General features: G+C 44.3%; 5 protein-coding genes and 2 pseudogenes across 7 annotated transcripts; 3 read left to right on the top strand and 4 right to left on the bottom strand.

The window, feature by feature from the left end:
* Positions 1-84,577: 84,577 nt before the first annotated feature.
* On the top strand, positions 84,578-100,971 carry GABRQ (gamma-aminobutyric acid type A receptor subunit theta; the record flags this gene model as incomplete). Its single annotated transcript, XM_079764582.1, has 9 exons — positions 84,578-84,726; positions 86,755-86,843; positions 92,902-92,969; positions 94,283-94,503; positions 96,383-96,465; positions 96,996-97,133; positions 97,712-97,864; positions 99,188-99,441; positions 100,195-100,971. 9 exons carry the CDS (start codon positions 84,578-84,580, stop codon positions 100,969-100,971), a joined length of 1,932 nt encoding a protein of 643 aa, XP_079620708.1.
* A 14,587-nt stretch (positions 100,972-115,558) lies between these two features.
* Positions 115,559-241,282, bottom strand: LOC307095368 (melanoma-associated antigen 10-like; the record flags this gene model as incomplete). Its single annotated transcript, XM_079764581.1, has 3 exons — positions 115,559-116,113; positions 233,067-233,388; positions 241,218-241,282. The coding sequence occupies 3 exons, from the start codon at positions 241,280-241,282 to the stop codon at positions 115,559-115,561; spliced, it is 942 nt and encodes a 313-aa protein (XP_079620707.1).
* On the top strand, positions 139,596-140,210 carry LOC307096039 (melanoma-associated antigen 10-like; the record flags this gene model as incomplete). Its single annotated transcript, XM_079765628.1, has 1 exon — positions 139,596-140,210. The coding sequence occupies one exon, from the start codon at positions 139,596-139,598 to the stop codon at positions 140,208-140,210; it is 615 nt and encodes a 204-aa protein (XP_079621754.1).
* Positions 163,917-164,744, top strand: LOC307096038 (melanoma-associated antigen 10-like; the record flags this gene model as incomplete). Its single annotated transcript, XM_079765627.1, has 1 exon — positions 163,917-164,744. One exon carries the CDS (start codon positions 163,917-163,919, stop codon positions 164,742-164,744), a length of 828 nt encoding a protein of 275 aa, XP_079621753.1.
* Positions 175,226-178,190, bottom strand: LOC307096037 (melanoma-associated antigen 10-like; annotated as a pseudogene). Its single transcript has 3 exons — positions 178,161-178,190; positions 176,686-176,777; positions 175,226-176,018 (listed from the first exon to the last, which is right to left on the bottom strand). The product of its transcript is annotated as a melanoma-associated antigen 10-like (transcript).
* LOC307096036 (EOLA-like protein) lies at positions 226,892-230,597 on the bottom strand (annotated as a pseudogene). Its single transcript has 3 exons — positions 230,359-230,597; positions 229,332-229,564; positions 226,892-226,979 (listed from the first exon to the last, which is right to left on the bottom strand). The product of its transcript is annotated as an EOLA-like protein (transcript).
* Positions 241,283-280,468: 39,186 nt separating the features above from the next.
* On the bottom strand, positions 280,469-281,440 carry LOC307095367 (melanoma-associated antigen 4-like; the record flags this gene model as incomplete). Its single annotated transcript, XM_079764580.1, has 1 exon — positions 280,469-281,440. The coding sequence occupies one exon, from the start codon at positions 281,438-281,440 to the stop codon at positions 280,469-280,471; it is 972 nt and encodes a 323-aa protein (XP_079620706.1).
* Positions 281,441-288,358: the final 6,918 nt, after the last annotated feature.

Below are 288,358 nucleotides of genomic sequence, written 5' to 3'. Positions count from 1 at the left end.
GTTGATTTATTACATTTATATATTGCAATATGATTACCACTGTATCTTTAGATAACACCTTTATCACATTACATAATTATCATTTCATTTTTTGTGGTAAGAATGTTTAAGATCTATTGTCTTAGCAATTTTGAAGTATGCAATAATGTACTGTTGGCTATAATCACTAAAGAGTGCATTAGATCTCGAGGACATCTTCATCTTCTAGTTGCAAGTTTGTACCCTTTGATAATACCTCCTAAAATACCCCATGCCCCAGCCCCTGGTAAGTCTCATTCTACTTTCTCAGTTTCTACAAGTTTGTCTTTTTAGACTCGACATATAAGTGATTTAATACAATATTTGTCTTTCTCTGACTTATTTCACTTAGCATAATATCCTCTAGGTCTGTCCATGTTGTTGCAAATGATAATATTTCATTCTTTTTATGGATGAGTAATATTCCATTGTATATATGTACCGCCACTTTTTTATCTACTCATCTATTGATGGACATTTAGGTTACATTCATATCTTGGCTAATGTAAATCAATGAACACAGGGGTCCACACATTCTTTCAAATCAATGTTTTGGGTTTCTTCGGATATGTTCCCAGAAGTGGAATCACTGGGTCATAAAGCAATTCCATTTTTAATTTTTTGAGGAAACACCATAGTGTTTTCCACAGTGGCTGCACCAGTTTGCATTCCCACCAGCAGCGTACTAGGATTTCTCCACATCCTCAATAGCACTTGTTGTTTATTGATTTATTGATGGTAGCCATTTTGAAAAGTGTGAGATGATACCACAATGCAGTTTTAATTTGCATCTCTCTGATGATTCCTGACGTTGAGCATATTTTCATATGTCTATAGGCCATCTGTGTGTCCTCTTTGGAGAAGTGTCTATTCAGATCCCTTGCCCATTTTTAATTGGCTTGTTTGGGTTTTGCAAGAGATATTTTTTAAAATAAATTTTGGATCTTTTCTATCATCTGGAGTTTTGATAGCTCCTCCAGGTGATTCTAATCTGAAGCCAAGGTTGAGAAACATTTTCTAGCCCCGTGGTCGGCAAACTGCAGCTCGCGAGCCACATGCGGCTCTTTGGCCCCTTGAGTGTGACTCTTCCACAAAATACCATGGCCTGGGCAAGTCTATTTTGCAGAAGTGGTATTAGAAGAAGTTTAAGTTTAAAAACTTTGGCTCTCAAAAGAAATTTCAATCGTTGTATTGATATTTGGCTCTGTTGACTAATGAGTTTGCCGACCACTGTTCTAGCCCTTTGTAGCTTATAGTGTGGTTGGTGGACCAGCTACATTGGCCTCACCTGGAAGCTTGTTAGAAATTCAGTGTATCAGGCCCCACTCCAGACCTGCTGAAGCAGAATCTCCCTTGTATTATAATCCACAGGGGTTTCACAGACATGTTATGGTTTCAATAGCATTTTACTAGAAGAGATGTCTGCCCTGACCAGTTTGGCTCAGTGGATAGAGCATCGGCCTGCAGACTCAGGGGCCCCGGGTTCGATTCCGGTCAAGGGCATGTACCTTGGTTGCGGGCACATGCAACCAAGTGGGGAGTGTGCAGGAGGCAGCTGATCGATGTTTCTCTCTCATCGATGTTTCTAACACTCTATCCCTCTCCCTTCCTCTCTGTGGAAAATCAATAAAATATATTTAAAAAAGAAAGAGAGATGTCCCTCATCCTATTCACAACACACCTGTTTGTGAATCCAACCTTCCCCTCACTTTCTAAGGGAATTATTACATTGTTTATGCCCTCCTTCTTTTTCATTCTTTAACATTTTCTTTTCCAACTGTATTATTCTCCTCAGGTTTCAAATATTCTCTAATATCTTCAATATTAAAAAAATTCTCTTTTTAAATTTACACCTCCATCCAGCTATTGTCCTCTTCACCCCCCCCCCCACCACCTTACTCTTTGTTTTTTCAGAAAAGTAGTCTACACATCTCTCTCCACCTATTCCCATATGACTTATTTCTTGTCATTCTGTGGAATCTGATTTTGTTAAAGTTAGTAAGGACTTGCCTGTTGCCACATCAAATGGACAATCTCAAGTCTAACACCCACTGGAGTTATCAGTAGCCTTGAACAGATTGACGATTCCCTTCTTGAAACACTGTTGTCTTCCAAGACATGGAATTCTACTGGCTTCTCATCTCTCTGGATGCTCCTTATGAGTGCCCTTTGGTGGGTCCTTCTCCTCTACTTAACCCTCAAATATTGAAATTTCTTGGGGAAGTAAAACATATACCCAGTTAGCCAGTAAACTCCAAATTCATTAGTCCTAGTCAGGGTGCTGGATATGGAAAGAGGATGAGAGGCTGTTTGTACTCATACATTGAGATTTGTTCTGTCAAATTTGTTCCTTTTAATTCTGCTGATTAAAGCTTCATATTGACCTTACAATGAAATTCTGCCTCCCTCTGGAGCCTCTTCTTTGGTCTCTCTTTGGCTTGTTGTCTCTGATTCTGTCACTCAGGTTTTCCTTCAGTTCTCCAAAGGTGACCAGCTTTTCTCCCCTGAGGAATAAGGACATGTTGTTTACTTTGCTTAGATCTCTCTCTCTCTCTCTCTCTCTCTCTCTCTCTCTCTCTCTCTCTCTCTCCTCCCTCCTCTTGTCTCTATTTCCCTCTATCTTTCACTCTATTTCTATGTCTCCTTCTCTCTTAGCCACTGTATTATTCCTTAAGAGGCAATTTTCCTGCACTACACTTGCAATCTGAATCAGGTCTTCCTGTGAACCACCAGCGATCCTATATCTTTTTCTAAAAACACAAACCACAATTGGTAATTATATTCCCATGTGTGATATATTCATAAGGATGTCTCTTTCTCACTAGCCTCTAAGCTAGGAAATAGACTCTGTGGTGCTCATCATTCTCTCTCTGACACTCAGTAGAGGTCTAATGTGTAGTATGAACTCAATACTATACATTTGTTCAGTGACTGAGAAAATGAAACTAAAAGATTTGGTTGCTCCACCTGTAAAATAGCGATAAGATGATCCTCCATTGAATAATACTTATACAAGTCCTCCATAGCTCACAGGGTATTTGTAGAATAAGTGACATACTGTACATTTAATTCTATTGAAACATAAAGATAGAGGGATTTGAGGGGAAAGACCAATAAGTAACTGATTAGGAGGTCATTGATAAACAGGGAGTAGCTTGAAAGCCAGAGTACAATTGCTTAGAGAGTGAGTAGTCAAGTAAAAGTAAGAGAGGGGTAAGTTACAGAACTGGAGGAGGAATAAGGCATTTTAACAAATTCTGTGATGAACACAGGAGTGCTTTGTTTGTTAACTGATAGAAGAATCCAGTACAATGGGACAGTAGAAAAACCAACTAGACATTCAACTAAATGAAAATGAAATAAGCCACCCCCAAAAGATGATTTTACTTGTATGAGGTCTCTAGAGTAGTTAAATTCATAAGACAGAAAATAGAATGGTAGTTGCCAGATACTGAGGGGAGGGGGGAATGGGAAGATAGTGTTTAATGAGGATAAACTTCAGATTTGCGATATGAAAAAGTTCTATAGGTGGATGATGGTGATGGTAGCACAACAACGTGAATGTACTTAATGCCTTTGAACTGCACACTTAAAAATGGTTAAAACAGTCAATTTTGTGTTAGATGTAAAAAAAGGTATAAAAGTAAAACTAGTTTTAATTATATTTTGATAATGTGCCATTTTTCTAAAGTTGAAAACATGTTTCTCATACAAATATAGAATAAACATATATCAAAGATTTAAAAACAACAATTGGATGGCTCCGTAATTCCTTAGAAATGGTTCTAAAACATAAGAACAAACCCCTGTGCCTTGTGACCACATCATCTGGGCAATGTGATCCTGTCTCCTTGGCCATAGCTGATTGGTTTAAAGATAGATACCTGACACAAAATGTGATCTTTCAGAATAGATATAAAATGTCTCTCCAGTAGGCTCAAGAGGAATGTGATACTCAATAACAGAGCAATATAAAAGGGAAAGGGACATTCTTCTCCACTTTTTCAGAAAATAAAAGTTCTGTCATTGTGAGAGCTTACAGAGGCAACAAATAAATCTCTTCTGTGCCTAGAAGAATGGCATGAAATACAACCATTCTTGCCAAAACAATAGCCCTAGTAAGACCTGCTTTATTTGGCAGAGCAGTGCTTAATTGGCAATGCTTGATGGTGCCTGCCATTCAGAGCCATAGAAGGCTCATTTGTCCTTATAAATTGTAGGGCAGTGGATAGCATTATCTGAATGTAACCCTGAGAGCTCACTCCACGGGCTAGACAAGCAGTTAGCTGGAACCAGCTTTTCCATTCTTCCAGACAGCAAACTATCTCCAAGTTCAACTTGTAATAAGACCAGCAGCTCCTCCTCTAGCAGGGGGCTGACAACATTCTATTGGTCCCAAGATCTCATAATGCTGAGCCATTGGCATTCTTAAACAATGCCTAGAAACTGTTGATACCTCAAACTGCCAGGCACCAAGCAGCCTATACTTTCCCCTAATAAACAGGACAAAAAGGGAGACCCATAGTGTGAAGGCACACTTCTACTATAAGGCACACTTTCTGGGCACAGTAACACCCTTGCCCCAGCACATCTTTCTTTGGCAATATCAAAGAACAAGGTGTTATGACCCAAAAATCATATGTTGAAGTTCATATCCCCTGTATCTCAGAATGTGACTGTATTTGGAAGTAGGGTCTTTAAAGAGGTGATTAAGGTTAAATGAAGCCATTAGAGTGGACCCTAATCCAATCTGACTGGTCTCCTTATAAGAAAAGGTTAGCATATCAAGATACCCTGAAGGAAGACAGAGAGAAGATGACTATCTAGGAGAGAGGCCTTAGAAGGAATGAACCCTGCTGACACCTTGATCTCAGACTTCTAGCTTCCAGAACTTTGAGAGAATAAGTCTCTGTTTGTTCAACTATCCAGTCCATGGTACTTTGTTATGGCAGCTCCAGAAAACTCATACACAGGGGAACCTTTATTTTTTCTTCTCGTGTTGCTCTTTGGTTATTTAAGTCCTTTTTCTCTATAAAGTCTATTTATGAACTCAGTAGTGCTCAATCCTGAACACATATCAGCACTCTCTATTAAAATACAGACTGCAGGGCCCCACCTCAGAGTTTCTAATTCAGGAGGTCTGGGGTGGAACCTGGGAATTTTCATTTCTAACAAGTGTCCAGGGGATGCTGATGTGGCTTGTCATGAGACCTCATGTGTTATTTTCTGAGATTAGCTGAGCCTTGGAGCACACAGATAATAAACTATGTGTGACTTACTTAGCATGATAGTAATGACCACAAAGGAATGAACCTGGTATGACAACTAGACAAGGAGAACACAATAAAAAAGGGCAATTTGAATCCTGTCTCAAAATCAGTTGGTGGTATTATGAACAGAAGCAGTCAGTGACTGCCATGCTTGCTACCCTCAAGAAGATGAGTGTTCAGAGGATAGTGGACATACCTTAAGAGGACCTCCAATGATCCATACCCTTGTATAATACCTTCCATACAATGTGGGCAGTACCTAAAACTTGCTGCTAAAGAACAGAATATGGCATATATAATAGGATGTTACTGCCATGATTATGTTATGTTATCTAAGCCTTCATCCTAGAAAACTGGAGAGATTCTACTGCTGGCCTTAAAGAAACAAACAGCCATGTTGTAACTGCCTCAGCCTCTAGAGGATCTGAGGGAAACCTACAGTCAAGAGCCAGCAAAACCCAGGGCCCTCAGTCATACAGTACACAGAAATGAAATCTGCCAGCAACTATGGGAGCTTGGGAGAAAACCCCAAGCTCCAGAAGAGAAGGCAGCCTGACTGACACCTTCACTGCAGACTTGTGAGACCCTGAGCAAAGGCCCTAACTTAGCTGTACCATGACCTCTAGCCCATGGAAACTAAGCTAATAAATCTGTGTTGTTTTTAGCTGTTAAATTTGTGGTAATTTATTACACAGCATTAGTACAGGGCGAGAGGAAGTGAAAGGAATATAGAGGATAAATATAATTAGTTGCTGTCCAACAAATAGGCTGGTAACTTTGTTGTGATTGTTTTGTTTCCAAGCCTGAGGCAAGCGGTTGCTTCTGAGGAGCCCCCGGACTGACAGAAGCTCAAAGTGGAGGCTGATGTAAACACCTTTTTGCAGAGAATTAATTGGCAACTTTGAGCCTTCTAACTTTAGCAGTGCCACCTCAGCATATCACCATATTTGACATTCAGTGACTCAGGAACCCAGGAGCCAGCTTGCATGCTTGTGATAGGGACAAACTTTGTAATATATCATGGGCTAAAAACTAGTGGTTTAATGCAAAGGAATTATTGAGTATGGGATGCTAATTTAGTTGTTCTCATGCCTAGGTTGCAGATCTTCCAGCTACATGAGAAAGACTTCTGACTGAAGCTCTAGTACCCTTTATGATATTTGATGAAACAGGTTTGTCCACTCACTATCCTCTCTAATAAAATGGTAATATGCAAATTAACCATCACTCCGCTACATAAGCCACACCCGCCAGCCAAGCCACGCCCACCAGCCAATCAGGGCGAGTATGCAAATTAACCCAAACCAAGATGGCTACAGCCACAGAGAGCAAGGTTTCCCAGGTAACAGAGGAAGCCAAGCTTTTTATAGCAGTTGCAGGCCTAAGCCTCCACTCAAGCTACAAAGTTTCAATTATAGAAGGTAAACAAATTCAAACAAATGGCGGAAGAATGGAGCTTGAGAGAGCAGGCCAGGGTTGCCGGCGGCAACAGGGGAAGCAAAGCTTTCCCCACACCCTGGCTGGGCCCACCCGCTTAAGGCTACAAAGTTTCAATTGTAGAAGGTGAATTAACTGCCACAGAAATGGCTGCCACCCCTGTAGCTTGGCTCCGCTCCAGGCTACAAAGTTTCAATTGTAAAAGGAAAATACATTCCAGATACCAGGGCCTCCCCTTGGGTTGCCAGGGGGCTTGGCCGGCCTGCAAACCACCACAGGCCCCTCACTCAGGCCGCCCCATGCCCCAAGGGAACCCCACCCTGATCAGGGACACCCTTCAGGGCAAACCAGCTGGCCCCCACCGGTGCACCAGGCCTCTATCCTATCTAATAAAAGAGTAATATACAGATTGATCATCACTGCAACACACAATATAGCTGTCCCCATGTGGTCAAAGATCCTGCCCCCATGTGGACACAAGATGGCCACTACAAGATGGCCAGCAGGGAAGGGCAGTTGGGAGGCACCCGGCCTGCAAGGGAGGGCAGTTGGAGGTGATCAACCCTGCAGGAGAGGGCAGTTAGGGGTGACCAGGCTGGCAAAGAAGGGAAGTTGGGGGCAAACAGGCTGGCAGGGGAGCAGTTAAGCATCAACCAGGCTGGCAGCAGAGTGGTTAGGGGTGATCAGGCTGGCAGGCAGAAGCGGTTAGGGGCAATCAGGAAGGCAGGCAGGCAAGCAGTTGGGAGCCAGCAGTCCTGGATTGTGAGAGGGATGTCCGACTGCCCGTTTAGGCCCAATCCTGGTAGGATCGGGCCTAAACGGGCAGTGGGACATCCCTTCAGGAGTCCCAGATTGGAGAGGGTACAGGCTGGGCTGAGGGACAACCCCCACCGTGCACGAATTTTGTGCACCGGGCTTCTAGTTTTCTTATAAAATCCAGTACCCAGAATCAAGCTCATCATTTGAATCTACAGGCCAAGTGAAAGGTAAATCATGGAAAAGCTGATAACAAACCAATTTTGAAGGTGGACGGGTGGAGGAGGGGCATAGATGACAGCAGCAGTAGCAGTAGCACCAGATCATTTTCTTAGCTATCAAAAAGGCCCATTGAGAACACTAGTGCACTGCTGGTGGGAATGAAGACCAAGGCATCCATTGTGGGAAAGAGTATGGAGTTTCCTCAAAAAATTAAAAATGGAACTTCCATTTGACTCAGCAATCCCACTTCTAGGAATATATTCTAAGAATCCCGAAATATCAATCAGAAAGAATATATGCACCCCTATATTCATAGCAGCACAATTTACAATAGCTAAGATCTAGAAACAGCCTAAGTACCCTTCAGTAGATGAGTGGGTAAAAAACTGTGGAACATTTACATAATGGAATACTATGCAGCAGGAAAAAAGGAGCTCTTACCCTTTGTAACAGCATGGAGGGACCTGGAGATCATGATGCTAAGTGAAATAAGCCAACTATTGAAAGACAAATATCACATTATCTCATTGGTATGTGGAATCTAATGGACAAAATAAACTGATGAACAAAATAGGTCCAGAGGCATGGATGCATGGAACAGAATGACAGAATAACAGTGGGGAGGAGACAGGAAGAGATTAGCCAAAGAACATATATGAAAATATACATAACCCATGGACACAGACAATAGTGCAGGGAAAGCCTGGGTGGGGTCGGGGCTTGGTGGAGGGGAACAAATGGGGGACATCTGTAAGACTGTCAACAATAATTTTTTTTTAAAAAGAGACCTATTGACATGCACCTGCCTTGTCATCATCAAAGAGGATCTGAAGGCTTTTCCCAGCCTCTCTAGGAGTCCTCATGAAGCTCTTGTTCTACTCTAGGATTGTTCCCTTTGAGGACCTCTGTATTCATTTGCTTGGGGTGCTGTAACAAACTACCAAAGACTAGGCTTCTTAAACAACACATATTACTGTCTTACAGTTCTGGAAACTAGAAGTCTGAGATCAAGGTGTTGGGAGAGTTGGTTCCCTCTGAGGCCTCTCTCCTTGGTGTATAGATGGCTGCCTTCTCCCTCATCTCTTCACATGGTTTTCTCTCTGTGTGTCTGTGTCCTAATCTCCTCTTTTTATAAGGATACCAGTCATATTATGTTAGGATCCACTATGTTGACCTAATTTTATCTTAATTACCTCTGTGCAGACCCTATTTCCAAATAATCACATCCTGAGTTATTGTGGGTTAGGTACAACTCAGTTCATAACAAGTTCTAAAAAGGCATTTCAAACACAGCCTTCATCTCAGTCAGAGACTGTGCTTGTCATAGGGTAATAGTGATTGAAAGACACTTTTTAATACATAGAAAATAGTTTCATTATGTCAGCAACATGAATGTAACTGTATAAAGCTTGGTGTACTAAACATGGGACTCAACAGCACTCTCGCCACCAGAAGAATGGTGTTTGGACTTACAAGTCCTCACAAAGGTAGCTTCATTCCAATGATACTATCTGTTAAGAGTTGAATTGAATTCTCCCAAAATTCATATGTTGAAGCCCCAATCCTCAGTATCTCAGAAGTGACATTATTTGGAAGTAGAGTCATTACTGATGTAACTAGTTAAGTTAGGATATGGTTATACTGCCCTACCCTAATTAAATTTAACTGGAATTCTTATGAGGAGAAATTTGGACACACACACACACACACACACACACACACACACACACACAGTGAAAATGCCATGTGAAGACCAAAGCAGAGATTGGGGTGATGTATCTACAACCCAAAGAAAGGCCTGGTACAGATTCTTCCCTCATAGCCCTCAGAAAGAACTAACTTTGACAATACCTTAATCTTGGACTTTAGCCTCCATAACTATAAGACAATACCTTCCTGTTTTTTTCACCCACCCAATTTGTGGTTGTTAGGTAGCCCTAGCAAATAAATACACCATTGGATGGGATTTTACTTATATGTGGAATAAAAAACCCCCACACAAACAGAAACAAACTTATAGATACAAAGAACAAATTGATGGTTGCCAGATGGAAGGGGGTTGGGAGGGCATGAATGAAAAAAGTGAAAGGAATTAAGAAGTACAATGTCCAGTTATAAAAATAGTCATGGGATGTAAAGTAAAGCATAGGGACTATAGTCAATAATATTATAAAAATTGCATGGTTTCATATGGATACTAAAGTTATCAGGGTGACCATTTTGTAAGTATATAAATGTCTAATCACTATGTTGTACACCTGAAACTAATATAATTTTGTAGGTCAACTGTAATTGAAAAATTGAAAAACAAAATAATTAGTAATGCAAAGCAATAGTCCTTTACTTGATCCCAGTCCTGCTCCCTAGAATGACCCCTTTGAATTCTTCTATCTGATGATTTTTATCTTCTGGGGACTTTTATCACATCTCTAAATCATGCTTCTACTGCTATTTTGTGCTTCATCCTTTTTTATGGTATTTATTGACAGCTGTGGAAAGTGAGGCTTTAACTCAGTGACATCACCCACACATACTCTCTCTCCAACCTTCCTCACACAGCTTTTAATCAATTTTGCTTCCTTTATGGGTTTCTTTTACTTAGATATCTGAGCTTTCACTATCCAAAGATTGGCTATAACCCCCTGTAAAAATGTTTATCCAAAATTTAGACTCTGAAGTGGGATCCTGATTTAATGAATCCTCATACAATCCTGCTCTAATGAATCCTCATACAATGTCAGCCAAAATGTTTAGGTCCTGAACTATTCCAAACAGAAGTTACAAACTTTTTAAATATATGCTAGGCATTATAGATATCATTCCTCCCTACCCTAAGGATTTAGCCTTTCATGGGTCCCAGTGTTTACTTCTGCCAGGTTCCTAGGGGAATGACCAAACCTGGTCTAATTTAGATATTACCTATAATGTGTCCTTACATTGTTTATTTGCATTACGTTGCAGTACAAGTCATTGAAGGATACAGGGAAAATCAAGTTCATATACAATACTCTATAGAGTTGTTGCCTATTGCTCACAAATATACCCACTGAGTTTCTTAATTGTTAAATAATTAGGCAATTGGTGTTTAAAATGTTTTACGTTGTGAAGAAATCTTTGGTGTGTTGTTATATAGTTGTTTGAGAGTGTTTTAGTAATATTTAGGGAAATGGGTTTGAGTGTTCGAATGGGTTGTGAATGCAGTGGGGTTTTTTTCTGTTTAAATAATAAAAATCTGCTGCTAACTGAATATCTTCTTTCTAACATGTCCTCATGAATGGAATAGATTTGGTTACTTTCAGAGAAAGTTTGTTTTTGCTGGAATCTGCTGAAAAAATAACCAAACTGACATGCCTTAAGATTGAGAGTAGTTTTTTTGTTGTTGTTGTTGTTTGTTTTTTTGCCAAGTGTCCCACGTCTATTTACATATGAAATGTTTTTTATACAGTTCTGATGGATATAGTGTATAACACCTGACAGCAGCAAGACCTTTTTGAGGAATCAAACGTTGACTACAGTATATCATGCAAGTATCTATATATACAAAAAAGAATTTATTTTCTTAAAAAATGTACAAAACATGTTTAGGGATAAGTACAAGATATAACATGCCAAAGAAAACATTAAACAAAACAAAAGACTATAACTCTCCCAGAGAACTATAAACAGAAAGGACAGAAGAGAACCTCTGCTGTGCTTCAATAGAGCAGAATCCCTGCCAGTAAATGTATTTATCGAAATGATCAAACTAAATCTGGGTGGTTCAGTGCTGATCTAATGGCCACTTGCCATGCACAGGCTGCTGTACTGATAAGTTGGTGGTTGAAGTTGTGCATCCAAACTCTAAGCACCAGGACATTTGGCAGTAGCACCCAGAACAGGGAACACCAACCCTTTAGGCAGCCAAAGGTTAAGTCAACTAGGATTTTTGTCTTCTTGTCAAGAGCCATAGAAATACTTGATACCTTTAGTTTGGTCTTTTAATAGTTAATGGATGACATGACAAAAGCTTGACTATAGAAACCTATTGATCTAAATATGTATTTGTAACTTTTACACTAGTTCAGCCCTTTCGTAACTTTATCTCCTGTGCTCTTGCACAAGCCAGCCTTGCAAATCTGACCAGAAAACAACCAGCCCCATTTTGACCTTTCAGATAGAAACCCTTCTTCCCCATAAGATGGAATTAAGGAAATTCTCATTTGTTACTGGTTTTCTGGCTATGTTTTTTATTCACCTGCAAGACTGCTGCTTTAAACACCATGTGGCATTGCCTGGAAAAGATGCCACAGGCGACCAGAGAGTGCTTGCATCTATTGTTGTGAAGGAACTCCCTTCATTTGATCCCAAGGAATATGCTCAAAATGGTTGGTATAAATAAAAGCTGGGATGCATATAGGTGCTCAGAGGTAAATTCCTTATTTTAAAAGCCAACTGCATTGCCTCATTGCCACATTTGTAAATCAGAGGTTAAAGGACAAACTTTTTTCAAGTTGTCATTAAAGCAGTAAATGCTGGTAAAAATGTTAGAAAAATGTATATATGCAGAGATATTTATACTGCTTTTTAAAAGAATCAGAAAGCATATTCTTTAAGCACCTCACAAAGATACTATGTAATAACAATTATCACAAAACCCTAGTAATAAATAATAGTACAGTAGTGGCATCTTAGTATGTGATAGAGCCACTATTACAAATTAACGTGGAGAAAATAGATCATCTAGTAAACATCATTGGTAAAACTGGCTCACTGCATGGAAAAATAGGAATGTGTATACCTTTTTACACCATGTACAAACATAAAGTTAGACATCAGTTTATGTTGCTCATGATATTACACAAATGAATGAGATCATGTGATATCTTTCTCCGACTGGCTTATTTCGCTTAACATAATGCTCTCCAGTTCCATCCATGCTGTTGCAAATAGTAAGAGTTCCTTCTTTTTTAAAGCAGCGTAGTATTCCATTGTGTAGATGACCCACCGTGTTTTAATCCAGTCATCTGCTGATGGGCACTTAGGCTGTTTCCAAATCTTAGCTATTGTAAATTGTGCTGCTGTGAACATAGGGGTGCATATATCCTTTCTGATTGGTGTTTCTGATTTCTTGGGATATATTCCTAGAAGTGTGATTACTGGGTCAAATAGGAGTTCCATTTTTACTGTTTTCCTCAGTGGCTGCATGAGTTTGCATTCCCACCAGCAGTGCATGAGGGTTCCTTTTTCTGATGAACAAAAATAGATCCAGAGACAAAGAAGCATCAAACAGATCATCCAACCTCAGACAGAAGGCAGAGGGGGGGGTAAGAGAGCAACCAAAAGACTTGTATGCATGCATATAAGCATAACCCATGGACATTTACAGTAAAGGGGTGAGGGCATGTGCTGGAGGTGGTAATGGCTGGGGAGAGATCAATGGGGGGGGGGAAAGGAGACATATGTAATACTTTAAACTATAAAGAATATAAAAAAACAAATAAAGTTAAATTACAGTACTAAGGGCAAAAAGGAAACCTATACAAATAATAAAAGTAAGGATAATATATTTGAGATCTCATAGGAGAGTTCTTAAATAAACCTCTAAAAGTGCAAACAGTACTTTTGTTCATCAGTTTATGTTGTTCATTAGATTCCACAAATGAGTGAGATCATGTGATACTTATGTTTCTCTGACTGGCTTATTTCGCTTAGCATAATACTCTCCAGGTCCATCCATGCTGTTGCAAATGGTAAGAGTTTCTTCTTTTTTTATAGCTGCATCGAACAGACTGTCAAACCTCAGAGGGAAGGCAGGGGAGGGTAGGGATGGGAAGAGATCAACCAAGGAACTCATATGTGTACATATATGCATAACCCACGGACACAGACAACAGGGTGGTGAAGGCCTGGTGTGGAGGGAAGGGGTGGGGTGGGAAAGGTCAATGGGGGAAAGGGGGACATATGTAATACTTTCAACAATAAATATATTTTTTTAAGTACAAACAGTAAAGTAAAAAAAGCAATGAATTTGACTGTACCAACATTAAAAATTTATTTTCAATAGTGGACACCATACACAAAGTTAACAGGAGGGTGAGAAAGATACTTGCAATGTCTAAAAGCAATATATCAATATCTAGGATAAACAAGAAACCTCAGACAGTAGTATGGTGATTGTCAGAGGGAAGAGTGAAGGAAGGTAGAAGATGGTAAAAGAATGATAAAAGGTAATGGAAGGAGACTTGACTTGGGGTGGTGAACACAATACAATACACAGATGATGTATTATAGAATCTTATACCTGAAACCTATATAATTTTATTAACCAATGTTACCCCAATAAATTCAATGTTTAAAAAGCCTATGGAGGAAAAAAAGAAACATCTTCCAAGTAGTAAATAAAAGACAGGAATTGCACTAGGAAAATGGGCAAAGGATATGATAAGCAACGCAAACCCATGCCTGTTATTATACACCAAGAGAAACTCTCACTAAGATCCAAAAAGAGACACATAAGGGAATGTTTCCTGAAATGGTGTTTTGGGGAGCAAAGATAGGAGTAACCTCAATGTTTATCATTAGATAGATAGAATAGTAAACAACAGTTATAAATAAAGAATTAAGTTTATATGCAGCCAAAAGCCTATACTTCATAACATGATGTTGCATCAAAAGGGCAAGAAAGGAATGGATATTTAAAATATAATTCTATTTCTTTAAATTAAACTCACACAATAATACTATGATTTTTTTCAAAGATATACATACATCTAAACACTCACATGGAAGTTGGATTGGAAGGATATTGACTAAATACACTAGGGTGGGGTAAGAAGAGGAAGTAGAGAGGGGATGGGAAATGAAATGAAAAACTATAAAAGAAAATAAAACAAGTGGTCTCACACCATTTGATTACATCGGTGTGCCTTGAACTATTGTTACAGAAGACCAGAGAAAAATCAAGCCATGCTTAGAGAAAGGGAGTTACATTTTATTATGCTCAGGCCCAGAGAAAAATGTGTCTTTCAAATTCTGGGCCCCCCCACATGGAGGAAACCTTTTCTATTTATACTTTTCCTAGCTCTTTTGTCTCCCAAATTTGGAATGAGACTTCCGGGTCTTCTGGGAAAGAAGGCCATCGTGCTGGGAAGGGGCCATGAGACCATATCTCAAGGCCTGGCCAGGTGTCAGCACTGACAACTCTGTCTGGGGCATAGTCCACGGCCTCTCTGGAATGGGAGTAGTCTTATTTTCCTTATCATTTAAGCAAGCAAGCGTTTACGGAAGCCAACATAGCAGGGTTAAAATTTTGAATAGCAGTTTTTATATAAGATGGATGCTTCATTCCCCACTGGTTTTATGTACAAAAGTCAAATCATTGACTTTTTGGGGTCATTGTTGGGGAGGGAGTTATATTGACCCCTGAGGACTATAAGCTTGATAGAATTAATTCTCTGCCAAATAAAGTCAGTGGGTCTGTTTATAAGGTAAGGGCCCAGAATGAGGGCCAGGAGTAATCTTTAGAGGGTCCAAACAGTCCTGGACTCTCTATTTTGCCTGGGCTGTCTTAAGCCAGGTGTGATGAAGCCACGTCGGGATCCTGTCGACCTTGACTGCCGTGTGGGTGGTCCTTTTCAGGTAAGAGTCAGTTCTTGCGTGGCAATTTTTTTTTTTTTTTACCCAAACAGAGTTACCAGGTTGGAAGGGATGGACCGGATCAGAAGTTGGTATAGGCAGAGCATCTTGGACATGCTTCTGGACTGCTTTCTGGGTGGACTGTAAAGCCTGTAAGAACTTGAGTAGATTGGTTATGGATTTCAGCTTTTCTAGATTGGGTTTCCATGTAAGCTGGTGAGGTGAGGTGGGTAGGTCAGGGTTTGGAAGAGTCACTAGAATCAGTAGAGGCCCCACTGGTTTTAGGACAGCCTCCCAGGATGCTTCATCTGCAGCCTCGTTCCCTCTTGCTTCTGGGGAGTCCCCTTGTCTCACATAGGTAGAGATGGAAAGACTTAATTACATCTGGTAGTGCTAGTTGGCCCATCGTCCTTGCTCTGCTCATGTCTGTCTAACTGCCTAATATATTACCTCAAGTATCCTGGCTCTGAATTCTTTTAGGGAAAATGGACGTCAGTGGGCTCTTCTAGCTACTTCCTGCTGAGGCAGGTCAGAGGTTTCTCTCAGAGCCAAGAGATCCTTGCTGTCTGTCAGAGGGACAATGAGGCCTGGGCACAGAAGGAGGTGGGCTTGTGACCTGGCAGAGATAAACTGTAACAAATGGTCTGGTGGAAGCGAAAGAAAATATTTCAGTTTTAATAACTTCAATTGAAATAGAAATTTTCTCCTCAAAATTACTCCATGTTTATCAAAAGAGCCAAATCAAGACCAATTTATCTATTTTTTTATTTTTTTAAAATTTCTTTATTGATTAAGGTATCACATACTTGTCCTCATGCCCCCATTCCCATCCCACACCCCTCCCCACACATGCCCCCCCCCTCCCGTTGTCCCCAACCGCTGGTTAGGCGCATATGCTTGCACAGAAGTCCTTTGGTTGATCTCTCCCCTCCACCCCCATACTCCCCTACCCTCCCTCCGAGGCCCGACAGTCTGATCCGTGCCTCCTTGTTTCTGGGTCTGTTCCCGTTCATCAGTCCATGCTGTTCATTATTTCCACTAGATGAGCAATTTATCTATTGTATACAATTTGGCCTGATTGTTTGCATAAACATAACAAGAATGGTAACTGACTACCTTTGCCGGAATTTCATGATTGAGTGTGCCCCATAGGGCCAGGAAGCCATGTTATCCAGCTGCCGTCAGGCCTGCCTGTAGTATCTGCTGAGTTACGTGAAGTCCTCACCTGTAGTGGCCCTACCCGTGCCCATGCCCTAGGCTTCAAGGCCCATCTCAACAGCCCTCCTACTCATCACAGTTCAGAGTGCATGGGGGTCCCGCAGGGATGCAGAGGTGCCTTTATTGCTCCCCTTCTACTCTGACCAACTGCCAGTGATGGTAGGGTATGGGCCTGATGATCTAGCACCAGCTATTTTCAGGGCTACCAAGCAGGGTACCAGGCTTTCTCCATGGCACTCTTATTGGCTTCCAGTCTTCAGAGTTCAGGCAGGGCTCTTTAAAACATGATACTCCAGTCAAAGTTTCTGGTTAATAAAACCACTATTGGAAACCGGTCTTATTGAATTTATGCAAAGAAATGTATTGCCATGATTTATTTATTAAGTATTGCCAAATTTCGGAGGAATTATATAAGGAGAAAAATATACTGACCTGCTTTAAGATAGAATTTTCCTTGCCAGTCCTTTTTATGGACTTTCCAAAGTAATATTTTATAAAGTAACAAAACAGTAACTGGTGGATTTCTTTTATCAGTCCCTCCCTAAGTACTTTGGCATAACTATTTACCCTCTGTTTAGGGAGGCAGGATGTAAATTATTTACTCTTCCTGGCTTACTGGCCTGTATTATTTGATTCATTTTCTTTTAACATTTCTCTTCTCCTTCTTATTATATACACAACTTTTATAAATTTTACTCTTCTAAATTAGCCTTCAAACCTTCTTTCTATGTCCTTTAAAAATGCATAATCATGCCTCAGATCTTCTACTCAGTATTCCTTATTCGTTGAAACCTCAATCCTTTAATGATTCCTAAAAAGTAAACAGCTAGAATTTCTTAGATTAACATTTATGACTTAGACCTTCTGTGATAAAACTAAGAGCAGGTAAAAATATTTCTTTTTGAGAGACAGAGATTTTTAAAACTTAAACTAGTTGTATCATTAAAGATATTATATCTTAAAGTTCCTTTGCTGAATATTCTGCAACCGCCCAAGAAGTACCCAATAACCCCGCCCTGCCAGGCTCGGACAATGAGATTTTCTTTATGTGAATTGGAAGGGTTAAAAAGAATTAAACGGGGCTGAGAAAGATCCACTGTGTTTTGCAGAAAGTCTTGAGTCCAGCATAGTTCAGATAAGTAAGAAACTAAGGACACCAGCAGAGTGGGTTGTAGCCAGCAAAATCAACAAAATCCTATCTGTACCTGCCAACGCCCCCCCTTCCTTTTCTGCATTAACCATTTGTTCTGTCCTAAGCAGGGGGAATAAGGCAAGCAGTCTGAGAACCTGTATATCCAGGTTTTTTACACTTAAGGAACAGCTGCTCTCCCTCCCAGATTTTCCTTCTTTACTCCAAGGCCCCAGAGGATCTCAAATCCTCCTCCTCCTTCACCACTTCTGATATCTCCAACCATCCCCCTGTCCCCCAGCCTAGGGCTCTTATATCTCAGCAGGCTGAGAGTGAATTCCACAGCCTCTACCCTTTCTCACACCTGCTCCAGAGCAGTCTTCGGCTCTCCTCCTCCTTCAGAGACCCACTGTAAATCTATCAGGAAGGGTAGGCAGGTCGCAGTTCTTGGGACCACATGATTCTCTGTTTGCTAGCAGGGCTGAAAAAGGCAGCCTACAAAGCAGTTAATTATGACTAATCTTAACCCAACAAGCCTTTGTTTAAACTTCTCTGGATTGGCAACCTTCACAAATTTTATACCCTTAAATTAACCCTAGAATTCCAAAATTTTAAACTAACACAGCAAAAGTATAAATCAAGGAAAGGCAATTAAATGTTCTCTACTGTCTTCCCCCTAAAGTGGGGTTTGCTCTATCTTTCACACAGACTCTCACACTTACATTTATACATCAGACAGTCTGAGCTTTTAACTTCTACCAGATATTTACTCAGAGTTTAAACAGTCCACCTGATTCCTGATTAATTGCCTGAGGAAGTCCTTGACTTCCGGGGAGGTAATCTAGCTCCCCCTTCCACTCACTTGGAGTGGGCCTGAGTGATAGGGGCCTCTACCTTACAGTTTCTGTCGGCAGGTCCAGAAGTGTCTGTCCACTCTCTCCAGATGCCGGCCGGGTCTTAGTCTGAGGTACGGGAGTGCCCAGAGTTCCCCAGTTCAATTCTGCTAAATCAGCAAAGCAACACCTCCCGGAGGCCTGTCCGGCTCCCCCAGGCCCCAAACCCAGTCCACCCACCAGAGGCCAAAAGACCAGCATGTTTGGCCTTCTTCACAGTCAGGGAACCATTATGTTACAGAAGACTGGAGAAAAACCAAGCCACACTTAGAGAAAGGGAGTTACATTTTATTATGCTCAGGCCCAGAGAAAAATGTGTCTTTCAAATTCTGGCTCCCCCCCCCCAACATGGAGGAAACCTTTTCTATTTATACTTTTCCTAGCTCTTTTTTCTCCCCAATTTGGAATGAGACTTCTGGGCCTCTGGGAAAGAAGGTCTGTGTGCTGGGAAGGGGCCATGAGACCATATCTCAAGGCCTGGCCTGGTGTCAGCACTGAACTCTGTCTGGGGCATAGTCCACGGCCTCTCTGGAATGGGGGTAGTCTTATTTTCCTTATTATTTAAGCAAGCAAGCGTATACAGAAGCCAAAATAGCAGGGTTAAAATTTCAAACAGCAGTTTTTATATAAGATGGATGCTTCACTATCAAGTATGATCTATTTGATTCTGTGCATTTGAAGACCTAAAGGTAGCAAACAAAGCCACACAGAGACTGAAAATCAAGTATAATCAAACTACTCTTAAAAATCCTTAAACTACAATTCATTTATTCAACAAATATTTCTTAAGCACCTGCTTTGTGCTAGGCACTATTCTGAATGCTTGAAATCCAACAATGACCAAAACGGACAAAGGTCCATGCCCTGTGCTGATTTCCTTCCAGCAGGAGGAGACAGACAATAAATGATAAATATAATAACTAAGTTACTTAACATGTTAAAAGGTACTAAGTACTATAAAAACACAGAGAACAGAATAAGGAAGATCAGGAGTGCTGGGGGTGAGGGAAGCAACTTTGAACCATAAGGTCAGGGTAAACTTCACTGAGCGGTTGACATTGAAACAGGAATTTGAAGGAGGTGAGAGAGTTTGCACTGAGGATCCAGGCAGAATGACCAGCCAGTGACAAAGCCCTGAGACAGGAGTATGCCTGGCATATTGAAGGAACAGCAAGGAGACCAACTTGACTTGAACTGAGTGAGCCATGGATAGAGTAATAGGAGGTGTAGGTTAAGAGGTGATAGGGGCCAGATTGTGTAGGGACTCACAAGGCCATTGTAAAAATGTTGGCTTTTACTCTGAGGGCTAAAAATGCAAAACCATTGCAGAGTTTTGAGTGATAACAAACAGACATGCAGATTTTACTCTGTGTAATCCTCTCTAATAAAATGGTAATATGCAAATTAACCATCACTCCGCTACATAAGCCACACCCACCATCCAAGCCACGCCCACCAGCCAATCAGGGAGAGTATGCAAATTAACCCCAATCCAAGATGGCTACAGTCACAGAGAACAAGGTTTCCCAGGTAACAGAGCAAGCCAAGCTTTCCATATCCATTGCAGGCCTAACCCTCCACTCAAGCTACAAAGTTTCAATTATAGAAGGTAAACAAATTCAAACAAATGGTGGCAGAATGGAGCTTGAGAGAGCAGGCCAGGGTTGCCGGCGGCAACAGGGGAAGCAAAGCTTTCCGCACACCCTGGCCGGGCTCACCCGCTTAAGGCTACAAAGTTTCAATTGTAGAAGGTGAATTAACTGCCACAGAAATGGCTGCCGCCCCAGAAATGGCTGCCGCCCCAGGCTACAAAGTTTCAATTGTAGAAGGAAAATAAATTCCAGATACCAGGGCCTCCCCTTGGGTTGCCAGGGGCCGTGGCTGGCCTGCAAACCACCACAGGCCCCTCACTCAGGCCGCCCCACACCCCAAGGGAACCCCCACCCTTATCTGTGAAACCCTTCAGGGCAAACCAGCTGGCCCCCACCCGTGCACCAGGCCTCTATCCTATCTAATAAAAGAGTAATATACAGATTGATCATCACTGCAACACACAATATAGCTGCCCCCATGTGGTCAAAGATCCTGCCCCCATGTGGACACAAGATGGCCACTACAAGATGGCCAGCAGGAGAGGGCAGTTGAGAGGCACCCGGCCTGCAAGGGAGGGCAGTTGTGAGGGACCAGGCTTGCAAGGGAGGGCAGTTGGAGGTGATCAACCCTGCAGGAGAGGGCAGTTAGGGGTGACCAGGCTGGCAGAGGAGGGAAGTTGGGGGCAAACAGGCTAGCAGGGGAGCAGTTAAGCATCAACCAGGCTGGCAGTGGAGTGGTTAGGGGGTGATCAGGCTGGCAGGCAGGCAAGCAGTTGGGAGCCAGCAGTCCTGGATTGTGAGAGGGATGTCCGACTGCCCGTTTAGGCCCGGGTCTAAACGGGCAGTCGGACATTCCTCCAGGAGTCCCAGATTGGAGAGGGTACAGGCTGGGCTGAGGGACAACCCCCCGCCGTGCACGAATTTCGTGCACCGGGCTTCTAGTTAATATATAAAACTTTCTAGATATTAGATATTAATGTGTTAATCCTCACAGCATTCATCTGATAAGTACCATTATCATCACCATTGTTCAAACAGGAAAGTCTGGAGAGACTAGCAAGTTGCTCAAGGCTATACACAGCTAGTATGTGGAAGAACCATGGTGCAAAGCCAGGTGAGCTGGCTCAAAAGTCCACCCACTTAGGGACTGCAGAGAGGTCCTTCTTCCAAGAGGACTTCAATTTTAAAAGGTTCACTCCAGCTATTACCATCAAGTAAAGTGTTCAGGTGTACCATGTGTCAGTAAGTCTATTACCACCAGCTTTCCCCTCAGCACTGGAAGAGATCTCTGTGTCTGGTTCAGCACCAGATTATGTCTTTGGTTTGCATTCAGGAGCCATAGCAGTACTGGTTGCAAAATGCCCATCTTTAACCACTGAAATCATGCTCAGAGTTGCTCCCCAGATTGGAAGATCTCAGCAGTGAGACCAATTGAGATTACATCTGGATCATGTCTCTGTCTCACATGCACCCTGAACCATAAATTCATGGACAGACAGCATCAATCACCCTTCTCCCTTACCCATCCCATGTCTTTTGTCAGCAGGCATATTTGAATGTCTGTAAGTTAAAGTCTTAAAACATATGACTCTTCTATTCAACCATGCTGACTTGCATGCTCTTTCCTCCCTTGTCTCCCTTGCCAGACAGGACTGTTTCCTGACCAAGGCTCATGACATTTGCCTGCTTCTTCCCACCTTTACTTCCTTTCTAGAACTTGAACTCCCTTGCTCTCTGGCACTTGCTTTCCCCTCCTTTTATTTCTACCAGGCCTGATGCACATCACAAACTGGGACTTTTCCAGGTGTTTCCCACTTCCTTTGCTTCCTGACTTTGGTCCTTCTAAGTAGCACTCATTCATTTCTGTGTCACTCTTTCTTTGGAATCTCCTCTCCAAAGTACAGTTCCTTTTCCAGAAGACTTCTTTTGCCATGGCAGAAAAATGTGTTTCTTAGTAAATTGCATTGCTTTTCACATTTCCTCTTTTCTAGATGAAAACAAACTGCCCTATATTGTAGTCTCAACTAAAAAATATAAAGAATATTATAAGGCAACAGAAATCAGGAGTTTCAGCTCTAGCACATCCTAGGCACTTTAAGCCTCAGTGAAATGGGAATAATGTCTCCTCCACCTAGTTTACACAGTTGTGGAAAGCAAACAAAATATACAAATGACAATTTCAAGAGATGTTTATGGTTAATATAGGATTGCCTTTCATTGGGAACATGCACAGAACCACTCAGTGGAAACTTGAGATTTCTCTTTTAGTGATTAATTCCATCTTTGATAGGATTGAATCAGCAGGTGCTCAATGAATGCTTGTGCATTCAAGTGAATCAATGAAATGGCATTAAATGCTATTTGTTGAGTCTGTTTCAAAGTATTTTAGACCTTAGTTAAGTGCAGGTTTGTGGGAGCCTGGAGGTGGGGGTAATGGTAATGATGATAATCAACTTGTTCTGTTGCACTAAGCCCAAGCCAGTACTAAAAGAAACAATGCTTAGTCTACAGCCTAGGAACGCCTTAGGAAAGATATGGCTTGCTCATTTTAGCATTTTCCCTAGCACCAAACACAGTGTAAAGTTTTATCATTGTTTTCAATGAAAGAATGAATAAATAGCCAGATAAAATAAGGCATGACGCCTGGCACTATGATGACAACAAGGTGTATGGAAATAGCACTGAACATGGAGTCAGAGCCCCTATGTTTTAATCCTGTTGTGTGAACTCTATGTGTGACTCTGTGTAAGTCCCTTCTTCCTCTTATCCTAACACATATCTGGAAAGCAATGGTATGGTGATGGGTAGACTGATGGACTAGGTAATTTCTAAGGACTCTTACTGACCTGATGTACTATGACAAGAGTGACCACAACTTGTTAAATGGTGAATTGATCAAGTACAAGGATTTAGGATATGGCTGTGGGGCATACCATCATAGGAACCAAGTTTTACCCTCCGTCAGATAATGTGAAGGACATAAGATGCATCAGACCCTGCAGCCTCAGGGGAAAAGGCAGCAGTCCTTGTCATTGTTAAAGCCTTGTCTTTGCCATGCAGATCAATGGCACTGTCCAAGGCTGGAAGCCAATGTTACTAGAGCAATATATCACCCTGATGGCAGAGTCTTGGCAGAAAAAGGAAAACACCAAAGACCTGGGGAAAAGGAATGAAAATCAAAGTTAAATCTTTTCTTATTACATAGAACCCTAAGAAGTTGTAAATGGAAGGGAGAGCTCCTAGCATCTATCTACTCCAACCTCTTTACTTGAAAGGGATAGAGAAACAGGCCAAGAGAGAGGAAGAACACTTGACTAAAGTCACACATATAGTACATAGCAGAATCAGAACCAAACTCGGGCCTGCTGATTTCAAGACAAGTGCCACAGCTCATATCCTTCCACTCCTCCTTCTCTCTTCTTTTATTTATCTTCTCTCTTTCTTCTTCCCTCCTTTCTCTCTGCCCCCTTCCCCCCATATATTTATAAAAGGGTAAGTCCGTGAATGGTTTATATTTGAAAGAGAGAGTATGACCTGGGCATAGCTTACAAAGGAAGTGAGAATAGTAATAGAAAGTTTAAACCCTTTCTCCATAAAAATTCACATATACAAAATTCTGCCTGCATTTTCAAGGAATAATCAGACTCTTGGTCAAGAACCCACGTAGTAAAAGAGGTCATAGAAACCACAAAACTTGGGGCAGGAAAGGACTCTGTCGATGAATCCTCTGACAGTTCTGTTTGACCATTTTCTTTATTCAAACATTGTTCTAATATTCTGATTACATCAGGATTACTTTTGGCCAAAAGCCATTGTAATATTCAGAAAAGAGTGCATATGATGTCAACTTTACTAGTAAAATAAATTAGAAGAATTAAAACAGACCAAATGAGAGTGAGCTTCTAAGAGTAAGTGTGGGTCATGTTTTAAGATTGTATTCATTCAATTTATGCATCTCTAGTCATTTTATCTGTAGCATTTAAACCAGTTTTCTGGATTTCTGAATTACTGCAAAATAAAAGATGACAGTGTTTATGCCTACATACATCCTATATAATATTTGCTTGATTTTTTCCAATGTTATTCTACAGGTAAGTAAAAAGCACTCCCAAAAATTATTAAATGATTCTAGATTCATAAGGACAGAGGGGAAAAAAAGTAAATATGGAAGGTCCTTCCACAGAGACAGAGTTGCTGGAGCAAGAGCATCCATCTGAAAAACTGGGTAATGGATTCATAGAAGTTTGCCTGAGTTTGAAAAGGTAAGATAAAGTGAGGATTGATACCAATGTATAAGTTTGTTTTCCAACTAGCCAGACTGTGAGACCCTATGTTTTTAAATATGTGTATCTTTTTAAATCTATTGTTTAAGTAGTTTTATTGAGGTATAATTGGCAAACATTAAAGGCACACATTTAATTTAAATTTGACATATATACATACATGTGAAATCATCATCACAATGAAGATAGTGAATGTATCCATCATCGCCAAAATTTCCTCATTCTCCTATTACCCTTCCTTTGTATCCCTTCCCATACCCCAATCCTGAGACAAACATTGATCTATTTTCTGTCACTATAGACTAGTTTTCATTTTCTATAAAGAGAATCACACAGCATGTGCTCTTTTGGTCCAGCTTCTTTCATTCATCATAATTATTTTGAGATTCATCCATGCTGTAGTGTGTATCAGTGGCTCATTTTTATTGCTAAGTAGTATTTCATTTTATGTATGTACCACAATTTGTTTATTCATTCACCTGTTCATGGGTACTTGGATTGTTTCCAGTTTGGGGCTATTAAAAATAAGGTTACTATTAACATTTGTTTCAAGTCTTTGAGTGGACATACACTTTTGTTACTCAAGTAAATACCTACAAGTGGTATACCTGGGTCATATGGTAGGTACATGTTTAACTTTTAAAGAAACTGTCACAATTTTTTCCCAAATGGTTGTACCATTTTACATTTCCAAAAAAAGTGTATCAGTGTCCCTGTCCGCTGACCATTCTACTGAGTAGATATTTGCATTTCGTTCAGGTTCTAATTTGCATTTCATTAATGACTAATGATATTTAGCATCCTTCCACATGCTTATTTGCCATTAATATAACTTTTTCGGTGAAGTGTCTGTTCAAATATTTTATCCATTGAGTTGTTTATCTTCTTATCATTGAAGTGTAAGAGTACTTTATACATTCTGTATGCAAGTCTATTGTCAGGTATATGATTTGCAAATATTTTCTCCAAGTCTGTGGCTTGTCTTTTCCTTCTCTTAACATTGTATTTCAAAGAGTAGAAGTTTTAAATTTTTATGAAGTCCTATTTACCCAAGTTTTCTTTTATGGATCATGTTTTTTGTACACTATCAAAGAAATATTTGCTTAACCCAAGGTCTCAACAATATTCTCCAATATTTTTTATTTTTCTAGAAATCTTAAAGTTTTAGGTTCTATATCTAGCCCTAAGACCCATTTTGAGTTAATTTTTATATGCTACAAAATATGAGTAACAGTTTTGTTTTGTTTTTGTGGGTTGCTTTTTTTTTTTTTTTTGTATCTGGCATTCCAATTGTTCCAGTACCTTGTTGCTGAAAAGATAATACTTTTCCCACCAAATTGCTTGTATCCTTGTCAAAAATGAATTAACCATACATATATGGGTTTATTTCTGGAAAATTTGTTCTGTTCCATTTATCTATTTTTATAACAATATCACTTGCCTTGATTACTGTGGCTTTATAATACCTCTTGAAATCAGTTAGTGTAAATCTTCCGACTTTGTTGTTTTCAAAATTAGTTCGGCTATTCTGCATAATTTGCATTTCCATGGGAACTTTAAAATTAGCTTGTCAATTTTCACAAAAATGCCTGCTAGGATTTTGAATGAGATTGCATTGAATCTACAGATTGACTTGGGGGGAGCTAATATCTTAATAATATTTTTTTTCATCCCATGAACACAACATATCTCTCCATTTATTTAGGCCTTTTAAAATTTCTCTCAACAATGTTTATTAGTTTTATTGCACAGGTCATTCATGTCCTTTGTTAGAGTTAGTGCTTATATATAAACATCCAGTTGTTTTTGTATATTGATCTGGTATTCTGCAACCTTGCCAACATCACTTATTTGTTCTAATATTCTTTTTTAAAAATATATTTTATTGATTTTTTACAGAGAGGAAGGGAGAGGGATAGAGAGTTAGAAACATCAATGAGAGAGAAACATTGATCAGCTGCCTCATGCACACCCCCTACTGGGGATGTGCCCGCAACCAAGGTACATGCCTTTGGCCGGAATCGAACCTAGGACCTTTCAGTCTGCAGGCCGACGCTCTATCCACTGAGCCAAACTGATTAGGGTTGTTCTAATATTCTTTGTAGTGATCATAGAATTTTCTACATAGATGAGTATGGCATCTGCCAAGGTGGAAAGTTCTAATCATTCTTCCTTAACATGGACGACTATTACTTCTTGTTTTGTTCCGTTCATTGCACTGGCTAGAATCTCTAGTATAACGTTGACTAGAAATGATGAGAGCAGACATCCTCGTCTTGTTTTGATCTTAAGATATTCATTCTTTCACCATTAAGTATGATTCTGGCCATAGGTTTTTTCATGAATGTTCCTTATCAAGTTGTATCCAACACTTTTTAATTTAAAAAAGGTAAATTTACACAATGGAATACTATGCAGCTATAGAAAAGATCTCTTATCTTTTTAGACAACATGAATGGACCTGAAGAGTATTATGCTAAGCAAAATAGGCCAGTCAGAGAAAGACAAGTATCACGTGATCTCACTCATACGTGGAATCTAGTGAACAAAATGAGCTGATGAACAAAATAGTACCACAGACATAGAAGCATGGAACAGACTGTCAAGTCTCAGAGGGAAGAAAGGAGGAAATGGGAAGAGATTAACCAAAGAACTTATATGAATATATGCATAACCCATGGACACAGATAACAGGGTGATTAAGGCCTGGGGTGGGGCGGGAACTGGGTAGAAGGGAGCAATGGAGGGGGGGAAGAGGGGCATCTGTAATACTTTCAAAAATATGATATCAACCAAAAGACTGGTATGCATGCATATGGGCATGAGAGGGGAAGGAGGAATAAGGACACATATGTTATACCTTAAGCCCATGGTCGGCAAACTGCGGCTTGTGAGCTGCATGCGGCTTTTTGGCCCCTTGAGTGTGGCTCTTCCACAAAATACCACAGCCTGGGCGAGTCTATTTTGAAGAAGTGGCATTAGAAGAAGTTTAAGTTTAAAAACTTTGGCTCTTAAAAGAAATTTCAATTGTTGTACTGTTGATATTTGGCTCTGTTGACTAATGAGTTTGTCGACCACTGCCTTAAGCAATAAAGAAAAATTTAAAATTAAATAAATATATTTTTTAAATGAATACAGTGGAATACTCTTGGCAGTATGGTGAATTAGGTATTCTAAAATACTTTCTTGATCCACAGACCAAAATGCTGGATAAATTACATCAAATTTCCTTATAAATGCATAACAAAACTTATAAGAAAATAAAGGAAGGTAATATCCAAGAGCCAAAACAAGAGTAGTTAGGGAACATTGACAGCATAAAAGGCCCAGGGTCATTTTCCAATTCCAGCAACCTTATATTCTTGGATTTTAACAGATTACAGCCTTTCTGGCTGATCCACCTCAGACTCCAGAAGCTCTCTTCTACTTTTTTTTTTAAAAAGTATTAGTATTTATTAGGGCTGTCTCCTAGGTTTTCTTCTTTTCTCACTCCTGGGTTGATATTATATATTACTACCTCAAGTATCACCTCTATGCTGATGACATGCAAATATTTATCTACCATTTTATTTCCTGAGCTCCTATCTCTCCTACCCAACTTCCTAAAGGATATGATCTTGACTTTGATGTACTACAGATTCTTCAAACTTATGCTTTCATCTTTCCTCTGCCTGTATCTGTTCCTCCTTTCATTTCAGTGATCGACACCATAATTTTTGAGTCACCATGAGTCTTTTTACCTCTCTCACACTTTGATGTCTAATTGATGCTTTTTATTTCAACCTTCTAAGTAGTTCTTGAGCCCATTTCTTCGTTTCTATATTCAATGCTGTTATTTTTTGTTCAAGTCACCATTTTTCACCTGAAATACTGCAATAGCCTCCTACCCAGTTCTGTGCAGCCAGTCCAACTCTTCTCAATCTATCTTCTATAGTGCCACCAGAGTCATAACTTATAAATTGATGCCACTATCCATTGCACACACAATCAAGTTTAATTCCCTAAAGTTGTCATATAATGTGGTGCATTACCTGGGCCCTCAATACTTCTTAAACCTCATCTATCCATACAGTACCCTTCTTTACAGTCATCTTGAATGCTGTGTCATTTCCTGAACCCTTTATGCTATGTCCTGCTTTTGTGCTTTTACACATGCTGCTCCCCCTGCTTACCTCTCTCTTGCTTCACCTAGCTAAACTAATTCTATACAGTCTTTAAGACTCACATCAAATATTACCTGTAAGAAGCATTTCTGAACACTCTTTGCCTACTTCGGCTCTGTTCTTAGAATTTCCCAGCAGTTATATCATACTACAATAGATTCCTTAATTATTTCCCCTCTTTCCCGTGGGCTTCATAAGAGCATAGTCCTGGCACAATAATAGTCCAAAAGTAAACACTTTTAATTAATTAATGAAAGTGAACTACTAGACAGAAATATTTTGGTGGAGCAGGAATAAGACAGTATTCACTCAACAATATTTTTTCAGCATTTACTCCTTCCTTAGGGTCTGGAGAAATATATATGAGTAATATATAGGATTTGCCCTCAAGGAGTTCATAGTCTAGTAGGGAATTAGATGAAGAATGGAGCTCTGGCATGGACAAGTTTAGACTCAGTAGGAGAAGTATATAGTGCTTTAGTAGTACTGATAATTCTTAAATGTAGCAAAGGAGACTAGAACACTGTGAGCAGCTTTTTTTAAACATTTAATTCACTTTTCTTCTAAAAATATTTCCTGTCTACACATATTTGGAAAGAAAAATGTCTACTAAAAGCAATCACTACCAGGAAACCAAAAACAATTTGGAATGGAAGTTATTAACTACTCTGAGATTCACTACCAAAGAGTTGTGAATCTCTTGGGTTGAAGTAGGGAAGGCTGCCGAAAGGGAAAAGAGGGAGACAAACAAGGAAGAGAGGATGAAATAGATGAAATAAATTAGCAGAATCTGTTATTTGGCATCATTTGGTTCCCAATATACCAAGGCCAGGTACTTGGTCGGATTCTTGTATTTTTCTGATGGTTGTGATGGTCAGGTTCAAGTTAGAAAACAGCTAAGGGGGTTAGATTCACTTTTATTTTCTGAGAAAAGCATAGTTTGAGGGAGGTTGTTTCTTCACTTAAGTCTAAATACTTGCTCTGAGTTAAATAATGCTTACCCTGTGCATTTTTTAAACTTTTGCCTTTTGGTTCTATTTACATTCAAATTATGACTTGAAACCAAATTTATTTCTCAGAAAAGTTTATTTCTCTTGGATAACCACCTTGCAGACTCAAAATTACATTGGGGAAAATTTTATATTTCTTTCTGGCTCTATTACTCAACTTCTTAAACTTGTTAATTCAATTATGGTAAACTAAAATTTATATTTTTTTATTCTTCTTGTGAAAAATTAAGTCAGTATTGGTATAGGGCTGAATTTATGCCAAATGTAAAATTTAAAATTACTGCATTTGATTCTCTTTGCTACATAACATGACTAAAATCATGGTAGATTATATGTGAAACACAAATAAACTGCAAGTCACATTGAGAATCTCACAATATCTGAGGCATGAGAGAATCTTGATAACTCTCTATACTTAAGGGTGGAAATCATCAGCAGTTTCTTGCCTTCTAATTACAACTTATCCTGCTGGCTTCAGGAGGCCTGATTCAAAAGGCAGGATGCAAATAGAAGCCAAACCTCTTCTGTATTGGATCAACATCCAACTTAATTGCTGATATTGGTTGCTTGTAGACTCTAACTTTCTGGTTTCCAGATGCTACCTGCCAACCAGCTTGGAAATGTAGCACCTACTTGCTCCTCCTTATCTTTCTTAATTCCCTTAGTCTTGATTCATGGCATGGCTGGAACTGGAGTTTCAACAATTTTTTTCATAGCAAGGTTCCAAGTATCAGGGCCTTCTAGGTTCTCCTGTTGCATGCTGACCATGACATGATAGTCTCTTTGGGCTCAGGCAGGAAATAAAATGATATTGATTGCCAGAGAAAGCCTTGTAGTGAGTGCCCTTGTGAATTAAGATATATATATATCTCCATGGGCATCCCTTTACCTACACCTACCCTTACCAATGTCATTGTCTTACTAGTTTTCCTAGTTGCCACTTCCATTTCCATCTCTATGGCTGTCCAAATATCTTTCTGCTCCAATAGAGTCAGAATTGAGCTTCTAAGTCTAATGACTTTCACATGAATTATTTAATCCTATCTTTTACTATTTCCTGCATCATCTAAGAGGGAGATGCACTCCAAATGGCTGAGATAACCTGCAGACTCTGCATTAGTGTAATGACCAAGAGCATTGGTTTGAATCTGTGCTCCACCTTCTCCTAGATGGTATGATATAGGACAAGCTACTTAATCTCTTGTGTCTCCAGTTTGTCACGTGTAAAACAAGAATAATAATTGTACCTACCATATATGTAAAGTACCTGGTAAATAATGAGTGCTTAATAATTATTAGGTATCAATAATATAAGCATGGCATTACTCCCATTCTTCATTATAATGACCTGAGTTGACTGAATTTTTCTATGCCAAGATAGGTGAAACATCCACAAATTACTGTACCTTAAAATTAGATGAGTTTAACTGGCACTACTTATATTAAGTTATGGACAGGGGATAGGCATAGGGGGTGATTTCCTGGAATGGTATATAAATATACTGAGTGGCCAGATTATTATGATCTCTGAATGCATAATAATCTGGCCACTCAGTGTATTTGTATCTCAAATGGGTACCAAAAGTATTCTAGACTTTGGCTGGAGATCAACCACCTATTTGCCCTGAGTTTTCTATCAGCCAGTGCAAAGGGAAAAACTGATCAGGTGCACAATTTATAGTATCTTTGATATCAAATAAATGAGGTACTCAAAAGAAGTACACTGAGTGGCCAGATTATTATGTGTTCAGAGATCATAATAATCTGACCACTCAAAAAAACAATATATATATACACACATACACTAGAGGCCTGGTGCACAAAATTCGTGCATGGGGGGGGGGGAGTCTGTGTGTGTCCCTTACCCCAGCCTGCACCCTCTTCAATCTGGAACCCCTCGAGGGATGTACAACTGCCCATTTAGGCCCGATCCCACTGGGATCGGGCCTAAACGGGTAGTCAAACATTCCTCTCACAATACAGGACTGCTGGCTCCCAACTGCTCACTTGCCTGCCCGCCTGATTGCCCCTAACTGCTTCTGCCTACCAGCCTGATAACCCCCTAACCACTCCCCTGCCAGCTTGATCAAGACTTAACTGCTCCCCTGCAGGCACGATTGCCCCTAACTTCCCTCCCTTGCCAGCCTGGTCACCCCTAACTGCCCTCCCCTGGAGACCTGGTTGCCCCTAACTGCCCTGCCCTGCAGGCCTGGTCCTCCACAACTGCCCTCTCCTGCAGGCCTGGTCCCCCCAACTGCCTTCCCCTGCAGGCCTGGTCCCTGACAACTGTCTTCCCCTGCAGGCCTGGTCACCCCTAACTGCCCTCCCCTGCAGGCCTGATCACCCACAACTTCCCTCCACTCCTGGCCATCTTGTGGTGGCCATATTGTGTCCACATGGGGGTGGCCATCTTAGACCCAATGGGGGCAGCCATATTGTGTGTTGTAGTGACTGTCAATTTGCATATTACCTCTTTATTATATAGGATATATATATTAAAAGCTGATAACTCTGGAACCAAAAAAAGAAAAAGAAAAGTCTCTCAGAGGTTGAGACATGGTATTCCAAAGGAACCAAGCTATTATGAAGATTCTTCTCTGAGTAGAGATCCCCAAGGTCTGAGTGGGTTATGAAACAGGTGGTTAGGAGTAAAGCCTCCATGGAAACTTATAGTCACTGTGAGTTCAAATACTTGAGAAGAAATTATCTATATTGGCTTTGAGTGTTCCTAAGTTCTGTGGATGGTAGCTTTACAGGACAGACAGCATTATGTGACACAAGTACCATTTTGTGGCTGTCAGTAAGACTTAGATGTCTTTACCTCTGGATCTGTCACACTGCCAAGATTTGAAGTACTCTTTTGAAAGATATTCCAAACCCTACATGTTTCTTAGAACTCTTAGTTCTTGGAAGTCTTGGACACTATAATTTTTCAGAGTATAATCCTACTCCATATGCATTACCTTCACTTCCAAATGATTCATCCTCATACTAAGACTGAATAAAGAGCATGCTAGTTATCTGAAGGTTCAAGGTCCTATGTATGTTATTCATGCTGCTCAATGGTTACAGGGTCAATGTTTATGAAATGAAATGCATGACAGAATAAAAGAATCAAAACATTCTATCACCAAATTCAGCAGATCATTGTGGCAGCTACAGAGGTGCACCATTCAATTCTCTCTTCAAGCAAGAACTTGTTGTTCATCAGCAAAGAATGAAGTGATCTGACAACCTTCAACTATTAGGAATTTCAGGACCCATCTCACTTTTTGCAAAGAGACTACACAGTTCATAGACATGCTGTGGTCAATGACTACCAACACAGAATTCCTCTAATGGGAAATCCTTGTTCCAGAGCTCTCTGTTACATTGACTGTGACTTTGTCAGATATGCATTGACATCTGAAGCTCTTCCAGCCCAAGCATGCTTCATCACCCTTTTATTTTTCACAGATGCTCACCTCTTATACTCCTACATCTCTAATCCATCATCTGCTTCTTAGAAAACTCAATAATCCAATCATCTACTTGGGTTGAAAGCAATTTCACAGGGAACTGTTGTATTCACTCAATCTGCCCATCCACCTCCCCCATATACAAACACATACATCACTAGCCAGGATTTTGCACAAAGAAGAATAATAAAAAAAACTTTAAAAAAAAACTGTCCATACTGATTACTATACTCTTCCAATTCACTGCAAGAGATGGATAAGTGCTTCCTCTTATCCTCAAATTATTCAAACATTTTTGATAGGCCAGATGGTTAACAAAGTAAACCCCCCCAGAGAGCCTATACTCAAGTCTGGGTGTACAAAGGTAAAAAATGGAGGATAGCATTCTTCCTGAGACAGTGACTCTTTGCATGCAGTTCCATGCTGTTTTTGCTATGTAGTTCCCCAGTCTTTCCCAGCAAAATCCCAAAGGACTTCATGAACCAGCTCATCATAGTCTGTCAGGACAATATCTTGATTTTTTTTTTCATTACATTATGTTAATATGACTAACCAGTTTCAGGCTCTGCTTCAATATTTCTGAAATTTCCAGTTAGATGTGAAACCAGAAAAAAATGTCAAAATGTGCAATTGACCCCAAAAAGTGAGATCTCTGGGTCATATCATCTCATCTGACTGATTGCTGAGGACTTCTCAAATGGTGTCCTCAATTACAAATGGGATTCTCCCACACATATAAAGGGTCCAGAATTTATTTGTCCTCCCTTTTTTTCATATTGTTTGTCCCCTACAATCTTAGTCAAAAAGGCTCCTGAACAATTGACACCACAGAAACAAAAAGGATTGTAAGAAAATACTATGAACAATTATAAGCCAACAAGCTGGACAACATGGACAAAATGGACAAATTCCTAGAAAAATACAATATTCCAAAACTGAATCAGGAAGAATCAGAAAACCTGAATAGGCCAATAACAACTGATGAAATAAAAGCAGTAATAATAATAACAATAATAATAATAATAATAAAAACCTCCCAGCAAACAAAAGCCCGTGTCCAGACAGCTTCACAGGGGAGTTTTACCAAACATTCAAAGAAGAACTAACACCTATCCTCCTCAAACTATTCCAAAAACTACAAGAGGAAAGAACACTTCCAATATTTTTTATATAAGGTCAGCATTATATTTTTAAAAATATATTTTATTGATTTTTTGCAGATAGGAAGGGAGAGGGATAGAGAGTTAGAAACACCTATGAGAGAGAAACATCAATCAGCTGCCTCTTGCACACTCCCCACTTGGTTGCATGTGCCCGCAACCAAGGTACATGCCCTTGACCAGAATCGAACCTGGGACCCTTGAGTCCGCAGGATGACGCCCTATCCACTGAGCCAAACCGGTTAGGGTGCCAGCATTATCTTAATTCAAAACCAGATAAAGATACTGCAAAGAAAGAAAATTACAGTCCAATATCCCTGATAAACATAAATACTAAAATCCTCAACAAAATATTAGCAAAGCAGATCCAGCAATATATTAAAAAGATCATACACCATGACCAAGTGGGATGTATTCCAGGGATGTGAATAGTGTATTTGTGATACACTATTCACAAATCAGTAAATGTGATACATCACATAAACAAATTGAAAGACAAAAATCACATGATCATATCAATAGACGCAGAAAATGCATTCAACAAAATCCAACACCCATCTTTTATAAAAACTTTTAGCAAAGTAGGAGTAGAGGGATCATACTTCAACATAATAAATGCTATATATTACAAACCTACAGCCAACATCATATTCAATGGCCAAAAATTAAAAGCATTCCCCCTAAGAATAGGAACAAGGGAAAGATGTCTGCTTTCACCCTTCTTATTTAACTTAGTACTAGAAGTCTTAGCCACAGTAATCAGGCAAAAAGAAAAAAATAAATGTCATCAAAATTGAAAAGGAGGAAATAAAACTGTCATTATTTGCAGATGACATGATATTGTACATAGAAAACCCTAAGGACTCCACCAAAAAGCTACTAGATTTAATACATGAACTCAGCAAAGTAGTAGGATACAAAATCAATACCTAGAAATCAATGGCATTTTTATACACCAATAATGATCTCTCAGAAAGAGAAACAAACAAACAAAAAACAATCCCATTTATCATTGTAACAGAAAAATTAAGATAGTTAGAGATAAACTTAACCAAGGAAGTAAAAAAGCTGCACTTGGGAAACTACAGAACATTGAAAAAAGATAGAAAAATATATAAACAAATGGAAGAATATTCAGTGTTCATGGATTGGTAGAATCAACATCATTAAAATGTCCATTCTACCCAAAGCAATCTATAGATTCAATGCAATCCCTATTAAAATACAAACAGCATATTTCACAGATCTAGAATAAACACTCCAAAAATGTATATGGAACCAAAAAAGACGCTGAATAGCTGCAGCAATCTTAAGAAAGAACAAAGTTGGAGGGATCACAATACTGGATATCAAGTTATACTAAAAAGCCACTGTAATCAAAACAGCCTGGTACTGGCACAAGAACAGGCATATAGATCATTGGAACAGAACAAAGAACCCAGATATTGATCCAAACCACTATGCTCAATTAATATTTGACAAAGGAGGCAAGATCATACAATGGAGTAAAGACAGTCTCTTAAATAAAATGGTGTTGGTAAAATTGGACAGATACATGCAGAAAGTGAAACTAAACCACCAACTTACACCATACACAAATATAAACTCAAAATAGAAGAAGGAGTTAAATGTAAGCAGCTGTGAAGCTATAAAAATCCTAAAAGAAAACGTAGGGAGCACAATATCAGACATCTTGCATAGAAGAATTTTCACAGATACATTGCCTAGGGCAGTGGTTGTCAAACCGCTGCTCGCGAGCCACATGTGGCTCTTTAGCCCCTTGAGTGTGGCTCTTCCACAAAATACCATGTACAGGCGCGCACATACAGTGCAATTGAAACTTCGTGGCCCATGCTCAGAAGTCGGTTTTCAGCCTGGGCGAGTCTATTTTGAAGAAGTGGCGTGTGGCTCGAGAGCTGTGGTTTGCTGACCACTGGCCTAGGGCAAGAAAAACAGAGGAAAAATAAACAAAGGGACTAAATCAAACTAAAAAAAACACTTCTGTGCAGCAAAGGAAGCCAGCATCAAAATGAAAAGGGAACTCACTGTATGGGAGAACATATTTGCCAATGATACATCTGATAAGGGAATAATTTCCAAAATATGTTAAGTATTCATACAATTCAACAAAAGGAAGACAAGCCATCCAATTTAAAAATGGGCAGAAGACCTGAATAGACACTTCTCCAAAGAGGACATACAAATGGCCAAGAGACATATGAAAAAATTCTCAAAATATTGGCTCTTGAGTTTTTCAAAAGCCAGAGGTTCAGGTGTAAGACAGAGAAGATTTGGAGGCATTTGGTGACCTACTTTTCTTGCCCTGATCCAGATTGCATAGACAAGGGAGCAGAAAGGGGAGGGAGTGCAGTGAAAAGAGTGAAGTCAGGAGAAATGGAATATCAAGCTTCACAAAAGAAAACTCCATTAGTGGCCAGCACCAGAAAGCCATGTGCCAAGTAGCATACTGCTCACTGGTTGATTGTCCAACATAAACAATGGCTGGCTACAACCATTGAGCATTCCAGGACCAATTAAACTCTTGAACACCTAGGCAAGGGTGGATGACAAAGAACTATCTTGAAATATTCCATGGAATTAAGACTATTGAAACACCCAATGCTACAAGGTTCACTCTTAATCTCAAATTGTCATTGCTGTGCAGTGACAGCAATGGAGGCAAGTACCACCAGTTGAGCCATTGAAATTATGTCAGCGTTAGGAACCATCAAATAGTTATGCGCCTTCCATTCCTGGTAATGAAACCTGGTGGAACAGCATAAAAGTCATCTGAGACATAATGCTATGGCCAGTAAAGCTGGGTTTTGAAAACAGCCACCCCTACTCAAATATTTGCTATTTGCAGATAACTTCCAAATCCTTATCTTTTGCCTCCACCTTTTAATTTTTTAAGATCCTACAGGGTCCTACAGGAAATATATAACTCTTCCAAACTGGGTAACTTGAAGAGGTTTAATAAATAGACTGTTTACTGGTGTGTGGTTATGGTTTAAAGAAACCAACAAGGTCTTCTGGCACTGTTAATTGGTGGAGCCCTTACTATCCCTATATCTAAAGGAAAAAGAAGATATAGCAGTTACCAAAACTCAGAGGGAGATGGCAGCTACATAAAAGACTACAAGACAGGATTTGTGATCTTTAGTAGAGGGGTGCAACAAACCTCTGGCAAGCTAGCAGAGAGGGAGCCAGGGAAATAAGCATTCTGTCCTCACTCTCCTCTGACCCCCCTCTTTGATCTTTTGTTAGTGCCTTCCATTGGCTGTAGAAGCTGGAGGGCAAGGGAGGAGCATTGAAGCAGTCCAAGCAGTCAAAGCAGGATGGAGAAGTAGGAAGTTTGGGTATGAGGCCAGCCATGGAAATTTTCAGCACAGACAACTTGATAAGACTTGGAAACACATGTGAGCACGTCCTGGAAAGCCCTTCTCCCTTTGAGAATTTGACAAAAGCTATAAACTTTCACATCAACAAAAAGTGCAAATAAGTATAAATATTTGATTTTCCATAACATTTCAACAGATCTTGCAATGCCTGAGGAATCTCCATAGTGTACCAAGGAGTTCCACGGATCCAAGTTAGGAACTCCCTGCTCTGGAGAGCTGTTTGGCCAAACTATAAGTGAATCAACTGGGTCCTTTATTTACTCAGATCTGCTCAATGTGAACTATAGTATAGAGCAGGGGTCCTCAAACTTTTTAAACAGGGGGCCAGTTCACTGTCCCTCAGACTGTTGGAGGGCCGGACTATAGTTTAAAAAAAAACTATGAACAAATTCCTATGCACACTGCACATATCTTATTTTGAAGTAAAAAAACAAAACAGCAAAAACACCCGCATGTGGTCCGAGGGCCATAGTTTGAGGACGCCTGGTATAGAATCTGAGCAGCAGAGCTCTGAAGAAATAGAAAATGTGGGGCTGGCCATGTGATACTGAGTTGCTTAGCAACACTGGCTGGAAGGCTCTCCTTCCTGAGCCTCTCAGCAGAGAGAATTGGTTTCAAAAGTGTGTGTGTGTGTGTGTGTGTGTGTGTGTGTGTGTGTGTGTGTGTGTGAGAGAGAGAGAGAGAGAGAGAGAGAGAGAGAGAGATGGGATCTGGAGGGGAAACAGAATGAAGGGGGACAGAGAGAGACAGTGAAATATAAAAATGGACAAAGACAAAGACAAACAAAGAAGAGAGTTTAGTAGACAATGGAAAAAGTGAGAGATAATGAGAACAAATTTAGGGAAAATGGGAAATGGAGAGAGGTTCAGAAAGTGGGCTGAGAAATGAACTCAGTTGGTGGAAAAAGGGAGAGGGCACAAGCTGAAAAGAGAGATTTCCAAAGAAAGAATTGAGGGGGTGATGGAGTCAACAAGAGGGGCCTCCTCTCCCAAATCCTCTCACTGATGGCTGATGAGCTACCTTTATTTCACAATGAAAGTTAGCCAGTTTCTTTTCCTAATTGTATTTTTCCCTCAAAAGTCAAATGTTCTGTTGCCGCAACAGCACCCGGAATTCTTTATTAGGCATTACTGGGTCCACAGCATTGTTCTGTCCAGTAAAGATCCTCTTTTATAATAACCACAATGAGAACTCATCCCTGGAGTACAGCTCTTTACAGTTTACCAAGTGCTTTCTCAGCTGCCATCTCATGGGACCTTTACTGCAGCTCTGTGAGGTAGGCAATGTGGGAATTATTGTGAGTTAAACTCCACACATGAAAACACTGAGGCTCTGAAAGTAAGAGCAGTTTTGCAGGACCTCATATTAGTAAGGTTAGTTCAAGGTTGCCAACCTGGGGTTCTGATTCCATGTTCCATGACTGGGGTTGAGATGCTGATCTCCTTGGACTTTCCAATTGCATACTAAGTGTGTTGGACCCCTGAGTGAGGCACTTGGTCTCCAGCACATACTGAGATGAGAGTTGAAGAGTTATTGCAATGTCTTAAGCCAATAGAGGGCTTCTCCTTTCTCCCTATATGCAAGCGTACCCAGCTGTACCTCCCAGAGCAGAGCTTAATTGGCTTTGGTGTATAGCCTGCTTCTAACAACCCCTTGAGATATCACTAGGCACCCATTCTCTCAGGAAAACATGCTGCTTTCATTTTCAGAATAACCACCAATATTTGGAAAACTTCTTGTATAGGGAGAAGGATATTTAAGAGATGGGAGTAATTGATGACTAGGGCCAGAGAGTCTGCAGGATCAGAAAGAGAGAAAAAGGACTGGCTGGCAACTGAGTGCCATGTAGCAGGTCAGCAGTTCCCGTTCCTTCTCAAATCTCTCCAATGTCTGAAAGCTGGAATAGAGCAAAAATAATCTCAAGCCCTTTGTCTGCACCAAGCTTCTCCCCTAGCATAGTCTCCCCCATGTCTAATTCATCCTGTACTTGCTGACAGATTAAATTTCCAAAAATGCCATTCACCTGCTCAGCAACTTGCAATTATGTCTCCACTCCTTATGATATTAGTTTCATTACCCTGGAATTCAAGAGACACTTAATATTGTCATAACCTCCATTTTCAGGTTAATATATGCACATTTACTATATACAACCCAAACATCTGACAAATTGGGATACTTGCTGATTCCCATACTCCATATCTCTCCTCTACACTCATCTACCTGATATCCCCTCCCTCGTCCATCATACAGTATTCCCCACCTATGTCTCCACATAACACTGGCTTTGTAATGTTTCAACTTGGCTAAACTAAACTAAATTTCACAGAATTACCTTTCCTATAAATCACAGTGGGCCAAAAGAAAGATTCTTGTGGGAGATTTGAAAGGTAGAAGGAAAGTGGCAACTATTTTGTAGCTCACACAAATTGTTATTAATCTGCTGATTCAACTGTTGGCATAAGGCAGTAACCTGGCCAGCAACTGCTCCATCTTCCTTTTAATCCCATTTCAGCTTCTATGACTTCTGGACCAGGTGTGTGTTTAACTCAATGACAAAGGGCCAAATGTCCAACTTCTGTAAGACATGCATGTCATCAAGGGCAGAGGTAACAAGAACTGACTAGGGTTTTCGTCCATCCTTATGAGATCCAGCTCATGCTTGTTGGTCCCAGCCTGTGCTCTCTCCCACCTTACATACATCTTCCTCCCCCTATTGACTACCCTGTGGATAAATGATTTTTTCAAATTAACTTATCCTCTTTGGGTCTCAGATTTCTCACAAGTATTAAGAGAGAATTTTACCAAATCTCCCAAATCTAAGGATACTTCCAGTTCTAACATTCAGAATAGCAATATCCATGATTTTTATGGGAAACAACTTCTGGAACAACAAAGGCACTGAGATCTAGACTCTAACCTCAGCTCTGCCTCTGGGTTGCTGGGGGAACTTAATCAAGCTTTCTCTTTCTGGGCCTCACTTCCCTCCCACATTCACAAACAGAAGTTAGACTTCCTGCTCTTGCCAATTCAATACAGCTCTAATTTATCAGGCTTGTCTAAGTCCTCTAGTGCTCATCACTAATCAGATCAGGGCAATTTCCTGTTTTTCTGCATATTTGTGGCTTTTTCTATTTTCACATGGGTAAACTATGTTTCCAGTGAGTACTTCAACCTTGAAAACATTGTGCATCTTCTAGGAAAAGGCCAGTCTCTCCTCCCCCACACACTCTGGAAAGGTTAAAATGTTTTGATGTTTTCCTTGGTTATGGTTTAGTCTTTTGAAGGGATTTGGTCACAAATTCACTTTTCATTCCTCTACCTGGTGGATGACCACTAGAAGAAGAAAAAGTAGGGGGCAGAATTGGAGATAGCTTTCTGCAGTTGGAGATATTGTAATGATACTAAAATTAGAGATGAAGAATCACTTTTATTCTAAGCACCCTATTTTCAGATGCTTATGACTTCAAAGAATGTAAATGAGTACACGCTTTAGAAGTCTAATAAGGCAGAATTTTCAGGCAATGCAGTCTTGTTAAATATGCCATTATTGACAGAACATGTAATGAAGTCCTGTGACTCTCTCATGCATTGAATCAGTTTTGAGATGTGAACTTTAGAGTTATCAGAAGTGTGAGTCATGTTTGTTAATTGAGAGGGTAAGGAACTACTGATCTCATTACCAAATCTCTGAACAAAAAAGCTTAAAACTGTTCTTGCATCCACTCAAGAAGTACCTGAAGGTTGGATTTTCTCTCTCTCATCCAACATCTAGTTAATTATTGACTCTGATTCTCTCCTCTCCATTCTTTCTCCCTTATTTTAGATCCCATTACTTCCATAAAAATTATGAAATATTTCATATATACAAAAGAGAAAATGGCCTATATATAAGGTATATGCTGGACAGGAAGATTAAGCTACCAGTCTCAAGTGAAGATTCCCACTTGGAGGATAACCAAGATCATCACAGTGCCCAACAGAAGTCAGAGCTCACAGACATTGGTGGTTTGGAGTTGTCAAAGGGAATTCAACACTTAAGGCACCAGTTAGAACAAGGCTTTCTGGACACACAGGTGAAGGGACACAGCCAAGTCAGCATTGGTAGTGTACAAGAGTCTCCATTGGCCAGCGGGTCCCTCCTGATACCTAGCACAAGACAACAGACTGCACACATCCCTCTCAGCTGCAGGTGAAGGCCTTGTTCCTTTTCTACAGAAGGCACATACGTATATTGGTGGGGCTGGCCAGGTTCCATATGATACTCACACTTAAACAGTACAAGGACATTCACTGCATATCCAGAATGGGGAAAACTTTCTCCTGATAAGAAAGAAGAATCCAGGGCCAACTGACAGCTGTATTCCTTATAGAGGAAAGTTCCAGACCCAGGGAACTAATTGGGCAACCCTGAAGAGAGGTGGCAAGTCCCATGATGGCTGCTTCTACAATAATATGCATCACCATAAAATAAAAACATTTATACCCACCACCAACCTTGATAACTAGAAACATAATCAATGTCTCTGAAACCCAGGTGTGCTCTCCCTGAGTCATCATTCACTTGCTTTTTTATATGTTCACCTTATAGGGATGTCTCCTTAAATAATATGTTATTTCCTTTTTTTCCATTTTGGGACTTAATATAAATGCAGTCATACTGTATGTGTTATATTTTTGCTTCTTTTTCCTTCCAACTTTGGGGGATTTATCTATGTTGATGTGGGTAGACATAGTAATTATTTTTTACTGTTAAATAGTTATCCATTATATGAAAAGTTCACAATGTATTTATGCTCTTGTTGATGGACATGGAGGTTGTTTCTAGTTTTATGCACTCTACTCACAGCTGTACTAGGGTTAACAACTTTGTCTCTCAGTAATGCTGGGTTTTGGGGTTCTTCATTGTGTAGTTGAGGAAAGGATGTACCTTAAACCATGGAGGTGTTCGTCTGCCTATGCCCTAAACTGGACAGGTCTAGCTGATGTCAATATCTTTCACATATCCCAGCTATTCAGACTTCCAAGAGTTATGTGCTTGTTAAATTCAAATTTGTTTCTTGCTCTCTTAAGATTCATTGATAAACTCAGGGATTCATTTTAGGTGGTCTCTTGCCAACTTATGTGTAAATAACAGGTCTCTTGGCAGTCTTTACAGCAGTCTAGTTGACTCACATCTAATATGAGGTACAAAATAAGAGGCTTTACTCTATTTAGCTCTGTCTTATAAGAAAATGATTCTCTAAAACCTGGAAAAATATTGTATTTCTTATGCCAAGGCATCATTAGGATGACACTAGTTCATTTCTTCACTCAACTAATAAAAATTATTAAAAGAGTACCTTCTATGTATCTGGCCTTGATTTCACAACTGGGGATAGAAAAAACAAACAAAACAAGATATGATCTCTGACCTCACAGTTCCTCAATGTCTAATGGCAAATAGAAGAATGATCACAGTTCAGTTAGATAAGTTCCACAGTAAGGTAAAGTGAGCCCACAGGAGTATGAGAAAGCTAAGTTTTGAACTATGAGGAGTTACTTAGAAAAGTGGTGAGGGGAAGATGAATCTCCAAGCAGAGAGAAGATCATGTTCAAAGAAATTCATAGAAGTGTGAAAGAGTATTTCATATTTCAGGTACTGTCAATGTTACCATGTGATTACAGCAAAGGATTTTGTGAGGGAGAATGGCAGAAGGCCAGGGTAAAAAGGCAGGAAGGGGATTTGGATGTCAGAGCCAGTAGTTCATATTTATGCTAAAGGCTACAAGAAGCCATCAGAAAGGCTTTAATTAGAAAAGTGATTTGTGTTTTAAATGTATCACTCTGGAAGCTATATGGAGAAAGGATCAAAGAAAGGCAACAATGTAGTGCAAACTATGGCAAAATTTACATGAGAAATGCTGAAGGTAGTAGTAGAATACATGTTGAGAACTATTTAGAATTTAGAATCAGCAATTGATTGCATGTGAGGCGTGACTGTTTGTGGGGGATGCAGATGTTGCTAATATAAGGGGATAAGGGATAGTGGATGTATTCATTGCTTAGTAAGTCTGCATGTAAATAGGAAGAAAAAGTAGAAGAATTTTACCACGTCAAATCAGTGAGGAGATGAGAGAGAAAAGGGAGAAGACAGACGGGCAGCAAATAAATAGATGAAAGGAAGGAAGTCTCAATAAGATCAAAGATCAGAGGAGCAATGGGCAGCTGAAGTTCCTCACAGGCTAATCCCCTGAACTTGTCTCCAATGCCCCCTTTTCTCAGACTTCCCAGAGACCAAAGGCAGCCCAGCCTAAGCTCTCCTGTTGCTTCTTTTATGCTAAGTGCTTTCTTCTTTTACTGTCCCCAGCTTTAATAAATGTTCCCTCATAGTTAAAAAAAAAAAAAAAAAAAAAGACCAAGCAGGTGTAGAAGAATTACTAGTAGAGAGTAGAATGGCTAGGAGTTCATAATCCGGGATATTTTAATTTATTCTGTCAGAGGTAGAATAGTTTCAGGTGAAGAATAAACCCACAATGTGTCTGTGGGAGAGTGTGGCAAGTACGGGGTAGGGAAGTTCACTGGAAATGAGAAGGCCAAATTGCTGAGTGATCAATGTGAATGTTAAAGTCTCCTGGAACATGGTAGGATGGGGCAGAGATGAAGACCACGAGCTAGACTCCCACGTCCTTGATAAGATGGAATAACTAGAAGGTCAGTAGATCATAACATGAATAGTCATAGAAGACAACATATCAGAATGGCATAAAACTCGAAAGGGCAGATATTATTTGGCCTAGAAGCAACATGGGAGTGAGGAAGACCCATCTCTCCAGCCCAAAGGTCCATGGTATATGAGAGAACAAAGTCTCCACTAGGGAGGGCTTCAGGATAAGCTATGTCTTCAGCAAATAACCAGGGTGCAGTTAAGGTCTGAAGATGAAGGGATCATTCAGAGAAGATGTTGGAGTGAAGATGTCCTGGATTTCCTATTCTGTCCACTGGTGTATTTATATGTCCCTCTGTTGGGACTTTGCTATCTTAATTATTATAGCCTTATCATGACATTTGTCAGAGCAAATCCTCCCACCATCTTCTTTAGAAGTATCTTGATTATTCTTGGATCTTTGCTTTTTTATATAAATTTTACAGTTTGACAAATTCTACAAAATAAAACATGCTAGAATTTTTACTGTAATTGCATTGACTTATCAGTCAATTAGGGGAGTGTTAATATATATACAACTAGAGGCCCAGTGCAAGATTTCGTGCACGGGTGGGCTCTGGCTGGCCTGCCCCAATAGGGCCAGACCAGCCGGGTGGGGGGGACGCAGGAGGTTGGCCAGCTGGCCCCACCCCTGATCAGGGTGGGGGGAGATCAGGGGTGGGTGGTTGGCAGGATAGCCCCGCCCCCTGGTTAAACTCCTAGTTGAACTCCTGGTCCAGGGGACAATTTGCATATTAGCCTTTTATTACATAGGATATTCACTCTTTCAATCTATGAATATGACATCTGTATTTATTTCAGCCTTGTTTCATGCTCCCAGTAAAGTTCTATCATATTCTCTGTGAAGGTCTTGCCATGTTTTATTATAGTTGTTCCTATGTACTTCATATTTTTAATATCACTGTTAAATTTATTTTTAAACTTTATTTTCTAACCATTTTCTATTTAAAACATGTTTTTTTTTTTTTACTGATTTCAGAGAGAAAGGGAGAGGGAGAGATAGAAACATCAATGATAAGAGAGAATCATCGATCAGCTGCCTCCTGCACGCCCCACACTGGTGATCTAGCCTGAAACCCAGGCATGTGCCCTGACCGAGAATCAAACTGCAACCTCCTGGTTCATAAATCAATGGTCAACCACTGAGCCACACTGTCTGGGCTCTAACCATTTTATTGAATCCACATTGCTGTCCTTTTTCTAACTTCTTGGAAGAAATACTTTGCTCATTAATTTTCAGACTTTCTTCTTTTCCACTTGATTACTACTACTTTAACTGTATCCTACAAATTTTGTTATTTATCTTCACTGCTTTTCAGTTCAAATTATCTTGAAATTCTTTTTATTATTTATTTTTTATTTGAGTTATTTTAAATGGACTATTTTCAAACATGAAGGGTTTTTTAGTTAGTGTTAGTTATTGATGCCTATCTTAATTCCACTGTGGTCAGAGAACATGCTCTGTATAGTTTCAGTCCTTTGCAATTTGTTGAGACTTACTTTTTGGACATAGTAGGGTCAATTTTTGTAAAGGTTACACATATATTGGGAAAAAAAAACCTGTACTTAACCAGTTGCTTGGAAGATATAGACAAAGATGTATATGTACTAGATGTATAAATATAGGTATAGGCATAGAAATAGACATAAATATAGATGCATATTCAATTTATTTCTTCATTAGGTTGATATTGTAAATCATTTTTTCAACTCTTCTATATACTTACCTATTTTTGTTTTGCTTGTTTTATAAATTACAGAGAGAAGTGTGTTAAAATATCCAACTATTATTTTTTTCTCCTAATAATTATGTCCACTTTTGCCTTTGTATTTTTATTTTTTTTAATTTATCTTTATTGTTGAAAGTATTACAGATATCCCCTTTTTTTGTTTGTTTGTTTTTTTACTTTTTTTTCCCATTGACCCCCTCCACCCCCACCCATTCCTCCCAGGCATTCACCACTCTATTGTCTGTGTCCATGGGCTATGCATATATGCATATAAGTTCCCTGGTTAACCATTCTTCACGCATCTTCCCACCCCCAAATTACCTCTGATACTCATCCGTCTGTTCCATGCTTCTATGTTTCTGGATATATTTTGTTCATCAGTTTATTTTGTTCATTAGATCCCACATATGGGTGAGATCATGTGATACTTGCCTTTCTCTGACTGGCTTATTTTGCTTAGCATAATACTCACCAGGTTCCTCCATGCTGTCTCAAAATGTAGGAGTTATTTTTTACAGTTGCCTAGTATTCCACTGTGTAAATGTACCACAGCTTTCTATCCACTCATATGCTGAAGGGAAGTTGGGTTGTTTCCAAATCTTAGCTATTGTAAATTGTGCTGCTATGAATATAGGGGTTCATATATTCTTTCTGACTGGTGTTTCTAGTTTCTTAGGATATAATCCTAGAAGTGGGATCACTGGATCAAATGGAAGTTCCATATTTAATTTTTTGAAAAAACTCCATAATGTTTTCCACAGTGGCTGCACCAGTCTGCATTCCCACCAGCAGTGAGCTAGTGTTCCCTTTTCTCCACATCCTCACCAACACTTATTGTTTGTTGATTTGTTGATGATAGTCATTCTGATAGGTATGAGGTGATAAGTCATTGTCATTTTAATTTGCATCTCTCAGATGATTAGTGACTTTGAGTATTTTTTCAAATGTCTCTTGGCCTTCTGTATGTCCATTTTGGAGAAGTGTCTATTTAGGTCCTTTGCCCATTTTTTAATTGGATTGCTTGTCTTATTTCTGTTAACTTGTATGATTTCCTTATATATTTTGGAAAGTAATCCTTTATGGGATGTATCAGTGGAAGATAAGTTCTCCCATGCAGTGGGCTCTCTTTTCATTTTGTTGATCATTTATTTTCTTGTGCAGAAGCTATTTATTTTTATATAGTCCCATTTATTTATATTCTCCTTAGTTTCCTTTGCCCTAAGAAATTTACCAGTAAACATATTGCTACAAGAGATGTCTGAGATTTTGCTGCCTATGATTTCTTCTAAGATTTTTATGTTTTCACGACTTACATTTAACTCTTTTATCCATTTGGAGTTTATTCTTGTGTATGGTTTAAGTTGGTAGTCTAGTTAACAATCATAGCTGAATATTTTTACCTAACACTCTCAGAAACTAAAATTTAAAAATAAAGCAGTGATATCAAAGACACAATAATAAACTTGAGCTAATAGATAATATAAAACTGTACATCCAACAAGAAAATAATACAAATTCTTTGGAGGCACATTGCCCATTATTGAAATAGAATATAAATTAGGACAAGGGAAGCCTCAATAAAACCCAAAGGATTAATATCATAAAAACTAGGCTCTCTGACCATAATTTTTATGAAGAAGTTAACACAAAGATATAATTAAAAATGCACAATGTTTATAAACAAAATAGCATATTACTAACAAACCCTTGGATTGAAGGAAATTAATGTTTGTTTGTTTTTTACTTTTTATTTTTTCAATTACAGTTTTCATTCAATATTATTTTGCATTCATTTTATGTGTATAGCATAGTGGATAGATAATCATATACTTTACAAAGTGTTCCCCCCAATATTTCTAGTATCTCACTGGCAGCATACATAGTTATTAAAATACTAGAGGCCTGGTGCACGAATTCATGCACCAGTGGGGTCCCTTGGCCTGGTCTACAGGATTGGGCCAAAACAGGCTCTTCAACATCCCCTGAGGGGAACCAGATTGCAAGAGAGTGCAGGCCAGGTCGAGGGACCCCACCAGTACACGATCGGGGCCAGGGAGGGATGTGGGAGGTTGGCCAGCTGGGGAGGGACCGCAGGAGGGCTCCAGGGCATGTTTGGCCCATCTCGCCCAGTCCCAATTGGCTGGACCCCAGCAGCAAGCTAACCTACCAGTTGGAGTATCTGCCCCCTGGTGGTTAGTGCACATCATAACGACTGGCCAACTGATTGACTGTCTGCCCCCTGGTGGTCAGTGCACATCATAGCCAGTGGTTTTATCTTACCTTATAATAGACAAATATGCAAATTGACTGCACCTTCGCTACGCCCAAGCCACGCCCACCAACCAAGCCACGCCCACCAACCAAGCCACACCCACCAGGAAACCGTTGCAGGGACGTTGGGGTGTGGCGGAGCCCAAGGCCGGGAAAGCCTCGGGTGGAGGCTTTCCCGGCCTTGGGCACCAGAGGGGAGCCTGCACCGATCACAGGAAACCACTGGGGGTCGGCTCCTGCGATCGGTAGCAGGGACACTGGGTGGGCCGAGCCCAAGGCTGGGAAAGCCGCCCGAGGCTTTCCAGGCCTTGGGCACCAGCGGGGAGCCTGCACGGATCGCAGGAAACCACTGGGGGTCGGCTCCTGCGATCCTTAGCAGGGATGTTGGGTGCGGCCGAGCCCAAGGCCACTGCCCAAGCCCCGACCCTGAAAAAGGCAGAAGGCGGTGGCCACAGCCAAGGCCTGGGTCCCCGGTGCCGGCAGAAAACTGGTGCAGGCAGCCAGGTGAATGAAGGTCTATTGCACGAATCTTCGTGCAAACGGGCTACTAGTATATATATATTAGAGGCCCAGTGCATGAATTTGTGCATGGGTGGGTCCTGCCAGCCTGGCCAGGGGGAGGGTACATGGGTGATTGGCCAGCCTCACTGCTGGTGGAACTCCTGGTAAAAGGGACAATTTGCATATTAGCCTTTTATTATATAGGATATACACTGAGTGGCCAGATTATTATGTGTTCAGAGATCATAATAATCTAGCCACTCAGTGTATAATAAAAGCATAATATGCTAAGTGATCAATCCTTTGTTTGACTGTTCAACCAGTCACTATGACACGCACTGACCATCAGAGGGCAGACTCTCTGACTGGTAGGTTAGCTTACTGCTGGGGTCCAGCCAATCAGGACTGGGCAAGACAGGCCAGACATGCTCTGGTGCCCTCCTGGGGTCCCTCCCTGGCCAACCAACCTCCCATGTTCCCTCCCCGGTTGGCTGGCCCTGATCAGACTGGGCAAGACAAATGGGCTGGACAAGCTCTGGAGCCTTTCATGGTACCTCCTGGCCCCTTTCGTGCACCAGTGGGGTCCTTTGGCCTGGCCTGAGCCCTCTTGCAATCCAGAACCCCTCAGGGGATGTCGGAGAGCTGGTTTTGGCCAGATCCCCACAGGCCAGGCCGAGGGACCCCACTGGTGCATGAATACGTGCACTGGGCCTCTAGTATAAATATAATATTGAGTCAGATAAGCCATACACACAAGATTATGTATTGTATAATTACATTTTATAAAGTTAAAAGCAGACATTTGTAAATAGATGATAAAACTAATACACAAAAACCAGGGGCTGTTGTTGGGAAAGAGTATGAGGGAATTCTGGGGGACTGGTCCTATTTCTTTGACTTAATTAGTGCTTACTTTATAATTATTCCTTAAACCATATAATTAGTTTTGTGTACTTTTTTTGTAGGTGTGTTATATTTCACTAAAATACCTTCAATATTGTTCAGTACTCACACAGCTGAATCCCTTTATTGGGTTGAGGTTGGAGGCCAACATGTTCCTCCATGCATTAGTGCAGGATCTAAGTATGGAGGTATGTTTTGATGAAAATGGAAATACTGGAGTGAGGTATAGTATGTGACACACCATTTTAAAATTTGATGACAAAATGATCTAGGAGGAGTCTCCTGGTTTTTGATTGACCTTACCTTTTAAAGAATCACAATGTAGGCAGGTCCACCTTCATTTGTAATGAAAATCTCATTCCAGAACTTTCCACTTGACAAATTAGCTATGATCAATATCAGTGGCTCTCAAAACAGTGTACACAAAAATTATTTTATGGGAAGATTGTCAAATTTAGGAATCTTTATAGCTAGTCCCAGTAAAGGATGGGGCAGGTAGAGGAAATCTTCATTTTGAACAAAAACATATGAAGATTCTTCTAATACAGGTGATCCCAGTATGTATCAATCAACCTTTAGAACCTGATATTTCCTTTAGTTCTGGCTACATGAATAAAAGTATCTGATCAATTCAGTCCCATATGAGATTTTCTCATATGGACAAAAGCACCAAGACATTAGAATGTTGCTTTGTAAGAGGGACTCAGCCACAGCCAATTAGTGGCCATAGAAGTACCCTCTCTGTGTAAAACTGTCTGAAAGCCATTATATCTGAGCCAGAGAGAGAAAAACAAGAAGCTGGAGACCAAATGCAGGCAACTGGAGGTTTGGTGATAGAACATTGAAGGAAATCCCATTTGGAGTTCTCTGTTTCCTCTGTGAAGTAGGAGGGTAAGGTCATCTTCTGAGAAAAAGGGTGCTTAAGGAGCATGTATAAAATAAGGTAATATAATTTTGGAGAGAGAATAAAAGAACTGGCTAGAAAAACAGAGTAGTGGTGAAGATCCAAATGAAACTGCTAATTATGAATTTATATAGTGATATAATTAATATGACAGTGGCTACAACCATGAGCAAACAAGCACTAGCCACCTGAAGCCTTGGACAGAGGTGGGACACAGGGTATTGGCAGTGGTCCTGAGTAGTTTAGTTGATACCCATTCTCTCAGTGGCCTGGCAGCTGTTGGTAGTGGGGCCTAGGAGGCTGAGCATTGAATTCATCCCTAATTTCAATGTACTTCACTATCTCCTGTTCACTGATGTCATGGTTTCATCCCTCTCCAGAGCATCCACCCTATCTGATTCCTACAAGCCAATCCTCTCATAGTCAGGACCATGACTCACATTGTACAGTACTTTGTCTGCCCTCCTTCTTTGCAGGAAGGGTCTGTGGCTTTTTCCTTTCTTACTTCCATCCCAGAATGCCTAGTGATGGGCTGAATAGACACCAGAGGCCTGCAAATTATTTTTTGCCCCCTCAAAATTATATGAACCCAAACACCATATTTATTTCTCCTCAGATGACCTGACTGGACCAAGTACATGCTCTTATGGAAGAAAATCCCAAATGAGCTACAGAACCAGTCTTGAATAAGCCTTCTAATTGGATGCCAATGGTGTGATGACACATATTACCAACACAGCTCTGGCTGTTCTTCACACTGCTTGTATATATAATTTTTATTTCACAATTGCAAAAATATTCTTCAGAAATTGCCACCTTTCTCAGGTGATTTGAGTTTTCAGTCTTTGGCACTCTGCCTTCTAACACTCCCTAAACACCCCAACAGTGCTCAGAAATGTGCTGTGTGTTCTGTTTCTTTGTCCCCCGTCTGAATTCCTAGATATTTTCTTAATGTGTTTTGGTCACTTATTTTCCCTTGAATCCCTACCCTCATGTAACTTATATCTACTGAAGAAATAGATGATGCGCGTGCGCGCGCGCACACACACACACACACACACACACACACACACGCACACCCACATTAAATAAGCAAGACTATCTCAAAGACTGAAGCATGCTCTTCAGAAAATCAAGAAAGCAATGTCATAGATAGTAAAGTTGTGCTAATCTTATCTATATAATAAAAGCCCAGTGACTGTTTTGGTGGAACAACCAGAAAGACCGATCACTATGATGTGCACTGACCACCAGGGGGCAGATGCTCAATGCAGGAGCTGCCCCCTGGTAGTCAGTATGCTCCCACAGCTAGAGCGCCATTCAGCCAGAAGCCAGGCTCACGGCTGGTGATTGCAGTGGCGGTAGGCGGGGGGCTCTCCCACCTCCATGGCAGTGCTAAAGAGTGGTGAGCGGAGCTGTAAGGAGCGAGCAGGCCAACAGTTAGGAGTGAGGGGTCCCGGATTGCGAGAAGGATGTCTGACTGCCAGTTTATGCCCAATCCCTGTGGGGAGTGGGCCTAAGCCAGCAGGCAGACATCCCCCAAGGGCTCCCAGACTGCAAGAGGGTGCAGGCCGGGCTGAGGGACCCCCGCGCTGCATGAATTTTGTGCATTGTTTCTCTAGTATTACAAGGAGATGATTGACATGAAGTGAAAATTTGAGCTATGCACCTATCTAGAAGACAAGTTATCCCAGGTAGAAGGAACAAGTGCCAGACCCTAAGGCAGTAATGTGCTTGGTGCATTTGAGGAATATAGCAAGAAAGCAAGTGAAGTTTCAGTGAAGTGATCCAGGAGAGAGTGAAAGGAAATTAGGAGTTTGACTTTTGTGATGAGTGGACAGAAAGCCATTGGAGGGTTTTGAGCAAAGAACTTATAGAATCTGATTTCTATTTTTTAAACATTTACTTTAGCTTCTATGTAGTGAGTAGAATATAGAGTTATATTACAGACAACAAACCATTTTAACCCATTTAGGCAGAAGGCCCCAGAATTATGTGCTTACAAAGTTATTAAAATAATCAAAATAACATACTGTAGGTTGAATTTCCAGGACTGTTTCCCATAATAACATCACATAATTGGCATGAGGAAGCTGGAAAATCAGATAGCCACTGCCCCATTTGCTGCCTCCAGGACCACACCACTTCTGCTGAGATCATCACAAATCTTGGCTACATGACCACACTGCCTCATTCTCCATATACATAAACAAAGTAGATACCCTATGACCTACCTTTTGATGCCCACAAAACTAGGAACTGCACCTTGGGACAGTAGTTACTGCTCATGCAGAAGCACAAGGTTCCAGGACAATGCTCCCTAGCAAGAGTCAAAATTAACAAAAGCAGAAGCATGGACTCTGCTCCACTCATCCTTCCAAATTGTATGCAGGTTTATCTTCTTAGCAGAGTCTAGGAAACCTGTGGAATCCAGGCTATGAGGGAGTTCTGGAAATACAGTATTTAGCTTTTCAATCTTTATCATTTAGTAAGGTATGCTATGATTGGGATTGGAATGAGGTCAAGTGATCCAATATATGATATTGCCACAGGATAGAAGATCAGAAGTGGGGAAGTCAGAGGCTCTTATAGTAGTCCACCTGAGATATGATGATGATGATGATGATGATGATGATGATGATGATTTGGACTAGAGTGAAAAAAATAAAAGTTTTGAAAAATGGTTGGATTTAATATTTTACTCTGAAGGTAGGACTTGTTTATAGATTGGGGCAGGGTTGATAAAAAGATATAAGAGAGAGAACATTAAGACTTCCTGTCCAAGCCATCTTTGATTATTTTTCCTGAGCCAATAAGCCTGGTTTAGGTGATGATCTTATGTATATCAGAGCATCAAACTGTACAAGAATCACTTGTTTCATCATCTATTTTCTACCAAGTTTTCATTTCCTTAGAAGCAGAGCATTGCCTGATTGCATATGTCACAGTGCCTGGCACATTGTGCTATCTCAATAAATACTATTTTAAGAATGGGTGAAAGAGATGAGTGAACTAATTCTTAGAAACAAACTACCAAAACTGACTCAAGAATAAATAGAAAATCTGAACATACCTGTAACAAGTAAAGAGATTGAATCAGTAATCAAAAACAGCCAACAAAGAAAAGCCCAGGACAAGCCAGCTTAACTGGGGAATTCTACCAAACATTTAAGGAATTAATACCAATCTTTTTCAAATTCTTCCAAAAAAATCAACAGAAAAGTATAGAGTACTTCCTAATTCATTCTATGAGGTCAGCATTGCCCTGATATCAAAGCCAGACAAGGAAAGAAAACCACAGGCCACTCAATATCCCTTATGAACATAGATACAAAAGTCTTCATCAAAATACTAGCAAACACAGGAAAAAGATGGCGACCGGCAGGAAGGTAGGGAGAGAGAGAGTGTGAGTGAGGAACCCATAGAGGAGAGTGTAGATGTGTGTGGTGTATGTGTGTGTATGAGATAGGGTCAGTTAGATTCTGCAGGTCTTCCAAGGGGCTCCCAAACAGGGCAGCCCTAGACGGCGGAGCCCCGCGCACAAAGCGGACACTTCTCGGCGGCTGGTGCGGACGCAGAGACCACGCCATCTTGGGAAACAGAGCTGCCTGAGACTCGGATCCTGGCTTCTGACACAAACCAGGACCCTGCAGCCACTGGGGACAGAGAACTGCTATCACAGCTTCAGACAAACAAACAAGAATCCAGACTTCCCGGCAGATTTCCGTGAGTCAAAGAGCCTATCCCCCTCCTCGCAGGCGCTGATAGCGCCATAGTAACTGATAGACGCGCCCCTCCCCCAAGCTGCTGAGCGCCCACAGGCGTGCGGAAAGCGCCATAGTAACTGATAGACGCGCCCCTCGCCCAAGCTGCTCACAGGCGCGCGCACAGACAGCGTCATAGTAACTGATAGACCCGCCCCTGGCCCAAGCTGCCGAGCTTTGCGCAGGGACGCGCTCCCTCTTAGGGAATTTGGCGCGCACTCGCGCACGGGACAGAAGCAGCTCCCCGTCGGGGAAATCTGTCAGTGCGCACAGAGGGCTCCCCTTCGGGGAATTTGGGGGAATTTGGCTCGCGGGGCACAGCTCCCCCTTCGGAGATTCTTAAAAGCGTGCACAGAGGGGCTTCCCTTTGGGGAATTTGGCGCGCAGGACGGACTCCGCCCCCCTTCTGGGACTTTGGGAGAGTGCACTGAGCCGGCTCACCTTCAGGTTTTTAAGAATGTGCGCTCTAGCCGGTTTGGCTCAGTAGAGAGAGCACACACAGGACGCAGCCCCACTTCAGGGAATTTGGCACGCCGGACACAGCTGCCTGGGATCCCTGACTCACAGCGCATTCACACTAAGAGCCAGCGACCCCAATTGTTGGTGCGTGCACACACGGGGACCCTGATTCTCAACGAGAAACCGCACAAGGCAACAGAGACTTTGACACTCGAGTCTTGGTGCAGACACAGGGAAACTCTGACTCCTGGCACATGCTAAGGATCTCATTCTCGGCACATACCAACAGTGTGGTGCAGACAGGGCCCCTGATTCTAAATGTGCACACGAGACCACACGGAACACTGGGGACACTGATCCTGGGCAAGTTTGGTTCCCACCAACCAAAGACAGTCACACGTCCTAGTGTCAGAGCACTTCAGTGAAACTAGGGTGGAGCGAAGTCCCCACAGCACACGACCCAGGTCCACGCAAACAGAAGCTTGAGCTTTCTGGTAATAGCCAGAATGGGGAAACGAAATAACTCACAGAGGAAAGAAAATGTGGAGTCGCCAAGAAAGGAAATTAGTGAAAATGAAGCTTGCAACATGACCGAAAAGGAGTTCAGAGTAATGGTCATGGAATTTATACATCGGATGGATGAGAAAATCAACAACTTATGCAAGAATCAGGAAGAAATGAAAAGTGATATAGCTACAATCAAAAACACCATGGAAAGTTTCAACAGTAGATTACAAGAAGCAGAGGACCGAATTAGTGAGTTAGAAGATCAGGTACAGAAACAAGCTCAAGCTGAACAGCAATTGGAGAAAAAAATTAAAAAGCAGGAGGAAAGCCTAAGGGAGCTTCGGGACAACATGAAACGAAGTAACATGCGTATAATAGGGCTGCCAGAAGGACAAGAAGAGCAGCAGGGATTAGAAAATCTATTTGAAGAAATAATGACAGAAAACTTCCCGGATATGGGAAAGATAAAAGTTACGCAAGTAAAGAGAGTCCCAAGCAGGATCAACCCCAAAAGACCCACACCAAGACATGTCATAATTTCAATGGCAAATATAAATGATAAAGAGAGAATCCTAAAGGCGGCAAGAGAGAGACAGAGAGTTACCTACAAAGGAACACCCATCAGATTGTCAAATGATTACTCATCAGAAACACAACAAGCTAGAAGTGAATGGAAGGAGGTATACAAAGTGTTGCAAAGCAAAGGGCTGAATCCAAGAATACTATATCCAGCAAGACTATCAATCAAAATTGAAGGGGAAATCAGGAGCTTTGCAGACAAAAAAAGCCTCAGGGAGTTTATCACCACCAAACCAGCAATGCAAGAATTGCTAAAGGGAATACTGTAAAAAGAAGAAATAAACAGGTAAGAAGGAATACAGACACAAAAATAGATATGACTGCAAACAAATACCTTTCAGTAATAACCTTAAATGTAAACGGACTAAATGCTCCAATCAAAAGACATCGAGTAGCTGAATGGATAAAAAAACACGACCCATATATATGCTGTCTACAAGAGACCCACCTCAGAACAAGAGACTCACACAGATTGAAAGTGAAGGGATGGAAAAATATCTTTCAGGCAAATGGAAATGAAAAAAAAGCTGGGGTAGCAATACTTATATCTGACAAAATAGACCTCAAAGTAAATGCCATAACAAGAGATAAGGAAGGCCACTTCATAATACTAAAGGGAGAAATCCAACAAGAAGAAATAATTCTGGTAAACATATACGCTCCCAATATAGGAGCACCCAAATACATAAAAAAACTCCTGGAGGATATCAAGGGAGAGATTAATAGCAACACAATCATAGTAGGAGACTTTAATACCCCACTATCACCACTGGACAAATCCTCTAAACAAAAAATCAGCAAAGAAACAGCAATCCTAAATGACTCACTAGACCAGATGGAATTAATTGACATCTTCAGAACATTTCACCCCAAAGCCACAGAATATACATTCTTCTCAAGTGCACATGGGTCATTTTCAAAGATAGACCATATTCTGGGTCACAGGCAAAGTCTCTTCAAATTCAAGAAGATAGAAATTATATCAAGCATCTTCTCAGATCACAGTGGCATAAAACTGGAAATCAACTACAATAAAAACAATCCAAAGAAATCAAACACATGGAGACTAAACAGCATGCTATTAAACAAGGACTGGGTCACCAGAGAGATCAAGGAAGAAATAAAAAACATCATGGCAACAAATGACAATGAAAACACAACAATCCAAAATCTATGGGACACAGCGAAAGCAGTCTTGAGAGGGAAGTTCATAGCTCTACAGGCCTATTGCAAAAAACAAGAAACAATGGTAATAAATTACCTAACCCTACAACTCAAAGAGCTAGAAAAAGAGCAGCAAGAAAAGCCCAGTGTAACCAGAAGGAAGGAAATAACAAAGATCAGAGCGGAGATAAATGACATAGAGACCAAAGAAACAATACATAAGATCAACAAAACCAAGAGCTGGTTCTTTGAAAGGATAAACAAGATTGATGGACCTCTAGCCAGGCTCACCAAGAAGCAAAGAGAGAGGACCCAAATAAACAAAATCAGAAATGAAAGAGGTGAAATAACAACAGACCCCGCTGAGATACAAAGGATTGTTACAAAATACTACGAACAACTCTATTCCAACAAACTGGACAATCTGGAGGAAATGGACATATTCCTAGAAAAATATAACCTTCCAAAAATCAATCAAGAAGAATCTAAACAGCTCAATAGGCCAATAACTATGGACGAAATTGAAGCAGTCATCAAAAAGCTTCCAGCAAACAAAAGCCCGGGGCCAGATGGCTTCACAGGAGAGTTTCACCAAACATTCAAGGAAGAACTAAAACCTATCCTCCTCAGACTATTCCAAAAAATTCAAGTGGAAGGAACACTTCCAAACTCCTTCTATGAAGCCAGCATCACCCTAATACCAAAACCAGATAAAGACAACACAATGAAAGAGAATTACAGACCAATATCCCTCATGAACATAGATGCCAAAATCCTCAACAAAATTCTAGCAAATCGGCTCCAGCAGTACATCAGAAAGATCATACACCATGACCAAGTAGGATTTATCCCAGGAATGCAAGGATGGTACAATATCCGCAAATCAATAAACGTGATACATCACATAAACAAATTGAAAGATAAAAATCACATAGTCATATCAATTGATGCAGAAAAAGCATTTGACAAAATCCAACACCCTTTCTTGATAAAAGCTCTCAACAAGGTGGGAATAGATGGCTCATACCTCAACATAATAAAAGCTATATATGATAAACCCACAGCAAACATCATACTCAATGGACAAAAACTAAAGACATTTCCCCTAAGAACAGGAACAAGACAGGGATGCCCACTCTCACCACTCCTGTTTGACATAGTACTGGAAGTATTAGCCATTGCAATTAGACAAGAAGAAGAAATAAAAGGCATCCAGATTGGAAAAGAACAAGTAAAGCTGTCTTTATTTGCAGACGACATGATATTGTACATAAAAAATCCGAAAGACTCCGTCAAAAAACTCATAGACTTAATAAATGAATTCGGCAATGTAGCAGGATACAAAATTAACGCCAAGAAATCTATGGCCTTTCTATACACCAATAGTGAACTTACAGACAGAGAGACTAAAAAGGCAATCCCATTTACCATCGCACCAAAAAAATTAAGATACCTAGGAATAAACTTAACTAAGGAGGTAAAAGACCTATACACGGAAAACTACAGGACACTGAAAAAAGAGATAGAGGAAGACGTAAACAGATGGAAGAACATACCATGTTCATGGATTGGTAGAATCAACATCATTAAAATGTCCATACTACCCAAAGCAATCTATAGATTCAATGCACTCCCCATTAAAATACCAACGGCATATTTCACAGACCTTGAAAGAACTCTCCAAAAATTCATCTGGAATAAAAAAAGACCCCGAATAGCCACAGCAATCCTGAGAAAGAAGAATAAAGTAGGAGGGATCTCAATACCAGATTTCAAGCTGTATTACAAAGCCACTGTTCTCAAAACAGCCTGGTACTGGCACAAGAACAGACATATAGATCAATGGAACAGAATAGAGAATCCAGATATTGACCCAAACCACTATGCTCAATTAATATTTGACAAAGGAGGCATGAACATACAATGGAATAAAGACAGTCTCTTCAATAAATGGTGTTGGGAAAATTGGACAGATACATGCAAAAAAATGAAGCTTGATCACCAACTTACGCCATACACAAAAATAAACTCAAAATGGATACAGGACTTAAACATAAGACGGGAAACCATAAAAATACTAGAGCAATCCACAGGCAGCAAAATGTCAGACATATGCCAAAAGAAATTCTTCACTGACACTGCCCCTAGGGCAATGGAAGCTAAAGAGAAAATTAACAAATGGGACTACATCAAAATAAAAAGCTTTTTCACAGCAAAAGAAACCATCAACAAAACAACAAGAAGGCCCACTGCATGGGAGAACATATTTGCAAATGGCATCACTGATAAAGGTTTAATCTCCAACATCTACAGGCAGCTTATACAACTTAATAAAAGGAAGATAAATGATCCAATAAAAAAATGGGCAACAGACCTAAATAGAATCTTTTCAAAAGAAGACAGAAGGAAGGCCAAGAGACACATGAAAACATGCTCAACGTCACTAATTATCCGAGAGATGCAAATCAAAACAACAATGCGGTACCATCTCACACCTGTCAGAATGGCTATCATCAACAAATCAACAAACGACAAGTGTTGGCGAGGATGCGGAGAAAAAGGAACCCTCGTGCACTGCTGGTGGGATTGCAGACTGGTGCAGCCACTGTGGAGAACAGTATGGAGTTTCCTCAAAAAACTGAAAATGGAACTCCCATTTGACCCAGTAATCCCACTCCTGGGAATATATCCGAAGAAACTAGAAACACCAATTAGAAAGGATATATGCACCCCTATGTTCATAGCAGCGCAATTCACCATAGCTAAGATTTGGAAACAGCCTAGGTGCCCGTCAGCAGATGACTGGATCAGAAAACTGTGGTACATCTACACAATGGAATACTATGCTGCCATAAAAAAGAAGGAATTCTCATCATTTGCAGCAACCTGGGAGGAATTGGAGAACATTATGTTAAGTGAAATAAGTCAGTCAATGAAAGAAAAATACCACATGATCTCACTCATTTATGGATAATAAAGAACATTATAAACTTGAACAAAAAGATAGATACAGAGACAGTAAAGCATCAAACAGACTGTCAAATTACAAGGGGAAGGTTAGGGAGAGGTGGGGGAGATAAGAGATCAATCAAAGGACTTGTATGCATGCATATAAGCATAACCAATGGATGCAAAACTCTGGGGGGTGGGGGCATATATGGGAGTGGGGTGTGGGGAGGGCAATGGTAAGATATGTACACATATAATACCTTAATTAAAAAATTGAAAAAAAAAAAAAAAAAAAAAGAAAAAAAAAATACTAGCAAACAAAATCCAGCAGCACATTAAAATGAGTATACATCATGACTAAATGGAATTTATTTCAAGAATTCAAGGGTGGTGGTTCTTCAATAAGTAAATATATAATTACCATATCACCCATCAATTCCACTCCTAGGTATATACACAAGAGAATTGAAAACAGAGGTTTTCACAAGGTGAGTACAAGGTGAAGACTTACACATGAATGTTCATAGCAGCACCTTTCACACTAACCAAAAAGTGGATACCACCCAAAATGGAATATATCTATACAATGAAATATTATTCAGCTTTGAAAAGGAATGAAATGTTGGTGCATTATACAATATGGATGAACTTTGAAAACAATATACTAAATGAAAGAAGCTAGTAACAAAAGACCACATATGGTTCTGTTTATATGAAATGTCCAGAATAGACAAATACATAGAATCAGAAAGCAGATTAGTGATTGACAGGGCCAGGTGTGTGTGTGTGTGGGGGGGGATGGGAAATGAATTTTAATGGCTTTGAGGTTTCTTTTGGGAACAATAAAAAAATTTGTAACTAGGTAGAGGCATGCAAAACATTGTGAATATACAAAAATCCATTAAATTGCACACTTTAAAGAGTTGTGTAGTATGTCAACTATATCTTACTAGTAGAGGCCCAGTGCATGATTGAATCATGCACGTGTAGGAGAGGGGGAGCTGGGTGCCTGTCCGCTGGTGCACCAGGCCTTTCAGAAGCCTCCAGTGTGGCGGAGGCTTCTGAAAGGCCTGGTGCCTGAGCGAACAGGCAGCCAGCTCCCACGCTTTTGCTTTTGATCGCTGGTGCACCAGGCACCCAGCTCCCACACTTTTGCTTTTGATCGCTGGTGCACCAGGCCTTTCAGAAGCCTCCAGCGCAGCAGAGGCTTCTGAAAGGGCTGGTGCCTGAGCGGACAGGCACCCAGCTCCCCCGCTTTTGATGGTCCACGGTGGGACGTGAGCTCGCTGCCCCAGAGGCCCCTTCTGTGGCAGCACAGCCATGGCACAGACACTGAGCTCCAGCCGCCACTGGCGATGCGAGCTCAGCGTCCTGCCAGCCCAATCGGCCACCCCGGCCACCCCGAGTCCCGCCCCCCCCCTCGCGCCTCCTGGCCAATCGTGGGCATAGCGAAGGTATGGTCAATTTGCATATTTGTCTATTATTAGGTAGGATAGCTATTTTAAGAAAAAGAAAGAAAGAAAGAAAGAAAGAAAGAAAGAAAGAAAGAAAGAAAGAAAGAAAGAAAGAAAGAAAGAAAGGAAGAAAGAAAGAAAGGGAGGAAGGAAAGAAGGAAGGAAGGAAGGAAGGAAGGAAGGAAGGAAGGAAGGAAGGAAGGAAGGAAGGAAGGAAGGAAGACCATATCACCTTGAGCCCATCTATTCAGTGGCCTGGTGAATCTCTCTGTGTTAAGGGGCCTTTATGACTTCTCACTTATGGTGAAGCATAGGACTTGGTTGGGATGTCTGTAAGAAGGATTCTCTGAAAGGCCAGGGGCCTCTGAGGGGACCTTGCCAAAGGCGGCAGCCCCTACCTTGACTTTTCCAAACAAGTCTGATCCCCTGGGGTGTTTTGCTAGAATCTCTATGTTTACTCTTTAAAGACCCGACCTTGTAGAAGCATGTGCTTTCTCAAGGATACTTACCTTGCTGTATCAGTCCATGATTGTATGATTGTATCTAGAGATTAATTTTAGTTCAAACTGTGATGACAATAAAAGCCAAAGGAGGCTGGCGAACAGGGCTACTTGGCGGCGATAGCCAAGTAGTGCCTTAGCCCTCTCTTTCACAGAAACCTTTGTTAGAGTAATCATTTATCCATTGTTCAGGGTCTGCCGGTTAGCCCTGGCACTCACTCATTGCCAATATTGCTGGGTGGGGCTACATCTTCCAGTTTGCATTGTGAAATCCTTTGGGTAGTCAGAAACTGTAATTTGATTCTAAGTGAGGAGCATGGGATCCAGGCTTACTTGGAACAATATCCTGGGCTGAATTTCTCAAGTTCTTAAACACTATGTTGAGCTTTCCAGGGGCCTTTGGTCTTTTTAAATACACTAAGCGTCATTATACCACACCAGAAAATGAATAAATCCTGTATTTTGAACCAGCTCTTGTGCTCCATTGTGAAGCAGATCCATGTCTACATTTATACCTGAGATGAAGCTGCTAACACATATGATATAAATGCTAAAGCTGCTGCTATGGAAAGTGCCCTGAAAGTGCTTCTAGAAATTAAAGGTAAGGCATCAGTTAGTTCTACATGGACTGAGAACTTTGGGGGGGGGGGGGGACCATATTTGAAACATTTACATTTACAGTGGCAATAAAACATTAGAAATTCAAGTGTAAGATGACAAGTCTGTGACTCAGATCTTTGACAACCCTAATGGGTAAACCAATTGTGCTACAGGCCCCACAAAACAAACATATTATGAGTGGTCAGTTGTTTTGTGAATTGTCACATCTAAATTGAGAAGATAAATTAGTAGTTTAAAAATTAACTTTGATTCAGGGATGTAAAGTACAGTATATGGAATATAAACAATAATATTTTATTAATTGTGTAGAGTGCCAGGTGGGTACTGGAAATGTCTGGGGGAATACTTTGTAAAGTGTATGATTGTCCAACCACTATGTTGTACACCTGAAACTAATACAAAATAATATTGAATATAAACTGTAATTGAACAATAAAAATTTTAAAAATGAACTGTGATTCATTGAGCTTAATAGTATATTACTTGAGGTTCTAAATTCTTCTTGGTGTCTGGTCTGTGTAGAGAAAATACATTTTCTTATCTCCTGAGCTCCATGAGCTTCAGGCTGGGACCAGACATATTTGGGACACATTCCAGGCTCTGGCTCCCTCTGGCCTGCATCCTGAAACAGTGACTCATATGACCTACTGGCCAGCCTGAAAATGGCCACTGAACTCCAGAAGATGATTTTGCATTGCTTGCACATTGACCATGGGTTCAGCAATTGTTTTTAGGTATTTTCCACATATTACTTCATTTTACCCTGTGAGGAAGTCCTATTATCCCACTTTAGAGATGAGGAAATTAAGGCACAGATAAGTTAGGTAACTTGCTGAAGTTCATACTGCTAGAAGGGCTGAGGTTCAAACCCACGCAGTTTGGCTTCACAGTCCAACCTCTGACCCCCATCTTATCCTCTCCACTCCTGGCTGAGAAACAGTACCTAGTTTACAGGGATGTTGTATTTTCTTCTTCCTCCTCCTCCTCCTCCTCCTCCTCCTCCTCCTCCTCCTCCTCCTCCTCTTCTTCTTCTTCTTCTTCTTCTTCTTCTTCTTCTTCTTCTTCTTCTTCAATATATTTTTTTTACAGAGAGGAATGGAAAGGAATAGAGAGAGTTAGAAACATTGATGAGAGAGAAACATTGATCAGCTGCCTCCTGCACACCTCCCACTGGGGATGTGCCCACAACCAAGATACATGCCCTTGACCGGAATCGAACCTGGGACCCTTCAGTCTGCAGGCTGACGCTCTATCCACTGAGCCAAACTGGTCAGGGCCTTATTCTTATTCTTATTCTTATTCTTATTCTTATTCTTATTCTTATTCTTATTCTTATTCTTATTCTTATTCTTATTCTTATTCGTTCTCTGGAGTAGAGTGGCTGTTTTCTGTCCAGTAGGCTGGAATTGAAAGTACATTTTGCAAACTAAGTTCCAGATACAGTCTGGAAAAAGCATATCCTTTTATTTTAATAAACCTACTGAACCCAAAGTGAAGTTGTGCAAAGTTCCATAATAATGGATTTTGTTGGAAAGAAGCTCTCTTAAAATGTTTATACTTAATGGAACACAAGAAGAGTCACTTTGACTTTATTTCCAAAGCTGAATCCTAAGTAGCATCTACAACTACACAGAAAAGCTTTCATAGGCCTCATAACTCATGGAATAAGGTTATGTACTTGAATATGTGCATATGCTACTGTGAAAACCTTCTGTCCTACTTTAGTGATGTTGTTGGTATTAACAAACATAGCCTTGGTGGATGTTCATTCACTAAGGTAGGTTGGCCTTTCATGCTTCATCTCAATTCAATAGGCTCCCTAAGAAAGAAACGTCTAGAACAGTGGTCTTGGGCTCTACAGCAGCGGTTCTCAACTTGTGGGTCGTGACCCACAGGTTGAGAATCGCTAGCAGGGTCACCTAAGACCATCATAAAACACACATATTTACATTACGATTCATTAACAGTAGCAAAATTACAGTTATGAAGTAGCAACGAAAATAATTTTATGGCTGGGGGTCTCCACAACATGAGGAACTGCATTAAAGGGTCGCAGCATTAGAAAGGTTGAGAACCACTGGTCTAGAAGAACCAACCCACCGTAACAGGCAATGATGCCATAAACAACATCAGGAACATGAGACCTGTCAGAAGCACTGCAGTGGGTTGCTGTCATCTTGTTTTATGGAAATACAGACCACCAAAATAAATACTGTGTTCACTTCTGGTTTCTATGCTCTGTAAATTAAAGGGATTAAATGATTGCAATATGCCCACATCCTGAAAAGCAAACTAGAGAATGGTTCAATTCTTAAAAACCCCATAATCCCCAAGAACAAACCAAAGGCTTGAGCTAGTCAATCTCAGAATCTAAGAAATGAATCAAATAAGTAGTTTAAGCAACCTTTCCCTTGGGTTTGGCATTTCTAAAATAGAGAAAGTGGTACAGGGAAGAAAATGTGGCTTCATTTTGATTAATTAAAAACACTTAGGCAACATTCAGTGGACTCAATCATTAGTAGCCTGTGTTTTTTTATCCATTCAGACTTCTACATTATCTTTTTTTTTTTTTTTTTTTTTTTTTTTTTTTGCCATGGGATTGGGTGCTTCTGGGCCTTCCCAACAGGCTGCCCTTTTATTTTTTTTTTATTTTTTTTTTCAATTTTTTTATTAAGGTATTATATGTGTACATATCTTACCATTGCCCTCCCCACACCCCCCTCCCATATATGCCTCCACCCCCCAGAGTTTTGCATCCATTGGTTATGCTTATATGCATGCATACAAGTCCTTTGATTGATCTCTTATCTCCCCCACCTCTCCCTAACCTTCCCCTTGTAATTTGACAGTCTGTTTGATGCTTTACTGTCTCTGTATCTATCTTTTTGTTCAAGATTATAATGTTCTTTATTATCCATAAATGAGTGAGATCATGTGGTATTTTTCTTTCATTGACTGACTTATTTCACTTAACATAATGTTCTCCAATTCCTCCCAGGTTGCTGCAAATGATGAGAATTCCTTCTTTTTTATGGCAGCATAGTATTCCATTGTGTAGATGTACCACAGTTTTCTGATCCAGTCATCTGCTGACGGGCACCTAGGCTGTTTCCAAATCTTAGCTATGGTGAATTGTGCTGCTATGAACATAGGGGTGCATATATCCTTTCTAATTGGTGTTTCTAGTTTCTTCGGATATATTCCCAGGAGTGGGATTACTGGGTCAAATGGGAGTTCCATTTTCAGTTTTTTGAGGAAACTCCATATTGTTCTCCACAGTGGCTGCACCAGTCTGCAATCCCACCAGCAGTGCACAAGGGTTCCTTTTTCTCCGCATCCTCGCCAACACTTGTCGTTTGTTGATTTGTTGATGATAGCCATTCTGACAGGTGTGAGATGGTACCGCATTGTTGTTTTGATTTGCATCTCTCGGATAATTAGTGACGTTGAGCATGTTTTCATGTGTCTCTTGGCCTTCCTTCTGTCTTCTTTTGAAAAGATTCTATTTAGGTCTGTTGCCCATTTTTTTATTGGATCATTTATCTTCCTTTTATTAAGTTGTATAAGCTGCCTGTAGATGTTGGAGATTAAACCTTTATCAGTGATGCCATTTGCAAATATGTTCTCCCATGCAGTGGGCCTTCTTGTTGTTTTGTTGATGGTTTCTTTTGCTGTGAAAAAGCTTTTTATTTTGATGTAGTCCCATTTGTTAATTTTCTCTTTAGCTTCCATTGCCCTAGGGGCAGTGTCAGTGAAGAATTTCTTTTGGCATATGTCTGACATTTTGCTGCCTGTGGATTGCTCTAGTATTTTTATGGTTTCCCGTCTTATGTTTAAGTCCTGTATCCATTTTGAGTTTATTTTTGTGTATGGCGTAAGTTGGTGATCAAGCTTCATTTTTTTGCATGTATCTGTCCAATTTTCCCAACACCATTTATTGAAGAGACTGTCTTTATTCCATTGTATGTTCATGCCTCCTTTGTCAAATATTAATTGAGCATAGTGGTTTGGGTCAATATCTGGATTCTCTATTCTGTTCCATTGATCTATATGTCTGTTCTTGTGCCAGTACCAGGCTGTTTTGAGAACAGTGGCTTTGTAATACAGCTTGAAATCTGGTATTGAGATCCCTCCTACTTTATTCTTCTTTCTCAGGATTGCTGTGGCTATTCGGGGTCTTTTTTTATTCCAGATGAATTTTTGGAGAGTTCTTTCAAGGTCTGTGAAATATGCCGTTGGTATTTTAATGGGGAGTGCATTGAATCTATAGATTGCTTTGGGTAGTATGGACATTTTAATGATGTTGATTCTACCAATCCATGAACATGGTATGTTCTTCCATCTGTTTACGTCTTCCTCTATCTCTTTTTTCAGTGTCCTGTAGTTTTCCGTGTATAGGTCTTTTACCTCCTTAGTTAAGTTTATTCCTAGGTATCTTAATTTTTTTGGTGCGATGGTAAATGGGATTGCCTTTTTAGTCTCTCTGTCTGTAAGTTCACTATTGGTGTATAGAAAGGCCATAGATTTCTTGGCGTTAATTTTGTATCCTGCTACATTGCCGAATTCATTTATTAAGTCTATTAGTTTTTTGACGGAGTCTTTTGGATTTTTTATGTACAATATCATGTCGTCTGCAAATAAAGACAGCTTTACTTGTTCTTTTCCAATTTGGATGCCTTTTATTTCTTCTTCTTGTCTAATTGCAATGGCTAATACTTCCAGTACTATGTCAAACAGGAGTGGTGAGAGTGGGCATCCCTGTCTTGTTCCTGTTCTTAGGGGAAATGTTTTTAGTTTTTGTCCATTGAGTATGATGTTTGCTGTGGGTTTATCATATATAGCTTTTATTATGTTGAGGTATGAGCCATCTATTCCCACCTTGTTGAGAGTTTTTATCAAGAAAGGGTGTTGGATTTTGTCAAATGCTTTTTCTGCATCAATTGATATGACTATGTGATTTTTATCTTTCAATTTGTTTATGTGATGTATCACGTTTATTGATTTGCGGATATTGTACCATCCTTGCATTCCTGGGATAAATCCTACTTGGTCATGGTGTATGATCTTTCTGATGTACTGCTGGAGCCGATTTGCTAGAATTTTGTTGAGGATTTTGGCATCTATGTTCATGAGGGATATTGGTCTGTAATTCTCTTTCATTGTGTTGTCTTTATCTGGTTTTGGTATTAGGGTGATGCTGGCTTCATAGAAGGAGCTTGGAAGTGTTCCTTCCACTTGAATTTTTTGGAATAGTCTGAGGAGGATAGGTTTTAGTTCTTCCTTGAATGTTTGGTAAAACTCTCCTGTGAAGCCATCAGGCCCCGGGCTTTTGTTTGTCGGAAGCTTTTTGATGACTGCTTCAATTTCGTCCATAGTTATTGGCCTATTGAGCTGTTTAGATTCTTCTTGATTGATTTTTGGAAGGTTATATTTTTCTAGGAATATGTCCATTTCCTCCAGGTTGTCCAGTTTGTTGGAATAGAGTTGTTCGTAGTATTTTGTAACAATCCTTTGTATCTCAGCGGGGTCTGTTGTTATTTCACCTCTTTCATTTCTGATTTTGTTTATTTGGGTCCTCTCTCTTTGCTTCTTGGTGAGCCTGGCTAGAGGTCCATCAATCTTGTTTATCCTTTCAAAGAACCAGCTCTTGGTTTTGTTGATCTTATGTATTGTTTCTTTGGTCTCTATGTCATTTATCTCCGCTCTGATCTTTGTTATTTCCTTCCTTCTGGTTACACTGGGCTTTTCTTGCTGCTCTTTTTCTAGCTCTTTGAGTTGTAGGGTTAAGTAATTTATTACCATTGTTTCTTGTTTTTTGCAATAGGCCTGTAGAGCTATGAACTTCCCTCTCAAGACTGCTTTCGCTGTGTCCCATAGATTTTGGATTGTTGTGTTTTCATTGTCATTTGTTGCCATGATGTTTTTTATTTCTTCCTTGATCTCTCTGGTGACCCAGTCCTTGTTTAATAGCATGCTGTTTAGTCTCCATGTGTTTGATTTCTTTGGATTGTATTTATTGTAGTTGATTTCCAGTTTTATGCCACTGTGATCTGAGAAGATGCTTGATATAATTTCTATCTTCTTGAATTTGAAGAGACTTTGCCTGTGACCCAGCATATGGTCTATCTTTGAAAATGACCCATGTGCACTTGAGAAGAATGTATATTCTGTGGCTTTGGGGTGAAATGTTCTGAAGATGTCAATTAATTCCATCTGGTCTAGTGAGTCATTTAGGATTACTGTTTCTTTGCTGATTTTTTGTTTAGAGGATTTGTCCAGTGGTGATAGTGGGGTATTAAAGTCTCCTACTATGATTGTGTTGCTATTAATCTCTCCCTTGATATCCTCCAGGAGTTTTTTTATGTATTTGGGTGCTCCTATATTGGGAGCGTATATGTTTACCAGAATTATTTCTTCTTGTTGGATTTCTCCCTTTAGTATTATGAAGTGGCCTTCCTTATCTCTTGTTATGGCATTTACTTTGAGGTCTATTTTGTCAGATATAAGTATTGCTACCCCAGCTTTTTTTTCATTTCCATTTGCCTGAAAGATATTTTTCCATCCCTTCACTTTCAATCTGTGTGAGTCTCTTGTTCTGAGGTGGGTCTCTTGTAGACAGCATATATATGGGTCGTGTTTTTTTATCCATTCAGCTACTCGATGTCTTTTGATTGGAGCATTTAGTCCGTTTACATTTAAAGTTATTACTGAAAGGTATTTGTTTGCAGTCATATCTATTTTTGTGTCTGTATTCCTTCTTACCTGTTTATTTCTTCTTTTTACAGTATTCCCTTTAGCAATTCTTGCATTGCTGGTTTGGTGGTGATAAACTCCCTGAGGCTTTTTTTGTCTGCAAAGCTCCTGATTTCCCCTTCAATTTTGATTGATAGTCTTGCTGGATATAGTATTCTTGGATTCAGTCCTTTGCTTTGCAACACTTTGTATACCTCCTTCCATTCACTTCTAGCTTGTTGTGTTTCTGATGAGTAATCATTTGACAATCTGATGGGTGTTCCTTTGTAGGTAACTCTCTGTCTCTCTCTTGCCGCCTTTAGGATTCTCTCTTTATCATTTATATTTGCCATTGAAATTATGACATGTCTTGGCGTGGGTCTTTTGGGGTTGATCCTGCTTGGGACTCTCTTTACTTGCGTAACTTTTATCTTTCCCATATCCGGGAAGTTTTCTGTCATTATTTCTTCAAATAGATTTTCTAATCCCTGCTGCTCTTCTTGTCCTTCTGGCAGCCCTATTATACGCATGTTACTTCGTTTCATGTTGTCCCGAAGTTCCCTTAGGCTTTCCTCCTGCTTTTTAATTTTTTTCTCCAATTGCTGTTCAGCTTGAGCTTGTTTCTGTACCTGATCTTCTAACTCACTAATTCGGTCCTCTGCTTCTTGTAGTCTACTGTTGAAACTTTCCATGGTGTTTTTGATTGTAGCTATATCACTTTTCATTTCTTCCTGATTCTTGCATAAGTTGTTGATTTTCTCATCCATCCGATGTATAAATTCCATGACCATTACTCTGAATTCCTTTTCGGTCATGTTGCAAGCTTCATTTTCACTAATTTCCTTTCTTGGCGACTCCACATTTTCTTTCCTCTGTGAGTTATTTCGTTTCCCCATTCTGGCTATTACCAGAAAGCTCAAGCTTCTGTTTGCGTGGACCTGGGCCGTGTGCTGTGGGGACTTCGCTCCACCCTAGTTTCACTGAAGTGCTCTGACACTAGGATGTGTGGCTGTCTTTGGTTGGTGGGAACCAGACTTGCCCAGGATCAGTGTCCCCAGTGTTCTGTGTGGTCTCGTGTGCACATTTAGAATCAGGGGCCCTGTCTGCACCACACTGTTGGTATGTGCCGAGAATGAGATCCTTAGCATGTGCCAGGAGTCAGAGTTTCCCTGTGTCTGCACCAAGACTCGAGTGTCAAAGTCTCTGTTGCCTTGTGCGGTTTCTCGTTGAGAATCAGGGTCCCTGTGTGTGCACGCACCAACAATTGGGGTCGCTGGCTCTTAGTGTGAATGCGCTGTGAGTCAGGGATCCCAGGCAGCTGTGTCCGGCGTGCCAAATTCCCTGAAGTGGAGCTGCGTCCTGTGTGTGCTCTCTCTGCTGAGCCAAACCGGCTAGAGCGCACTTTCTTAAAAACCTGAAGGTGAGCCGGCTCAGTGCACTCTCCCAAAGTCCCAGAAGGGGGGCGGAGTCCGTCCTGCGCGCCAAATTCCCCAAAGGGAAGCCCCTCTGTGCAGGCTCTTAAGAATCTCCGAAGGGGGAGCTGTGACCCGCGAGCCTAATTCCCCCAAATTCCCCGAAGGGGAGCCCTCTGTGCGCACTGACAGATTTCCCCGACGGGGAGCTGCTTCTGTCCCGTGCGCGAGCGAGCGCCAAATTCCCTAAGAGGGAGCGCGTCCCTGCGCAAAGCTCGGCAGCTTGGGCCGGGGGCGGGTCTATCAGTTACTATGGCGCTGTCTGTGCGCGCTGTGCGCGCTCCTGTGAGCAGCTAGGGCGAAGGGCGCGTCTATCAGTTACTATGGCGCTTTCCGCGCGCTGTGGGCGCTCAGCAGCTTGGGGGAGGGGCAGGTCTATCAGTTACTATGGCGCTATCAGCGCCTGCGAGGAGGGGGATAGGCTCTTTGACTCACGGAAATCTGCCGGGAAGTCTGGATTCTTGTTGTTTGTTTGTCTGAAGCTGTGATAGCAGTTCTCTGTCCCCGGTGGCTGCAGGGTCCTGGTTTGTGTCAGAAGCCAGGATCTGAGTCTCAGGCAGCTCTGTTTCTCAAGATGGCGTGGTCTCTGTGTCCGCACCAGCCACCGAGAAGTGTCCGCTTTGTGCGCGGGGCTCCGCCGTCTAGGGCTGCCCTGTTCGGGAGCCCCTTGGAAGACCTGCAGAATCTAACTGACCCTATCTCATACACACACACACACCATACACATCTACACTCTCCTCTATGGGTTCCTCACTCACACTCTCTCTCTCCCTACCTTCCTGCCGGTCGCCATCTTTTCCCAGGCTCTACATTATCAATTAGTACCTAAAGTAACTTATGTAATTTGTGTTTTTAGTATGTCTGGTGTTAAAATGACTTTGCGGTACCACCCACACAACTCCTGATTTGGTTTAGTTGTTTATTCATTAAGTGACATAGGGATTCCGGAGATAAATCGTGGTGTGCAAAAAAAAGTTTCTTTTTAAAATGAGAAGAGACATGGAAAGAATGTAGCTAATGATGAGAGAAACGAGGCTCACAGACTTTTAAGGGGAATAAATGATGTACACACAGAGCTCTAATAAAAGGCACAAAGAACGCACACATTGCACACACAGTCAGAGCCCTCACTGGTGGCGTTGAGGACAAGAGTATTTTGTCTTGGGCTTAAAACATAGATTGGATTTTGACAGATGGAGTTGGGAAACTGAATATCCACCAAGAGGGGGTTGCATATGGAAAGGCCAGTAGTCCCTGTGGTTAGAAGTTGGGTATGCATAATAGGAAGGAGTGGGAGGAGAGGGCTAGAAGGGTAGTTTGAAATCAGAGAGTAAACGGTTTGAATGCAGAATAGATTAAAGAGAAAGCAAACACCAAAAGGGAAAAGCAATTACAAGACTATTGCAAGAATCCAAGTCAGGCATGAAAGCCAGAACTGAGGGTGGGAGCAGTGATGTGAGGAGGACACAGTGGGAAAAAGCATCATGGAGATAGTCTCAGAGGGCAAATTGAAGAAGATATGGTGAGCTACACAGAAAAGACAAGATAATCAAGAAATACTCTTTCTCCCTGTACCAGCTCCTTCAATATTCTCCCCCAAACTGGAATCAATTGTGATAAAACTGCAAGAGAGTAAATGAGAGATTAGTATGGACAGTCCCAGTTTACTGAGTCAAAGAGTAAAATGAACATGCAGCCACTTCAGGGACTTATTTGGTTATTGGAAGGAAATGTAGTGCTGAGGCAAGATGCCAGGTGTGCAGCAGCAGGCAATGTATTTTCAAATCTGAGACAGTACCAGTCCCCCGCCCCCATCCCAAACAAAACAAAACTGCTGCATACTCACAGGCCCCTGGATGTCATGTAGTTTCACTCTTTGGCCAATTACTCCAGAAAGACCCCATCTAGGCATAAACACTCTATTAGCTGAGTAGTCTCAGTAACTATCTTTGTGTCTGCAATTTTATTGCTTGGTATTCTTAGAATTATAAAACTAAAGACTGGGAATGCCATAGCCAGTTTTTCTCAGTGAATAGAGCATCAGCCTGTGATTCTGGTCAAGGGCATGTACCTCAATTGCTCCTCCCTGGCCTAGGCCCTGGTCAGGGCTCATGCAGGAGGCAACCAATTGATGTGTTTCTATTACATTGATATTTCTCTCTGTGTATCCCTCTCTCTTCCGTTCTCTCTAAAATCAATGAAAAAAAAATATCCTCAGATGAGGAATAAAATAAAATAAAATAAAATAAAATAAAATAAAGACTGGGAAGGACCTCAATGTTCATCTGATTCAATCTAAATTAATATTCTCTCCATAATATTTCCACAAATTGGTCATGTAGTCTGTCCTTGAACATCTACGGTGATGAGAAGCTCAATCCATATTTTGCTTTCCCTGAACATCATTTCTCTTTTATCCACTCTTGCTAACAATTACTTTGCCAATAAGTACACTAGGTGCTTTACTATCTTTTTTTAAAATATATTTTATTGATTTACAGAGAGGAAGAGAGAGGGATAGAGAGTTAGAAACATCAATGAGAGAGAAACATCAATCAGCTGCCTCTTGCACACCCCCTACTGGGGATGTGCCCGCAACCAAGGTACATGCCCTTGACCGGAATCGAACATGGGACCCTTGAGTCGGCAGGCTGACGCTCTATCCACTGAGCCAAACCGGTTTCGGCGGTGCTTTACTATCTTGATCTCACTTAATCCCCACTTAATTCTCAAATTTTACAGATGAGAAAACAAATCAGAGAAAGTGACTTGTCCAAGGTCATACACATGTTGGTGAGTGGTAGAGTTGGGATTTGAACCCCTAAACCTATCTGACTCTTAAGTTCCCTCCATTAGAACTAAGTCTAAGCCAGAAATCTATCTGCCTGTACATCTCACCCACTCACAGAGTTATAATATTCCTTCTTAGGAAGAGGATGCCCTCTTTGTGATAGAGATACAAATCTAGACCACTTTCATCAAAATGAAAGCCAAAGAAGGCCCCATAGCAAAACCTGACTCCTCAACATGTGGCACTTAGGCATTTGCTCTTCCAGTAGTCACCTTTGAAATCTGTGACTAATAAACATGATGGTGACTTCCAAGTCCTCATTCTCCATAAACTCCAACTTTGGGAATTTTCTCCTCTATTCATTTCTGAGATGCTTCATTCAACAGACATCTCTTAAATGCTCCCTATAAGGCAGACTCTGGACTGGGTTCCAAGTAGCTACAAGATGAGTCAGAAACAGTCTCCAGACTACAGGAGCTCCCAGTCCATCATGGCAGAGAGATGAGGAACAATAATGAAAATACAGGAGCAAAGTGCTATTCTAGAGGACTATCAAGGGCATCCTTGGAGCATGAAGGGAGGTATAACTATTTTTCTGGCCAGTTGGGAAAAAGTGCATAATAGCTGCACTGAGTCTTGAAGTATGAATATGAATGCACTGGGCAGAGAAGGGAGAATATCATATATTCAAATTTCTACTGAACATCATCACTTAAGTACCTTATAGTCGAAACAAACTTCTAATATTCAAAACCAAATCTTTGGCTACCCATGTACCTTAAATTCTTTCCAGAGTCACACAGCTTCATAAATGGCGGATCAATTATCCCAACTGGTTAGGCCAAAACTCTTGATGTCCTTTGTGATTCCAGCTTTTTTCTTCACATCCTACATCTATTCTGTTAGGGAATCCTTTTGTTTCTACCTAAAAAGATATCCAGAATCTGACCACTTCCACTACTACTGTCCTAGTCTGAACCCATCATCTTCCACCTGGGTGATTGCAGTAGTTTCCCAACTGATGTCCCAACTTTTGCCCTTGCTCCCCACAGCCTATTCCCTACACAGTGGTTAGAGTGATCCCTGTAAAATATATGTATGATCATGACACTCCTGTATCCAAAATCTGCCATTGGTTTCCCAGCTCAGTCCATGGAAAAGTCAAAGTTCTTATAATGGATTAGAGGCCTGGTGCATGAAACTCATGCACAAGTAGGGTCCCTAGGCCTGGCTGGAGATCAGGGCAAGCCGAGGCCTTCCTTTGTTCTGAGCCACCCCCTGGTGTCAGCACATGTCATAGCGAGCGCTCAAAATTTTGGTCTCCTGGTCCAACTCCCAAGAGGACACTTTGTATATTAGCCTTTTATATATATAGATTACAGATCATGGCCTTACATGATCTGTCCTCCCTGCTTTCACTCTGACCTCATCTCCTATCCCTCTCCCCATCACTCATCCTCTTCTAGCCTCACTGAGCTTCTTGTTCTTCCTTGAATACACAAAGCATGCTTCCACCTTTAGGCCTTTTCCTATGCTGTTCTATCTACCGGGATCCTTTTCCAGATGTCTGCATGGCTTGCACCCTCTCCTCTTTCAGGTCTTTTTGTTCAAATTCCATCTTCATAACAAGCCCTTACCTGATCACCTTATTTAAAATAACATCCTCACCCTCACTGGTTTGGTTCAGTTGATAGAGCATTGGCATGCAGACTGAAAGGTCCCAGGTTTGATTCTGGACAAGGGTGCATGCTGGATTGTGGGCTCGGTCCCTAGTAGGAGGCATGCAGGAGGCAGCTGATCAATGATTCTCTCTCATCATTGATGTTTCTATCTCTCTATCTCTTCCTCTCTGAAATCAATAAAAATATATTAAAAAAATAAAATAACATACTCATCCTCCAATTACCACCATCCCATTTATCTAGCATTCTCTACCCCCACTTCCCTGCTTTATTTTCTTTGTTGTACTTGTCATCTTCTAACAGACAATATATTTTACTCATTTCACTTGTGTGTTGTCTGCCTTCCCCTCCTAGAATTTAAGCTCCATGATGGCAGGGATTTTTGACTGATTTTATTTTGTTTGTTTGTTTGTTTTTTCTACTATTATGTCCCAGTTCTCAGAAAAGTATCTGGCACATGATAGTACTCAATAAATAGGTAATGAGTGAATGCTTGCATGGATATGCATGTGGGAAGATAGAAGAATATGGCATATATGACTTCTAGGTCACAACCGAATATCAGCTCACTGAGATTAAGAATAACTAAAAAGGACCATATTTTCAGGAGAATAAAATAATCTTGGGATATTTTGGATTCAAGATACCTATGAAATATGTCAAAAGAATTGTCCATGGACCTTTATAATAATGGTACATGTATTGAGAGGAATCCTAGAGAAAGGGTATTCATCAAGATAGATGAGGCATTGCTGAAATAATAAATAAGTCCCCAATTTCAGCAGCTTAGCATAACAAATCTTGATTATGAGCTCAAACAATATCAGATTCAACATCACCTCTCTTCCACCTGAGGACTCAGGATATAGGTTTCTCCCATCTTTGATAACACCATTTTAACATCTGGCTTTCAGCATCACCAGGGCAAGGAAAGCGAAAGTTTATGGATCATACATGGGATCTTAATTGCCACATCCTGGAAATGGTATGCATCACTTATGTTTTCATTACATTATCTATAACTATTCACACAGCCCCAGGTCAATGAATAGGGGCTGGGGAGTGTAGGCAGAACCTGGAATAGTTGGTGAGCACTACCAACTATCTCAAAGATCATGGAGTAAAGGGCTGTTTTGAGCAATTTGGGGAAGTACCAGGATTTCTGAAAGAGTTGCTGGCAGCTTTATTATGAATTACTGCTGTTACCACAAATGTAAAGAAATTAATAAGACTATCGAAAAGAAACCCCACCCCCCAGTCTGGTAGAATTTAACCTGAGAAAGGAGCAGAGAGAAGATGGCTAAGGATACAAGCATATAATAATTAGGAACCAAATGTGGAGGTGAGAAGAGTGGAACTGAAAAGGAATTGAGAACTGGTGCAAGACTAATGCAGGCTCTCTGATATCCTGTAGGGCTCTGGGAGCCACATAAGAAAGGGGCACCTCATATGGTCACACAGGCTGTGCCCTACACAACTCCAGTAGCTACCCAGTCACTATTTGTACAGGATCCCTGCTTCTTACCCCCTGGAAACAGGATCCAGGATGCCCAAGGCCAGCCAGCAACCGTCTCACTAAGGGGCAGAGTAGCTAGTGGCATCTAGGACCCCAGTATAGAAGCAGAGGTCCATCCATTTGTACACTAAAACCTCCTCTCTCGGAATGATCTCTGCTCCCTGTGCTTATTCCCCTCTGTTTTATTGAGCTTCTGAAGAGGATTATTTCCATAAATATCAGTCTGGCTTGCCTGAATTCAGATAAACAATTATAAAAAGGGTCAGTTCACAATTAGACCAAGATCTGAGGACACCTGGTGGCTAACAGTGATAATGACAGCAGTCTTTCCAGAAGGAGTATTTTAAAACTGATGGGGTGGAGGGAATAATTGAAGTGAAGCCTCAGAGTGGGAAATTGGGAAGAACAAGGATTCATCTCTCTCCCACTTGTTACATTAACAAGTAGTAATTATTATCACTCCATATTTCAGATGAGAGAACTAAGGTTCAGAGGCAGTGATACATGGCTAGGTAGCTAGCTGGTTATGATGCTCAATCTAGATCTTCAGATTAGACAAATACCTTTTAGCATACTATTCTATAATCAGTACCTGGGAGAAAAACTTTAGAGTTAGTGGAGCATTCTTCCTATTCCTTCCCTTCCATGCTGAGAGAGAGAGATACTGTTTGATGATGCTGTATATTAGAGGGCAGATTTCTGCAGACTGTAGGAGGAAATCTGTGGCCTACACAAACTGTAACTTCCCAGAAAAAGGTGAAGAGAAACCATGCAAACTCCAGAATCAGAACCCCAGTAACCCATCTCTTAATAATATTTGGTCAATATTTGTGTTGAAATACTGAATGTCACAAATGAAGGTGGGTTTATGTCTTCACTGCTGGACAACTTTCTGATTGGTTTGGGGTTACGCATAGGGAAAGCTTTCCTACCCTCACAATAGCTTCTCTTGGAGAAATAATTTTTAGGAAGGGGGTCCAGAGGATATATAACAATGTACCTCAAATAGAAGAAATGCATGAAGGAGTTTGATTTAAAAACATTTAAAATTCTTCTTAGAAGACACTATAGACGTGTTTTCAGCATAGGTGCAGGAGACCACAAGAACTCTGGTGCTCCTAAATGGCCATCCCTGACAGATGGCCATTGAGTCAGTCAGTCTTTGTCTGAACAGCTCTAGTAACAAATCAAAAGTTCATACTCTCAAAATACAGTTCAATGCATGTTTAGCTCTGTTTGTTACAAATATACCCCCCCCTACAGGAATTTAACTGCAGTCCAGCATTATATATCCCAGTGAGTATATATGGTTAAGCCTGAAGGGTGTAGTAAGATACCCTGGAAAACACAGAATTATTTATTTTATATACTTTTCTTAGAAACAGTGAAAATTTGTGGGGGGAGAGTAAGCAAAAGGAAGCCTTTCTACAAAAATTCACTTTTATTCTGCTTACTTTAAGAAAGCCTTAAATAACTAAAAATACAAGAAAAATATATTGCACATTTCTCTTAGAACTCAACTGCAACTAGTATTTCAGACCATGAAGAAGACTTACCTCTTTCATGGACCATAGATAAGGAAAATATACTTACAGGAAGATGGCCTTCCAAGCATGACAACTGAGAAAGGCTCCTACATGTCAGATTGCTCTAAATAATTCCATTTTTAACCAATGTATTTTATTCTATTAATTGGGAATGAAACAGATGACATCTTTATTAAATTGTATTTGATGGGGAAATTGAATAAAATGCATTCTAAAGACCAAGGTCTAACTCCCACCCACTTGTCTCAATTTCCTGCTGTGCCCTCAACTGGGACCCCATTAATTCTAACCTGGACCATTATCAAAGTTTTCTTTGTCTGATTTTTCACACTTTCACTATGATGTCTCTAGGAGTGTAATTACTGTTATTTTGTCTTGTGTAAAATTCATTAGGCTTCTGAAAGTTGCATATTCAAATTTTGAGCCAGCATCTTCTTTCCCATTTCTCTCACCTCTCCTTCTGGGACTTCCGTTAAATGTATGTTAGATCTTCTCACTCTATTCCTTGTGACTCTTTTCCCATTTTTGTTTTTTCCATATAATTTGCTTCTCCAGATGTGAACAACATCTTGTCTTCAGCTGTGCTTTGCCTTTTGTTAAACCCATCCATCTATTAAATTCTCAATTTTCATTGTTATATTTTTTAGTTTTAGGTCTCCATTTGATTCCTTTTCAATTGGCTATATCACGTCTCTGTTCCCTGAATTTGTTTTCAAGCTTTTTTATTTTCTGAAGTATGGTAATTCATAGTTATTATAGTCTATGTCTAATAATTCTGATATCTGAAATCTTTGTGAATTTGTTTCTATCGTCTTTTGTCTGCTGGCTGCAACTTATAATATATTTTTCTTGTATGTTTAGTTATTTTTTACTATATGCTGATATATTATTGAAAATTTATTTGTAAAAATTATTTCAGGCCTAAGATGACAGTACTTTCTTGTAGAGAGTACATTCATTTGCTTCTGATAAATGCCTGGTGACACTTTCCAAGGCCACTTTAATGCAAGTTCAGGGCTTCAGGTTCCTGAAACCACCCAGATGATGGGTATCTAGGCTGAAGTCCATTGCAAGGGCTCGTTACTTCTGATTCACCATTATCCTAAAGGGGCAACTACTCAGGGTCTCAGCTTAAAGCACAGGAAAACTTATCAAATCTCCCACTTATTTGGGACTTAGTTTTCAACTTTTGTCCCTTTTGTTCATGAGGGCACCGAAAACAGAGTTCAGTTTCACAACTCTCTTTTGATTTATCAAGTGCCCTCAGGGAAAAAGTGGCTTCAAGTCCTGGACTTCTGTTTCTTAAGCTCTAAATTTTAGCCCCTGTTTTTGGTGTGTTTTCTTTTTAGCTTTATTGAGATATTCTTTACTTATAAGATATGTAGGTTTAAGGTGTACAACATGATGATTTCATGCATATATATTTTATGTGATGATTATTACAGTAATTCTAGTTAACATTTCCATCCCCTCACATAATTACCGTGTGTGTGTGTGTGTGTGTGTGTGTGTGTGTGTAGATAACTTTTAAGAATATCTCTTAACAACTTCCAACTATATAATACATTACTTATTATAGTTATTATGCTGCACATTAGATACCCAGAACTTATTCATCTTATAAGTTGAAAATTTGTACCCTTTGACTAACATCTCCCCATTTCTTCTATACCCCCCCAGCCCCTGGCAATCATCATTCTATTCTCTATTTCTTTGAGTTCAGCTTTTTTAGATTCCACATGTAAGTAAGAACATGCAGTATGTCTTTCTCTGTCTGACCTATTGCACTTAGCAGAATGCCCTCAAGATTCATAAGTATTGTTGCAAATAGCAGGGTTTTCTGTTTTTATAGCCAATACAGGGTGGAGCATAAGTAAGTTTAGAGTTGTTCATATGGAAAATAATACAATAATCAATAAATAGTAATACAAGAATAAATTTTGTTTTGCATACTCACAAACTGTAAACCTACTTTTGCCCCACCTTGTATATAATGTTATCTTTATGCATTCATCCATTGATGAAAATACTTAGGTTGTTTCTATGTCTTGACTTTGTAAATTATGCCGCAATTAACATGGAAGTACAGATATCTCTTTGAGGTCCTGATTTTATTTCCTTCACATATATACCCAAAAGTGGGATTTCTGGATCAGTAGTTCTGTTTTTAACATTTTGAGGAACCTACATACTGTTCTCAATTGTGGCTGTACCAATGTACACTACCCTTTTCTCCACAGCCTCACCAGCATTTGTTGTCTCTTGTATTTTTTTACCATAGCCGTTCTAACAGGTATGAGGTGATATCTCATGGTTTTAATTAGCATTTTCCTAATGATTAGTGATGTACCTGTTGTCCATTTGTATGTCTTCTTTGGTAAACTATCTATTCAGTGCCTCTGCCCATTTTAAAATCAGATTGTTGGTGTTTTCACTATTGAATTGTATGGGTTCCTTATATATTTTAGATCTTAACCCCTTATGAGATGTGTGGTTTGCAAATATTTTCTCCCATTCTGTGGTTGCCTTTTCATTTTTCTGATTGTTTCTTTTGCTGTGCAGAAGCTTTTTAGTTTGATATAGTCCCATTTTTATTTTGTTACTTATAATTTTGGTGTCATATAAAAAATAGTTGCCAAGACCAATGTCAAGAAGCTTTTTCTCTATGTATTCTATGATGGGGTCCAATTTCATTTTCTGCATGTGGTTATCCTGTTTTCCCAACACCATTTACTGTATTTTTGTTTTAAAATTTTCTTTCTCTCCCTCCCTCCCTCCCTTCCTTCCTTCCTTCCTCCCTTCCTTCCTTCCTTCCTTCCTTCCTTCCTTTTTGACCTTGAGAGAGAGGAAGGGAGAAAGGGAGGGAGGGAGGGAGAGAGAGAGAGAGAGAGAGAGAGAGAGAGAGAGAGAGAGAGAGATATTAATGTGAGAGTGCAACATCAATTTGGCTGCCTCCCGCACGTGACCCTATTAGGAATTGAACTTGCCACCTCTTGGTGTATTGGGTGATGTTCCAACCAACCAAGCCACACTTGCCAGGGTCCCAACACCATTTATTGAAGAAATGATCCTTTCCCCACTGAGTCTTATTGGCTCCCTTCTCAAATATTAGTTGACTGTATATGCTTGGCCTTTATCCTAGGCTCTCAATTCTGTTCCATGTGTCTGTGTGTCTCATTTTACTCAGCACTGTACTATTTTAATTATTATAATTTTATTAAAAAGTTTAAAATCCAGAATTGTGATGCCTCCAGCTTTGTCCTTTCTTCTCAGGATTGCTTTGGCTATTTGGGGGACCTTTTGTGGTTCTGTATGAATTTTAGGATTATTTGTTCTAGTTTTAAAAAGACACGTTTGGAATTTTTATAGGGACTTCGTTGAATCTATAGATTAGACTCATTAGTTTTAGCTTTCTATGAAGATAACTTCTTCCTATATTTCATCCAGTTTATTTACCTGAACTCACTGGGACAGTCAGTCCAAATCACCTAGGCTGCCATTACCAGAAGCAGAGGTATAAGATACCTCCTAACTGCTCTCATTGTCCTCAATCTCACTTCCAGTTCCTCCTTTCCAAAGTAGCCAGGGATTTTTACAAGGCAACACTCTGATTAAGTCATTCCCCTGCACAAACACTTCAAAGCTTATGGTGACTCTAAAATAAGGATCAAATTCCTTAGTTTGGACAATTAACTACAAAACTATCTTCCTTGCTTTATTTATTTATTGAGTATTTTGTGTGTGGTGCTCACTAGGCCAGGTTCTGCCTAATCTCTTGCCTCTTACCTCTTGTCTAACTCTAAATTTACCCTACACTCTAGTCAAACGGGAACATTCACTGTCATGAGGTAGACCTTGGTTCAGAACACAAATAGACTAACTTCAGGTCAATGTTCTTTCTCCTATAACATGATCCCATGTTCAGGCTTGAGTCCATTCAATATGTATATTTATGGATCTTCTAATAGATTAACCAGACAAAAGTTCAACAAGTACATTTTGGTAATTTTTTTATTGCTTTTCAGACTCTTTTTCGTGTGAGGGCCTTCTGGGATGTAAGGTCTGGAAGTGAATTCATTATCATCATCAACGTTTTTACACTCTCCATAGTCACAAGGTCACCCAAAAATTATAACTTAAAGCTTCAGGCTTGTTTACCCTGACAAATGAGGGACCCACTGCCCTTGGAATTTAATTCCAGGTTGCTGGGAATATCCTACATCTAAATAAATCTACTCCCACCTGCTGGCGGTTGCCTGAACTTCCAGTCAAAGCTCAATCACAGGAAACAACCTTCTGGAAACAGGCAAACCTGCAAACAGGATTCTAGTTTGGGCCTCTATGCTTCTGTGACCATTTTGTATGTGTTTAATCCCTTTTTCTTATCTGGGCCTCAGTTTCTCATATTACAATCCATATATTTGGACAAAATGACCTGGAATGGCATAGGATTCTCTCTACAACCATGTTTGTGTGACCAGGGACAATGGGGACAGAATAGCAGTAGGAGTAGGTTCGATTGATCCACTCCTGTATATGACAGTAAGTGACAGATAGGTCCCACCATCCTTTTTTTTATTTCTGCACCCCTGGGAAGGAGAAAATTTGCTGCAATAGCAGGGGAAAGTGAGGGAAAGGAAGATATGAGGCTGGTCTGTTCTTGAAAAGAAGGCAGAGAACTGCAAGACTTTTAAAGTTTGATTCTAAAATGGTTAAGAAAGCAGAAATAGAGTTAAACCCTTACCTCAGGGAACCTCAGCCAACTAGGCAACTGAAGCTCTGCTGGGCACAAGCAATCCCAATTCACTTCTTCAAATGCTAACAGAAAGGGGAAGCGGGCTGCATTTCTGTGTGAATGTTCTAATTAACCAAGAGTGGACTTGAAATTTATTTTCATTGCAATACTTCCCAATGGCATGCCTTAGGAGGTTCAACACTGCTGAGCATGACTGAGGTCTATTTCTTGATTGTCCTTCTGGCCCATGGGCTGTGAGGAACCTCTTTTTGAACTTGTTTTGTCCTAGATTTGAGATGGGAAGAACAGAGGGGATTGGGTGGAGAATTTTCCTCATTCTTTGAGATCCTTCTGTTTCATAGGACAATATTTGAGGTAGTGGAAAAAATAAGAGCCCTCTAGTCAAAGTTCCAGGCTTTTCCACATAATAGGGCCAGAATTTAGGAGCGTTGGCATGGACTGCTCTCCAGGGTCTAATTCCCTTGAACATCTGAAACACTCCCCTTCAATGGTGTCAGCCTTAGACCCTCACTTCAACTCTGCATGCCCTGGCTAGGGGACAGAGTCACAACTCAGGATGATCCCAGTTGGTAAACCCTTCCAATTCCCTGCGTTTTGTCCCAGGGACCCAAACTTGGAGTCAAGAATACTCTGGGAAACTAAAGCCTTCAAGAAACTCTCAGTCCCCAGGAGCCCAATTTCCATACTTATGAAGAGGCACTCCTGCTATGGCCACAGCGGTGCCATAAAACCCAGAGGCAAGGCACGTGGGGTTAATGGAGAGCCAGGGGTTTGGTAATGAGCAGCAGTCAGATACCTCCTGATCACCACACACGCGCGCGCGCGCGCACACACACACACACACACACAAAACCTCTTGAGCACACGCTTTTTCAAGAGAAACACATATTTTACATTTTGCAAAGAGGAAAAGCAGGACCAAGCCAATCTCCCTAGCAACAGATCAGCGCCTAGCCCTCTAGCAGGTGGCTCCCCTCCCCCTTCCCCGCAGGCCCCGCCCCTGTCTGTCTCAGGCTAGCTTGGGAACCTCTGCAGAGGCCTGAAAAGGAAGGCAGGGGGAGGGGGATACCCAGTAGAGCGCAGATTCTGGGTGGAGACAAGAGCTCCCGCCTTTTTGTGCGGCAACTGGTACTTGCAGGATTGGTTCAGCGGGTGCTGCCGTGGTAGCAGTGGGTGGAGCCAGTCAAGCTTCCAGCTGGGTGCCCAGTCGCAGCCTGAAGCGGCTGCAGCAGCGCACCGTCACAGCTGCCAGGAGCATCCAAGGGGTGATGCGTGCCGCAGAGCTGCGGGGGCTGCTCCTCCCGCCCTCTCTGCTTCCCATACATTAGCTACTGTCTCCTAGAGACCCCCGAGCAACCTCCCGCTCTGCACTGTCCCTACCCGGTCCCTGTCCCAGTGGCAGTGGGCTCTCTCAAGCGCTCTCTGGCCCCCAGAGCGCTGCGGCCATGGGCATTAGAGGGATGCTGCGAGCCGCTGTGCTCCTGCTACTCATCAGGACATGGCTCTCAGAGGGCAACAACACCACTTCCCTCCCGAAATTCTACTTCGAGCTCTCTTCGACCATGCCTGAAGTCGTCCAGAACGTCTTCAATTGGTAAGCCAGTTGCCACCAGGGCGGGCAGGGCAGCCACAGAGTAGGGCGGGGAACCTCATGCCATTTGGACAGAGTGAGCTGGGGGAGGCTTAGACCCGGGGTCAGGGAGCCCTGGCACTCAGGCCCTGCCTGCGGGTTCCCTGAGGGAAGTTGAGTGGGAGTGGAGGCGACCTGTTGAAAATATAGTCCTGTGCTGGAACCCACCTGTTACTTTGGCGCCTGACAGAGCCCTGTATGCCCAAATTGCATCCCCGAAGGTGTGGAGAAGATGCCCTTACCCCAGGGTCTGCCAGCCATCCCCAGGGACTAAGACCATGGGCAGTTTTCCCCAGTCACATCTTTTCACATCTGTGGGATTGGTGTGGAGGTGGTGGTACAGGGTGATGGGCAATTCTCAAAGCATACGCAGTGGAGACACCTGTTTGAGTGTGCATTTTAGTCTGTTCCCTGAGGCGCATGCGTGTGTGTTCTTGCGTGTGCATGTTGAGCGGTGAGGACCTTTTCTGATGCCGCAGGTAGAAATTAATGACTCAACTTCACAGGAGCCCAGATAGTGTGATCGGTGACTATATAACCCTATAACCAGGTGGTCTAAGAGAGGTGTACTTTTGTACGTAATCCTATGAAAATATTTGAAGATTCAGGTTTTTTTTTTCTGTGTTTGATTTTAAGTTTGTTTGGGTCTGCAAATTTTTGAAGAGATATTGAACAGTCAACCTTTATGTGTAGATCACATAGAAATGTCTATTTGTGTTGGCCAGGGAACCTGAGTGCTGGCATATGGGTAATGTGCAGTCCTAAACAGGTGGGAATGCATTACTGTAATTTAGGAGTAATTTATGTGCACACTTTGGAATGATATGTAATGAAATTTTGTCATTAAAGATGATTGGAAATAATTTTAATGGCAAACTAGAAATGAACATGTCATCAAAAAAAGGGGGGGTAGTTGAGCAAGGTTCCAGCAGACAGCTCTGCAATGGTTTAAACCTCAACCCAACACACACACACACACACACACACACACACACACACACACACACATTGAAATGTACAGGGGCTGACATTCCCTGGTCATTGCGTCAAAGATTCTAAGAGTCATAGTGATAGCCAGAGCCTGTCTTAATTCACAAGCTCCTTTTGGGAGAAAGAGACCCACTGAAGATCTAGATGAATTGGGTGAGCGCATCATCAGAGATTTCTGGAAAGATCGGCTTTGCGGGGCTGAGCTGGGTCTACTTATATATACACTCACCCAAGACACATCTAAGCTGGAAGCACATACTTAGCCAGAGAGATGCCTGCTCCCAGAATACAAGTTATTGCTTTTTAAGGACAGCCTTGAGCCTCGAGGATCGGAAATGTTTTGGTTGGGTGAGGGTCATAAATCTCTGCTATATGAGCCAGGCTCTCTCTGTGTCATATGCCATATGCCAAGTATTAAGAACAGGTGTACAAAAAAGAAGGTTCACATAGACGTGACAACAAAATGCCCAGGTAGGGGCAATGTGACTGGGCTGGAAAATATAAACTGGTTGGATCAGCTCAGGAGGGCACTGAGGGTAGAAGATGACTTTCCTGGGGCAATTAGGTGTCTCTGTAAATGTTCCCACCAACCCGGAAAGCTGTATTCAGGCTAATGGTAAGGTGAGGTTCCTTAGGGATTGAAGCAATGCATTTTTCTGAGGCTCCCAACTGTCCGCTCCATCCCCTCTCCACATCCCCTATAGCCTCCCCCTTCCCACCCCTAAACCTGCCTAGTAACCAGGATCCAATTTGTGTGCTCCACCCTCTGGATAAAAGCTTTGGAGGGGGAGGAGGAAAGAGGAGTCTGCGTCACTGCTGCACTTCTGGCTGACTCACCGTAGGGTGGGAGGAGAGCAGGAAGAGACGCATACATGTATGACTGTACATGTCTGCATGTGTGCAGGAGAAGGGAAGGCCCTGGAAAGCTGACACCTGGCGTGCTCTTTGGTGTTTGTTCTCTGAGAAGCAATGTATCATTTAATAATGACTTTTCTGTTTTAGCAAAAATTGTGCAAATGAAGGTGTGGTTCGCAAGATTTTGGACAGGGTGCTGTCAGGATATGATGCCCGTCTGAGACCACATTTTGGAGGTAAGATACGTCCAGACACAGACGTATGTTAAGTGGAACAAAGCTGAGATACAACAAGCCACCCCTAGTCAATAAGCAGACCAGTGGCACTCCCCTGGCTCAATACTTCTGCCTCTCCCCTTCAGAGACCTGCAGTGAACACCACCAGGCCTCCAACCTCCAGGCCTTTTGGCTCTACCCCTGGTATTTCCCCCACTTCTCTGCAAGAAGCCTTCTGCCTTACCTCCATACTCCTTTACACAGAGAAAGCCTGAAGAGCACTTCCTGGTGTGCTTGGAAAAGTGCTAACCCCAGAAATGGGTATGCCAAACAACACAAGTGTCATGCTTCTCAGGTTAGAATTTTCTGTCCCATCTATGCAGAGTAACATATTCTTCTACTTGAATATACATTCTGGGCACCCTGGACACTCACCCTATTCAGCTAGTTCAAAATTAAGGGCATGGTCTCCTCTGTGTTGTCTACTTCACCTACCCACCGGGTCTTCCGTAAACCTTTAGTTCCCACTAAGTTCATTTTATTCAACACACTCCAGGCGGCGTGATCTTTATAAATCCAACCTGATCACCTCAGGAACTTTTGATGGCTTTATTTAACTGACAAATAAAATCGAAAGTCTGTACTTCAGCACTCAGACCTCAAGCACAGAGATGAGAAATGACAAATAAACTGATGCTTGAACCTCCAGGAAGCAAATATATCAGTTTATCTTTATATCGCTACATAACCGCCCCCCCCCCCCTTATAAAAGACAAATGGTCTGGGTCACAGAATTTATAAGGGACAGGCAACCCACAGAATAGGAGTAGCATCCTCTAGCCCAAGGAACACCCAGGAAACCTAGACCAAGGACAAACAAAAGGAACTGTGCATTAAATAGAGATTAGTCACATTTCTGCTCAAAGGAACAGAAAAGAAGCAAAAAAAAAAAAAAAAAGAGTGAATGACTAAGTCAGAGAAAGCACTCCACTTCCTGCAGGTGGTAGTAGACCCCCATTCTAAAGGGTTAATGAGTGCTAATGGTTAACATTTGTACATATGAATAGAGAAAGGTCCTCTGAATACACAATGCCTCCACTCTAAGGGGCTTACAACTGTGGGGAATTTCCTTTGTAGTACACCTTTTGGGGGAGATGGGTGAAAGGCTGTGATTTACCTGCTGAGGCACATTGAAAACCAAGGTGGTCTCCCTGGGATAAGCTTGGAGGCGGGACATTTCACTCGTGTCCCCTTTGCTGTGTGCTCCTTCCATGAAGGCAGAATGTGCAGCTCCAGGATCCAAGGTGAGTGTGCACTGGGACTGGGAAGAAGGAGTAAAGAGGGCAGAAGGCAAGCTCTTTTCAATATAGGAATTCAGGTGTTAGGGCACAGCCAGCATCCCATTTCATGACACAGGTTTTTGATCAGTTGCACCAAGCACCAGTGGGTGGGTGTCAAGGGAGTAGCTATTATGTTTTCTCTTTTCCTCATTCTCTTGTTTCTCAGCAAAGGCTGACCAACATCCATTTCAGTATATGGAAATGTTTCAAGATACCATCTCTGTAGGTACCCAGGGCTAGGGGTAAGGAGTAGGGCAAAGACCAACCTCTGAGGATTGTCAGATGTGGCTGGTTCACAATATATCCATATTTTGAGCTAATTTGCATTTGTTTACACCTGATGCCTAGCATCTTGACAAACTCCTCATAAGCTTTATGAATATGCAGACTGGGGCATATGAGAAAGATGGGTTCTTTATTTGGCCAAACAGTATATGAAGGTAGGAGGGCTAGAACAACACTGGACCTTCTAACATTTAGATAAGAGACAGTATAAGCTTTAAGTCTGGGGCTGTTGTATTGTGAGGGAAAGCAATCAATGGGATATATGAGCTAGGGGATTCAAGGTTGAGGGAACCAGGGCTCTCTGTAAAGCCTCCTACTAGACAGAGTCAAATTCTCCTTTGTGTCTGAAGTGAAGTGGAATTTCAAGCCCCACCCACCTCCAGGCACACACAAACACAACCCGAATGCAGAGGCTACACCTAACTGGGTCAGGTTCAGATGGAAGCCTTATTATATCTTTGAGAAGAAGAGGACGGGGATGAAGAGAAGGAGGAGGAGCCAGGGAAAATTAGCAAAGCTGCTTCCTTCTGTGCAAGAGAAGTGGACTCCACAGTGTTTCCAAAGGCAAGCCCCTGAGGACTTTGTCTAGCCCAGCACCTGGTATGACATAGGTGTAGAGTGAAGGAATGAATGGGACATCATCATCATTCCTTTATTTATTTGTCTTCCTCTGGTATTCTGATGGATTCTAGAGAGGAAGAAGAGGTGAGGTAACACAGTTTCCCAGAGGGAAGGAAGTGGTTACCCCTTCCACTTTTCCTGCCTTCCTGAGCCCATCAGGAGTGACAGCAATGGGATATGGGGCTGAGGCCATCACCCCAGAGAGAACACTTAGACACCTTATCTGGAAACTTCTTATTCCCATTTTCTTATGCTTTTAGGGATGTGGGATACATTAGCTCTCATCTTGACCACTGCTAGCACATAAGGTGTCCCCTCTAGGTGGATAAAATATAAATACGTCTCAGATCCCCTTCCTCCAGGCTATATCCCTGAGCCAGAACACATGACCTGGTGACTATATTTCAGCTCTCACTTGCCCCTTTAACTGGGAGCCCTTGAACATCGTTATGCTCTATAGGAGATAGAGTTGCCTGAGTGGCACTGACTGGTCTAGGATAAGAAGTCTGACAGTGCAGTGAGGTGGTGAGGGGATGGCTGCCTGGCCTCTCTGGGGCTTAATACTTACCTAACACAGCATCCATCCTCTGGAGGAATGTGGGGAACCTGAAAGCCTGTCATAAAGAACTTCATTTCTAGAAACCCCTGTCACTACAGAGCACTTTGCTGGGGATTATTCACAATAAACCTGAATGCTAGACCTGGGCTATGACCTCACACAGAGGCCCATTTACTTCTCAGATGACATTCATATGCTGATTCCCAGTAGCACTTTGCTTTTTGAAGAACTGGGATAGGAATAACACATTTCCCCCTTAGCAGCTGACCTTCTGGGTAGTCAGCCTGCAATGAAACCAACAGGCTGAATTGCAGGTGTCATACATGTTTCCATAGCAGCATTGTGATGTAATACACATAGAATAATGACTTAGCTGTGAGGCTTGGTGAAGGCAGCTTTGAGCCAACGAGGAAACAATAAAAATGCATTTTTTCACAATACCTTATAATTTAGTATATATTTTCACATTCCTGATCACATTTGAGTGGGCAGCACTCAGACCTAGGTCTGAAAAAGAAAGCCAGGAGGCAGAAACACACTCACACATTCAATCACACACATACACATACACACACACACATTAACATACACACTCTTCAATACACTGATGAATTTACTCACATGTATATGCATACTGACATACACTCACATGCACATGCTCAGACATTCACATATGTGCATGAACACAGCTAAACATGCACACACAAACATGATCACATCCACACTCACAAATTCACTCACATACATACTTAAACATTCACACACATGAAATGATGCATTCACTCACATACACATACTCCCACATTAACACACATACAAACAAACAGACTCATGTATTCATTCACACATGAGCACACTCATTCACACACACAAACATGTCCACATATTTACCAACTCACACAAACATCCTTACACATTAATACATATAGACATCAGCATTATAGACATCACTCATTAATACATCACAGACATCACTCAATAATACATATAGACATCAGCATGCACAAATGCACATATTAACATACTCACAATTCACTGATACCTGCACAGTGATATACTAACACATATGAATTTTCTCATGAACTCACTTGCACATCAGCATGACCACATGTTTACTCACACACAACCACACTCACGTAGACTCACACTTAATTACACTCACAGACATGCTCACACATTCACTCAATACATAAATATGCTTACATACACTCACACTTATATACTCACATATACACTGAGTGGCCAGATTATAATGATCTCTGAATGCATAACTATCTGGCCACTCAGTGTATATCCTATATAATAAAAGGCTAATATGCAAATTGTCCCCTTGACCAGGAGTTCGACCAGCAGGCAGGCCGGCCAACTGCCCATGTCCCCTCCCCCTGGCCAGGCTGGCTTGACCCCACCCCTGCACAAATTCATGAACCGGGCCTCTAATAATAATAATAATAATATATATATATATATATATATATATATATATATATATATATATACTGAGTGGCCAGATTATTATGGGTTCAAAGAGAATAATAATCTGGCCATTCAGTGTATATGGTGAATGTGAGTATATAAGTATGATAACTTATTGCAGTTATTTCTTGCATCTGAACAAGGTCACACACATGTTCACATATTCCCTCACACAGACACATACAATCACACACTCATAAGTTCACTTACATCCACAAATATTCACTCACATACATAGAGTCACTCATGCAAAAATGCTCATAAAAGCACAGATTTATACATTCCCTCCTATATGCACTTAACATACTAACACAGACTCATGCATGAACATACTCATGCATGTGAACCGACAGATTGACTCAACACACAAACATATCCACATACACTCATGTAAAGACTTTACACACACAAACATGACCATGTATTCACTCACACATGGACATGCTGACAAATATACTAATATGTGAACAGTCTCACACAGACAACCCCATATTCACTCCCACACAGTACACTCAATTAAATGCAAATGGTCACACATTCATTCACTCAGAAATGTGCTCTTACATTTATTGGCTTGCATAGCTTCACTCACACATCCACATTAATACACTCACATGAATACACTGATACTTATGGAAATGCTCACACATTCAGTCCCTCAAAAACATTTAAATAATATTGAAATATTCATACATGTAAACATGTTCACATTTACTCACATATGTACATGGTCACACAGTCACTCACAGACAAAGATGCTCACATACATGAAAATACAAATTCATGTACAGACAAACTCACAAATGCAAAGATGTTCATGTATTCACTTGCACATGAACACATTCACACATTCACTTCCACACATCAACATGCCTACATGATTGCATGTACTTACATATTTACTCACATAAAGTGTATGCAAACACAAATATGTTCATGCATTCACGCATATGAATACACACAGATTCACTCATATACATGGATATACTCACATACACACATTCACACACACGCACACACAGATAAGTTCCCAAATACACCCATGCTCACACATTTCTTTATATGTTAACAAATTCACATAATACTCACACATAGTAACACATTCACTCATTCACACACAAATATTCATTTGCACATGAACCCACTCATAGATTCACTCCCATACAACATGCCTACATGCATGTATATGTGCTCACACCACACGCTGAAGCACACAATCATGCTCATGCATTCTCTCACACACAGGCATGCTCACATACACTTATGTACACACTGACACATTCACCTGCACATGAACACACTCACATATTTACTCATCCCTGTGAGTATGCTCACATAAACTCATGTGCACAGCTCACACATTCATTCACACAAAGCCACACATTCCCTCACACATGGACACACCCACATGCACTCATAGAAATATCATACACACCAAAAATCTTAGCTCTTGGTTTTGGGCTTACTGCTCCTTAGTTTTTATCAGGAAAACATTTAAAAGAAGAGTGCTTCACCAACTTATTTTCTCTTTATTATGCCCTAATTTCTTCTTTTTTAGTGTAATAGGGGCCAGGCCCTGCTCTAAGTTCTTGCCCTGCATTAACTATGAGATCGGTGCTTAAATGATCTTCATTTTACCCATGAGGAAACTAAGGCTCAAAGAGGTTAGGTAACTTATTCAAGGTCTCACAGCTAGTAAGTGTCAAAATGGGGTTAAAAACTAGGCAGTCTGGCTCCTGAGTTCAGACTCTTACCCTTTATCTTACCCTACATGTAATATCGTCTTCCTATATTGCAGGTGACCCTGTGCCTGTGGGAATATCTATGTATGTCTCCAATATCGAACACATCTCAGAAATAACTATGGTAAGTATGTCAACTCCAGCCATAAGACTGGGGACAAAGTACATGGAACAATGGGCAAGATCATATGCCAACTCCAGTTGTGCTGACCCGCAACATAGCTTATATGGAGAAACAGTAGGTTTTAGAAACTACAACCACTTGGAATAAAAAAATAAATAAATCCAGATGAATTCTAGACCTAAAAGGCTTATGAAGTTTCTAAAAGATAATATAGGATACTGTGTTTACACCTTTATGGTAGATAAGGACTTAAAAAAAACACATAAAAAACAAACCATAAAAATAAACACTGCTAACTTCAATTATATAAAAATTATGCTTAGCCAAAACTTTTGGAATTTCTGTTTTGAACAAACAAAAAACACAAAACAAAACCAGTTTAAAAAGTGTGAAATGATAAATTAGAGTGGACTAAGATATTTGCAACACGAAGGACTGATACAAAATATGCATAATTCCTGTGGACTAATAAAAAGAATACTAAGAACAAAAAAAATGATCAGAAAATTTGAACAGGAACTTCACTTATTTGCTATTTAGTTTTCTTCACAAAAGTGAAGAAATTTATTGTTAATCAGTGAAATGCAAAATAAGACCACAATGAGACCTTATTACATGTCTACCAGATTTACAAAAATCAAAAGTCAGACAATACCAATGTTGGCAAGGCAGGAGCATTAGAAACTCTCATCTGTTCTTAGAGGGGGTGTGACATAGAACTTTCACTTTATAATTCTTATTTCATTGTGATTTTGGCATGAATGGTGTGTTCACACAATAATATACATAGTATATTCATATAAAGAAATATCTAATATGTAAGTGATGCAAGTGAGCAAATTTTAATTACACACAGCAACCTGAATAAATATCACAAATATAATGTTGAGTGAAAGAAGATTATGAATTCATACAGTTTGATTCCCTTTGGAAAAAAATCTTCAAATAGGCCCAGCTAAGCAATATGTTTTCTAGAAATATATACATAGATAATAAAACTTTAACATAAAACAAGGGAATTATTGTCATTTAAATCTAAGATTTAAATGGTTACTGCTGAGACATGTAGGAAATATGTTCTGGAAGAGATACATTGAAACTTGAAAATTATTGATAATGTTCTATTTCTTAACCTGGATTTTAATTCCCCAGGGTTCATTTTATTATTCTTAACATTTAACATTCTTACATATGTTTCATTACTCATCAATAGTTATAATGTATTTCTTACACCTGCATACATACACACACTCTCTGAGAATGAAAAGTTGGACACCCTCGCTCACAATTGAGATTTACCTTTCTTTCCCCAGGACTCTAAGGTCACGATGTTTTTTCATCAAACCTGGAAAGATCCACGTCTAGCATACTGTGAGACCAACTTAAACCTGACTCTGGACTATCGGATGGCTGACAAGTTGTGGGTTCCCGACTGCTACTTTCTAAATAGCAAGGATACCTTCGTGCATGACATGAGTGTGGAAAATCGTATGTTTCAGCTTCACCCAGATGGAACGGTGCATTATGGCATCCGGTGAGTTCCCCAGGGGCCAGGGGAGCCTCCTGGCAGGCTTCATAATTCCCACTGAGTATCCCATGAATGCACTCTAAGGGACACACAGAGGATCCCGTTGCTCTTCAAACCTGTCTTGCACTGCCCCCTCATTCATCCTACCCAATTTTCCACAGACATCTTGGCTGTCCTGTCTCCACACCTTGGCTTCTGCTGTTGCTTCTGTCTGGAGTGGCCCTTTCCATGAGTCCAAATCTTGGCCATCATTCAGTTGCTAACTCAAATGCCTTCTTTGTCAATAAATCCTCCTTGATTCTCACTGGAAGATCTATCCCTCTGCCTTAGCATTGTAGACATTCTGTTATTTATCTTTGTGTATTTTCTCTCCCATGGAGTGAGGGAGGGAGATCATATAAATTCTGAAGTATATGCATTAAGGGAGGGGGCTGAGCTGTGCCATTGGTCATATTTGTATCATATAGAGACCCAGAGGTATGCAGTATGGCTTTGTTGTCTGTGGCTTTGCATGCACAGAATGTGTGCATGCTAGAACTCCTCACTGGTCCATATATAGCATTGCAGACATCCACCAAAGCTCTCCTCACAGTGTCATCTCTTACAAACCATCACTTAAGCATAAGAGATAAATTTAGCTCAGAAAATTTCCCCAAGAGGTAGCTGCCAGGGTTCAGCTCTATCTCTGGGTCTCTCTTTCTCTAGGGTACTACTGCTCTGTCACTTGTTTCCCTCTTATTTGCCCATCCACTGTCCCATGGAACAAGGTGCTGGAGTCAGAGAATAACAAAGTTTGCATGGAACAAGACACTGATCACACTTGTTTCATTTAAAGGGGATTTCAGCTGATTAGTACTGCATGGAAGATTCATAGAAGGGACACACACACACACACACACACACACACACACACACACACACACAACCTACCCACTGTGCAAAATAGAAATCACTTCAAAAGTTGAAAGGAACTAGGCTGGGGTTAGCAGCTGGGAATGGTAGGATAAGGGCTGGAGCAGAGCCCCCCAGCTGAGATAGCACAGAGCTTTTTAAAACTATCCTGTTCGCACTGGTCACTTCTCTCATTTCCCCAGCTTCTCCAAGATTCCTCCTCAGATTCCTCTCACGGACCCAACACAAGGCTACTTGAAGCCTCTGCCCAACACTTTATGGCCCACCTCAGATATGTTAATCCCTCCTACCCATTTATATCCACTGACATTTTGCTAGTTCACAGTATCCTCAAAGTCAGATACACAAAGATGAGAGAACGGTGGGGTGGGAACAGCTTCCATGGCCAAAGATGAGTCTGGGCCACTGTTCACATCTATACCTGAGGACTTCATGTGAGCACTGCACAGCAGATGTGGAGCTTTAGCTGTTTCAGTGCAGCAGTTTCCTCTTGGGAGTCTTGCTGTTTCTTCAGCAAGGAAGTCCTTTTTCTGTCTCTGCATTCAGTTTCCTCAAGGGCCCTTCTTCTTCTGACATCCTGAGGTGTCCTGACATGCCACACATGTATTATTAGTTCAAGTCCTGCCAGATCTCTTGGTTTCTTTGTCATATACAATGTCTCTCTCCTCCTTACATAATTGTACCTCATCTTACCTTCAGGAAGGAAGGAAGGAAGGAAGGAAGGAAGGAAGGAAGGAAGGAAGGAAGGAAAGAAGGAAGGAAGGAAGGAAGGAAGGAAGGAAGGAAGGAAGGAAGGAAGGAAGGAAGGAAGGAAAAAAGTAGAGAGGGAGGGAGGGCTCAGCTCTAGTGTAGGAAGTACAGGAAGGTGTTGGACAGGTCAGTCCTTGGGATATCGCCCCTCCCCACCCCTTCAATGTTCTCAGCTTGCCTGGGCTAGACTCACTTTTCCTTTCCTTTTGCTTTTCCTTTGCAGACTCACTACCACAGCAGCTTGTTCTATGAATCTTCAGAAATACCCTTTGGACAAGCAAATCTGCAAGCTGGAGGTGGAGAGCTGTACGTCTATCTCCCATGGCCCCTTCTTCCCTACCTGTGGTTGTGGCCATCAGGAAACTAAAGACAGACTCGATAGTGAGAGGAATGGCATATCTCCCTTCCCCCCTCCCTGTCTCTGTTCATAGATAGATAGATAGATAGATAATTAGATAGATAGATAGATAGATAGATAGATAGATAGATAGATAGACAGACAGGCATGGCATCTGGGAGAAGGTGTAGTTTAGGGTGTAAATAGTCCCATGGGAAAATTGTACCATGCTATTGGGAAATTATGCACCAGCTAGTGGGTGGGAACACATTGCTGTGCTTTCCTTCCTGGCAAAAACAAAAAAACAAAACCCTCCAAACTGAGAGTCCCCTTTCCAAGTGCCCCCTCCCAAATACTCAGATTCAGCAAAACACAAAGGAACCCCCTAAGTGCAGGTTCCAACCATCCTTTGATTCCACAGAATGTTCTAGTGTGAAATCTGCCTTTCCCTGCTTTCTGAGATTGAATAACTCTGTTACTGTTACTCTCTGTTTCCCAGATGGTTACACAGTTGAAGACATCATGTTATACTGGGAAGGTGATGAGAATGCCATCCAGGGGACTGAAAAGCTACAAATCCCTCAGTTCACCCTCCTGGGAAAGATAATAACTAGAAAAGAGGAGATTTTCTACACAGGTGGGTCTGACTGCTTCCTTGTCTCCTATCTCTTGTTTCTTTGGTACCCTGGTAAACTCCTGAGGACCTCTGCCTTGGACCTCTACACTCTGCACGGCCTCCTTTACTATTTTTTTCTGATTCTGGAACCTTCCAAAAACACCCTTCATAAAGTCCCTGTGGCTTACTCTCTGCAAATAAGGAAATGGGTGTGGAAGCACTTGGCCAAGTTTAACACTCACTCCACAGGTATAAAGGATTCATGCTTATGTTGATAAAAGCAGGCCTCCTCTCAGGGCCATCCTTTCACCCTCCATCTGTTTGCAGCTTTAAAACATGTCATGTCTCTCCAATTTTTAAACTTCAGTTGAAATGGAGGAAGGGAGAAAGAAAGAAGGAGAAAGCAGATTTGCTATGCCATATGGGACACATGCCATTGTCACTGTCCTTAAGGCGGCAAATGTGGTCTGTTTGGCAGACAACCTAGGCTATAGTATTAGAAATTGAACTGCCCACTGATTTCCAATCCTTCATCCTGTATTTCACCGTGAAAATCCCCTTAGCCCTGCCACCCTGATACCAGTATGTCTTCTTGCCAGGTTCCTATGTGCGACTTATACTGAGATTCCTGATCCAGAGGAAAATTATCAACTACCTTGTGCAAGTCTATTGGCCTACTATCATCACCACTATTGCCTCTTGGGTGACGTTTTGGATGAACTATGAATCTTCTGTAGCCAGGGTGACAATCGGTAGGTCCTGTCCTCCCTCTCCCCCCAATCCCAGAGAGGAAAAAAGCTGAGAATAAGGGAAGAGTACTAGGAACAGTGTGTGACTGCACAGGCAAGGAAACAAGATAGGACCTACCCAGCAAGCATTTGTACAGGTACTTAGCTAATCCCCAGCAGAGAGACCAACAGGTGTGAAAAATATCAGGGCTGGGATCTTCATGTGTTGGGTCCAAAGTACCAGAATTCATTATTTTCTGGATATATAGTAGATGAATGGACAAGTCATAAATGTAGGTCAGAAATGCAATACAACGCACATTGATTAAGCAACATATCAAAATGCCCTGCTAGGCAGCAGAGGACTATTAAATGAGCTGCCCTCAATGAGTATCTAGTGGAAGACCAAGACAAATACCACTGGAATCCAGAGGAGGAAATGACCCAGTTTCGTTGTTGTTGTTGTTGCTGTTGTTGTTGTTTGCTTGCTTGCTTGCTTGTTTTGTTTTTAGCTAAAACTTCCCCAAGAAACTGTTGCATGAATTGGGTTTTCAAGACTTGTAGGAGACAGAGACACAAGACTTGCCATTCCCTGAAAAGAGGAAATAAATTGATTAAAGGCCCAGGGGCCCTAAAAGGGGGCTAAATCATAAAGTGAAGCAGCTGGGGCAGCAGCTGGGAAAGAGTAACAGAAAGAAAGCTTGGTTTGACTTGGAAAGACCTTAAAATGTAGTTTAAGCAGTTGGAATTTCATGGCTAAGCAATGGGGAGCATCAAAGGTTTTTTAGCAGTAACAAGGAGGAGCCTAAGAAATCAACTCCTAAGTATATCTGGTCTTACCTCAAAGAAAGCAGTGTGTCTTAGATCCAGGTCTGGTTTCTCCTTCACCATCTTTGAGGCAGACTCCTTAGACTCCTTCTTTAGGAACACATGCTACCCTAAAACTTCATATTGCTGTAATATTTTATGGCTCACAAAACCTTCTAGGGATGTGATATCATTTAGTATTGGGGAACTAAAGAAAAGCATATGGACTAGAAGGCAAAGGATAAGGGCCACTCTATAGGGTAAAATGGGGCTGGAGATGTAAATCACTGTGAAATCATAGCTAGAAAATTTTTACTTGATCCTAAGAGCAATGGGAAGTCACTGAACCATTGAAGCACAGGCTCAGTATAAAGATGAGGAGCAGGAAAAAAAGAGCAAAGGCCCTAGGCTTAGAGAGCTGAAGGCCTTTTTTTGCTGAGAACCCTCCCCACCCCAGAAATTGTCTTTGCTCTCTTCCTATACTATGTGAGTCCAATGGCTTGCCAAGAACTTCAGCCACCTATGCCATGTTGTTTATAGGTCTGACTTCAATGTTCATCCTGAACACCATCAATTCACACCTGCGGGAAAAACTCCCCGAATTTTCTTGTATCAAGGCTATTGACATCTATATGGTTGTCTGCTTCTTCTTCGTGTTCCTGTCCTTGCTGGAATATGTCTACATCAACTATCTTTTCTACAGCCGAGTAGGAACTCGGCGCCGTTATAGGCAACACAGCAGAGCCCGAAGAATCATGGACCACTATCGCTACCAGGAGGAATCAGAGCAGCAGGTTTGACATTTTGACTGATAATAAGCTTTTCCTGAGTACCTCTTTAGCCTAAGCTTAGCACTTGACCCTTTCACATTTCTTAGTAATTCCTTTAAAACACACACACACACACACACACACACACACACACACACACACACCAGATAACAAAGAAGTAGAAAAATTTATTATCACTCCTCTATAGGTTAAGTCATTGTCCAAAGTCACAAGGCTTGTAAGTGGCAGAGCTAGATTTCCCCAGACCTTTGGTCTTCAAATCCAGTCCACTTAGCATGCTTCCAAGGGCATGCGATAGAGTCAGAGCAAAAGGGAGCATAGGGAGGTCGAAAGGGAAAAAACAGACAACAGAGAGGCTGGCCTACCCTTCCTTCTTTTGCTTTTCTGACTCCCAAAGCCATGCTGAGGCTTTTGCTGCTGGTGGTACATTAATGTCTAGCACCACCCCTTCCTTCACAGGGAGCCAAATCTTAACTGCTTAAGGAGGCCTTGCCTCTGTTCACCACACAGCACTCCAGAGGGAGCAGCTGCCTCAGAGTTACACAGATCTGGCAGCCACCAGGGACTTCCTTTACATGCTAACAGCCTCTTGGTCCTGTTCCTCAGCCCCGTGTGTGCCAGAGAAGCCAGGAAGAGGAGATTCTGTCAGTCGAACAGATCACAAGTGCTCCTCCCTCCCCGAAAGTGGTTATTCATGTAGGATGTGAATCTGCTGACTTTATGAGTCTATCCACTGTTTCCTCAAAAGATGACCAGTTTGACATCAAAGACGAAAGTGGCTTTCCTCTCTCTAGACCAGTGCAGGCCCACTCAGCAAGCCCAGAAAGTCTTGACTCTTTGCCCTTCATCTCAGAGCGGGTCCCACTGGCCACCTCAGAAAGCCTCAGCTCACTGTCTTCACTCTCACTCCAGTCTTGGCTGGCCACTGAAGAAAGCCTGAATGATCTCTCCTCCACCTCAGAGCAGACACTGCACCGCTGTGACTCTCACTTTAATGGTTTTGAGACTGATGGCAGTGTTATTCCTACAAAAATCTACAATCCTGGTGAGGCCCATTGCCATGCTGAGACCTTCTGTGACCCAGCAGACCCTGAAGAGAGCTACAGCTTGGATGACAACCATGGCTATGGCCCCAATAGAAAGCATCTGCTTGTCCATGGCCAGAGGTGTGTGCAAGAAGCAAGCTGTGAGCCTGATAACATGCATAGATGCCGTGAGGAGTTCCTTCACTTGCCTGGTGACATCAACATTCAACAAGACTACCCTGACGCCGAGAACCAACTGCAATGTGATGCTGACACTACCTGGAGCCATGATGATGACAATTTCATGGGCTTTGATGAAGATGAGGACAGTAGTTCAGAATCTGATGATAGTTGCCCCCCAAGCCCTGGGTACTCCTGCAGGGAAAGGTTTTGCTCTGAGATCTTTGACCCTGACTACATTCCTACGATTGATAAGTGGTGCCGGATCATGTTCCCTCTTGCCTTTGTGGTGTTCAACATTATTTACTGGCCATACCATGGCTTTTAGTACCATAGTGCCTCAGAGTAGCAGGGACACTGTGTTGTGCTCCTTTCACAGTTTCTTTTGGTTCCATTTTGCCTTCTTTTCTTTGTTCATTTAATTTTGGTTATTTGGGCAGTCAAATCAGTTCTACCTTTCTCTTTATAAACATGAGGTGGTGAGTAGTTGGTAATAACGTGTTCTGGCTGGAAGGAAAGGGATTGAGAAAGAGAGGACAATCCTAATTGATTTTACTTTTCTACTGGAAGACTGCCACCTTTTCAAATATTTCTAATATCTAATAAGTACAGAAAAGCCCCTGAAAATGTTTAGAGGACAGAGAGGAGCCAGCTTGAGGGACAGAGAAAGAAGCTGATCCCTGTGCACAAACATTTCTGGGCACTTTTCTGTCTCCCTAAAGTGTTTAATTTTCTTTTTCATTACTTTTTTTCTTATGCTTTGTTTTTTCCTCATGATTATGGTCCTTGCTCACCTGTTGCTTAGGGTTTTATGGGAGAAAGTCAAGCTTGGTTGGGCTAGGATGCACAGGGGAATGGGCTAGCTATGGCTTGGAAGTGTAGTAGACTGGCTCTAGGAAAACTGAGGACTTTTGAAAGTGCCTTTTTCGCACTATTTTTCTGTTTTATTTTGAGTATGTTGTTGTAGCACAGGATTGAGAGTGGAATGTGGGTGGGTAGTTAGGGGTGCTGAGTGAGATGTTAGGGTGAGAGAGCATGTTTCCAGCAGGAGCTTGTGAGGTGCTGAGTAATGTCAAGTTAGAGATTACCCAAATTGAACTGGCATCTTTGGAGGGGTTGGAACTTCTTTTATCTATATCTCTGCTCCAGAATGATTGACAATAAGGACTTAGTACATGTGTCTAGGTCAGATGCTGATTTGAACACTAGTCATAGAACAAGTACTTGGTGAATGAAGATTAGGGTTAGAAAAGTTCTGACCTGCTACTTCACCATCTGATCTAGAATAGCAGATGAACAACTGTTGTGAATCTCTATACTAATCCTTTCTATTTGTCCAGTGTAGTGTTAATGAGCTCACTGAACCATCATATCGTCAGACCCTCACAGGAGCCCTGTGAGCCAGAGAAAGCAAAACACATTGTCCCAATGTTCCGAGGGGGGAAAATGGAGCTTGTGAACATGCAGCCAGTAAGTGGTAAAGCCACACCACTTGCTCTTCCTTCTTGTCCTCTTAACTCTTTCAACTGAGGCACTCCCTTTTTCTCCCCTCCACTTTACAAAAGGGGGTGCTCCATTAGGTTCTGCTAGGCACCAGACCTCATTCTATAGCACCTGGAGCATTTCTGCAGGAAGAGGCTGGTGACCAGTGTGTACACATGGAATATGCCCACTCACTGGGGCTTCTAAGGGAAGTAGAAATTAGTTTGTGTTCCAATGTGCCAAACAACTCCAACTCATTGATTGAGGCCATGGAGGAACAAGATTTGCAAAGCACTCAGCATATGGTCCTCCTTCCTTCCTAGGCAGCCTCCCCTGCAATCCCTCAGCCACCTCCCCTTTTAACTGTGTTTCTGTGTTTGTTTCTGTGTATACCAGGGTGTGTGTGTGTGTGTGTGTGTGTGTGCATCAAGGTAGTTCTATGTGCACATACAACTATTTGAAAAGCTGTATAGCTATATGTATATCAGTGTAAATCTCTAAGAATATATATATAACAACGTGTGGATACATATATGTGTGTGTGTGTGTACCCCTATGAAAGAGTGTGTAAATTTGTGATTTATGTATGTGTGTGTTTGTGTGTACACACATGGGTATATTTTGCGTGTAGGTCTAAGTGCATGTGTGCATACTTATGCTTATTTATCTGATTTGAATGGGTGTGAAAGGAAATACACCCGAAAGCATATGTATTTCTTGTTGGTGGCTCTTCTAGAATCAACAGAATTCCTTTGGCCTTTTCCCACATGAAGGGGGAGGTGTCTATTTGGCCAGGCTGATTAACTTCTTCTTTCCAATTCCTGTTTCAGGGAGTGGCTCCTCACCTTCTCCCTCCACCCATTTGTGCTATCTCCTGGATAGAAGACACAGAAGTGAATGTAGTTCTAGAGTCTTAGGAAGTGATAATTTAGTGCCTTGAGGCAGGAATTGCTCAATCATGGGATAAGTTGGGAGTGCAGAGCATTTTGTTTTGTCCTGGAAGGACATGTTTGGAATGCCTTGAAGATGCATTGAGAACAGAAATATGATATAAAGAACTATAGAGATGGTTGTATATAGCCTTGATAACTCATCCTTTTATTTCAACCACCTTGTAAGCCTGAGCTTGGAGTAAGCCCCAAGCAAGCAGTTTGGTGATGTGAGGAAATGAACCCGGGAATTGGCTACTAACAGCTGGATGCAGAGAACCAAAGGTACCTGGGAGATGGCTGCAGCCATGGACTGTGGTGGTGGGTCCATTCAGAGGCAGGAATGCTTTAGTAGCCACCCTGGGATGGATGGTGGTTGTTGAACTTCAGCCTTGGATTTGGAACTTCCTCTTTCCACCCCCTCTAGGGAAAGAGATAGTTAGACGGGTGAGAAGGCTGACCAAGAAGAGAAGTACAAAAGGTCCCAGGGACAGCCTGCCAGGATCAACCCATTTTGTCACCTACCCTCTTCTTTTCTATATATATAGCATATAAATATAGCCTTCTACACATACACACCCACAGAGATCTACACAGTCACACACACATGATGCACATGTTGGTCACTCACCCTCAGCAGTATATACATATACTAGTACACACAGAGACATACACAAACACACAGCCACAAACACACAGTCACAATCACGTGTTTACACTTGTATGCGCGCACACACACACACACACACACACACACACACATCTTGTAAGACAATTAAAAACAAGAAAGTTGCCCCTGGAAAGTCTAAGATTGCTTCTTTATTTTTGGACACCCCTCACAGAGAGATCCAGGCTGGAGGGGGTGCAATGACCCCACATGTGAAGCTACCATCATGGCTACAGAAAGACTTAAACATTGGTTGGTTGGCTTGGATTTGGGTTTCCTGGAAGGCCTTTGAGCCCTATGGGAGACAAGCAGTTCATTTAGGGTGAGGTCATACTAGTGAAAGAGACGAGATCAGTGGGGACAAAAATGGGGTTTAAAGTGTATCTGGCAGCAATGCACAGGAAAACTTCAAAGCACAGAAGAAGAGTAGAGAGTCCAGTTGTAAATATCTATAGATCCACATAGCTAGATGTAATAGTATATCTTAAAAAGAATATATTGCCCTAATGTGCTGCAATGTGTTGAACTGTACTGCAACTCACACTGTGTGAGGCTAAGTGTCAAGGTGAGGTGGAGGTCTGGCAATGACACCTTTTCAGAAACTTGAAACTTGAACCTTGTGAGTTTGCCATGGACTTGGTCATTTTAGCGTGAAAATTGCCAGATCGCCCCTTGTCATGTTCAATGTGTGTTCTGTCTTCAGCATCATTGTTGAGCCCCATCCTTAGCTGTCCCCAGTGGTACAGGCACACCTTCCTCCAACTGGCTGCCTATATCCCCTCCTACTCCATACCTCACACTAAGTAACTCTGGAAGTGCAGAACACCTAGTAGGACACTCCTGGGGTTTGGCACATGGAGCCTTTCTCAGCCCCAGCCAGAGAGCGCTTGTGGCGATAGATAATTTTGATCTTTGGCAGAGGGAAAGGTGTTGCTAAGTCTGGGATAGAGCAACCCCCACTTAATCCTCTACCCACTTTCCCTTTCTTTTCCTCACATGGGCTATCATATTAACTTTCCCCCTCAAATACCCTCTCCATCACTACCATGGGAAAGACACCCTCTGTCATTTTATTATGTTTATGTGGGACATGTTTTCTACCAAATTCTCGCCTGTTCCATCTGCCATTGTGGGGTGCTTTTGTAGAACTAACAGAGGAGCTGTTGAGTCTTACTAGAGCTTGTCAAATGTATTCTTACAATCCATGTCATCTTGTTAATAGCAATGCTGAAAGGTCTTTGTATATTTAGAGCTGTGTTTTGCTGAGACTGTGGCCATTCCTTATTATGTACATAAAAGAGCTAACTAACCCTCTGAGCTATTAACTAATGAATGCATTTGCTAAGTTATCCACCAATATGGTACCCTATTATGGTGCTGAGCATCAAAGGAAATTGTGACTTGTCCTACAAAGTGCATTGTGTTCATGCTTGCTGTATCGTGTCCTGTGATCGAATTGAAATCTTTATTATCATTGTTGGGTTTTCAGGGTAGGGAGGGGGAAGGGTGTTACAGTGTCACCCTCAAATACTTCAATTATGAAAAAGCTCCAGTTGGTCAGGGTCACCTTTGCTGACTCAACATGTGTAAGACTTTGCAACCACCATCTTGTCAGATTGTGTCCCTGGGGTCAGTAGTCATCAGCAGAACTGAAGGTGCCCAGGTATAGTTCAACTGACCACAGTGCCAGGGAATTATTCAGAAGCCAGAAAATGCAGTGTCATCCTGGAGGCAGATGAAATAAAGTAAAACTACACATATACACATGTACTTCTTCAGGAGAGGTGCTGGGTCCAAGCGATGAAAACCAAGAAAGGAAGAGGACTAAGATCCATGTGCCCTGGATGGCCTGACCCACAAAAGGACGCAGAGCAGCAGAGACCCCACAAGATGACCTGGTGCCCTTTGTCCTTATTAAATGTAAATTCTTGCATGAAAAAGACTTGACCAGTTCTGAATTTTAAAAAAATGAAACCATGAAGAAACAAAATTATGTTTCTGAAAATTATGATGAAATAAAGGTTTGTAAATAGCCAAAAGAAGAAAATAAATAAATATATATATAATGGCAAATATGTTTATGGGTCATTGTGTTTCCTCTCTGTTGAGTTGGGAGGGAGCTTTATTTGAGCCCTGGAAACTTCTCATTTCCATTGCTCACCTTCACCTTCCCCTGGCTTTGCGCATTGCCCTTCTCATACCCTGGGACATTTGAATCCAGGGTTTTTGAGCAGAAGGGAAATGGTAACGTCACAGTTACTAGTAAAATTAGTTTATACTTTTACACAAACTATTCTAATCATTTTAAACAAAAGTATTTTAAAACACAGCAAGCCATTGTGGTGCCAAAATACAATACGGACATTTATTTCCATTGGGGGTGGTCTTTATAAATTATTTTAAATGTCCTTTGCTGATATAGACGTGCAGAATAGAGAGCAAGAAAACCCTGTGAAGGTGAAAAGAGGATATCATATTCAGGCTTTTGAAAGTTTACAGAGTCTCATTAAAATGCTGTGCTGGCCTGACTGATGTGGCTCAGCAGTTGAGTGTCATGGAAGTGTCTTAATGAAGTCCCTGTACTATCAAAATGGGATTTGAACCTCCTGATTAGAAAGGCATCAGGCTGGCAGTCTCAGTTTCTAAATGAGAATTGGGTCACACATAAATAAGGCCACAATTTGGTTGGCTGGAAGGCCCTACAAGAGGAAAGAGCCCATGTTGGTCATCTCATCCACCCATTGGGAATTGCTGTTTTTTTAAAAAAATATATTTTATTGATTTTTTACAGAGAGGAAGGGAGAGGGATAGAGAGTTAGAAACATTGATGGGAGAGAAAGATCAATCAGCTGCCTCCCGCACACCTCCTACTGGGGATGTGCCTGCAACCAAGGTACATGCCCTTGACCGGAATCAAACCTGGGACCTTTCAGTCCGCAGGCCAATGCTCTATCCACTGAGCCAAGCCAGTTAGGGTGGGAATTGCTGTCTCAATACTGGGCCCATCCATATATCTCTTCCACACACTTTCTTTCATCTGTCCACACTATTGACAGGACTCTCAGAAGAATTTGGAAACTCTGAGATGCCAAAATAAGGTTACTTGTAGTTTTGTCAGAGATTTCACTGAAGGCTTGAGCATCTCCAGGTCCACTTTGTCCAGGACCAACTCAGCTATGGCAGGATTTGCATTCGTTCTGATGAGACTGGTAGTAGTTCATGTGCTAGAGGAAGAGTCCTTCCCATTGCCATCTTTGGAAGCTCCCTGACCACTGTGGAATCATTCTGTGATTCCTATCCTCTCACCATTAAAAGTACCCCTGACCTCAAGAAGTAAAGAGACCCCTCTGTTGCTTCATTAAGTAACCCAAGACCCAGTAGTGGGGGTATACATAAAGGATTTTCTGCAAGACAGCAGGATGTACAGGACACCTTCATCAGAGCAAAACATCCCCTTGTCATGAGTCTCTGAAATCATGCTGTCAAGTCATACATCTATGGGTATGTCAAAACATACTCTCAAGAGCTCCAGAGGTCAGCAGAAAGATGGGTGCAGTGAGAGACTAAATGAACAGATCCTTGGCCCAGGTAGCTTTCTCCCAAGCCATGGCTAAGTACAATGTCCTGCTCTTTGAAAACAAAGGCCCATCAGGTAATAAAGACATCAATATTGGAGATAAGGGGGCAGAAGGAGATACCATTTCCTATACTCCTCAATTCATATAATCTTCACCCTTTTTGTTGCTAATCTGACCAATGTCCCAAGCCTCTTTTACCATAGTCCTTTCCTTTTCAGCATTATCCATACTCTACTTGACCCAGGATGCTAGCTCTCTAGATCGGTGATTTTCAACCGCAGAATTTTAGTAGTTACTTTAGGTGTGCCATGAGATAAAAATAGTTGAAAATTGCTGCTCTAGATGATAGAATATATGAAGGTTCATTTTACTATTCTGTATACTTATATGTACGGCTGAACATTTTTATAACAATTTAAAAAGTAAGTATTTAATCCCTCTGCAGTTGATATTTGTATAATAACAGGAGGGTTCCAGTTGCATTTTGTTTTCTATATAGACACCAGTTATTTCACTGTCATTCATAAAATACTGTCCTTTCCCCACTGCTCTGAAATTGCACCTTTTCATAAATCAAGGGTCCATATATAAGCATGTCTATTTCAGGGTTCTATGCAGTTCCATTGGTCTATTTGTTAACCCCTGAATTCACACCACCATTTTAATTACTATAGTATTTTAACAGTTCTTATCTAGCAACATAACTTGTCTTATTTTCTAATATCTCAAGAGCGCCTTGGCCCAATTTATGTCAATTTAAATTTTAGAATCATTGTGTTATGTCTCATATACAAATGTACATAAATACACATATTTACCCACAAATCCTTTTGAGCTTTTTATTGCTATTGCAGTCAATCTATAGATTAATTTTAGAAAGAACTAACATGTTTACAATATTGAATCTTCACCTTCATGATTGTATTATATTTTATATTTATGTCAAACATTATAAATTTATCTAAGTAGCATTTATCCATTTTCCTACAAAGTTCTTAAATATTATTTGGCCAGAATTAGTCTTACTTGATATTTTGATATGATAAGTTACAGATTACATTTTGTTTACTTTTATTTTCATACTATTTATTGCTGTTGAAACAAAGTTGTATATCGGTGTTAAAGTCAGCAACCTTTATATACACTTTCATTGAATCAATAGTTTAACTTTAGCTCTTTTTAATTTTCTTCATGCACAATCTAACCATCTATTGTGGCATCTTTGTTTCTTGTTTTCTGATCTGTATATATTTTATTTTTTCTGTTTCCATTACTGCACTGGCTAGTATTTTTATAAAAAATATTGAATAGAATTGGTGGAAGCAGTTATCCTTGTCTAGTTCTCAATTTAAAGTTAAAAGCTTTCAACTTTTCTTCATATAAGTTTGATGTTTTGCTATAGGTTTTTTCATACTTATCATTTATTTATCTAGTTGGCTAAATTTTTCCCTTTTAAATTTTCAAATAAACTTTTTATTTTAGAATAGTTTTTGACTTACACAAATTTTTGCAAAGAGTTCCCATATGCTACACATTCAGCTTCCTCTATTATTAACATGCTATATTATGGTACACTTGTCACAACTACTGAACTAATATTGTTACAGTGTTATTAACAAAAATCCACACTTGACTCAGATTCTTTAGTTTTTATCTCATGTCCTTTTCTGATTCAGGATCCAATGTAGGATCCCACATTACATTCATTCATCAGACCTCCTTAGGATACTATTGGCTGTGACAATTTCACAGACATTCCTTATTTTTTATGATTTTGACAGTTTTGAAGAGTACTGGTCAGCTATATTGTAGGATGCTACTTGGAATTTTTCTGATGACTATTAGCATATTCAGTGGAGCAGAGAATTAAATAAACAGTCTGTGTCTGAGAAATAAAAATATGATTTAACATTATAAACTACTTTCAATTGTAATTCCCTACATTAAAAAATTAGAGGAAATAAAAATCATTTGATCAGGTCAATGAATAAAGAAAAAGTCTTTTAAAGAAATCCAAGATGAGTTCATAGTTCAAAGTTTTAGCAAACTAAGATTAGAGGAACTTTCATTTCCTAAAATAGACAGTAAGCATACTTAAATGTAAAATGTTAGCAGCAACCCTATTAAAATCAGGAACTACACATAAATGTTTATTCTCACCTCTACCATTCATAACTGTACTGGAAGACAAAGACAGAGCTGTGGATGTCACATAAATAAGATGTATGAATATTGAAAATAAAGAGATAATGTTTGATCACAATATGATCATCTATTTTGAAAATTCAAAGGTATAGTCGGCACATGGGATAGTCAAGTAAATGAGACTTCAGATAGTATATGAAAGATTACTATAGCAAAATAAAAAGTTCTGCCACTAATTCAGTAACTAATGAGAACATGTAATATAAAATACCTCATTCACAACAGCAACAATATCTGAAAATTACTGATGAAGAAGTCTATCAAAACTGTATAAGATCTATGTAACTATGTAAAACTATATAACTACTTTATAGATAATAATGTACACTGAGTGGCCAGATTATTATGATCTCTGAACGCATAATAATCTGGCCACTCAATATACATATATATATTAGAGGCCCAGTGCATGAATTCATGCATGGGTGGGGGATCTGGCCAGCCTGGCCAGGGGGAGGGGAAATGGGCGGTTGGCTGGCCTGCCTGCTGGTCGAACTCCTGGTCGAGGGGACAATTTGCATATTAGCTTTCTATTATATAGGATATACACTAAGTGGCCAGATTATTGTGCATTCAGAGGTCATAATAATCTGGCCACTCAGTGTATATTATACGTATGTGACACACATAAGATATATTATTTTGGATATATCTTTAATATTGTATATATGTATACCATATTGTATGTATGGGTATATACCTTTATATATCTGTATAAATATATCTAAATATGCAAGTTTACTAATAGATTTAGGTAAAAGAAGACCTAAATAAATGAAACAGTATATCATATTCATTGATGGGGACCAGAGTATTGTAAACATGTTGATTCTGTTTAAATGATTTACAGATTTAGTGCCTTACCTGTAACTGTCAAGATCACAACCATTCTCAGACTGATGGCTTCTGCTCCCCAAATCAAACCTGGAAAACTATAGAAGGAAGCAGGTGGGGAAATCAACAACAAAATCTAAACAATGAGCCATGAGAAAGCCTGGGAGAGACTGAAGACTGGTGAACTGTCTTGTGGAGACTGAAGACTTGTGTTTGGGATAGAGACATGGGGAGTAAGGGCATAGGGAGGGGCTGTAGTTTACATAGATGCAGACAACAGGGTAGGTAGGGGGAAATGTTTAAACTCCTTTCCTGCTTCATTGCACAAATCTGAGGCCCTCAGACTACACATGCTAGTATCCCTGGGATAATACCAGATTAGCAGAAAAGTACCATTGATTGAGATACCCTGCAGTCTGTAAATAGCCATCTGAAATCGCCTCAGTGAGTGAGGATGGGTCTGTCAAAAAATTATTATTTTAATCTAATGTAAAGAATGGAATAGAAATAGAATAACCAGTGAACTACAGATAGTAAAGGTAGGTAGTCTTTCATGAAATTATATATACACAAATATATTCTAAAAATACACTTAGGTAGAGATGTAAAATGTATTACTTACTATGAATAAAGACCAAAAGTGATCAAAAACTCCTGCAATGACAAGCAGACAGACAACCACAAACCCACAGGACCTCCTCAAATTCCTTCTGTTCCTCAGTGTCTTCAGTACAAAAATGAAACCTTTAGCCTTATCTGGTTTGCCTTAGTGGATAAAATGCCAGCCTGTGGACTGAAGGGTCCTGGGTTCAATTCTGGTCAAGGGCACATGCCTGGGTTGTGGGCTTGGTCCCCAGTGTGGGGCGTGCTGGAGGCAGCCAATCTGTGATTCTCTCTCACCATTGATGTTTCTATCTCTCTTTTCCTCTCTGAAATCAATAAAAACAAACAAACAAAAAATGAAACCTTAAAAACAGATGTTTTCCAAAGTCTCAGTCAGGCTGGTGAAGGGAGGCTATGGAAAGTGAGGGAGGACTTCTGTGACCCTCCCCCACACCCTGGGCGCAGCAGTGCCCCCTGCAGCATCTGTCCTGGTACTGCAGCAATCTCTGCAAGGAATGTGAGGCCCTCTCCTGAGTGAGGACTGAAGGATCTACTCACTCCAGAACAGAAGGCACTACAGAATCCAACTCTGGGTACTACTGTCAGTTCTAGGGAATCCCAAGAGGTCTCTCAGACTGAACACCCATGTCCCCTCCACTTTTTCAGGGAAATGATGGAGTCACAGCCTTGGTCACAGACTCAGGTTAACAGAAGGCAGGGGCTTAGGTCTTACAAGATAAAGATGAGGACCAGAGTGGGGAGTACTTCAGCGCCCATGGAACCTATCTCCATTCTTTTTGTGTGTTTTTTTTTAATATATTTTATTGATTTTTTACAGAGAGGAAGGGAGAGGGATAGAAAGCTAGAAACATCGATGAGAGAGAAACATCGACCAGCTGCCTCCTGCACATCCCCCACTGGGGACGTGCCCACAACCAATGTACATGCCCTTGACCTGAATCGAACCTGGGACCTTTCAGTCCGCAGACCGACGCTCTATCCACTGAGCCAAACCGGTTTCGGCCTATCTCCATTCTTACTGTCAGCTCTGGGGTGGGGGCAGAAATGCTGTCCAGATATGACCTTCACTGACTTCCACCTCAAAAGTTTGAGAGAGGTTAGCCCGTGTCTTGGAGGCCAGCTTCATGTCCATAGAGGGAAGGAGCCCAGTGCTGCAGAGTGCAGGTATGACCCTGAGGGAGGACTGAGGCCCCAGGACCCAGGTGGCCCTGCTGTCAGCACTGAGAGTCTACAGTGGGGTGTCTTACTGAGAGATATTTACTGCACCCCTCACCCACCTCCTCAGAGAATGGGAAGTCAAGGACAAGTTCTGAGGGAAGCAAATCTCAGGTCAGCACTGGTGGGGCCAAGACTCTGCCTGGAATCAGGGTGAGGAACAGAGGGAGGGCCCCATGGAATCTATTTCAGGCCCTGCTGGGAGCCCTGGGAATCCCCAGGCTTAGTGGCCTGATGTGATGTTCTCAGATTTAACAGTGAGGACCTTGGTCTGAGTTCCTTGGATCAACAAAAATAGGTTCCAAAACCTACTAGGGTTCAATGTAAAGAACATGAGGGACGACAAAGGAACAGTTATGTCTAGGAGGCCAAGAAGGCAGGATGGCCACACGTGGTGTTTCCTGACTTCTGCATCTGGGTCTGTGAGACTCTGGTGATTTGGTATAAGGATCAGGGCTTCAGGCAGCAGAGTGAAGGCCCGTGAACTGCCAGAGTTAACGTGAGGATCCTAAGGAAAGGTAAGGGAACCCAGGGCTCGCAACAAAGGGGACCCCACCAAAGTGTGCCCCTGCCATCAGCCATGGGAGAGCCCCTGATTGATGACCAGGTGCAGCATCTCCTGGCTTCTGCATCTGGGTCTGAGAGAGACTGGGGACTTGGTGAAAAGAATAAGGTCTCAAGTAAGGGCAGAGGCATAGTGTGGAATCAAGTTTATGACCTTGAGGAAGAATGAGAATCTCGCACCCACCACAAAACAGAGCCAATTCTGGCAGGCCTCAAGGGAGGATGAATACATATGACATTTCCTGACTTCTGCATCCAGGTCTGGGAGACTCTGTGAGTTTGGTATAAGGAGTAGGACCTCACGCAGCAGAAGAGAATCTCAGGTCATGCTAGTATCAAGGATAGGACCCTGAGGAAGGCCAAAAGGGAGCTGGACCCCAGAACAGTCAGTTTTGGGAGGTTCCAAGAGCAGGATAACCACAGGCAGTGTGTCCCGACTTTCACATCTGGGTCTGAAAGAGTCTGGGAGTTTGGTATAAGGAGCAGGAGGACCTCAGGCAGCAGAGGGGAGGATCCCAACTCCTTCCCGAGTCAAGAGGAGGATGCTGAGGCAAGACTGAGGGTACCCTGAACCCCAGAACAGAAGTGACCCAACAGAAGCCCACCCCTACTGTCAGCCCTGAGAGACCCCTTGGAGCTATTAATCACATGTGGTCTTTTCTGACTTTTGCATCCAGGTCTAAGAGAGACTGGGAACTTCATGTAAGGATCAGGGCCTCAAATCACCACATGGGGGGGCAGGTCCAGGTCCTGCGGAGAGTCTAGGTGAGGACCCTGAGGGAGAACTGAGGACCTAAGATACCAAATCAGAGATGGATCCTATGACTCTGCTTTCAGTCTCTGAAGGCCCAAGAACAGAATAATTAGATGAGATGATTCCTGACTTCTGCCTTGGGGGCCTTGGGATGAGGAGTGTGACAGCAAATCAGCAGTTTGTGGGGTCTCAGTATCCTGATGGAGAACTTAGCAGACCCCCACCCCAGACATAGGGAGCCCACTCAAATTGGCCTGCTCCTGTCATCCTTGAAGTCCCCAGGTATGGGTGGCTGCAGGTGATGCACCCTCAACAAGGGAGGTAAGGCCTTGTTCTGAGGGGGCAATTTCAGGTCAGCAGAAGCAGCCACATCTGGTCAGCAGAGAAAGGAGTCCCAGGATTTACCAGGTCTTAAGAAAGGGAGGGTGGAGAGTATGAAGGTTCCACCATCCCAAAAGATAAGGGACCTTACAGCGTCCAGCTTGCCTTGTTCTCAGGCCTGGGAGGATCCAGGCAGGGATGAATGGGTGTGGCATGCTCCCATGACTGCCATGTGGCTGGGGATGGAGGATTTCAGGGATCTGAGGACCTTGGTCTGAGGGGAAAGGTGAGGTCAGCAGAAGGAGGTGTCCCAGGATCAGCCAGATGTCAAGATGCAGGCCCTTTATGAAAACTTAATGTTCTTCTCACCTGCTTATCTGAAAAGAAAGGACGACCCAGAGTCCAGTCTCCATCTGTCCTCAGCCCTGAAAGGAATAGTTACTAGTGACTCTAAGTGGCACAATCTTTTCTGTCATGGGTGGGAAGATAGGGAGTCCTCAGGGAGGTGAGGTCTTGGTCCAAGGGGGAGAAGTCAACTATCCTATCTTGGGTGCTAGGAGGAAGGGCAGACCTTGGCAGGAGTAAAGATGAGTAACTTACAGGAATAGTTAGAACCCCACCCCAGGATAGAAGGCCCAGTCCCTGCTGCCAGTCTTTTTTGACCTTGGAGCTCTTCTCTCGGAGCTCTCAGGGAGGGTGGATCTTGGTCTGAGATGACAATTCAAGTCAACTGAGGAAGCACATCTGCTAACAGCAGAGTCCCAGGTCCTGCTAAGAGTCAAAGTGAGTGCCCCCAAAGAAAGAGTGAGTGTAGTCCAACCCTGAGAACAAAGAGGGGATTCCAAGGAAATCTGGCCAGTCCCTATTGTCAGCCCTGAAAACCCCAGGCAGGGCTGTCAGGCTGAGCCCCTCCTCATTTCCAGATTGGTCGTCTCAGGGACCAGAGGGCCCTGGTCTGAGGGTCTGAAGTCAGGTCAGCTAAAGTAAGATCTGCAGCCCTGGTAGGGGTCTTGGTGAGGAGCCAGATGTCATCCCATCCTAGAACCACTGGGAGTATAAGGGCCAGATGTAGGCCCCCTCACTTTCTTCTATTCAGTCTCAGGGATGTGTGGTCTTATTCTGAGAGTTTTGCCTCATGCCAACAGAAGGGTGGGGCCCAAGCCCAACCAAAGAAAAGGTGAGGGCTCTGAGTGACCAGAAAGGGGACCATCCACCCCAGAACAGAGTAAACCCAACAGTCCCTGGCCCCACACCACACCACTGTCAAACTCATTACCTTGGGTTGTGCCAGCTTCACCCTGAGAGCTGTCTCACTTTTCTCCTTCAAGTTCTTTCACATTTCCAAGAAAATGTCATTCTAATGCCATGTTATCTAGTTCAGAATCACAAAGTATGCTGATAGGTGTCCCATTTTGTATTACACAATAGCAAAACTCTTACTTTTGAACTGGATAGTACAAATACATGTATGGTCAATGTCATTCACAAACTGAAGTATATAAAACCTTCTATGAAAAGAAACAAAATTTGAAAAATTCTACAGAAAACAAGGAAAAATTTCTAAATCATCACAGGAACCCAAAGATGCTACAGCACTTATTCCCCCAAATAGCCCTGGGCCTTACTACCTAGAATGTTGACTATCCTCTTCTCAAACACAGAGTAAAGAATTGGCCTCACATCATGTCTAACATGAGAAGCTGCCAGACAGGGGCCTGAAAGGTTCCTGGGTGCAACTTGGCTCAAGCCCCCTCTTCCTCATCACTCATAGCCTCTTCAGACAGGTATGAGACAGAATTGGGATCCCTTCTATAATCCCTGAGAAAAGTTTCGAGGACTTTCAACTTAGTGGTCTCAGCATGGGCTCTGGGGCTCCAGAGGAACTGGCACCATGCAGGATCACTGTTGGGCACCTGCTGGTACTCCAGGTACTGTTCCTGCACCCAAACTTTGGTGAGAAGCTCCCTGGGCACCCCATAGATCCAATGCTCCTTCCCATCATGCACACCCATGACATTCAGTGCTTCCCAGACATTCTCCTCAGGGGCACAGTTGCCCTCTGCAAGGATCAATCTCAGGAGCATGACCAGGAGGCCAGTGTTGGGCATGGACTGCCCATGGGACACCATCCCATCATATGTGAGCCTCAGAGTGGTGACCAGGACATAGGTGAGGTTGCTGGGGTCCACTTCCTTCACATCAATACCAAAGACCAGCTGCATGCACTCAGAGGCTAGGCTGAAGATCTCAGGGAAGTGATCCCGGTGCTCTTTGATGACCCTACTCAGCATTTCTGCCTTAGTAGTTGGCTGCTTTGCATAATACTTCAGGAGTAGAAACTCCACCAGTTCAGTCATCTTCAAATATAGGGCATCGTGGAGTGATGACTCAGAATCTTCAGAGTCCACTCTGCTGCTTGTCTCCTGTTCATTTTGGATGCTGAAGCCCTTGTCTTCAGATTGGCTCCATGCAGGGGCCGCCATGGCAGGGGCACAGAGTCAGGAACCCAGAGGGCTCTGGGAAGACTTGGTGTCTCAGCAGCACACACCTTCTCTTGGCTGTGTGGGAACGAGGCAGAGAGGGACAAAGGTAAGGAGGCAGACACAATCAAATCCTCCTCATTCCCAAATAGCTGCACCTGCGACAGGTTTTGGATACGTGAGTATCCTCAGCTGAGAAACATACCCTTGGCAGCTCTGAGAATGAAGATTTTTAGGCCGTGGGGGAAGACAAGGTGACTCCAGGCCCCAGAGCAGTCAGTCCTGGGAGCCCCAAGGTGCGGGGTGACCACCAGCGGTGAGGACTGACTCCGCATCTTCCGGGTTGAGACACTCTGGGGGCTCCATGTCATGGCAGGGTCTCAGGTCGGCAGAGGGGTTCCGGGACCTGCCCTGAGTCGGTGTGAGGACCCTGAGGGAGATTGGGGGGTCCTGGACTCCAGAACAGTGTCCATCTGTTATTTACATTACGATTCATTAACAGTAGCAAAATTACAGTTATGAAGAAGCAACGAAAATAATTTTATGGTTGGGGGTCACCACAACATGAGGAACTGTATTAAAGGGTCGTGGCATTAGGAAAGTTGAAAACCACTGGACTAAGGAGTGTGGCTATAGGTCAGCAGAGGGTGGCCTTGGCCTGCAGGATGCATTCTCTGGTTAGGAAAAGGGATAGATCTAGGCCCTGCCAGGAGTAATATTTTATACCTTAAATTCATTGAGGGAATCCCCAACACAGACAGAGGGGGCTCAATAAAGTCTGCCCCTGTCATCCTTTTCATCCCTGAAATCCCACAGGTGATGCACCCTCAGTATTGAGGGAGATGAGTCCTCACCATGAGGCCTGCAGGTCCTGGGACGCTCCCTCTGTGAACCGGGAGGCCGGGCCCCCACACCCTGATTCCAGGCAGTCTGGGCCCCGCCAACCTGAGGAGGTGGGCGAGGGATGCAGGAAATAGTTCTCAGACACCCCACCGCGGACTCTCAGTGCTGACGGAGGGCCACCCTGGGTCCTGGGGCCTCAGTCGTCCCTCAGGATCATACCTGGACTCCTTCCCTCTACCGACCCGAAGCCGGCCTCCCAGACATGGCGCTTTCCTCTCTCAGACTTCCCCGGCGGAAGTCAGTGGGCGGAATTTCCGGACGGGCTTTCTGGGGTCCCTGGGGCCTGAGAGCAGGGGCAGAGTTTGGATCTAGAGGCCTGGGAGTCATGACTCTGTTCCCCTCCCGCACCTGACAACACCAGGGCCCCTGCCCTCTGCAGACCCAAGTCTGTGTCCCTCAGACCTAGGCTCTACTCCCCCAGATTTCCCCGGCATGTGGAAGCATATGCTCAGCCTTGAGAGCCCCACCCAGAGTCCCGTAGAGCTGACAGGAATACCAGGAGATGGATTCTGTAGCGCCCTCTGTTCTGAAGCAGGTGGACCCCGAAGTCCTCACTCAGGAGGGCCTTACCACCCTTGCAGAGATGCTGCAATACCAGGACCGATGCTGGAGGGGGCGCTGTTGCACGGAGGTTAAGGGGAAGGGGTAGAGAAGCCCCCTTCTCAAGGGGTTTCTTACCAGCTCAGATGGTCCTGTGGAAACTGTGGTTTCTAAAAGTTAGCTGCTACTAAAGATGCTGAGCAGCAGCAGGGATTTGGGGAGGTGTGGCATTGTGTTTGTCTGTCTACATGTCCCTTGTCCAATGCAGGTGTTTTCACTTTTAATCCTCATTCTTAGTAATACATTCTACATCTCTATCTAGTTTGTGTACATTCCTTAAATACATATAAAATAAATATAGGTTACATGTGCTTATATACCCACATATGTATGTAGCTAAATGTGTATGTGTGTGTATGCTTAGAACATATGCATTTACACGTATATTTCTATATAATACACTATCCAAGATGTTTTATGATAGAATACCTACTCTTAACATACATGATTTATTCTGCTACTCGCTATTATAATTTAGTCTGTACTTTATATACTATTAAGATAATTTTTACTAGCCAGCACTAACCCAACACGATGGTTGTCAGGTGATTATTACCATACACTCTGAATAACATGCCTCAAATATCCCAGCTTTTCAAGGCAGTGGTATTCCCCCAAGGTTACTGGCATTTGCGGTCTGAACGCCCCAGATTTGAGCCAAGATATAGAGCATACATTTAAAATCTTTCTTCCTACCTCCTTGTCATCTGTTTCATACAGCCTATGACCCTCCCAACTTCCCTACTCCCCCATACTCCCACCCCAGACACAAATGCCAGCTCATCACAATTTTCAGTCTCCCTTAAGGGTCTGCTCAAATTTTATTGTTCAGATACTGTGGTTCATATTGTGTTTCCCTTAAGACTTAAATTTTTACAATGCTTTTAGATGGCAGAGATAAATAAAGCTGATGGTACAGAGATATCCAAGTACCTCACAGGTATAACACCCCCCCCCCATTATCAATTTCCCCAACCAAAGTGGTACTTTTTAAACAACAGATGTGCCTACACATATACCGCATCATCAACGTGGGATAAATACTTATGGAGTTGCTGCATCATATGTAACAATTATGTTTACTATTATAAGAAACTGCCTGACCATACAGCTTCCAACGTGGCTGTACTATTTCACTTTCCCAAGAGGTAATGAATGCAAGTTCCTGCTATTCCACATCCTTGACAGCATTTGGTGTTGTCACTGTACCAGATTTTGACCATTGTCATAGGAGTTTATTTATTGGGGGGGGGGGGGCGTGATATTATTAAGAGACAGATCAAACCTTCAGACAGTTGTTGTCAAGTGCAGAAAAGGCACAAGCAGGCCTTTTAAGAGTTTTACCCAAAGCATCTTGAGCCTCCATAACCACATGAGACAAATCCTTATTAGAACTCTATATTTACATGGTTGGGTTCAGTTTCTCAAAGAAGCGAGACTCATCCACCATCCCTGACACTCTTGTCCTCCTGATCAGGATGTGCCTTTTGTGTAAGGAAAGGGAAGGCATTGCTGGATTCTGGGAAGCCCAGGCAGGTGGAGAAAAGAAGGGAAAGATCTCCCTCCGAGAGGGTCTTTCAAGTAAAGTCAGACACTCTCATCTTCACTCTATTACTCTGCTCTCAGGGGCCTTAATCACTTGACAGGTCCACATGAATTGTTCCCAAGTCCTAGTTGCTTCCCCTCCCCCCACCCCACAACACTATACTCACTGCAGGTGCCTAGGATCCAAACAAGCTCCCCACTTCCCCTTTCTGCATCAAAAATATGCCCTGGAGGACTCTAGGAGAAAAGCAGCCAGGGGAACACATTCATCTTGCATGTTTAAAACACTTACCTGTCTAGTGGGTGCAGAAGAGAGTGGGAAACCCATAGGAGGGACCAAGAGACCCACAGGAAATCTGCTGTCATCATCCAGAGGGATGGTCATTTTATAGGGGCTAATGGGACAGCTCTGGACATGGACTGGAAATGGAGGTACACTGGAAGAAATGGATCCCATGAATGGAAAGAGAACAGGAAGCGAGGTCCCACCACCAGGTTTCTGACTTGACTTGGTGGGGTGGGGCCGGAATGCAGGTGAAAAAGTCCAGTAACCCTTTTCCAGGATAAAGCGAAGGCAAGGCAGGGTTGTCCTGGAATGGGCAAGGTGCTTGGTCTACAGTATAGCACCACTGCAGAGGACAGGAGGAAGAAAGGTGCCCACCTCACTGACTGGATCCAGAACACAAGAGAGGCCTGTCTTATGACATCTGGTGGTTCTATGACAGGGATGACCCCATGTCTTCACTGAGTGGCAAGGTCATTTCAAACAAGGGCTCCCCCATGCATCATAGGCTGTGCATTCAGGATGACACAGCTTCATACTGGGTGGAAGAGAGGGATAGCAGAGCTTGGACAAGGCAGTGTCTACTCCAAAGGGGTTTGTGTCCTGGATTTCAACGGGAAAACATTCTAGAAATCTGGTATCTAGTTGTGATGACTCTCTGGCTCCTGAATCGGTGGCCTGGGACTGCAAACACCTGTAGATCATGACCTTGGAGCTAGAAATTTATGGTTTATTGAAGGAGGTAATGACATTCCCCTAAGGTGGCCAGGATGCTTTGAAGTTGAGATATTCTCTGGAGAAAACAATTGTCACACAGAGTCTTCAAAATACAAATTAATGTCAGTTGACAACTCACCATGGACCATGTGCTAAGCCCAGGAGGACACAGGGATCATCTCCTCAAAGCCTCCCTGTGACCTCTTTTTTAAAAAAAATATATTTTATTGATTTTTTACAGAGAGGAAGGGAGAGAGATAGTGAGTTAGAAACATCGATGAGAGACAAACATTGATCAGCTGCCTCTTGCACACCCCCTACTGGGAATGTGCCCACAACCAAGGTACATGCCCTTGACTGGAATCGAACCTGGGATCCTTGAGTCCACAAGCTGACGCTCTATCCACTGAGCTAAACCGGTTTCGGCCCTGTGACCTCTTGAGTTGTCATGTGTCACTACTCCTTAATCAAAGTTCAGTGTGTTCATTGGGTGGTTCAGATGTTAGTCAGCATATGCAAGTTGTGAATTATTCATGGAAGCTCAGAGTGCATTCTCACCTTCTTTGCATTTTGCTGTGGCCCACACTGTGTTTCTCACCCAGGCTTCCCCTTTCAATATGGACACGATTTTCTGGGCAGCTTTTGAACCTGTGGCTCTGAACAGCACTGTCCGTGTAGTGGACACAGAGCCTTTCTGTGTCCATTAATGGTTCAAGGCCTTGTGAGGTCCCTGGAGGCCTTGCTCACCACCACACCCTCAACTCCTACAGGCTTGTTTGCATTTCTCCGTCAGGTAGTCTGCACATCATATATGCTTGTCCACCAGACTCCCTGTGACGTTTTCCCTTGTGCTTTCACAATGAAAGCTGATTTCTTTTTGGTGTAAATACAATTCAGCCAACATGCATTTAATGCCATGTAGATGAACAGCATTTCCATGTGTTTCTCTGATAAGATTTTAAAAGGGTTTTTCTTATTAAAAAGAAGCCAGGCCAAACACCCAGGGAAAAGCTGTGAACCCAGGAACACTGAACCTCAGGCAGCACAAATACACGGACTCAGAGGAGCTCTGCACCTTCCCACGGAAAGGTCAGATTTTGCCTGGGGAAAGGAGAGATAGAAATACATAACCTGATATCCGAAGAAGAGAGATCATGGAGAGACAAAGAAACAGCCAACATATGAAAGAAAAGGGTACCTCACCAGAAAAGGAAGTAAACAAAATGGAGGCAAGCAATTTGTCAGAGAAAGAATTCAGAGAAATGGTAATAAGGTTGCCGAAAAGAATGAAAGACAAATTCAACAATTTGTGTAAGAACCAAGAGGAAATGAAGAAGAACCAAGATGAAATGAAAAATGACTTTGATGTTGTAAAGTATTCAATAGAAAGCATCAACAGTAGACTAGAAGAAGAAGAGGACCTCATCAGTGACCTAGAAGACAAGGTGAAAAAAATACCCAAGCAGAGGAGCATCTAGTAAAAAAGAAAAATTAAAAAAACAGGAGGAAAGCCTAAAGGAACTTTGGGACAACAGTAAACAAAACAACATCTGCTTTGTAGGGGTGCCAGAAGTAGAGGAAACTGAGCAAGGTATAGAAAACCTGTTTGAAGAAATAATGACAAAAAACTACCCTGATATAGGCAAAAAAAGCTCACACAAATCCAAGAAGCTCAGAGTCCCAAACAAAATGAACCCCAAAAGACTGATGCCAAGACACATTATAATTAAATTGGTAAACACCAACAAAAAAGTAAGAATATTAAAAGCAGCCAGAGAGAGACAGAAAGTTAACTACAAAGTATCCCCCATCAGACTAACAACTGATTTCTCAACAGAAACACATCAGGCAAGAAGGGAATGGAATGAAATATACAAATTCATGGAAAGGAAGGGTCTGAATCCAAGAATATTGTACCCAGCAAGGCAATCAATCAAAATTGAGTGTGAAAATAGGAGCTTCACAGACAAATAGGAGTTTATCACCACCAAACAAGCAATGCAAGAAATGATAAAGGGTCTGCAGTGAAAAGAAAAAATAGGAAGTGAAGAAGGAACACAGGCATAAAAAATAAAAATGGTGACAAACAAGTACCTATTAATAATAACTTTAAATGTAAATGGATTAAATGCCCCAATCAAAAGACATAGGGTGGCTGAGTAGATAAGAAATCATGACCCATATATCTGCTGTCTACAGGAAACCCACCTCAGAAAAAAAGGACTCACACAGACTGATGGTGAAGGGATGGAAAAAGGTTTTCAGGTGAATTGAAATGAAAAAAAAAAAGCTTGGGTAGCAATACTTATATCTGATAAATTAGACCTCAAAGTGAAGGACACAACCAGAGATAAGGAAGGCCACTTAGTAATACTAAAGGGAGAAATCCAACAAGAAGAAATAACACTGGTAAACATATAAGCACCCAATACAGGAGCACCCAATTACATTAAAAAAAACAACAACTTCTGGTGGATATCAAGGGAGAGATTGACAGAAATACAGTCATAGTAAGGGACTTTAATACCCCACTATCACCATTGAACAAATCCTCTAAACAAAAATTCAGCAAAGAAACATCAATCCTAAATGACTCACTAGATCAGATGGAATTAATTGACATCTTTAGAACATTTCACCCAAAGCCACAGAATATACATTCTTCTCAAGTGCACATGGGTCATTTTCAAAGATAGACCACATATTGGGTCACAGGCAAAGTCTCTTCAAATTCAAGAAGATAGAAATCATATCAAGCGTCTTCTCAGATCACAATGGCATAAAACTAGAAATCAACTACAATAAATACAATAAAAAAATCAAACACCTGGAGACTAAATAGCATGCTTTTAAACAATGACTGGGTTACCAGAGAGATCAACGATAAAATAGAAAGTATCATGGCAACAAATGACAATGAAAACACAACAATCCAAAATCTATGGGACACAATGAAAGCACTTTTGAGAGGGAAGTTCATAGCTCTACAAGCCTACAGAAAAAAAAAAAAAAACACAAAAACAAGAAACAATGGTAATAAATTACCTAACCCTACAACTCAAAGAGTTAGAAAGAGAGCAACAAGAAAAGCCTAGCATAAGCAGAAGGAAATAATAAAGATCAGAGTGGAGATAAATGAAATAGAGACCAGAAAAACAATACATGAGATTAAAAAAACCAAGAGCTGGTTTTTTGAAAGGATAAACAAGATTGATGAACCTCTAGCCAGGCTCACCAAGAAGCAAAAAGAGAGGACCCAAATAAACAAATTCAGAAATGAAAGAGGTGAAATAACAACCAATCCCACAAAAATACAAACGATTATAAAAAAAATACTATGAACAACTATATTCCAACAAAATAGACAACCTAGATGAAATGGACATATTCCTAGAAAAATACAAGATCCCAAATCTCAACCAAGAAGAATAAAAAAAACTGAATAGGCCAATAACTACTGAAGAAATTGAAACAGCAATCAAAAATCTTCTAGAAAACAAAAGCCCTGGGTCCTGACAGATTTAAAGGGCAGTTATACCAAGCATTCAAAGAAGAACTAAAACCTATTATCCTCAAACTATTCCAAAAAATTCAAGAGGAATGCACACTTTCAAGCTCTTTCTATGAAGCCAGCATTACCTTAATCCCAAAACCAGATAAAGACACCATAAATGAGAGAGATCGTGTGATATTTTTGGTGAACATAGATGCTAAAATCCTCAACAAAATTCTAACAAATTGGATTGAACAATACATTAGAAAGATCATACACCATAACCAAATGGGATTTATACTAGGGATGCAAGGATGGTACAATATCAGCAAATCTATAAATGTGATACATCACATAAACAAACAGAGATAAAAATCACATAATCATATCAATTGATGCAGAAAAAGCATTTGACAAAATCCAACACCATTTCCTGATAAAAACTCTCAGCAAAGTGGGAATAGGGGGATCATACCTCAACATAATAAAAGCCCTATATGACACACCTACAACCAACATCATACTCAATGGGCAAAAACTAAACTCTTTTCCCATAAGAACAGGAATAAGTCAAGGATGCCCAGTTTCACCACTCCTGTTCGACATAGCATTAGAAGTACTAGCCATAGCGATCAGACAAGAAGAAGAAATAAAAGGCATACAATTTGGAAAAGAAGTAAAACTGTCCTTATTCGCAGATGACATGATACTATACGTAGAAAACTCCAAAGACTCCATAAAAAACTACTAGACCTAATAAATGAATTTGGCAATGTAGCAGGATACAAAATTAACGACCAGAAATCTATGGCCTTTTTATACACCAATAATGAACTCACAGAAAGATAAATGAAAAAAAAACAATCCCATTTACCATTGCATCAAAAAAAATTAAGATACTTAGGAATAAACTTAACCAAGGACTTAAAAGACCTGTACTGAAAAAACTACAGGGTATTGAAAAAAGAGATAGAGGAATACATAAACAAATGGAAGAACATACCATGTTCATGGATTGGTAGAATCAACATCATTAAAATGTCCATACTACCTAAAGCAATCTATAGATTCAATGCAATACCTATTAAAATACCAATGACATATTTCAAAGATTTAGAACAAACTCTCCAAAAATTCATATGGAACAAACAAAAAGACCCCAAATAGCCACAGCTATCCTGAGAAAGAAGAACAAAGTTGGAGGGATGACAATACCAGACATCAAGCTAAATTACCAAGCCAGGTTCTCAAAACTGCCTTGGTACTGGCACAAGAACAGACATATAGACCAATGGAACAGAATAGAGAACCCAGAAAATGACCCAAGCCATTATACTCAATAAATACTTGACAAAGGAGGCAAGAACACATAATGGAGTCAAGACAGTCTCTTTAATAAATGGTACTGGGAAATTTGGTCAGATACATGCAAAAAAAAAAAAAAAAAAGAAACTAGACGACCAACTTACACCATATACAAAAACAAACTCAAAATGGCTAAAGGACTTGAATGTAAAACAGGAAAGGATAAAAATCCTAGAAGACTCCCTAGGTAGCAAAATTGTAAACATATTTCGTAGCAATATTTTTACAGACATAGATCCTAGGTCATGAGAGACTAAGGAGAAAATAAACAAATGGGAATACATCAAAATAAAAAGCTTCTGCACAGCAAGAGAAACCATCAACAAAACAACAAGAAAGCCCACTACATGGGAGAACATATTTGCCAATGTTATCTCCAATAAGCGTTTAATCTCCAAAATTTACAGGAAACTCATACAACTTAACAAAAGGAAGATAAACAACCCAATCAAAAAATGGGCAAAGGACCTAAATAAACACTTTTCAAAAAGGGACATCCAGAAAGCCAAGAGACACATGAAAACATGCTCAGTCACTAATCATCTGAGAGATGCAAATCAAAACAACAATGAGGTACCATCTCACACCTGTCAGAATGGCTATCATCAACAAATCAACCAATGACAAGTGCTGGAGAGGATCCAGAGAAAAAGGAACCCTTCTTCACTGCTGGTGGGAATGCAGACTGGTGCAGCCATTGTGGAAAACAGTATGGCGTTTCCTCAAAAATTTAAAAATGGAACTGCCATTTGACCCAGTAATACCACTTCTAGGAATATATCCCAAGAAAACAGAAACACCAATCAGAAAGGATATATGCACCCCTATGTTCATAACAGCACAATTTACAATAGCTAAGATTTGGAAACAGCCTAAATGCCTATTAGCTGATGAGTGGATTAGAAAACTATGGTACATCTTCACAATGGCATACTATGTTGCTATAAAAAAAGAAGGAATTTTTAACATTTGCAGCAGCATGGATGGAACTGGACAGCATTATGCTAAGTGAAATAAACCAGGCAGAGAAAGAAAAATATCACACGATCTCTCTCATTTATGGGTAATAAAGAACATTATAACCTGATGAACAAAAAGATGGATACAGAGGCAGAGAAGCATTGAACAGACTCAAATTACAGTGAGAAGTTTGGGGAGTGTTTGGGAGTGGTAAGAGATCAACTGAAGGACTTATATGCATGCATATAAGCATAACCAATGGACACAAGACACTGGGGGGGAGGGGGAGGGCATGTGCCGGGATTAGGGGAGGCAGGGGGAAGGTCAATGGGGAAAAAAAGGAGACATATGAACTACTATTTGTAATACTTTAAACAATAAAAAAAGTGTTGAACAAAAATAGAGGCAAAGAAGCATCGAACAGTCTGTCAAACTATAGTGGGAAGGTAGGGGAGGTTTGGGGGGCTAAGAGATCAATAGAAGGACTTGTATGCATGCATATAAGCACAACCAACAGAAGCAAGACCCGGGCGGGGGGTGAGGGCAAGTGCAGGGAGATAGGGGAGGCTGGGGGAGGTTAATAGGGGGGAGGGAAAGAAGACATATGCTCTACTATTTGTAGTACCTTAAAAAATAAAATAAAACATAAAAAACATCAAACAGAAGGGAAAAAGAATAAGAAGAAGCCAGGCCACAGAGCCAAACCATATTGGAACAGACAGAAGGAGCCACCAGAATGTCCCTAAACTCTGATGATTGGCTCCATCTTAGGACCTAAATAACTTCCTTATCACTTCCCATTTATATGTGTAATTAACCATTCTATTTCATGATATGGTACTAAATCTCCACGTTTAACTTTCATCATAAAATCGTCAAACATACTCAATATTAGAGAAAACTATAAAAACTCCACATTTCCTATCACCCAGGAGCAGTGATATGGTGCCTTAGGTGCTCCATTCATACTTTTCTTCTTTCGCTTTCTCCTTTTCTTCCCCCCGCCCTCCTTGCTTACCTACTCCATTCCTTCCTTTATCCCTTTGTCCCGTCCTCCTTTACTTCTTTCTTGCCTTCATTTTATAAATTTTCTTCCCGAAGCTCTTTGAACCAAATCTCAGATACCAAGTCAGCTCACTCCTACAATCCAGAGGGTGAAAACTCTGAAAAATAAGGACTTTAACACTTAATTTTTATCATCCAGACAAAACAATAATCCAGTGTATCTCTTAATATTCCTTTCACAGTCAGATTACTGCAAATATCCCAAATATTTCTTTGCTTGTAATGGAACAAAATTAGGTTATACATTGCATTTTTCATGTCCCTTAATTCTCTCTGTCACTCCTTAATGAGTAGAAGCATATACAAATCATAAATGTAGATGTATTCCCCACAGGGGTGCTAGTTATCAATCTATACATATATACGGGAGGGGGCCAAGGATTTATAAGGATGGTGGATGTTGGGAGCCAGAATTCTCACTGATAAGAGTAAATGGTTACAGATAAGCCAAGGGAGAAGACCAGAGGTCCCTTGTGGTAATAATGGGCTAGAGCTAGAGACATCAGCATGAACTTGTGTTCAGCTTAATACATACCTATGGTGACATACATATCTATAGATATATGTGTATACATAGGTTAATACACACACTTATGTTTACTTTCACTCTCAACTGAGACAGCTAGAAGCAAGAACTCTCCAGGAGTCATGAGCCCACCAAGTACCCACATCTAGCTTTCTAATACCATTCTCCAATAGAAGGAAGCAGAAATCCATGGGGAGATGGCTAGAGTCCCCAAACCTGAAAGTGCCAAATTTGGGAGAGGATGAGGAACTCTCCTTCATTGTTAATAGGGAAGAAAATGTTACAGCCACATTAGAAGACAGTTGGGCAGATTCTTATAAAGTCAAACAAGGACTTGCCATTAGAAACCCTAGTTGTCAGTTTTATCAAGTGAATTTGGGTTCCATAAAAAACAAAAATATCCTGCAAATAAATTACATCTAGAAAATTTTTACTCTAGAAAATTAACTTTCATTTGTAATGCTAACAGCAAGTCACCCAGGTAAAAAATACATGGTGTCAAAACAAGCCAAAGGAAAATCATTTGGGCAAAAAAATGAAAAAGGATCGCAAGTCAAATTTATAGAAAATATTCCTTTATTAACTTTTGGTTGAGAATATGTTTGTATATTTTCAGAAAACAACTCTGAGACATGTGGATTCCTGCAACAGAGAGGAATTGACAGGAGTGCTCCAGCCATGAAGTCAGAAGAGAAACAGTCCAGAGATGGAAGACACCAACGATGCCTTGCCATACTAGCAGTCAGCAGATATGCGTCACTGCAGATTGCCCAGGACCAAACCAGAGAGGGTCGGACCTGCAATACCACCATTTGTCCACCATCCAGAACTGAAATATCATTGCTGTTATGAACACATTAACAACTGTTGGACATAGAAACCGGGACTCAAAAGAACTGTTGGCCCAGAAAGAAACTCACTATAAACTGATTCATTTGCCTCTCAGCATAACCATTATTGCTTGTCTCATTTTCGGTTCCTATAAGTGTATTCCTAATATCACATGAGCTCACTCATCTAGGGGAAAAGATGAACAACATAGACTGAAGAACAAGAACAGCATTGATCAGACTGTCAGACCTCAGAGGGAAGGTAGGGGAGGGTGGGGACAAGGGAGATAGATCAACCAAAGGACTTGTGTGCTTGCATATGAGCCTAACCAGTGATCACGGACAACAGGGGGAGGGGGGCTTGCGTGGGGGGGGGGATTGGGAAGGGAACGGGGGGATGGGGGTTGATGACAAATATGTAATACCTTAATCAATAAAGTAATTTAAAAAAACACCAAAACGATGCATGATTAGAGCAGTTTGATTCATAATGGCAAAACAACTCTTCCTTCAAGAGGGGAATTCATTAATAAACTTTGATACAGCCACACACTTAAACTTGGATTCAAAGCTGAAGCCACCTCAAATGTTCCAGAAAAAAATAAAGGTTCAAAGGGCAATCATATCAAATGGTCAGGGAGAACTCATCACACTCTTATGCTGACTGTTCCAAAACATACAAAAAGATGGGCAATTGTACAACTCATCCTCCAAGGCTACCTTTCTTTTATTCAAAATCCTGAGGAATTCCCACAAACAGAACTATTGGAAAAAGTTCATTCACATAGCATAAAATAGCCTCTATATATTAATGGCATATTCAACTTAACAGTGCATTAAATGACCAAGCAGCCTATCAGCCTATATCCAAATAATAAAAATAGGATTTAATGTTATAAAAAATTCTAATGCAACACCATGCACACGAAATAGAGTGGAAAAAATTTTGTTCATGTCAATGGCCACAGAGAGAGCCTTGAAAAAACAACACTTTAATATGAGTTCAGGGAAAAAAACTTTGAAAGAACTCAACCAAAAGGGAATTTCCATTTCCCAAAATTTAGAGCAACCTACTTAAGTGTGAAACATTAAAAGCATTTCCATTAAAGGTAGGGACAAGTCAGAGATGTGGGCTGTGGGTATAAATGTACTGGAGAACATTATGTTAAGTGAAATAATCCAGGCAATGAAAGAAAAATACCACATGATCTCACTCATTTATGGAAAATAAAGAACATTATAACCTGATGAACATAAAGATAGATACAGAGGCAGTAAAGCACTGAACAGACTGTCAAATCACAGCGGGAAGGCTGGGGACTGTTGGGGATGAGGGGAAAGAGATCAACCAAAAGACTCATATGCATGCATATGAGCACAACCAATGGACACAAGACACTGGGAGGTGGGTGGGATGAGGGCATGCGACAGGGGGTAGGGGAGGCTGGGGAAGGTCAATGGGGAAAAAAAGGAGATATATGTACTACTTTATGTAATACTTTAAACAATAAAAAATTACTTAAAAAAACTAAATGTGAGGTATGAACATGGAAAATAAACAAATAGTATCTGTTGACAATATGACCATCCTATCTAATAAAAGAGTAATATGTAAATTGACCGTACCTCCGCCACACCCACAAGCCATGCCCAACAGCTAATCAGGAGTGAGTACGCAAATTAACCCAACCAATATGGCTGTGGCTTCAGAGAGAGCAGGAGGCTTGAGTTGCCCCCGGCAATGGAGGAAGCCAAGCTTCTGCAGCCCTGGCCTGCCTTGGCCTCCACTTAAGGCTACAAAGTTTCAATTATAGAAGATAAATAAATCCCAGATACCAAGGCCTCCGCTTGGGTTGTCGGGGGGCGTGGCCAGCCTGCAAACCACCACAGGCCCCTCACCCAGGCTGCCCCATGTCCCAAGGGAATGCCCACCCTGAAATGGGACACCCATCAGGCCAAACCAGCTGACCCCACCCGTGCACCAGGCCTCTATCCTGTCTAATCCTATCTAATAAAAGAATAATATGCAAATTGAACATCACTCCAACACACAAGATGGCTGCCCCCATGTGGTCAAAGATGGCCACCACAAGATGGCCAGCAGGGGAGGGCAGTTGGGAGGGACCAGGCCTGCAAGGGAGGGCAGTTGGGGGTGATCAAGCCTGCAAGGGAGGGCTGTTAGGGGTGATCAGGCCTGCAGGGGAGGGCAGTTAGGGGTGACCAGGCCTGCAGGGGAGGGCAGTTGGGGGTGACCAGGCCTGCAGTGGAGGGCAGTTAGGGGTGACCAGGCCTGCAGGGGAGGGCAGTTAGGGGCAAACACACTGGCAGGGAAGCAGTTAGGCATCAATCAGGCTGGCAGGGGAGTGGTTAGGGGGTGATCAGGCTGGCAGGCAGAATCGGTTAGGGGCAATCAGGAAGGCAGGCAGGCAGGCAGTTGGGAGCCAGCAGTCCTGGATTGTGAGAGGGATGTCTGACTGCCCGTTTAGGCCCGATCCCGGTAGAATCAGGCCTAAATGGGCAGTCAGACATCCCTCGAGGGGTCCCAGATTGGAGAGGGTGCAGGCTGGGCTGAGGGACACACACCCCCGTGCACGAATTTCATGCACTGGGCCTCTAGTCTATCTATAAAATTCAAAAATGAAGATCTGGATTACTCAAATGAATAATAAGCTGTATGGAAGATCACCATAGCCATAACAATACCTTCCCACTCAAAGCAATAACTAATTAGAACATGTAATACAAAAATCTCCTTGACCACAGGTATAAAAGCCAAAACTTAACCAAGAAGTATCTTAATTTAAAAAGACTCAACTAGCCCTAACCAGTTTGACTCAGTGGATAGAGCATTGGCCTATGGACTGAAGGGTCCCAGGTTCGATTCCGGTCAAGGGCATTCACCTTGAATGCGGGCACATCCCCAGTAAGGTGTGTGCAGTAGGCAGCTGATTGATGTTTCTCTCTCATTGATGTTTCTAACTCTCTATCCCTCTCCCTTCCTCTCTGTAAAAAAAATCAATAAAATATATTTAAAAAAATAAAAAGTCAACTAAAAATTATACTGAGATACTCAGGTTAAAAAAAAGAAGCGCCAAACAAATGGAGCAGCTTCCATATTCATTCATGGGAAACACAATATTTCAAATATGTCAATTCTGCTTAAAATTTACAGATTTAGTGCTATACATGTTGTTGCCCAAATAACAATTAAGATATGACTGCTGACATCTGCTCCCTAAATAAAAGCAGGGAAATTATTGAAGGAAGAGGTTGCAGGGCACAGGCTGGGCAGGATTCAACAATGAAATCTAAACAAGATAATATGAGCAAGCCCCTCGGGGAGACAAGACTGGTGACCTGGCACTTGTGGTTGAGGAGGTTGTGTGAGGGAGCAGGGAAGTGGTTGAGGACTGTCCTTTCAAAAATTATGGTTTCAATAGAATAAAAAGAATAGACTAGGAGTAGAAAAGCAAGTGTCAGAGTAAATCATGCATAGTAAGATTAGATAAGCTTTCATAAAATAACTTGTCTAGTATATGTAAATACATAGGACATAGACATGCATATATATATATATATATGTGTGTATGTGTGTGTGTGTGTGTATTTATTGGATGTGGTATGGGCACTATGGATATGTAAACACACCTGATCAACATTTAGGCTATATGTGTACACATACACTATATATGCAGATTTATACATATATATACACATACACTGAGTGGCCAGATTATTATGATCTCTGAACTCATAATAATATGGACGCTCAGTGTATATCCTATATAATAATAGGCTAATATGCAAATTGTCCCCTCGATCAGGACTTTGACCAGCAGGCAAGCCAGCCAACTGCCCATGTCCCCTCCCCCTGGCCAGTCTGGCCAGACACCACACATGCACGAATTCATGCTCCAGGCCTCTAAAATATATATATATATATATATCAATTCGTGGCCAGATTATTATGTGTTCATAGGGCATAATAATCTGGCCAATCAGTGTATATAAACGTGTATGCATAAATAAAATGTATACAACTAGGTAGAGTTGCAAAATGCAATAATTACTATGAATGAGGAACAAAAGGGAAAAAGCCTGCAACAACAAACAAATGTAGACAGATAACCCCAAACCGCAGGCCCTCTCCAAACTCCTGCTACAGCTCAGAGACTTTAATGAAAACGAAACATTTAGAACTCAAGGTTTCCAGAGTGTCAGCCTGTCTGTGAAGAGACACCATGGGAAGTGGGGGGAGGGGAGGCAGTCAGGGTCTGATGCTCCCCAGGGACCTTGGCAATGCAGCGCCCTCTCTAGGAACTGCGATGTGACCACAGCGATCTACACCAGGGTTGTGAGGACCCTCCAAGTGAGGACTGAGGGCTCTACCCGCCCCACAACACAGGGCCCACCCGGCACCCAGCTCTGGTGCTCCTGTCAGATCGGGGGTACCTCAGGCGGAGGTGCCAGGCTGTGCCCTCCCGCCCCACCTCCTAGAGGGACCTGGGGGAGGCCGACACTTGGCCTGAGGGGCACAGACCCTGGTCAGAACAGGGTGGGGTCCCAGGCCATCCAGCCCAGGTGGGGACCAGACGGTGCTGCTGGGCACACTGGGAGCGGAGCCCCGCCCCTGGTAGCATCCTGGGTGACCCCAGAATTGGTTTCCGGAAGTGATGTCATTGACTTCCACCTGAGACGTCTGAGGGAGCTGAGCGCCATCTTGAGAAGGCGGCTTCGGGCCGGTAGAGGGGACAAGCGCTGAGGGGAGCAATCTCAGGTCGGCGGAGCCCAGACTCTGCCTGGAATCAGGGTGAGGACCAGAGGGGGTCCCCTGGGATCTAGGTCAGCCCCTGTCGGGAGCCCTGGGGAGTGAGGCCCACGGACCTCCCCTGGGGTCTCGGGGTTGAGGCCTCCGTGTGGGGGTCCGGCCTCCCGGCTCACAGAGGGAGGGTCCCAGGACCTGCAGGCCTCATGGTGACGGCCGGCCGTGGGGGAAGACAAGGTGACTCCGGGCCCCAGAGCAGTCAGTCCTGGGAGCCCCAAGGTGCGGGGTGAGGAGGAGCTGAGAGGACTGACTTCCCCATCTTCGGGGTGGAGACAGTCGGGGGGGCTTCGGGTCATGGCAGAGTCTCAGGTCGGCAGAGGGTGTCCGGGACCCGCCCTGAGTCAGTGTGAGGACCCTGAGGGAGATTGGGGGGCCCTGGACCCCAGAACAGTGTCCATCCAGCAGGCCTCCTGGGGTGGGGGAGGGGTGATCTCACACATTGTATTTTGTGATTTTTGCATATGGACCTGAGATACACTGGGGGTTTGGTAGGAGGAGCGGGGCTTCAGGCAGCAGAAGGGGAACCCCTGTTTTTGCTGCTGTCAAGTTGAGGACACTGAGGGAGATTGGGGATCCCTGCACCCAAGAACAGTGTCCATCCAGCAGACCTTCTGGGGGTGGGGGAGGGGTGATCTCACACATTGTTCTTTGTGATTTCTGCATTTGGGTCTGAGAGACACTGGGGGTTTCATAGAAGGAGCAGGGCTTCAGGCAGCAGAGTGGTGACCCCAGATCCTGCTGCTGTCAAGTTGAGGACCCTGAAGAAGATTGGGGGACCCTGAACACCAGAATCATCTGTCCAGGGAGGACCAGTGGGTGGGGTGACTACAGGTTGGGGTGACCTCTGCATGAGGTCTGAGAGACTCTGGGGTTCGGTGTAAGGAGGAGAGCCACAGGTCCGCTGAAGGAGAACAGACAGGACCCTGGACCCCACAATGTAGGGGACCCCATAAAAGCCCTCCCTTGCTATAAACCATGGGAGACCCCACATCAGATGACCCCTTGAGGTTTCTAGTGACTTCTGCATGCAGGCCTGAGACACACTGGGGTTCACTGTAAGGAGCACAGCCACAGGATGACTGAGGGCACCCTGGACCCCACAACTAGGGGACCCCATAAAGCCCTACCCCGCTATCAGCCTTGGGATGCTCCTTGGTAAAAGACCAAGTGAAGAGTTTCCTGACTTCTGTATCCAGGACTGAGTGAGACTCAGGACTTGGTATAAGGTGTAAGGGAATCACACTTCTAGAAATATATCCTAAAAAACTGGAAATACCTTTCAGAAACAATGTATGCACCCCTATGTTCATAGTGGCACAATTTACAATAGCTAAGATATGGAAACAGCCCAAGTTCCCATCAGTAATTGATTTGATGAAAAAGCTGTGGTACATTTATACCATGGAATACTATGCAGCAGTATAAAAGGTAGGCTGTCTGACCCTTTGAGACAGCATGGAGGGACCTGGAGGGTATCATGCTCAGTGAAATAAGCCAGTCAGAGGAAGATAAATATCACATGATTGCATTCATATGTCGAATCTAAGTTACAAAGTAAAATGATGAACCAAATAGAAAACCACAGGTGCAAGTATGGAACAGATTGGGGAATCTCAGAGGGAAGTTGGGGAGGGTGGGAAGTAATCAACCAAGGGCCTTGTATGCATATATGCAGGGCCCATGAATGCAGACAATTGGGTGGTGAGGGCAGGGGGCAGGGGACAGGGGTAGGTTGGAGGGGGTCATATCTATATAATGATAGGATAATATGCAAATTGGTCAGGACACCATTACGTAATGACTGATCAGCAAGCTGCATGCCCAGCAGGCATGGGCAGGGACTGGCAGCATCTGGAACAGGCGCAGGTGAGATGGGATCCAGCAGAGGGCAGCCCGTACTCCCCATATGGCAGCGGCTGTGAGCGCTCCCAATGACTTCTGCCACTTGCCCAGGGCTGACCTGGGGCTCTGGCAAGCCACCGATGGCCGCTGCCCATTGCAGTGGGATAGCCTGGAGCTCTAGCAAGCCATCGATGGTGGCCGGCACTTCAAGGGCCCAAGGCTCAGGCAATGATGTATGGGCGAGGCTCAGGCAAGCCGCAGTGGCTGCGATGGCCAAGGCTCAGGCAGCCTCGCCACAGGCAGTGGCAGAAGCAGAGGCATGATGGGGGCATCACCTTCCCCTGATCCCAGGGTCATCTATTGCAGGGGGAAGCCAGAGGCAGCAGCAACAAGGGGGTGATGGGGGTGGTGCCTTCCCCTGATTGGCCAGATGCTTCCAAAGAGGGAGGCCAGACTGCAGCTTAGGCCCTCTCCCCACCATCAGTAGTACATCCCCTGAGGGTTCCCGGACTGTGAGAAGGGGCAGGCCAGGCTGAGGGACGCCCCCCTACACAATGCACGAATTTCATGCACCAGGCCTTTATTGTAATTTATAATAATAAGAGCAAAATATACTAATTAGACCGGACATCCTTCAGAACGACCTTCTGGATGAAGCCAGGGCTGGCAGGGAGAACAGGTCCAGGGTGACAGAGGGAAGCTGGTGCCAGAAGCCAGGGGTAGGAAAGCCTTCTCTTGCACAAATTTCATGCATTGGGCCTCTAGTACTCTCAATAATAAAAAAATTATTAAAACATTAAAAAAAAAAAACAGTGTAGGGAACCAGGTCCACAGAGGGGAGGGCAGAAGTACTGTCCAGACTCAAGTGCCATTTGATGCCTTCAAATCAGTCTGAGGGACTGTGGGGTTTTGTATAACAAACAAGCCCCAGTTCCACAGAGGAAGAACCCAGGGCCTACCAGGGTCAAGGTGCGGACCCTGTGTCAGGACTGAGGGGACCCAGACTCCCAATGTAGAGGCCGCACAGAATCCCACCTTGCTCTCAGCCTTGGACGGCCCCAGGGAGGTTGACAATATGTGATGATTCTGACTTGAGCATTCAGGTCTGAGTGAGAGTGGACACTTGATAAAAAGTGTAGGGCCTCAGGTCCACAGATGGGATGCAGAGGCACTGCCCAGAATCAAGATGCTTTTCCTGACTTCTGCATCCAGGTCTGACAGGGTCTGGGGTCTAGTGTAAGGAGCAGGGTCTCAGGTGAGCAGAGGGAAGGGTCAGTAGGGCTCCAAGGGAGGACTGAGGGAATCTAGGAACCCTAAGCAGAGGGAAGTCCACAGAAGTCTGCCCTGCTGAAAGTCTTGGGAGGCCCTGTGGTGGATGACCATGCAGAGAGGAACCACAGAAGCCCAGACGTGATGTCCGCCCTGGGAATTCAGGGGGAACAACATATGCAGAAGAGGGGAGGACCTGGGTCTTGCACAGAGTCAAGGTGGACATGCAAAGGGAAGATTGAGGGACCCAGACCCCACAACAGAGATGCCCCATGTTACCCCTACTGTGAACCCTAGGAGGTCGCAGGTCGATGACCACATGCTTTCTTCCTGATTTGGGCATCTTAGGTTGACAGGAGGTTCCGGCTCCAGCCAGGAGTCATGGTGAGGATCCTGCAGGAAGAAGAGGGGACTCCACCCCCTGAGGGCTGAGGGGTCAGGCACCAGGAGGGAAAAGAAGGGCTGCAGGGCTCTCCCAGGATACGAGGTAATGACCCGAGTTAGGGCCCAGGAAGCCCCCTAGCACACCTTGAAGTATGCCTGAGGTTTGGCCAGTGTCATAAGTGTCTCCAGTGTGCCTGTTCCTGCCAGCAGCACCTGGAAGCCTCAGGCTAGGCCTGTGGATTTTGGTTGTTTCTAGATGTCTACCTTAGGAGTGGCAAAGGGAGGTGAGGGCATTATCATGAAGGTGCTGGATTCAGAGCAACAATGGGAGGTGTCCGAGGCAATGCTGCTAATCAAAGTGTGGGTGTTGAGGCAGGATGATGGTCCCTCCCAACCCAGTAAAAACAGGGGCCAGCTGGCATAGGCTCTGTTGGCACAACTGGATCACTCGGGCATGATGGTCAATGTGGTGTGTCCTAAAGTCCATCTTGGAGGTCTCAGAGAGATGGTGAACATGGCCTGCAGTATTCATTCTCCGTTTAGCAGAAGGGAAAGGTCCCAGGCACTCCAGGAGTGAACATGGGTAGCTTGGGCAGGAAGGAGGGTACCACACTCCAGACAATGGGTGCCCTGAACCCAATCTGTGCTGATGTCAGCCCTGGGAAAGGCCTGGCATGGGTCTGCAGAGGTGGTTCCTCCTCACGTTTGTCTCAGGGCGCTCAGGAAGGACAGGGCCTTGGTCAGAGGGGATGGCTTCAGTTCATGAAAAGAGGAGCTGAGGTTGTGGAAGGGTCCTAATGGTCTGAGTGCTTTCTGTGGAAAGCTGCAGCTATGTGCTCCCTGAGAAAACAAGAGAGCCCTCAGCATCAGGGGGTGTCCTGTCCTCAGCATCCAGATTCCCCAGGCACGGTACCTGGGTGTTATGTGCTCTCCCTTTCCACATGCCTGCTCCTCATGAGCATTTCTCATTGAGGACAGTTATTCAGGGTGAAATCAGGTCAGCTGGATTCAAATCCAGGCCTAGCCAGGAAGAAAGGCAAGTACCTTGTGCTCAGACTAAGGGAACTTTGTATCTGGAACAGACAGGCCCAGACCCTGGTGTCAGTTGTGTGGGAACCTGGGGAGGGGTGGGGGCAGATGGAGCACCTGTTCACTTTTGTCTCAGATCTCTTGGGAAGGTGAGGACCTTGGTGTGAGACCACACGTCGGGTCATCCCCCGGGTCCACATTTTGTCGACAGAGAGACGAGTCCCAGATCCTGCCAGGAATCAAGGTGAGCACTGAGGGGAACCAGAGCACATGGGAACCCAGACCTACCCTGCCTCTTCTGTCAGCAGTGAGGAAACTTAGAATAGTACTGGGGTTAGCTCGGCTCACTTCCTACTCGTGTATCTAAGGGAGGTGAAGCCTCAGTCTAGGCAGATTAGGCTCAGTCAGCAGAGAGAGTTGTCTGAAAGCCTGCAGTGTGCTATGGTGAGAAAGGATCAGAGCCTTATCCCAGGATAGATGGACCCAAATTGTCAGTCACCCCTTCTTGATCCTCTGGGAGAGGGACCACATACTAGGCCTCCTCAGTTTCTTCACTGAAATGTTAGGTGTGCGTGTTTTCTTATTTTGAGAGTTTAACATCTGGCCAGCAGAAGGCAGTGAGGGGCCAGACCCTGGCAGGGGAAAGGTGAAGATCCTACTTGTGCAATGAGAAACCTTCCAGCCACAACAGAGGCAACCCCACAGGGTTCTTCCACCCCTCCTGTCAGCACTGGGGTCCCATTGCTGTCCCTGCCATGTGCATGCTGAGGTGGCCTTTTGTTCCCTCTAACAGAGCCCACAGATTGGAAGAGGTGAAGGCCTTGGTCTACACTACATATTCTCAGGTCACAGAGCAGCAGAAGGCCAGGAAGTGCTAGGAATTAAGGTGAGGTTCCAACCATGAATATGTCCCCACGGGCTCCCCCACCCATGTCAGAGGGGACCCCACATTGCCTGACACCTCCACACCCCACAGTCAGTTACAGAACCCTGTACTGTGCCTTCTACACCCTAAGCAGTCGTGTCACTTCCTACTTCAGGTTCTTAGTGGGCATGCTGCTCAAGAGTGAGCCCTGTGAGGCCTATGTACACCCCTAAAGGAGAGACCTATAAGTCACTGTTTTCAGAGCTGCCGATGGTGTGTTTCTAAGCTCATGCCTCTTACACTCCCCCTCTCCCCCAGGCTCCAGGATCCAAATCGCCCATCTTCTGCCAACACTCGGTCACTGTCTCAGCATGAGTCATCATGCCTTGCCATCATATGAGTGAGCTCAGCAAGCTTGAGGAAGACCATCAGGACCCAAGGGAGATGCCCGACCTGGTGGCAGAGGAGCTGTTCTGGGCTATGCACGAGGAGGAGGAGGAGGACGAGGAGGAGGAAATGGAGAAGGAGCAGGAGGAGGTTGTGTCTCTCTCCTCCTCTCTGTCTTCCATCCCCCCAATCCTGTTTATAGACTGCCTAGACGAGGTGTCTGCTGCTGAGACACCAAGTCCTCCCCAGTGTCCTCAGGGTGCCTGCTCCTTGCCCCATGCCTTGGTAGCCTTTCCATGGAGACAATCTGAAGATGAGAGCTCCAGCAGCCACGAGGAGGAGGGTCCAAACACTGAGGGAGGCCCTGAAGATGATGCAGATTCCTTGCTCCAAAAAGCAGTGCATTCGAAGATGTCACAAATGGTTGAGTTCCTGCTCCTGAAGTATCGTGCACAGGAGCCGACCACCAAGGCAGAAATGCTGAGTAGTGTCATCAAAGAGCACCATGACCACTTCGCTGAGATCTTCAGTGCAGCCACTGAGTGTATGCAGCTGGTCTTTGGTATTGATGTGAAGGAAGTGGGCCCTAGTGCCCATACCTATGTCCTGGCCACCTCCTTGGGGCTCACCTATCATGGGATAATGAGCGATGGACATATTTATCCTAACACTGGCCTCCTGGTCACACTACTGTGGGTGATTGCTGCAGAGGGTGATTGTGCCTCTGAGGAGAAAGTCTGGGAAGCACTGAATGTTTTAGGGGTGCATGATGGGAAGGAGCATTGGATCTATGGGGAGCCCAGGGAGCTCATCACTAAAATTTGGGTGCAGGAACAATACGTGGTTTACCGCCAGGTCCCCAATAGTGATCCTGCACGCTATGAGTTCTTGTGGGGTCCCAGGGCCCACGCTGAGACCACCACATCGAAAGCCCTCAAGTTTGTGCTCAGGGTTAATGACAGGGATCCCCGTTCCTTCCCATTCCTGCCTGAAGGGCCTGAGTGTAATGAAAACCACTGTGCCTGAGCCAGAGTTGCACCCAGGCACTTTTCAGGCCCCTGTGCATTAACTTCATTTGCTGGGCGTAAAGTGTGTTCATTTTCAACTATGTGTTTGAGGAGAAACACTAGTGAGGCCCAGGGAATGGCTTGGGCTCCTATGATGATTGAAAATTTTTTGCTTTATTACTTTGTGAATTTTTAAGGCAATTTTCTAATGTTCCTTTTCATAGAAGTTTTTATAAGCTTTTAGCATGTAAGTTTTAAACGACATTGGTCACATGTATTTATATTTATACATGTCCAGCTCAAGAGTAAGAGATTTGTTACTGTGTAACACAAATTGGGATACTTCCAATCCTCCTTTGTGATCCCAAACTAGATAACATGGCATGATAAGAGTGTTTCCTTGGAAATGTGAAAGACTTCAGCAGTACAATCAATGGAGTTAAGAAGTAGAAAAATAAAAGGTTGTTTATTTTTGCTTCTTATCTCTTCTCATCTATCTTTCCATGAAACAACTTATCTATGGATCCTTGGTTCTGGCAAGAAAGTGGAGGGATTTCATCTGAATAAAGAAGACCCCTGCTCAGTGGTTCATTTAATCCCTAGACATTCACTGAGCCTATGTCCTCTGGAAGGCCCTGTGTTAGTAGTGGGGACACCAACATAAGCAGGGCACACCCACCCACAGGATGATAGTGTAGGAGCTGAAGTCATATAAGGAAGGGGTTAGTTGTCCCCTAAGTCCTACAGAACAAGTAACAGAACAGGTGAGGTGGTGGCCCTCCAGGGAACAGCACTCAATTGTGCATGGCCTGAGCCCGGGTATTTGGGAAACTTTGATTCCCTCTGAGAGGGTTGATTGTAAGGCAGCTGGGGGTGGCAGCGACACATATTGTGTCTGGGTGTGAGAGGGAAGTGTGAAATGGAGAATTTTCTTGACAAGTTCCCTTGGGATCATGGATAAACCAGAGGGAAATCTCCACCTGGTTAGGAAGGGTGGTTTCCTCCACGCAGTCTCAGTGACATTAGACAGTATGATCACTGGACATATTATACCCATCATCTGCACAGATATCTACAGAAATACAGTTACTGGGCCATGAGTAAGGATGGCCTGGGAGAGCCACAGCCCACAGCCTAATTGGGATTGAATGTTAATGATCTTGAGTGTGATCTGGCCAATCATTCTCAAGGTGTTGATTTTGGGTGGGGGTGAAATGAATGAAAGCATTTGTTTGGATGAAAGTGCAGTTTGGACTGAGGGAAAGAATTGTTCCTAGATTCTCTTTCTAGCATCTTTGTGTTGTGTCCAGCTGTGAAGGCTCCCCTCACCTGAATTTCAGCATACATCCATGAATTGGGCACATCCTTTTAGGCCAGTTGGGTGTTCTATTCCTTACTAAACTGCACATTCTCTAATATGAACTTGATTACAAACAAGTAATCACAGTGCTAGAGTGGAAGTATCTGGGATAAAAATGATATTAGAAATAGCTGCCATTCATCACAGTTCCAATCTTCTCGAGTCACTGTGTATGGTGCTTTACAAACACTTCACACTGACCTGCATTCCCACAAGACAGGGTTTATCAGACCCACTTCCTTCACAGAGGAACAACTTGATGCCCCTTGGACCAGCTGAGTCTCTGAAACTTGGACTGACTATAATCTAGCTGCAATGGTCCTTGGCATACCATCTGCATATATGGGTCCTACTCCCTGTCCAGAAACATCAGAGTCTCTGAGACCAGGACTGACTCTGCTCTAGATTCCAGGGTCTTGGTGGAACAACAGCCTCTATGGGGTCCCACTACCTCTACCAAACCCTGAGTCTCTGAGCCAAGTAATGATTCTGGTCTAGTTTACTTGGTCCTTGGTGCACCATCTACCTATATGGGGTCCTACTCTCTCTACCCAACCCCCAGAATGTCTGAGATCAGGACCGATTCTGGCCTAGTTTCTAGGGTCCTTGGCCCACACCCTGCCTATGAGGGTCCCACTCCCTCTACTGAACCCCCAGTGTCTCTAAGACCAGGACTGAATCTGGTCTAGATTCAATGGTCCTTGGCAAACCATCTGCCTCTATGAAGTCCTACTAACTCTACTGAACATGCAAAATCTCTGAGACCAGGACTGACTCTGGTCTAGATTCCAGGGTCTGTGGCACAGCATATGCCTAGACGGGGTGCCACTTTCTCTACCAAATCCCCAGAGACCCTGAGACCAGGACTGACTTTGGTCTATTTTCCAGGGTGCTTGGTATACCATCTGCCTATATGGGGTCCCTATCCATCTACCTAACCCCCAGTGTCTCTGAGACCAGTACTGATGCTGTTCTAGCTTCCAAGGTGCATGGCACACCATAGCCTATATGGGGTCCTGCTCCCTCTATTGTACCACAGAGTCTTTGAGACCAGCGCTGACTGTGGTCTGGTATACAGTGTCCTTGGCAAACCATCTGCTTATATGGCACCAATCCCTATACCCATCCCCCAGAGACTCTGAGACCAGGACTGTCTCTGGTCTATATTCCAGGGTCCTTGGTGCACCAACTGCCTACACGGGGTCCTACAACCTCTATCACACCCCCAGAGCAGTGGTCGGCAAAGTCATTAGTCAACAGAGCCAAATAAATATCAACAGTACAATGATTGAAATTTCTTTTGAGAGCTAAATTTTTAAAACTTAAACTTCTTCTAATGCCACTTCTACAAAATAGACTCGCCCAGGCCATGGTATTTTGTGGAAGAACCATCCTCAAGGGGCCAAAGAGCCGCATGTGGCTCATGTGTCGCAGTTTGCCAACCATGGCCCCAGAATCTCTGAAAACAAGATTGACTCTGTTCTAGAATCCAGGGTCCTTGGCTCACATTCTGACTATATGGGCTCCTCCTCAGTCTGCCCAATCCCCAGAGTCTCTGAGACCAGGACTGACTCTGGTCTAGTTTCCAGGGTCCTTGGGGGATCATCTGCCTACATTGGGTCCTATTCCTTCTACCCAACCCCCAAAGTCACTGAGATGAGGACTGACTCTGGTTTAGTTTCCAGCATTCTTGGCTCACCATTGGCCTATATGGGGTCCTCCTCCCTCTACGAAATGCCTAGAGTCTCTGAGAACAAGCTTGACTCAGGTCTAGAATACTGGGTCCTTGGCGCACTATCTGCCTATATTGGACCATTCCCTCGACCTATCCCCCATAGTCTCTGAGACCAGGACAGACTCTGCTCTAGTTTCCAGGGAGATTGGCAGATCATATGCTATATGGGGTCCTCCACACTCTACTGAACATCCAAAGTCTCTGAGACCAGGACTGTCTCTGGTCTAGCTTCCAGGGTCCCTCTTTACTCCCTCATGATCCTCACCTTGCTCTAGCAAGTCCTTGGCCCACCATCTGCCTATATGGGGTCCATATCACTCTACTGAACCCCCAAAGTCCCAGACACCAGGACTGACTCTGGTCTCAGTTCCAGGGTCCTTGGCGCACTATCTACCTATATGGTGTCCTTCTCCCATTACTGAACCCCCAGAGACTCTGAGACAAAGAATGACTCTTGTTTAATTTCCAGGGTCCTTGCCGCACCATCTTCTTATATAGGGTCCTACTCCCTCTACTAAACATTCAGAGTCTCTGAGACCAGGACTGACTCTGATCTGGATTCCAGGGTCCTTGGTGCACCATCTTCCTAGATGGGTTCCTATTCACTCTACCCCATCCCCAGAGCATGTGAGACCAGGACTAACTCTGGTCTAGATTCCAGGGTCCTTGGCATGACATCTGCCTTAATGGGGTCTTATTCCATGTACTGAACCTCCAGAGACTCTGAGACCAGTACTGACTCTGGTCTGGTTTCCATAGTCCTTGTCTCACCACCTGCCTCTATGGGTTCCCATTTCCTCTAACCAACCCCCAGAATCTCTGAGACCAGTGGTAACTGACGCTGGTCTAGTTACCGGGGTCCTCAGTCTTCCCTCATGGTCCTCACCTTGCTCTGGCAATTCATTGCCACACCATATGCCTACAAAGGTTCCATCTCACTCTACTGAAATCCCAGAGTCTCTCAGAACAGGACTGACTCTGGTCTAGTTTCCAGGACCCTTGACACACTACCTGCCTATATGAAGTGCTATTCCTTCTACCCAACCACGAGAGTCTCTGAGACCAGGACAGACTCAGGTCTAGTTTCTAGGGTTCTTCGCGCACCATCTGCCTATATGATGTCCTTCTCCCTCTACACAATCCCCAGATTGTCGAAGACAAGGACTGACTCTGGTTTAACTTCCAGGGTCCTTGGCGCACCATCTGCCTATATGGGGTCCCATTTCCTCTTCCCAATCCTTAGAGTCTCTGAGATCAGGACTGACTCTGGTCTAGATTCCAGGGTCATTGGAATACCATCTGCCTATATGGGGTCCTGTTTCATGTACTGAACCCCCAGAGTCTCTGAGACCGGGACTAACTCTGGTGTAGCTTCAGGGTCCTTGGCGCACCATCTGCCTATATCGGTTCCACTCCCTCTACCCAAACCCTCAGAGTCTCTGGAACCAGGACTGACTCTGGTCCAGTTTACACGGTCCTTGGCTCTTCATCTGCCTAGAGGGGATCCAACTCCCTCTACCAAACCCCCAGAGTCTCTGAGACCTGGATGGGGATGTAGAAGGGAGAAAATGGCAGGTGTCGTCATTCTCATCCGAGGCCCTCCCATCTGTTCTCCAGGTCATGCCCCCACCCTGTGCTTACCTGGGGTCGTCATCCTTACAGCAACCTCCCCCCAGAGATACCCCCCATAGAGGCAAACCCCCACCCCACTCCTGTCTCAGACCCGCATGCGGAAGTGAGATAATGTCCACGTGTCCACCTCCCTGCGTGCTGCCTGGTTGGCTCTGTTGGGGGGGGCGGGGTCTCAGGTCCTTCCATCACCCTCAGCGAGCTGGCCATGTCTAGGAATCTCCTCTGCCTGACATGCGGACCACAGGCCCTGCTCTTTATCACCGCCCCTACTTCAGAGCCTGCTGTGCGAGTCAGGACACACTGGGCATGGCCACCCGCGCGGTGCCGTCGTGGACGGCAGCAGGGGCGCACTTCTGCGGGCTTCCCTCTGCGGTGGGACCCAGGTCCTCACCTGGATTCTGGCAGCGCCTGGGCCTGCCTCCTGCCCAGGTGAGGTCTGCCTCCACCCCGAAGGCCGGGATTCTAGGAGCCCAGGGTAAGGGTCACAGAGGCTGCTGTGTGTGTGGGCTTTCACCCCCTGTGAGCTCCGGGCTGGGATGGCTCTGCTCTAGGTCCCAGGGTCCCTGGGTCCATCCCCCTTGTGAGACCCGGGTGGAGGCGGACAGAAGGACACGCCGCCTAGGGTCCTCCTCCCAAGAAGCCCGCCCGCCAGATGGATCTGGAGGGCCCTGGGCCCTCCTAGGCCATGTTGAGGTACCGCGCCTCTCACCAAACCACCAGAGTCGCCCAGACCTGGCTGTGCCAACCTCCACTAGCCGCGTGTGGTCCGCCCCCCCCCCCCCCGCGCCCCGGGTATCCGAGGACAGAAACCGTTTTTTGAGGTCCCAGGGTCCATCCGCCCTCCCTGGGCACCCTCACCTTAACTCGGCCAGGCCCCGGGCCCGACTCTGTGGATGTGAGCTCGCTCTGGCTCTCCCCCGGGCATCCCCAGGGTCTCTGAGACTCGGATGAGTCGTGTGTGGTCACCCTCACAAAAGCCCTTCCGTGTTGAGTCTTGGTGGGGGCAGGGTCTCCCAGCCTCCCCGCCCTTCCCCTCCCCGGTACTCACCATGACTCTAGGCAGCGCCTCTGCCCTCCCCTCCTCTAACCAGAAGCCATGCTCTTTATCTCTGTCCCCAGTCTAAGGCCCCTTGGAGGAAGTCAGGGTTGAACTGAACAAAAACGGAGGTTCTGCTGCCTGCCTCTAGGACAGCCAAACGCCTGAGGCAGGTGCTGTTGAAAAACGCAAGGATTTATTCATGAGTCACATGACCTGGGCCAATGCTGGGCTCCTGTCTCAGAGACCAATCTCCTCTTCCTACCTAAGCCCGCCTTTTTTTTTCCTCCTTTTTTTTTAATTAAGGTATTATATGTGTACATATCTTACCATTGCCCGCCCCAACCCCATTCCCATACAGGACCTCACCCCCCAGTGTTTTGCATCCAATGGTTATGCTTATATGCATGCATACAAGTCCTTAGGTTGATCTCTTATCTCCCCCACCTCTCCCTAACCTTCCTACTGTATTTTGACAGTCTGTTTGATGCTTTACTGACTCTGTATCTATCTTTTTCTTCATCAGTTTATAAAGTTCTTTATTATCCACAAATGAGTGATATCATGTGGAATTTTTCTCTCAATGCTATCATTCAAAATTGAGGTGAAGTCCTGTATGTGCTGCCTCTCACAACCACACCAAAACTACAACTAAAAGACAAAACGTCTATCACCCAGAGCCACAGGAAAGCTGGCTGAGTGGAAGTTCTACAACTAGAAGGAAAGAGAAAAGAGCATTGAGACGTGCACAAGCGCAGAAAAGCTGAGGTAGAGGAGGAAGGCGAATCGCATGAATCGTGCTGGCAGAGGGTGATTGGGTGCGCTGTTTTTTTCAACCCAAGGGAGATACAAGCTCCCAATTACTCTGAACTCCAGTTCATGGCAAGAATATGGGGACCCAGAAACCGATGTGGGGAAGCAGGACTGTCTGCCATCGGGTTGGAAAGTGAGGGTGACTTTCTTGCAGATGTGTGTGCAGGAATCATTGTTAACTGCGCTGGGGTGCAGGACGTGGGGATAAAGAAACTCTGAGACACAGAGAAGGATGACTGGCAGCCATCGCTGTTGGCCACGCCCTAGCCTAGTGATTCCCTGAGACCCCGCCCCACATAATATACAAACCCACCCAAGCCATACGCAGCAGCTTTGGAATATAAATGGTCTGCCTATCACAGCTTAACCTAACAAACTGCAGCTCTGGTCAGACAGCTCCAAAACCTCCAAGCAAAGAGGAGAAATCTGCAGATCTCGCTAAGCTCCTGCTGGGTGGCCTCAGACAGTAGCTGACCTGCACCCCATTGGAGATCCAAAAGCCAGTGTACCTAGTGGTCAGTGTGAGAGGACACCAGATTTCAACTCCTTACATCCATAAGTGACACATTCATGAGGCAGACTCAGTGAGCTCCAAAGCACCACTGAAACAAGTCCTGCCCGATAAGGGTGTCTCCAGCACAGCAATTCTTCCATTATAGACACAGAGGATCCTCACAGCCAGTTGGTCTGGAGGTAATTCCTTCCAGCAATCAAAGCTTAAATTACAACAAGATTTTGCACTCAGACCGCAAAGGGGTGCAACAAGAGTGTCCACCTCAGGTGATAGGGGAAGCTGAACCACTGGGCCGTATAGATCACCTACCACAGAAAACCACTCCATCAACAAAGGGAAGCATAAAAATGTGGAGACTAAGAAACATGTCACGAATGGAAGAAATGGAGGAAAACAAACTACTGGACATAGAGTTCAAAAATACATTTATAAGGTTACTCAAGAATCTTCTAAAAACCTCTGAGGAACTTAGTGAGACCATTAAGGATCTTAATGAGAACGCAAGAAATGGAACAGAACCAATCAGAAATTAAGCATACACTGTCTGAAATAAAGAATATACAGAAATTAAACAGTAGACTAAAGGACCCCAAGAATCAAACCAAAGATCTGAAATATGAGGAAACAAAAAACGCCCAACCAGAAAACAAAAAGAAAAAAGAATCCAAAAATATGAAGATAGTGTAAGGAGCCTCTGGGACAACTTTAAGCATACCAATATCCAAATTATTGGGGTGCCAGAAGAAGAGAGAGAGCAAAATATTGAAAACCTGTTATGGGGCAACCCGCAAGAGACAACCACCAGAGACAGAGATCACAATTTATGAGCCTTTATTAAGCTGGCTAGCGACTACAGTTGCTGCACTTCCCTGCGGTAAAGGCCGAACTGCAGTGGAGATCTCAGGTGTTACAGCAAATCCATACTCAGAAAGCAGAAGAGTTAGTTAGGACAGTTACAATGACAACCCAAAGGTTACAAAAGTTATTTCAGCCCTTTCCAAGAAACTTAGGCACAGGTGCAATGCCTGGGCATGCTTGGCCAAAGCTTGAACCTCTACCTCCCTCCAAACTCCGACAGACCCATTGTTCAGTTAACTACTCTACCTCCCTCTGACTTAAGGCATCCTGCCTCGAGGCAACGCAGGAGCTGTGCAATGTTTGTAGCCCAGAACAAACCTATTAGAACAAATAATGACAGAAACCTTTCCATACCCATAAAATTATGGTACATCTACACAATGGAATACTATGCTGCCATAAAATAGAAGGAATTCTTACCATTTGCAGCATCCTGGATGGAACTGGAGAACATTATGCTAAGTGAAATAAGCCAGTCAATGAAAGAAAAATTCCACATGATCTCACTCATTTGTGGATAATAAATAATATTATAAACTGATGAACAAAAAGATAGATACAGAGTCAGTAAAGCATCAAACAGACTGTCAAATTACAGTGGTAAGCTTAGGGAGAGGTGGGGGAGATAAGAGATTAACCGAAGGACCTGTATGCATGCAAATAAGCATAACCAATGGACTCAAAACACTGTGGGGGTTAGGGCATGTATGAGAGTGGGGTGGGGGGGCAATGATAATATCTGTACACATATAATACCTCAATTTAAAAAAATGGAAAACAAATAAAACTTTTCCTAACTGGTGAAAGAAATAGACTGACAAGTTCAGGAAGCACAGGGAACCCCAAACAAGAGGAATCCAAAGAGGACCACATCAGATACACCATACTTAAAATGCCAAGGGCAAAAGACAAAGAGAGAATCTTGAAAGCAGCAAGAGAAAACAGTTAGTTACCTACAAGGGAGTACCCATACGACTGTCAGCTGATTTCTCAACAGAAACTATGCAGGCCAGAAGAGAGTGGCAAGAAATATTCAAAGTGATGAACACCAAGAACCTACAACCAAGATTACTCGACCCTGCAAAGCTATCATTTAGAATTGAAGGTCAGATAAAGAGCTTCACAGACAAGAAAAAGCTAAAGGAGTTCATGACCACCAAACCAGGATTATATGAAAAGCTGAAAGGTATTCTTTAAGAAGAGGATGAAGAAGGAAAAGGTAAAGATAAAAATGAACAACAAAATGACAGCAAATATATACCTATCAACAAGTGAATCTAAAAATCAACTGAATAAAAAAAATCTGATGAACAAAATAAACTGATGAATATAATAGAATCAGGGACATAAAAAGGGAGTGGACTCACTATTCTCAGGGGGAAGAGGGTGTGAGTGGTGCGGGAAGAGTTTGGATAAAAACCTTACACCTATGGATGAAGACAGTGGCAGGGGGTAAAAGCATGGGGTGGGGTGGGCAATCAGGTGGAGGGGAGCTATGGGGGAAAAAAGAGAAACATTTGTAATAATCTGAACAATAAAGATTTATTTTTTAAAATTGAGGTGATAAAGGGGCTTCACAGACCAAAAAGACACAACGAGTTTATTAACGCCAATCCAGCACTGCAAGAAATGCTAAAGAGACTTCTGTAAAAAAAAGAAATAGGAAGGGAAGAAGGAACACAGGCATAAAGAATAAAAATGGTGACAAACAAGTACCTATCAATAATAACCTTAAATGTAAATGTATTAAATGCTCCAATCAAAAGACATAGGGTAGATGAATAAATAAGAAAATATGACCCTTAAATCTGTTGTCTACAAGAGACCCACCTCAAAACAAAGGACTCACACAGACTGATAGTGAAGGGATGGGGGAAATTTTTTTCAGGTGAATGAAAATGAAAAAAAAAAAAGTTGGGGCAGCAATACTTATATCTGACAAATTAGACCTCAAAGTTAAGGCCGTCAGCAGATATAAGGAAGGGCACTTCTTAATACTAAAGGGATCAATTCTACAAGAGGGTATAACTCTGTTAAATATATACGCACCCAGTACATGAGCACGAAATACATAAAAACACATCTGAAGGATATCCTTGGAGAGATCTACACAAATACAATCATAGCAGGAGATTTTAATACCCCATTGACACCACTGGATAAATCCACTAAACAAAAAAAAAATAAATAAATCAGCAAAGGAACGTCAATCCTAAATGAATCACTAGATCAGAGGGAATGAACATCTTCTGAACATTTCACCCAAAAGCTAGCGAATATACATTCTTCTCAAAAGCACATGGGAGAAGATAGCAAGCAGCAGGAAGGTAGGGAGGGAGACAGTGTGAGGGAGTGAGGGAGCGATAGAGGAGTGTGTGGACGTGTGGTGTGAGTGTGTGTATGAGCTACGGACAGTTAGATTCTGCAGGTCTTCCAAGTGGCTACCAAATCAGTCATCTTACATGGTGGAGCCCCGTGCACAATGCGGACACTTCTGGGTGGCCAAGGCAGGCACAGAGACCAAGCCATCTTGAGAAACAGAGCTGCTTGAGACTAGGTTCCTGGCATAAGCACCACCCAGTCTGGTCTCACATGCAAACTATGATCCTGCAGCCACCAAAGACAAAGACCTGCGACCACAGCTGCAGACCAACAGACAACAAGAATCCAGACATCCCAGCTGCAGATTTCTGTGAGTTAAGGAACCTATTTCCCTCCCTGCAGGCTCGCGGGCAACCCATAGTAAGTGATAGACCGCCCCCCTAGCATGGGCCTCACTGCTGCTACAGGAATTTGAGCCTGCATATGCAGGGACACTGGGAATCTGCTCCCTGCAACACAGTGCAGCAGTGCCACCTGACTTCAATTCTGGGCAAGCGCACACAGAAGTCTGTTTTCCACAGTGCAGGAGCAGACCTCCAGCTGACACAGTGCTAGTGTGCCACCCAGTCCCCCATGCTGACCAGGACCCTGATTCTCTGGGCCATAGGCAGCACTGAGCACCACAGACTTGACTCAGTTTCTTATCTCATGCGCCTGCGATCCCTGACTCCCAGTGCACGCCCACTAAGAGCCAGTGTCTCCAGTTCTTGGTGCATGTGCACACAGGGACCCTGATTCTCAGCAAGAGGCCGCATAAAGCAACAGAGACTCTGATACTCGATTCTTGGTGCAGACACAGGGGAACTCTGACTCCTGGTATGCGCTAGGGGACACTGATTTCGGCACATGCCAACAGCGTGGTGCAGATGGGGTCCCTGATTCTAGGTACACACACAAGACCACAGTGAGTGCTGTTAACACTGACCCTGAGCGAGCCTGGTTCCCACCAACCCATGGCAGCCACACATTTTAGTGTTGAAGCACTTCAGTGACACTCGGATGGTGTGAAGCTCCCAGTGCACACAGCCTGGGTCCATGCAACTCGAAGTTTGAATTTTTTGGTGATGTTCAGAATGGGGAGACGACACAATCCCCAGACGAAAGAAAACGAGGCATCACCAAGAAAGGTAATTAGTGAAATTGAAGCATGCAACATGACCTAAAAAGAATTCAGAGTAATGGTCATGCAATTCATACATCAGATGGATGAGAAAATCAACAAACTATGCAAGAATCAGGAAGAAATGGAAAGTGATATAGCTACAATCAAAAACACCATGGAAAGTTTCAACAGTAGACTAGAAGAGGCAGAGGACCAAATTAGTGAGTTAGAAGATAAGGTAGAGAAACAAGCTCAATCTGAACACACCTGGAAAAAAACAAATAAAAAGCAAGAGGAGAGCCTAAGGGAGCTTTGGGACAACATGAAACGCAGTAACATATATATAATAGGGCTGCCAGAAGGACAAGAAGAGCAGCAAGGATTAGAAAATCTATTTGAAGAAATAATGACAGAAAACTTCCCAGATATGGGTAAGAAAAGAGTTACACAAGTACAGAGAGTCCCAAGCAAGATGAATCCCAAAAGACCCACACCAAGACACGTCATAATTTCAATGGCAAATATTAATGACAAAGAGAGAATGTTAAAGGCTACAAGAGAGAGACAGAGAGTTACCTTCAAAGGATCCCCCATCAAATTATCAAATGATTTCTCAAATTATCAAACTCATTAAGCTAGACGGGAATGGAAGGAGGTATACAAAGTGTTGCAAAGCAAAGGACTGAATCCAAGAATACTCTATCCAGCAAGACTATCAATCAAAATTGAAGAGGAAATCAGGAGCTTCACAGACAAAAAAGGCTAAGGGAGTTTATCACCACCAAACCAGCAATGCAAGAAATCCTAAAGGGAATGCTGTAAAAAGAAGAAATAAATAGGTAAGAAGGAAGACAGGCACAAAAATAAAAATGACTACAAACAAATACCTTTCAGTAATAACTTTAAATGTAAACAGACTAAATGCACCAATCTAAAGACATTGAGTGGCTGAATGGATAAATAAACATGACCCATATATATGCTGTCAAGAAGATACCCACCTGAGGACAAGGGACTCACACAGACTGAAAGTGAAGGGATGGAAAAATATATTACAGGCAAATGGAAATGAAAAAAAAATCTGGGGTAGCAATACTTATATCTGACAAAATAGACCTCAAAGTGAAGGTCATAACAAGAGATAAGGAAGGCCACTTCATAATTCTAAAGGGATCGATACAGCAAGAGGATATAACCCTGATAAACATATATGTACCCAATGCAGGAGCACCCAAATACATAACAAAACCCCTGGAAAATATCAAGGGAAAGATGGATAACAATACAATCATCGTTAGGGGACTTTAATACACCACTGATATCACTGGATTAATCGTCTAGACAAAAAAATCAGCACAGACACAGCAATCCTAAATGACTCACTAGATCAAATGGACTTAACTGACATCTTCAGAACATTTCACCCCAAAGCCATGGAATATACGTTTTTCTCAAGTACACATGGGACATTTTCAAAAATAGACCACATACTCGGTCACAAACGAAATCTCCCCAAATTCAAGAAGATTGAAATCATACCAAGCATTGTCTCAGATCACAATGCCATAAAATTAGAAATAAACTACAATAAAAATAATCCAAAAAACTCAAACACTTGGAAGCTCAGTAGCATGCTATTAAATAATGATTGGGTTACCAAGGAGATCAAAGAAGAAATTAAAAACTTCCTGGAAACTAATGACATTAAAAACATATCAATCCAAAATCTATGGGACACAATGAAAGCAGACCTGAGAGGGAAGTTTATAGCTCTACAGGCCTATATCAAAAAAAACAAGAAAAAATTGTAGTAAATCATCTAACTCTACAACTCACTGAATTAGATAGAGAGCAACAAGAAAAGCCCAGAGTGAGCAGAAGGAAGGAGATAATAAAGATCCGAGAAGAAATAAATGACATAGAGACCAAAAAGAAAAAAAAATACAAAAGATCAATGAAACCAAGAGCTGGTTCTTTGAAAGAATAAACAAGATTCATGAACCTCTAGACAGGCTCACCAAGAAGTAAAGAGAGAGTACTCAAATAAACAAAATCAGAAATGAGAGAGGCCAAATAAAAACAGACCCCACAGAAATACAAAGGATTGTTTAAAAAGTACTATGAACAACTCTATTCCAACAAACTAGATAACCTGGAGGAAATGGACATATTCCTAGAAAAATACAACCTTCCAAAACTCAATCAGAAAAATTCAAATAATATCACTAGGTAGATAACTATGGAAGAAATTGAAGCAGTCATCAAAACACTTCCAGCAAACAAAAGCCCGGGACCAGACGGCTCCACAGGGTGTTATACCAAACACTCAAGGAAGAACTAAAACCTATCTACCTCAGACTATTCCAAAAAATTCAAGAGGAAGGAACACTTCCAAGCTCATTTTATGAAGCCAGCATTACCCTAATACCAATACCAGAAAAAGACAAAAAATGAAAGAGAATTATAAGCCAATATCCCTCATGAACATTGATGCCAAAATACTCAACAAAATTCTAGCAAATAAGATCCAGCAACACATCAGAAAGATCATACACCATGACCACGTAGGATTTATCCCAGGGATGCAAGGATGGTACAATATTCACAAATCAATAAACGTGATACATCACATAAACAAATTGAGAGACAAAAATCACATAGTCATGTCAATTGATGCAGAAAATGCATTTGACAAAACCCAACACCCCTTCTTTATAAAAACACTCAGCAACGTGGGAATAGAAGGATCATACCTCAACATAATAAAAGCCATATGTGACAAGCCGACAGCTAACATCATACTCAATGGACAAAAACTAAAACCATTTCCCCTAAAAATAGGAACAAGATAGGGATGCCTACTCTCACCACTCCTGTTCGACATAGTAATGGAAGTACTAGCCATAGGGATCAGACAAGAGTAAAATATAAAAGGCATCCAAATTGGAAAAGAGGAACTAAAAGTGTCCTTATTCGCAGGTGACATGATACTGTACTTAGAAAACCCTAAAGACTCCATCATTAGACTTAATAAATGAATTTGGCAATGTAGCAGGATGCAAAATTAATGCCTAGAAATCTATGGCATTTCTTTATAACAACAGTGAACTTACAGAAAGAGAGACTAAAAAAAGGCAATCCCATTTACCATTGCAGCAAAAAAATTAAGATATCTAGGAATAAACTTAACTAAGCAGGTAAAAGACCTATATGTGAAAACTACAGGAGTCTGAAAAAAAAAAGAGATAGAGGAAGAAGTAAACAGATGGAAGAACATACAGTGTTCATGGATTGGTAGAATCAACATCATCAAAATGCCCATACCACCCAAAGCAATCTATAGATTCAATGCAATCCGCATTAAAATACCAATGGCATATTTCACAGACCTAGAAAAAAATCTTCAAAAATTCATCTGGAATAAAACAAAGAGACCCCAAATAGCCACAGCTATCCTGAGAAAGAAGAACAAAGTTGGAGTGATCACAATACCAGATATCAAGCTACATTATCAAGTCTCAGTTCCCAAAACTGCCTGGTACTGGCACAAGAACAGAGGTAGAGACCAATGGAACAGACTAGAGAATCCATAAATTGACTCAAGCCATTATTCTCAATAAATATTTGACAAAGGAGGCAAGAGCATACAATGGAGTCAAAACAGTCTCTTTAATAAATGGTAATGGGAAATTTGGTCAGATACATGCAAACAAATGAAACTAGATCAACAATTTACACCATACACAAAAATAAACTCAAAATGGCTAAAGGACTTGAATGAAAGACGGGAAATGATAAAAATCCTACAAGACTCCATAGGCAGCAAAATTTCAGACATATGTTGTAGCAATATCTTTACAGACATAGATGCTAGGTCAAGAGAGAGTAAGAAGGAAATAAACAAATGGGACTACATCAAAATAAAAAGCTTCTGAACAGCAAAATAAACCATCAACAAAACAACAAGAAAGCCCACTGTATGGGAGAACATATTTGCCAATGTTATCACCGGTAAAGGTTCAATCTCCAACATTTACAGGGTACTCATACAACTTATAAAAAGAAAGATAAAGGATAAAAAAAGGACTGTCTACCCAAATAGACACTTTTCTAAAGATAACATTCACAAAGCCAAGAGACATATGAAAACATGCTCAAAGTCACTGATCATCTGAGAGATGCAAATCAAAACAACAGTGAGGTACCTCCTCACACCTATCAGAATAGCTATCATTAACAAATCAACAAATGACAAGTTCTGTCAAGGATGGGGAGAAAAAGGGACCCTCGTACACTGTTGGTGGGAATACAGACTGGTGCAGCCACTGTGGAGAACAGTATGGAGTTTACTCAAAAAACTAAGAAAATTACCACATCATCTTACTTTTTTATGGTTAATAAAGAACATTATAACCTGATGAAGAAAAAGATACAGAAGGAAAGAAGCATCAAACAGACTGTCAAATTACAGTGGAAAGACTGTGGTGGGGGGTGGTAAGAGATCAACCGAAGTACTTGTATGCATGCATATAAGCATAACTAATGGGCACAGGGCACTAGGTGGTGGGACTGTGGGCATGTGCCAGGGATTACGGGAGGCCAGGGGGAAGGTCAAAGGGAGAAAGAAGGAAGACATTTGTACTACTATTTGTAATACTTTAAACAATAAAAAAGGAAGTAATGGAAAAAAATAAATAAAAATAAAAGGGAGCAACAATAGTAACTTTATAGAGTAAAAACCTGATGAAAACTACCTCAAGTTATGAAAAAGACAGACAGGGAGAAAATATTTAACGTCTCATATATCATGAGGGACTCATGCCCCAAATAAATAAATAAAAATTTACTACATGATGGAAATTAACAAACCCATACAAATAGAACTGATTTAAGGACACTTCACCAAACAGGATATATAGATCACACATAAAAGAAAATATAAAGCACACATAAGCTTGCTCAGCATTATTTTTCATTAAGAAAATGCAAGTGTAAACTACAAAAAATATTCAACTGCAAATCTATCACAATGTCTAGAGTCCTCAAACCCGAAAGTGCCAAATTTGGGAGAGGATGAGGAACTCTTCTTCATTGTTAATAGGGAAGAAAATGTTACAGCCACTTTAGAATACAGTTTGGCAGATTCTTATAAAGTCAAACATGGACCGGGCATTAGATTCAGAATCCCTAGTTGTCAGTTTTGTCAAGTGAATTTGGGGTCCATAAAAACACACCAAAACGATGCATGATTAGAGCAGTTTGATTCATAATGGCCAACCAAGTCTTCCTTCAAGAGGCAAATTCATTAATAAACTTTAATACAGCTACACACTGAAACTTGGATTCAAAGCTGAAGCCACCCTCAAATGTTCCAGAAAAAAGAAAGATTCAAAGGGAAGTCCTATCAAATGGTCACGGAGAACTCACCCGAATCTTATCCTGACTGTTCCAAAGCATACAAAAAAATGGGCAATTGTACAACCTCTTAGGCTACCACTCTTTTATTCGAAATCTTGAGGAATTCTCACAAACAGGACTTTTGAAACAAGTTCGTTCACAAAGCATAAAATAGCCTCTATATATTAATGGCATATTCAACTCAACAGTGCATTAAATGACCAAGCAGCCTATCAGCCTATATCCAAAGAATAAAAATAGGATTTAATGGTATAAAATATTCCATTGGAACTTCAAGCACACTAAATAGAGTAGAATTTTTTTTTTTTCATGTCAATGGCTACAGAGAGAGAGCCTTGGAAAAAGACAACACTTTAATATGAGTTCAGGGGGAAAACTTTGAACAAACTCAGCCAAAAGGGAATTTCCATTTCCTAAAATTTAGAACAACCTAATTAAGTGTGAAACATTAAAAGCATGTCCATTAATGGTAGGAACAAGTCAGAGTTGCGGGCTGTGGGTAGAAAAGAAAGTATGAGGTATGAATATGGAAAATAAATAGTATCTGTTGGTAATATGATCATCTATCTGGAAAATTCAAAAATGGAGGTCTAGATTATCAAATGCATAATAAACCGTATGGAAGATGACCATAGCCATAACAGTATCTTTCCACACAAAGCAATAACTAATTAGAACATGTAATACAAAAATCTCATTGACCACAGCTATAAAAGCCAAAACTTAACCAAGAAGTATCTTAATTTCAAAAGAGTCAACTAAAAATTATACTGAGAGATTCAGGTTAAAACAAGAGAAGCACCAAACAAATAGAGCAGTTTCCCTATTCATTCATGGGAAACACAATATTGCATATATGTCGATTCTGCTTAAAATTTACAGATTTAGTGCTATACAGGTGGTTGCCCAAATAACAATTAATCTTGGACTGCTGCCTAAATAAAAGCAGGGAAATTATCAAAGAAAGAGGTTGCAGGGCACAGGCTGAGCAGGATTCAACCACAAAATCTAAACTACATAATATGAGCAAGCCCCTCAGGGAGACAAGACTGGTGAGCTGGCACTTGTGGTTGAGGTGGTTGTGTGAGGGAGCAGGGAAGTGGTTGAGCACTGGCCTTCCAAAAATTATGGTTTCAATAGAATATAAAGAATAGACTAGGAGTAGAAAAGCAAGTGTCAGAGTAAATCATGCATAGTAAGATTAGGTAAGCTTTCATAAAATAACTTGTCTAGTATATGTAAATACATAGGACATAGACATGCATATATATATATTTGTGTGTGTGTGTGTGTGTGTGTGTGTGTGTGTGTGTGTGTGTGTGTGTTTATGTAAGTATTTCTGTATGTGGTATGGGCATGTATGGATATGTAAACACACCTGATCAACATTTAGGCTATAAGTGTACACATACACTATATATGCTGATTTATACATATATAAATATGTAAACATGTATGCATAAATAAAATGTATACAAAGTAGGTGGAGTTTCAAAATGCAATAATTACTATGAATGAGGAACAAAAGGGAAAAAGCCTGCAACAACAAACAAATGTAGACAGATAACCCCCAAACCACAGGCCCTCTCCAAACTCCTGCTACAGCTCAGAGACTTGAATGGAAACGAAACATTTAGAACTCAAGGTTTCCAGAGTGTCAGCCTGTCTGTGAAGAGACACCATGGGAAGTGGGGGGAGGGGAGGCAGTCAAGGTCTGATGCTCCCCAGGGACCTTGGCTCTGCAGCGCCCTCTCTAGGAACTGTGATGTGACCACAGTGGTCTACACCAGGGTTGTGAGGACCCTCCAAGTGAGGACTGAGGGCTCTACCCGCCCCACAACAGAGGGCCCAACCGGCACCCAGCTCTGGTGCTCCTGTCAGATCGGGGGTACCTCAGGCGGAGGTGCCAGGCTGTGCCCTCCCGCCCCACCTTCTAGAGGGACCTGGGGGAGGCCGACACTTGGCCTGAGGGGCACAGACCCTGGTCAGCACAGGGTGGGGTCCCAGGCCATCCAGCCCAGGTGGGGACCAGACGGTGCTGCTGGGCACACTGGGAGCGGAGCCCCGCCCCTGGTAGCATCCTGGGTGACCCCAGAATTGGTTTCCGGAAGTGATGTCATTGACTTCCACCTGAGACGTCTGAGGGAGCTGAGCGCCATCTTGAGAAGGCGGCTTCGGGCCGGTAGAGGGGACAAGCGCTGAGGGGAGCAATCTCTGGTCGGCGGAGCCCAGACTCTGCCTGGAGTCAGAGTGAGGACCAGAGGGGGTCCCCTGGGATCTAGGTCAGCCCCTGCCGGGGGCCCTGGGGAGTGAGGCCCACGGACCTCCCCTGGGGTCTCGGGGTTGAGGCCTCCGTGTGGGGGTCCGGCCTCCCGGCTCACAGAGGGAGGGTCCCAGGACCTGCAGGCCTCATGGTGACGGCCGGCCGTGGGGGAAGACAAGGTGACTCCGGGCCCCAGAGCAGTCAGTCCTGGGAGCCCCAAGGTGCGGGGTGAGGAGGAGCTGAGAGGACTGACTTTTGCCTCTTCAGGGTTGAGACACTCGGGGGGGCTTCGGATCATGGCAGAGTATCAGGTCGGCAGAGGGTGTCCGGGACCTGCCCAGTCTCAGTGTGAGGACCCTGAGGGAGATTGGGGGCCCTGGACCCCAGAACAGTGTCCGTCCAACAGGCCTCCTTGGGGTGGGGGAGGGGTGATCTCACACATTGTTCTTAGTGATTTCTGCATTCCGTCTGAGATCCACTGGGGATTTGATAGAAGGAGCGGGGCCTCAGGCAGCAGAGGGGGGACCCCAGGTTCTGTTGCTGTCACGTTGAGGATACTGAGAGAGATTGGGGAGCCCTGGACACCAGAACAGGGTCCATCTGTCAGGCCTACCGGGGTGGGGGAGGGGTGATCTCACACATTGTGTTTTGTGATTTCTCCATTTGGTCTGAGATAAACTGGGGATTTGATACAAGGAAGAGGACTTCAGGAGAGGGGGAACCCCAGGTCCGGCTGATGTCAAGTTGAGGAAACTGAGGGACAATGGGAGCCCTGGACCCCAGAACCGTGTCCATCTGGCAGGCCTCCTTGGCAGTGAGGGAGGGGTGATCTCACACATTGTTCTTTGTGATTTCTGCATTTGCTCTGAGATTCACTGGGGTTTTCATTGAAGGAGAGAGGCTTCAGGCAGCAGAGGGGAGACCCCAGGTCCTGCTGCTGTCAAGTTGAGGACCGTGAAGAAGATTGGGGGAACCGGACACCATAATAATCAGACTAGGGAGGACCAGTGGGCGGGGTGACTACAAGGTGGGGTGACCACTACATCAGGTCTGAGAGACTCTGAGGTTCGGTGTAAGGAGCAAAGCCACAGGTCCGCTGAAGGAGATCAGACAGAACCCTGGACCCCACAATGTAGGGGACCCCATAAAAGCCCTCACCTGCTACAAGCCATGGGAGATCCCATGCCAGATGACCCCTTCAGTTGTCTCCTGACTTTGGCATGCAGGTCTCAGATATGCTGGGGTTCGCGGTAAGGAGCACAGCCACAGGATGACTGAGGGCTCCCTGGACCCCACAACTAGGGGACCCCATAAAGCCCTACCCTGCTATCAGCCTTGGGATGCTCCCTGGTAAAAGACCAAGTGCAGAGATTCCTGACTTCTGTATCCAGGATTGAGTGAGACTCAGGACTTGGTATAAGGTGTAGGGAATCAAACTTCTAGGAATATAACCTAAAAAAAACGGAAATACCTATGAGAAAGAATGTATGCACCCCTATGTTCATAGCGGCACAATTTACAATAGCTAAGATCTGGAAACAGCCCAAGTGTGCATCAGAATGCCACCTTGCTCTCAGCCTTGGAAGGCCCCAGTTAGGTTGACCACATGTGGTGTCTCCTGACTTCAGCATTCAGGTCTGAGTGAGAATGGAAACTTGATAAAAAGTGTAGGGCCTCAGGTCCACAGATGGGATGCAGAGGCACTGCCCAGAGTCAAGGTGCTTTTCCTGACTTCTGCATCCAGGTCTGACAGGCTCTGGGGTCTGGTGTAAGGAGCAGTGTCTCAGGTGGCAGAGGGAAGGGACAGGAGGGCTCCAAGGGAGGACTGAGGGAATCTAGGAACCCTAAGCAGAGGGGAGTCCACAGAAGTCTGCCCTGCTGAAAGTCTTGGGAGGCGCTGTGGTGGATGACCATGCAGAGAGGAACCACAGAAGCCCAGACGTGATGTCCGCCCTGGGAATTCAGGGGCAACAACATATGCAGAAGAGGGGAGGACCTGGGTCTTGCACAGAGTCAAGGTGAACATGCAAAGGGAAGACTGAGGGACCCAGACGCCACAACAGAGATGCCCCATGTTACCCCTACTGTGGACCCTTGGAGGCCACCGGTCGATGACCACATGCTTTCTTCCTGACTTGGGCATCTTAGGTTGACAGGAGGTTCCAGCTCCAGCGAGGAGTCATGGCGAGGATCCGGTGGGAAGAAGAGGGGATTCCACCCCCTGAGGACTGAGGGGTCAGGTTCCAGGAGGGAAAAGAAGGGCTGCAGGGCTCTCCCAGGATACGAGGTAAGGACCCGAGTTAGGGCTCAGGAAGCCCCCTAGCACACCTTGAAGTAGGCCTGAGGTTTGGCCAGTATCAAAAGCGTCCCCAGTGTGCCTGTTCCTGCCAGTAGCACGTGGAAGCCTCATGCTAGGCCTGTGGATGTGGGTTACTTCTACCTTAGGCGTGGCAAAGGGAGGTGAGGAAATTGTCCTGAAGGTGCTGGATTCAGGGCAACAATGGAAAGTGTCCACGGCAATGCTGCTAATCAAAGTGGGGGTCTTGAGGCAGGATGGTGGTATCTCCCACCTGAGTAAAAATAAGGACCAGCTGGCATAGGATCTGATGGCACAACTGGGTCACTCAGGCATGATAGTCAATGTGGTGTGTCCTCAAATCCAACTTGGAGGTCTCAGAGAGATGGAGGACATGACCTGCAGTATTCATTCTCACTGCAGTAGAAGGGAAATGTCCCAGACACTCCACGAGTGAACATGGTTAGATTGGGCAGGAAGGAGGGTACCACACTCCAGACAATGGGTGCCCTGAACCCAATCTGTGCTGCTGTCAGCCCTGGGAAAGGCCTGGCATGGGTCTGCAGAGGTGGTTCCTCCTCACGTTTGTCTTAGGGCCCTCAGGAAGGACAGGGCCTTGGTCAGAGGGGATGGCTTCAGTTCATGAAAAGAGGAGCTGAGGTTGTGGAAGGGTCCTAATGGTCTGAGTGCTTTCTGGGGAAAGCTGCAGCTATGTGCTCCCTGAGAAAACAAGAGAGCATTTAGCATCAGGGGGTGTCCTGTCCTCAGCATCCAGATTCCCCAAGCACGGTACCTGGGTGTGATATGTACTCCCTTTCCACATGCCTGCTCCTCATGAGCATTTCTCATTGAGGACAGTTATTCAGGGTGAAATCAGGTCAGCTGGATTCAGATCCAGGCCTAGCCAGGAAGAAAGGCAAGTACCTTGAGGCCAGACTAAGGGAACTCTGTACCTGGAACAGACAGGTCTAGTCCCTGGTGTCAGTTGTGTTTGATGGGGGCAGATGGAGCACCTGCTCACTTTTGTCTCAGATCTCTCAGGAAGCTGAGGACCTTGGTGTGAGACCACACATTGGGTCATCCCGTGGGTCCACGTTTTGTCAACAGAGAGACGAGTCCCAGATCCTGCCAGGAATCAAGGTGAGCACTGAGGGGAACCAGAGCACATGGGAACCTAGACCTACCCTACCTCTTCTGTCAGCAGTTAGGAAACTTAGAATAGTGCTTGGGTTAGCTCGGCTCACTTCCTACTCGTGTATCTAAGGGAGGTGAAGCCTCAGTCTAGGCAGATTGGGCTCAGTGGGCAGAGTTGTCTGAAACCCTGCAGTGTGCTATGGTGAGAAATGATCAGAGCCTTATCCCAGGATAGATGGACCCAGATCTTCAGTCACCCGTTCTTGATCCTCCGGGAGAGGGACCACATATGGGGCCCCCTCAGTTTCTTCACTGAAGTGTCAGGTGTTGGTGGTCTTGTTGGAGAGTTTAACCTCTGGCCAGCAGAAGGCAGTGAAGGGCCAGGCACTGGCAGGGGAAAGGTGAAGATCCTACATGTGCAGTGATGAACCTTCCACCCCCAACAGAGGGAACCTCACAGACTTCTGCCACTCCTCCTGTCAGCACTGGGGTCCCATTGCTGTCCCTGCCATGTGCATGCTGAGGTGGCCCTTTGTTCCCTCAAGCAGAGCCCGCAGATTGGAGGAGTTGAAGGCCTTGGTCTACGCTAAATATTCTCAGGTCACGGAGCAGCAGAAGGCCAGGAAGTGATAGGAATTAAGGTGAGGTTCCAACCATGAATATGTTCCCACGGGTTCCCCCACCCATGTCATAGGGGACCCCACATTGCCTGACACCTCCACACCCCACTATCAGTTACAGAACCCTGTGCTGTGCCTTCTATATCCTGAGCAGTCATGTCATGTCACTTCCTACTTCAGGTTCTTAGTGGGCAGGCTGATCAGGAGTGAGCCCTGTGAGGTCCATGTACACGCCTAAAGGAGAGACCTATAAGTCACCTTTGTCAGAGCAGCCTAGGGTGTGTTTCTAAACTGATGCCTGTTACACTCCCCTCTCCCCCAGGCCTGTGGGTCCACATCGCACATCTTCTGCCCACACGCGGTCACTGTCTCAGCAGAAGTCATCATGCCTGGCCATCATATGAGTGAGCTCGGCAATCTTGAGGAAGACCATCAGGACCCAAGGGAGATGCCTGATCTGGTAGTGGAGGAGCGCTTCTGGGTTATGCAGGAGGAGGAGGAGGAGGATGAAGAGGCTGTATCTCTCTCCTCCTCTCTGTCTTCCTCCCCCTCAGTCCTGTTTATGGAAAGCCTGGAGGAGGTGGCTGCTGCTGAGACACCAAATCCTCCCCAGAGTCCTCAGGTTTCCTGCCCGTCCCTCCATGCCTTGGCAACCTTTCCATGGAGCCATCCTGAAGATGAGAGCAACAGCAGCCACGAGGAGGAGGGTCCAGACACTGAGGGAGGCCCTGAAGATGATGAGGATACCTTGCTCCAAAAAGCACTGCATTCAAAGATGATGGAAATGGTGGAGTTCCTGATCCTGAAATATCGCGCAAAGGAGCCAACAACCAAGGCAGAAATGCTGAGTAGTGTCATCAAAGAGTACCATGAGCACTTCCCTGAGATCTTCAGTGCAGCCACTGAGGTCATGAAGCTGGTCTTTGGTGTAGTTGTGGAGGAAGTCGACCCCAGTGCCCACACCTATGTAATGGTCACCGCCTTGGGGCTCACCTATGACGGAATGGTGAGCGATGGGAACAGATATCCTAACACCGGCCTCCTCATCACACTCCTGTGGGTGATTGCTGCGGAGGGAGATTGTGCCCCTGAGGAGAAAGTCTGGGAAGCACTGAATATTATAGGGCTGCATGATGGGAAATTGCATTGGCTGTATGGGGAGCCCAGGGAGCTCATCACTAAAATTTGGGTGCAGGAACAGTACCTGGTGTACAGACAGGTGCCCAATAGCGATCCTCCATGCTATGAGTTCCTGTGGGGTCCCAGGGCGCACACAGAGACCACGACATCGCAAGCCCTTAGCTTTGTGCTCAGGGTTAATGACAGAGATCCCCGTTCTCTCCCATCCCTGCCTGAAGGGCCTGAGTGTAATGAGAACCAATGTGCCTGAGCCAGAGTTGCACCCAGGCACTTTTCAGGCCCTTGTGTATGAACTTTATTTGATGGGCATAAAGTGCATTCTATTTTCAACTATGTGTTTGAGGAGAAAGCAGTAGTGAGGCCTAGGGGATGATTTGGGCTTCTATGATAATTGAGAAATTTATGCTTTATTACTTTGTGAATTTTTAAGGAAAGTTTCTAATGTTAGTCCTTTACATAGAAGTTTTCATAAGCTGTTAGCATGTAAGTTTGTAAATGACATTGGTCACATATATATTTGTCCATGTCCAGCTCAAGCGTAAGAGATTTGCTACTGTGTAACGCAATTTGGGACACTTCCCATCCTAGTTAATGATCCCAAACTAGATAACATGGCATGATAAAAGGATTTCATTGGAAATGTGAAAAAAACTCGGCAGTACAATCAATAGAGTCAAGAAATAAAAAATAAAAGCAAAAGTTTGTTCATTTTTGCTTCTTATCTCTTCTTGTCTGTCTTTTCATGAAACAATTTATCTAAGGATCCTTGGTTCTGGCAAGAAAGTGGAGGGATTTCATCTGAATAAAGAGGACCCCTGCTCAGTGGTTCATTTAATCCCCAGATATTCACTGAGCCTATGTCCTCTGGAAGGCCCTGTGTTAGTAGTGGAGACACCAACATAAGCAGGGCACACCCACCCACAGGATGATAGTGTAAGAGGTGAAGTCCTATAAGGAAGGGGTTAGGTGTCCCCTAAGTCCTATAGAACAAGTAACAGAAGAGGTGAGACCATGGCCCTCCAGGGAACAGCACTCAATTGTGCATGGCCTGAACCAGGGTATGTGGGAAACTGTGATTCCCTCTGAGGGGTTGATTGTAAGGCAGTTGGGGGTGGCAGCAGCACATTGTGTGTCTGGGTGTGAGGGAAGTGTGAAATGGAGAATTGTCCGGACAAGTTCCTTTGGGATCATGGATAAACCAGAGGGAAATCTCCACCTGTGTAGGAAGGGTGGTTTACTGCATGCAGTCTCAGTGACATTAGACAGTATGATCACTAGGCATATTATACCCATCATCCGCACAGATTTCTACAGAAATACAGTTACTGGGCCATGAGTAAGGATGGACTGGGAGAGCCACAGCCCACAGCCTAATTGGGATTGAATGTTAATGATCTTGAGTGTAATCTGGCCAATCATTATCAAGGTGTTTATTTTGGGTGGGGGTGAAATGAATGAAAGCATTTGTTTGGATGAAAGAGCAGTTTGGACTGAGGGAAAGAGTTGTTCCTAGATTCTCTTTCTAGCATCTTTGTGTTGTGTCCAGCTGTGAAGGCTCCCCTCACCTGAATTTCAGCATACATCCATGAATTGGGCACATCCTTTTTGGCCAGTTGGGTATTCTATTCCTCACTGAACTGCACATTCTCTAATATGATCTTCATAACAAACAAGTAATCACAGTGCCAGAGTGGAAGTATCTGGGATAAAAATGATATTAGAAATAGCTGCCATTCATCAGAGTTCCAATCTCCACAAGTCACTGTGTGCGGTGCTTTACAAACACTCCACACTGTCCTGCATTCCCACAAGACAGGGCTTATCAGACAAACTTTCTTCACAGAGGAACAACTTGTTGCCCCTTGGACCAGCTACTTTTTCCAGGATTACATGGCTAGTAAGGCACATCGTGCAGTCTTGGCCCCTTGCCCAAATTCATCAGGAGTCTATGACATTTTCTGCCTTCATAGCCAATGGCCCACCTTCTACCTCACAATTAAGTTCTCCTCTCAGTATGAATGAAATCTTCCAGATGACAATTAGTAGAACCCTGGAGCCCATGCAAGAGCAGGCCTGAGGAAGGAAGGGGACATTGAGAATGAATCAATTTGGGGATTGTCTGAGGTTTATTGATATCTGAGTCTTCCTGTTGCCAGGATTTCTGCCTCATCCCAGCATTTTCCCTCAACCCAGCATTTTCCCTCATGACAACACCCTTCCCCTGGTCTTCCCTTCGGTGCCCTCCTGTCCATCCCTGGATCATGGTCTGCTGAATTGGTCATGACTGATGGCTCCTTTTAAGGCTGCACAGAATCTCCTGCCCTCATTCCGACACATAGGCACCCTATTCCCTTTAGAATTACTCTGCTCTCTCTTGCCTCACCCTCCATCCCATCTGAGAACACTAGCCCTTTATTTATGTCCTATGAGGAGATAACTGTAAATACCAAGATACTTTAAAATTTTTATTTTATTGTTGACACTCTTACAAATATCCCCATTTTCTCTTCCTTTGGCCCTCTTCACAGCACCTTACCTCCCCGCACCCTCTTGCCCTCACCACATTGTCATCTGTGTCCATATTCTTTGGCTAATTCCTTCAGTTAGTTTCATCCAATCCCCCTCTCCCTCAACCCCTCTGACAACTGTCAGTCTGGTCCATGTCTTCATGCCTGTATTTCTATTTTGTTTGTCAGATAATGTTGTTCATTATATTCCACATATAAGTGAGATCATATAGTTTTTCTCTTTCTCTGACTGGCTTATTTCACTGAGCATAATAATCTCCATGTCCATACATGCTATCTCAGAAGTTAAGAATGCCTTCTCTTTTTTTGCCAGGTAGTATTCCATTATGTAAATACTAGAGGCCTGGTAACGTGCATTCGGGGGGCAGGGGGAGGAGGGTCCCTCAGACCAGCCTGTGCCCTCTCACAATCTGGGAGCCCTTGGTGGATGTCGGACTGATGGCTTAGGCCCGCTCCCCATGGGAGAGGCCCCTGTCACCACCACTGCACTTGCCAGCAGTGAGCCTAGCTTATGGCTCTGTCTGAGCTGAGTTCCCCCTGTGGGAGGGCACTGATCACCAGGGGGCAGCTTCTGCATTGAGCGTCTGTCCCCTGGTGGTCAGTGCATGTAATAGCAACCAGTAGTTCAGCTGTTTGTTCGATTTGCATATTAGCCTTTCTTTAATATAGGACTAGAGGCCCGGTGCACCAAATTTATGCACTTGTGGGGTCCTTCAGCGCGGCCTGTGCCTTTTTGCAGTCCAGGAGCCCTTGGAGGATGTCTGAATACTGGTTTAGGCCTGCTCCCAGTGGAGAGCAGGCCTAAGCAGGCAGTCAGACATCCTAAGTGTTGCCGCAGAGGAGGGAGAGGCTCCTGCCACCACTGCTGTGCTCCCAGATGGGAGCGCACTGACCACCAGGGAGCAGTTCCTGCATTGAACATTTGCCCCATGGTGGTCAGGGTGTGTCATAGTGACTGGTTGTTTTACTGTTTGGTCGATTTACATATTAGCCTTTTATTATATAGGATACCACTGTTTATTTTATCCTCTCTTCTCCCGATGGGCATTTACACTCTTTCCAGCACTTGGCTATCCTATATAGTAAAATCCTAATATGAAAATCAACTGAATTGCAGTACTACCAGCTGCTATGATGTGCACAGACCATCAGGGACAGACGCTCAACACAGGAGCTGCTCCCCACTTCCCCCCTACAGGGTGGTCAGTGGGCTCCCACAGGTGGAGGGCGGCTCGGCCAGAAGCCAGACTCACAGCTGGAGTGACATATCGGCATAAAATATTACCATGGGAGATGTCTGAGGTTTTATGGCCGATGCTTTCTTCCAGGATTTTTATGGTTTCACGACTTACATTTAAGTCTTTTGTTCATTTTGAATGAATTCTTCTGAATAGTATAAGTTGGTAGTTTGGATTCATTTTTTCACATGCAAGTTTCTCAATGGCATTTACTATTGAAAAGACTGTCTTTACCCTATCATATGCTGTTGCCTCCTTTGTTAATTATAATTTCCCAATATAGGTATGGGTTGATTCTTAGGCTCTCTGTTCATTTCCATTGATCCATATACCTGCTCTTATATCAATACCAACTGTTTTGATGACAATGGCCTTGTAGCATAGCTTGATATCAGGTATTGTGATTCCTATAGCTTTGTTCTTCTTTCTCAAAAGGTCCTGAACATGGTGCTTAATAAAGACTGTCTGACTAGTGGCCATGGTACCGACAGTTGGATTTCTGGGACCCAGCAGGCTTAGCTGAGGAAGGCCAGTTTCCTAATGGCTTTCTTCCACTCCACTGAAGTCAGCAGTGTGAATATTTCATATTCAAAGGAAAGGATGGGCCTGATGTACTAGATTCTTCACCACAGTGGAAATTCGGTTGCTCTTGCTTCAAAGAACATTAGCTAATGGTCCTACATAATCCTTTGGATGCAAGGGTGCCTAGATCATAACAAATAAACACCCTCTTTCCACCAAATTCCAGACGGTGGTTTCCAAAGTCCTCTCTCCAATTTTCCTCACATAAAATGGCCAAGTCCCTTCAAATAACTAACAGTTAGAGGCATGAGCTAGCAAAGTGCACAAGGAAATCTTTTCAGCCTTTAAATAACTCCTTTAAGAAACAATTGTTTGGTAGGCAACTGAAGGGAGCTAGCTGTATATCCAGCGACACTAGGAGCCAACCACATCCACCCCAAACCCACCAACAGCTATCCTCTTGGACATGTCCTCCAAGAATAAACTGACTTCATGAATGAATGCTTTGTAATCCGGTTTATTGGCACAAAGACCATGGACTGAGCCTGAATCTAGACCCAGGTGCTCCATTAAGGATACAGTCCTTAGGCTGAGGGGCACCTTGGGAGGATTCTGTTCCCAAATGCCTTTGCACTCCACTTTTAGAAACAAAGTGTCAACCCTCAGAGAGCACAAGCTATACCACTTAGTGCAAGACATGGGACAAGGACTCATGGGCCAAGGACACAGACTCACTACCAAGGAAAATCACAACTTGTTTAGGTAACTATGACTGAAGGAAGCAGATATGAAAATAATCATAACTAGGTACTTGAACATAGATGAGATTGTGGGTGTGGGATGGGACAAAAGTCAAATTCAAGTCATCTTCACCATAGAGGAGAGGATACCACAGTAGTTTTCATGATCCATGTTCTCTAACTGTTTTGGGTAACTTTGATCTTAATACTCTGAATAGCGAGATAGAAGGGTACCATGGGAAGGTACCACTGCTTGTGCTCCCACCTGTACAGGATAGTGGAGAGCGGCTACAGCGTTTGGACAGGTTCAGGCCTCAGACTAATGAGAGGATATGATCCTCTCATGGCAAAGCTACCTTCAAGTCCCAGCACAATTATAGCCAAAGGCTGTGTTTGTGAGCTTGACCTTAAGGTCCAAACCTGTGGTCCCACGTGGCTGGGTGATGTGGGCTTAATAGAGTTCAAGTGCATATAATTGAATAGATTTGAAATCAACAACATTGTAAATATCTTGACCACACCCTTACTTTGTCTAGTGGAAACTGGCTATAAAATAAAGACTCGGCTTGCAGGCCATGGCACTGTCTCTCTAATCAGAGGGTAGCATCCCACCTAACCCTGGCTTTATTCTTCTGTCTGTCTTTTCTAATCCTTCACCACCAGCGCTCAGGTTCACCCATGGCTATGCTGGTGTAATCACATGACTTAAGCAGCTGATTGCCCCAAGGCTTAGAATTTTGTGGGCAGTATATATTGGGCATCCCTGCTGTGACCCCACAGTTCAGTGATAGGATGAGAGTAGCCAATGCTTTTTAATGTAGAGCATCTCCATGCCGTGTTTGTGTACCCATGAGATTCACGGAGCCAAGCTGGTCCTATCACAGGTGTTGGAGAGACACGGTATTAAGCTTGCAACCGAGACAACCCACAATCAGAGGACTCAAGCCAAAGTGCTGTCCAAGTGGAAGGAAACAATGATCTTCTAGGACTGTCCTTCCCAAGAAAGCTTTAGGGATAATGGGGAATGACACCTTCACGTCTGTGCACTGGAATGATGACAGAGACACCGGGATCATTGAGAAAGATCTTTCCAATGTGAGGTTCTTTGACAAAGGGGCAAGGAGCAAATATTTTAATCTGACAGCCTGTAGAGTTTTGTCCATCTGCTTGCTGAATCTGATTCAGTAAATTACGCCCAGGTGACTCTCCAGTTTCCTCTTCAGAGAACAGGATGATGGTAAAGTAGTAAGTCCTCCCATGTCCCACATTATCTGTTACACAAACACCTTTCTAGTAGACCCAGAAATACAGGAAGCGTTTCATTTCAGGGGATAACTCTTTCACATCAGACAGTATTTTTCCAAAGATGAGAAAGTGTAGATTTCCATATAAAACTGTAGCCCCTTAGAGATTACCTGCAGGGATGACAAAAGATTCTGAGAGGCCACTTAATGTCAAAAGGACATATTTCCTCCCAGAATGACTGAATTAATTTTGTTTCAGGTGTAGAGTAACAGCAATTTCCAGAAAGACAAGCCTTGGCTCATCGAGAACATCAAGACAAAAGGGAACCAGATGAATCATACTTGGCCAGATACCACCTCAACCCCTTCCGAGAGAAACAAGAAGCTGCCCCCTACCAGACACCTAGCAAGAATTCAGCATTAAAAAGGCACCGAAGAATCAAGTAAAAGGCCCAGAGGAAATCACGCAATCCTTAGGGACCCAGTGCCGCCCGCATATTCAAGTTCTCGGTTCTGTGGCCCGCTAGTAGTGCCATTGAGGTCTGGTGTGCAAGTGAGGAAGGTGGCCCAAGTGGGGAGGGCATATCTGGGAATGGCATGATTGTTCCCCTGGCTACTGCCCGAATCAACGGGATCGGGACTCTGGCCCCTAGCCCCCTAAATCACACACTACATGATTTGATGATGTATTTGTATAACATCTGTTATTCATATGATGATGGCTGTCTTTTCAGTCATGACCCAACCCAAGGAACCTGAAGGACTAGGAGGAGGGGTCGACTCCTTATATGACAACTGTTCACTCTGTGAGCAGTTCAAGGGCAATGCAGGCCTGTAAGATCATAGGTGACAGAAAACAATCACCACTTTGTATTCTCCATTCCATGTAGGCTTTAATAAAGAAAGGCAAAACTATATGGAGGAAAATAAACAGGGCAATGAAAATTGTGGGACCATTTTCTGTTGTTTCTGTGCCACACACATCATCAGATGAGCCTCAGGAGACTAGAAATCCTGGCCCCAGAAAGACATTCATCCCTGTCGTCCTTTTTCATTTTCTCCCACTCAGCCAAGGATTGGGATAGGGGGTCCTGACACAGGCTCAGGAAGATCTGGTCCCCTGAGCCTTGCCTACTGGATAGGAGACAGAGCTGCCTGGCTCCTGACCTTGGGGGAATCACCTTACATTAGTTATGCACCCTGAAACAGGAGGGTCTTTACTCACGGGTCCCCCTATGATGCCAGGAAATTTCTGATCAACATCTGAGTGTCTCTAACCCAAGTTCCAGGCACCTTACAGGGAGCCCCACCTAGAACCCGGGCCACCCCATCTGCTAACTGTTATACCACAGATGTGTGATGCCTACCTAGAAGATAGCCTTTCCCCCTTTTTTTGGGTATGGCTCCAGTAACCACCAGGGTTTGAAAGTGCAGTCTGGTACTTCTGCTTCAGGTTGGTCAGTACAGCCTGCTTTTCCAGTTCCACAACCTCCTCAGGAGCCACGTTTTCTGGGCACTGCAGAGTTGCCCCAATGTCAGGGATCCCCGTGTACCACGAGAGAAGCACTGTGATGTTTTCCCTTCCATAAACCAAAGGTTTCCTGTGAGAGAAATTGGTTCTTCAAAGATACGCCCACGAGAGGCTAAGCTGATTTCACCAAAGGGATATGGAGTGAGCTGGGTCCCTCTGAGCACTTCCGATGTGTCAAACACTGTTCAGGGAATTCTGGGTGAGGCCAGGGGAGAGAAGGAAAGAAGAGGACAGAGCCTGGTCCACTAATGGGCAGGTCCTAGCCCGACTGCTGTGGGCAGCACGTACAAGTCAGAAAGGCCCTGACTGCTGTGGGGAACCCACAGGCAATGAGGTCCCAAGCTCTTCGCCAGGTGAAAGGAGCTGATGTGGGACCTCAACCACTGAGGGGTGAGCAAATGGGCAACCACTGAGGGATGTCATGGGCAGTGGGGGTGGGGCAGGTGTGTGAAGTCAGGCAAACAGCCTGAGTCTGGAGGCCACCTGACATTCTCTGTGTGCTGTGAAGCTTCCCCTGGTCTGTCACGCACACACACATGTGTGCGCACACATAAATACACATGTGTGCACACAGGCAACACCACATGCAGACTTGGACCTGTCCCTGCCTTTCAGGTCACAAATGGGAACTGAGGTCCAGTGTGGACAGAAAGAAGGCTTCACCCAGGTCGTAGGAACTCAGCCCACGGAACCCCAGCCTGGGCCCCTTGTGGCCCCTTTGAAGGTGTGCTGCTTACAGAAACCACAGCCCCACCACCACAGGCTTAAAAGAAAATAAGCCCCAAACCCCTGAGCAAGGTCCTGGGGGTACTCTTGGAGGGGTGTGAGCTGTGCTCAGGGTGTCACACTTTGCCTATGATCACTGCTCAGCCACACTTCTCCTTTCCCCAAGCAGGGCCTGAATCTGCCTGGGGTTCCACCCCAGCCTCTCCAGCAGCAGCTTCCACCAGAGGGCATCTTCCCAGTCCCTGTGTGCAATGAGGGTGGTGATGGTATAGTTCCCCTGGCTGCTCAATAGGGTTGCCAATGAGTCTGGAATCTTGACCACATTTAAAACAAAGCCTGCATAAGGCTGCAGGAAGGAGAGGCATGAGAACTCCATCTCCCTAGAGATCCTTGGGCCTCACGTGGCCTGGGGAAGCCCACAAGTGTGACTGTCCATAAGCATCATGCATCAGCCCTCCATTTTCATGGTCTGTAGGATTACCTCTCCCCAATAACCCTTGGGGACCTGGAACCCCACGGACAGGGATGGTGGGAGAGGCTCCTCCTTCCTATCCCCACGCTGTCAGCGGCCAGGCCCAATGGAAAGGGCTGGTAATGCAGATGCCTCATCCATGAGATGGATTCTTTGGAGGGGGCTCAAGGAAGAAGTTAGAGACAGGTAAGGAGAGGCACTCACACAGGATGTGGTCAGTTCTACAAAAAAGGTCACTGAGGCCAGGGGAGCACAGAGGAGGGAGGAATGGGCGATTTGGCTTCACACCAGATGAGTGGGTTCTAGTCCTCTCCCAATGCAGACCCTCCTGGGCTGTGCTGCTTCTCCTCATCCCCACCCAACCCAAAACAGTCAGCTCCCTCCTCTTTTCACCCCAAGGCACTGCAGGTCCCCAAGCACAATGGTCCTGCTTCCTGGCCTGCTGGTTGCAAATCATTGTGATGCAACCTAAGCTGGGCCCTGGGACACCACCGTGTGAGCTCAGATCATCCTGCCAGGTGTCTCGCTCAGGCCCCTTTGGAGCCACCCTCCTCCATCCCCAGGCTGAACCACTGTTATCTGCTGTCAGCAGGCACTCCTGGCCCCCACTGCAGCCTACAGAAAGGAATAACAGGAGCAGGAAGAATTGGCACCAGTACCCACACACACCAACCCCAGGCCAGGCCCTGGGGTGGGCATGATCCACAAATCCTAGAATTCAATTCTCAAGTAATAGTGGTGGGGAAGGTGGCACAGTGGGATGAATAGACAGCCCAGGATCATGGAGGCCCTGACTGCATCACCCACTGTCCTTGCCTTTTCCCTGGGGAAGGGGATCCTAGTACCTGGTGGAGCTTGGAATCCACGGGTCTGAGTACCTGGCCTGTACCATAATAGGACAGACACAACCAGAGGCTACACATCATCATCATAGTGCCTGAGCCTCAGTACCACATTCCACATGAGCAACCCTCCACTCTGGGTGACTCTTCCCCTCCTGTCTTAAAGGACATAAACCTCACATCAGCTATTATGTCCTCGTGTGCATGGAAACATACCTACTCTCAAAGACAAGGCCCGGGAACAAAAGCAGCCTGTGTTCACTCCGTTCTCAACCCAGTGTCCTTCTAGTCCTGGTGCCAGGCTCCTCTGCTGTGCATCCCCTCCCTTTCTCTGGCTGGGTTGCCTTTCCTTATGAGGACAGAGGCTCAATGAATATTTAGGGTGCACATGAACCAGTGAGAAGAGTTTTTTAGATGTTTATTTTTCTACATTCTTGAATAAGGTAAGAAAATCCAGGTATATATACTCTATTTTTACAGAATGACACACTAAAAATGATACAGGAATAAAAAATTAACTATTTTATCTGTTTTACAGCTATGTTCTTTCACATTTAAAAAAAGCATATTCCAAGTCCATGTTCTCTGGTTACAGAGTACAAATAAAATGAATGATTCCCAATTTGTTTTACAAAATAGCAAAGCTCTTTCTCTTAAGTTAAATACTGTGTGACCCTTGTCATTTGTAAACTTATATTCTGAAGCTAATAAACATTCTACTTAAAGTAACATTTTAAAATACCAAAAATAAAAGAAGATCCATTTCTAGGTCAACCCAAAGGAATGAGATACAGATGTTATTCACTATAATCCCCTAGTCTGCCCTATCACTGCTTGGATCATTGACTTCCCTTTTAAAACACAAAGTAAAGAAATCTGCCTTGGACTTCACTGAGGGCAGAAGAAGCTACTGGACATGGCAGAAGAGCTTGCACTGGCCATGGCAGTATTATCATGTGTGGTGCTAATTCTGGCCTGGGCTCTCTGTTCCTCCTCTCTCAAAGCCTCCTCATACCAGTGTGGGAAGGAACTGGGGTCACTCCAATAGATCTGGGCCAAAAACTCCAGGACTTTCAACTTGCTTGACTCAGCGTGGACCCTGGGACCCCACAGGAACTTGTACCATGCCGGTTGGCTGTTGCGCACCTGCTGGTACTCCAGTTACTGTTCCTGCACCCAAACTTTGGTGAGGAGCTCCCTGGGCTCCCCATAGATGCAATGCTCCATCCCAGCATGCACCCCCATGGCATTCTGTGCTTCCCATATGTTCTCTACGGGGACACAATCATTCTCCTAGAAGATTATACTAAGGATGAGTATCAGAAGGACAGTCTTGGGCATACTGTGCTCATTCCTCACCATCCCATCATAGGTAGGGCCCAGGTTGGTGCCTAGGACATAGGTGTGGCTGGTGGGGTCCACTACCTTCACATCAATGCCATCAACCAGCTGCATGCACTCAGAGGCCTCGCTGAAGATTACAGCAATGTGGTCCTGGTGCTCTCTGATGACGCTACTCAGCATTTCTACCTTTGTGGTCAGCTCCTTTGTGCGATAATTGAGGAGCAGGAATCCCACCAGATCAGCTACCTTATCATCAAACACGTCTCTGGGCAAGGACCCTAAATCTGGCAGGGCCCGGGAGGTACTGGGACCCTTCTCTTCTTGGCTGCTGGACTGGCTCAATGGAGCAGCAGCAGCAAAGGCACAAGGGGAGGCACAGGCACTTGGAGAGCTCCGGGTAGAACTTGGTGTCCCAGCAGCAGCATGAACCTCATCCTCCTCCTCCTCATCCTCGTTCTCCTCCTCCTCCTCCAAGGAGCTTGCATTACTTGAAAGCAGAGGATAGCAAGAGGAAGAGGAGGAGGAGCAGATGGAGAAAGGACAAGAGGAGGAGCAGGTGGAGGAGCATGAGGGGGAAGTATACTATTCCTCAGCCTCGCTAATTTCAAGCATGTAGTGTCATCGCTTTGGAGCTCGAGGCATGATGACTCCTGTCAGGCAGCCACAGGAGTGCGGACTGGAGGTGGGCAATGAGGACTCACAGGCCTGTGGAGAGAGGAAATATAAGTGGCCTCAGCTGGGTACACCCTTGTCAGCTTTAACAAAGCAGAGCTACAGGTCTCCTCTTTAGGGGTGCTCTTGGGCTTCACTGGGGTCTCTCCTCCTGGGTGGCCTGTCCCCTAAGATCCTGAATGAGGAAGTCAGATGGTTCTCCAGGTAGAGTCGGCATAGGTCAGGGTTCTGTGGCTGGCAGTGTGGTGGGGTCGGGTGCTGCAGGAGTTCTCCTCTACTTTGGCATGGGGGAGAACCTGGGGACACATTCTAAGTGAAGGCAGGCACCTCACCTTGACTGCTGGCACGGCCTGGACCTCCTCTGCTCTGTGACCTGTGTTTTGTGCCTCAGACAAAGGCCTTTATACCCTGGCTCCTGGAGCCCCTGTAACAGGAAAAAAGGAAACACCTCAGCGTGCAGGTGGCATGCACAGCCATGGGCCTCCAGTGCTGACAAGAGAAAGGCCAGGATTCTGTGAGTTCCCCACTGTTCTGGGCTGGATGGTCTTCTGCGTCCTCACTCAGGGTTCTCACCTTTCCCCTGGCAGGGCCCGTGAACTTCCCCTCTGCTGGCCCTGAGGCAAAACTCTCAGGACAAGGCTACACCCTTGAGACTGAACAGAAGAAAGTGAGGGGGCCCCACATCTGACCACACCTGCCCAGGACATCCCACAGGATACAGGATGACATGCCCAAACTCTGTGGGGGCTATCTGCCCTGAGACGGGGAGTGCCCTCAGTCCTAACGTTGACATCTGACAGGGTCTTGGACAACTTCCTGTGTTGAACTAAGGCCACTTTCCTTCAGACTAAAAACTCACCCTCCTGAGTCACTGGTGGAGGACGTGAGTGACACCACGTTCCACTTTCTCTCATGGCTGACAGAAGTGGCAAAGTAAGGCGGGGATTCGACCAGCTGTGATGTGAGGTTTTCCCTCAGTCCTCAGCTGAACCTTGAAAGGAGACAGCAAGACTCGGGAGCAGGGGAGGAGCATTTGGGCTCCTGCTGCCTTTCCTCATATTCCTCCCCTTATAGGAACTCAGAGTCCGAGACACCTCCCCTCTCCTCCTTTGCTCACCTGACTGAGGCCCACCACCCCAGACAAAATCAGAGTGCTCTCTGTTGGACAGCCCTGCCTGGGGTCTCTCAGAGCTGAAAGTGGAAGTGGGGTGAATGTCCATGAGGCCCCCATTTGTTCTGCAGGACAATTCCCCCTCCTTCTTCCCTCATGGTCAATAGCTTGGCAGCTTGCAGTGCCCGAGTGTCCTGGCTCTGCAGTCCATATAGCACACCCTTTGTGTAAGGCCCCACCTCTTTCAGATTCCTGAGAGCAAAGGGAGTGGGAGAATCCATGGGAAAGCGATTCCAGAAACCCCAGGGCTGAAGGCAGGTGAGGGTATCTGAGGGGTTTGCACTGTGGTGGGATCCAAGGTTCCCTCAGTCCTCCCATAGGATCTCCCTTAACTCTGGCAGATTCTGGCCCCACCCTCTGCTGAAGTGAGGTCCTGCTCTTTATACCCAAGCCCCAGACTGCCAAACCCAGATGCAGGAATAAGAAAATGCCACCTATGATCATCCTCCCATGAGGCCTGCCTAAGGACTTTGGAAGGTCCTGGGCCCACCCGCTGCCGTTCTCAAGTACTGCTCCTGATCCTGACCTGGTTGTGCATTTCAGCACATGCTGTCTGTGGTCATCCCCTCGGTGGGATCCCAGCACTGTCTCTGGTCTAGCTTCCAGGGTCCCTCCGTCCTCCCTCAGGGTACTCACCTTGACTCTGGCAGGTCCTTCGCACACCATCTACCTACATGGGGTCCCACTTCCTCTACCAAAACCATAGAGTCTCTGAGACCAAGACTGACTCTGGTCTTCATTTCTGGGACGTTGGGGCACCATCTTCCTTTATGGGGTCCTACTTCCTCTACTCAACTCCAGAGTCTCAGACTAGGACTGACCCTGGTCTAGCTTCCAGGATCCTTGCCGCACCATCTGCCTGCCTATTCCATCTACGGAACCCTGACAGTCTCTGAGACCAGGACTGACTCTGGTCTAGCTTCAGGGTCCTTGATGCACCATCTGCCTACATGGGGTACTTCTCCCTCAGCCAAACACCTTAGAGTCTCTGAGAGCAGGAATTAGTCTTGGCTAGATTCCATGATCCCTCTGTCCTCCCTCAGGGTCCTCACCTTGACTGGCAGGTCCTTGGAACACCAACTGCCTATATTGGGTCCCACTTCATCTACCAAACTCCCTGAGACTCTGAAACCAGGACTGACTACAATCAAGCTGCCAGGGTCCTTAGTGAACCATCTACCTATATGGGGTCCTACTCCTCTACTGAACCCCCAGAGAATCTGAGACCAGGACTAACTCTAGTCTAGCTACCTGGGACCTTGGCACACCATCTTCCTATATGGGGTCTTACTCCATCTACTGAACTCCCTTGTCTCAGTGACCAGGATTGAGTTTTATTTAGCATCCAGGGTCCTTGACGCACCATCTGCCTATTTGGGGTCCTTCTCACTCTACTAAACCCCCAGAGTCTATGAGACTAGGATTGACTCTGGTCTTAGTTCCAGGGTCCTGGAAACAACTTCTGCCTATATGAGGTAATTCCCCTCTAATGAACCCTCAGAGTCTATGAGACCAGGACTGACTTTGGTCTCGGTTCCAGGGTCCTGGGCACACCATCTGCCTACATGGGTTCCTTCTCCCTCTACTGAACCCCTAGAATCTCTGAGACCAAGACTGACTTTCGTCAAGTTTCCAGGGTCCTTCGTGCACCTTCCTCCTATATGGAGTCCTACTCCCTCTACTGAACCTCCACAGTCCCTGAGACCAGGACTGACTCTGTTCTAGTTTCTAGGGTACTTGGCGAGCCACCTGCCTATATGGGGTCCTATTCCCTCTGCCCAACACCCAGAGTCTCTGAGACCAGGACTGACTCTGGTCTAGTTTCCAGGGTCTTTGGCAGATCATATGCCTATATGTGGTCCTATTCTTTCTACCCAACCCCCAGAGATACAGACCAGGACTGACTCTTGTCTAGTTTCCACCTTTCTTGGCTCAGCATCTGCCTATACAGGGTACTAGTCTTCCTATCAAACCCCCAGTCTCTTAGAACAAGATAGACTCTGGTCTAGAATCCAGGGTCCTTGGTGCGCTATCTGCCTATATGGAATCCTACTCCCTCTACCCAATTCCCCAGCGTCTCTGAAACCAGGACTGACACTGGTCTAGATTCTAGGATCCTTGGAGCACCAATTGCATATATGGGAACCTCTTCCCTGTACCCAAACCCCAGAGGCTCTGAGACCAGTACTGACTCTGGTCTCTGTTCAAGGGTCCTTGGCACACCATTTTCCCATATGGGATACTACTCACTCTACTGAACCCCCAGAGTATCTGAGACCAGGACAGATGCTGTTCTAGCTTCTAGGGTCTTTGGAGCACCATCTGCCTATATTGGGTCCTATTCCCTCTACCCAACCCACAGAGTCTCTGACACAAGGACTCACTCAAGTTTAGATTCCAGGGTCTTGGCACACCATCTGACTATATGGGTTCACAATTCCTCTAAACAACACTCAGAATTTCTAAGATCAGGACTGAATCTGGTCTAATTTCAATGGTCCCTCAGGCCACCCTCATGGCCCTCACCTTCCTCTGGCAGGTCCTTTGCACACCATCTGCCTATAAGGGGTCCATCACACGCTACTGGACCCGCAGAGTCTGTGAGGCCAGGAATGATTCTGGTCTCGCTTTCAGGGGCCTTGGAGCACCATCTAACTATATGAGGTCCTTCTCCCTCTACTGAATCCCCAGAGTCTCTGAGACCAGTACTGATTCTGTTCTAGCTTCCAGGGTCCTTGACACACTATCTGACTGTATGCGTTCCCACTTTCTCCACCCAACCCCAGAGTCTCTGAGACCAGGACTGACTCTGGTGTAGATTTCAGGGTCCTTGGTAAACCATCTGCCTATATGGAGTCCTTCTCCCTCTATTGAACCCAAAGAGTCTCAGAGACCACCACTGACTCTGGTCTGGTTTCCAGGGTCCTTGGCATACCATCTGCCTATATGGGACCACTCCTTCTAACCAAACCCCAGAGTCTCTGAAACCAGGACTTACTATGGTCTAGATTTCAGGGTTCTTGGTGAACCATCTGCCTATATGAGGTCCTTCTCAATCTACTGAACCTCTAAAGTCTCTGAGAGCAGGACTTTCTCTGGTCTAGCTTCCAGGGTTCCTCTAGCTTCCCTCATTGTCCTCACCTTGCTCTGGACTGTCCTTCGCACATCATCTGCCTATATTGGGTCCTTCTCACTCTACTGAACCCCCAGAGTTTCTGAGACCAGGATGGACTCTGGTCTAGATTCCAGGGTCTTGGCCAAACATCTGCCTATATGGGGTCCTACTCCCTTTACTGAACCCCAAGAATCTCTGAGACCAGAAATGACTCTTGTCTAGACTCTGGTGTCCTTGGCGCACCATCTGCCTATATGGTGTCCAACTCCCTCTACCCAATCCCCCAGAGTCTCTGAGACGAGGACTGACTCTGGTCTAGCTTCCAGGGTTCCTCTATCTTCCCTTATGGTCCTGACCTTGCTCTGGAAGGTCCTTGGCACACCTTCTGACGATATGGGGTCCCTCTCCCTCTACTGAACACCCAGAGTCTCTGAGACCAGGCCTGACTCTGGTTTAGTTTCCAGCGTTTTGGGCTAAAAATCTGCGTATATGGGGTCCTACTACATCTACCAAACCCCCAGAGTCTCTGAAACTAAGTTTGACTCAGTTATAGAATCCAGGGTCCTTGGCGCACTATCTTCCTATTGGAGTCCAACTCCCTCTACCCAATCCCCCAGAGTCTTTGAGACCAGGACTGACTCAGGTCTAGATTCTAAGGTCCTTTTCACACCAATTGCCTATATGGGGACCACATTCCTGTACTTATATCCCAGAGACTCTGAGACTAGGACTGAGTCTGGTCTACTCTCCAGGGTCATTGGTGCACCATCTACCTATATGGGGTGCAACTCCCTCTACTCAAAGCCCAGAGTCTCTGTGATAGGGATTATCTCTGGTCTAGCTTCCAATGTTGCTTTGTCCTCTTTCATGGACCTCACCTTTCTCTGGCATGTACTTGGGACACCATATGCCCATATGGGGTCCTTCTCCCTCTACTGAACCTCTAAAATCTCTGAGACCAGGAATGTCTCTGTTCTAGTTTCAGGGTCCCTCTGTCCTCCCTCATGGTCGTCACATTGCCCTGGCAGGTCCTTGGCACACCATCTGTCTATATGGGGTCCTTCTCCCTCTACTGAACTCTGAGACAAGTTCTGACACGGGTCTAGATTCCATGGTCCTTGTCAAACCATCTGCCTATATGGGGTCCTACACCCTCTACTGAACCCCATGAGACTCTCAGAACAGAAATGACTCTGGTCTAGATTCCAGGTCCTTGGCATACCATCTGCCTATATGGGGTCATACACCCTCTATTTGACCCCATGAGACTCTCAGACCAGAAATGACTCTGGTCTAGATTCCAGGTCCTTAGCACACCATCTGCCTATATGGGATCCTATTCCATATACTGAACCCCCAGAGTCTCTGAGACCGGGACTGACTCTGGTCTAGTTTGCAGGGTCTCTGCCACACTATCTTGCAAATGGGGTAACAATCCCTCTACCAAATCCCTAGAGTCTCTGAGACCAGTACTGATGCTGTTCTTGCTTCCAGGGTGCATGGCGCACCATAGCCTATATGGGGTCCTGCTCCCTCTATTGAACCACAGAGTCTTTGAGACTAGCGCTGACTGTGGTCTGGTTTACAGTGTCCTTGGCAAACCATCTTCCTATATAGCACCACTCCCTATACCCATCCCCCAGAGACTCTGAGACCAGGACTTACTCTGGTCTAGATTCCAGGGTTCCTCTGTCCTCTGTCATGGTCCTCTCCTTGCTCTGGCAGTTCCTTGGCACACATGATGCCTATATGGGGTCCATATCACTCTATTGAACCCCCAAAGTCCCGGACACCAGGACTGACTCTGGTCTCGGTTCCAGGGTCCTTGGCGCACTATCTACCTATATGGAGTCCTTCTCCTATTTCTGAACCCCCAGAGACTCTGAGACAACGAATGACTCTTGTCTAATTTCCAGGGTCCTTGCCACACCATCTTCTTATATAGGGTCCTACTCCCTCTACTGAACCCTCAGAGTTTCTGAGACCAGGACTGACTCTGATCTGGATTCCAGGGTCCTTGGAGCACCACCTTCCTAGATGGGTTCTTATTCACTCTACCCCATCCCCAGAGCATGTGAGACCAGGCCTAACTCTGGTCTAGATTCCAGGGTCCTTGGCGTGACATCTGCCTTAATGGGGTCCTATTCCATGTACTGAACCTCCAGAGACTCTGAGACCAGTACTGACTCTGGTCTGGTTTCCATAGTCCTTGTCTCACCACCTCCCTCTATGGGTTCCCATTTCCCCTAACGAACCCCCAGAATCTCTGACACCAGAGGTAACTGACGCTGGTCTAGTTACCGGGGTCCTCAGTCTTCCCTCATGGTCCTCACCTTGCTCTGGCAATTCATTGGCACACCATATGCCTGTATAGGTTCCATCTCACTCTACTGAAATCCCAGAGTCTCTCATACCAGGACTGACTCTGGTCTAGTTTCCAGGATCCTTGGCACACTACCTGCCTATATGAAGTGCTATTTCTTCTACCCAACCCTGAGAGTCTCTGAGACCAGGACAGACTCAGGTCTAGTTTCTAGGGTTCTTCGCGCATCATCTGCCTATATGATGTCCTTCTCCCTCTACACAACCCCAAGAGTGTGGAAGAGAAGGACTGACTCTGGTGTAGCTTCCAGGGTCCTTGGCACAGCATCTGCCTATATCGGTTCCACTCCCTCTACCCAATCCCCCAGAGTCTCTGGGACTAGGACTGACTCTGGTCTAGTTTCCAAGGTCCTTGGCTCTTCATGTGCCTAGATGGGATCCCACTCCCTCTACCAAACCCCCAGAGTCTCTGAGACCTGGATGGGGATATAGAAGGGAGAAAATGGCAGGTGTCGTCATTCTCATCCGAGGCCCTCCCATCTGTTCTCCAGGTCATGCCCCCACCCTGTGCTTACCTGGGGTCCTCATCCTTACAGCAACCTCCCCTGAGAGATACCCCCCACAGAGGCACCCCCCCCCCCCCCGCTCCTGTCTCAGAACTGCATGAGGAAGTGAGATAATGTCCATGTGTTCACCTCCCTGCGTGCTGCCTGGTTGGCTTTGTGGTGGGGACTCGGGTCCTTCTATCCCCCTCAGCGAGCTGACCGTGACTAGGAATCTCCTCTGCCCGCCATGCGGACCACAGGCCCTGTTCCTTATCTCCGCCTCTACCTCAGAGCCAGCTGTGCGAGTCAGGACACACTGGGCATGGCCACCCGAGCGGTGCCCCTCCTGGTGGGCAGCAGGGGTGGACTTCTGCGGGCTTCCCTCTGCGGTGGGACCCAGGTCCTCACCTGGATTCTGGCAGCGCCTGGGCCTGCCTCCTGCCCAGGTGAGGTCCGCCTCCGCCCCGAAGGCCGGGATTCTAGGAGCCCAGGGTAAGGGTCACAGAGGCTGCTGCGTGTAGGCTTTCACCCCCTGTGAGCTCCGGGCGGGGATGGCTCTGTTCTAGGTCCCTGGGTCCCTAGGTCCATCCCCCTTGTGAGACCCAGGTGGAGGCGGACAGAAGGACACGCCACCTAGGGTCCTCCTCCCAAGAAGCCCGCCCGCCAGATGGATCTGGAGGGCCCTGAGCACTCCTCGGCCATGTTGAGGTACCGCGCCTCTCACCAAACCACCAGAGTCGCCCAGACCTGGCTGTGCCAAACTCCACTAGCCGCGTGTGGTCCGCCCCCGCCCCCCAGGGGTCTTCGAGGACAGAAACCGTTGTTTGAGGTCCCGGGGTTCCTCCGCCCTCCCTGGGCACCCTCACCTTAACTCGGCCAGGCCCCGGGCCCGACTCTGTGGATGTGAGCTCGCTCTGGCTCTCCCCCGGGCATCCCCAGGGTCTCTGAGACTCGGATGAGTCGTGTGTGGTCACCCTCACAAAAGCCCTTCCATGTTGAGTCTTGGAGGGGGCAGGGTCTCCCAGCCTCCCCGCCCTCCCCCTCCCCGGTACTCTCCATGACTCTAGGCAGCGCCTCTGCCCTCCCCTCCGCTGACCAGAAGCCCTGCTCTTGATCTCTGTCCCCAGTCTAAGGCCCCTTGGAGGAAGTCAGGGTGGAACCGAACAAAAACGGAGGTTCTGCTGCCTGCCTCAACAGCCAAACGCATGAGGCAGGTGCTGTTGAAAAACGCAAGGATTTATTCATGAGTCACATGACCTGGGCCAATGCTGGGTTCCTGTCTCAAAGACCAATCTCCTCTTCCTATCTAAGACCGCCTTTTTTTCCCCTCCATTTTTTTATTAAGGTATTATATGTGTACATATCTTACCATTACCCCCCCCCAACCCCACTCCCATACATAGTTCAGTGCCCGCTCCCAGACCTCCCACAAGGTTCTATGGGTGCTGTTGAAGCATTTTCTGAGTTTGAACAGAGAGAGAAAGAGAGAAGGAAAACATGTAAAGGAGTCCCGAACACTAACCACTTTTTTTAAATTCTAGTGTCTCCTTCTAGGGGAATGAGGCCATGCCTAATTGAACACTCTCCAGCAATAGTTCACCTCACCCCCGCCCCAGTGTTTTGCATCCATTGGTTATGCTTATATGCATGCATAGAAGTCCTTCGATTGATCTCTTATCTCCCCCACCTCTACCTAACCTTCCTGCTGTATTTTGAGTCTGTTTGATGATTTACTGACTCTGTATCTATCTTTTTCTTCATCAGTTTATAAAGTTCTTTATTATCCACAAATGAGTGATATCATGTGGAATTTTTCTTTCATTGACTGGCTTATTTCACTTAGCATAATGTTCTCCAGTTCCTTCCAGGTTGCTGCAAATGGTAAGAATTCCTTCTTTTATATGGCAGCAGAGTATTCCATTATGTGTTTTTTTTAATCTTTATTGCCAAAAGTGTTATGGAGCTCCCCCTTTTTTCTCATTTACCCCTTCCAGCGGGCACCAGCCCCCTGCCCCAGGCCTTCACTACACTATTGTCTGTGTCCCTGGGTTATGCACACAAGTTCTTTTTTTAAAATTTCTTTATTGATTAAGGTGTCACATATTTGTCCTCATCCCCCCATTCCCATCCCACACCCCTCCCCACGGATGCCCCAACCCCCTGTTGAACTTAACCATTGGTTAGGCTCATATGCATGCACACAAGTCCTTTGGTTGATCTCTCCCCCCTCCCCCCACCTTCCCCTATCCTCCCTCTGAGGCCCGATAGTCCGATCGATGCCTCCTTGTTTCTGGTTCTGTTCTTGTTCATCAGTCTTTGTTGTTTATCATTTCCCCTAGATGAGCGAGATCATGTGTCACTAGAGATATACTTATATGAACTGAATGTGAGATGAGCAATAATAGTTATTCTGACAGGCAAATGAATCAGTCTGTAGTGAGTTTCTTTCTGGACCAACAGTTCTTTTGAGACCCAATATCAATGTCCACCAGTTCCTTATGTGTACATGTCGGCACTGACCCCTCAGCTCTGGATGGTGGACAAATGGTGGTAATGCAGGTCCAATTCCCTCTGGTTGGGTCTCAGCTGGACCCAGGGGCACGGCTTCACCCGGACCCAGGGGCACGTGGCCTCACCCAGACCCAGGGGGTGCGTGGCCTCACCTGGACCCGGGATCCAGCTTCACCCGGACCCAGAGGCACGTGGCCTCACCTGGACCCAGGGGCGCGTGGCCTCTCCCAGACCCAGGGTTGCGTGGCCTCACCCGGACCCAGGACCTAGCTTTCCCCGGACCCAGGGGCGCGTGGCACACAAGTTCTTTAGTTAATCTCTTCCCACCCACCCCCGCCTTCCCTCTGAGATTTGACAGTCTGTTCCATGCTCTTATGTCTCATGATCTATTTTGTTCATCAATTTAGATTGCTCTTTAGATCCCACATATGAGTAAGATCATGTGATACTTGTCTTTCTGGCTTATTTCACTTAGCATAGTATTCTCTGGGTCCCTCCATGCTGTCTCAAAAGGGTAACAGATTTCTGTGCTCAGATGTAGGGGACTGTCCTCCTGAGATGCCTCTCTGGGCTCATTGACTGTCTCAATGACTCTGACCTTCAGGGAAAAGGGAAAGCTGGCCAGAAATAACATGGTTTTATCAGTCTTTTTGCTTCTGCTCATTTCAGGGCTGTGCAAAGAGAAATGTTTTAGGAGAAGTGGTTAGTGTTTGGGACTCCTTTACATGATTTCCTTCTCTCTCTCTCTCTCTCTCTGTTCAAACTCAGAGAACGCTTCAACAGCACCCATGGAACCTTGTGGGAGGTCTGGGAGCGGGCACTGAACTATTGCTGGAGAGTGTCCAACTAGGCATGGCCTCATTCCCCTTGAAGGAGACACTTGAATTTTCAAGAAAGCACCTGTCTCCCCTGGCAAGTGACTCACCTATTGTAAAAGTGTCCCTGGGCTCACGAAGTATTGTGTCACACATGTCACATAGCTACCTCGTGACCCAAGGACGGATCTGAAATACAGCTCTGATGGAAAAGTGATGGGTAGAGTTTTTGTTTGCCTGTGTGGGCAATCTTTAATTTATTTGGATCCCTTCTAGTAGGGTTACTAATGGTTGTTAGCTGCGAGGATGATGGGCTTTATCCCAGGCATTGACTGCAATGGCCCATCTTTTGAGCCAGACTAGCTCTGTCGTACACCACTTAGCAGATGGGGTGGCCTGGGTTCTAGGTGGGCCTCTCTGGGAGGCCCCTGGAACTTGGGCTAGAAACCCTCAGATGCTGATCAGAAAGTTCCTGGCATCATAGGAGGACCCATGAGTAAATATCCTCTTGTTTCAGGATGCATGACTAATGTAAGGTGATTCACCCAGGGCAGGAGCCAGGAAGTTCTGTATCCTGTACAATAGGCAAGGCTCAGTGGACTACGTCTTCCTGGGCTTGCCTAAGGACCCATTAGCCAGATCCTTGGCTGAGTGTGTGAACAGGAAAGAGGACAACAGGGATGAACATCTTTCTGGGGCCAGGATTTCTAGCCTCCTCAGGATCATATGAGGAGGTGAGTGGCATGGAAACAGAAGAACACGGACTCACAATTCTCATTGCATTGTTTATTTTGTACCATGTAGTTTTGCTTTTCTTTATTAAAGCAGAAATGGATTTGTGGTTACAAAGCCTGCAATTTGTGGGCCTGCATTGACCTTAAACTGCTCACAGAGTGAACACTTGTTATCCAAGGAGCCCTCATGCTCCTCCTCATCGGCCTGTTCAGGGTCCTTGGGTGGAGCCATGACTGAAAGGCCAGACATCTGAGTGGAATAACAGATATTGTACAAAGACATCACTGAACTTTGCAGTGGTTCATTTGGGGGTGTGTAGGGGGTGCAGATGCCTTGTGCCATCGGTACCGGCAGTAACCATGGACACAAACATGACATTACCAGAAGTGTCCTCCCCACTTCAACCACTTGCTGCACTTGGGCACTGAACCTCCCTGGCACTACTAAGAGGCTGAGAAACTGAGAACGTGAATGCCTGGGTTTCTCCTGAGCCTTTTGTTCGACTTTTTTGTTGCCGTCCTTGTGGTGTATTCTTGGGGAGTGTCTTGTGGGGGCCGTCTTAGTCTTTCTCATTCGAGGTATGGCACTGGACCCTGGACAAACGTGAGTCACTTGCTTGCCTTGTGCCTTAATGTTCTCGAGGAGCCAAGGCTTGCCTCTCTGGAAATTGCAATTTCTGTAGATCTTAAACAAAATTAATTAATTCAGTCATTTGTGGAGAAAAGATATCTATTTGACATTAACTGGCCTCTCAGAGTCTTTACTCATCCCTGCAGGTTGTCTCTAAGGGGGGGGGGTATAGTTTTTCATCTTTTGATAAACATGATATCATGTGAAAAAGGGTTAGACCCTGAAATGAAGCCCTTTCAGTATATCATTCTTCTGGATCCACTAGGAAGATGTTTGAGTAACAGGGAATATGGGAAATGGGAGGACTGTCTACATTAACATTATCTTTTTCCCTGGAGAATAAACTGCAGAGTTGCTTGGGCATATTTTGCTAAAACCATGGAGGATCAGAAAGCCGATGAAACTCTTTAAACTGTTTGATTCAAAGATTTGCTCCTTGCCCCTATGGCAGAGAATCTCCCTCTGGAAAAGATTTTCCTCGATGATCGTGTTGTCCCCATCGTCATTCCAGAACATAGACCTGAAAGCATCACCCTCCACTATCCTCCAAAGCTTTCTTGGGAAGGATGGCCAATGAAGAATGTTGTTTCCTTCCACATTGGTGGTGCTTTGGTTTGGGTTGTCTTGCAGGCTTGGATCTTGGCTCTGTTCTTGGCCCCCTCGTGCCTCTCCAAAGCCTCCCTGGGACCCACATGTAGACCTGGGGATGTATCATGTTGGACTATTATTGGTGGTTGTCCATTCTCTGACAGGGCCAGCTTGGCTTCATGCATCTCATGGGCACTCTGACTAGCCATGTTGATGCTCTACATCAACAAGAATTTGGTACCCAGGATCCAATCACTTCAAAAGTGGGGTCATAAATGCCTTTGGTCACAGCAGTAATGCCCTATATATACTGTCCTCAAAATTCTAGAGTCTCAGTCGTAGGGCAAACAGCTGCTTAAGTCATGTGATGTCACAAAAGTGACTTATGTCTGCTCTGGAGTGTGGGCTCTGGCCAAGTGTGGGGGAATGAACATCTTCAGAGCACCCATCATCTCTCTTTTTAAATAGTACAGTAAACAGTGTTCAGGTTAATAAAAAAAGGTGCCCATATGCTGCTAGGAAGATTGTTTCCTGTTGCTAGTTCACTGGATGTGTTGAGAGGTCAAGATCCTACCTCTACCCCCATCCCTATGGGGGGGGGGGGTCGTGGTTGATGTCTTCTTTGTTGCTCAAGGTCAAGGCCCTGGGTAGTCCTAGCCTGGGCTACCACCAAGATATCATGGGTCAGATGGGCCCCTGGGGGACTGTACCTCCCAGAAATTGGTGGCTGGCTCAGTCTCAGTAGGTAGCCCCACTCTTCAATGCACCACTCACAAGATTCCTGCTTTAGTCTCTTGCAGTTCTACCCGCTGCTTTGTGGGTCCTGATCCAATGAGCCCAAAAGAGAGTCCTATTTTCTTACCCCTGGGTCCCTAGAGTAGGGCTGTGCTCCAGCACAGGTGGGAACATTCCTCTCATTCCTCAACCTCAGTTCTATCCAAAGCACCTCAAATACAATGTTATCCATGGGGTTGCTTTGGGAATGTACAGCAACACCCTCTGATGTCCTCAGGGTGGGGGGAGATCCTCTCGAGCTCTGTTGCAGGCAAATCTCACATCTATTAGGTCACAACAGGATTGGCTTTAGTTTCCATTTCTTCCCTATAGGAATTCTTCTCACTACCCAAGATGGGCTCAATTAGGGACACCTGCATTTGTCTTCCCAAATCACCCAAACCAGACCCTCGGATTCAGACTCCATTAAGGGTTTAGCTTTCCCAGAATTCTGATCTCCTATTTCCAAGTTGGATATCCTTTGATAATTCCCCTTTTCATTACGGATTTGGAGGTGAGGTGCATATTCAGCTCTGTGGAAACAAATCATTCCACTGACTCACTCTCATGCCAGCCCTTTTCTCCTTACCAGAAGACCCCCTCCTCCACCTGTGTGTTCCTCTCCTGCCATAGCCTTGAAGGTACCTACACTGAATCATTTTGTTTGCTCTTCCCTTAGATATTTTCAAAGAATCTATTTTACATAAATTCACTTGCCAAGGAAAATTACAATTTCTTTAGGTAGCCATGTCGAAGTAAGCCCATATGAACATAATCATAAATATGTACTTGAACATAGATGAGATCCTGGGTGTGGGATGGGAGAAAAGCCAAATTCAAGTAATCTTCACCATGGAAGAGAGGATACTCCAGTGGTTTCTTTGTGATCCATGTTCTCTAGCTGTTGTGAACAACTTTGGTCCTAATACTCACTCTGAATAGGGAAATAGAAGGGTACTGTGGGAAGGCAAACAATGCACTGTTCTAGGTCCTTCTCCCATCTCTTCCACTCAGTGGTGTTATTCGTCCTCTCTGAGTGTCAATCCTTTGTTTCTGAAAGGGAAGCAAAAGGCATTGGGAAAGAGAATTTCCCAAGGGCCAGGGCATTTTCTGTGTATATGCACATGTATTGTTTTTCTTCATTTTGTTTTGACTGCAGATAGTTAAGGAAATGTTCCTCATATCAGAAACTGAACACTAAGTTATAATAACAAGAATTCAGTATACAACATGACAACAATACAGTCTTTCCAAAAATAGTTTAGAAAAATCATGGAACAATTTATTGCACAAATAGCAACAACAAATATTGGGGCGGTGGTAATATGATCTCCTGAATTATGATATTGAAAATGGTCAGATTTCAGCAAAAAAGAAATTAGGAGGCATTCAATGGAAGACAATATAGCTCATGCTTAGGAAAAAATGAAATTCGTAGAAACTGCCCCTGAGGAAGCACAGACATTGGACTCAGTAGCCAAACTAGGCAATGCCAACTAGCATATTGCAGGGCTGAGATGCCAGTGTTGGCAGTCTTCATGCAGAGCCCTGGTTCTCTTCCATAGGCCAGAGTGCCTGGGCCTTGGGCTGATAATGCCGCGAGTTTGGGGGTGCTTCTGCTTCATGGAATTCCTGGGAAATTATTGAGCTTTGTTTCCAGATCAAGTTGGGGCAGATTCAGCAAAGGTGGACTTGCATGTGGAGGAGAATATGCAAGAAAGGATAATCTCCATATTTTCACCTGTTATGGGATCACAGACACCACACTTAATAAAAGGATTGTGCAGCTGACACATTGGACACAAACCAGGACGGGTATCCCTGCTGACATCAGTCAGGGAAAATGAGCCATGTGTCCAAGACAATGGCCTCGTGTCCTCCTGGGCCAGGAGAGAGGGCAGCATTCTATGTTCACCCAAGAGTAAACTGAGCATGAGTCATCTCACAGGCTGGGCCATGACAGCCAAAAAGTCATAAAAAGAAATCGTGCTCAGGGGACCAGAGGAGGCACATGGCTGGTTCAGAGCACTTGGTTTTACTTTTGTTCCCAGGAGGACATAGGTGACAGGGTCTAGGAAAACAAAATGAAATTCAACCAGAAATGGTTGCATAGAGAGAGGTGTATTCTAAGGGCTCCGAAGTATGTAAAATGTGACAGTTGATGCCTAAAGTGATAGAGTTCGGGGATTTTGGCCATTTGGACTCATTCCCCAACCTCCGTTAGCTAAGGCCTCAGCTCTAGTCCTCAGGGGACCTCTCCCATATTCTTTTTGTTTCCTTTCTCTCTCTCCCTTCACAAGTGAAGGTGCCTAAGGCCAAACAGTGAGTAGCCTTGGGTGGAAGAGTTAAACCCACTGAGTGATCCATCCCCAGAGAAAGAAGTGCTGTCATTATTTGTAGCATTGGGCCTGATTTGTGGAAACATGCAGGCCCTTTCTACCAGTGCACCCATTAGGGCTTGTGGATAATTGTGTTTACAGTCACTGTGATGGTGGCCATATGAAACAGGGGCCCAGCAATGCCACAGGTACCAACCAGGTGCTCTGGGACAGGGCAGAGGGCATCAAAAGTGGATATTGGCGGTCATGTGGCTATATAACTGGACAAAGCAGCGACTCCTGAGAGAGCTTTCTAAGAGAAGCACAAATTTGAAAACTTGTTCCCCAAGCAAACCTTACAAATCCCCACAGGAAGAGTGGCAATCCTCCTCCTGGAGACATATGAGAATATCTGGAAGATAATTTCATTTTCCCAACTAGGGAAGAAGCAGGAGATGCAGCTGACATCTGTTGGGCAGAAAGCAGGGATGTGCTAAACAGCCTGCAGTGCCCAGGACAGCTCCCCACGCAGAGAATGACCTAACCCACAATGTGCCAGGTACCACTGGGCAGACCTAGAAAGTAATTTGCATTCCCCTATCTCTCACAAACATGCAAAAGATACCAACACGGGGCCTTAATCTTCAAAGCAGGACTGAGAGAAATGAATTTATCCTCCCCAAATATAAAAACCATTTGAAATGTGCGGGTAAACATGAAAGTTCAGGTCAAAATGGGATAAATTTAGGTAACCAAGGGGATAGAATCAATGTCATTCTTAGGAACTTTATTTCTGACAGGTAGGTGCTTGGGCTCTGTAAAATATGGGATGACAGGCTTTGACCATTTGGAAGACCCACCAACTCTTATTAAACAGCTAAATTGCAGGTGGTGAGGAACCATTTGTTTCTTTGTGTCTAAATAACAGTGAACACACAACTTAAATTCTCAAAATCCCCAATTTGGTGTTCTTCAGCTATATTTCAAACCCAAGTTGGCAGTAAAACAGCGTCAAGCATTTGGACCAAACTGGGTTTAGTTGTGGTGATGGGCACCCACATGTACTTTGGTGAGTGAAGAAAATCATTGGGGGGTTGGTGTGCACTTTCATGAGAAAAGGCCCCCAAATGAGTCAAGCTCTTCAAACTGGCAGTTAAAGCTGATTATAGGCCACGCTTGGCTCTTGTCCACATTCCCAACAGAAGCAGGGTCTTTGGCCTGGCATCAGGGTTCAGATACTGACCCACGGTACAGCTTTAGATTATGGGAGAACCTAAGAAAGGGGCAATTGGAGGAGCCCCACATTGACAGTGACAGATTTCCCAGACGGGGCCAGGGGCCAAGCTAGTGCACTCCACCAGGGCCCTGGGCAAACCTCCAGTAGATAAGCCTCTTGCCCTCGGAGAAGACCTGGTGAAATTCAAGTGGCTCCCAGGGAGCACCCCAACTTCTAGAGCACCTCTTACATCTGAGAGGGCACTCAGATCCAGCAAGCAGAGCTGGAGACCAGGCCATTGCAGTGACAATTCTGCTGGGATTGGGTGGGGATTCAGTGAGGCTAAGCCCTACCTACCAGAACCCCTGTGCAGGGGCACATGAGAGACCTGTCTACTTCGTAGGCCTCTGACCTTATGGACTCAAGAGTTAGACCAACAGGAACCAGGAAATGGGCCATTCAAGTGTCCTTGCATTATGAGACCATCTCTTGTCATTAAGTTCAAAAAGAGCCAGGCAAATAGTCTCTCCACACCATTAGGGAATGTCCCTGGGGACCCACACTTTGGTCTTCCCAGGTGCAGTGACAGAGAACACTCAGAGCCCACAAGTTCCTGGGCACAGGGTGTTTCCTCAGATTGAGGCTTAGGCAAGTAAAGACTCCGTGCCTTCTCATCATTCCTACCGACCATCTTGTCCCATATTAGTGACCATAGTCTACCCCCTCATATTGAGTGTGAGGAGCACAAGTTAAACTAATACCACAGGGTCACACCAACATGAAACAACTTGCCAAACCATAGAATTGGAAGCCTGGTCTGAAGCTGTACTGGGCCCTGGAACAATGAAGAACTTGGTTTTGACACCTTTAACAAGTGCTTCTCTGAGGATGCAGAGAAAAAGGAACCCTCGTGCACTGCTGGTGGGAATGCAGACTGGTGCAGTCACTGTGGAGAACAGTATGGAGTTTCCTCAAAAAACTAAAAATGGAACTCCCATTTAACCCTGCAATCCCACTTCTAGGAATATATCCCAAGAAACTAGAAACACCAATCAGAAAAGATATATGCACCCCTATGTTCATAGCAGCAAATTCACCATAGCTAATATATTGAAACAGCCTAAGTGCCCATCAGCAGATGAGTGGATTAAAAAACGGTGGTACATCTACACAATGGAATACTATGCTGCAGTAAAAAAGAAGGAATTCGTACCATTTGCAACAGCATGGATGGAACTGGAGAGCATTATGCTGAGTGAAATAAGCCAGTCAGAGAAAGACAAATACTACTTGATCTCACTCATTTGTGGAATATAATTAACAACATAAACTGATGAACAAAAACAGATACAGAGAAGCAACGATCAGACCATCAAACCTCAGAGGGAAGGTAGGGGAGGGTCGGGGTAAGGGGAGATATCAACCAAAAGAATTGTATACATGGATATAAGCCCAACCAATGGACACAGACAAGAGGGGGATGAGGGCAAGAGTGGGGAGGGTGTTGGGTATTAATTGGGGGATGAGGACACATATGCAATACCTTAGTCAATAAAGAAATTAAAGATTGGGGGGAAAAGGGGAAATACCTTATTGAAAACCAGACCCTAACAAAGATTGTGTTGTCCACAGCCAATAAGGAGGGGATATGCTAAATGACTGCCATGCCCTCAAAGATTGCAGTGCCCACAACCACAAGATTGTGGCACTCAGTCTCCTCATCCCCACTGGGTCAGCAGGCCCTTGGCAAGGCAGGGCTCGCCCCCAGGCAGATCCGTCTGCTTCACACACCGAAGTCCCCCAGTCCCCTCATCCCCCCAGCCTCCAGGGCCAGCCTGAAATGCAAGAAAGCCTCATATGGCAGCTCCCATCCAATGCCCGAAGTGCAGGAAGCCTCAGATGTCGGCTGCCTAGCTGTGCAGGGCCGCATAAGCGTCAGGTAACCAGGGCCGGGTGTGGCTTGCACTACCATTAGTGGCAGCAGCAGAGGTTTGATAGGCGCCTTGCCTTCCCCTGATTGCTGGGTTGCCTCTTACCCCTGAGGGCTTCCGGACTGTGAGATGGGACAGGCCGGGCTGAGGGTACCCCCCTCCAGTGCATGAATTTTCATGCACTGGGCCTCTAGTTGTTTATAAAATTCTACAGTGATAGTGAGGTATTCTTTTCAGAAAGAAACCTTAATGGCTGCCCTGACTGGTTTGGCTCAGTGGATAGAGCATCAGCCTGCAAACTCAAGGGTCCCTGGTTCCATTCTGGTCAAGGGCATGTACCTTGCTTGTGGGCACATCCCCAGTGGGGAGTGTGCAGGATGCAGCTGATCGATGTTTTTCTCTCATTGATGTTTCTGACTCTATCCCTCTCCCTTCCTCTCTCTAAAAAAACAATAAAATATATTTTAAAAAAAGAAACAAACCTTAATGACACTCAAAACACAGGTTCTACCTCAACTCTTCATCTGAATTTATAAAACAGGGACACCATAAGGATTCCCGGTCAGGGCAAATGCTCAGGTTGCAGGCTCCATCCCCAGTAGAGGCTGTGCAGGAGGCAGGCAATGGACATTTCTCTCCCATTGATGATGATTCTATCTCTCCATCCCTCTCCCTTCCTCTCTCCCTAAAATCTATAAAAACATACTTTAAAAATACCACAAAAAAACAAGTGCTTCTGTTGTCAGTGGCTCTTCTTCCATGTTGAGGGGGAGGCTTGTGTCCAGCACATTGAAACTGATACTGCTAGCCTCTTTGCTCCTCAGTAGATGGGCAAAGAATGCATCACCTTATGGGCATTCCCAGGTAAGGCAGGAGTGAGTATTCCCTAGGATGGCCTAGGCTTAAGCTTATAATGACCGAAACTTATCATTTTTACCTTTTTCATTGGTGCTTTTCTGAAATGTTTCCACACCTTCTTGGTGCTGTACAAAGGAGTCTCTATCCACCACATACTAGCTCCTGGATTACCTGGACCCCTCCCTCACAACAATTCCTCAGTTTGTTTAGATCGATGGTGGTTCAGTGATGCCCTCGACATCCACTGAGACATGTTAGCAAGACACCCTGCTGAAACCGGTGTGGCTCAGTGGATAGAGCGTCGGCCTGCAGACTCAAGGGTCCCGGGTTCGATTCCGGTCAAGGGCATGTACCTTGGTTGTGGGCACATCCCCAGTAGGAGGTGTGCAGGAGGCAACTGATGGATGTTTCTCTCCCATCGATGTTTCTAACTCTCTATCTCTCTCTCTTCCTCTCTGTAAAAAATCAGTAAAATATATTAAATTAAAAAAAGACACCCTGAGGGTCAGCCCAGGTGTGGAGCATTCCCATCAGGAATGCCACACTTCCTTTGGTGGCTGTGTGTTCTTATACTAGAGAAAGCGAGGCCCCTGAGCACTCAGCACAACATCTACACAGACTTGATTGATCATACATGAACTGTTCAACATCTTACATTCTGGAAAGCAGCTGGGTCCCAGCTGAAGGGGCAAGACACTCCTAAGCTTATCTGCTCCATGAGGACAGTGAGAAGCAGAAACTCTGCACAGGGAGGTTTAAAGAGCACTTAAGGAGAGTGTAAACTGACAGGTAACAATATTCTGCTTTTCTCCTATGTAGGGGAAGGGAAAGATTGAGCTGGGACTCATTGGCTCTCCCAGGAGTATGGTAAAAGCAAGAGACATTCACAAACATTGCTGCTGAAAGAGTGGGAGAGTTCAGCGGATGTAGGTACAAGGAAGGCTATAACCACCACCAGCCTGAGGATTTCTGGGTCACCACTGGTGATGGGTGCTCACATTTCCCACTCCTTTTGGTCACAATCCAATAGCTAGTAGAGGTCAGGGGTATCTTAAGCAAGCCAATAATACAGCCACAACATGAATGATGCAAAAATGGACAGAACTGATGAAAGAAACAGACTGTCTTACAATAGAAGTTGGAGAATTCAATATCCCTCTCAATGGAATGAATTGGGCCCTTACCTACACCCACCAAATCATATGTTGCAGCGTCAACAACAAATGTGACTGTATTTTGAGATAGGGCCTTCAGAGAAGGAACTAAGCTAAAAAGAAGGACCCCAATCTAACAGGATGAGTGTCCTTTGAAGAAGAGGAAGAGAAGCCAGAGATTTCTCCCTTCATTTTTTTGTCTTCTTCTTCTTCCTCTTCTCGTTCTTCTTTCCCCAATCTCTCTCTCTCTCTCTCTCTCTCTCCCTCTCTCTCTCTCTCTCTACCTGTGCACAGAAAAGGCCATGTGAAGGACATAGCAATAAGCAGGCATCTCCAAGCCAGGAAGAGTGGTCCTCCCTTCCTCCCTAGAAACCAAATTTTCCAGAATCTGCATCTTAGACTTGTGGCCTCCAGAATTATGTGAGACAATACATTTCTGTTCTGTGAACCACCCAGTCTGTGGGACTTGTTATGGAAATCCCAGCAGACCAGCACACCTGTCAATAAAGGATAGAACAACTAGAAAGAAGCTCCATAATGGAATAAAAGAAGTGAACACCACAAGAAACCATCTCCAGTGAAAGACATCTCTAACAACCCCTCCCCGCCCCCCAACAGCAAGATAATAAATGTCTTCTCAAGTGCACCAAGTAACTTTCTTCGAGAGTCCACACGTTTGACTACAAAGCATACCTCAATAAATTTACAAGGACTCTATCAGAAGGATTGAAATCATGCAAAGTATGTCCTCTGATCAAGATAGAATGAAAATAGACATCAGCTACAGAAGGAAGCTGGGGTAATTTACTGAGATAAACAAAGGATTCAATGATAAAGAACCCAATACATGAGTAGAAAAACTTCTCCTGCATTATCATTCCAAACCATTGAAGTACATACACTTACTTCAAGGAGGGTAAGCAAAACCCCTAAACCCTAAAGTGGCCATGGCTTCAAAGAGAGACTTCCTTCCAAAGAGGACAATGTGGAAAGGGCAAGTAAAGGGTCACTTTACAGTGGGGAAACCTGACAAACTCTACCTGTGTCACCTGATCAAGGTCAGCATCAGCAATGAAAATGTGTGATCATAATATGTAGGTGCCCTTCATATGATGTGATGATTATGGTCTTTAACTCCCTGGTCCTCCTCCCATAAACCCAGAGCCCCAGTCTAAGCATGAGAAACACATCAGTAAAGTCCCAGTGCACGCACATCCTATAATGGACCTACCCAGAACTTCTCCAAATGATCAAGGCCATCAAAAGGAAATAGGGTCTGAGATACTCTCAGGGCCAAGAAGAGTCTTACGAAGATGCAGCAGCTGAGAGGAATGTGGGATCCTAGATGTGATGCTGAAACAGAGACAAAGATAGCAGGGAAACTTTTGAAAGCAGGACATATTAATAAAGAATGGACTGTGGCTCATAATAACACATTGATAATAACTCATGAGCTGCTACACATTCAGCACACAAGTGTGACTAGTTAATCATCAGGCAAGCTGCCTTTGGGGTATATAGGGACTCTCTGTAAGTGGTTTGCCAATTTTCAGCATGAAGTCCACTGAATTTTTCAAAATTTCTAAGGATGAAAGAGGACCTGGAATGGTGATAGATATGTTTTAAAAAGCAAAATATAAAATAAACATGAGCACACAGAACCAGGCAGCGTGAAGCCAATCCTTCCTGAATTACCTTCAGCTCTTAGCTCTCCCTGAGCTTCCAAGCTGGATTCCTCCACAAACCAGGCCTAGTGCTGCTCATTAACATCTCTGGAATCTGCAGGTCCTCTCCAGCCCCATGCCAAGGCCTACTCCAGTCTCAAAATTCTTGTCAGGAAAGTGACAGGAACCCACTATGCGCAGTCCTGCCATTGGAGCCCCGCATGGTCAGTCTCCCAGGTGGCTTTTGCAGAACAGAAGTGTGATCCTATCCTTCCTCTGCACAGGGTCTTTCAGTGTCACCCACAGGGGGAAAGCACCAGGATGACTGGGCCTGGCCACTAAGGCCATGTGACTCCATCCCCAAAGACCTGCAGCTTCTCCCTCACCTGGCCTACTCGCAGTTCAGCAGGTGGTCTGCTAGATCCTCTCTGACCCAAGGACTCAGCTCAGGAGGCCCAGAAACTACCCCTGGGGGGAAACCTGGTGACCACCCCTGCCATCTGCTATAGCCTTTCATCTTCTCAAATTGCCTGTATAGATCCCAAGGTCCCAGCTGGTTTTGTGGGTAACTGCCAAGGCACCCCTGCCACCCTCTCTACCTCAGCCTCAGTCTCTAACATCACCCTCTAATAATCACCTGAACAAGGCCAATAGTTTAATCAAGCATTTGAGTGTAACAAAAGGAATTATTTGATAACTAGAGGTCCAGTGCACAAGATTTGTGCATGGTACAGTCTCTAGGCCTGGCTGGCGATGTGGACTGATAGGGCCTTCTGGCTGCCTGCTGGGACCATCCCTTGTTCTGCGCCACCCCCTGGTGTGCAGTGCATGGCATAGTGAGCAGTTGAACTCCTGGTCTCCTGGTCGAACTCCTGAGGGGACACTTTGGATATTAGACTTTTATATATTTAGATAACTTGCAGTCACATTGATTAGTCACATGGTCACACGACAGTGATTATTATTTATCAATCACTAGGGCACTCACTAGGAAGATATCTCACATCCTGCCAGCTCTGCCTGAACCACACTTGCTGAAAGGGGATACTCTTCTGGGGTTGTCATGTAAAGATAACTGCATATGAGCATCATTACTGGGAACTGGGTGGTTGTCTGTTGGGACACAGGCAAAGCAAAGCCCCAAGATGTGAAGACTGGGGCCAGGATCGAGAGAAAGTGGGCAGCAGTCGTGATGGTGACAACAGGCAGGGCCCCAGCAGAAGGACACCACAATGCCAACAGGGCCAGGTGGCTCTTGGCCTCCTTACCAAAACTCATCACAGCACTGAGGGGTAGATTGGAGCGGCCCAGGAACCTAGGAGTGCAGGAGGCAGGAAGGAATTCCTGCAGCCAGCTTCCAGTGGGCCGGGTCCTCTTTGGAACACCCCCATCCCTGCCCAGGTCCTTAAAGGAACAAAATCTGGCATCTCACTTATCAAAGGGAAATGTGCATGTCTTAAGTCCCTGGGTGAGCTAGCACAGTGCTCTGTGTCTGCGTTCTCATGGCTTGAGAATGAATCCATGGAACCTGTGCTGCCTTCTGTAGAAATGGCTGTGACAAACAATGCTGCTGCTCAACATTCAGTGGCAAAGGGTCATCACACAACCCTTGCTAAGTACAAGAGGACTGGCAATTCAGGGTCCCCATTCATTCATGGAAGAGGAAGAAAAGGTGAGGATGTATAACACTTGACAACTCCCAGTCGACAGTTGCATGGTAGAAGTTCTAAAATGCAACTGCTGTAATCTGTAGTGAAGAAAAAAAAAAAAAAACAGAAAAAAACCCACAAACTTACTTTCTGGGAGGACTTTCTCAGAAAGTCACATTTCTCTTGAAATTCCCCACCCTTTTCCAGTTTCCCCCTGCTGTGTGAAGGGTGCTTCAAATCCCCCATCACATGAATTTTCAAATCATTCTACACATCTCAGTAGACAGGGCTCACCGTCATCATTCCAAAGGACCTTTCTGCACTTTCCATAGCAATACCTCCTGAAATCTCATGGGGATGGGAGTTTTTTCCTTCCTTTCGATGCAAGGTCCCAATATTTACCTGTGAGCCTCTGCTGCCTTCTGAATGGGCATGGACATGGAAAGTTGCATCTATTGGATCTACAGGGGCTGGTAGTTATTTTTCGTATTATTAGCACCTCAGACCACACCACTCTGTCCTCTACATATTTATTTCCACGACCTTTCATTGAACTTTCAACACAATTGGAAACTGAATAGGCATCTTCACAAATTGCTGCTGGGTACTTCCTTACTAGATAATAGCTTATTGGATTTGGGTGTGGAGTCATTGTCAAAAAGTTGCAACTAACCCACATTTCCCCAGAATTCCAATCTAGGATTAGAGCAGTTCCACTTTTGCATGCGGTTCTTCCTTTAAAACCAACAATTTTTCTTCATTTCCTCTCAGAAAATCTGGCCTTTGCTTGAACTTGGCCAAGGTAAACTCAAGGATACCTCTGGGGAGGCATGGGATTTGGTTGAAATGTTTATAAGGAGGAATCACTGAAAGATGGGGGGGCCTCCACGGGGAACTGGAGAAAGGTGGCCGCCCCACTGCATATTGAGGAATAAAAGTCTACAGAATGCCAGGATTTAACACAGCCCTCTCCTGCCAAAGTAGAGCCTGTAGGCCTTGTAATACCTAAGGCCGCAACATCAGAGGAACCTTTTCCCCATCCTCCACCTCTGGTGTGGTAAAGCTCAACTAGATCCTCAGTTATGGGATCATGTGTCAGGCAAGCTATGTTAGGAAAGCTTTTAGCTTGCCTAGTTATGAAAGATCAGTAAGGTAATCGGATGCATGAACGACTCTTTTTTAATACCTTTAAAGAAATAAGAAAAATTGTTAGAGAAAATGGAGCTAGCACACAATTTACAAAAAGACACCTTAATGCTTTGTCTCAAAATTACCATATGATGTCTTATGACTGGCAGGCTTTGGACAAAACAACTCTGGATGCCAGTCAACATTTATTATGGAGAGCAGAACATAATGAGATCTATGTTGAGAACCACTAGCAGGGTCACCAACGAACATCAGAAAACACAGATATTTACATTATGATTCATTAACAGTAGCAAAATTACAGTTATGAAGTAGTGACGAAAATAATTTTATGGTTGGGGGTCACCACAACATGAGGAACTCTATTAAACGGCCACGGAATTAGAAAGGTTGAGAACCACTGCATTAGACTATCAACTAATTTCTCAACAGAAACACATCCGGTCATAAATGAATTGAATGAAATATACAAAGTGATACAAAGGAAGGGACTGAATCCAAGAATACTATACCCAGCAAGGCTATCATTCAAAATTGAGGTGAAGTCCTGTATGTGCTGCCTCTCACAACCACACCAAAACTACAACTAAAAGACAAAACATCTATCACCCAGAGCCACAGGAAAGCTGGCTGAGTAGAAGTTCTACAACTAGAAGCAAAGAGAAAACAGCATTGAGACGTGCACAAGCGCAGAAAAGCTGAGGTAGAGGAGGTAGGCGAATCGCATGAATCGGGATGGCAGAGGGTGACTGGGTGCGCTGTTTTTTTCAACCCGAAGGGAGATACAAGCTCCCAATTACTCTGAACTCCAGTTCATGGCAAGAATATGGGGACCCAGAAACCTATGTGGATAAGCAGGATTGTCTGCCATCGGGTTGGAAAGTGAGGGTGGCTTTCTTGCAGATGTGTGTGCAGGAATCATTGTTAACTGTGCTGGGATGCAGGACGTGGGGATAAAGAAACTCTGAGACACAGAGAAGAGTGACTGGCAGCCATCACTGTTGGCCACGCCCTAGCAGAGTGATTCCCTGAGACCCCGCCCCACACAATTTACAAACCCACCCAAGCCATACGCAGCAGCTTTGGCATATAAATGGCCTGCCTATCGCAGCTTAACCTAACAAACTGCAGCTCTGGTCAGACAGCTCCAAAACCTCCAAGCAAAGAGGAGAAATCTGCAGATTTCACTGTAGCTCCTGCTGGGTGGCCTCAGACAGTAGCTGACCTGCACCCCACTGGAGATCCAGAAGCCAGTGTACCTAGTGGTCAGTGTGAGAGGACATCAGATTTCAACTCCTTACATCCATAAGTGACACATTCAAGAGGCAGACTCAGTGAGCACCAAAGCATCACTGAAACAAGTCCTGCCCGATAAGGGTGTCTCCAGCACAGCAATTCTTCCATTATAGACACAGCGGGCCCTCACAGCCAGTTGGTGTGGAGGTCATTCCTCCCAGCAATCAAAGCTTAAACTACAACAAGATTTTGCACTCAGACCACAAAGGGGTGCACCAAGAATGTCCACCTAAGGTGATAAGGGAAGCTGAACCACTGAGCCATATAGATCACTTACCACAGAAAACCACTCCATCAACAAAAGGAAGCAGCAAAATGTGGAGACTAAGAAACATGTCACGAATGAAAGAAATGGAGGAAAGCAAACTACTGGACATATAGTTCAAAACTACATTTATAAGGTTACTCAAGAATCTTCTAAAAACCTCTGAGGAACTTAGTGAGACCATTAAGGACCTTAATGAGAATGGAAGAAATGGAAAAGGACGAACCATAAATTAAGCATACACTGTCTGAAATAAAGAATATACAGAAATTAAACAGTAGACCAAAGGACCCCAAGAATCAAACCAAAGATCTGAAATATGAGGAAACAAAAAATGCCCAACAAGAAAACAAAAAGAAAAAAGAATCCAAAAATATGAAGATAGTGTAAGGAGCCTCTGGGACAACTTTAAGCATACCAATATCCAAATTATTGGAGTGCCAGAAGAAGAGAGAGAGCAAAATATTGAAAACCTGTTATGGGGCAACCCGCAAGAGACAACCACCAGAGACAGAGATCAAAATTTATGAGCCTTTATTAAGCTGGCTAGCGACTACAGTTGCAGCACTTCCCTTCGGTAAAGGCCGAACTGCAGTGGAGACCTCAGGTGTTACAGCAAATCCATACTCAGAAAGCATAAGAGTTAGTTAGGACAGTTACAATGACAACCCAAAGGTTACAAAAGTTATTTCAGCCCTTTCCAAGAATCTTGGGCACAGGTGCAACGCCTGGGCACGCTTGGCCAAAGCTTGGACCTCTACCTCCCTCCAAACTCTGACAGACCCATTGTTCAGTTACCTACTTTACCTCCCTCTGACCTAAGGCATCCTGCCTCGAGGCAACGGAGGAGCTGCGCAATGTTTGTAGCCCAGAACAAACCTATTAGAAAAAAATAATGAAAGAAACCCTTCCATACCCTGAAAACTATTGAACATCTACACAATGGAATACTATGCTACCATAAAATAGAAGGAATTCTTACCATTTACAGCAACTTGGATGGAACTGGAGAACATTAAGCTAAGTGAAATAAGCCAGTCAATGAAAGAAAAATTCCACGGGATCTCACTCATTTGTGGATAATAAATAACATTATAAACTGATGAACAAAAATATAGATACAGAGTCAGGAAGGCATCAAACAGACTGTCAAATTACAGCGGGAAGGTTAGGGAGAGGTGGGGGAGATAAGAGATCAACCGAAGGACCTGTATGCATGCATATAAGCATAACAAATGGACTCAAAACACTGGGGGGGGGTTAGGGCATGTATGAGAGTGGGGTGGGGGGGCAATGATTATATCTGTACACATATAATACCTTAATTTAAAAAAATGGAAAACAAAACATTCCCTAACTGGTGAAAGAAATAGACTGACAAGTTCAGGAAGCACAGAGAACCCCAAACAAGAGGAATCCAAAGAGGACCACATCAGACACACCATACTTAAAATGCCAAGGGCAAAAGACAAAGAGAGAATCTTGAAAGCAGCAAGAGAAAACAGTTAGTTACCTACAAGGGAGTACCCATACGACTGTCAGCTGATTTCTCAACAGAAACTATGCAGGCCAGAAAGGAGTGACAAGAAATATTCAAACTGATGAACACCAAGAACCTATAACCAAGATTACTTGACCCTGCAAAACTATCATTTAGAATTGAAGGTCAGATAAAGAGCTTCACAGACAAGAAAAAGCTAAAGGAGTTCATGACCACCAAAACAGGATTAAATGAAAAGCTGAAAGGTATTCTTTAAGAAGAGGATGAAGAAGAAAAAGGTAAAGATAAAAATGAACAACAAAATGACAGCAAATATATACCTATCAACAAGTGAATCTAAAAATCAACTGAATAAAAAAAATCTGATGAACAGAATAAACTGATGAATATAATAGAATCAGGGACATAAAAAAGGAGTGGACTGATCATTCTCGGGGGAAGAGGGTGTGAGTGGTGCGGGAAGAGTTTGGATAAAAAACTTACACCTATAGATGAAGACAGAGGCGGGGGGTAAAAGCATGGGGTGGGGTGGGCAATCAGGTGGAGGGGTGCTATGGGGGGAAAAAGAGAAACCTTTGTAATAATCTGAACAATAAAGATTTATTTTTAAAAATAGAGGTGAAAAAGGAGCTTCACAGACCAAAAAGACACAACGGAGTTTATTAACACCAATCCAGCACTGCAAGAAATGGTAAAGAGACTTCTGTAAAAAGAACAAATAGGAAGGGAAGAAGGAACACAGGCATACAGAATAAAAATGGTGACAAACAAGTACCTATCAATAATAACCTTAAATGTAAATGTATTAAATGTTCCAATCAAAAGACATAGGGTAGATGAATAAATAAGAAAATATGACCCTTAAATCTATTGTCTAAAAGAGACCCACCTCAAAACAAAGGACTCGCACAGACTGATAGTGAAGGGATGGGGGAAATTTTTTTCAGGTGATTGAAAATGAAAAAAAAAAAGTTGGGGTAGCAATACTTATATCTGACAAATTAGACCTCAAAGTGAAGGCCGTAAGCAGATATAAGGAAGGGCACTTCTTAATACTAAAGGGATCAATTCTATAAGAGGGTATAACTCTGGTAAATATATATGCACCCAGTACATGAGCACCCAAAAACATAAAAACACATCTGAAGGATATCAATGGAGAGATCCGCACGAATACAATCATAGCAGTAGACTTTAATACCCCATTGACACCACTGGATAAATCCTCTAAACAAAAAAAATCAGCAAAGAAACATCAATCCTAAATGAATCACTAGATCAGAGGGAATTAACATCTTCTGAACATTTCACCCAAAAGCTAGAGAATATACATTCTTCTCAAAAGCACATGGGAGAAGATGGCAACCAGCCGGAAGGTAGGGAGGGAGACAGTGTGAGAGAGTGAGGGAGCAATAGAGGAGTGTGTGGACGTGTGGTGTGAGTGTGCGTATGAGCTATGGACAGTTAGAGTCTGCAGGTCTTCCAAGTGGCTACCAAATCAGTCATCTTAGATGGTGGAGCCCCGTGCACAATGCGGACACTTCTGGGTGGCCAAGGCAGGCACAGAGACCAAGCCATCTTGAGAAACAGAGCTGCTTGAGACTAGGTTCCTGGCATCAGCACCACCCATTCTGATCTCACCTGCAAACTATGATCCTGCAGCCACCAGGAACAAAGACCTGCGACCACAGCTGCAGACCAACAGACAACAAGAATCCAGACATCCCAGCTGCAGATTTCTGTGAGTTAAGGAGCCTATTTTCCTCCCTGCAGGTTTGCGGGCAACCCATAGTAAGTGATAACACCCCCCCCCCTAGCATGGGCCTCAGTGCTGCTACAGGAATTTGAGCCTGCATATGCAGGGACACTGGGAATCTGCTCCCCACAACACAGGGCAGCAGTGCCACCTGACTTCAATTCTGGGCAAGCACACACAGAAGTCTGTTTTCCGCAGTGCAGGAGCAGACCTCCAGCTGACACAGTGCTACTGTGCAACCCAGTCCCCCATGCTGGCCAGGACCCTGATTATCCAGGCAGTAGGCAGCACTGAGCACCACAGACTTGACTCAGTTTCTTATCGCATGCGCCTGCGATCCCTGACTCCCAGTGCACTCCCACTAAGAGCCAGTGTCTCCAGTTCTTGGTGCATGTGCACACAGGGACCCTGATTTTCAGTAAGAGGCCTCACAAAGCAACAGAGACTCTGATGCTCGATTCTTGGTGCAGACACAGGGGAACTCTGACTCCTGGTATGCGCTAGGGGACACTGATTTCAGCACATGCCAACAGCGTGGTGCAAATGGGGTCCCTGATTCCAGGTGCACACACAAGACCACACTGAGTGCTGGTAACACTGACCCTGGGCGAGCCTGGTTCCCACCAACACATGGCAGCCACACATTTTAGTGTCGAAGCACTTCAGTGACACTCGGATGGTGTGAAGCTCCCAGTGCACACAGCCTGGGTCCATGCAACTCGAAGTTTGAACCTTTTGGTGATGTTCAGAATGGGGTGACGACACAACCCCCAGAGGAAAGAAAATGAGGCATCACCAAGAAAGGTAATTAGTGAAGTTCAAGCATGCAACATGACCTAAAAAGAATTCAGAGTAATGGTCATGCAATTCATACATCAGATGGATGAGAAAATCAACAACCTATGCAAGAATCAGGAAGAAATGGAAAGTGATATAGCTATAATTAAAAACACATGGAAAGTTTCAACAGTAGACTAGAAAAGGCAGAGGACCAAATTAGTGAGTTAGAAGATAAGGTAGAGAAACAAGCTCAATCTGAACACACCTGGAAAAAACAATTAAAAAGCAGGAGGAGAGCCCAAGGGAGTTTTGGGACAACATGAAATGCAGTAACATACATATAATAGGGCTGCCAGAAGGACAAGAAGAGCAGCAAGGATTAGAAAATCTATTTGAAGAAATAATGACAGAAAACTTCCCAGATATGGGTAAAAAAAGAGTTACACAAGTACAGAGAGTCCCAAGCAAGATGAATCCCAAAAGATCCACACCAAGACACGTCATAATTTCAATGGCAAATATTAATGACAAAGAGAGAATGTTAAAGGCTACAAGAGAGAGACAGAGAGTTACCTTCAAAGGATCCCCCATCAGATTATCAAATGATTTCTCAACAGAAACTCATTAAGCTAGACGGGAATGGAAGGAGGTATACAAAGTGTTGCAAAGCAAATGACTGAATCCAAGAATACTCTATCCAGCAAGACTATCAATCAAAATTGAAGAGGAAATCAGGAGCTTCTCAGATGAAAAAGGCTAAGGGAGTTTATCACCACCAAACCAGCAATGCAAGAAATGCTAAAGGGAATGCTGTTAAAAGAAGAAATAAAGAGGTAAGAAGGAACACAGGCACAAAAATAAAAATGACTACAAACAAATACCTTTCAGTAATAACTTTAAATGTAAACAGACTAAATGCTCCAATCTAAAGACATCGAGTGGCTGAATGGATAAATAACCATGACCCATATATATGCTGTCAAGAAGATACCCACCTGAGGACAAGGGACTCACACAGACTGAAAGTGAAGGGATGGAAAAATATCTTACCGGCAAATGGAAATGAAAAAAAAGCTGGGGTAGCAATACTTATATCTGACGAAATAGACCTCAAAGTGAAGGTCATAACAAGAGATAAGGAAGGCCACTTCATAATACTAAAGGGATTGATACAGCAAGAGGATATAACTCTGATAAACATATATGTTCCCAATGCAGGAGCACCCAAATACATAACAAAATCCCTGGAAGATATCAAGGTAGAGAGGGATAACAATACAATCATAGTTAGGGGACTTTAATTCACTACTGATATCACTGGATTAATCCTCTAGACAAAAAATCAGCACAGACACAGCAATCCTAAATGACTCACTAGATCAATTGGACTTAACTGATATCTTCAGAACATTTCTCCCCAAAGCCATGGAATATACGTTCTTCTCAAGTACACATGGGACATTTTAAAAAATGGACCACATACTGGGTCACAAACAAAATCTCCCCAAATTCAAGAAGATTGAAATGATACCAAGCATTGTCTCAGATCACAATGGCATAAAATTAGAAATAAACTACAATAAAAATAATCCAAAAAACGCAAACACTTGGAAGCTCAGTAGCATGCTATTAAATAATAATTGGGTTACCTAGGAGATCAAAGAAAAAACTAAAAACATCCTGGAAACTAATGACAATAAAAACATATCAATCCAAAATCTATGGGACACAATGAAAGCAGTCCTGAGAGGGAAGTTTATAGCTCTACAGGCCTACATAAAAAAAAAAAAAAAAATTGTAGTAAATCATGTAACTCTACAACTCAAACAATTAGATAGAGAGCAACAAGAAAAGCCCAGAGTGAGCAGAAGGAAGGAGATAATAAAGATCAGAGAAGAAATAAATGACATAGAGACAAAAAAAGAAAAAAAAATACAAAAGATCAATGAAGCCAAGAGCTGGTTCTTTGAAAGCATAAACAAGATTGCTGAACCTCTAGACAGGCTCACCAAGAAGTAAAGAGAGAGGACTCAAATAAACAAAATCAGAAATGAGAGAGGCCAAATAAAAACAGACCCCACAGTAATACAAAGGATTGTTTAAAAAGTACTATGAACAACTCTATTCCAACAAACTAGATAACCTGGAGGAAATGGACATATTCCTAGAAAAATACAACCTTCCAAAACTCAATCAGAAAAATTCTAATAATCTCAATAGGTAGATAACTATGGAAGAAATTGAAGCAGTCATCAAAACACTTCCAGCAAACAAAAGCCCGGGAACAGACAGCTTCACAGGGTGTTATACCAAACATTCAAGGAAGAACTAAAACCTATCTACCTCAGACTATTCCAAAAAATTCAAGAGGAAGGAACACTTCCAAGCTCATTTTATGAAGCCTTCATTACCCTAATACCAATACCAGAAAAAGACAAATAATGAAAAAGAATTATAGGCCATATCCCTCATGAACATTGATGCTAAAATACTCAACAAAATTCTAGCAAATCAGATCCAGCAATACATCAGAAAGATCATACACCATGACCAAGTTGGATTTATCCCAGGGATGCAAGGATGGTACAATATTCACAAATAAATAAACGTAATACATCACATAAACAAATTGAGAGATAAAAATCACATAGGCATGTCAATTGATGCAGAAAATGCATTTCACAAAACCCAACACCCCTTCTTTATAAAAACATTCAGCAAGGTGGGAATAGAAGGATCATACCTCAACCTATTAAAAGCCATATGTGACAAGCCGACAGCCAACATCATACTCAATGGACAAAAACTAAAACCATTCCCTCTAAAAATAGGAACAAGACAGGGATGGCTACTCTCACCACTCCTGTTCGACATAGTAATGGAAGTACTAGCCATAGGGATCAGACAAGAGTAAGATATAAAAGGCTTCCAAATTGGAAAAGAGGAACTAAAACTGTCCTTATTCGCAGGTAACATGATACTGTACTTAGAAAACCCTAAAGACTCCATCATTAGACTTAATAAATGAATTTGGCAATGTATCAGGATACAAAAGTAATGCCTAGAAATCTATGGCATTCCTTTACAACAACAGTGAACTTACAGAAAGAGAGACTAAAAAAAGGCAATCCCATTTACTATTGCAGCAAAAAAATTAAGATACCTAGGAATAAACTAAACTAAGCAGGTAAAAGACCTATATGTGAAAACTACAGGAGTCTGAAAAAAAAAGAGAGATAGAGGAAGACATAAACAGATGGAAGAATATACAGTGTTCATGGATTGGTAGAATCAACATCATCAAAATGCCCATACCACCCAAAGCAATCTATAGATTCAATGCAATCCACATTAAAATACCAATGGCATATTTCACAGACCTAGAAAAAAATCTTCAAAAATTCATCTGGAATAAAAGAAAAAGACCCCAAATAGCCACAGCTATCCTGAGAAAGAAGAACAAAGTTGGAGTGATCACAATACCAGATATCAAGCTACATTATCAAGTCTCGGTTCTCAAAACTGCCTGGTACAGGCACAAGAACAGAGGTATAGACCAATGGAACAGAATAGAGAACCCAGAAATTGACTCAAGCCATTATTCTCAATAAATATTTGACAAAGGAGGCAAGAGCATACAATGGAGTCAAAACAGTCTCTTTAATAAATGGTAATGGGAAATTTGGTCAGATACATGCAAACAAATGAAACTAGATCAACAATTTACACCATACACAAAAATAAACTCAAAATGGCTAAAGGACTTGAATGAAAGACGGGAAATGATAAAAATCCTACAAGACTCCATAGGCAGCAAAATTTCAGACATATGTTGTAGCAATATCTTTACAGACATAGATGCTAGGTCAAGAGAGAGTAAGAAGGAAATAAACAAATGGGACTACATCAAAATAAAAAGCTTCTGAACAGCAAAATAAACCATCAACAAAACAACAAGAAAGCCCACTGTATGGGAGAACATATTTGCCAATGTTATCACCAATAAAGGTTCAATCTCCAACATTTACGGGAAACTCATACAACGTATAAAAAGGAAGATAAAGGATAAAAAAAGGGCTGGGCAAAATACCTAAATAGACACTTTTCTAAAGATGACATTCAGAAAGCCAAGCGACATATGAAAACATGCTCAAAGTTACTAATCATCTGAGAGATGCAAATCAAAACAACAGTGAGGTACCTCCTCACACCTATCAGAATAGCTATCATTAACAAATCAACAAATGACAAGTTCTGTCAAGGATGGGGAGAAAAAGGGACCCTCGTACACTGTTGGTGGTAATACAGACTGGTGCAGCCACTATGGAGAACAGTATGGAGTTTACTCAAAAAACTGAGAAAATTACCAAATCATTTTACTTTTTTATGGTTAATAAAGAACATTATAACCTGATGAAGAAAAAGATACAGAAGGAAAGAAGCATCAAACAGACTGTCAAATTACAGTGGAAAGACTGGTGGGGGGAGGTAAGAGATCAACCGAAGTACTTGTATTCATGCATATAAGCATAACCAATGGACACAGGACACTGGGTGGTGGGACTGTGGGCATGTGCCGGGGGGTAGGGGAGGCCAGAGGAAAGGTCAAAGGGGGAAAGAAGGAAGACATGTGTACTACCATTTGTACTACTTTAAACAATAAAAAATAAGTAATGGAAAAAATAAATAAAAATAAAAGGGAGCAACAATAGTAACGTTATAGAGGAGAAACCTGATGAAAACTACCTCAAGTTATGAAAAACACAGACTGGGATAAAATATTTTAAGTCTCATATATCATGAGGGACTCATGCCTCAAATAAATAAATAAAAATTTACTACATGATGGAAATTAACAAACCCATACAAATATAGAACTGATTTAAGGACACTTCACCAAACAGGATATATAGATCACACATTAAAGAAAATAAAAAGCACACATAAGCATTCTCAGCATTATTTTTCATTAAGAAAATGCAAGTGTAAACTACAAAAAATATTCAACTGCAAATCTATCACAATGTCTAGAGTCCTCAAACCCAAAAGTGCCAAATTTGGGAGAGGATGAGGAACTCTTCTTCATTGTTAATAGGGAAGAAAATGTTACAGCCACTTTAGAAGACAGTTTGGCAGATTCTTATAAAGTCAAACATGGACTTGGCATTAGATTCAGAATCCCTAGTTGTCAGTTTTGTCAAGTGAATTTGGGGTCCATAAAAACACACCAAAACGATGCATGATTAGAGCAGTTTGATTCATAATGGCCAACCAAGTCTTCCTTCAAGAGGCAAATTCATTAATAAACTTTGATACAGCTATACACTGAAACTTGGATTCAAAGCTGAAGCCACCCTCAAATGTTCCAGAAAAAAGAAAGGTTCAAAGGGCAGTCCTATCAAATGGTCACGGAGAACTCACCAGAATCTTATGCTGACTGTTCCAAAGCATACAAAAAAATGGGCAATTGTACAACCTCTTAGGCTACCTCCATGTTATTCAAAATCTTGCAGAATTCGCACAAACAGGACTTTTGAAACAAGTTCGTTCGCATAGCATAAAATAGCCTCTATATATTAATGGCATATTCAACTCAACAGTGCATTAAATGACCAAGCAGCCTATCAGCCTATATCCAAAGAATAAAAATAGGATTTAATGGTATAAAATATTCCATTGGAACTCCAAGCACACTAAATAGAGTAGAAAAAACATGTTTTTGTTTTTTTCATGTCAATGGCTACAAAGAGAGAGCCTTGGAAAAAGACAACACTTTAATGTGAGTTCAGGGGGAAAACTTTGAACAAACTAGCCAAAAGGGAATTTCCATTTCCTAAAATTTAGAACAACCTAATTAATTGTGAAACATTAAAAGCAAGTCCATTAATGGTAGGGACAAGTCAGAGTTGCCGGCTGTGTGTATAAAAGAAAATATGAGGTATGAATATGGAAAATAAACAAATAGTATCTGTTGGTAATATGACCATCTATCTGGAAAATTCAAAAATGGAGATCTGGATTATCAAATGCATAATAAACTGTATGGAAGATTGCCATAACCATAACAGTATCTTTCCACACAAAGCAATAACTAATTAGAACATGTAATACAAAAATCTCATTGACCACAGCTATAAAAGCCAAAACTTAACCAAGAAGTATCTTAATTTCCAAAGAGTCAACTAAAAATTATACTGAGAGATTCAGGTTAAAACAAGAGAAGCACCAAACAAATGGACCAGTTTCCATATTCATTCACAGGAAACACAATATTGCATATATGTCGATTCTGCTTAAAATTTACAGATTTAGTGCTATACAGGTGGTTTCCCAAATAACAATTAAGCTTGCTCCCTAAATAAAAGCAGGAAAATTATCAAAGAAAGAGGCTGCAGGGCACAGGCTGAGCAGGATTCAACCACAAAATCTAAACAACATAATATGAGCAAGCCCCTCGGGGAGACAAGACTGGTGAGCTGGCAATTGTGGTTGAGGAGGTTGTGTGGGGGAGCAGGGAAGTGGTTGAGGACTGGCCTTTCAAAAATTCTGGTTTCAATAGAATATAAAGAATAGACTAGGAGTAGAAAAGCAAGTGTCAGAGTAAATCATGCATAGTAAGATTAGGTAAGCTTTCATAAAGTAACTTGTCTAGTATATGTAAATACATAGGACATAGACATGCATATATATATTTATATATGTGTGTGTGTGTATTTATGTAAGTATTTCTGTATGTGGTATGGGCATGTATGGATATGTAAACACACCTGATCAACATTTAGGCTATAAGTGTACACATACACTATATATGCTGATTTATACATATATAAATATGTAAACATATATGCATAAATAAAATGTATACAAAGTAGGTGGAGTTTCAAAATGCAAAAATTACTATGAATGAGGAACAAAAGGGAAAAAGCCTGCAACAACAAACAAATGTAGACAGATAACCCCCGAACCGCAGGCCCTCTCCAAACCCCTGCTACAGCTCAGAGACTTGAATGAAAATGAAACATTTAGAACACAAGGTTTCCAGAGTGTCAGCCTGTCTGTGAAGAGACACCATGGGAAGTGGGGGGAGGGGAGGCAGTCAGGGTCTGATGCTCCCCAGGGACCTTGGCTCTGCAGCGCCCTCTCTAGGAACTGTGATGTGACCACAGTGGTCTACACCAGGGTTGTGAGGACCCTCCAAGTGAGGACTGAGGGCTCTACCCGCCCCACAACAGAGGGCCCAACCGGCACCCAGCTCTGGTGCTCCTGTCAGATCGGGGGTACCTCAGGCGGAGGTGCCAGGCTGTGCCCTCCCGCCCCACCTTCTAGAGGGACCTGGGGGAGGCCGACACTTGGCCTGAGGGGCACAGACCCTGGTCAGCACAGGGTGGGGTCCCAGGCCATCCAGCCCAGGTGGGGACCAGACGGTGCTGCTGGGCACACTGGGAGCGGAGCTCCGCCCCTGGTAGCGTCCTGGGTGACCCCAGAATTGGTTTCCGGAAGTGATGTCATTGACTTCCACCTGAGACGTCTGAGGGAGCTGAGCGCCATCTTGAGTAGGCGGCTTCGGGCCGGTAGAGGGGACAAGCGCTGAGGGGAGCAATCTCAGGTCGGCGGAGCCCAGACTCTGCCTGGAGTCAGGGTGAGGACCAGAGGGGTTCCCCTGGGATCTAGGTCAGCCCCTGCCGGGAGCCCTAGGGAGCGAGGCCCACGGATCTCCCCTGGGGTCTCGGGGTTGAGGCCTCAGTGTGGGGGTCCGGCCTCCCGGCTCACAGAGGGAGGGTCCCAGGACCTGCAGGCCTCATGGTGACGGCCGGTCGTGGGGGAAGACAAGGTGACTCTGGGCCCCAGAGCAGTCAGTCCTGGGAGCCCCAAGGTGTGGGGTGACCGCGAGCGGCTAGGACTGACTTCCGCATCTTCGGGGTGGAGACACTCGGGGGGGCTTCGGGTCATGGCAGAGTATCAGGTCGGCAGAGGGTGTCCGGGACCTGCCCAGTCTCAGTGTGAGGACCCTGAGGGAGATTGGGGGCCCTGGACCCCAGAACAGTGTCCGTCCAACAGGCCTCCTTGGGGTGGGGGAGGGGTGATCTCACACATTGTTCTTAGTGATTTCTGCATTCCGTCTGAGATCCACTGGGGATTTGATAGAAGGAGCGGGGCCTCAGGCAGCAGAGGGGGGACCCCAGGTTCTGTTGCTGTCACGTTGAGGATACTGAGAGAGATTGGGGAGCCCTGGACACCAGAACAGGGTCCATCTGTCAGGCCTCCCGGGGTGGGGGAGGGGAGATCTCACACATTGTTCTTTGTGATTTCTGCATTTGCTCTGAGATTCACTGGGGGTTTCATTGAAGGAGAGAGGCTTCAAGCAGCAGAGGGGAGACCCCAGGTCCTGCTGCTGTCAAGTTGAGGACCCTGAAGAAGATTGGAGGACCCCAGACACCAGAATCATCAGTCTAGGGAGGACCAGTGGGCAGGGTGACTACAGGGTGGGGTGACCTCTACATCAGGTCTGAGAGACACTGAGGTTCGGTGTAAGGAGCAAAGCCACAGGTCCGCTGAAGGAGATCAGACAGAACCCTGGACCCCACAATGTAGGGGACCCCATAAAAGCCCTCACCTGCTACAAGCCATGGCAGATCCCATGCCAGATGACCCCTTCAGTTGTCTCCTGACTTTGGCATGCAGGTCTCAGATACGCTGGGGTTCGCTGTAAGGAGCACAGCCACAGGACGACTGAGGGCACCCTGGACCCCACAACTAGGGTACCCCATAAAGCCCTACCCTATTATCAGCCTTGGGATGCTCCCTGGTAAAAGACCAAGTGCAGAGTTTCCTGACTTCTGTATCCAGGACTGAGTGAGACTCAGGACTTGGTATAAGGTGTAGGGAATCAAACTTCTAGGAATATATCCTAGAAAAACGGAAATACCTCTGAGAAAGAATGTATGCACCCCTATGTTCATAGCGGCAAAATTTACAATAGCTAAGATCTGCCCACCAGTAAATGATTTGATGAAAAGGCTGTGGTACATTTATACCATGGAATACTATGCAGCAGTATAAAAGGTAGGCTGTCTTGCCCTTTGAGACAGCATGGAGGGTCCTGAAGGGTATCATGCTAAGTGAAATAAGCCAGTCAGAGGAAGATAAATATCACATGATTCCACTCATATGTGGAATCTAAGTTACAAAGTAAACTGATGAACAAATAGATACCCACAGATGTAAGCATGGAACAGATTGGGGAATCTCAGAGGAAAGTTGGGGACAATGGGATGTAATCAACCAAGGACATTATATGCATACTAGAGGCCCGGTGCACGAAATTCGTGCAGGGGAGGGGGGGAGGGGTGTCTCTCAGACCAGCCTGCACCCTCTCCTCTGGGACCCCTCGAGGGATATCCGACTTCCCGTTTAGGCCCGATCCTGGTGGGCAGTCGGACATCCCTCTCACAATCCAGGACTGCTGGCTCCCACCTGCTCGCCTGCCTGCCTTCCTGATTGCCCCTAACTGCTTCTTCCTGCCAGCCTGATCACCCCCTAACCACTCCCCTGTCAGCCTGATTGATGACTAACTGTTCCCCTGCCAGCGTGTTTTCCCCTAACTGCCCTCCCCTTTAGGCCTGGTCACCCCTAACTGACCTCCCCTGCAGTCCTGGATCCCACCCAACTTCCCTTCCCTGCAGGCCGAGTCACCCACAACTTCCCTCCTCTGCTGGCTTAGTCACCCCTAACTGCCCTCCCCTTCAGGCTTGATCCCCCCCAACTGCCCTCCCTTGCAGGCCTGGTCCCTCACAACTGCCCTCCCCTGCTGGCCATCTTGTGCTGGCCATCTTGTGTCCACAAGGGGGCAGGATCTTTGTCCACATGCGGCCAGCCATCTTGTGTGTTGGAGTGATGTTCAATCTGCATATTCCTCCTTTATTAGATAGGATAGAGGCCTGGTGCATGGGTGGGGGCCAGCTGGTTTGCTCTGAAGGGTGTCCTGGATTAGGGAGGGGGTTCCCTTGTGGTGTGGGGTGGCCTGGGTGAAGGGCATGTGGTGGTTTGCAGCCCGGCCTCGTCCCCTAGCGACCCAAGCAGAGGCCCTGGTATTTGGGATTCATGTATCTTCTACTATTGAAACTTTGTAGCCTGGAGCGGAGCCAAGCCTCTTGCTTGCTCTGTGGTCGGCAGGCATATCTTTTGGGGTTCATGTATCTTCTGTAATTGAAATTTTGTAGCCTGGAGTGGAGGCTTAGGTCAGCCAGGACTGCAGAAGCTTTGCTTCCTCCACTGCCGGGGGCAACCCTTGCCTCCTGCTCTTTCCAGCTCAGTGGCTGCCGCCATTTATGTTTGGATTTGTTTACCTTCTATAATTGAAACTTTGTAGCCTTGAGTGGAGGCTTAAGCCTGCAAGGACAGGTAGAAAGCTTGGCTTCCTTTGTTACCAGGGAAACCCAAGCCTCCTTCCCGCTCTCTGTGGCTATAGCCATCTTGGTTGGGTTTATTTGCATATTTGCTCCTTATTGGCTGGTGGGGGTGGCTTGTGGGGGTGGCTTGTGGGTGTTGCGGAGTTAGGGTCAATTTGCATATCACGCTTTTATTAGGTAGGATATGCAGGGGATAGAGGTAGGCTGGAGGGGGTCATGTGTAATCTATAATAATAAAAGCAATATATGCTAATTACACAGGATATCCTTCCAGACAACCTTCCGGTGGAAGACAGGGCTGGCAGGGAAGACAGGTCCCGGGTGACAGAGGGAAGCTGGTGCTGGCAGCCTGGTGTAGGAAAGCCTACTCTTACACAAATTTCGTGCATCAGGCCTGTAGAATTTTCAATTATAAATAATATTAAACCATTTTAAAAAACAGTGTAGTGTATCAGGTCCACAGAGGGGAGGGCAGAAGTACTGCCTGGACTCAAGTGGCATTTGATGCCTTCAAATCAGGGTCTCAGAGCATATAACAAACAAGCCCCAGGTTGGCAGAAGAAGGAACCAAGATCAGCCAGGATCAAGGTCAGGACAGTGTGTCAGGACTGAGGGGACCCAGACTCCCAATGTAGAGGCCGCACAGAACGCCACCTTGCTCTCAGCCGTGGAAGGCCCCAGGGAGGTTGACCACATGTGGTGTCTCCTGACGTCAGCATTCAGGTCTGAGTGAGAATGGAAACTTGATAAAAAGTGTAGGGCCTCAGGTCCACAGATGGGATGCAGAGGCACTGCCCAGAGTCAAGGTGCTTTTCCTGACTTCTGCATCCAGGTCTGACAGGCTCTGGGGTCTGGTGTAAGGAGCAGTGTCTCAGGTGGCAGAGGGAAGGGACAGGAGGGCTCCAAGGGAGGACTGACGGAATCCAGGAACCCTAAGCAGAGGGGAGTCCACAGAAGTCTGCCCTGCTGAAAGTCTTGGGAGGTGCTGTGGTGGATGACCATGCAGAGAGGAACCACAGAAGCCCAGACGTGATGTCCGCCCTGGGAATTCAGGGGGAACAACATATGCAGAAGAGGGGAGGACCTGGGTCTTGCACAGAGTCAAGGTGAACATGCAAAGGGAAGACTGAGGGACCCAGACGCCACAACAGAGATGCCCCATGTTACCCCTACTGTGGACCCTTGGAGGCCACCGGTCAATGACCACATGCTTTCTTCCTGACTTGGGCATCTTGGGTTGACAGGAGGTTCCAGCTCCAGCGAGGAGTCACGGTGAGGATCCTGCGGGAAGAAGAGGGGACTCCACCCCCTGAGGGCTGAGGGGTCAGGCTCCAGGAGGGAAAAGAAAGGCTGCAGGGCACTCCCAGGATACAAGGTAAGGACCCGAGTTAGGGCTCAGGAAGCTCCCTAGCACACCTTGAAGTATGCCTGAGGTTTGGCCAGTGTCAAAAGTGTCCCCAGTGTGCCTGTTCCTGCCAGCAGCACCTGGAAACCTCATGCTAGGCCTGTGGATTTGGGTTACTTCTACCTTAGGAGTGGCAAAGGGAGGTGAGGAAATTGTCCTGAAGGTGTTGGATTCAGGGCAACATTGGAAAGTGTCCCAGGCAAAGCTGGTAATCAAAGTGGGGGTCTTGAGGCAGGATGGTGGTATATCCCACCCGAGTAAAAATAAGGACCAGCTGGCATATAATCTGATGGCACAACTGGGTCACTCGGGCATGATAGTCAATGTGGTGTGTCCTCAAATCCAACTTGGAGGTCTCAGAGAGATGGAGGACATGACCTGCAGTATTCATTCTCCATTCAGCAGAAGGGAAAGGTCCCAGGCACTCCATGAGTGAACATGGGTAGCTTGGGCAGAAAGGAGGATACCACACTCCAGACAATAGGTGCCCTGAACCCAATCTGTGCTTCTGTCAGCCCTGGGAAAGGCCTGACATGGGTCTGCAGAGGTGGCTCCTCCTCACGTTTGTCTCAGGGCACTCAGGAAGGACAGGGCCTTGGTCAGAGGGGATGGCTTCAGTTCATGAAAAGAGGAGCTGAGGTTGTGGAAGGGTCCTAATGGTCTGAGTGCTTTCTGTGGAAAGCTGCAGCTACGTGCTCCCTGAGAAAACAAGAGAGCGTTCAGCATCAGGGGGTGTCCTGTCCTCAGCATCCAGATTCCCCAGGCACGGTACCTGGGTGTGATATGCACTGCCTTTCCACATGCCTGCTCTTCATGAGCATTTCTCATTGAGGACAGTTATTCAGGGTGAAATCGGGTCAGCTGGATTCAGATCTAGTCCCTAGTGTCAGTTGTGTGGGATGGGGGCAGATGGAGCACCTGTTCACTTTTGTCTCAGATCTTTCAGGAAGCTGAGGACCTTGGTGTGAGACCACACGTCGGGTCATCCCCCGGGTTCACATTTTGTCAACAGAGAGACGAGTCCCAGATCCTTCCAGGAATCAAGGTGAGCACTGAGGGGAACCAGAGCACATGGGAACCCAGACCTACCCTACCTCTTCTGTCAGCAGTGAGGAAACTCAGAATAGTGCTTGGGTTAGCTCGGCTCACTTCCTACTCGTGTATCTAAGGGAGGTGAAGCCTCAGTCTAGGCAGATTGGGCTCAGTGGGCAGAGTTGTCTGAAACCCTGCAGTGTGCTATGGTGAGAAATGATCAGAGCCTTATCCCAGGATAGATGGACCCAGATCTTCAGTCACCCGTTCTTGATCCTCTGGGAGAGAGACCACATATGGGGCCCCCTCAGTTTCTTCACTGAAGTGTCAGGTGTTGGTGGTCTTGTTGGAGAGTTTAACCTCTGGCCAGCAGAAGGCAGTGAAGGGCCAGGCACTGGCAGGGGAAAGGTGAAGATCCTACATGTGCAATGATGAACCTCCCACCCACAACAGAGGGAACCTCACAGAGTTCTACCACCCCTCATGTCAGCACTGGGGTCCCATTGCTGTCCCTGCCATGTGCATGCTGAGGTGGCCCTTTGTTCCCTCAAGCAGAGCCCGCAGATTGGAGGAGTTGAAGGCCTTGGTCTACGCTAAATATTCTCAGGTCACAGAGCAGCAGAAGGCCAGGAAGTGATAGGAATTAAGGTGAGGTTGCAACCATGAATATGTCCCCACAGGTTCCCCCACCCATGTCACAGGGGACCCCACATTGCCTGACACCTCCACACCCCACCGTCATTTACAGAACCCTGTGCTGTGCCTTCTATACCCTGAGCAGTCATGTCATGTCACTTCCTACTTCAGGTTCTTAGTGGGCAGGCTGATCAGGAGTGAGCCCTGTGAGGCCCATGTACACGCCTAAAGGAGAGACCTATAAGTCACCTTTGTCAGAGCAGCCTAGGGTGTGTTTCTAAACTCATGCCTGTTACACTCCCCTCTCCCCCAGGCCCGTGGGTCCTCATCGCACATCTTCTGCCCACACGCGGTCACTGTCTCAGCAGAAGTCATCATGCCTGGCCATCATATGAGTGAGCTCGGCAATCTTGAGGAAGACCATCAGGACCCAAGGGAGATGCCCGACCTGGTGGTGGAGGAGCTCTTCTGGGTTATGCAGGAGGAGGAGGAGGATGAAGAGGCTGTATCTCTCTCCTCCTCTCTGTCTTCCTCCCCCTCAGTCCTGTTTATGGAAAGCCTGGAGGAGGTGGCTGCTACTGAGACACCAAATCCTCCCCAGAGTCCTCAGGTTTCCTGCCCGTCCCTCCATGCCTTGGCAACCTTTCCATGGAGCCATCCTGAAGATGAGAGCTCCAGCAGCCACGAGGAGGAGGGTCCAAACACTGAGGGAGGCCCTGAAGATGATGGCGATACCTTGCTCCAAAAAGCACTGCATTCAAAGATGATGGAAATGGTGGAGTTCCTGATCCTGAAATATCGCGCAAAGGAGCCAACAACCAAGGCAGAAATGCTGAGTAGTGTCATCAAAGAGTACCATGAGCACTTCCCTGAGATCTTCAGTGCAGCCACTGAGGTCATGAAGCTGGTCTTTGGTGTAGTTGTGGAGGAAGTCTACCCCAGTGCCCACACCTATGTAATGGTCACCGCCTTGGGGCTCACCTATGACGGAATGGTGAGCGATGGGAACAGATATCCTAACACCGGCCTCCTCGTCACACTCCTGTGGGTGATTGCTGCGGAGGGAGATTGTGCCCCTGAGGAGAAAGTCTGGGAAGCACTGAATATTATAGGGCTGCATGATGGGAAGTTGCATTGGCTGTATGGGGAGCCCAGGGAGCTCATCACTAAAATTTGGGTGCAGGAACAGTACCTGGTGTACAGACAGGTGCCCAATAGCGATCCTCCATGCTATGAGTTCCTGTGGGGTCCCAGGGCGCACACAGAGACCACGACATCGCAAGCCCTTAGCTTTGTGCTCAGGGTTAATGACAGAGATCCCCGTTCTCTCCCATCCCTGCCTGAAGGGCCTGAGTGTAATGAGAACCAATGTGCCTGAGCCAGAGTTGCACCCAGGCACTTTTCAGGCCCTTGTGTATGAACTTTATTTGATGGGCATAAAGTGCATTCTATTTTCAACTATGTGTTTGAGGAGAAAGCAGTAGTGAGGCCTAGGGGATGATTTGGGCTTCTATGATAATTGAGAAATTTATGCTTTATTACTTTGTGAATTTTTAAGGAAAGTTTCTAATGTTAGTCCTTTACATAGAAGTTTTCATAAGCTGTTAGCATGTAAGTTTGTAAATGACATTGGTCACATATATATTTGTCCATGTCCAGCTCAAGCGTAAGAGATTTGCTACTGTGTAACGCAATTTGGGACACTTCCCATCCTAGTTAATGATCCCAAACTAGATAACATGGCATGATAAAAGGATTTCATTGGAAATGTGAAAAAAACTCGGCAGTACAATCAATAGAGTCAAGAAATAAAAAATAAAAGCAAAAGTTTGTTCATTTTTGCTTCTTATCTCTTCTTGTCTGTCTTTTCATGAAACAATTTATCTAAGGATCCTTGGTTCTGGCAAGAAAGTGGAGGGATTTCATCTGAATAAAGAGGACCCCTGCTCAGTGGTTCATTTAATCCCCAGATATTCACTGAGCCTATGTCCTCTGGAAGGCCCTGTGTTAGTAGTGGAGACACCAACATAAGCAGGGCACACCCACCCACAGGATGATAGTGTAAGAGGTGAAGTCCTATAAGGAAGGGGTTAGGTGTCCCCTAAGTCCTATAGAACAAGTAACAGAACAGGTGAGACCATGGCCCTCCAGGGAACAGCACTCAATTGTGCATGGCCTGAACCAGGGTATGTGGGAAACTGTGATTCCCTCTGAGGGGTTGATTGTAAGGCAGTTGGGGGTGGAAGCAGCACATTGTGTGTCTGGGTGTGAGGGAAGTGTGAAATGGAGAATTGTCCGGACAAGTTCCTTTGGGATCATGGATAAACCAGAGGGAAATCTCCACCTGGTTAGGAAGGGTGGTTTACTGCATGCAGTCTCAGTGACATTAGACAGTATGATCACTAGGCATATTATACCCATCATCTGCACAGATTTCTGCAGAAATACAGTTACTGGGATATGAGTAACTATGGCCTGGCAGAGCCACAGCCCACAGCCTAATTGGGATTGAATGTTAATGATCTTGAGTGTGATCTGGCCAGTCATTATCAAGGTGTTTATTTTGGGTGGGGGTAAAATGAATGAAAGCATTTGTTTGGATGAAAGAGCAGTTTGGACTGAGGGAAAGAGTTGTTCCTAGATTCTCTTTCTAGCATCTTTGTCTTTTGTCCAGCTGTGAAGGCTCCCCACACCTGAATTTCAGCATACATCCATGAATTGGGCACATCTTTTTTGGCCAGTTGGGTATTCTATTCCTTACTGAACAGCACATTCTCTAATATGATCTTCATAACAAACAAGTAATCACAGTGCCAGAGTGGAAGTATCTGGGATAAAAATGATATTAGAAATAGCTGCCATTCATCAGAGTTCCAATCTCCACAAGTCACTGTGTGCAGTGCTTTACAAACACTCCACACTGTCCTGCATTCCCACAAGACAGGGCTTATCAGACCCACTTTCTTCACAGAGGAACAACTTGTTGCCCCTTGGACCAGCTACTTTTCCCAGGATTACATGGCTAGTAAGGCGCATCGTGCAGTCTTGGCCCCTTGCCCGAATTCATCAGGAGTCTGACATTTTCTGCCTTCATAGCCAATGGCCCACCTTCTACCTCACAATTAAGTTCTCCTCTCAGTATGAATGAAATCTTCCAGATGACAATTAGTAGAACCCTGGAGCCCATGCAAGAGCAGGCCTGAGGAAGGAAGGTGACATTGAGAATGAATCAATTTGGGGATTGTCTGAGGTTTATTGTTATCTGAGTCTTCCTGGTGCCAGGATTTCTGCCTCGTCCCAGCATTTTCCCTCATGACAACACCCTTCCCCTGGTCTTCCCTTGGGTGCCCTCCTGTCCATCCTTGGATCATGGTCTGCTGAATTGGTCATGACTGATGGCTCCTTTTAAGGCTGCACAGAATCTCCTGCCCTCATTCCGACACATAGGCACCCTATTCCCTTCAGAATTACTCTGCTCTCTCTTGCCTCACCCTCCATCCCATCTGAGAACACTAGCCCTTTATTTATGTCCTATGAGGAGATAACTGTAAATACCAAGATACTTTAAAATTTTTATTTTATTGTTGACACTCTTACAAATATCCCCATTTTCTCTTCCTTTGGCCCTGTTCACAGCACCTTACCTCCCCGCACCCTCTGGCCCTCACCACATTGTCATCTGTGTCCATGTTCTTTGGCTAATTCCTTCAGTTAGTTTCATCCAATCCCCCTCTCCCTCAACCCCTCTGACAACTGTCAGTCTGGTCCATGTCTTCATGCCTGTATTTCTATTTTGTTTGTCAGATAATGTTGTTCATTATATTCCACATATAAGTGAGATCATATAGTTTTTCTCTTTCTCTGACTGGCTTATTTCACTGAGCATAATAATCTCCATGTCCATACATGCTATCTCAGAAGTTAAGAATGCCTTCTCTTTTTTTGCCAGGTAGTATTCCATTATGTAAATACTAGAGGCCTGGTAACGTGCATTCGGGGGGCAGGGCGAGGAGGGTGCCTCAGCCCATCCTGTGCCCTCTCACAATCTGGGAGCCCTTGGTGGATGTCGGACTGATGGCTTAGGCCCACTCCCCATGGGAGAGGCCCCTGTCACCACCACTGCATTGCCAGCAGTGAGACTAGCTTATGGCTTCTGTCTGAGCAGAGTCCCCCCTGTGGGAGGGCACTGATCACCAGGGGGAAGCTTCTGCATTAAGCGTCTGTCCCCTGGTGGTCAGTGCATGTAATAGCAACCAGTAGTTCAGCTGTTTGTTCGATTTGCATATTAGCCTTTCTTTAATATAGGACTAGAGGCCCGGTGCACCAAATTCATGCACTTGTGGGGTCCTTCAGCGCGGCCTGTGCCTTTTTGCAGTCCAGGAGCCCTTGGAGGATGTCTGAATACTGGCTTAGGCCTGCTCCCAGTGGAGAGCAGGCCTAAGCAGGCAGTCAGACATCCTAAGTGTTGCTGCAGAGGAGGGAGAGGCTCCTGCCACCACTGCTGTGCTCCCTGGTGGGAGCGCACTGACCACCAGGGAGCAGCTCCTGCATTGAGCATTTGCCCCCTGGTGGTCAGGGTGTGTCATAGTGACTGGTTGTTTTACTGTTTGGTCGATTTACATATTAGCCTTTTATTGTGTAGGATACCACTGTTTATTTTATCCTCTCTTCTCCTGATGGCCATTTGCACTGTTTCCAGCTTTTGGCTATCCTATATAGTAAAAGCCTAATATGAAAAGCAACTGAATTGCAGTACAACCAGCTGCTATGATGTGCACAGACCATCAGGGACAGACGCTCAACACAGGAGCTGCTCCCCACTTCCCCCCAACAGGGTGGTCAGTGGGCTCCCACAGGTGGAGGGCGGCTCAGCCAGAAGCCAGACTCACAGCTGGAGTGACATATCGGCATAAAATATTACCATGGGAGATGTCTGAGGTTTTATGGCCGATGCTTTCTTCCAGGATTTTTATGGTTTCACGACTTACATTTAAATCTTTTGTTCATTTTGAATGAATTCTTCTGAATAGTATAAGTTGGTAGTTTGGATTCATTTTTTCACATCCAAGTTTCTCAATGCCATTTACTATTGAAGAAACTGTCTTTACCCTATTAGATACTGTTGCCTCCTTTGTTAAATATCAGTTCCCAATATAGGTATGGGTTGATTCTTAGGCTCTCTGTTCATTTCCATTGATCCATATACCTGCTCTTATATCAATACCAACTGTTTTGATGACAATGGCCTTGTAACATAGCTTGATATCAGGCATTGTGATTTCAATAGCTTTGTTCTTCTTTCTCAAAAGGTTCTTAACATGGTGCTTAATAAAGACTGTCTGACTGGTGGCCATGGTACCGACAGTTGGATTTCTGGGACCCAGCAGGCTTAGCTGAGGAAGGCCAGTTTCCTAATGGCTTTCTTCCACTCCACTGAACTCAGCAGTGTGAATATTTCATATTCAAAGGAAAGGATGGGCCTGATGTACTAGATTCTTCACCACAGTGGAAATTCGGTTGCTCTTGCTTCAAAGAACATTAGCTAATGGTCCTACAGAAGCCTTGGGATGCAAGGGTGCCTAGATCATAACAAATAAACACCCTCTTTCCACCAAATTCCAGACGGTGGTTTCCAAAGTCCTCTCTCCAATTTTCCTCACATAAAATGGACAAGTCCCTTCAAATAACTAATCGGCAGATGCATGAGCTAGCAAAGTGCACAAGGAAATCTTTTCAGCCTTTAAATAACTCCTTTAAGAAACAATTGTTTGGTAGGCAACTGAAGGGAGCTGGCTGTTTATCCAGTGACAATAGGAGCCCCCCACTCCCACCCCAAACCCACCAACAGCTATCCTCTTGGGCATGTCCTCCAAGAATAAACTGACTTCATGAATGAATGCTTTGTAATCCGGTTTATTGGCACAAAGACCATGGACTGAGCCTGAATCTAGACCCAGGTGCTCCATTAAGGATACAGTCCTTAGGCTGAGGGGCACCTTGGGAGGATTCTGTTCCCAAATGCCTTTGCACTCCACTTTTAGAAACAAAGGGTCAACCCTCAGAGAGCACAAGCTATACCACTTAGTCCAAGACATGGGACAAGGACTCATGGGCCAAGGACACAGACTCACTACCAAGGAAAATCACAACTTGTTTAGGTAACTGTGACTGAAGGAAGCAGATATGAAAATAATCATAACTATGTACTTGAACATAGATGAGATTGTGGGTGTGGGATGGAACAAAAGTCAAATTCAAGTCATCTTCACCATAGAGGAGAGGATACCACAGTGGGTTTTATGATCCATGTTCTCTAGCTGTTTTGGATAACTTTGATCTTAATACTCTGAATAGCGAGATATAAGGGTACCATGGGAAGGTACCACTGCTTGTGCTCCCACCTGTACAGGATTGTGGAGAGCGGCTACAGTGTTTGGACAGGTTTAGGCCTCGGACTAATGAGAGGATATGATCCTCTCATGGCAAAGCTACCTTCAAGTCCCAGCACAATTATAGCCAAAGGCTGTATTTGTAAGCTTGACCTTAAGGTCCAAACCTGTGGTCCCACGTGGCTGGGTGATGTGGGCTTAATAGAGTTCAAGTGCATATAATTGAATAGATTTGAAACCGACAACATTGTAAATATCTTGACCACACCCTTACTTTGTCTAGTGGAAACTGGCTATAAAATAAAGACTCGGCTTGCAGGCCATGGCACTGTCTCTCTAATCAGAGGGTAGCATCCCACGTAACCCTGGCTTTATTCTCCTGTCTGTCTTTATAATCCTTCACCACCAGCCCTCAGGTTCACCCATGGCTATGCTGGTGTAATCACATGACTTAAGCAGCTGATTGCCCCAAGGCTTAGAATTTTGTGGGCAGTATATATTGGGCATCCCTGCTGTGACCCCACAGTTCAGTGATAGGATGAGAGTAGCTAATGCTTTTTAATGTAGAGCATCTCCATGCCGGGTCTGTGTACCCATGAGATGCCCGGAGCGAAGCTGGTCCTATCACAGGTGTTGGAGAGACACGGGTACCAAGCTTGTAACCGAGACAACCCACAATCAGAGGACTCAAGCCAAAGTGCTGTCCAAGTGGAAGGAAACAATGATCTTCTGGGACTGTCCTTCCCAAGAAAGCTTGCAGGATAATGGAGGATGACTCCTTCACGTCTGTGCACTGGAATGATGCCAGAGACACCGGGATCATTGAGAAAGATCTTTCCAATGTGAGGTTCTTTGACAAAGGGGCAAGGAGCAAATATTTGAATCTGACAGCCTGAAGACTTTTATCCATCTGCTTGCTGAATCTGATTCAGTAAAATACGCCCAGGCGACTCGCCAGTTTCCTCTTCAGAGAACAGGATGATGGTAAAGTAGTAAGTCCTCCCATGTCCCACATTATCTGTTACTCAAACACCTTTCTAGTAGACCCAGGAGAATGATATACTGAAACGGTTTCATTTCAGGGGATAACTCTTTCACATGAGACAGTATTTTTCCAAAGATGAGAAAGTATAGATTTCCATATAAAACTGTAGCCCCTTAGAGATTACCTGCAGGGATGACAAAAGATTCTGAGAGGCCACTTAATGTCAAAAGGACATATTTTCTCCCAGAATGACTGAATTAATTTTGTTTCAGGTGTACAGTAACAGCAATTTCCAGAAAGACAAGCCTTGGCTCATCGAGAACATCAAGACAAAAGGGAACCAGATGAATCATACTTGGCCAGATACCACCTCAACCCCTTCCGAGAGAAACAAGAAGCTGCCCCCTACCAGACACTTAGCAAGAATTCAGCATTAAAAAGGCACCTAAGAATCAAGTAAAAGGCCCAGAGGAAATCTCTCAATCCTTGGGGACCCAGTGCCGCCCGCATATTCAAGTTCTCAGTTCTGTGGCCCGCTAGTAGTGCCATTGTGGTCTGGTGTGCAAGTGAGGAAGGTGGCCCAAGTGGGGAGGGCATACCTGGGAATGGCATGATTGTTCCCCTGGCTACTGCCCGAACCAACGGGATCGGGACTCTGGCCCCTAGCCCCCTAAATCACACACTACATGATTTGATGATGTATTTGTATAACATCTGTTATTCATATGATGATGGCTGTCTTTTCAGTCATGACCCAACCCAAGGAACCTGAAGGACAAGGAGGAGGGGTCGACTCCTTATATGGCAACTGTTCACTCTGTGAGCAGTTCAAGGGCAATGCAGGCCTGTAAGATCATAGGTGACAGAAAACAATCACCACTTCGTATTCTCCATTCCATGTAGGCTTTAATAAAGAAAGGCAAAACTATATGGAGGAAAATAAACAGGGCAATGAAAATTGTGGGTCCATGTTCTGTTGTTTCTGTGCCACACAGCTCATCAGATGAGCCTCAGGAGACTAGAAATCCTGGCCCCAGAAAGACATTCATCCCTGTCCTCCTTTTTCATTTTCTCCCACTCAGCCAAGAATTGGGATAGGGGGTCCTGACGCAGGCTCAGGAAGATCTGGTCTCCTGAGCCTTGCCTACTGAATAGGAGACAGAGCTGCTTGGCTCCTGACTTGGGTGAATCACCTTACATTAGTCATGCATCCTGAAACAGGAGGGTCTTTACTCACGGGTCCCCCTATGATGCCAGGAAATTTCTGATCAACATCTGAGTGTCTCTAGCCCAAGTTCCAGGCACCTTACAGGGAGCCCCACCTAGAACTCGGGCCACTCCATCTGCTAAGTGGTATACCACAGATGTGGGATGCCTACCTGGAAGATAGCCCTTCCCCCTTTTTTGAGTATGGCTCCAGTAACCACCAGGGTTTGAAAGTGCAGTCTGGTACTTCTGCTTCAGGTTGGTCAGTACAGCCTGCTTTTCCAGTTCCACAACCTCCTCAGGAGCCACGTTTTCTGGGCACTGCAGAGTTGCCCCAATGTCAGGGATCCCCGTGTACCACGAGAGAAACACTGAGATCTTTTCCCTTCCATAAACCAAAGGTTTCCTGTGAGAGAAATTGGTTCTTCAAAGTTACGTCCACGAGAGGCTAAGCTGATTTCACCAAAGGGACACGGAGTGAGCTGGGTCCCTCTGAGCACTTCCGATGTGTCAAACACTGTTCAGGGAATTCTGGGTGAGGCCAGGGGAGAGAAGGAAAAGAAGAGGACAGAGCCTGGTCCACTAATGGGCAGGTCCCAGCCCGACTGCTGTGGGAAGCACGTACAAGTCAGAAAGGCCCTGACTGCTGTGGGGAACCCACAGGCAATGAGGTCCCAAGCTCTTCACCAGGTGAAAGGAGCTGATGTGGGACCTTTACCACTGAGGGGTGAGCAAATGGGCAACCACTGAGGGATGCCATGGGCAGTGGGGGTGGGGCAGGTGTGTGAAGTCAGGCAGACAGCCTGAGTCTGGAGGCCACCTGACATTCTCTGTGTGCTGTGAAGCCTCCCCTGGTCTGTCACGCACACACACATGCCTGCACACACATATATACACATGTGTGCACACAGGCAACACCACATGCAGACTTGGACCTGTCCCTGCCTTTCAGGTCACAAATGGGGACTGAGGTCCTGTGTGGACAGAAAGATGGCTTCACCCAGGTCGTAGGAACTCAGCCCACGGAACCCCAGCCTGGGACCCTTGTGGCCCCTTTGAAGGTGTGCTGCTTACAGAAACCACAGCCCCACCACCACAGGCTTAAAAGAAAATAAGCCCCAAACCCCTGAGCAAGGTCCTGGGGGTACTCTTGGAGGGGTGTGAGCTGTGCTCAGGGTGTCACACATTGCCAGGGATCACTCCACAGCCATACTTCTCCTTTCCCCAAGCAGGGCCTGAATCTGCCTGGGGTTCCACTCCAGCCTCTCCTGCAGCAGCTTCCACCAGAGGGCGTCTTCCCAGTCCCTGTGAGCAATGTGGATGGTGATGGTACAATTCCCCTGGCTGCTCACCAGGGTTGCCAATGAGTCTGGAGTCTTGACCACATTTAAGACAAAACCTGCATAAGGCTGCAGGAAGGAGAGGCAGGAGAACTCCATCTCCCTAGAGATCCTTGGGCCTCACGTGGCCTGGGAAACCCACAAGTGTGACTGTCCATAAGCATCATGCATCAGCCCTCCATTTTCATGGTCTGTAGGATTACCTCTCCCCAATAACCCCTGGACACCTGGAACCCCACGGACAGGGATGGTGGGAGAGGCTCCTCCTTCCTATCCCCACGCTGTCAGCGGCCAGGCCCAATGGAAAGGGCTGGCAATGCAGATGCCTCATCCATCAGATGGATTCTTTGAGGGGCTCAAGGAAGAAGGTAGAGACAGGTAAGGAGAGGCACTCACACAGGATGTCGTCAGTTCTACAAAGAAGGTCACTGATGCCAGGGGATCACAAAGGAGGGAGGAAGGGCGATTTGGCTTCACACCGGATGAGTGGGTTCTAGTCCTCTCCCAATGCAGACCCTCTTGGGCTGTGCTGCTTCTCCTCATCCCCACCCACCCCAAAACAATCAGCTCCCTCCTCGTTTCACCCCAACGCACTACAGGTCCCCAAGCACACCGGTCCTTCTTCCTGGGCTGCTGGTTGCAGATCCTTGGGATACAACCTAAGCTGGGCCCTGGGACACCGCCGTGTGAGCTCAGATCATCCTGCCAGGTGTCTCCCTCAGGCCCCTTTGGGAGCCACCCTCCTCCATCCCCTGGCTGAACCACTGCTATCTGCTGTCAGCAGGCACTCCTGGCCCCCACTGCAGCCTAGAGAAAGGAATATCAGGAGCAGGAAGAATTGGCACCAGTACCCACACACACCAACCCCAGGCCAGGCCCTGGGGTGGGCATGATCCACAAATCCTAGAATTCAATTCTCAAATAACGGTGGTGGGGAAGGTGGCACAGTGGGATGAATAGATGGCCCAGGATCATGGAGGCCCTGACTGCATCACCCACTGTCCTTGCCTTTTCCCTGGGGAAGGGGATCCTAGTACCTGGTGGAGCTTGGAATCCACGGGACTGAGTACCTGTCCTGTACCATAATAGGACAGACACAACCAGAGGCTACACATTATCATCATAGGGCCTGAGCCTCAGTACCACACTCCACATGAGCAACCCCCCACTCTGCGTGACTCTTCCCCTCCTGTCTTAACGGACATAAACCTCACTTCAGCTATTATGTCCTCATGTGCATGGAAACATACCCACTCTCAAAGACAAGGCTCAGGAACAAAAGCAGCCTGTGTTCACTCCCTTCCCAGCCCAGTGTCCTTCCAGTCCTGGTTCCCAGATCCTCTGCTCTGCATCCCCTCCCTTTCTCTGGCTGGGTTGCCTTTCCTTATGAGGACAGAGGCTCAATGAATGTTTAGGGTGCACATGAACCAGTGAGAAGAGTTTTTTGGATGTTTATTTTTCTACATTCTTGAATAACCTATGAAAATCCAGGTATATATATGCTATTTTTACAGAATGACACACTAAAAATGATACAGGAATAACAAATTAACTATTTTATCTGTTTTACAGCTATGCTCTTTCACATTAAAAAAAAAAGCATATTACAAGTCCATGTTATCTGGTAACAGAGTACAAATAAAATGAATGATTCCCAATTTGTTTTTACAAAATAGCAAAGCTCTTTCTCTTAAGTTAAATAACGTGTGACCCTTGTCATTTGTAAACTTAGATTGTGAAGCTAATAAACATTCTACTTAAAGTAACATTTTAAAATACCAAAAATAAAAGAAGATCCATTTCTAAGTCAACCCAATGGAATGAGATACACAGATGTTATTCACTATAATCCCCTAGTCTGCCCCATCACTGCTTGGATCATTGACTTCCGTCTTAAAACACAAAGTAAAGAAATCTGCCTTGGACTTCACTGAGGGCATAAGAAGCTACTGGACATGGCAGAAGAGCTTGCACTGGCCATGGCAGTAGTATCATGTGTGGTTCTAATTCTGGCCTGGGCTCTCTGTTCCTCCTCTCTCAAAGCCTCCTCATACCAGTGTGGGAAGGAACTGGGGTCACTCCAATAGATCTGGGACAAAAACTCCAGGACTTTCAACTTGCTTGACTCAGCGTGGGCCCTGGGACCCCACAGGAACTCGTACCATGCCGGTTGGCTGTTGGGCACCTGCTGGTACTCCAGGTACTGTTCCTGCACCCAAACTTTGGTGAGGAGCTCCCTGGGCTCCCCATAGATGCAATGCTCCATCCCAACATGCACTGCATGGCATTCAGTGCTTTCCATATCTTCTCTTCGGGGACACAATCATCCTCCTAGAAGATTATACTAAGGATGAATATCAGAAGGCCAGTCTTGGGCATACTGTGCTCATTGCTCACCATCCCATCATAGGTGGGGCCCAGGTTGGTGCCTAGGACATAGGTGTGGCTGGTGGGGTCCACTCCCTTCACATCAATGCCATCAACCAGCTGCATGCACTCAGAGGCCTCACTGAAGATTACAGCAATGTGGTCCTGGTGCTCTCTGATGACGCTACTCAGCATTTCTACCTTTGTGGTCAGCTCCTTTGTGCGATAAGTGAGGAGCAGGAATCCCATCAGATCAGCTACCTTATCATCAAACATGTCTCTGGGCAAAGACCCTAAATCTGGCAGGGCCCGGGAGGTACTGGGACCCTCCTCTTCTTGGCTGCTGGACTGGCTCAATGGAGCAGCAGCGGCAAAGGCACAAGGGGAGGCACAGGCACTTGGAGAGCTCCGGGTAGAACTTGGTGTCCCAGCAGCAGCATGAACCTCCTCCTCCTCCTCCTCCTCCTCCTCCTCCTCCTCCTCCTCCTCCTGCTCCTCCTCCTCTTCCAAGGAGCTTGCATTACTTGAAAGCAGAAGATAGCAAGAGGAAGAGGAGGAGGAGGAGATGGAGAAAGGAAAAGAGGAGGAGCAGGTGGAGGAGCATGAGGGGGAAGGATCCTACTCCTCAGCCTCGCTAATTTCAAGCATGTAGCGTCATCGCTTTGGAGCTCGAGGCATGATGACTCCTGTCAGGCAGCCACAGGAGTGCGGACTGGAGGTGGGCAATGAGGACTCACAGGCCTGTGGAGAGAGGAAATATAAGTGGCCTCGGCTGGGTACACCCTTGTCAGCTTTAACAAAGCAGAGCTACGGGTCTCTTCTTTAGGGTGCTCTTGGGCCTCACTGGGGTCTCTCCTCCTGGGTGGCCTGTCCCCTAAGATTCTGAATGAGGAAGTGAGATGGTTCTCTAGGTAGAGTTGGCATAGGTCAGGGTTCTGTGGCTGGCAATGGGGTGGGGTCAGGTGCTGCAGGGGTTCTCCTCTATTCTGGCATGGGGGAGAACCTGGGGACACATTCTAGGTGAAGGCAGGCACCTTACCTTGACTGCTGGTACGGCCTGGACCTCCTCTGTTCTGTGACTTGTGTTTTGTGCCTCAGACCAAGGCCTTTATACCCTGGCTCCTGGAGCCCCTGTAACAGGAAACTAGGAAACACCTCAGCGTGCAGGTGGCATGCACAGCCATGGGCCTCCAGTGCTGAAGAGAAAAGCCAGGATTCTGTGAGTTCTCCACTGTTCTGGTCTGGATGGTCTTCTGCGTCCTCACTCAGGGTTCTCACCTTTCCCCTGGCAGGGCCCGTGAACTTCCCCTCTGCTGGCCCTGAGGCAAAACTCTCAGAACAAGGCTACACACCCATGAGACTGAACAGAAGAAAGTGAGGGGGCCCCACATCTGACCACACCTGCCCAGGGCATCCCACAGGATACAGGATGACATGGCCAAACTCTGTGGGGGCTATCTGCACTGAGACCGGGAGTGCCCTCAGTCCTAACGTTGACATCTGACTGGGTCTTGGACAACTTCCTGTGTTGAACTAAGGCCACTTTCCTTCAGACTAAAAACTCACCCTCCTGAGTCACTGGTGGAGGACGTGAGTGACACCACGTTCCACTTTCTCTCATGGCTGACAGAAGTGGCAAAGTAAGGCGGGGATTCGACCAGCTGCGATGTGAGGTTTTCCCTCAGTCCTCAGCTGAACCTTGAAAGGAGACAGCAAGACTCGGGAGCAGGGGAGGAGCATTAGGGCACCTGCTGCCTTTCCTCAGATTCCTCCCCTTAAAGGAAGTCAGGGTCTGGGACACCTCCCCTCTCCTCCTTTGCTCACCTGACTGAGGCCCACCACCCCAGCCAAAATCAGAGTGCTCTCTGTTGGACAGCCCTGCCTGGGGTCTCTCAGAGCTGAAAGTGGAAGTGGGGTGAATGTCCATGAGGCCCCCATTTGTTCTGCAGGACAATTCCCCCTCCTTCCTCCCTCATGGTCAATAGCTTGGCCACTTGCAGTGCCCGAGTGTCCTGGCTCTGCTATCCATATATCACACCCTTTGTGTAAGGCCCCACCTCTTTCAGATTCCTGAGAGCAAAGGGAGTGGGAGAATCCATGGGAAAGCGATTCCAGAAACCCCAGGGATGAGGGCAGGTGAGGCTTTCTGAGGGGTTTGCACTGTGGTGGGATCCAAGGTTCCCTCAGTCCTCCCATAGGATCTCCCTTAACTCTGGCAGATGCTGGCCCACCCTCTGCTGAAGTGAGGTCCTGCTCTTTATACCCAAGCCCCAGACTGCCAGACCCAGATGCAGGAATAAGAAAATGCCACCTATGATCATCCTCCCATGAGGCCTGCCTAAGGACTTTGGAAGGTCCTGGGCCCACCCGCTGCCGTTCTCAAGTACTGCTCCTGATCCTGACCTGGTTGTGCATCTCAGCACATGCTGTCTGTGGTCATCCCCTCAGTGGGATCCCAGCACTGTCTCTGGTCTAGCTTCCAGGGTCCCTCCGTCCTCCCTCAGGGTACTCACCTTGACTCTGGCAGGTCCTTCGCACACCATCTACCTTCATGGGGTCCCACTTCCTCTACCAAAACCATAGAGTCTCTGAGACCAAGACTGACTCTGGTCTTCATTTCTGGGACGTTGGGGCACCATCTTCCTTTATGGGGTCCTACATCCTCTACTCAACTCCAGAGTCTCAGACTAGGACTGACACTGGTCTAGCTTCCAGGATCCTTGCCGCACCATCTGCCTGCCTATTCCATCTACGGAACCCTGACAGTCTCTGAGACCAGGACTGACTCTGGTCTAGCTTCAGGGTCCTTGATGCACCATCTGCCTACATGGGGTACTTCTCCCTCAGCCAAACACCTTAGAGTCTCTGAGAGCAGGAATTAGTCTTGGCTAGATTCCATGATCCCTCTGTCCTCCCTCAGGGTCCTCACCTTGACTGGAAGGTCCTTGGAACACCAACTGCCTATATTGGGTCCCACTCCCTGTACCAAACCCCCGAGTCTCTGAAACCTGGACTGACTATAATCTAGCTGAAAGGGTCCTTGGTGCAACTTCTGCCTATATAGGGTCTTACAACCTCTATCAAAACACAAGAGCAGTGGCCGGCAAACTCATTAGTCAACAGAGCCAAATATCATCAGCACAATGATTGAAATTTCTTTTGAGAGCCAAATTTTTTAAACTTAAACTTCTTCTAATGCCACTTCTTCAAAATAGACTCGCCCAGGCCATGGTATTTTGTGGAAGAGGCACACTCATGGGGCCAAAGTGCAGTATGTACTCGTGAGTCGCAGTTTGCCGACCAAGGCCCCAGAGTCTTTCAAAACAAGATGGACTCTGGCCTAGAATCCAGGGTCCTTGGCTCACATTCTGACTATATGGACTCCTCCTCAGTCTACCCAATCCCCAGAGTCTCTGAGACCAGGACTGACTCTGGTCCAGATTCCAGGATCCTTGGTGGATCATCTGCCTATATGGGGTCCTATTCCTTCTACCAAACCCCCAAAGTCACTGAGACCCGGACTGACTCTGGTCTATTTTCCAGCGTTCTTGGCCCACCATCGGCCTATATGGGGTCCTACTCCCTCTAACAAACCCCTAGGGTCTCTGAGGACAAGCTTGACTCAGGTCTAGAATACAGGGTCCTTGGCGCACTATCTGCCTATATGGGGTCCTTCTCCCATTACTGAACCCCAAAAGCCTCTGAGACAAAGAATGACTCTTGTCTAATTTCCAGGGTCCTTGCTGCACCATCTTCTTATATAGGGTCCTAGTCTGTCTACTGAACCCCCAGAGACTCTGCGACCAGGATTGACTCTGATCTGGATTCCAGGGTGATTGGCGGACTATATGCTATATGGGGTCCTACTCACTCTACTGAACGTACAAACTCTGAGAAGAGGACTGTCTCTGGTATAGCTTCCAGGGCCCCTAACCTTGATCTAGCAAGTCCATGGCACACCATCTGCCAATTTTGGGTCTATATCACTCTACTGAACCCCCAGAGTCCTGGACACCAGAAATGACTCTGGTCTCAGTTCCAGGGTCCTTAGCGCACCATCTACCTATATGGGGTCCTTCTCCCATTACTGAACACCCAGAGATTCTGAGACAAAGAATGACTCTTGTCTAATTTCCAGAGTCCATGCTGCAACATCTTCTTATATAGGGTCCTACTCCGTCTACTGAACCCCCAGAGTCTCTGAGACCAGGACTGACTCTGATCTGGATTCCAGGGTCCTTGGTACACCACCTTCCTAGATGGGTTCCTATTCACTCTACCCAATCCCCAGAGCATGTGAGAACAGGACTGACTTTGTTCTAGATCCCTGAGTCCTTGGCGCGACATCTGCCTTAATGGGGTCCTATTCCTTGTACTGAACCCGCAGAGACTCTGAGACCTGGTACTGACTCTGAGTACTGACCCAGTTCCTCAACTGGATTCTGGCAGGGCCTGGGCCTGCCTCCTGAGTACTGACTCTATTATAGCTTCCAGCGTGCTTGGCACAACATCTGCCTCTATGGGTTGCCATTTCCTCTAACCAACCCCCAGAATCTCTGAGACCAGGACTACTCTGGTCAGGCTTCAAGGGTCAATGGCGCACCATCTGCTTATATGGAGTCCTACTCCATCTCTTGAACCCACAGGATCTCTGAAACCAGCATTGACTCTGTTCTGGTTGCCATAGTCCTTGGCACACCACCTGCCTATATGGACCACTCCCTAAACCCAACTCCCAGAAACTCTGAGACCAGGATTGACTCTGGTCTAGTTACCAGGGTCCTCTGTCTTCCCTCATGGTCCTCACCTTGCTCTGGCAATTCATTGGCACACAATATGCCAATATAGGTTCCATCTCACTCTACTGAAAGCCCAGAGTCTCTCAGAACAGGACTGACTCTGGTCTAGTTTCCAAGATCCTTGTCGCACTATATGCCTATATGGGGTCCTATTCCTTCTACCCAGCCCTGAGAGTCTCTGAGTCCAGGACTGACTCAGGTCTAGTTTCTAGGTTTCTTCACGCAACATCTGCATATATGATGTCCTTCCTTTACACAACCCCCAGAGTGTCGAAGACAATGACTGACTCTGGTCTAATTCCAGGGTCCTTGGCACACCATCTGCTTATATAAGGTCCCACTTCCTCTTCCCAATCCCTAGAGTCTCTGAGACCAGGACTGACATTGGTCTACTTTCCAGGGTTGTTGGCACACCATCTGCCTATATGGGGTCCACTTACCACTACCCAACTCTCAGAGTCTCTGAGACCAGGACTGACTCTGGTCTAGTTTCCAGGGTCCTTGGCGCTTCATCGCCTAGATGGGATCCCACTCTCTCTACCAAACCCCAGAGTCTCTGAGACCTGGATGGAGATGTGGAAGGGAGAAAATGGCGGATGTCATCATTCTCAACCGCCCCCCCCCCCATCTGTTCTCCAGGTCATGGCCCTCCCTGTGCTGACCTGGGGTCATCATCCTTACAGCAAACCGCCCTCGCAGAGACTCTCAGACCCGCATGCGGAAGTGAGATAATGTCCATGTGTTCACCTCCCTGCGTGCTGCCTGGTTGTCTCTGTGGTGGGGTCTCAGGTCCTTCCATCCCCCTCAGCGAGCTGACCGTGACTAGGAATCTCCTCTGCCTGCCATGCTGAGGAGAGGCCCTGCTCCTTATCTCCGCCCCTACCTCAGAGTCCGCTGTGTGAGTCAGGACACACTGGGCATGGCCACCCGCGTGGTGCCCCTCCTGGTGGGCAGCAGGGGTGGACTTCTGCGGGCTTCCCTCTGCGGTGGGACCCAGGTCCTCACCTGGATTCTGGCAGCGCCTGGGCCCGCCTCCTGCCCAGGTGAGGTCCGCCTCCGCCCCGAAGGCCGGGATTCTAGGAGCCCAGGGTAAGGGTCACAGAGGCTGCTGCGTGTAGGCTTTCACCCCCTGTGAGCTCCTGGCTCTGCTCTAGGTCCCTGGGTCCCTGGGTCCATCCCCCTTGTGAGACCCGGGTGGAGGCGGACAGAAGGACACGCCGCCTAGGGTACTCCTCCCAAGAAGCCCGCCCACCAGATGGATCTGGAGGGCCCTGGGCCCTCCTCGGCCATGTTGAGGTACCGCGCCTCTCACCAAACCACCAGAGTCTCCCAGACCTGGCTGCGCCAACCTCGACCAGCCGCGTGTGGTCAACACCCCCCCCCCCCGCCCCGTAAGGGGTCTCCGAGGACGGAAACCGTTGTTTGAGGTCCCGGGGTCCCTCCAACCTCCCTGGTCACCCTCACCTTAACTCGGCCAGGCCCCGGGCCCGACTATGTCGATGTGAGCTCGCTCTGGCTCTCCCCCGGGCATCCCCAGGGTCTCTGAGACCTAGATGTGGTGGCGGAAGTGAGGACCTTGGCTCTGTCTGGCAGGGGTCTCTGAGACCCGGATGAGACGTGTGTGGTCACCCTCACAAAAGCCCTTCCGTGTTGAGTCTGTGGTGGGGCAGAGTCTCCCACCCTCCCCTCCCCACCCCCACCAGGTACTCACCATGACCCTAGGCAGCGCCTCTGCTCTCCCCTCCGCTGACCAGAAGCCCTGCTCTTGATCTCTGTCCCCAGTCTAAGGCCCCTTCGAGGAAGTCAAGGTGGAACCTAACAAAAACGGAGGTTCTACTGCCTGCCTCAAGGACAGCCATATGCATGAGGCAGGTGCTGTTGAAAAACGCAAGGATTTATTTATGAGTCACATGACCTGGACCAATGCTGGGCTCCTGTCTCAGAGACCAATCTCCTCTTTCTAAGTAAGCCCGCCTTTTTTATTTTTTTAATCTTTATTGCCAAAAGTGTTATGGAGCTCCTCCTTTTTCCTCATTGCCCCCTTCCAGCGGGCACCAGCCCCTGCCCCAGGCCTTCACTACACTATTGTCTGTGTCCCTGGGTTATGCACACAAGTTCTTTAGTTAATCTCTTCCCACCCACCCCCGCCTTCCCTCTGAGATTTGACAGTCTGTTCCACGCTCCTATGTCTTAGGATATATTTTGTTCATCAATTTAGATTGCTCTTTAGATCCCACATATGAGTAAGATCATGTGATACTTGTCTTTCTTGCTTGTTTCACTTAGCATAGTATTCTCTGGGTCCCTCCATGCTGTCTCAAAGGGTAACAGATTTCTGTGCTCAGATGTAGGGGACTGTCATCCTGAGATGCCTCTCTGGGCTCATTGACTGTCTCAAGGACTCTGACCTTCAGGGAAAAGGGAAAGCTGGCCAGAAATAACATGGGTTTATCACTTTTTTTGCTTCTGTTCATTTCAGGGCTGTGCAAAGAGAAATGTTTTAGGAGAAGTGGTTAGTGTTCAGGACTCCTTTACACGTATTATTCCTTCTCTCTCTCTCTCTCTCTCTCTCTCTCTCTCTCTCTCTCTCTCTCTCTGTTCAAACTCAGAGAACACTTCAACAGCACCCATGGAACCTTGTGGAAGGTCTGGGAGTGGGCACTGAACTATTGCTGGAGAGTGTCCAACTGGGCATGGCCTCATTCCCCTTGAAGGAGACACTAGAATTTTCAAGAAAGCACCTGTCTCCCCTGGCAAGTGACTGGTCTGCTGTAAAAGTGTCCCTGGGCTCTCGAAGACTTGTGTCACACATGTCACATAGCTACCTCGTGACCCAAGGACGGATCTGAAATACAGCTCAGATAGAAAAGTGATGGGTAGAGTTATTTTTTCCTGTGTGGCAATCTTTAATTTATTAGGGTCCCTTCTAGCAGGGTTGTTAATGGTTGTTAGCTGTGAGGATGATGGGCTTTCTCCCAGGTGTTAACTGGAATGGCCAGTCTTGTGTCAGACTGGCTCTGTCGTACACCACTTAGCAGTTGGGGTGACCTGAGTTCTAGGTGGGCCTCTCTGCAAGGTGCCTGGAACTTGGGCTAGAGACACTCAGATGCTGATTAGAAACATCCTGACAACATAGGGGGACCCATGAGTAATTATCCTCCTGTTACAGGATGAATGATTAATGTAAGGTGATTCTCCCAAGGTCAGGAGCCAGGAAGTTCGTCTCCTGTCCAGTAGGCACGGCTCAGGGGACCAGGTCTTCCTGGGCTTGCCTAAGGACCTGCTAGCCAGATCCTTGGCTGAGTGTGTGAACAGGAAAGAGGACAACAGGGATGAACATCTTTCTGGGGCCAGGATTTCTAGCCTCCTCAGGATCATCTGACGAGGTGTGTTGCATGGAAACAGAAGAACACGGACTCACAATTCTCATTGCATTGTTTATTTTGTACCATGTAGTTTTGCCTTTTTTATTAAAGCAGAAATGGATTTGTGGTTACAAATCCTGTGATATTATGGGCCTGCATTGACCTTAAACTGCTCACAGAGTGAATACTTGTTATCTGAGGAGTCTTCATGCTCCTCCTCCTCAGCCTTTTCAGGGTCCTTGGGTGGAGCCATGACTGAAAGGCCAGAAATCTAAATGGAATAACAGATATTGTACAAAGACATCACTGAACCTTGCGGTGGTTCATTTGGGGGTGTGGGGGGGGGGGCGCAGATGCCTTGTGCCATTGGTACCAGCAGTAGCCGTGGACACACACATGACATTACCAGATGTGTCCTCCCCACTTCAATCACTTGCTGCACTTGGGCACTGGACCACCCTGGTACTGCTCAGGGGCTGAGAAACTGATAAGTTGAATGCCTGGGTTTCTCCTGAGCCTTTTGGACGGCTTCTTTGTTGCCGTCCTTGTGGTATATTCTTGGGGAGTGTCTTGTGGGGGCCATCTTCATCTTTCAGGTTAGAGGCATGGCACTTGACCCTGGACAAACACGAGTCAACTGGTTGCCTTGTTCCTTAATATTCTCGAGGAGCCAAGGCTTGCCTCTCTGGAAATTACAATTTCTGTAGATCTGAAACAAAATTAATTTAGTCATTTGTGGAGAAAAGACTTCTATTTGACATTAACTGGCCTCTCAGAGTCTTCACTCATCCCTGCAGGTTGTCTGTAAGAGGGCCATAGTTTATCATCTTTTGATAAACACAGTATCATGTGAAAAAGGCTTAAACCCTGGAATGAAGCCCTTTCAGTATATCATTCTTCTTGGTCCACTAGGAAGATGTTTGAGGAACAGGGAATATGGGAAGTGGGAGGACTTTCTAATTTAACATTATCTTTTTCCCTGGAGAGTAAATTGCAGAGTTGCCTGGGCGTATTTTGCTAAAACCATGGAGGTTCAGCAAGCGAATGAAACTCTTCAGGCTGTTTGATTCAAAGATTTGCTCCTTGCACCTTCGGCAGAGAATATCCCTATGTAAAGATTTTCCTCGATGATCATGTTGTCTCCATCCTCATTCCAGCACACAGACCTGAAGGCATCATCCTCCACTATCCTCCAAAGCTTTCTTGGGAAGGATGGCCCTTGAAGAATGTTGTTTCCTTCCACATTGGTGGTGCTTTGGTTTTGGTCTTGTGGTTGTGGGTTGTCTTGCGGGCTTGGATCTTGGCTCTCTTCTTGGCCCACCGGGCCTCTCCAAAGCCTCCCAGGGTCCCACATGTAGAACTGGGGATGTATCATGTTGAACTATTATTGGTGGTTGTCCATCCTCTGACAGGGCCAGCTTGGCTTCATGCAACTCATGGGTACTCTGACTAGCCATGTTGATGCTCTACATGGTACCCAGGATCCTATCACTTCAAAAGTGGGGTCAGAAATGCCTTTGGTCACACCAGCGATGCCCTATATATACTGTCCTCAAAATTCTAGAGTCTCGGTCGTAGGGCAAACAGCTGCTTAAGTCATGTCATGTCACAAAGGTGACTTATGGCTGCTCTGGAGAGTGGGCCCTGGCCAAGTGTGGGGGAGTGGACATGGTCAGAGCCCCATCATCTCTCTTTTCAAATAGTACAGAAAACAGTGTTCAGGTTAATAGAAAAGGTGCTCATATGCTGCCAGGAAGATTGTTTACTGTTGCTAGTTCACTGGATGTGTTGAGAGGTCAAGATCCTATCTCCACCCCCATCCCTACGGGGGAGGGTGGGGGGTCGCGGTTGATGGCTTCTTTGTTGCTCAAGGGCAAGGCCTTGGGTAGTCTTAGCTTGGGCTACCACCAAGATATCATGGGTCAGATGGGCCCCTGGGGGACTGTACCTCCCAGAAATTGGTGGCTGGCCCAGTCTCAGGATGTAGCCCCACTCTTCAATGTACCCCTCACAAGATTCCTGCTTTGGTCACTTCCAGCTCAACCTGCTGTTTTGTGGGTCCTGATCAAATGATCCTAAAATAGAGTCCTATTTTCTTGCCCCTGGGTCCCTAGAGTAGGGCTGTGCTCCAGCACAGGTGGGAACATTCCTCTCAATCCTCAACCTCAGTTCTACCCAAAGCACCTCAAATACAATGTTACCCATGGGGTTGCTGTGGGAATGGACAGCCACACCCTCTGATGTCCTCAGGGTGGGGGGAGATCCTCTTGAGCTCTGTTGCAGGCAAATCTCACATCTATTAGGTCACAACAGGATTGGCTTTAGTTTCCATTTCTTCCCCATAGGAATTCTTCTCACTACCCAAGATGGGCTCAATTAGGGACACCTGCATTTGTCTTCCCAAATCACCCAATCCAGACCCTCAGATTCAGACTCCATTAAGGCTTTTGCTTTCCCAGATTTCTGATCTCCTATTTCCAAGTTGGATATCCTTTGATACTTCCCCTTTTCATTACGGATTTGGAGGTGAGGTGCATATTCAGCTCTGTGGAAACAAATGATTCCATTGATTCACTCTCATGCCAGCCCTATTCTCCTTACCAGAAAACACTTTCCCCTACCTGTGTGTTCCTCTACTGCCATAGCCTTGAAGGCAGCTACACTGAATCATTTTATTTGCTCTTGCCTTTGATATTTTCAAAAAATCTATTTTACATAGACTCACTGCCAAGGAAAACTACAATTTCTTTACGTAGCCACGACTGAAGGAAGCCCGTACGAAGATAATCATAAATACGTACTTGAACATAGATGAGAGCCTGGGTGTGGGATAGGAGCAAAGCCAAATTCAAGTAATCTTCACCATGGAGGTGAGGATACACCAGTGGTTTCTTTGTGATCCATGTTCTCTAGCTGTTGTGGACAACTTTGGTCCTAATACTCACTCTGAATAGGGACATAGGAGGGTCCTGTGGGAAGGCACCAATGCACTGTTCTAGGTCTTTCTCCCATCTCTTTCACTAAGTGATGTCATTCGTCCTCTCTGAGTGTCAATCTTTTGTTTCTGAAAGGGAAGCCAAAGACATTGGGAAAGAGAATTTCCCAAGGGCCAGGGCATTTGCTGTGTATATGCACGTGTGTTGTTTTTATTCAGTTTCTTTTGACTGAAGCTAGTTAAGGAAATCTTCCTCATATCAGTAACTGAACACTAAGCTATAATGACAAAGAATTCAGTGGTACAACACGACAACAATATAGTCTTTCCAAAAATAGTTTAGAAAAATCATGGAACAAATTATAGCACAAATAGCAACAACAAATCTTGGGGCGGTGGAAATATGATCTCCTGAATTATGATATTCAAAATGGTCAGATTTCAGCATAAAATAAATTGGGAGGCATTCACAGAAAGAGAATATGGCTCATGCTTAGGAAAAAATGAAATTGGTAAAAAGTGCCCCTGAGGAAGCACAGACATTGGACTCAGTAGCCAAACTAGGCAATGTCAACTAGGATATGGCAGGGCTGAGATGCCAGTGTTGGCAGTCTGCATGCAGAGCCCTGGTTCTCTTCCATAGGCCAGAGTGCCTGGGCCCTGGGCTGATAATGCCTCAAGTTTGGGGGTGCTTCTGCTTCATGGAAATCCTGGAAAATTATTGAGCTTTGTTCCCAGATCAAGTTGGGGCAGATTCAGCAAAGGTGGACTTGCATGTGGAGGAGAATATGCAAGAAAGGATAATCTCCATATTTTCACCTGTTATGGGATCACAGGCACCACACTTAATAAAAGGATTGTGCAGTTGACACATTGGGCACAAACCAGGATGGGTATCCCTGCTGACATCAGTCAGGGAAAATGAGCCATGTGTCCAAGACAATGGCCTCGTGTCCTCCTGGGCCAGGAGAGAGGGCAGCATTCTATGTTCACCCAAGAGTAAACTGAGCATGGGGCATCTCACAGGCTGGGCCATGATAGCCAAAAAGTCATAAAAAGAAATCATGATCAGGGGACCAGAGGAGGCACATGGCTGGTCCAGAGCACTTGATTTTACTTTTGTTCCCAGGAGGGCATAGGTGACAGGGTCTAAGAAAACAAAATGAAATTCAACCAGAAATGGTTGCGAAGAGAGAGGTGTATCCTAAGGGCTCTGAAGTGTGTAAAATGTGACAGTTGATGCCTAAAGTAGTAGACTCGGGGGATTTAGGCCATTTGGACTCATTCTCCAAACTCCTTTAGCCAAGACCTCTCAGCTCTAGTCTTCAGGGGACCTCTCCCATATTCTGTTTGTTTCCTTTCTCTCTGTCCCTTCACAAGTGAAGGTGCCTAAGGCCAAACAGTGAGTAGCGGTGGGTGGTAGAGTTAGACTCACTGAGTGGTCCAACCCCAGAGAAAGAAGTGCTGTCATTATATGTGGTGCTGGGACTGATTTGTGGAAACGTGCAGGCCCTTTCTACCAGTGCACCCATTAGGGCTTGCGGATAATTGTGTTTAGAGTCACTGTAATGGTGGCCACATGAAACGGGGGCCCAGAAATGCCACAGGTATCAACCAGGTGCTCTGGGCCAGGGCAGAGGCAATCAAAAGTGGATATTGGCGGTCACGTGGCTATATAACTGGACAAAGCAGTGACTCCTGAGAGAGATTTCTGAGAGAAGCACAAATTTGAAAACGTGTTCTCCAAGAAAGCCTTACAAATCCCCACAGGAAGAGTGGCAATCCTCCTCCTGGAGTCATATGAGAATATCTGGGAGATAATTTCATTTTCCCAACTGGGGACGAAGCACGGGATGCAGCTGACATTTGGTGGGCAGAAAGTGGGGATGTGCTAAACAGCCTGCAGTGCCAGGACAGCTCCCCACACAGAGAATGACCTAACCCACAATGTGCCAGGTACCTCTGGGCAGACCTAGAATGTAATTTGCATGCCCTTATCTCTAACAACCTTTCACAATATAACAACACGGGGCCCTAATCTTCAAAGCAGGACTGAGAGAAATGAATTCATCCTCCCCAAATATAAAAACCATTCGAAATGTGCAGATAAAAATGAAAGTTCAGGTCAAAATGGGATAAATTTTGGTAACCAAGGTGATGGAATCAATGTCATTCTTAGGAACTTTATTTCTGACAGGTAGGTGCTTGGGCTCTGTAAAATATGGGATGACAGGCTTTGACCATTTGGAAGACCCACCGACTTTTATTAAACAGCCAAATTGCAGGTGGTGAGGAAAAATTTTTTTTGTGTGCACACGTGTCTAAATAGCAGTGAACACATAGCTTAAATTCTCAAAATCCCCAATTTGGTATTCTTCAGCTATATTTCAAACCCAAGTTGGCAGTAAAACAGCGTCAAGCATTTGGACCAAAGTGGGCTTAGTTGTGGTGATGGGCAGCTACATGTGCTTTGGTGAGTGAGCTCTCTGTGGAAGAAAACCATTGGGAGGATGGTGTGCACTTTCATGAGGAAAGGCCCCAAAATGAGTTAAGCTCTTCAAACTGGCAGTTAAGGCTGATAATAGGCCATGCTTTCCTCTTGTCCACATTCCCAACAGAAGCAGGGTCTTTGGCCTGGTGTCAGGGTTCAGATACAGCCCCATGGTACAGCTTTAGATTATGGGAGAAACTAAGAAAGGGGCAGTTGGAGGGGCCCCACATTGACAGTGACAGATTTCCCAGACGGGGCCAGGGGCCAAGCTAGTGCACTCCACCAGGTCCCTGGCCAAACCTCCAGTAGATAAGCCTCTTGCCCTCAGAGAAGACCTGGTGAAATTCAAGTGGCTCCCAGGGAGCACCCCAACTTCTAGAGCACCTCTTACATCTGAGAGGGCACTCAGATCCAGCAAGCAGAGCTGGAGTCCAGGCCATTGAGGGAAAAATTCTCCTGGGATTGGGTGAGGCTAAGCCCTACCTACCAGAACCCCTGTGCAGGGGCACATGAGAGACCTGACTACTTCGTAGGCCTCTGTCCTTATGGACTCCAGAGTTAGACTTACAGGGAACAGGAACTGGGCCATTCAAGTGCCCTTGCATTTTGAGACCGTCTCTTGTCATTAAGTTCAAAAAGAGCCAGGCAAATAGTCTCTCCACACCATTAGGGAATGTCCCTGGGGACCCACACTTTCGTCTTCCCATGTGCAGTGACAGAGAGCACTCAGAGCCCATAAGTTCCTAGGCACAAGGTATTTCCTCAGATTGAGGCTTAGGCGAGTACAGACTCTGTACCTTCTCATCATTCCTACTGACCTCCTTGTCTCATATTAGTGACCATACCCCCATATTGAGTGTGAGTAGCACAAGTTAGACTAATACCTCAGGGTCACACCAACATGAAGCAACTTGCCAAACCATAGAATTGGAAGCCTGGCCTGAAGCTGTGCTAGGCCCTGGGACAATGAAGAACTTGGTTTTGACACCTTTAACAAGTGCTTCTCTGAGGATGCAGAGAAAAAGGAACCCTTTTGCACTGTTGGTGGGAATGCAGACTGGTGCAGCCACTGTAGAGAACAGTATAGAGTTTCCTCAAAAAACTAAAAATGGGCATTTGAGCCTGCAATCCCACTTCTAGGAATATATCCCAAGAAACTAGAAACACCAATCAGAAAGGATATATGCACCCCTATGTTCAAAGCAGCAAATTCACCACAGCTAAGATATTGAAACAGCCTAATTTCTCATCAGCAGATGAGTGGATTAAAAAACTGTGGTACAACTATACAATGGAATACTATGCTGCAGTAAAAAAGAAGGATTTCTGCCGGAAACCAATCAGTTTCACTAAAAGAGATGTTGACAGGAAGCCAGGAAGGCTGGTCAACAACCTTAATTGCTCTAACCACTCACCCTTTAGTTGAGACATTGTTAGCTGAAGCAGCCTCCACCTCTGTTTGTCCTATGTAAGTTTCTGTTATTTCCTGCCTAAGGGCTACATGTAAATTTCTCTTTATCTTGCCTAAGATGTTTTCCCCAAAGCCTCAATAAAACTGATGGCAGGGCCAGAGCAGTCAGTAGTTCTCCCTGCATAGGTCCCTGCAGTTACCTATGTAGAGTTGGGCTACAGCCTGGCCCCCCATTTCGCCAAATTTAATTTCTGCAAGTCTCCTTTCATTTGTGTGCGTCCCATCTCCAGAACTCGAACCCTGAACCAGAACCCTGGACCACGCGGGATGTGGAAAGGGATTCCTACATTCTGGCACCCAACGTGGGGCTTCTGGAGGAGAAGGTATTTTTTGCCTAAGAGTGAAGGAAGGAAAAAGTACACCGAGAAAAGGTGTGCAAAATTCAACGGAAAAAGGTGAGGGAAGTTCACCGCACACAAAAGCCCACGGCCAGCTGCAGAGTTGCAAACTGTAAGTAGGGTGGGAACGTCTTTTTCACCCAGGCTAATGGGGAAGAATTAGGTTATAAATATAAAGTAAACTTTATTATTAGAATTTTTGTTTGAATGCTTAAGGAATTAAAAGTTTCAGAAGGTATTCTTTTATAGTTTTTGTTTGATGTTATAGAACATAACCCTTGGTTTTCTGAGGAAGGTACATTAGATCTTGAGTATTTGGCAAAAAGTTGGTAAAAAAAAACACAAACTGATTCTCCATGGGGAACATAATATTGCGTTTGCTAGAGCCTTTTAGAGAGGCTGAGGAGGAGCTTCCTCCCCTGGTTCCCTCTGCTCCTCCCAGAGAGGAGCAGGAAGAAAAATCGAAGGAATGGCCTTTATGGCCCCCTCCACCTTCATGTCCTAATCCTGAAACATTTAATTCACCAATAGAATCATCTATACAGAGGGCCATCAGAGAAGGAATGAAGGACATGTCGGTGGAAAAAAGGCTTGCTTTTCCTGTTGTACAGGTAGCTGACCCACAGCACCCAAATCAGATAATAAGACGCCATGAAAAAAAAATGATTTTAAAATGATAAAAGCTTTGCGAGAAAGCGTTGTTCAAAATGGTCCAACGGCTCCTTTTACAGGATAAATCATGAATAATATTTCTGATGCATTCTTAACTCCTTCTGATTGGTATTCTCTGGCTCATGCAACTCTGGATGGAGGAGATTATTTACTATGGAAGGGAGACTACTTGGAGAAATGTCAAGAGCAAGCCCACACAAATGGAGGGCCGAATGCTCAAATAACTTACACAATGCTGGCAGGACTGGGACAGTATATGGATGTACAAAATCAGTTACATTATGTGCAACAGGCATATGAGCAAATTAGACTTTGTGGAAGGAAAGCTTGGTGGGCTTTACCAGCAAAAGGGGACCCTCAGGGAGCTTTTAGTAAATGTATGCAGGGACCTACAGAGTCATTTTCTGATTTTGTGGCTCGTCTCACTCAAGCAGTGAGACGACAGATTCAACATGAGGCAGCAGGAGGTATTTTAGTTCAGCAATTAGCTTATGAAAATGCCAATGCTGATTGCAAAAAATGCCTGACACCTCTAAGAAGAAATAGTACCATTACAGAGATGATTCAAGCGTGTCAGAATGTGGGATCAGGCACTTTTCAAGTAAATTTACTCCATGCTGCAGTAACAGGTAGAAATAAGAGGTGTTATAAGTGTGGAAAAATAGGACATTTCCAAAAGGAATGTAGGCAACAGAGAAGGATACAAGGTAGCACTCTAGGAAGAGGCGTGAACACTCCACCTCAAGATTTAAGCATCTCTCGGTGTCCTAGATGTCAGAAAGGGAACCACTGGGCCAGTTTTTGTAAATCAAAATTTCATAGAAATGGGCAGCTGCTAGATCAAACTACAGGGCTTGTTCAATCGCTGGGAAACGACCAAAGGGGTACCCCTCAGCCCCGTCATCAATAGGGGAAATCTGCCCTGCACGACCCACAGTGGATTCACTCATCCAAGCAACTCCAGGAAGCGCAAGCCTGGATCTTTTTTTCCACTTTTAATTTCTTTATTGATTAAGGTATCACATATTTGTCTTCATGCCCCCATTCCCATCCCACACCCCTCCCCACACATGCCCCCACCCCCCTGTTGTCCCCAACCGCTGGTTAGGCGCATATGCTTGCACACAATTCCTTTGGTTGATCTCTCCCCTTTACCCCCACCCTCCTCTACCCTCCCTCTGAGGCCCGACAGTCTGATCCGTGCCTCCTTGTTTCTGGGTCTGTTCTTGTTCATCAGTCTATGTTGTTCATTATTTCCACTAGATAAGTGAGATCATGTGCTATTAGAAATACACTTATAAGAACCGAAAATGAGACAAGCAATAATGGTTATGGTGACAGGAAATGAAACAGTCTGTAGTGAGTTTCTTTCTGGGCCAACAGTTCTTTTGAGACCCAATTACAATGTCCAACAGTTCCTTATGTGTACATGTCAGCACTGACATTACAGTTCTGGATGGTGGGCAAATGGTGGTAATGCAGGTCCAACTCTCTCTCGTTTTGTCCTGGGCAACCTGCAGTGATGCACAGCTGCTAACTGCTAGTATGGGAAGACCAAGTCAGCGTCTTCCATCTCTGGACTGCTTCTCTTCTGTCTTCATGGCTGGAGTATTCCTGTCGATTCCTCTCTGTTGCTGGAATCCACATGGTCTCGGAGTTGTTTTCTGAAAATATACAAACATATTCTCAACCAAAAGTTAATAAAGGAATATTTTCTATAAATTTGACTTGGGGTCCTATTTCATTTTTTGCCTAAATGATTTTCCTCTGGCTTGTTTTGACACCTTGTGTGTTTTTCATGGGTGTCTTAAGTGTTAACTAAAATTTTTATTGGTACTTCATCTCATGATAAAATTGTGCACCATGTAATGAACCTAAAACAGTAATACTATAGAGCAAAAAATTAAAATGTAAAAGCCATCAAGACTACATTATAAAATTTTCAAAAGCATTCTAACATTTAAATAAAAAAAGGAGGGTATAGTAGAAGAATATCATGTAAGGAAAAATAACCTGTAAGTAAATTACATCTAGAAAATTAATACTTTAGAAAATTAATTGTAAGGCTAAAAGCAAGCCTGGATCTTAACAGATGAAGCTAGGAATGAGTTGCTAAGGGTTGAGCAGGCAATTTCCTCAGCCCAAGTAGCACGGTTCCAGCCCGAATTACCTTTATTGGGACAAATTAACCCAACTGCAAATAGTCCCACTGGAGTCATCTTTCAAAATAAAAATTCTCCTGCCATTATTGAATGGGTCCACCTAGGGTATCAATCCTCTAAAACTGCAGTTACCTATGTAGAACATTTGGCCCAATTATTATTTCAAATTAGGAAACATTGTAAACAGCTTAGGGGGGAAGAGCCCCAGTGTATCTACCTACCCCTCACTGGGAAGCAATTAGAAATGTTATTTCAGACTGATATAAAATGACAAATTTATCTAGTTTACTTAGAGGTGACTCTACTCTTTCCTCTCCCCGAACATTAACAGAAAAAAAAACAAAAGAAAATGGTCTAGATAAATGGAAGGATCCCGAATCTGGTTTATGGAAGGGACCTGATCCATTAACCTTTGGCAAAGGGTATTCTTGTATATTCCCAGAGAATTTTTCCAAACCAGTGTGGATTCCTGCTAGAAATATTAAACTTCAACAGGGATCCAAGAGAGAAACTAGCCATACTAATGAGGATCTTGTGCCTGGAGCCACACCATGCAGCTGCAGACAATCAACTACCTCAGCCACAGAGGGCAGCGACTCCAAGCAGTCCACTGAACATGAGAAGCAGGAGGAGAATGAGCCAGACAACAAACAGCCCGGAGGTCTCCTGGGACATGGTAAGGAAGACGGTACAGATGCCTGATGCCTGAGAACATCTTTCTTGCCATGCTAGAAGTAATCATCTGTACGGTAATATTACCTGGGGCAAATGTGGAAATATTTCAGACTTATGCTCCTGACCCTTCATGAGTAAGAACCCTTACATGGGCTGATCCCCCACCTAATGTAATATCCAGGAGGAACATGGATGGGGCAAGGAAGTAGGGGACTATCACTACTTGCTCCTGGGAGAGATACAGAAAATGTAACCATGACCTTATCTATATGAAAATAAATTGACAGCCAGTTTGAAAATGAATTGCCATGGCCTAGAGCAAAGAATATCCTTACATGATATTATTCTACAATGTCATTATAATTTTTGATATTTTACAACAGCATCTACCAAACAAACTTACAAACTAGTTCTTTGAATGTTTGGCAGCAATTTAAAAGCACATGAAAGTATTTAATCCCTTCTACTGTGTGGAAGGCCCCCTGGGAAGGCACTTGAGCATTCTATATTGGCCCTTCTTGCTCTTTTTGCCAAGAGGGACACTCTTCTCACAATCCAATTGCCCACAGCTGTTGCCTCAGCTCTCTGTTCCTGCTGAGGTGGAAGCCTCATGGTGGCTGGTACCATGGATCTGTCTCTCGCACAATGGCGTGAGCTGGGCCCTCCCTGGAGAAGAAACCTGGGTTGCCCAAGATATGTGATCAATGCCATGGCACCGCCAGCAGGAGAGGGGATCCCAAGGCAGGTGCTGGACATGGAGACCACGGGGGCATAGGCTACCAAGGAGACAAAACTGAACCTCACATCACCCTGCTTGGCCCCGGAGGATGGCTGGTTAGCTAGAGATGGGTAAGATTCCTCAGGGGAGGAACAACCTAAGACAGGCACAGTCGCAGAGGGGCCATCAGGAGAGAACTTGGGGGTCAACAGAGGTGTGGCACAGACCTTCACCCCCCCAACATTGCAGGGGCCTGAACACTTGCCCCTTCTGAGGGAGGTCTCCTGCCCCATGGCTGCTTCGCGCTTCCCATGCCCAGCTCAGATGGGGACCCAGCCAACAAACAGAGACTTGTCCAGCTCAGATTGGGACCCAGGTGACAGAGACTTGTCCAGCTCAGATCAGGACCCAGGCAACAGAGACTTGGCTGACAGCAGCAGCCCTATATCTAAATCCAATCTAATACCAGGAATGCTTAGAGCCTTCTCAAGGATGCAAATAATCCTTTGCATTAATATTTATAGGGTAAACGAAGATTGTTGTTAGAGTATTAAATTTGACAGTAAAATAGTAGTCAAGTTTTCAGATTAATTTAAATTAGCTAATTGAAATAAGTGAATATTCAAGAAAATTTAATTATACTGGACAAAAAGCTTTGTCTATAGTATTAACTAAAAATTTTGATAGTTCACTTCATGGTAAAATTGCTTAACATGCAATGAACCTAAAACAGTCATATTTTTGTACAAAAAAAATTAAAATTTAAAGACTGCATTATAAAATTTTTCCAAAAGCGTCGTAAGAATTAAATCAAAAAAAGGGGGATAGTGGAAAAATATTATGTAAGGAAAAATATCCAGAAAATTTTTTCTTTGAAAATTAATATTCATTTGTAATACTAACAGCAGGACACCCATGAAAAACACACATGGTATCAAAATAAGCCAAAGAAAATCATTTGGGCAAAAATAAAAAGGATCCCAAGTAAAATTTATAGAAAAGATTGCTTTATTAACTTTTGGTCGAGAATATGTTTGTATATTTTCAGAAAACAACTCCAAGACCATGTGGATTCCTGCAATAGAGAGGAATTGACAGGAATGCGCCAGCCATGAAGACAAGAGGAAAAACAATCCAGAGATGGAAGACGCTTATGATGCCTTGCCATACTAGCAGTCAGCAGCTGTGCATTGCTGCAGGTTGCCCAGGACCAAACCCGAGGTTGGACCTGCATTACCACCATTTGTTCACCATCCAGATACCATTGCTGACATGTACTCAAAAAAGTGTTGGACATTGAAACTGGGATTCAAAAACTGTTGGCCCAGAAAGAAACTTACTGCAGACTGATTTCATTTTACTCTCAGCATAGCCATTGTTGCTTGTCTCATTTTTTTGTTATTATATGTTTATTTCTAGTCTGTATATGCAAGATTTTTTAAGGAAAGAAAACGGGGGAGATGCCGGTAACCAATCAGTTTCACTAAAAGAGATGTTGACAGGAAGCCAGGAAGGCTGGTCAACAACCTTAATTGCTCTAACCACTCACCCTTTAGTTGAGACATTGTTAGCTGAAGCAGCCTCCACCTCTGTTTGTCCTATGTAAGTTTCTGTTATTTCCTGCCTAAGGGCTACATGTAAATTTCTGTTTATCTTGCCTGAGATGTTTTCCCCAAAGCCTCAATAAAAGGGATGGCAGGGCCAATGCAGTCAGTAGTTCTCCCGCTAGAGTTGGACTACCGCCTAGCCCCCATTTTGCCAAATTGAATTTCTTCAAGTCTCCTTTCATTTGTGTGCGGCCCTTCTCCAGAACTCGAACCCTGAGCCAGAACCCTGGACCACGCAGGATGTGGAAAGGGATTCCTACAGAATTCTTACCATTTGCAACAGCATGGGTGGAACTGGAGAGCATTATGCTGAGTGAAATAAGCCAGTCAGAGAAAGACAAATACCACATGATCTCACTCATTTATGGAATATAATTAACAACATAAACTGATGAACAAAAACAGATCCAGATACAGAGAAGCAGCAATCAGACCGTCAAACCTCAGAGGGAAGGTAGGGGAGGGTGGGGGTATGGGGGAAAGATCAACCAAAGGACTTGTATACATGCATATAAGCCCAACCAATGGACACAGACAACAGGGGGGTGAGGGCATGAGTGGGGGGGGCTGTTGGGGGGTTAATGGGGGGATGAGGACACATATGCAATACCTTAATCATTAAAGAAATTAAAGCCAAAACCGGTTTGGCTCAGTGGATAGAGCGTCGGTCTGCAGACTGAAAAGTCCCAGGTTAGATTCCAGTGAAGGGCATGCACATTGGTTGCGGGCACATCCCAGGTGGGGGGTGTGCGGGAGGAAGCTGGTCGATGTTTCTCTCTCATCGATGTTTCTAGCTCTCTATCCCTCTTACTTCCTCTCTGTAAAAAATCAATAAAATATATTTTTTTAAAAAGAAATTAATGATTGGGGAAAAGAGGGGGAATATGCCAATTGACCATCACACCCTAACAAAGATTGTGTTGCCCACAGCCAATAAGGAGGGGATATGCTAATTGACTGCCATGCCCTCAAAGATGGTGCTGCCCACAACCACAAGATTGTGGCACTCAGTCTCCTCAGCCCCACTAGGGCGGCAGGCACTTGGCATGGCTGGGCTTGCCCCCAGGTGGATCCGTCCACTTCACACACCTGCCCCCTAAGTCCCCCAGTCCCCTCATCCCCCCAGCCACCAGGGCCAGTCTGAAATGCAAGAAAGCCTCGGATGGCAACTTCCCAGCCAACGCCCAAAGTGCAAGAAGCCTCAGATGGCGGCTGCCCACTGTGCAGGGCCGCCTGAGCATCAGGTAACCAGGGCCTGATGAGGCTTGCAATACCTTTAGTGTCAGCAGCAGAGGTGTGATGGGCGCCTTGCCTTCCCCTGATAGCTGAGTTGCCTCTCACCTCTGAGGGCTCCCGGACTGTGAGAAGGGACAGGCTGGGCTAAGGGACCCCCACTCCAGTGTGGGAAAATTCATGGGGCCTCCCCATAAGGGCACTGGATAGACGGGCCTTGAAAAGGGTCTGTCTCTAACTGGTGTTCTTGTTCCAAGGCAGCTGCGTGATTGCCTGTCCTTGGAAAGGGGTCACATGAATGTTATATAGGCAAACTGTAATAGTAACAGATATAGAAATTAAGTGTTTTTGGAGTGAACTTTGCTCAAGGAAGATTGGATTGAGAGTCCATGACTCAAGGATTGCTTTGTCTCCACAAGGAGGTGCGTGTGGCTCGCTGCCCAGACTTATAGCACGACGCCCGGGAGTTCGGGAAGGGAGCCAAAATTTGGGATATAAATGTACTGCTCTCTGTGAATAAACTTGCCTTCAGCAGCATCACTGTTGTTGGTCCTCCTGACCCCCGCTTTTGCTTCTCTTTCTTTCTTCTTTTTCTTCACAGTCTCCTACTTTCAGGATTACCCTGTTCTCTGTCTGAGCAGGTCTCCGACAGGTGGCGCCTCGAACAGGCACCTGAAAACACTGGAGAGGTGATCAGGCCAGAAGCGTGCGACAGGTTATAGAGGTAGGTGCCGGGAAAGGACGTTCAGTCAGGAGTAAAACTATGGGGCAAAGTAGTAGCTCTGAGTTGTTCTTACAAGTTCTGCATAGCTCACTTTCGCTTCGCGGTGTGGCAATAGAGACTAAACAGCTTTCTAATTTTATAGCCTTTGTAAAGAAGGTGTGCCCTTGGTTTCCCGATTCTGGCACTATTAATATTGAAACATGGAGGAAAGTGGGAGAGCGCATACAGGGGTACTTACAAGCAAATGGGTCAGAAGCTGTTCCCGTGGATGCTTTCGCTTTGTGGTCACTCATTAAGGACAGAGTAAATGGTTAATGCAGAAAAGGGGGGCATCGGCGGAGAGAGCAGGGAGAGATAGGTTTTTGTTGATTTTGCTGGGTACAACCAGCTCTGCTGGTGTCCTTGGTTTCTTGCTTATCTGAACTATGCTGGCAAAACACAGTGGATCTTCCTCTGCCCATTTTCTTTGCTTTAACCCTTCCAATACACATGAAGACTGAGCCTGGCAGGGAGGGGTTACTGGGTACTTCTTGGGCGGCGGTGGAATATTCAGCAAGGGAACTTTAAGATATAATATCTTTAATATTTAAGTTTTAAGAATCTCTGTCTCTCAAAAAGAAATATTTTTACCTACTCTTGGTTTTATCAATGAAGGTCTAGTAATGTTTTTTTGAAAAAGTACATTTAAAGTGTGGTCATAAATGTTAATCTAAGAAATTCTGGCTGTTAATGCTTTTTAGGATTCATTAAAGGATTGAGGTTTCAAAGAATAAGGAATACTGAGTAGAAAGTTTGAGGCATGTTTATGCATTTTTAAAGGACATAGAAAGAAGGTTTAAAGGCTAATTTAGAAGTGTCTGTTTCAATAGAAGGTTGTGTAGGTGTAAGAAGGAGAAGAGATATGTTGTAAAGAAATCAAGTAATACAGGCCAGTAATCCAGGAAGAGTAAATAATTTGCATTCTGCCTCCCTAAACAGAGGGTAAATACTTATGCCAAAGTACTTAGGGAGGGACTAGTAAAAGAAATCTAACAGTTACTGTTTTTTATACTTTATAAAGTCCGTAAAAAGGAATGGCAAGGAAAATTCTATCTTAAAGCAGGTCAGTGTATTTTTCTCCTTATACAATTCCTCCGAAATTTGGCAATACATTTCTTTGCATAAATACAATAAGACCGGTTTCCAATAGTGGTTTTATTAATCAGAAACTTTAACTGGAGTATGTTTTAAAGAGCCCTGCCTGAACTCTGAAGACTTGAAGCCAATAAGAATGCCATGAAGAAAGCCTGGTATCCTGCTTGGTAGCCCTGAAAATAGCTGGTGCTGGAGCATCAGGCCCAAACCCTACCATCACTGGCGGTTGGTCAGAGTAGAAGGGGAGCAATAAGGGCGCCTCTGCGTCCCTGCGGAACCCTAAGCCATGAGGAGTAGGAGGGCTACTGAGATGGGCCTTAAAGCCTAGGGCGTGGGCCCGGGTAGAGCCACTGCAGGTGAGGGATTCACCTAACTCAGCAGGTACTACAGGCAGGCCTGACGGCAGCTGGATGGCTTGGCTTCCTGGCCCTATGGGGCACATTAAGATTCAATCATGAAATTCCGGCAAAGGTTGTCAGTTACCATTCTTGTTATGTTTATGCAAACAATCAGGCCAAATTAAATACAATAGATAAATTAGTTTTAATTTGGCGTTTTTAATAAACATGGGGGTAATTTTGAGGAGAAAAATTCTACTACAGATTCTAGTATTAAAACTGAAGGGTTTTCTTTCCCTTCCACCAGACCATTTGTTACAGTTTGTCTCCGCCAAGTCACAAGCCCACCTCCTTCTGTGTCCAGGCCTCATTGTCCCTCTGACAGACAGCAAGGATCTCTTGGCTCTGAGAGAAACCTCTGACCCGCCTCAGCAGGAAGTAGCTAGACGAGCCCACCAATGTCCATTTTCCCTAAAAGAATTCAGAGCCAGGATCCTTGAGGTAATATATTAGGCAGTTAGACAGATATGAGCAGAGCAAGGACAATGGGCCAACTAGCACTACCAGATGTAATTAAGTCTTTCCATCTCTACCTATGTGAGACAAGGGGACTCCCCAGAAGCAAGAGGGAGTGAGGCTGCAGATAAAGCAGCCCAGGAGGCTGCCCTAAAACCAGTGGGGCCTCTACAGATTCTAGTGACTCTTCCAAACCCTGACCTACCCACCTCACCAGCTTACATAGAAAAGCTAAAATCCATAACCAATCTTTACTCAAGTTGTTACAGGCTTTACAGTCTACCCAGGAAGCAGTCCAGAAGCATGTATACCAACTTCTGATCCGGTCCATCCTTCCACCCTGGTGACTGACTGACTCCTACCTGGAAAGGACCAACTCCACAGCAGTCAAGGTCGACGAAATCCCGACGTAGCTTAAGGGTTATACTTATGCTATGTCTTATCCCTTGGGGCTGCAGATTGATTGCAACTCAGGTTGCTAACATCATGATTAGTATAAAAAGGCTGCAACTGCAGCAAGAAAAGGAGCAAAGTTTTCTTCATTTATAATAAATTAAAAAGGGGGAATTGTGGGAAAATTCATGGGGCCTCCCCATAAGGGCACTGGATAGACGGGCCTTGAAAAGGGTCTGTCTCTAACTGGTGTTCTTGTTCCAAGGCAGCTGCGTGATTGCCTGTCCTTGGAAAGGGGTCACATGAATGTTATATAGGCAAACTGTAATAGTAACAGATATAGAAATTAAGTGTTTTTGGAGTGAACTTTGCTCAAGGAAAATTGGATTGAGAGTCCATGACTCAAGGATTGCTTTGTCTCCACAAGGAGGTGCGTGTGGCTCGCTGCCCAGACTTATAGCACGACGCCCGGGAGTTCGGGAGGGGAGCCAAAATTTGGGATATAAATGTACTGCTCTCTGTGAATAAACTTGCCTTCAGCAGCATCACTGTTGTTGGTCCTCCTGACCCCCGCTTTTGCTTCTCTTTCTTTCTTCTTCTTCTTCACAGTCTCCTACTTTCAGGATTACCCTGTTCTCTGTCTGAGCAGGTCTCCGACACTCCAGTGCATGAATTTTCATGCACTGGGCCTCTAGTTGTTTATGAAATTCTACAGTGGTAGGGAGGTATTCTTTTCAGAAAGAAACCTTAACTTTTTGCATTCGGATGTCGAGTGTGACTCGACAAGGTTAGCATTAGAATAAAGGAATCGAGAAAAAAGCAAGCGAGTGCAAAGGGTTAATGGCTGCCCTGATTGGTTTGGCTCAATGGATAGAGCATCAGCCTGCGGACTCAAGGGTCCCAGGTTCCATTCTTGTCAAGGGCATGTACCTTGCTTGTGGGCACATCCCCAGTGGGGAGTGTGCAGGATGCACCTGATCGATGTTTCTCTCTCCTCGTTGTTTCTGACTATCCCTCTCCCTTCCTCTCTGTAAAAAAATCAATAAAATATATATTTTTTTAAATAGGAAACCTTAATGACACTCAAAACACAGGTTCTACCTCAACTCTTCATCTGAACTTTATAAAACAGGGGCACCGTAAGGATTCCCGGTCAGGGCACATACTCAGGTTGCAGGCTCCATCCCCAGTAGAGCCTGTGCAGGAGGCAGCCAATGGACATTTCTCTCTCATTGATGATGATTTTATCTCTCTATCCATCTCCCTTCCTCTCTCCCTAAAATCTATAAAAATATACTTTAAAAAAAATAAGTGCTTCTGTTATCAGTGGCTCTTTTTCCACGTTGAGGGGAAGGCTTGTGTCCAGCACATCGAAGCTGATACTGCTAGCCTCTTTGCTCCTCAGTAGATGTGCAAAGAATGGATCAACTTATGGGCATTCCTGAGTAAGGCAGGGGTGAGTATTTTCTAGGATGGCCTAGGCTTAAGCTTGTAATGACAGGAACATGTCATTTTTACCTTTTTCTTTGGTGATTTTCTGAAATGTTTCCACACCTTCGTGGTGCTGTACAGAGGAATGTCTATCCACCACATACTAGCTCCTGGATGACCTGGACCCCTCCCTCACAACAATTCCACAGTTTGTTTAGAGTGACGGTGGTTCAGTGATCCCCTTGACATCCACTGAGACATGTTAGCAAGACACTTTGAGGGTCAGCCCAGGTGGGGAGCATTCCCATCAGGAGTGCCACACTTCCTTTGGTGGCTGTGTGTTGTTATACAAGAGAAAGCGAGGCCCCTGAGCACTCAGCACAACATCTACATAAACTTGATTGATCATACATGAACTGTTCAACATCTTACATTCTGGAAAGCAGCTGGGTCCCAGCTGAGGGGGCGGGGCACTCCTAAGCATATGTGTTCCATGAGGACAGTGAGCAGCAGAAACTCTGCATAGGGAGGATTAAAGAGTACTTAAGGAGAGTGTACACTGACAGGTAACAATATTCTGCTTTTCTACTGTGTAGGGGAAGGGGGAGATTCAGCTGGGACTCATTGGATCTCCCAGGGGTATGGTGACAGCAAGAGACATTCACAAACATTGCTGCGGAAAGAGTGGGAGAGTTATGCGAAGGTAGGTACAAGGAAGGTAACAACCACCACCAACCAAAGTATTTCTGGGTCACCACTGGTGATGGGTGCTCACATTTCCCACACCTTTTGGTCACAATCCAATAGCTAGTAGAGGTCAAGGGTATCTTAAGCAACACAATAGTACAGCCCCAACATGAATGATGCGAAAATGGACAGAACTGATGAAAGGAACAGACTATCTTACAATAGAAGTTGGAAACTTCAATATCCCTCTCAATGGAATGAATTGTGCCCTGCTCTGCCCCAACCAAATCATATGTTACAACTCCAACATCTTTGTGAATGTATTTTGAGATAGGGCCTTCAGGGAAGAAACTAAGCTTAAAAGAAGGACCACAATCAAACAGGATGAGTGACCTTTGAAGAAGGGGAAGAGAAACCAGAGATTTCTCCCTTCATTTTTTGTCTTCTTCCTCTTCTCCTTCTTCCTCCCCCAACCTCTCTCTTTCTCTCTCTCTCTCTCTCTCTCTCTCTCTCTCTCTCTCTCTCTATATATATATATATATATATATATATATATATATATATACATAAAATCTATATATCTGTATCTCTATATCTCTATCAACCTGTGCACAGAAAAGGCCACGTGAAGGACATAGAAATAAACAGCCATCTCCAAGCCAGAAAGAGAGGTCCTCCCTTCCTGCCTACAAACCAAATTTTCCAGCATCTGGATCTTAGACTTGTGTCCTCCAGAATTATATGAGACAATACATTTCTGTTGTGTTAACCACCCAGTCTGTGGGACTTGTTATGGCAATCCCAGCAGACCAACACACCTCACTGTCAATAATGGATAGAACAACTAGAAAGAAGCTCAATAATGGAATAAAAAAAGTGAACACCACAAGGAACCATCTCCAGTGAAAGACATCTCAACAACCCCTCCCCTACCCCCAGCAGCAAGAGAATAAATGTCTTCTCAAGTGCACCAAGTAACTTTCTTCAGGATAGTCCACAAGTTTGACTACAAAACATACCTCAATAAATTTACAAGGACTCTATCAAAAGGATTGAAATCATGCAAAGTATGTCCTCTGACCAAAATAGAATGAAAATAGACATCAGCTACAGAAGGAAGCTGGGGTAATTTACTGAGATAAAGGTTTCAATGATAAAGAACCCAATACATGAGTAGAAAAACTTCTCCTGCATGATCATTCCAAACCATTGAGGTAGATACACTTCCTTCAAGGAGGGTAAGCAAAACCCCTGAGCCCTGAAGTGGCCATGGTTTCACAGAGGGACTTGCTTCCAAAGAGGACAATGTGGAAAGGGCAAGTAAAGGGTCACTTTACAGTGGGGAAACCTGACAAACTCTACCTGTGTCACCTGATCAAGGTCAGCATCAGCAATGAAAATGTGTGATCATAATATGTAGGTGCCCTTCATATGATGTGATGATTATGGTCTTTAACTCCCTGGTCCTCCTCCCATAAACCAGGAGCTCCACTCTAAGCATGAGAAACACATCAGACAAATCCCAGTGCATGGCCATCCTATAATGGACCTACCCAGAACTTCTCAAAATGATCAAGACCATCAAAAGGAAAGAGGGTCTGAGATACTCTCAGGGACAAGAGGAGTCTTAAGAAGATGCAACAGGCGAGAGGAATGTGGGATCCTAGATGTGATGCTGAAACAGAGAAAAAGACAACAGAAAAAAATTTTAAAACATGACATATTAATAAAGAATGGACTGTGGATCATAATAACACATTGAAAATAACTCATGAGCTGCTACACTTTGAGCACACAAGTGTGACTTGTTAATCATCACGCAAACTGCGTTTGGGGTATATGGGGACTCTCTGTAAGTGGTTTGCCAATTTTCAGCATGAAGTCCACTGAATTTTTCAAAATTTATAAGGATGACAGAGGATCTGGAATGGTGATAGATGTGTTTTAAAGAGCAAAATATAAAGTAAACATGAGCACACAGAACTAGGCAGCGTGAAGCCAAACCTTCCTGAATTACCTTCAGCTCTTAGCTCTCCCTGAGCTTCCAAGCTGGATTCCTCCAAAAACCAGGCATATTGCTCCTCATTAACATCTCTTCAATCTGCAGGTCCTCTCCAGCCCCATGCCAAGGCCTACTCCAGTCTCAAAATTCTTGTCAGGAAAGTGACAGGAACCCACTATGCGCAGTCCTGCCATTGGAGCCCCGCATGGTCAGTCTCCCAGGTGGCTTTTGCAGAACAGAAGTGTGATCCTATCCTTCCTCTGCACAGGGTCTTTCAGTGTCACCCACAGGGGAAAAGCACCAGGATGACTGGGCCTGGCCACTAAGGCCATGTGACTCCAGCCCCACAGACCTGCAGCTTCTCCCTCACCTGGCCTACTTGCAGTTCAGCAGGTGGTCTGCTAGATCCTCTCTGACCCAAGAACTCAGCTCAGGAGGTCCAGGAGCTACCCCTGGGCGGCAACCTGGTGACACCTCTGCCATCTGCTACAGCCTTTCATCTTCTCAAATTGCCTGTATAGATCCCCAGGTCCAAGCTGGTTTTGTGGGTAACTGCCAAGGCACCCCTGCCACCCTCTCTGCCTCAGCCTCAGCCTCTAACCCAACACTCTAATAATCACCTGAACAAGGCCAATAGTTTAATCAAGCATTTGGGTGTATCAAAAGGAATTATTTGAAAACTAGAATCTCAGTGCACGAGATTTGTGCATGGATACAGTCCCTAGGCCTGGCTAGTGATCAGAGCTGATTGGGCCTTCCTGCTGCTGGCTTGGGCCTGTTCTGTGTTGCCACCTGGTGGGTAGCACATGGCATAGTGCACAATTGAGTGCCTGGTCTCCCAGTTGAACTCCCTAGGGGACACTTTGCATATTAGGCTTTTATATATTTAGACAACATGCAGTCACAGTGATTACCCACATGTACACCTGGCAATGATTATTATTTATCAATCACTAGGGCACTCACCAGGAAGATATCTCACATCCTGCCACACTGCCTGAAAGGGTATACTCTTCTGGGATTGTCCTGTGAAGATAACTGCATATGAACATCATTACTGGAAACTGGGTGGTTGTCTGTGGGGACACAGGCAGAGCAAAGCCCCAAGATGTGCAGACTGGGGCCAGGGTTGAGAGAGAATGGGCAGCAGTGTTGATGGGGGCAATGGGCAGGGCCCCAAAAGGTGGAAACCACCATGCCAACAGGGCCAGTTGGCTCTGGGCCTCCTTACCAACACTCATCACAACACTGAGGGGTAGATTGGAGTGTCCCAGGAACCTAGGCATGCAGGAGGCATGAAGGAATTCCTGCAGCTAGCTTCCAGTGGGCCAGGTCCTCTTTGGAACACCCCCATCCCTGCTCAGGGCCTTACAGAAACACAATCTGGCATCTCACTTCTCAAGGGAAAATGTGCATGGCTTAAGTCCCTGGGTGAGCTAGCACAGTGCTCTGTGTCTGCATTCTCATGGCTTGAGAGTGAACCCACAGGCCCTGTGCCGCCTTCTGTAGAAATGACTGTGACAAACAACGCTGCTGCTCAACATTCAGTACAAAGGGTCCTCACACAACCCTTGCTAAGTACAAGAGGACTGGCATTGCAGGGTCCCCATTCATTCAAGGAAGAGGAAGACAAGGTGAGGATGAGCACTTGACATCCCCCAATGGGAAGTTGCATGGTAGAAGCTCTAAAATGCAGCTGCTGTAATCTGTAGTGAAAAAAAACAAAAAACAAAAAACCTCTGTTTCTGGTAGGACTTCTCAGAAAGTCACATTTCTGTTGAAATTCTCCACCCTTTTCCAGTGCCTCCCTGCTGTGCGAGAGGTGCTTCAAATCCCCTATCACATGAGTTTTCGAATCATTCTACACATCTCAGCAGACTGGGCTCACCCTCTTCATTCCAGAGGACCTTTCTGCACTTTCCATAGCAATACCCCCTGAAATCTCATGAGGCTGTGGATTTTCTCCTTTCTTCCTGTGCAAGATCACCATATCCATCTGTGAGTCTCTGCTGCCTTCTGAATAGGCATGGACATGGACAGTTGCATCTATTGGATCTACAGGTGTTGGTTGTTATTTTTGTATTATTAATACCCCAGACCAACCACTCTGTCCTCTACACATTTATTTCCAGGACATTTCATTGAACTTGCAATGCAATGGGAAACTGAATAGGACATCTTCACAAATTGCTGCTGGGTACTTCCCTACTAGATGATAGCTTATTGGATTTGGGTGTGGACTCTTGCCAACAAGGTGCAACTAACCCAGAGTTCCCCAGAATTCCAATCCACCCGTTAGAGCCTTTCCACTTTTGCATGCGGTTCTTCCATTAAAACCAACAATTTTTCTTCATTTCTTCTCAGTAAATCTGGCCCTTGCTTGAACTTGGCCAAGGCAAACTCAAGGAAACCTGTGGAGAAGCATGGGACTTGTTGGAAAGTTTGTAAAAAGGAATCTCCAGTTTTTCGGGAGAAAAAAATGGCGACGGAATAGAGTCGTGTTTGGAGTCTGGTCCTGGGGCGAAGAGTAGGAGCCACAGAGGTTCGCAGGGGGAGTGTATATTGGCAAGCCAAGGGACAGCTAAACTACAGGAGAAGGCGGGGGAGTGCTGGCCAGGGTTCCCCTGACCGTGCAGCACCCACAGGGGCTGGGTCTCCTCCAGGAGCTGCGGGCTCACCGGGCGCCTCGCCATCTTGCAAGGAAAGGAGGATTTTATTGGAAACCTGACTTTCCGCGACAACTGCAAACACTGAATAGCTGCGAGCACCAGAACACCGGTCCCCTATGGGAGCAAACATTCGGATTCAAAGGAACTCTTCACTGAACCACGGAAAGGTCAGATTTCGCCTGAAATAAGGTGTGGTTTCTAATCCCCGTGGTGAAAGGGAAGCGCGCGAGCAGTAGGACCGGCAGGAACCAGGAGGTCTGTGCCTAGAAAAATCGGCGGCAGTTGGAGCTGCCGTGATCCATGAATGTGGAAGGGGGTCCTCTGAGCTGCTAACAGAAGTGACCTCTTAAAAGCAACTCATTTTAATCTGACGAGGAGGATCAGACTAAGAATTTTCAAAGGAGGGCAGGCTCCTTAGTCTGGCGCACAGACCCACTGTCCGTGCACTTGGGCTCTTTCCGACTCTGCTTACTAAGCCCAATACATAGGAAAACCCAGGTGGAAAAACCCTGAAAGACTGCAGGGGGAAGTTGTTTTTTCGGAACTGGGGAGCAGAGCTGGGTGTGACCATCGGAGAGGCAGCTCTGAGGCGCACACCTCCACAAACCGGTAGTGAGTGCCATAGAGGGGAGAAAAAAAAAAAAAGCTAGAGAGGCCCGGAAGTCAATTCAGAAACACTGCCACCCAGGGGCTGAAACGCTAATTGTCTCTGGTGTAATCAAAAATAAATACGAGAAATTAAGACACGGCCGGCTTTAAAAAGCAGGACTGGCTTACAACACTGAGAAGCAGTGGAACAAAGCTGAACTGAAATACCGCCCAGACTGGGAAAAAGGCATACCAAACAGAATATTAGAGGAAGTGAATGACAGCCGCTACTGCACATTTTAGTCTTCCTATTTTTTAATTTTTAATTCTTTTTTCAATTTTTTTTTAATTTTTTTATTCTAATTTTTTTATTTTCATTTTTTGCATCTTTTATTTAAGAAACTAAATTTTTTTCTTTTTCCTCACTCGATTTTCACCTTTTTAATTATTCCATTTTTATTTTCAATCAGTATTATTATTACTATTATTTTACTTTTTTTTTTTAAATGTCATTTGATTTTCCCTTTCTTGTATTTTGGGATTAGTGTCCTACATTCTATTTGCATCTTTCCCTTACCCTATCTCAACGCTAACATTTTGCCATCACTCTCCTCCTAACCTTTCCCCTTATGGTCTCCTGTTTATCTTAATCATTTCTGGCTATAGATTTTCCCTACTTTTTCAGTTTACCCTCTGCTAAAATTCCACCCTACTTATATATCTAATTCCCAACCCCCTGCTCCAAATCCATACATACCGCTCTTTACGCTACCTTAAAAAAAATATTTTTCTCTCTGGCCTTTTGTTGTTGTTTGCTTGAATGTTGATTAGATTGAATTTTTATGCTTTTTTATGAGATTTTTTTAATTATTCTTTTTGTTTGTTTGGTTGGTTCTTTTGTTTGCTTGTTTTTGTTTGTTTTTTACTTTTGTTTTTCCTTGCCTCACTTGATATTAATTGGTGTTGCAGTTTGTATTAATCTCCAGGCTAGTGTTGCTGGAATTTGCTGGGATTAGTGGTTGTTCTAGTGGAGTCTACTCCCCATATATATAGTTTGTTCCCCTTTTCCCTCTTAGTATTGTTCTTGTCTCTCTTACTTTTTTTTCTTTTCTTTTTTTTTCTGCTCTTTTCCCAAGTTCAGATTCACACTCTTTTTTTTTGTTGTTGTTCTTTCTTTTTACTCTCCCTCTTCCACTCCTATTCCCTAATTTGTCTTTCTCTGGTGGTTACCTTTATTGGAGGTTATTAATATCGTGAATACAATTCTATTCAGTGCCTTGTGTGTTGTGCCTGGTTGTGTTGTATTTTGTACCTTTAAATCAACGCCAGAGAGAGAGAACTATATAACCAGACATCCGGAGAAGAGAGACCATGGGGAGACAAAGAAATAGCCTACATAGGAAAGAGAAGCAGGCATCACCAGAAAAGGAAGTAAACGAATTAGAGGCAAACAACCTATCAGAGAAAGAATTCAGAGAAATGATCATAAGGTGGCTGAAAAGGATGGAAGACAAATTCGACAATATGAGTAAGAACCAAGAGGAAATGAAGAAGAACCAAGAAGAAATGAAAAATGACATCACTGCTGTAAAGAATTCAATAGAAAGCATCAAGAGTAGACTAGAAGAAGCAGAGGACCACATAAGTGAGCTAGAAGACAAGAGGGAAAAAAATACCCAATTACAACAGCTTCTAGAAACAAAAATTAGAAAGCATGAGGAGAGCCTAAGGGAACTTTGGGACAACACAAAACAAAACAACATCAGGATAATAGGGGTAACAGAAGGAAAGGAAACGGAGCAAGGAATAGAAAACCTGTTAGAAGAAATAATAACAGAAAACTTCCCTGATATAGGGAAGAAAAAACCCACATAAATCCAAGAAGCTCACAGAGTTCCAAGCAAAATGAACCCCAAAAGACCGACACCAAGGCACATTATAATTAAGTTGGCAAACACCAACGACAAAGTAAGAATCTTAAAAGCGGCCAGAGAGAGACAGACAGTTACATACAAAGGAACCCCCATCAGACTAGCAACTGATTTCTCAACAGAAACTCATCAAGCCAGATGAGAATGGAATGAAATATACAAAGTCATGCAAAGGAAGGGTCTGAATCCAAGAATACTGTACCCAGCAAGGCTATCAATCAAAATTGAAGGTGAAATCAGGAGCTTCACAGACAAAAAAGGGCTAAGGGAGTTTATCACCACCAAACCAGCAATGAAAGAAATACTAAAGGGTCTGCTGTAAAAAAAAAAAAAAAAGAAAGAAAGAAAGAAAGAAAGAAAGAAAGAAATAGGAAGCAAAGAAGGAACACAGGGGTATAGAATAAAAATGGCGACAAATAAGTGCCTATCAATAATAACTTTAAATGTAAATGGATTGAATGCCCCATTCAAAAGACACAGGTTAACAGATTGGATAAGAAAACAAAACCCATATATCTGCTGTCTACAGGAAACCCACCTCAAAAAAAAGGACGCATACAGACTGAGAGTAAAGGGATGGAAAAAGGTTTTCCAGGCGAATGGCAATGAAAAAAAAGCTGGGGTAGCAATACTTATATCTGACAAATTAGATCTCAAAGTGAAGGACATAACAAGAGATAATGAAGGCCACTTCATAATACTAAAAAGAGAAATCCAACAAGAAGAAATAACTCTGGTAAACATATATGCACCCAATACAGGAGCACCAAGATACATTAAAAAACTCCTGGAAGACATCAAAGGAGAGATTGACAGCAATACAATCATAGTAGGAGACTTCAATACCCCACTATCACCATTGGACAAATCCTCTAAACAAAAAATCAGCACAGAAACATCAATCCTAAATGACTCACTAGACCAGATGGAATTAATCGACATCTTCAGAACATTTCACCCCAAAGCCACAGAATATACATTCTTCTCAAGTGCACATGGGTCATTTTCAAAGATAGACCATATGTTAGGACATAGGCAAAGTCTCTCCAAATTCAAGAAGATAGAAATCATATCAAGTATCATCTCAGATCACAGTGGCATAAAACTGGAAATCAACTACAATAAAAACAACCCAAAGAAATCAAACACATGGAGACTAAACAGCATGCTATTAAACCATGACTGGGTTACCAAAGACATCAAGGAAGAAATAAAAAACATCATGGCAACAAATGACAATGAAAACACAACAATCCAAAATCTATGGGACACAGCGAAAGCAGTCCTGAGAGGGAAGTTCATAGCTCTACAAGCCTACTGCAAAAAACAAGAAACAATGGTAATAAATTACCTAACCCAACAACTCAAAGAGCTAGAGAGAGAGCAACAAGAAAAGCCCAGTGTAAGCAGAAGGAAAAAAATAATAAAGATCAGAGCGGAGATAAACGACATAGAGACCAAAGAAACAATACAAAAGATCAACAAAACCAAGAGCTGGTTCTTTGAAAGGATAAACAAGATTGATGAACCTCTAGCCAGGCTCACCAAGAAGCAAAGAGAGAGGACCCAAATAAACAAAATCAGAAAAGAAAGAGGTGAAATAACAACAGACCCCGACGAAATACAAAGGATTGTTACAAAATATTATTAACAACTCTATTCCAACAAACTGGACAACCTGGAGGAAATGGACATATTCCTAGACAAATACAACCTTCCAAAACTCAATCAGGAAGAATCTAAACAGCTCAACAGGCCAGTAACTATGGAAGAAATTGAAGCAGTCATCAAAAAGCTTCCGGCAAACAAAAGCCCGGGGCCAGACAGCTTCACAGGAGAGTTTTACCAAACTTTCAAGGAAGAACTAAAACCTATCCTCCTCAGACTATTCCAAAAAATTCAAGAGGAAGGAACACTTCCAGGCTCCTTCTATGAAGCCAGCATCACCCTAATACCAAAACCAGATAAAGACAACACAATGAAAGAGAATTACAGACCAATATCCCTCATGAACATAGATGCCAAAATCCTCAACAAAATCCTAGCAAATCGGCTCCAGCAATACATCAGAAAGATCATACACCATGACCAAGTAGGATTTATCCCAGGAATGCAAGGATGGTACAATATCCGCAAATCAATAAATGTGATACATCACATAAACAAATTGAGAGATAAAAATCACATAGTCATATCAATAGATGCAGAAAAAGCATTTGACAAAATCCAACACCCTTTCTTGATAAAAACTCTCAACAAGGTGGGAATAGAAGGATCATACCTCAACATAATAAAAGCTATATATGATAAACCCACAGCAAACATCATACTCAATGGGCAAAAACTAAAACCATTTCCCCTAAGAACAGGAACAAGACAGGGATGCCAACTCTCACCACTCCTGTTTGACATAGTACTGGAAGTATTAGCCATTGCAATTAGACAAGAAGAAGAAATAAAAGGCATCCAAATTGGAAAAGAGGAAGTGAAGCTGTCCTTATTTGCAGATGACATGATATTGTACATAAAAAAAAAAACAAAAGATTCCATCAAAAAACTAATGGACTTAATAAATGAATTTGGCATTGTAGCAGGATACAAAATTAACGCCAAGAAATCTATGGCATTTCTATACACCAATAGTGAAGTTACAGAAATAGAGACTAAAAAAGCAATCCCATTTACCATCGCACCAAAAAAATTAAAATACCTAGGAATAAACTTAACTAAGGAGGTAAAAGACCTATACGCAGAAAACTACAGGACACTGAAAAAAGAGATAGAGGAAGACGTAAACAGATGGAAGAACATACCATGTTCATGGATTGGTAGAATCAACATCATTAAAATGTCCATACTACCCAAAGCAATCTACAGATTCAATGCACTCCCCATCAAAATACCAACAGCATATTTCACAGACCTAGAAAGAACTCTCCCAAAATTCATCTGGAATAAAAAAAGACCCCGAATAGCCACAGCAATCCTGAGAAAGAAGAATAAAGTAGGAGGGATCTCAATACCAGATTTCAAGCTGTATTACAAAGCCACTGTTCTCAAAACAGCCTGGTACTGGCACAAGAACAGACATATAGATCAATGGAACAGAATAGAGAATCCAGATATCGACCCAAACCACTATGCTCAATTAATATTTGACAAAGGAGGCATGAACATAAAATGGAGTCAAGACAGTCTCTTCAATAAATGGTGTTGGGAAAATTGGACACACACATGCAAAAACATGAAACTAGATCACCAACTTACACCAGACACAAAAATAAACTCAAAATGGATACACGACTTAAGCATAATACGGGAAACCATAAAAATACTAGAGGAATCCACAGGCAACAAAATCTCAGACATATGCCAAAAGAAATTCTTCACTGACACTGCCCCTAGGGCAATAGAAGCTAAAGAGAAAATTAACAAATGGGACTACATCAAAATAAAAAGCTTTTTTACAGCAAAAGAAACCATCAACAAAACAACAAGAAAGCCCACTGCATGGGAGAACATATTTGCAAATGCTAGCACTGATAAAGGTTTAATCTCCAACATCTACAGGCAGCTTATGCAACTTAATAAAAGGAAGATAAATGATCCAATAAAAAAATGGGCAACAAACCTAAACAGAATATTTTCAAAAGAAGACAGAAGGAAGGCCAAGAGACACATGAAAACATGCTCAAAGTCACTTATTATCCGAGAGGTGCAACTCAAAACAACTATGAGGTACCATCTCACACCTGTCCGAATGGCTATCATCAACAAATCAACAAACGACAAGTGTTGGCGAGGATGCGGAGAAAAAGGAACCCTCGTGCACTGCTGGTGGGAATGCAGACTGGTGCAGCCACTGTGGAGAACAGTATGGAGTTTCCTCAAAAAACTGAAAATGGAACTCCCATTTGACCCAGTAATCCCACTCCTGGGAATATATCCGAAGAAACTAGAAACACCAATCAGAAAGGACATCTGCACCACTATGTTCATAGCAGCACAATTTACAATAGCTAAGATCTGGAAACAGCCTAGGTGCCCGTCAGCAGATGACTGGATCAGAAAACTGTGGTACATCTACACAATGGAATACTATGCTGCCATAAAAAAGAAGGAATTCTCATCATTTGCAGCAACCTGGATGGAATTGGAGAATATTATACTAAGTGAAATGAGCCAGTCAATGAGAGAAAAATACCACATGATCTCACTCATTTATGGATAATAAAGAACATTATAAACTGATGAACAAAAAGATAGATACAGAGACAGTAAAGCAACAAACAGACTTTCAAATTACAGGGGGAAAGTTAGGGAGAGGGGGGGAGATAAGAAATCAAACGAAGGACTTGTATGCATGCATATAAGCATAAACAATGGACGCAAAACTCTGGGGGGTGAGGGCATGTGTGGGTGTGGGGTGGGGGGGTAATGGTAAGATATGTACACATATAATACCTCAATAAAAAATTTAAAAATAAATAAATAAATAAATAAAGATCAGAGGAGAAATAAATGACATAGAGACAAAACAACAACAACAACAATAAAAAAGATCAATAAAACCAAGACTTGGTTCTTTGAAAGGATAAACATGATTGATAAACCTCTAGCCAGGCTTACTAAGAAGCAAAGAGAGAGGACCCAAGTAAACAGAATCTGAAATGAAAGAGTTGAAGTAACAATCGACCCCACAGAAATACAAAGGAGTATGAAAAAAAAAACTGGAAAACCTAGATGAAATGGACATATTCTTAGTACAATACAAGCTTCCAAAACTCAATCAGGAATAATAAAAAAAAAAAACCTAAATAGGCTGATAACTACCCAAGAAATTGAAGCAGTGATCAAAAATCTTCCAGCAAACAAAAGCCCCGGTCTGAATGGCTTTACAGGGGATTTCTACCAAGCATTCAAAAAAGAATCCTATCCTCCTCAGGCTAATTCAAAAAATTCAAGAGGAAGGCACACTTCCAAGCTCTTTCTATGAAGCCAACATTACCCTAATTCCAAAAGCAGACAAAAACACCACAAAGAAAGAGAGCTACAAGCCACTGTCCTGGATGAACATAGACGCTAAAATCCTCAACAAAATTCCAGCAATTACATTAGATCATATACTATGACCAAATGGGATTTATTACAGGGATGCAAGGATGGTACAATATGCTCAAGTCAATAAATGTGATACATCACATAAACAAATTGAGAGACAAAAATCACATAATCTTATCATTCGATGCAGAAAAAAGCATTTGACAAAACCCAATGCCCTTTCTTGATAAAAACTCTCAGCAAAATGGGCATAGAGGGATCATACCTCAACATAGTACAAGCCTTATGTAACAAACCTAAAGCCAACATCGTACTCAATGGGCAAAAACTAAACACATTTCCCCTAAGAACAGGAACAAGACAGGGACACCCACTCTCACCACCCCTGTTCAACATAGTACTGGAAGTACCAGCCATAAGGATCAGAAAAGAAGAAGAAATAAAAGGCATCCAAATAGGAAAAGAAGAGAAAAACTATCATTATTCACAGATGACATGATATTGTACAAAGAAAACCCCAAAGACTACATCAACAAACTATTAGACTTTATAAATGAATTTGACAATATAGCAGGATACAAAATTAACACCCAGAAATCTATGGCTTTATTATACACCAATAAAGAACTCACAGAAAGAGAAAGTAAAAAAACAATTCCATTTACCATTGCACCAAAAAATTAAGATACCTAGTAATAAACTTATCTAAGAACGTTAAAGACCTGTGCTTGGAAAACTACAGGACATTGGAGAAAGACACAGAGGAAGACATAAAGAAATGGAATAACATACCGTGGACATGGATTGGTAAAATCAACATCATTAAAATATCCATACTAAACATCATGGCAACAAATGACAATGAAAACACAACAATCCAAAATCTATGGGACACAGCGAAAGCAGTCTTGAGAGGGAAGTTCATAGCTCTACAGGCCTATTGCAAAAAAACAAGAAACAATGGTAATAAATTACTTAACCCTACAACTCAAAGAGCTAGAAAAAGAGCAGCAAGAAAAGCCCAGTGTAACCAGAAGGAAGGAAATAACAAAGATCAGAGCGGAGATAAATGACATAGAGACCAAAGAAACAATACATAAAATCAACAAAACCAAGAGCTGGTTCTTTGAAAGGATAAACAAGATTGATGGACCTCTAGCCAGGCTCACCAAGAAGCAAAGAGAGAGGACCCAAATAAACAAAATCAGAAATGAAAGAGGTGAAATAACAACAGACCCCGCTGAGATACAAAGGATTGTTACAAAATACTACGAACAACTCTATTCCAACAAACTGGACAATCTGGAGGAAATGGACATATTCCTAGAAAAATATAACCTTCCAAAAATCAATCAAGAAGAATCTAAACAGCTCAATAGGCCAATAACTATGGACGAAATTGAAGCAGTCATCAAAAAGCTTCCGGCAAACAAAAGCCCGGGGCCTGATGGCTTCACAGGAGAGTTTTACCAAACATTCAAGGAAGAACTAAAACCTATCCTCCTCAGACTATTCCAAAAAATTCAAGTGGAAGGAACACTTCCAAGCTCCTTCTATGAAGCCAGCATCACCCTAATACCAAAACCAGATAAAGACAACACAATGAAAGAGAATTACAGACCAATATCCCTCATGAACATAGATGCCAAAATCCTCAACAAAATTCTAGCAAATCGGCTCCAGCAGTACATCAGAAAGATCATACACCATGACCAAGTAGGATTTATCCCAGGAATGCAAGGATGGTACAATATCCGCAAATCAATAAACGTGATACATCACATAAACAAATTGAAAGATAAAAATCACATAGTCATATCAATTGATGCAGAAAAAGCATTTGACAAAATCCAACACCCTTTCTTGATAAAAAATTCTCAACAAGGTGGGAATAGATGGCTCATACCTCAACATAATAAAAGCTATATATGATAAACCCACAGCAAACATCATACTCAATGGACAAAAACTAAAAACATTTCCCCTAAGAACAGGAACAAGACAGGGATGCCCACTCTCACCACTCCTGTTTGACATAGTACTGGAAGTATTAGCCATTGCAATTAGACAAGAAGAAGAAATAAAAGGCATCCAAATTGGAAAAGAACAAGTAAAGCTGTCTTTATTTGCAGACGACATGATATTGTACATAAAAAATCCGAAAGACTCCGTCAAAAAACTAATAGACTTAATAAATGAATTCGGCAATGTAGCAGAATACAAAATTAACGCCAAGAAATCTATGGCCTTTCTATACACCAATAGTGAACTTACAGACAGAGAGACGAAAAAGGCAATCCCATTTACCATCGCACCAAAAAAATTAAGATACCTAGGAATAAACTTAACTAAGGAGGTAAAAGACCTATACACGGAAAACTACAGGACACTGAAAAAAGAGATAGAGGAAGACGTAAACAGATGGAAGAACATACCATGTTCATGGATTGGTAGAATCAACATCATTAAAATGTCCATACTACCCAAAGCAATCTATAGATTCAATGCACTCCCCATTAAAATACCAACGGCATATTTCACAGACCTTGAAAGAACTCTCCAAAAATTCATCTGGAATAAAAAAAGACCCCGAATAGCCACAGCAATCCTGAGAAAGAAGAATAAAGTAGGAGGGATCTCAATACCATATTTCAAGCTGTATTACAAAGCCACTGTTCTCAAAACAGCCTGGTACTGGCACAAGAACAGACATATAGATCAATGGAACAGAATAGAGAATCCAGATATTGACCCAAACCACTATGCTCAATTAATATTTGACAAAGGAGGCATGAACATACAATGGAATAAAGACAGTCTCTTCAATAAATGGTGTTGGGAAAATTGGACAGATACATGCAAAAAAATGAAGCTTGATCACCAACTTACGCCATACACAAAAATAAACTCAAAATGGATACAGGACTTAAACATAAGACGGGAAACCATAAAAATACTAGAGCAATCCACAGGCAGCAAAATGTCAGACATATGCCAAAAGAAATTCTTCACTGACACTGCCCCTAGGGCAATGGAAGCTAAAGAGAAAATTAACAAATGGGACTACATCAAAATAAAAAGCTTTTTCACAGCAAAAGAAACCATCAACAAAACAACAAGAAGGCCCACTGCATGGGAGAACATATTTGCAAATGGCATCACTGATAAAGGTTTAATCTCCAACATCTACAGGCAGCTTATGCAACTTAATAAAAGGAAGATAAATGATCCAATAAAAAAATGGGCAACAGACCTAAATAGAATCTTTTCAAAAGAAGACAGAAGGAAGGCCAAGAGACACATGAAAACATGCTCAAAGTCACTAATTATCAGAGAGATGCAAATCAAAACAACAATGCGGTACCATCTCACACCTGTCAGAATGGCTATCATCAACAAATCAACAAACAACAAGTGTTGGCGAGGATGCGGAGAAAAAGGAACCCTCGTGCACTGCTGGTGGGATTGCAGACTGGTGCAGCCACTGTGGAGAACAGTATGGAGTTTCCTCAAAAAACTGAAAATGGAACTCCCATTTGACCCAGTAATCCCACTCCTGGGAATATATCCGAAGAAACTAGGAACACCAATTAGAAAGGATATATGCACCCCTATGTTCATATCAGCACAATTCACCATAGCTAAGATTTGGAAACAGCCTAGGTGCCCGTCAGCAGATGACTGGATCAGAAAACTGTGGTACATCTACACAATGGAATACTATGCTGCCATAAAAAGAAGGAATTCTCATCATTTGCAGCAACCTGGGAGGAATTGGAGAACATTATGTTAAGTGAAATAAGTCAGTCAATGAAAGAAAAATACCACATGATCTCACTCATTTATGGATAATAAAGAACATTATAAACTTGAACAAAAAGATAGATACAGAGACAGTAAAGCATCAAACAGACTGTCAAATTACAAGGGGAAGGTTAGGGAGAGGTGGGGGAGATAAGAGATCAATCAAAGGACTTGTATGCATGCATATAAGCATAACCAATGGATGCAAAACTCTGGGGGGAGGGGGCATATATGGGAGTGGGGTGTGGGGAGGGCAATGGTAATATATGTACACATATAATACCTTAATAAAAAAATTGAAAAAAAAATAAAATAAAATATCCATACTACCCAAAGCAATCTATAGATTCAATGCACTCCCCATTAAAATGATAATGGCATATAACACAGACCTAGAATAAACTCTCCAACAATTCACCTGGAATAAAAAAATACCCTGAATACCACAGCAAAACTGAGAAAGAAGAACAAAGTTGGAGAGATCTCAATATCATATATCAAGCTGTATTACAAAGCCACGATTCTTAAAACTGCCTGGTACTGGCACAAGAACAGACATATAGACCAATGGAACAGAACCCAGAACCCAGAAATAGACCCAAGCCATTATGCTCAATTAATATTTGACAAAGGAGGCAAGAACATACAATGGAGTCAAGACAGTCTCTTCAATAAATGGTGTTGGGAAAATTGGGCAGATACTTGCAAAAAATGAAATTAGATCACCAACTTAAACCATACAAAAAATAATAAAGTCAAAATGGATAGAGGACTTAAATGTAAGACAGGAAACCATAAAAATCTTAGAAGACTCCACAGGCAGCAAAATATCAGACATATGTCGTAGCAATATCTTTACCGATACAGCTCTTAGGTCAATGGGAACTAAGGGGAAAATAAACAGATGAGAATACATCAAAATAAAAAGCTTCTGCACAGCAAAAGAACCATCAACAAAACTACAAGAAAGCCCACTGTGTGGGAGAACATATTTGCCAATGCTACCTCAGAAAAGGGTTTAATCTCCAAAATGTACAGGAACTCATTCAACTTACCAAAAGGAAGATAAACAATCCAATAAAAAAAAATGAGCTGCGCAAAGGACCTAAATAGACACTTTCCAAAAAAGAGGACATACAGAAGGCCAAGAGACATATGAAAACATGTTCAAAGTCACTAATCCTAGAGATGCAAATCAAAACAACAATGAGGTACCATCTCACACCTGTCAGAATGGCTATCATCAACAAATCAACGAACGACAAGTGCTGGTGAGGATGTGGAGAAAAAGGAACCCTTTTGCACTGCTGGTGGGAATGCAGACTGGGGCAGCCATTGTGGAAAACAGTATGGAGTTTCCTTCAAAAAGTTAAAAATGGAATTTCCATTTGACCTACTAATCCCACTACTAGAACTATATCCCAAGAAATCTGAAACACCAATCAGAAAGGATATATGCACCCCTATGTTCATAGTAGCACAATTTACAATAGCTAAGATTTGGAAACATCCTAAGTGCCCATTAGCAGATGACTGGATTAAAGAACTTTGGTACATCGACACAATGGAATACTATCCTATATAATAGAGACCTAATATGCTAATTAGACCAGACAGCAGAACAACCATTCAGACTACCTTCTGGACAAAGCTAGGGCTGCGAGGGCCAGCCGAGGAAGTGAGGGGCTGCAATAGCTGGCCAGGGCCCTGAGGGCCAAACCCCTTGCACAAATTTCATGCATCAGGCCTCTAGTGTTGCTATAAAAAAGAAGGAACTTTTACCTTTTGCAACAGAATGGATGTAACTGGAGAGCAATATGTTAAGAGAAATAAACCAGTCAGAGAAAGATAAATATCACATGATCTCACTCATATGTGGGATATAATAAACAACACAAACTGATGAACAAAAATAGATCCAGAGGCAAGGTAATACTGAACAAACCATCCATCCACAGAGAAAAGGCAGGGAAGGGGGTTAGAGATCAACCAAAGGACTTTTATGCATTCATATTAGCATAACCAGTGGACACAGACACTGGGATGGTGGGGGCCTCTCCTGGGTGTGGGAGTGGCCAGGAGAGTATCAATCGGGGAAAAGGAAGACATATGTAACACTTTAAATAATAATTTTAAAAAATCTGAACTCCAGCAGTGAACACGCTTCGCGGACCCCAACATTCCAAAGCAGAAAGTTCGCTGCCTCCCTCTTTCTTCTGCAGCCAGCAAAACAAAAAAATGGGGAGATGTGGGGAAGCAAGGGACTTGGTTGGAAAATTTAGAAGGAGGAATCTCCAAAAGGTCTGGGGCCTCCAGGGGGAGCTGGGTAAAGGTAAAGGTGGCCAAGCCTGCCTTGACTTTTCCAAAGAAGTCTGAGCCCCCGAGTGTTTTACTGGAATCTTTATGTTTTGTCTTTAGAAGTCCTTGCTTACAGGACACTGCAGAAGCGTGTGTCCTCTCAAGGATACATATGCTACTGATAGTCTCTAATAGTTTAGTTCAAGCTATTGTTATAATAACAGCCTAAGGAGGCAGGCGAAACAGGCTGTTTGGTTTAAGCCAAGCAGTCCCTTAGCCCTGTCTTTCACAGAAACGTGTGTGAGAGTAATCATTATTCATCCATCGCTCAGGTGCTGCTGGTCAGCCCTGGCTAAAACAGAAATAATATATTATTTCACTGGAGTCAGACCTGGCTTTCCCAGGCCAGGGAGAAGAATGCCTGTCCAGTAACTTGGGAGCATTGCTTCAAGGAGCAAGACCCTTATTTCTCTGGAAATCCTTGCAGGTAATGTGGATGAAACACCTGTGTCTTCACTGTGTGTTTCTACAATGGGATAGAAGTACAGGGCAGACACCCTTCCACCTGCCTCGGATGGACATTTCTCTCTGGTTTATACATGATCCAGAAGGAATTTCCAATTTCTTTTTTCATACTATCCCCTCAAGCCCAAAACACACTATCAGCAAGATCTGGCCACTGCCACTACTCAGCTTCATTACAATCATCCCCCACAGAAGGCATCACGGTTTCCCAAAGCCCCAAACTATCCTGGTCATATCTTTTACATTTGAGTACTGTCCCCTGGAGCCCCACCACCTCTCACATTCTTTTGCTTGTTCTATAGGACTTATGGGATACTTCACCACCTTCATTATATGTCTGCAGCTCCCACTGCATCCTGTGGGTGGGTAGGTCCTGCTTATGGTGGAGCCCACTACAAGAAAGGGCATTTCAGAGGACAGAAGCTCAGTAAATATCTGGAGAATATACAAACCACTGAGCAGGCGTCGTCTTTACTCAGATGAAATGCCTCCATTTTCTTGAATGAAACAAGCAAATCCTAGAATCTTTATGTAGTTTGTTTCATAGAATGAAAGACAAGAATGGAAAAGGAGAATTAACAAGTTTTTTGCTTTTATTTCTCTATTACTTGACTCCATACATTGTATTGCTGAATTCTTTCACATTTCCAACAACATCCTGTTCTAATGCCATGTTATCTAGTTCAGAATCACAAACTAAGGTGAAAGGTGTCCCATTTTGTGTTGCACAATAAAAAAAAACTCTTACTTTCAAACTGGATAGTACAAATACATGTATAGTCAATATCATTCACAAAATTAGGTTCTGAAGCTTATGGAACCTCTACGAAATGGGACACATTTACAATTCCTAAAGGAAACAAGGATGCATTTCTAAATCAACGCAGGAACCCACAGATGCTACAGCCCTTATTTCCCCAAATAGCCCTGGGCCTCACTACCTAGAACATTGACTGCCCTCTTCTCAAACAGACTAAAGAATTGTCCCCACATCATGTCAGACATGGGCCTGAAGTGTGCCTGACTGAAACTTGGCTCAGGCCTGCTCTTCCTCATCACTCAGAACCTCTTCAGACAGGGATGGGACAGAACTTGGATCCCCTCTATAATCCCTGAATAAAAACTCAAGGACTTTCAACTTGGTGGTCTCGGCGTGGGCCCTGGGACCCCACAGGAACTGGTAGCATGCAGGATGGCTGTTGGGCACCTGCCGGTACTCCAGGTACTGTTCCTGCACCCAAACTTTGGTGAGGAGCTCTCTAGGCTCCCCATAGATCCAATGCTCTTTCCCATCATGCAAGCCCCTTACCTGCAGGGCTTTCCAAACTTCCTCCTCAGGAACACAGTCACCCTCTGAGGCAATCAACCATAGAACTGTGACCAGGAGGCCAGTGTTGGGAAACCTGTGCCCATCACCCACCATCCCATCATAGGTAAGGCCCAAGGAGGTGACCACGACATAGGTGTGGGCACTGGGATCCACTTCCTTCACATCAATGCCAAAGACGAGCTGCATGACCTCAGAGGCTTCGCCAAAGATCTCAGGGAAGTAGTCCTGGTGCTCTTTGATGACCCTACTCAGCATTTCTGCCTTTGTGGTCTGCTCCCTGGTGCGATACTTCAGGAGCAGAAATGCCACCAGGTAAGCCTTCTTCAAATGTAGGGCACCTTGGAGAGAGGACTTGGCCTCTTCAGAGCCCTCCCTGCTGCTTGGCCCCTCCTTATCTCGGCTGCTGGAGCCCTCATCTTCAGGTTGGATACATGGAGAGGCTGCCATGGCAGCGGGGGTAAGGCAGGCACTCTGAGGGCTGTGGGGAGGACTTGCTGTCTCAGCAGCAGCCACCTCATCCAGACTCTCTTGGAATAGGACTGAGAGTGAGGAAGAGACAGAGGAGGAGGGAGATATAGCCTCCACCTCCTCTACCTCCTCAGGCCCAAGCAGCTGCACCACCACCAGGTCGATGTTCTCCTCAGACTTGTACAGCTCATTCCTCTGATGGTGAGGCATGATTATGTGTGCTGAGACCGCGGCAGTAGTTGGGCAGAAAGTGGGTAATGAGGACTCACGGACCTGTGAGAGAGAGGGAGTGTGAGGGGCCTCATTTGGGAAATTCACCCTAGGGGGCTCTGACAAAGGCTACTTACAAGTCTCTTTTTCAGAAGTGCTTTTCGGCGTCACAGGTATCTCTCCTCAGCGACCTGCCCAGTAAGATCCTGAAGGAGGAAGTGAGAAGGCTCCTCAGAGTGCAGCTAGCACAAACCAAGGTTCTGGGACAGTGTGGTGTGATGGGATTGGGTGCTGTGGGGCCTCCTCTGTTCTGGATGGGGGATCCCCTCCATGCTCACTCAGCGTCTTCACCTGTCCACTCCAGGACCTTCTCCTCCCCTTATGCTGGCCGGAAACGAAATTCTCAGAACAAGGCTACACACCCCGGACACTCACCAGAAGGACTTGGGGTGGCCCCACATCTGGCAACACCTGCCCAGAGTCTAACAGGTGTCACCAAGGAACAATAACTATACTCTATTGAGTCCATCTGTCCTGGGATGATGTCCCACTCAGTCCTTACCTTGTCACCCTGCAGGAACTGAAAAACTCCATGTGTTGTCCTGTGGCTACCCTCCTAAAGGAAAGGTCTCACCTCCATAGATAACTGAGGAGGAAGTAGGGAAGCCAGTTCACCCACAGATTCCAGGTGTCCCCATTCCTGACCAAAAAGGCTCGGCAGGCCGGGGTTCCATGTGTCCTGGGGTCAGAGATCCCCCCACTCTTCCTTGTGACTACCCTGTCAACTTGTGGAATCCTGCCTCAGCTGACCTTTGTCCAGACCCCCAGACAAAGCCCTCCAGGAAAGCGCCAATCTGGAAATGAGAAGGGGCTCAGCCTGACAGCCTTGCCCAGAGTTTCTAGGGCTCAGAGTAGGGGCAGGCTGGATTTGTGTTGGGCCCTGTCTTTCTCCTGGGGTTTGGGGTACACTCACTCCTCCCTCGGGGTCCTCTCCTTCACTTTGGCAAGACCTGGGACTCTTCTCACTGTTGAGTGGATACCCTTCCTCAGATGATCAGACTTGGTCCACTCAGACCAAGGTCCTCATCTACCTGAGAGCCCCTAGAGACAAATGAGGAGGCATCACATTGCACAAACTCCAGGGGTAGCCTCAGGTGGCTACCATCTCCCCTCTCCACCTCCCCATCCGACCTCCCCGCAACACCGGGATCCCTACCAGCATCACAAAATGCTGGCAGCAGGGACTGGGCACTCAGTCCTGGTTGCATTCCCGGTGCCCCTATAGGATATTCATGTTTACTCCTGCCAGGGCTGGCCCTATCTCTATGCCTCCTACCTGGGATACTCTATCTCTCCCCCTTAGAGAAAGACCCCACCTCACTGAGGACTCCCCACTTTCCCACCCATGATAGAAAGGAGCGTGCCACTTAGGTCCACCATTGTTCCTTTCGGGGTTGAGGACTGGGGACAGCTGGCTTTTGTATCACTCCTTTTCTGAGAAGGGGGTGTGCATTGAGGCTTCACGGATTATCAGCACCTTCACACTGGGCAGATCCTGGGACTAGTCCTGCTACTGATCTTGGGTTAACTCTCAGACCTAGGTCCTCACATCCCCAAGATCCCCCCATCCACATCCATGTGGCAACACCAGGAGTTTGCAACATCCAGTCCTTCCCGGGTCTGAGAACAGGGCAAGCTAGACACTGCCAAGTTCCTTCCCTTTGGAGTGGGGAGGCTTCACACCTTCCACCCTCTCAGGTGGACCAGAATTTGCCTGGAATCAAGGCAAATTGTTGAGATCTGTCAGATCCTGGGACTCTTTTCTATGCTGACCAGATGTGGCCCCCTCTACTGACATGAAATTGGCCCTCAAGCCTCACTGCCCTGAGAGCCCAAGGCAGAAGTAAGGGCGCACCACCTGAGGCTGCCGCTGCCTACGGACTTCAGGGATGACAGAGGCAGGGCTGATTTCAGTGGGAACACTGTCTGTGGCACAAATCCCCTCAGAGACCTTGAGATATCCACATTTTTTCCTGACAGAGATTCGATCTATTCCTTCTCCTAAGGCTTAGTACCTAACCAAAGGATGCACCCTGCAGGCCAAGGCCCTCTTATCCTCCCAGCACTGAGTATTCTGGGGTCCAGGGTCACCTCTCTGTCTCTCAGTGTCCTCAACTTGACAGCAGCAGGGCCTGCCCCCTTCCCTGCTGCCTGAAGCCCTGATCCTTCCACCAAACCCCTAGTGTCTCTCAGACTCAGATGCAGAAATCACAAAGCACAATGAGTGAGAGCACCCCTCCCCCACCCCAGGAGGCCTGCAGGAAGGACACTGTTCTGAGGCCAGGGCCCCCCAATCTCCCTCAGGGTTCGCCACCTGACAGCAGCAGGACCTGGGATCCCCCACCCCTGCTGCCTGTAGCCCTGCTCCTCCTACCAAACCCCCAGAGTCTCTCAGACCCAGATGGAGAACTCACAAAGCTCAATGTGCGAGATCACCCCTCCCCCACCCCCGGGAGGCCTGCCGGATGGACACTGTTCTGGGATCCAGGGTCCCCCAATCTCCCTCAGGGTCCTCACACTGACTGTGGGCAGGTCCCGTCCACCCTCTGCCCACCTGAGACTCTGCCATGACACGGAGGCCCCCGAGTGTGTCAACCCGGAAGATGCGGAAGTCAGTCCTCGCCGCTGGTGGTCACCCCGCACCTTCGGGCTCCCAGGACTGACTGCTCTGGGGCCCGGAGTCACCTTGTCTTCCCCCACGGCCGGCCGTAACCATGAGGCCTGCAGGTCCTGGGACCCTCCCTGTGTGAACCGGGAGGCCAAACCCCCACACGGAGGCCTCAACCCCGAGACCCCAGGGGAGGTCCGTGTGCCTCGCTCCCCAGGGCTCCCGACAGGGGCTGACCTAGATTCCAGGGGACCTCCGTCTGGTCCTCACCCTGATTCCAGGCAGAGTTTGGGCCCTGCCTGTGCCGACCTGAGATTGCTCCCCTCAGCGCTTGTCCTTGACCCCCTCGCCCCCGTTCTCTGAGGAGGTGGGCGAGGGGTGCAGGAAATACTTCCCAGACACCCCACCGCGGACTCTCAGTGCTGACGGCAGGGCCACCCTGGGTCCTGGGGCCTCAGTCGTCCCTCAGGATCATACCTGGACTCCTTCCCTCTACCGACCCGAAGCCGGCCTCCCAGACATGGCGCTCTCCTCTTTCAGACTTCCCTGGCGGAAGTCAGTGGGCGGAACTTCCGGACGGGCTTTCTGGGGTCCCTGGGGCCTGAGAGCAGGGGCAGAGTTCAGATCTAGAGGCCTGGGAGTCGTGACTCTGTTCCCCTCCTGCACCTGACAACACCAGGGCCCCTGCCCTCTGCAGACCCAAGTCTGTGTCCCTCACACCTAGGCTCTACTCCCCCAGATTTCCCGGGCATGTGGAGGCATATGCTCAGCCTTGAGAGCCCCACCCAGGGTCCCGTAGAGCTGACAGGAACACCAGGAGATGGATTCTGTAGCGCCCTCTGTTCTGAAGCAGGTGGACCCCAAAGTCCTCACTCAGGAGGTCCTCACAACCCTTGCAGAGATGCTGCAATACCAGGGCCGATGCTGGAGGGGGCGCTGTTGCACGGAGGGCAAGGGGGAGGGGCAGAGGAGCCCCCCTTCTAATGGGGTTTCTTACCAGCTCAGATGGTCCTGTGGAAACTGTGGTTTCTAAAAGTTAGCTGCTACTAAAGATGCTGAGCAGCAGCAGGGATTTGGGGAGGTGTGGCATTGTGTTTGTCTGTCTACATGTCCCTTGTCCAATGCAGGTGTTTTCACTTTTAATCCTCATTCTTAGTAATACATTCTACATCTCTATCTAGTTTGTGTACATTAATTAAATACATATAACATAAATACAAGTTACATGTTCTTATATACCCACATATGTATGTGTCCTGTACCTAAATATGTGTGTGTATGTGTGTAAGCTAAGAACATATGCATTTATATGTATATTTCTATATAATACTAATAGCCCATCGAGTGAGATCGTGCGTAGTAGGCTGCCCACAGCTTCCTCAGGAGCTGGCAGGAATAGCAGCTCACTGCTGGGAGCTGAGCTGCTTCCATGGGAGCCCTGTGGCTTCTGTGGGAGCTGGGAACGATCTACACTGGTTCTGCGGGAGGCAGGAGGGAGCCCCGCTATTCTGTGGGAGGCTGGTCTACAGTCTCCTCTCCCAGCCTGTGCTTTGCCGCAGAGGCTGCGGGCCAGCCCTTTTGTCTCCTAGAGGCCCCGGCTGCTCTGCACCCGCTGCACAGAGGGCCTGCAAGAGGCCAGGGCAGAAAGCTTGCCTAGTTGCCAAGGCGATGAAACAAGCATTCTGCCAGGCTGCTCAGGATGACTGCTGTCAGCGGCCGCCACCACAAGACTGGGGGACTGTGGCGGGGCTGACGGGACTGAGCACCACCATCTTGCGGCTATGTGTACTGCCATCTTTGTGACAGAATGATGGTTAATTTGCATATTACCCTTTTATTAGATAGGATACTATCTAAGGGATTTTATGAGAGAATACCTACTCTTAACATACATGATTTATTCTGCTACTCACTATTATAATTTAGTCTGTCCTTTATATACTACTAGAGGCCTGGTGCATGAAATTCGTGCACGGAGGTAGGTGTCCCTCAGCCCAGCCTGCACCCTCTCCAATCTGGGACCCCTGGAGGGATGTCTGACTGCCTGTTTATACCCAATCCCAGTGAGATTGGGCCTAAACGGGCAGTTGGACAACCCTCTCACAATCCAGGACTGCTGGTTCCCAACTGCTCGCCTGCCTGCCTTCCTGATTGCCCCTAACCACTTCTGCTTGCCAGCCTGATCACCCCCTAACCACTCCCCTGCCAGCCTGTTTGCCCCCGACTTCCCTCCTCTGAAAGCCTCGTTACCCCTAACTGACCTCCCCTGCAGGGTTAATCTCCCCCAACTGCCCTCCATTGCAGGACTGGTCCCTCCTAACTGCCCTCCCCTTCTTGCCTGATTGCCCACAACTGCCCTCCCTTGCATATCTGGTCCCTCCCAACTGCCCTCCCCTGCTGGCCATCTTGTGGTGGACATCTTGTGTCCACATGGGGGGCAGGATTTTTGACCACATGGTGGCAGCCATCTTGTGTGTTGGAGTGATGGTCAATCTACATATTACTCTTTTGTTAGATAGGATAGAGGCCAGGTGCATGGGTGGGGGCCAGCTGGTTTGCCCTGAAGGGTGTCCCAGAACACAGTGGGGGCTCCCTTGGGGCATGGGGCGGCCTGGGCAAGGGGCCTGTGGTGGTTTGCAGGCTGGTCACGCCCCCTGGCGACCCAAGTGGAGGCCCTGGTAACTGGGATTTATTTATCTCCTACAATTGAAACTTTATAGACCTAAGCGGAGCCCAAAGCAGGCCAGTGCTTCAGAAGCTTGGTTTGCTCCATCGACGGGAGCAGCCCTAGCCTCCTGCTGTCTCCAGCTCCATGGCTGCCGCCATTTTTTGTTGGGATTTATTTAACTTCTATAACTGAAACTTTGTACCCTTAAGTGGAGGCCTGGGCCAGCCAGGGTGTGCGGAAAGCTTGGCTTCCTCCATCGCTGGGGAAACCCAAGCCTTGATCCAGCTCTCTCCCTGGCAGCAGCGATCTTGGTCGGGTTAATTTGCATTCTCGCCACTGATTGGCTGGTGGGTGTGATTGTGGGCATGGCTTGTGGGTGTAGCAGAGTGATGGTTAATTTGAATATTACTCTTATATTAGATAGGATTAAGATAATTTTTTACTAGACAGCATTAACCCACCAAGATGGTTGTCAGGTGATTATTACCATACACTCTGAATAACATGCCTCAAATGTCCCAGGTTTTTGAAGGCAGTGGTATTCCCCCAAGGTTACTGGCATTTTTGGTCTGAATGCCCCAGATTTGAGCCAAGATACAGAGCATACATTTAAAATATTTTTTCCTACCTTCCCTGTCATCTGTGTCATATAGCCTAAAGCCCTCCCAACTTCTCTACTGCCCCAAACTCCCACCCCAGACACAAATGCCAGCTCATCACAATTTTCAGTCTCCCTTAGGGCCTGCTTAAATTTTGTGGTTCAGATACTATGGTTCATATTGTGTTTCTTTTAAGACTTAATTTTTTACAACTTTTATATATGGCAGAGAAAAATAAAGCTGACATTACAGAGATATCCTACTAAGCCACTGCTCCTTCACATGTATAATGCTAACCCATTATCACTGTCCCCAACCAGAGTGGTAAGTTTTTAACAACAGATGTGCCTACACAGATACAGCATCATCAACGTGGGATAAATACTTACGGAGTTGCTACATCATATGTTACAATTATGTTTACTATTATAAGAATCTGCCTGACCATACAGCTTCCAATGTGGCTGTACTATTTCACTTTCCCACAGGTAATGAATGCAAGTTCTTGCTATTCCACAACCTTGACAGCATTTGGTGTTGTCACTGTACCACATTTTGGCCATTGTCATAGGAGTTTATTTATTGGGGGGGGGGGTGATATTATTAAGAGACAGATCAAATCTTCAGACAGTTGTTGTCAAGTGCAGAAAAGGCACAAGCAGGCCTTTTAAGAGTTTTACCCAAAGTATCTTGAGCCTCCATAACCACATGAGACAAATCCTTATTAGAACTCTATGTTTGCATGGTTGGGTTCAGTTTCTCAAAGAAGCGAGACTCATCCACCATCCCTGACACTCTTGTCCTCCTGATCAGGATATGCCTTTTGTATAAGGGAAGGGAAGGCATTGCTGGATTCTGGGAGGCCCAGGCAGGTGGAGAAAAGAGGGGAAGCTCTCCCTCTGAGGGGGTCTTTCAAGCAAAGTCAGGCACTCCCATCTTCACTCTATTACTCTGCTCTCAGGGGCCTTAATCACTTGACAGCT

This window comes from Cnephaeus nilssonii, assembly GCF_951640355.1.
Source record: "Cnephaeus nilssonii genome assembly, chromosome: X".
NCBI classification, from domain to species: Eukaryota; Metazoa; Chordata; class Mammalia; order Chiroptera; family Vespertilionidae; genus Cnephaeus; species Cnephaeus nilssonii.
The sequence above is the reverse complement of the archived record's forward strand: the minus strand, read 5'-3'. Positions and strand labels throughout refer to the sequence as shown.